Here is a 280,436-nt window from a genome sequence, read left to right on the forward strand (position 1 = left end):
CGGGGAAAGAGGGCCCCCTCCCCTCCTCCGCAGGTGGGGCTGTGGCCGGTGGGCAGGGCTCCGAGGGTGGGGAGAACCCGAGTCCTGCAGAGCCAGGCGGCTGTCCTACCATCGGGTCTTCCCGGAGAGTCCGGTGTGCGCGCGCTCGGTTGTGGTGTGGGGGTGGGTGGGCGAGGCTCACCTGAGCCGCTGCCTTGGCGTTTGCACAGGGGGAGGGGCCGGCAGCGCCCAGGGAGCAGCCCGGAGGGTCTGCGGCGCCTCTGCAGATAAGGCATTAACACAGTCTGGCGGACTCGCCCTCCAGATCTGCTGACGCTTCCTTTCGGCCCAGGTGCTCGGGGTGAGGTGCCAAAGGTTCCCTATAAAGTGCCGGGGCTCCGGCCTGCGGCCACTCACCCTCCACTCCGGCCGCGCCTGAGGGACCCACCCGGACCCACCATGGTCAGGCTGGTGCTGCCCAACCCTGGCCTGGAGGCCCGGATCCCGACGCTGGGTGAGCTGGAGAGCCTCGAGAAGCAGGAGAGCGGCTCCCGGCCCCAGTGGGACAACAAGGCGCAGTACATGCTCACCTGCGTGGGCTTCTGCGTGGGCCTGGGCAACGTGTGGCGCTTCCCCTACCTGTGCCAGAGCCACGGCGGAGGTAGGCGGCGGGCGGGCGGCACCCACGCCTCCGCGCCGGGCCCCACTGCGCGGAGGCGGGAGGCTGTGGCCTGGGGGCCGGCGTCCCCCTCGCGCCGGGCGCGCCAGGCTGGCAGCACTGCCCCAGCCCCGCACGTCCAGGGCCTGCGCGTCGGGGAGGCCCCCACGCTCCAGCGCCCTGGAGCCCTGTTCCCAGACCTGGTCTGACCTGGGGGTGGGGGTCAGGGGGAGCCCCCTCCTCTGAGTGTGGAAGGTGCTGGCCCGACGGGCAGTAACGCCGGCCCTTGGTGAGGCCACCAAGTAGGCACCGGGCTGAGCCTTCCCTGTGTGTCACCTGCATCCCAACCTCACTGGGCACCTCGCTTCCTGATGGACCGAGGAGGGGCCGGGCCGGGAGCAGGAAACCACGGAGAAACCCATGTGCACACAGGCCGAGGCAGGGGCCCTCTCCCCCCATCCCGCTGCCGCCAGAGGCTTCCGGGGGCCTTGCCTGGAGCCCAGGGGTCTCCTTCCCCGGGGGCTGAGGCACCCCCTCCCCCCCAGGTTCTGGATGTGGGTCCCCGTGGCCACGTCCCCCCCCCCTCCTGGTGTCCACAGGCTGCAGGGATACAGGTCACACTGTGGTCCCCTCCGGCCCCCATGCCAGCCTGGGGCAGGGGAACTGGACCCGGGGAGGAGGTCTGGGGCAGGCGCAGTGCTCGCGGGACAGACGGCCCCGAGAGCTGGCCGGTCGGATGCTCTGGGTATGCTCCTGGTTCTGTGGGCTCTTGAACGCTCTCCAGGGACGTGAGTCAGTTCTAACTCTGAAGAACCTGCAGGCTCTCCCAGGCTTTGTGACACGAGTGTCCTCAAGAAGAGCAGACGTGGAAGTGGCCTCCCGGGGTCCCCTCAGTGATTCCCCTAAGGACTCGAGCTCCTGAGTGTCCGCGAGGGTGTGTCCTCTGAGCCTCTGGTCCAGCCTGCGCTTCCCTCTGTGCCTGGGGCCCCAGGGAGCCTGTGAGGTCAGGGACCCCCAGCCTGAGCCCCGCCTATTCTTGCCGGGCTCTCAGCTGCTTCAGTGAGGCTGGCGCCCCCCCCTCTGGAAGGTGCTGGTCACGGCCCCTGAGGGGCCATCCTGGGGGAGGGTCCCAGCATCGAGCTCAGCACAGGCACAGGAGGTGGAGAGGGAGGAGGGGCTCACCGCTCCCTCCGCACGTGGCGCCCGGGGCGGCTGGGGATGGACCCACTTTGTGGGTGGAGGCCAGGTGCTTGTCCCTGAGAAGAGGTGGCTGGGACCCCAGAGCTGGGGAGGGACGCCCGGGAGGAACACGCTGGAAGCAGCTTCAAGGTCTTCAGTGAGAGTGACAGAGCAGAAACCAAGACCTCAGACTCCCAGAGAGCCTAGGCCCTTGACTAGGAAGAACTCCCCGTGGGAAGTGGGGTTTCCGGGCGCAGCTGCACACTGGCCGGGAGCCCGAGGGGCAGCGCGAGAGCAGCCTGCAGACCCCGCTGACGGAGGCAGCTGGGGTCCCTCACGCGGCCCCCGCCCCGCAGCTTGGGCGAGGGTGGAGGTCCAGCCCCGGACACCCGGGCGAGGCTGCCGCCCCGCCCCGGACAGGTCGGGACTCTGGTCCACCCGCCCCACCCGGAGGGCCGGCTCACGGGTCAGGAGCTGGGTGTCCTGTCCTCCACGCCCGGGAGACAGTCCCTGAGGACAAGGCCGCGGGTGGCCGGCGACCCATCAGGGTGACGTTCCCGCCCCCGCAGAGCCAGCTGTGAGGGAGGGGAGCAGTTGTGCAGCTTGAGGAGAAAATGCCACCTTTGAAGGTATTTGAGCTCCTCCCACCCTGACCATCAGTTCTGGTCTGGTGAAAACTTACTTTGTCTCCAATTATTTCCAGGACTTTTGGGTAATTCAAGAAGTAAAGGATCTTTTACTTTACTTTAAATTTTATATTATGAAAAAAAGTAAATACAGAGAAGTAGAGAAAGCCACAATAAAGACCCCCAGGCCCCCGATGGAGGCTTGAGCACCAGCAACGTTTTCCCGGTATTTGTTGCGTGTGTGGCCGTGTGCAGCCGTGTGCACGCCGAGCCGGCTGTGGCCCGACCCTGGGGGACCAAGCTGTCACGGGCCTCTGGGTCTGGGTCTCCGATGGGTCCCGGCATCTCGGCGAGCAGGGGGTGCGGGGGTGCAACCCTCGCCTCCACCCTCCCGCGGGCTGGTCCGGCCTCCGCTTGCCTCTGCTCTGGGGTGAGTGTTTGCTGTCAGCAGGTAGCAGGGGTCTGTGACGCTGAAGGAGCTGTCCCCTTGCGGGCAGGCTCGTGGCCCCAGCCACAGAGGAGGAGCTTGCTGGCCCAGAGCGGCCCCCTGGGCCGGCGGGTGTGGGAGCCCCGGCTGTGTCAGCTCCCTGGGGTTTGGGAAGGACCTGCTGCTTTTCTGGGCTCGGGAGGCGGGGGTCGCTGGCATCTCTCCCCGCCTCCCTCCCCCACCCGTCCGCACCGCTCCTCCCTCCACGTCGCAGGGTGGCCTCACTTCAGGAATCTCCTCCTTCGTCCTTCGTGCCCCTCCTTCCCGAGTCCCCGGGCGAGCGTTCCGTCGTCGGGTCCGCACGCACGGTTATAAATCCAGCCGGCAGACGGGCAGTGTACCTGCTGCCTGCCCTCTGCTCTGACCAGGAGTCCGGCATCCGGGGGCCACGCTTGCATTCAGCTCCCTGGCCCCACGCCGCACCCCGCCCTCCCCCGTGCCAGCTGGGTTTCCAGGAGGTGGGCCCCCCCCCGGGGTGCCTGGATCGCCAGTCTCCACACCCCGGCTCTGTCCACTCCCTCTGCGAGGGCCACCTCTGCCCATCCAGCAGATCCGGGGCACACACGGGCTGGGTGCTCCCGTGGGGGACAGGGCCCAGGCGAGGAGGGCAGAGCAGGGCCCGCGGGAGTGCGGGGTCCCGGGTGGTCCCACTTCTGGGGTCGTGACCTCTGGGCCCTGGACAAACCCAGGCCTCCTCTCCGCCCCCAGGCCCTCCGGGCAGCTGCTGTACCCGCGGGGCAGTGCCACGGGGCTCTGGTGTCCCCTGGCCTGGCGGACCTGGATGTCTTTCAGGGGGCCGCTCTGCCAGACGCTGACTGGGACCCCACAGACCAGCAGGGTGGACCAGGCCCAGGGAGGGCAGGACCCGCCCACGCGACTTCGGCCCCTCCCGCGGGCCGGCTCCGGCTCTGCGGCGGCCTAGCAATTTCTCCCGGGCACTAAGTCCAGGTCACGGAGCCGGCAGGGACGCGGGGGGGCCTGGTGAGGGCGGGCGGTGGTGTCACTTGGGGAGATGGCAGGGGGACCCACGGCCCCTCCATGGTGTCTGGGGAAGTGGGCAGTGCCCAGGGGAGGCTGGCCCTCCGCTGAGGCACCTGCTGCCCACCCCCCACACAAGCCCAGCCGCGGAGCCACCGCAAATCCCCGGTGAATCCTCGACGCGGGGGGGCAGCAGCCGCGGTTTCCACTTCGCTTTCCTCCTGGAAGCCGACTGAGGGTTTGCGATTATCCTTCATGATTAAACAAAAGGGAGGCACCCCTGGGAGACTCCAAAGCTGAGAGGTACCCCGCACCTGAACCTGCGCCACGTGGGCCACCGCCAGGCCCTCCTCCGGCGGCTCCCTCCTCCCCCGTCTCGCTTCCTGATTTTCGGAGAGAAACTCCGTGTCATTCTCCCGGGGGTGTTTACCTCTCCTGCCCCCGCGTCTCTCTGTGCATGTGTGTCCCTCCGTGGGGGCCGTCCCCGTCTCCGGGGGCCTTTGGAACCATGCCGGGCACCGGGCACTTAAGTGGCTTTCCTCGCTCACTGAGACCCGCAGCCCTCCCTCCTCTGTCCCTCCGCCTCCTCCACACCTGCCCCCACAGAAGAGGAGCCCGTTTACAAGGGAAGATGTATATTCCCTGGAGCCTGAGTGCCTGCCTCCTGCTGGTGCTGCCAGGGCTGGGGGAGCCGGGCAGGCGGACTGCACAACATGGGCACACGGGACGGCTCACTGGCCCAGCCCACCTCTGGGGTGCAGTGGACATGGGCTGGTCCCACCCTCGCATCCTCTTGAAGCTGAGCCTCTGGTCCCCGAGGAGCCTGTGGGAGGGAGAGGTGCCAGGACCACAGGCAGGAGGGGGGGGGGGGCTTCCTGGAGGAGGTGCTATCCAAGTGAGGTTTTCAAGGATGAATAGGAGTTTCCTGATGGAGGTGAAGGTGCAGGGAGACTGGGGGTGGGGGGTGAGTAAAGGTGGCATCGTGAGGGGAGGGGACGGGATTTGGAACCATGGGGTTGTTTTCTTCTTGGTAGTTCTGTCCAAAAGTTTTTCAAATCAAGCTCCTGAGAAAACGTCAGATAGACAAATCTTATTTCAACTTTACCTTCACTGACAGAGGGATCACAGGAGTCCCTGCCCTGAGCCTACGTCTCCGGCCGTGTCCCCAGACCCGGGGCAGCTCCCCTCCCCTCCCGCAGGGGATCCGTCTGGCAGGCCTTCCTTTCCTGGGGTCTTTCCTCATGGTCACAGCCCACACCCCTTGCTTCCTGGCCCTCAGCCCCCTGGCAGCCCTGGAACCGGAAGAAGCCTGTCCCTGGAGCCCCAGGTTGGGAGAGAGGCCTGCGGCCGATGGCCCCTCAGTGTCCTGACGTGGAGACCAAGGAAGGCCCACGGGGAGGGAGGAGGTGCCGTTGGGCTCTGGGGCCTGTCCCCGCCAACGTGAGGGCTCTGTGGAGGCAGACGGAGGAGGGAAAAAAGAGAAAAGGCCGAGGGACTAACCCAGGAGCTAAAGGGAGAGCCGGGCTAGCAGAGGCTGTGGGCCCCCCGCCCCTCCCCCTGCCCACCCCCCAAGTCCCTCTCGACACACACACGCACACACGCACTCTCAGCACGCGTGTGCACACAGACACACACTCTCAAACACGCCTACACACGCACACACTGACGTGCGCCCGTACATGCACAAGGACACACATCCATGTGCACGCTTACACCGAGCGTCCACATACATACGGACACGCCCACACGCTCACACATACACACTCATTCACATACCCGTGGACACACACACACTCAGACACGTGTGGATGCACACATGCACGCACACACGGGCACACACGCACACACAGTGCCACGCCAATGAGGACCTCCAGCTCAGGGTCTGACGCCCACGCTGACCCGGAGGCCAGTGTGGGGAGGTGGTGGCCTGGCTGGGGTCGGGGAGAGAACAGGGCAGAAGTGAAGGATTTGAGATATCTGGGGGAGAACAGAGAATGAGCGTGTCGGAAAAAGGAGGCGGGGCCGGGGAGAACGAGGGGGCGAGGTGAGCGGAGGGAAGGCAGGGAGACGGGGGCTGCACAAACACTCCAGACGGGGTGTCACACCCAGGGTGCGGGGCAGATGCGGGGCACCGCCTCACTTGGTAGGTTCACAGCTGGACACCCGGCCACTTGGGGTGGAGAGGTAGTGCCACAGAGCGAGCATGCCAGGGCAGTGCTGGCGGCCCCGGTGTCCTGGGAACCCAACCGTGAGACCCCATCAGGCTGGACCTGGATCCACTCTCAAGTCCTGAAGCAGTCGTGTGTTTCCAATTCTTATCGCCCAGTTTCGGCTCCTGAGCTCCGTCCCGACTAATGCTAACGACCTTTGGTAACCACGATTGTGCTAATCTCGGCTGCATTGCGCTCGGCACGGTGCCAGGCCGTGTGCACCTGGACGGCCTCCCCTGTTTTCCCCAGAGCCCGGGTCAGGGGGCTGGGAGCAGCTGGGGGTCCCGACCTGGCTCAGGCCAGGGCGGCTGGTACAACCATGGCTTTTGGGGGCTGGGGGTGGTGGTGCTGAGGACGGAGCAGTGGGAAGGGGCACAGAAAGGAAGGGGCGTCACTGTGGGCCGGGTAGCAGAGCCCAGTGGGGCCACATGCACCATGAAAGCAGGTGTCACCACATCCCCATCCTTCATTTACGTTCGGCAGATGTTCATGGGGCTCCTGGTCAGTGCCAGGCTGGGCCCTGGTGCCCGTCAGGGAGCAGAGCCGACAGGCGCTGCGTCTGGCTCCTCCACGTTCCCAGAGCAGGGTCCCTAAGCCTCAGATTGAGACACGCTCCTGCCAGATGTCCGGGTCAGCCTCTGAACCCTTGGCCTCTCCCCTCTGCCCTTCCCTACCTTTGCGTGAGGGTGCTATGTGTGTCCACACCCGCCGAGGGGCTCACCCTGGCACGTGCCCCTCCCCGGGCTCCACCTACACGTGGACACCATCCCTAGTTCTCCAGGGGCGGCGGGGCAGACAGCGTCCTGCAGGGATGGCAGATGAGGACGAGCCGGCCCCCGTTAGGAGGTGGCGTGAGCCCCGCCCACAGCAACGCCGACGGCCATCAGCACGGGCACTGTCGACGGCGACGTCCTTTGTGCTGTGGCAAACGCCTGTGCAGGTGGCCTCTGCGGTCCAGCGAGCCGCCCGCTGATGACGCGCCGCCCCTCCCACCCCAGGGGCGTTTATGATCCCGTTCCTCATCCTGCTGGTCCTGGAGGGGATCCCGCTGCTGCACCTGGAGTTCGCCATCGGGCAGCGGCTGCGGAAGGGGAGCGTGGGCGTCTGGAGCTCCATCCACCCGGCCCTCAAGGGCGTAGGTGCGTGTCTGCGCCCGGACTCGGGGGCCTGCCTGGGGTCCCGTGTTGGCAGCAAGCGCCACCCAGTCCTCCTTCCTTCCCTCTACGTTTCAGGGAGAGGAAGGTCCCAGGGCTCCATGGCCCTCGCCCTGAGGCCTTTGCAAACCCTTCCTTAGAATCTCCTGGGGTGTGGCTGCAGGGTCCAGGCCACCAGGGGCTAGCCGGGCAGCAGAGGACCTCCCGAGTCCCCAGTCGTGCAGGGCCTGGGAGGGGCAGACACGTGGGGAGAGCGGAGCGCCCCACTGCCTGCCCAGAGCAGGGACCGGGAGGGACGCTGACCGCTGGGGCTGCCCCCTGCTGTCTGGGGCCTCCGTCCAGTCACTCGCAGTGGGTCAGGAGGCCCCCCCCAGAGGTGACCTCCCCACCCCCCCTCAGGCATCGCGTCCATGTTCGTGTCCTTCATGGTGGGTCTCTACTACAACACCATCATCGCCTGGGTTATGTGGTACTTCTTCAACTCCTTCCAGGACCCCCTGCCGTGGAGCCAGTGCCCACTCAATGCCAACCAGACAGGTGAGCCCTGGCGGGCCTGGGAGCGGGGGCGCCGGCCCACAAGCAGCTGCTCTCTGATTCTCCAAAATTCGCGTGGTTGTAGCCCAAGTTTGGCAAAAACCAGTGCACAGAAAGGGGCGGGCCCTGCCCCCGTGGCCTCCCTGGCCACACTGGGACCATTCAGGGCAACTTCCCTGTCTCTGGGGATGGGGGTGGGGTGAGAGTGAGGGGAGGTCTGCCAGGATTAGACCATGCCCCCCTTGGCAGGGTCTCTCTGTGGTTCCGTGAGCCCGGGGGGCAATCAGGACCCTGGGACCCCGGGGCTCAGAGTGGTGAGAGTGTGTGAGGTTGAACAGAGCTGCCTGGTGTGGGCTCCTGCCTGGGACCCCCAAAGACTGGTGACCCCTTGAATGGCTGAGTGCCATGGGGCGGTGGTGGGGGGAGAAGGCAGGCAGTCGAGGCCCTGTGTGCACGCCACACGTGTGCAAGAGTGTGTGCATGTACCTGGGTTTGCATGTGAGTTTGCATGCAAGTCTGTTTGGTGTGTGCATGCTTATGCATGTACACAAGTAGCACACGTGCACACGATTGCATGCAAGTGTGCTCGTGTGTGCACACGCCTGTAAGTATGTTGTGTGCATATTGTCTGTTGCGTGTGTCCGTGTGGGTGTGCACACACATGTGCATGCCTGGGCACAGGCGCACTGCACCCCTGGCGTCCGTGCCCTGGCATCTGGGCCCGAGTTTCTTCCCTGGGGGTCCGCGCGCTCTGTGACCCACACTGACGTGGGTGCCTGTGCCAGGCTACGTGGAGGAGTGTGCCCGCAGCTCCTCCGTGGATTACTACTGGTACCGGGAGACCCTCAACATCTCCACCTCCATCGACGACTCGGGCTCCGTGCAGTGGTGGATCCTGCTGTCCCTGACGTGCGCCTGGAGCGTGCTCTACGTGTGCACCATCCGCGGCATCGAGACCACCGGGAAGGTGGGGCACTGCGGGCACTCCTGGGGGCGTCAGGGGGGGGGGGCACGCCCAGGTCGCCGCCCCTTCAGCCAGCTCCGAGGGTCCAGCCCCTGCGTGCCCTCTGTCTGGGAGGGCTCTGCTGGTCGCCCAGGCCGGCGCCGCAGACTCGGTGCTGGACCAGACGGCTCTCAAGCACGTGTTTAAGAAGCCGAGCGTGGGAGTGACAGTGACGTCCGTCTGATTGGCAGGAGCTAAACAGTAACCGCGTTCACAGCAGAACATAGAAACCAGAGAGGGAGGCTGGGGCCCGGGGCGCACGGTGGAGAGCCGTGCAGGTCCCACGGGGCCAGCCCTCCTCTTTGAGGCCGGGGCCCCCACCCCCGGTCCGGCCTCCTTCATCCCACACCTGCCACCTCCCCAGGCCGTGTACATCACGTCCACGCTGCCCTATGTCGTCCTGACCATTTTCCTGATCCGGGGCCTGACGCTGAAGGGAGCTTCCAGTGGCATCGTCTTCCTCTTCACGCCCAACGTGAGTCCCCGCCGTCCACCCGCTGGGCTGGGCACTGCAGCACCTGCCCGGTCCCAGGGTCCCTGGGTGTGGGCCGGGCCTGTGCGGGTCACGGGCCGGCTCAGCTGCGGCTCTGGGTGGAGGGTCGTCAGCTGTCGCCCCTCTGACTGCCAACTGGTGGCCTCAGCTGTCACCTTGCCTCCAGGCTCCTGTCCCCCCTTGGGCGCCCCTCCTGTGTCTCCCGCACCCCCCATCCTGCGGCGCACAGCTGAGGGTCTGTTTGGCCGCAGGTCACGGAGCTGGCCAACCCAGTGACCTGGCTTGACGCGGGGGCCCAGGTCTTCTACTCCTTCTCGCTGGCCTTCGGGGGCCTCATCTCCTTCTCCAGCTACAACTCTGTCCAGTGAGTGTGAGGGACAGAGGGTCCCGTGGGCGGCAGGGCTGTCAGTGCACCAGGCGCTCCGGCGCTCGGAGCCTCGGTCTCCCCGTCGGACCCGCCGTGGGAATGAAGGGAGGGGACGTGCGCTCTCCAGAGGCGCTGGTCCGAGTCTCCTGGACTGTGGTCGGCAGGGCCGTGAGCAGGCGGGAAGGACCTGCTTACCCTTTGGCCTCTCCTTTGTGCCTTGGCCCTTGCGGCCGCGGGCGCTGGTGCTCCCCGCTCCGTCCCCCACCCCTCGGCATCCAGCACCCCGGGTGTGGGTCCCCCACAGTCCACCCCAGACCGACACCCACACAGGAAGCGCCAGAACCCCCAGGGCCTCCAGAGGAACGCCGTGGTGTCCGCTCATCTCATAAGCACTTATGGAGCACCTGCTGTGTGCCCGTCCCCGCCTCCCGTGCGCCAGGACCCATCCTCCTGGGTCCTGCGTCCCTGCGTCGGCAGAGGCAAACCAGCCCAGTGAGCCTCTGTCAGGTCGCAGGCAATGCGAGACTCGGAGAAAAGGAAGAACCGAGCAGGGCGAGGGGTCTGGAGCCTGGGGCTGGGCCGGCTTGGCGTCAGAGCGGGCTGGGGCTCCAGAGGCCACGTGAACAAAGACTCCGACGGCGGGTGGGAGCTGAGTGTGGTCGCCCAGGCCGAGGGTGCCGTGAGGTCCAGCAGATTGGCGAGGTGGGGGGTAGTTGAGGGTGAAGATTCAGCTGCTTCCAGCCGCACACACCCACCCCCTTTAAAGTGCACAGTCCCGTGGCTTTTAGTGTGTTCACAGAGTCATGCAACAATGACCACTAATCCCAGAATATTTCCAACCCCCGAGAGGGCCCGCGCCCCTCAGCAGTCAGCCCCATGCCCTCCCCGGGAACACTCGGCTGCTTTCTCCCCGGCGGGCCAGCCCCTTCTGGGCATCTCACAGACAGGCCTCCTCCAGCCTTCGTCCTCTGTGTCTGGCTCCTCCCACTGAGCTTGAGGCCCTCGGGGTTCGCCCACGTTGTCACATGTGTCACGCTCCTTCCATCGCGGCTGAGTCGTCCCGAGGCCTGTGGATGGGCCGCGCTGGGCTCCGTTTACCACCCCTCGGCCGCTGGGCATCTGGCTGTGTCCACTTTCTGGCTGCTGTGAACGTTTGCGTTCAAGCTCCGTGTGCACCCGTTTTGGCTCCCTGCGGGTGTACCCCAAGGGGCAGGGCTGCTGGGCCGCAGGGCGGCTCGAGGTCTGACCATTTGAGATGCAGCTCTCCACCGCGGCCGCCCCACCTCGCAGCCCCCCCCCCCCCCCCCCCAGGGCCGTGTGGGAAGCCCTGGTTCCTCCACACCCTCGCCCACACCTGTCACTCTCAAATGTTTTGGTTCCGGCCGCCTTGGTGGGTGTGCCATGGCATCTCACTGGGGTTTGATTTGCATTTCCCTGGGGGCTCCTGATGGAAGCGTCTGGAAGGATGGTGTCGTCAGCAGGGGGGGAGGGTGGGGAGGTCAGTGGCCATGTGCTGAGCTGGGGGAGGCTTTGGGTGTCCAGGTGGAGGTGGGGGGTCCTCAGCCGTGAGGGCCTGGAGCCGGCAGGAGGGGTCCTTGGCAGGGGCAGGGGGGAGGGAGGGGGGAGGGAAGGGGTCCAGGCCAAGGGGTGGGGGACACCTGGCCCAGGCCGCCTCTTTGAAGCCTCTGTGGCTGGTGGGCTGTAAGGTCCAGGCTGTCCTGCCCGCGTGGGGCTGACGAGTCACCTCCTGAGCCCAGAGCAGATGCTGGCCCAGCAGAGACTTGAACACAGGGTTCTCCAGCTCCAGCTCTGGGGGTCCCCAGGGCTTGGGGGGGGGCACCAAGGGGCCACGAGGTCGCAGCAGGGCTTGGGGACCGTCACCTGGCGTTCGGGCGGGTTGTGGGAGAGCCCCCTCCCCCATCCATGCCCAGGGGCGGCTCAGCCTCTCAGGCTGGCCCGATGGCTCTGACCGTCCCACTTGTGCCGGCGCGGGCTGGTCGGGCGTACACGACGTCCCCGAGACTGTGGTCACCGAAGCCGCTTTCGTCCGCAGCAACAACTGCGAGATGGATTCGGTCATTGTGTCCGTGATCAACGGCTTCACGTCCGTGTACGCGGCCACTGTGGTCTACTCCATCATCGGCTTCCGCGCCACCGAGCGCTTCGATGACTGCTTCAGCGCGTGAGTGGCTGGTTGGCGCCCTGGCGGCCGCTGCGTCCCTGCCCCTCGCCTCCGCCTCCAAGGAGCCCGCCAGGGCTGGAGTCAGCCTCATTCTCTTTCCAGGAACATCCTGACGCTTATCAATGGGTTTGACCTGCCCGAAGGCAACGTGACACAGGAGAACTTCGCTGAGATGCAGCGGTGGTGCAATGCCTCCAACCCCGCGGCCTACGCAGAGCTCAAGTTCCAGACATGCGACATGAATACCTTCCTCTCGGAGGTAGGTGCCTGGGGCCGCGAGGTGGGGCAGCGGGCACCTCGGGTGGACGCCAAGCTTCCCCCGGGAGCTCAGTTCTGACAGGCCCGCCCCCCTGTCACGTGCCGGCCCGCCCTGCCCCTCCTGCCCCTTGGGCGCCCGGTCTAGGGCACCAGCATCTGCTGGGCCACGAGTCCCACGTGTGAGGCCCCGTGATGCAGAGGCAGGGACCCAAGGGCCTCCATGGGCCTGACCTCTCCGTGGCCTCAGGTCAAACACCCGTGGTCCATTTTTACTTTAATTTCTTCTACGAAAAGGTCAGAGTCATTATAACTGTACTTTTGAAATCACTCGACAGCTGGTGGCCGTCACGGTGCTGGGAAACCCTCGCCTGACGCACAAATGCTTTGAACGCCAACCCCAATGATGAGTGACGGTTCGTTCTGTGATGCTCATGGGCCAACATTTACTAATTTTGTTTTTGCAATTTTCTTATTTGGAGCCACCCGACATTTCGGGGCGTGTGGAGCATTTTGAGGGCCTGGCACTGTTTCTCCGGCGACGGCACAATCTCGCCAGGAGCGGTCACAGAGCAGAGGGTCCTCCCTGCCTGGCTCTCCCCTGGGAGCCCCGGGTGAGAGGGAGGGAGTCACAGTGACCGCCCCCCGACCCCGCCAAGAGCCTGAATTTCCCTTCTTTTTAAAAAGCAACCTAATCGAGGTGTCAGTTCTCACCTGGAAGCTCTCCCGTGTCCAGCGCAGTTTGCAGGGTTTTAGTAAGTTTACGCCTAAGCTTGTGCAGTCCCGCACCCTGGAACTCTTCCGTCAGCTGTGCTCCTGCCCCCTCCCCCACGCCCCGGGCAGCGCACACGTGCTTCTGCCTTTCCACGGGGTCTGGGCTGTGAGACCCCCGGACACGTTCCTCCGCGGTGTGGGCACCAGGCCGCTGGTGACAACGCCCCTCAGCCTCCCACTCTTCTGCGTGGCGCCGAGTCCTCGTGTCCCGGGCCCTCGTGTAAATGCTGCTACGCTGACTTGGGCCCCGGCTTCTGATGGGATCCCGGCCCCGCGTGAGTCCTGCGGGGGCTGCCGGCTCCCCGTCCAGTCCCTCCGAGCTCAGGTTTCTCTGCGGAGGTTCTACCCCCGGGAACCCTGGCCCCCAAGAGGGCGAGCTGGTGCCTGAGGCCTCTCTGACCTGTGTGGGCCACATGTGGCCGCACAGGACCACCCACCCCGGGCAGAGCGTGGTCATTACGCACCCGCGGGCCCGTCCTTGGCGCTGCCTGCCCCGCGGGCTGCTCTGACCACTGGCGGGCGCACGTCCAGGGTGTCTGCTTTGGGGACTCGCGCTCAGGCCCATTGAAGTCGCTTAGTGCTCTGGCCCCAGACGTGGGGGGGTGCCCATCAGCGAGCAGTTGGCAGTCCGTGTGCATCTGCCGCGTGTGTCTGTCCGGCCGCACGGGGCCCTGACCACTGCTGGACAATGTGATCCACTTCCGGTCGTGAAACTAGTTCAGCTTTTTAAAATACGCTTAGGGCTAAAAGACAAGGTCTGGTCATTTCACAAAATGGCTCACATCAGCCATGCTTGCGTGGTGCTGGCTTGGCGGGCGGAGAGCCGTCCGGTGACAGGGCCAGACTGGCCTGTGGGTGCCTCAGAGGCAGGCCCTGGGTGACACGCCTGCCCCACCCTGCAGGGCGTGGAGGGCACCGGGCTGGCCTTCATCGTCTTCACCGAGGCCATCACCAAGATGCCGGTGGCCCCGCTCTGGTCCGTGCTCTTCTTCATCATGCTTTTCTGTCTGGGCCTGTCGTCCATGTTCGGGAACATGGAGGGTGTGGTGGTGCCCCTGCAGGACCTCAAGGTCATCCCCAAAAACTGGCCCAAGGAGCTGCTCACAGGTAGGCCGGACTGGGGCCGGGGCCGTGCGGGCCGAGCTGGGAGGACCGGCTCCGGGGGTCGTGGCCGTGGTGCAGCCGCCAGAGGAAGGGTGTGGCGACGTGGGGCCTGTGTCCCCGGCGGCCCGCTCTGCCCCGGCGACCATGGCCCTGCTCTGTGCCCCGCAGGCCTCATCTGCTTGGGGATGTACCTCATCGCCTTCGTCTTCACCCTGAACTCGGGCCAGTACTGGCTGTCTCTGCTGGACAGCTACGCGGGCTCCATCCCCCTGCTCATCATCGCCTTCTTCGAGATGTTCTCCGTCGTCTACGTGTACGGCATAGACAGGTAGGAGGGAAGGCGAAGGACCGTCTCCAGTGGCCAGGGGACATTCCCATCACGGGACGAGGGGATGCGTTCGGGGCAGGACAGGGGGCGGCAGGCCCGCGAACACACAGGACCAGGCCTGCCTCTCCCTTCCGGCCCGGCGTGATGTGGGCAGGGGCCTGGCCCTGGGAGGGCGACAGGGAGAGAAGAGGGGTCCCGCATGGATGCAAACCGTAGCCCCTCCAGCTTCCAGGTGCTCCCAGGCCTCGGGATAAGCGCTGGCAGCAGCGGGAGGAGACAGCACAGTCTCGGGGCGGGTGAGAGAAGCCAGGGCGGGTGCACAGGCAGGCCGTCTGCTGCGGGCAGAGGGGCTTCCCCAGGACCCCACCTGCGGGGAGGGAGCTGGGTGTTGTATTCCAGCTCGGGCTGCACAGCCAGGGCCGCTCCCAGGGGTCTGGGGAGGGCTTCTCAGGCAAAGAAAGGCAGGCAAGTGTGGCCCGGTCAGCCAGCCCTTGGCCAGTCGCTCAGGGCATCGGGGATCGGTGGGGACCCAGAAGGCGGTCCCTGGGCTCTTAGCAGGAGCTGGACTCACCACAGATCCAGAAATAATCTGCTGGAATCAATTAACATTGAACTGCACGAGCCCATAGAGGGGGCCGCCTCGGGACCCCTTCCCTGCGCCACCAAGAGCACACGTGTGTAAGGACACACGTGCAGGGGCTCACTCAGCAACACAACCTGAACCAGCCTGGTGGCGCCACGGGGACACCGAGGCGCACTTGGGACACCTGCTGTGTGTAGCATCAACAGACGTCAGGGAGGAACGTGGGGATGGAAAGGTGCGGATGCCGCCGCACGTGTGATGCTGGCCTTGCAGCGGGTGTGAAACCGTCTGAAAGAGCACATCCCTCTGTGAACGGCCGGAGGACCGTTGAAGCCAGACACTGGCTCTGGGCAGCTACCCTGTATCGCTTGCCTCGGGGAGGACGGGCCGAGCGGAAGAGTCCGGTCACGGGGCTCCTGCGCCCCGCAGGGGACAAGGCCTGGACGCCTGTGCTTCTCCAGCAGCATCCTCTGGGTTCGCCGGGCCCTGGACAGCTCACGTTTACGTTCTGCCCACTTTGTTCTGATTTCTGCAGACGACAAACGCATCTGTGCAGAAGGGCATTGGGCACAGGATGGGGGGAGGTGGTGAGGCTCCCCAAGGTCAGGGCTGCTGCCATGCCAAGGAGGCTGGGGCAGGAGCTTCGATGGCTTCCCTCCTCCATCCCCAGAGGCTCTGACCCCTCCTTCGCATCAGTGCCTGCCCGGGGCCTGAGGAGGAGGACACCTCTGACAAGAGTCCCCAGGTCCAGCTGGGCAGCGGCACCGTGGGACGGCGGGGCTTCTCAGAGGCTCCAGATCGGCTTCTGCTGTGCCCGTGGTGGTCTTCCTAGGGGAGGCGCGTCTTTGCCCAGAAGGATGTGACGGGTCGGAGTGCGGCATCGCAGGACTGGGGCCGTCTGTCTGGGAGTGGAGAGGCTCTGCCTTCTTGGGGTTAAAGGCCTCTCCGTGTGTGCTGGTGACAGCCCCCTTGGCCTCTGCTTCCAGGTTCAACAGGGACATCGAGTTCATGATCGGCCACAAGCCCAACATCTTCTGGCAGGTCACGTGGAGAGTGGTGAGTCCCCTGCTCATGCTGACCATCTTCCTGTTCTTCTTCGTGATCAAGGTCAACGAGGAGCTGATATACAGCATCTGGAACCCAGCCTATGTGAGCTCTGGGTCCCCAGGGTGGGGGTGGGGGCCGGGCTCTCCCTCCCTTCACCCTGGAGGCCAGGAGAGAGTCACAGGGGGGAGAGGGCACTTCGCCCTGAGGGACCCCCCGGCCCCCTTGTCTGCTCACCCCAACGTCGCTCTCTCTCTCCAGGAGGAATTTCCCAAATCCCAGAAACTCAAGTACCCGAACTGGGTGTACGGCGTGGTGGTCATTGTGGCCGGGGTGCCCTGCCTTGTCATCCCCGGCTTCGCCATCTACAAGCTCATCAGGAACCGCTTCCAGAGGGCAGGGGACCGGCAGGGGCTGGTTGGCGCGCCGTCCACGGTCTCGGTGAACGGGGACCTGAAGTATTGAGTGGCCCAGCCCACGGCATGGGGGGTGGCGTCAGAGGAGAGGGTGGGCTGCATGTGTGTGCGTGTGTGAGCGTGTGTGTGCACGTGTGTGTGTGTGTTGTGTGGGTGTGCCTGCGTGGGGGCATGTATACATGGGCGTGAGCGTGTGCCTATGTACACATGTGTGCACGTGTGTGAGTGTATATACGTCCGTGCACAAGAGTGTTTGCATATGAGTGGATGCTGTGTGAGTGTGCACGTGTGTGAGTGTGTATGTGTACATTGCGAGTGTACAAGTATAAAAGTGTGTACACAGTGTGTGGGTGTGTGCCTACATAGGTATGTGTGTATGGGTGAGTGTATATACATGTGCCAGTGTATGTGTGCGTGTGTGGGTGTATGTAAGCATGTGTGCACAAAAGGGGACAGGAGGGACCCTCCCGGTGTGGGGACACACACGTGTGAGTGTGTGTGCACATGCATGTGTATGTGTGCTTGTACATGTATGTGTGAGCAGGTGTATACATGAGTTGGCGCATGAATGTACTCGCACGTGTGAGTGTGCATGCATGTGCGTGTGTCTATGCACCGTGCACATGTATATCCGTGCGTATGTATGTGTATGCACAGCTATGTGTGTGTCTGTGTGTACGCATGCATGCCTATGGCTATGTGTGTACACATGCATGTTGCCCTGTGGCACACATGCTTGCCAGGTGAGGCCCAGCGGCCCAGGAGCAGACCGGTGGTCCCCCCGCCCTGCCCGCATTCCCAGGGAGAGTCAGAGCTGCAGCGGGGGTGTGCCTGCTGGGCGTGTCCTGCTCATCTTGGCCCCTAGGAACATAATCTCGTTGCCCGCCCCCCATTCCCCTCGTGTCACCTCCTAAGCTCGGGACTCCCGCCGTGAGGTGGGGGCTTTGACCTCGTGGCTAGGAGTGCTCTTCCCAAGGCCTGTCCAGAAGAGGCCGGTGAGCTTGCGAGAACCTGGCAGAGCCCTGTGGGGCCCCGCCCACCTGCCGGCCGTGAAGAGCCCCCGAGTCTTGGCCACATTCCGGCGTCGTGAAGGCTGACCCACTTAATCACTGCATCTGGCCGCCATGAACAGACGAATAGTTAATAAAACTCAGCTTGGGCGATTTAGGGCAGAAAATCCCACTTCGCGCTTTCTTGAGCGGACAGCAACTGCGTGAGTACTTAGCCAGGTGTCGGGAAAGACGAGTTCACGGGTCACCACCTCAGCCTTGGCCACCGCGGTGGAGGACCGTGCATGCGCCCCGAGCAGCGTCAGGGGCCTCGAAGGCCCGGAGGGCCGGGCACCGGGTGTCGCCAGCGGACGTCGGCCCCTCTCTCCCAGCCAGGGACGGGGTGCCGCACCCAGTCTCAGCCCAGGCCACGCGGCACTTGGGTGTTTGTTTCCAAGAACTAGTCGCCTCCACTTTCCATGGAAAGATCTGGAAGTTTAAGTTAAACAGGACCTTCTGAGGATTCTCGGCGCAGGATGGGAGACCCGAGTGGGAGTGGGTCCCGGCGCCATGTCCCTCCCACCTGGAGACGCCCCGCCAGCTTCCGCAGGACCCCCCCCTCCCTGCTCCCCAGAGCGTTCCGACCCTCCTCTGGGGCAGCTCTGCTGCCTCCGCCCCGGGGCATGGAGGGGGACACGCTCCCACGCGTGACCTGGACGGGGCTGGTCCGTCCGTCTCTCTGTGGCTTGGTGAGGGTTCCTTTCAGACTTCACATTTCGCAAATTGTTAGAAATTTGGGCTTTGTGGGCATCGCGTGTACCTGTCTGAATAAATCACTCCCTTTCACGCTCTTGGCCTAAATGCTGTCTAAATGCAGAGGACGCACAAGCAGCGGAGCCCCAGCCTCGAAGGGACGGGGCCGGACTGCGGTTCTGCTGCGCCCACGGAGCCCCCATTACCCGAGGCACCCGGTGGAGTGCAGGGGTGGGTGCGCCTTGACCTCAGGATATGGGAGCTGCTGGCCAGGTCGCTGTGGGGGGGACAGGGAAAAAACGGAGCAGGAAGCATGGAGGGGAAGGCCTGTGGGGTAACTTGGGGCTGGGCCTGCCCTCCCCCTTCTCATCTCCAGCCTCCCCTCCCCCTCCCCCTCCCCCCACTGCTTTCCATCTTCTCTGATTCTCCCTTTTCTCACTTTTTCCTCTCACCCAAAAAGGGATCTCTAAAAAATGTGTCCCCTGGAGCCTGAGTTTCCGGGACCCCCATGTTTGGCATCCTGCTGCCCGGCTGCAAGACTAGCTTCCAGGAAACGTGAGATTATGGATGTAGGGCCCTGGCCTGTCCTAGTGGAAGCGTCTGCTGGGTCGGGCGGGAACGTGTCCAGGGAGCCCCCAGCGGGAGGCTTAGGCTGAATCCACCGTGTCAGCTCACTACCTCTCCAGCCCGCAGGCAGGAGGTGCTCCGAGCTAAGGGGAGGGCTCACGTGTCCCCCCAGCCTGGCCAAGCCCCCTCCCCTGTGCCCTGGTGCCACCCTCCCACCCCAGGGAGCCCCCTGGGGATCCAGACCCCCACTCCCTCCACGGCCCCTGTGGCTAATGGTGGGCTCACACCCAGCATGGATTCCCGGGCACCGGGGTGCCAGTGGATGCAGAGGGGAGGGCTGATCTTCTGGAACTTACCTGGGCATCCTCAGAAGAGGAACATTGGGAACCAGAGGGAAAGTTCACGTTCAGACAATTTGAGAAGTTTGGAAATCTCTTTGGAAAATAAATGTGGCTTAAAAATAAACACGGCCCCAGGCCCGGCAGTCCTGCCCGGGCATTTGCCCCACATCCACACAAAGCCGTGTGCAGATGTTCATCTCAGCTATTCCTCACAGCCCCACCCGGTCAGTGCGCAGCGGACACGGAGCCCCATGGCCGTACTACACCCCGCCTGGTGGGTCTCCAGAGACTGAGGCCAACCCCAGGGTCACACGGTTTATACAATGTGCTTGAGATGACAAATCTATAGCGACGCAGAGCAGATGCAGGCCGCCAGGGGTGCGGCCACACAGGGGACAGAGGGACCCTCGGGGATGGACATGTCCGCTGTGTCAGCTGTGACGCTGGCGAGATGTTTGCAGGATGTCTCCACTGGGGGGCTGGGTGCGTGGGCACGTGGTACTATCCCTCACGGCAACGTGTAAGTCTGCAATTATCTCACGAAGTTAATTAAAAGTAAAATTTTATAAAAACAACTAAATGTGCCCCAGCCTTGGAATCCTTGAGGTTCTCGTGTTGGTGGTGGCAGCAGCTGCGGGCTGTTGGCATCGGGCGGGAGCCAGCGGGGGGCAGGGGCACGCAGTTGTGGCCGGCGGGGAGTTGTTACCAATTAACCGGCTCCACTGGTTTTCCTTTAAATCATGAAAAATCACGCCTGCAGGGGAGACGGCTTGCGGCTTCCCATCCCCAGTGGAGGTCCCGGGCTGCGGCCAGGAGCAGGTGGTGGGCGTGGCGGGCACCCCGGAGCCGGACCCACCTGTGGATGCTGGTGGGGATGAGCGGCCCACGTGGGGCAACAAGCTCCAGAACCTCCTGAGCTGCGTCGGGTTGGCCGTGGGCCTGGGCAACCTCCGGAGGTCCCGTACCTGTGCCAGACCTACGGGGGAGGTGAGCCGCGCACCCCCATCTGTCCCCACCGCGGCCTCCAGGGTGGTGGGGACCTGCTGCCCCCGGGGGGTTTGTCCCTCTGAGGCCCAGTGGCCTCAGCTTTGCGGTGCTGCCCATTAGCCTGCCCGTCTGTGCTGTGCGGCGGTCAGGGCGCCCAGGCCCCCTTTGCAGGCGCTGCGGCCTTGCTGACAACACCGCAGACCGCGAGCCCAGGGGTTTGCTCAGGCTCCCAGCACCGAAGCCCCTGGGCTGGAGCCGCAGCGGCTCGGCCTGGGGTGCCTCTCGCTCGGCCTTCTCTTGGTGTCACGCTCGCTCTTGGGGACAGGAGGCCGCAGGCTGGCCGGACCACTGCCTTCGGGGGCGGACGTGGCCCGTTCTGTCCCCAGGTTCAGGGCGGGGGTTTTTCAGGCAGGCTCGTCCTCTTGTGGGCTCTGAGCTGAGGCTCGCTCTGCCCCTGCGAGACCGGCGGTTCCCCAGCGCCTGCAGACCTTCCCGCCTGAGTTGGTCTCTGGTGGGAAATTTGGGGAGCGTCTCTTTCAGGGCCCAGGAGACGGGAAAGGCTGAGCTGGTGACAACTCACGCCACGTCTTCTGGTCGGGCAGGCACCCTTGCCCTTTCAAGGGCGGACAGCCGGCCCTCCTCGCGAGACAGGTGGGCAGCGGACGGTGGGCAAGCAGACCCCACGTGAGCACCGCCCGCCGAGCTTCCTGGTCATAAGGACGCTGCGTCTTTATAAAGTCTTTGTTTCCTGATTGTGAGAAGATACAGGGCATGCAGGAAAGTTTGAAAATGCAGGTACGCCTGTAACAGCTGCCCCAGAGATGCCAGAGCCCCCGCGGTGTGGGCTCGGGCGGGCGCCTGGGCCCCGGGTCTCCTGGCCGGCGCCTCTCTGACGGGGGCCCCTCGGGAAGTGCAGAAGCACAGGCGGCAGACCCGAGCCGGGGCTCCCGGGGGCCTCTCGGCGCCCTCTGCGTCAGGTCAGGGTCTTGGCCACGCTCCGTACGTCTGACGTCTGCAAACGTTTCACCCACAACCTTACCCGCTGTCAGGGCTGCCGGGGCCGGGGGCCTGGGAACCCCTTTCCTGCGAGGTCCGTCTCCCCGCGGTCCAGATGGTGAGGCCCTTGGGGCGGCCGTGCCCGCGGCCAGGGCAACCCGGTCCCCAGCCGTGCCCGGGGCTTTGAAACACTTCCGTTGCCTCTGTTTTCAGACGTGGAAGCTCCCGATCCAACGTCATGAAATAGTTAAGTTTCTCACAGTGCGAGAGGCCCTTTTTTGCCTGCCCTGGCCGCCTCTGGTGCCTTCGAAGGTGACAGGGGGGCAACAAGCACACGCTGCCTCACGCTGATTTGCACAGAGTCCCCACCTCAACGTCCTGCCCCGCCTGGAAACGGAAGGCGACGTTGTGGCAGAATTGAGCACAACATCTGGACAGAGATGGCCAGGGATTCTGTCACGTAGACGCCACTCTGCAGCGAGCTTTCTTTAAGTCAGAGGACGGTAGAAGCACAGAGGCCCGCCGGTGACTCAGGTCACTGACCGCGGGGCTCTGACATGCGCTGCGGCTCGGGATTCTCCCCAGGGAGCCACACAGATGGGGTCCCTCACCAAGAGGCTGCGATTTCTGCGCTGCCCTGTCCCGCCCGGACTCCCGTGTCCCTGGAGGTCTGTGGACCCCGGCACCGAAAGCGGCCCAGAGTTAAGTGGCGTGGGTTTTTAAGGAGCCCTGGTGTCCAGCAGTATCCTCTCGGCTTGCTCGTCCTTCAAACACCTTTGCCATCACTCTTCTGTGCAAACCAGAGACACGGACGCACCAGCCCGGGGGTCTGGCGTGGTGTCGACTGTCTAGGTGGGTTTGGGAAGCAGTCCCCCCAGCGACGTGAGTCACCCCTCCACACACGCAAACACACACAGCGTGTCACTCTCCTTTCTGTCCTAGTGTGATTCTCTCCGTAAAGATCTTGGGCAACCCAGGCTCTTGCTGCTGTTCCGACCGGAACCTTCTTTTTCTCCACAGTTTCTTAGTGGATTGGCCTGGTGTGTGCCGCACCCAGCACCCCCGGGCTGGTGGAGCGCAGGGTGAGGGTGGGGCTCTCCGAGATCCGCCAGCGGGCGGCCGTGTACAGCGGGCCCCCCGACGGGGCTGCGTGCCCCGCGTCAGCGGCGCTTCGGTACCCCTTCTGCCCTCAGGGCCGTGGCACCAAATGCGTGAGGTTTTCCCCACACCGACCGGGTCTCCGGTTCTCAGTGTTCTCACGCCCTAACCCCACCCTGACACCACCTGACCCCACAGGCCAAGGGCTCACCCACAAGATGCCCCCCTCAGATGCCAATCTGGAGTAGCGGGTCCCCAGGTCACCCACAGCTTCTGTCCAACTTGACTACAAATTCAAGGAGTCCCACGACCCCTCCTAAGGCTCAATAATTTGCTAGAATGGCTCCCAGGACTCAGGAAACCACTTAGGTTTACAGGTTTATTATAAAGCATACAACTCAGAACCGCCATATGGAAGAGACGTGAAGGGCGAGGCGCAGGGAGGGGCACGGAGGCCCCGCCCTCCCCAGGGGCCACCCTCCTGTGCCTTGAGTGTCACCCACCCAGAAGTCCCGCCAGGCGGGGTTTTTGATGGAACCACTGGCCACTGACTGGTGATTAACTCGGTCTCCCTGGTGGGCATGGTCGGGGCCTCTGGCCACCAGCTCCATCCTCCAGGAGTTACCTCATTGGCGTGAGCCCAGGTAAGGTTAAAGGGCTTATCGCGGACGGCAGAAGCTGCTTCTCTCTCCCGTCACCCGCGAAATGCTGAGGGTCTTCGGAGCTCTGAGCTAGCTCCGAAATGCATTTCTTTTCGGGATGAGGACCAAATACGCTTGTCTTACCTCATCCCAGCATCACGGATCTTGTGAACCCTGCGCTGAGGTCCACCCGATGGTGGACCAACTCCCCTCCCTCCTTCAGATCCAGCAGAAATGAACCTACTGTGGGACTCGAGGGAGGCAGGTGCCCACGCCGGACGTGGGGCGCTCTGAGCCCCGCCCCCAGTGCCCCAGCCTGGTTTGTGGTGTGAGTTCCTGTTCCCATGGCAGTCCCGCTGGGGATGAAATGCATCTGACGCAGAGGGTGGACGCTGCTCGCCACGTGGTCGCAGAAACGCCTCTGGTTCTCTCCTCCCCCTGCGTGGCGGCTCAGCCACAGGAGAACCCCTGCCCTCCCTGCATATTTCCTTTGGGTGGACCCGGTCATGCTGACCTCAGCCGCCCCTGAGGCCCCCACCCGGGCCCCGTCCGGCCGGGGGTTTCCCCTCAGAGCAGCGGGTGGGGGAAGGGGGCCAAGGTCTGGTTAGCCTGGAGGCTACGGCCCTTCCTAGACAGTGGATCGCATACCTAGGGCTCAGCCCCTGCCCGTGTGGCCATTCCATGTCGGTCCTTGCCGCGCTGCAGCTGTGCGTGCCGAGGCCTAAGGGTGGCTGGGAGGCCCGCCTGCAGGAGACCCCGCAGGGCAGGATGGAGACGGGGCGGCAAGGGAAGAGGGCCCCTCCACCTGTGCCCTGGGCCCCGGCCCTGTGACCGGCCCCTCCCCCCAGGGGCTCCCTGGGTGACCTGGGTTTTGTCCACACCCTCTAGCTCCAGGTCCCAGCCCACAGATGCCCTCCCGTCCCTGGGGCATCCGGCGCCTCCCCCGAGTCTGAGTCCCTCCAGAATTTAACTTTCTCCTTTAACGCGGCTTTGCCTTTTTGCTGCTACAGGGAAGACACCCGTAGGCACCGTTTGCCCCAAGCGCTGGCCCTGGAGTCCTGCCAGAGCCCAACGTGGGCGGAGGGCTCCGTGGCCGCCTGCTCCCCCAGGGCCCCAACTCAGCCTCCAAACACCGGACTGTGACACGAAAAGCCAGACGGAGGCTGTGCAGGGGCCTGCGGTGCGTGCAAGTGGCTCTTGGAAGCTGAATGCAAGCTTCCTGCAGACGGTGTGGGGAGGACGCAGCCGGCCGACCTCGTTGGTCAGGGGGCCTAACAGGCTGAGCTGCTCCTTGGGGTCACCTGGACCTGTGCGTGCGGCGGGGGTGTGTGGGGGGGCAGCTGCCGTCGGTCCTGGAGCATTGACGTGCCCCCACATGCTGTTCCAAAGCGCGCGGCTGGCGGGGACCCAGAGGGAAGGGCCCTCAGGTGAGACGCCAGCATCGCCGACTCCGCGCTGGGGAGTTAGCGGTCCTCCCGACAGCGTGGGAGCACCCAGCGGGGAACCGGGGTCTCCCCAGCAGGCTTGGCAGGTCTGTGGGTTCGGGGGGGCCAGGCCCGGCCACCTCGCCGCACCCACTTTGTCCACGGGGGCTCGCGGCGCAGAAGGGCCGCCGCCGTCTCTGCCTGCCCTTCCCTCGGGCTCCTGCATCGGCCGGTACGTGCTGCGTCCTGGGGGCCTCGGCGCCCTCTCCCGCCGCCGCTGGGTCCACCTCCCAGCGTCTGGACTGGGGTGAAGGGTTGGAGGGACAGGTTCCTGCCCCAGCTCAGGGCGAAGCTTGGGAGGGCGTCTGGGGGTCTCCTACTCCGAGGCTCCCCGTGAGCAGACCAGCTCCCCGACTCAGGAGCCCCGGAACCAGGGGTCACAGGGCCTCAGGGAGAACAACGCAGCCTGTCCGTGGATGAAAACCGCCAATAAAGCACCACATGGTGGGGTGACACCAAGTCGTTTAAAACAACGGCAACCGCCTGACACGGGGGTCTCCTATCCTCCCCTCGGGCGGCCACGAGCGCTTCTCCCTCACCCCCGTGTCGTCCTCCGGCCCGAGGCCTGGCCGGGCAGACGGCGCCGCTGGCTGACCGCCGCGTCTTTTCAGGCGCCTTCCTCACCCCTTACCCCATCGCCTGGCCTTCGAGGGCAGCCCGCTCTTGCACATCGAGCGCCAGTGGCCAGCGCCAGTGGCCAGCGCCTGCACAGGGCCAGCATCGGGGTGTGGACGGCCATCTCGCCCTACCTGGGTGCAGTAGGTACGCACCTCCCTCTGATCCCTGCCCGCAGCTGCTGGGGGCAGCGGGGCGGAGGGGGGGGGCTGCATTTACATGTGCCATGCCTGTTTCATGGGTGTTTGATCATCACTCCGGTGCATATCCAGTGGTTTTGAACCTGCAGACACAGGAGGTGCCCTGATGCAAAGATGCAGGGGCCTGGGCAGCGGCATCCCTGTGGAGGACTTGGATGCCGGGTGCGGTGGCAGAGGCGGCGGGCCAGCCCCGGCGCAGCAGCAGGCTGTCCCGTATCGCCCAGCTCATGCGTGCAGAGCTGCCTGTCCCAGGAGCTCACGCACCAGGGGAGACCGGGCAGAGGGCAGGCCCAGCTCCCCGTGTACCCTTGAGGTGGGTGCTGCAGTAAGGGATCCGAACGTCACCATCCAGGCCTGTGACACACCTGGTGGCTGCAGGCCATCTGAAAGCCCCACCTGGAAGCAGCCTGAGGCTGGTGGAGAGCCAAACGTGGCCCAGCCCGGAGAGCACCGCGTGGCTGGGAAGATGACGGGCTGCCTGCGGGCGGACGCAGCCAGAGGCAGGCCAGCGGGCAGACAGCGGGAGCCCTTTGGGGCGATGTAGGGAGCAGAAATGTGGGATGTGCTTGAGGACGGTCTGCAAAGGGGCAGCCAGGAGGGGGACGCTGACCGTGGCTGGTGCCCGCAGGGCTCGGCGGCTTCATCACATCTGTCCTGGTCAGCACACAGTGCGACACGGTCCTGGCACGGGTGCTGTGGCGCCTCCCCAACTCCTCCCAACCCGCTGCCCCGGAGCGCCTGCCCGCCGGCCCTCAACCACGCGGGCACCGCGCTCGGGCAAGAAGCCCAGCCTCGGCCGGCACCTTGAGACTGGGTCCTGTCACCCCTGCCGTTGCCCGTTCACTGCGGGACCCAGGGCCCCGGACGCCCTGTGCCTTCACTGAGGAGCGCCAAGGCCCTCGCAGCTGCTCGTGTGCCGGTGACGGGAGGGTGTGGGACAGGCTGCTGCGCTCCCTGAACTAAGTCTTTGGTGGAGACCCCAGCCAAGGGCGCCATCTGGGGAGACCGCCCCGATGTGGGAAACGGTCATGGTTTTCAAGTTTGCTCGTAAAGCTGGGTTGACCTCTTTCCCTTCCTGCCTCTGGCTGAGAGAAACCTGTGCTTGGCACGCGCTGGACAAGGCTGGCCCTGGGTGCTCAGACCAAGGGTCTGGGCTGGGAGGCTCCCCATGTCGGCCACAGAGGCCACTGGCAGTCAGCCTCCCTGCCCCTCGCTCAGGGTGGCAGTGGTCCTGCCCGGTGTGCCCAGGTCGTCTGCAGTCTATGGCCAGCCCATGACTGCGCGGGCTGGTTCCGGGCTTTGTGCAGGAATGCCGGGACAGCGGCGCTGTGAGCTACTTCTGGTACCGGCAGACACTGAACACCACGGCCGACATCAACGACGGTGGCTCTGTCCAGTGGCGACTGCTGGTCTGCTTGATGGCCTCCTGGGCCACTGTGTACCTGTGTGTCATCAGAGGCATTGAGCCCACTGGGAAGGTGAGAGCCCACAGGCCAGACCCCGCTCCCGCCAGCCCCAGAGGACCCCTCCCCACTTCCGTCATTGCTGGCCTCTGGGGTTCAGAGGCTCGGCGAGGAGGGGCGCAACACCAGCACTGTCACGTGTCCTCGGAGAACTGATGCCTTTGTCACCACGAGGTGAAGCTCCTCCGCCTGGCGAGAGTCAGCTCCAAGTCCACTGTGATACTGGAGGGGCTGTTCCAGCCTTCTGTGACTAAATTAACACAGTGCACTTGTCCCATTTTTTTCTTTTCACCTCTTCGGGCCTTTTTGTTTGAGGTGTGATTCTTGTAGACAGCATATAGTTGGGTCTTGCTTTTTTATCCAGTCTGACAATCCCTGCCTTTTTTATCTGGGGTGCTTAGACCATTTACATATAATGTGCTTATTGATCTGGTTTGGTTTAGTTTGTCATCTTGTACTTCTTTTCTGCTTGTCCCCTCTATTCTTTGTTCCTGTTTCACTCTTTTGCTGAGTATTTTTTGATCCCACTCTATGTGCTTTGCTTATTAGTAGCAGCTTGGGGGTTGAATTAGGGGTTGTAGCATCATGGTCCGTCTCCAAGCAATGCTGTACCACTGCACAGAGGACGCTCTCAGCACCGCCCTCCCTCCCCACAGTGTCCACACTGTTGTCATACATTGGACTTGCAATGTGTTATGAACAGCAAGTGCATTCTCAGCATTTTTTTTTTTTTTTTGGCTGCACGACACGGCTTGTGGGATCTTAGTTCCCTGACCAAAGTGCCAAGTCTAACCACTAGACTGCCAGGAAACCCCTGCATTCTCAGCACTTTTGTTTCAAACAGTGGATTATCTTTTAAAGAGACTTAGACAATGAGAAAAAACATATTGATAGTTACCGGGTCTCCATGCAGTAAGGATCAGGGAAGCCTGAGCCTAAGCCCCCAAGCCTGCCTTTCAAATTGCACCTAGCACAGGGCTTCCCACCCTCTCTTCCTTCTGGGCTTGGATAAGTCCAATATTTCATACGTCTGTCCTTTAAATGACTGTGACGAAATCCCATGCATTCCTACCAGGCCTCCCGATCCGTGGTGATGGAGGTTTGCAGGTCCGAGTGTGCATGTGTGCCTGTGCTTTTTCTCGGTTACCATGTGAGGGTGATGATTACTTTCACGTGAGGGGCTCCCAGCTTGAGGGGACTGGAATTTTGGAAGCAGCCATCAGTCGCAACAAGCCAGCCAGAAACCCCGAATAATCCTGCCATGAAAGTCCCTGAAGATGCACTGGGTAGTTCCCCAGTGTCTGCACTGGGGTCTGGGGGTCAGGAGGGAAGGGCGTCCACTTGCAGGTTTATTTTTCGCAGACGCCGTGTGTGCAGACCCCTCCCCAGCCCTGAAAGAATTGGGGGCTGGTCCTTCTGTGGGAGAAGGTGTGGGCAGGTGTGTGGCCCCATGGACCCTGAGAAGCGGCCGGTTGGGGGCCTCAGGGTAGAAGGAAGAGGGGCCTGTGGACGAGGGGGAGTCCGCCTGCCCCGGGGAGGCCATCGCCCTCCTCAGCGGCGTCCACGTATGGGCTTCAGGGGGAGCCCCGAACGCCGCAAGCTTGACCGGAGCTCACGCTCCCCCACCCCCACCCGGATTCCACAGGGGACGTGGCAATGCACCCAAGCATCTCGGTACGCCCACCCCTCTCCAGGGTTCACGCGGAACAGACACGCTGGGAAGACTAACAACCGGCCTTTTTCAGGCAACTCATTTCATGGCCTCGTTCCCTCACCTCCTCCTCGCGGTTTTCCTCACCAGAGGACTCACCCTGCCCGGGGCGACCGAAGGACTGACCCACCTATTCACGCCCGACGTGAGTGGGTCCCGAATCCGAGCCCCCTGGGGCCCAGGCTCAGGAAGCACACGAGCTGGGGCCCCTGCCCAGCCCAGCTCGTCCCAACCCCCGGCCGTGGGAGCAGAGACATGGCCACAAGGAGGGGCAGCCTGGGGTCTCAGGGGTCAGGCTCGGGGGGAGAGAGCAGGACGAAGACTCGATCTGGAACGTGGGGGCCGCTATGAAATGGGGGTTCGGGGGGAGGCCGGCTGGGGTCCCAGGCCCCACACCTCTGAGGCCCTCATCCAGCAGTGCAACCCCTCCAGGCGAGGAGCCACTGGGCCATTCCACAGTCTCCGGGACCCCAGCACCGCCGGGACCCCAGGGGCTGCACAGCTCATCCCGCAGCCTCCCAGGCAGAGCCCTGCCCGGGGGAGGGACGGGCCCCTGGTATGCAGGCAGGCGGAGGTTTGCCCGGTCTAGCAGCAGAAACATCAGGCACCGTGTGCACGGGGGCCCCACCCGGCCCTCAAGTCCTCAAAACCCCGGGCCTGAGGGGAAGCAGAACAAGCACCCTGAGTCCGAGCTGCTCAGCCCTGACTCCCAGCCCCGAGGGGGCTGTGCCCCAAGCGCTCAGGGCCGCACGTCTCGTGTGGATGGGACCCGGGGGGCCATTACACGTCACGAGCAGGCAGCCTGAGCTGGCCACGTCAACTGCTCCGCGCGTGCGGTCCCAAACTATTCTTGGGGCCTGAGCAGGTAGCACTGCTCGTGGGAGTAGTCCCAGGGACGCTGGGAACATTCCAGAACGGGAGGCACTGGGCCACGGCAGCTTGTCTGCTGATCTCAGGCCCCTATCTCCTTGCAGATGCAGCTCCTGCAGAGCCCCGGGTGTGGCTGGATACAGCCACCCAGGTATTCTTTTCTCTGTCCCTGGCCTTCGGAGGACACATCGCTTTTGCAAGTTACAACCCGCCCAGGTAGGGCCGGGCCGGGGGCAGGGAGCCAGGCTTCAGAGAGACACACCAAGCACTTCTTTGCCGTGACCTCCTGCTGGGGATGGAGGGTGATCTGGTGTGAGCTTCTGATAAGAACAGACTGTCAAGATCTGGCAATTACTGAGTCATCCCCCAAGGGCCGGGAGGTTGGGGCCCTCTGGGGCAACTTCCAGCAAGTTCCGGAGCGGCTGCAGGAAGAGAACCTGGGTCATCAAACCCCGGAAAAAGGCCATAACCGGGGGCTGCCTGTGTGTGACGCATGGGGCCATAAAAGCAGAAATACCGCCTGTGTCCACCTCCTTGTCACTTAAAATAGACACCAGGCCTGCGCCTCTTTATGAGACGGACTGGCTGTGGCTCCAGGCACGACCGCGGGCCATAAGCCACACGGTGCCAGGGGTGATGCGCTTAAACCTACCTCCGGGTGGTTGTCCGTGGGGACAGGCGGTGGGGGGCAGGAGAGGGGGTGGGGACCACTGGGTGAGTGTGAGCCGGGCCCCCGCTAGGGTGTCGGAGGGGAGGGGTCTGAGATGTCCTCAGAGCACAGGAGCGCACTGTGTTCCAGGTCGAGCACAGGCAGGCCCCCGGGGGCCCTGACGACAGGCGCGTCTGCCCAGGAACAACAGTAGGAGGGACGCGGTGACCATCGCCCTGGTCAACGGCATGACCTCCCTCCGTGCGTCCATCACTGTCTTCTCTGTCCTGGGGTTCCAGGCGGCCAGCGACCACGGGCGCTGCCGGGACGAGGGAGCACGGTGCCCTCGGGCTCTGGGGCGAGGCGGCCCCGAGCTCGGCCCCCTCGTGGGGGTCCCCCGGATGACCTTCTGTTTCCCCAGAGCAGTGGGGAGGAGGGTCCACCCAGAGCCTGGGATGGGACCTGACCCGGAAGCAGGGTCCTTGCAGAGATGACTGGTTACGGTGAGGCTGTCCTGGACGGGGTGGGTCCCCGATCCCATGGCTGGTGTCCTGATAAGAGACAGAAGGGGGACACGCAGACACGGAGGAGAAGGCCGGGTGACCACAGAGGCAGAGGCTGGAGGGACGTGGCCACAAGCCCGGGGACACCTGGGCCCCAGGGTCTAGAAGAGGCAGGAAGGACCCTCTCCTGTAGCCTCCGGAGGGAGCACGGTCCTGCCCACACCTTGATCTTGGACGGCTGGCTGCAGAGCTGGGAAAGGATGAATCCCCGTTATTTTAAGACCTCCTAGGCTGAAGTCGTTTGTCACAACAGCCCCGGGAGCTGATGCCGTTAGGATGCCCCCACCCTTGAAGTCACCATGTTAGACGGACGGCCTGGTGGCCTCCAGACATGGTTTCCCGGTTAGAGCCCATCAGAGCTGCACAAGCCTGCCCTCTGGGTGCTGCTGAACGTCCCCACGGCCCCGGACGGCCAGCGGAACGAAGGCCGTGTCCGCAGAGCGTGGGGGGACGCCTGTCCTGACCCTGCTCGGCTGTGTTGGGGGGAGAAGGGCAGCCGCCAGGCGCTCCGGACACTGCTGAGCAAGTGCGCCTCTTGGAATGTTCCTGAGAGGCTGCAGTGGCCACGCCCGGGCGGTGAGCAGCGTCACCCCCGCGGGACAGCAGCTCTTCCAGCCGCTCCACCGAGATGCCCGGCGAACAAAATTGTTGACCCATCACCACTGGGCTCCTGCCCACGGCCGTACCTCAGGCGGCATCCCCGTCTTCTTGCTGCATCTGGGACACTGGACAGCACTTAAACAGCAAAATCACCGACAAAAAGCACAAAAATGTTAATAGAAATGTTTCAGACATTACATGAAATTTCTAAAAATCTTATATGTCCTGGTTTAATGTTATAAGTCATAATTCTTGTTATCACTTTAAAATGTATATCTCAGACATAACTAAATTTCCTTGAACTTTCATCAAATCTTTAACCGTGGTCATTTTTAAGTCTTTTGTCATTTACAGACAGTTCTGGGTGTACTCTGATGCTTTTGCAAAAATGTTCCTATAAAAGGGTTTCATCTTCAAGAAATTCATGGAAAAGACTCTGAAAAGTACAGGTTTCTGGTAACTGACTATACTGCTGAACTGAATGAATAAACATTTTCAGAACTCTAATGAAAAACTGATGAACTCATAAAAGTGCTAACAAAAGATCAAGATGAAAAAAAAATTAATTACATGGAACTGAGTGAACTGATGAGATTGATTATAATTTTTGTGACTTTCTGTTTGAATTTAAAAAAAATATCCCACAAGGACTCAGAGGCAAAAAATATACAAATCAATTTTCACTGCAAAGTAAAGGAGCTGTTACAGTGGAGGATTACTGGACTGAATGTCAATATTATGACATAGTATGAGTGTGTTTCGTGCTTGGTAATTGCAATCATTGTTGCTTTTGTTGTGGTCATCCATTTACAATGCTTGGTGTCAGTCTATTTATCTCTTGTAAAAATAAAATACAGTGTGTGTGTGTAAAAAAAAAAAAAAAACCACAAAAATGCAAAAACCGCGGCCGCAACCAGCCTGGGAGAGGCTTGTCTACAGCTCCGGGGATGAGAGGGCACAGCGTCCCGGGGGCCTGGCGGGAACGGGCGCGTCGGCCACTCTGGACACGTCCGCAAATGCCCTCGGGATGGTGTGGGGACTGGATGCAAGGTGACAAGTTCCTTCTAGCGAGCAGGAGAATTCGCAAACGTGGAAGCCCCGCGGAGTCTGAGCCTCGAGGCCTGAGACAGACGTGGAGGCATAAGGAGAGCTGTCCCCCGAGCCCCGCCGCAGCAGCTCTAGGAGCGCCAATCCCAGGGCCATCGGGCCCTCGAGTCGGGGAGGCAGGGAGCCGCAGGCCCATTTGTACCCGGGCCCCGAGGCTGCAGCCTCTGTCCCCCGTGTGTGCACGAGGCCGGGCCTCCCCGTGCCCGCCGCTAGGGCACCTGTTCACCCCACCTGCCACCCCGCCTCACCAACGCCTTCCATCTCCCCGACCGGAGCACCTCCAGGGAGAACTACGCGCTGCCCTCGCGCACCTGGACGCCACGCAGCCCGAGCGGGTGGCGGGCTCCCCCTGGAGGCCTGCTGCCTGGAGGACTTCCTGGATAAGGTGCCCCAGGGGCTGTGGCCAGGCTGCAGGTGGCTGCAGGCGTTGAGCCGGGGTCAGCAGTGAAGGGCTCGGGGCTGACCCTGTGCCCCGCTTCTCTGAGCTCCTAGAAAACCCCACGGCCTAAACGCAGCCGGTCCGACGGGCCCTGCCCAGCAGGCGGGGATCCAGGCTGACCCGAGAGCGGGCGTTGCGGGTGCCCAGAGCCCGGGGAGAGGGGCCTGAGCGTGGCCACAGAGCCAGGCTGTGGCTGGAGGAGCCACGCACGGGGCCAGCTGATGCGGGGACAGGGACAGCAGGCCGGGGGCAGTCAGGGGACAGGTCCCCGGGGCAGCGGTCGGATGGGCTCCTGAGCCCAAGGCCCCCAGCCCCCAAGGCCCCCAGCCCCCACGGCACCTGCTGCAGGGGGTTTAGGGGCACAGGTCCCCCCCTTCAGAGGTGCGCCTGCAGTTTGTTATAACACAGCCCGGACAGGGCTGCTGCAGCCTGACTCAGGAGGGTGTTGGTACACACGCGTGTTCCCGCGTGGGCGTGTTGGCGCCCACGCGTGCCCCGGCGTGGATGTGAGGGCCCACCGTGCGCTGCGTTGCAGAGCGCCTCGGGCCCAGGCCTGGCCTTCATCGTCTTCACGGAGGCCGTCCTCCACATGCCGGGGGCCCCGTCGGGGCCGTGCTCTTCTTCAGGGTGCTGTTCAGCCCGGGCCCGACATCCGTGTTCGGGAACGTGGAAAGCGTCATCACACCACGCCTGGACTCGGTGGGTCCCCAAGGAGGCCCTGACCGGTGAGTGGACAGCCAGGCCTCCCTGCAGGGCCCGTCCTCACTGCCGTGTGCTGCCTCTACCCTCCGTCCACGCTGCCCGGTGTCCAGACGCCCCTCCTCCACGAGGCTCGAGGGCCCTGACCCCGCGGCTCTGGCTCAGTGCCTCAAGGGTCAGCACAGGGGAGCCGAGGGTCAGGGGGGGCGGGGGCAGGGGACTCCGTCCCACACTGCCCACGGAGGCCACCCCAGCCGAGCGCGTCCTCCAGCTCCGTGGGTGCAGGGGGACACGATGGGGGGGTGGACAAGGGGAGACGCCTGACCATGGGGGTTGTGTCCAGGGCTGGCCTGCCTGCTCTGCTTCCTCTCGGCCACCTGCTTCACGCTGCGGTCGGGAAACGACTGGCTCGAGACTTTTGACCGCTACGTCGCTTCCCTGGACCTGACCCTCTTCGCGTTCTCCGAGGTGGTTGGTGTCATTTATGTTTATGGGATGAAACGGTGAGTCAGCTTCCAGGGGTCCCGCCCCTCTGCTCCAAGCGTCCCCAAGTACACACGTGTGGGCATCGGGCAGCTGGTCTCCTGGACAGATGCAGGATGACACGGACCAAATGAGCTCCGCCCCAAACAAACCCGTCCACAGATGCACCCCTGGGACCCACCCGCCGGGCTGTGGGGACGCCAGTGACAAAACGACCAGTCCCCAGCCACGCGGGGGGACTCCTAAAGTCCAAGGACAGGTGGACACTAGGGCACCGGGAGGCCCCACCAGGGTTCCAAGCCCCACCCTCCTGGAGGCCTCTGGTCCTGCCCACCCACACCTGGCCCGGGCCTGCGGCCCACCTGTCACTCACACCTGCACTCACATCTGTCACTCTCAGGGCCACTCACGCCTGGACTCACACCTGTCACCCTGACCGTAGCCCTGCCCAGATGACCCTGGAGGTTGTGCCCCCTGACCTTGTATACTAGGAGATCCTGAGAGGCCCCAGATGCATGGCCTCCATGCTGCTCTGTGGGCACTGGGACAGCGGGCTTGTCCCCGGAGGCATGCTGCCCCCTCGGGAGACAGGAGTAAGAGGCAGTGGTCCGTGGTGACGAGGGGGGAACAGTGAGCCCCAGGGCTCAACGGGCTGTGGGTCTCAGAAGCGGACCCTCAGGAGCCGTGAGGCGCGGCCTGGGGCGGGGGGACGGGAAGGGCAGGGGCCCCGGGAGGGTCGGCTCCTGGGTGGCTGGTACCTTCTCCCGGGTCTGCAGTGGCTGATGCACAACCTGGGCCTCTGTCCCCATCCTGGGCGCCCGGGTCAGGCGCCGCCTTGCCTCCCACAGCGGGCCAGCAGAGGGTGCTCTACCCCTCAGAGCCGGAGTTCCCCGCCCCCAGGGCCAAATCCACAGGTCCTGCTGCGCCCTGGGCCAGGCTGACCTGCCCCTCTGGCCTTCCCCACACATTGACCTGGGGGTTGAGTCCTCATCAGGACCCCAGAAGTTTGCCTGGTCTGGGGGCCACTCAGGAAGATGTGGGGCAAAGGTCAGAGTGGAGGTGGGGCAGCCCCATGGGCTACATCTTCGTGGCAGGACAAAGGCTACTGGTCGAGCGGCTGGGGGATCTGAGCCCGTGGCAGATCTGAGTGTCTCCGTGGCAGGTTCTGTGACGACATAGCGTGGATGACCGGGAGGCGGCCCGGCCTCTACTGGCAGGTGACCTGGAAGGTTGTCAGCCCCCTGCTGCTGCTGACCATCTTTGTGGCCTATGTTGCCCTCCTGGCCAGCTCACCCTGGGCTATAAGGCCTGGAACCCCCAGTACGTAGGTCTTTGGGTGGGGGCTGGAGGCACTGGGGCCACCTCAGACCCGGCCTGGCCCTTCCCTGGTGACTTCCAGGGCCCGGAAGACCCTCACAGTGGACATTCGTGCCCGAAGGGCCACGTGGGCTGCTTTTGCTCTTGAGACCCCAGATCCCCAGATCCCCGATGTCCCCTGGGGCAACGGTGCCCATTCCAGCAGACCCGGTGACCTTGGGCAAGGGCCTCAGTCAGTGGCGGGAGGACAGGAGCAGTTTCCAGACTCCGGTGACCTCACAGGTCCCTGAAGCCCCTCCCACAGGGACGTGGCTTCAAGCCACACTTCCCAAGTGCCGTGCGGATGGGCTCTGCAAACGCCCAGCCGGGTCCCAGACTAGAAACCGCCACCGAGCTGGTCAGAGCGTGGGCGCGTGGCCCCGACTCGAGCCAGCTCTTGGCCCCAGGCTGTGCTCTGAGCCGCGTGGGCCCCGCCAACCTGCCGGCTGTCTGGTGGCTCAGAGCTGCCCCTTGCCTGGAGCGTTGAAGCAGCTGCTTCCAAATCCTCCCCAGAAAGGAGCTGCCCCAGAGGACCAGACAGGCACAGGAGGAATGGCGCCGTCTTTCTCAAAGAGCTTTCCGTGACTGTTGTCCTGTTAGATTCGCCACAGTGCCTCAGCTCGGGTGGGTGGCGCTGCCCCCCTTATGGAGGGAGCATAGGGTCTGACGACGCCCAGCGGATCAGGCCAAGGCAGCCCCGAGACCCTGCAGCCCCTAGGGGTGTCCGGAGTGGCTCTCGCAGAACCTGACGCCCCAGATCCCAGGCCCGTCTCTCAGAGCCAAAACCCTACGAGAGGCTCAGCCAAGTCCCGGAGCTTCAGCTGCCTGAGTCCCCACTGCCCCGGGGAGCGGTCCCTGGCCGTGTGCCTTTTCCATCCACCCACCCTGGGTGCTTCGTCTCGGGAAGAGATGGGGCGAAGCTGCCCCACACAACTCACGGCCCCTGTGGCCGAGCAGCCGCCTTGCTCCGTCCAGGAGTGGAGGTGGGGGGGGGGGGGACCTGTCTCCTGCCCCAAATGGGGGACAGCCCACTGTCCGCCTCCTGGGCCCTGCGGCGGGTGGTCACGCACCGTGCCCGGCGATTCCATGGGCAAAACAACGGGGGTCCCGACAGCCAGGCCAGCGGTAGGGGGGCATCTGGGAAGGCCCAGCCACACCCCACAGCCGAGGAGTCTCGTGCCACGCGAGTTAGGGAATCTACAGGCAGGGCCAGTCTCCAAGGAAAAGCAGACTGCGTTCTCTGCCACGAGGCCCCGCCCCATAGAAGCCCCTTTCTTTACCTAGAGCCCTGGGGTCATGGGGAGGGTCTGGTGTGACTGCACGTGATGGGGAATCTCGGGGGTGTGGGTCCGTCTCGACCGATGCTCGGGCCCCCCAATGCAGAGAATCGTCACAGAAGCATGGCCCATCCCGCTCTCAAAGGCCAGGGAGCTGCGGCGAGAAAGCCAGCGGGGAAGCCGGCTCTTCCCAGGCTTGGCTCAGAAGCACTGCCTTTTATTCTTTTGAGACTTTCTCAGTCAAATGTGTCAGGAATGAACAAAAAGGCCGATTATCACGCAGGTTTCGACTGTCTCCAGGGGAAGGCCATCCTCACTCACGCCCGGTCCTTCCTTCAGCCAAGACCTGCCCATTCTTGAGCCCACTCACCTCCACCCGCCCTCCTCTGCTCTGGCCCTCCTCCGACAGCCAGAGGTCAGCTCTAAGGCGCTGGGCACTGGATACGCGGGCTTGCTTCCAACCCCAGCCCCACGGCCTCACTCAAGGAGACCATGTGTGTCCTTGGTGTCGTGCTGGGAACACTTCCCGCTAAGCTCCAGTCCCAGGCTGGGCAAGCGCTGTCCGTGGTGCTGAACCATCCCCGGCTGACGAGTACCACGGTGAGGCCAGGCGTGCGTGAGGGGGCCCTCCTGGCCCTCGGCAGCCCAGACCCCAGTAAACAGAAGCACGTGCACTGCTGCCCACCTAAGAGGAGCTGAGTATTAAAGCGGGGTTAACCCAAGAGTGCCCCCAAAGTGAGTCCTAAGCCGCATGGGGAGGCCGGGGCCCGCACCTTGCCCATTCTGTGTCACACTCCGTGACTCGTGGCCCCTTCCTCCATCAAAAAGCCAACACAGCCGTGAGTCTTCTTCAGCCTCCCTCCTCCACGTTCAGGGACGCTGGGCTTCCAGTGGGTCCGCCCAGGGCATTCGGGATCACGTCCCGCCTTCAGGTTAGCTGATTAGTTACAAACTCCACCTGCACCTGTAATGTCCCTTTGCCACGTCAGGTGATGTGGATTCTGGGGTTAGGATGTGGTGTCTTTGGGGGTCATTATCCTCCCACCAGCGCCTGGGGGACGCTGAGCTGCCAGGTCTGGGAAGCCCTTTGCTCTCCAGCGACCTTCACAGGTGAGCGTCCCATGGCTGGGCGCCAGCACACACCAGGGTCATGGCGGTGAGGGGAGCAGAGCCGTGGGGCTGAGGGCCCCCGGGCATCGTCTGTGCCCTGCTTTCACTCCTGCTCCTCATGCCTTTCTCACCTTGGCTCCTCTGGCTGCGCACACATCTGGGGGCGCGTGAGTCAGAGGCTCCTTCACCTGCAGTTCAGACCTAGGGAAGCCCAAGAAACTAGATGTTTTTTCTTTGCTTCTCAGAATTCTATTATTTTCATGTTTCACCCTGAGGAGACTTGGCAGTCTGCATGGTGATTTTAAAAAATAGATAAATCAGAGTGAGGTCTTACTCAGTTGAGCCTGACCAGAGCATATGCCCTTTCCAAGGGTTTTACACTTTAGTAAAAATACAAGTGACTTTGAGTAAAACTGGGACAAAATGCATTTAGTAGACAAACAAGGTTCTAGAGGCATGTAGAAGTCAGAAAAGTGAGCAATGACTGGCCTGTTTCTGGAAATGCCAGAAACAGGCCCGGGGGTGTTGGGAGCCTGCGGTGGCCGGTGGCGGGTCAGTGGGGTGCAGCTGTGGGGGCCAGGTCACCTCCCCCTGCATGGAGCGCCCTCCGCCTTGGGCAGCAGCTCAGTCCTTCCCAGCAGGGGCACCGCCAGGCCGGCAGCAGGTGGGTGGGGTCGGTCCCGCACTGATTATTTATGATGCACTTGTGGACTTGGGTCCATCATAAACGCTCGGTCACTCGGACGCTGCAGCAGTGGCAGTAAACAGGCAACAGCCATAAACCCCGGCAGGCGCCCTGCGCTCACGCTCAGCTGATCTGGGCTGCGTTAGCACCGACCCCGTCCAAGGTACACCTGACGGCACCTGCCACATCAGGCGGCCCCAGCAGGGACATCCCGGAAGGAAGCCTCGGGAACTGCTCAAGGTCATCGAAATGCCGCTTTCCAGCCTCCGGGCCGCCCCCGGGCACAGGGCAGATAGCCGACCCCCAGGTCACCCCCCGAGCTGCCCCTCCTGTTCTGTGTGCCCCGCAGGGCTCTGAAGGGCACAGCCTCGGTGCAGACAAAGCAGGGCAGGCCCGGGCGATGGCTTCTCCGGGTGGAGGCGCCCCACAGGGACCTGAGCCGGGCTGGACGCAGAGGCGGGACTCTGACGGGCTGCTGCGAGGAGGGCCTGCTCTCACACAAGCCCCCCGGCACCTCAGTCCCTCTTGGTGTCGGCTGAGCCGTGTCCCTGCAACCTCGCCCTTACCCACCTCCTGAGCCCTGACCCTGACGCTGGACCCAGCCAGTCTCTGTCGGCTCCATCCCGGGGGGTCACTGCATGGAAGACAGCCTCCAACTTCCCTGCCCCCCAGCACCACCAATACCACCTGGAAAGAGTTTGATTCACATTCCCAGACCTGCTGGGCCAGAAACGTGTGTGTGTGGGGGGGGTGGCACGTGTGTGGTCCACCCGCCAGGGGACCAGGGGTGGCATCTGTGTGGTCCACCCCCCCAGGGAACCAGGGGTGGCATCTGTGTGGTTCAACCCCCCACCAGGGAGCCCAGGTTGCAATCTGCCCCTCGCCGCCGAGCCCCCCGGCTCCCTGGACAAGCTCTCTGGGGCACCTGGCCATGGCCCGGTCAGGGGCTGACCACCGTTCTCCCCGGGTCCTCCACACGGCCCCCCGAAGCACGATCCTTGACCTTGAGCAGAGCCCCACATGCCCCGGCAGTGCAGGGAGGCCCCCGTGCATGAGGAAGACTCCCGTGGAGATCTTACCCTCGGGGACCCAAGCAGCTCCCCTCTGAAGAGCCCCCCGTTTCTGGGAGGCCCTGTTGCCAGGCCTATCCTGCTCCCCCCCCCAGGCGCTGTGCCTGAGTCCAGTTAAGTCGATGTGACAGCATGTGACCAAAGGAGCCCCACAGCGGTCGGCACACAGGTCACCCAGATGACAGAGGGGGGCAGACGAGGTGGACAGCCAGGGACTGCCTGCCTGAGCACGTCCACCTGCCCAGGTCCAGCACACGGGGACAGGAGGTGAGGAGACAAGCGCCCTGGGGGAGAGATGGGGCCGGACTCGGACCCCCGTGTGCACGGCCCTTGCTGCCCACTCCACAGAGCCCTCTGGAAAGAGGAGAATCCCATGGTCCACTGAGAAGATAACGGGCAGAGGAGAAACATGCTCAGGAGGAAACCTGACGTCCTCAGAACTTTCCTGTCTATCCTCTCCCACGTGTCCACGGAGCTTGGCCAGAGCTGGCTGCAGGCAGCGGAGGGTGCCGGGCCGGGTCCCGTGGGAGCGCCCTCGCTGAGCCACCCGCCCCTCCCTCCACATCCCCACCCCAGGAACCCCGTTCCGACTCCCGCCAGGCCGAGGACCCACGTGTATCTCGCACCCCAACAGGTGCACGTGTTTATAATTGCAGAACACAATACTTACTAGTACGCGTTTTAATACAAACATTGAGAGAACAGTTGTAAGCTGTGAAAACAATCAGCAAAGGCTCCTTGCACTGGGGTGGCAGGGCGGGGGCGGGGCAGGAGGCGGTGCAGGAGCGCAGTCAGGATGACCCGGGCCGTGTGCTGAGAGGGGACCGGCCGGGAAGGGTCCAGAGCTTAGGGACAGGCGAGGTCAGGAGCAAGGGCGGGGCCGGGAGGAACCGGGCCTCAACAGCTGACTGGGCCCTTCGCTTCTGGGGAAAGCACCATGGGGCGTGAACCGTGGATGCAGCCAGCGGAGGCGCCCGGGGCAGGCACTGCTCCCGAGGTGGGTGTGAACGGCTGAGCTGGGCACTGACTGCACAGGTCAGCAGGAAGGAGCCCACGCCCACCACTCAGCCCCACGTGCCGCCCCGTGCCCTCGGGGACACATGTGCCATCGCTCCAGACCGGGGCAGCCCCTGCAGCGAGGGCAAGGGGGTGACAAAGGTCCCCCCCGCCCCGTCCAGACGCCTGACGCCCGATGCCCGGCTCTCCCACCCGCCTCTTCCCGGTGGTCAACAGCTGGACAACGGAGCCCGTCATGAGAAGGCCACGGCGCGTGGGCCCTGCTTCCCTGAGGACTTGGGGGCCGACCCCTCCCGGGGTCTCGGGGGAGGGCCCAGGCCTCGCTGTGGAGCTGGCCCCCTCCCACAGGGCTCCAGAGCCCAGCCCAGGCTGTGAGCAGGGCTGGCCGTCAGTCCAAGATGGTCTTAAAGTCCGCGGTCAGGGCCGGGTCGGCTGCTGCCTCCAGGGCGGCCAGAGTGGCCCTGGGGAGCCGCCGGCACAGTCGGGCTCTGGCTGCAAGGCAGTGACCGAAGTCAGACCACCACACCCCCCGGCCACGCCCCGGAGGAACCAGAGACCGCCCTTCCCCGGGGCCCGGGGCTCCGCTGAGGCCAGCAGGCACTTACACTGCCAAGCACCCGTGTGCAGGCGGGCTTGGGGTGGGCACCTCAGGAGGGGGCACGGGGGCTGTCAGGCAGAGGCCCGACGGGGACCTGGGTCGGGGGTGCGAGGAAGGACACGCAGGTGGGGCGCTGCAGGGGAGACGGAGGACGGGGACCCAAGGGGCGGCAGAGAGGCGGCGAGACCCAGGTGGTCATGCCAGGCCCCTGGATGAGCGAGGGGGCCTGTAACCCCCGGGGCACCCGCACCCCTCACCTGGGGGCTCCGAGACCCGCCCGCCTGCCCCTCAGACACGGAGGGGCCCCAACACCGGAGGGCAGGGCCTGCACCTCACGAAGGGGCGCTCTGCACTCCACCCACGCCTACCTGACCGCAGCGCCCCCAGAAGACAGCTGTAGGTGACGCGGTGACGAGCCAGCTTGAGCAGAAAGGCGTGCAGGCAGAGCCACTGCGCGGCCTCGGAAGGAAACGGGCCGGAGGCGCCCTTGGCCCCCAGTGACATCCCTGGGGGACACGAGGAGAGGCTGAGGCCCCGCCGGCCCCGCCCCAGCGCTCCTCCCCGGGGATACCAGGGACCCCAGACGTTGCCCTCCTGCCGGGGGTGATGGCATGAGTGGGGTCTTGGGGGCGGCGGCGGGGAGACTGGCCACTTCATTTCAGGGGCCACCCCGACACGAGCACCAAGGAATTCTGAAAACTGAGACGTTTTCTTCAACTTCTCCAAGAAACCTCCACAAACAGACGTGACGAAGGGCAAAGCCTGTTACACCCAGGACCTCAGAGACACGCACGGCCTGAACCTCAGACAGATCGGAAACGCCCAGGACGAGGCCGCAGGTGCAGACGCAGGGGCTCCAGCGGGAGCGTTCAGGTGGGGACGCCCCGGAGGAGGCCGAGCCCAGGGGCGGTGAACCCAAAGCAGATGGGCGCGCGGCTGGCGCAGGTGCCCCTCCCTGGCTCCTCCCTGAGGTGGGCAGGGCTGGCCCAGGGCCTCCTGCGGACCCTGGCCTGGACTGACGCAAGCGCCCAGAGCCCCAGGGGAGGAGGGCCTGCCCGGGAGCGGGCGGAGCGAGCCGGGGGGGCCACCAGCTGCCCCCAAGCACCACGTCACTCTCCAGGCACGCGGCGGACGGCGGCGAGCTGCTAGCAAGCTAAAGGCGCCCCGACGCCCCGTCTCCGCTGTGGCCGCTGGAGAGGCAGGTGCTGCGGTGGCCGCGGGGCACAAGGGACCCGGGACTGGCACAGGACGGAGCGCGTGGGGGTGACCCCGGTGCCCAGCACCCCAGGCGATCCCTCGGCCCGCCAGCCGTACCCTGGTCGCCTGTGCACACCTGCATTCCTGGCTCTCAGGAGGGCGTAGCAGCGGGACGAGGTGTCAGAGATGACCCGGAGGAAAAACGAGGGGTTCCTCCTGACTGGCTGCTGAAACGGGAGCTGCAGCACGCACGCGTGGAACCTGGGGGTGTCAGCTCTGTCAGGGGCCCAGCCTCCCCAGGCTGCCCGGGGCAGGGCTCCCTGGAGACCGCGGGCGGCGAGCCTGCCTCTGGGTCCCCGAGGCCAGCCAGCACGGTTAACGAAGGGCGGGCTCCACCTCCCCAAGACGGACAAGCACCGGCCTCCACGGTCACCTGCCCGGCCCTGGTTCTCGGAGGGGGGCCGCAGAGCCACCCAAGGGCAGGGAACATTCCGGAAGAGTCGCTGGACTGACCGGGAGCTGCATCCCGCCGTCCCTCCTGGGGGCACCTGAGGGTTCGGGACCACACACGCTCCTGCGCACCGACTGGCCCTCTGCTCTCCTACCCGCCCCCGCCCGCGGCCGCCCTCCTCCCGCCCGCGGCCGCCCTCCTCCCGCCCCGCGGCAGCCCTCCTCCCGCCCCGCAGCCCTCCTCCCGCCCCGCGGCAGCCCTCCTCCCGCCCGCGGCTGCCCTCCTCCCGCCCGCGGCCGCCCTCCTCCCGCCCGCGGCCGCCCTCCTCCCACCCCGCAGCCCTCCTCCCGCCCGCGGCCGCCCTCCTCCCGCCCCGCGGCCCTCCTCCCGCCCAGCGGCAGCCCTCCTCCCGCCCCGCGGCCCTCCTCCCGCCCGCGGCCGCCCTCCTCCCACCCTGCAGCCCTCCTCCCGCCCCGTGGCCGCCCTCCTCCCGCCCCGCAGCCCTCCTCCCGCTGCAGGAAGGGCCGGCACAGGCACTCGGGCCACCCCGGGCCGCTCTGGCCTCCCAGCACCGTCTGGTGCCCGGAGCAGCGCCTCCAGAGCTGACGAGGACTCTGCGGAGAGGCGGTGTCTGCTGCTGAGACACGGACGCTGCTTCCTCGCAGGCCCGGGGGCAGCGTGCCCCCCAGGGCGAGGCCGCCACCTCCCTCGTAGGGCAGCCGCCCCGTGCACCCACCTGTAGGCCTGCAGCAGGAATGTCTTGTAAACATTTGTGAAAACTGTCTCAAGACTGTTCACCTGGAGTCATAAGGAAAAAGAAATGTTGGCGATACCTCTGGCGTTTGAGTTTCTGTCTTTTGCTTTATTGCCCCATCAAACAGAACAAGAAAAAGGACCATCTCGATAAGAATCCATCAGCCTCTCCCGTGAAACCCGCCAGGTCCTCACTGGGGCCCCTCAGCGGCTGCGGTGGAGTCAGGCCTGCGGGAAGGACAAGGGGGGAGAGCCCAGCCCGGCTGGACGACGGCCTGGGCCCCGCGGCTCCAGCGCTGAGGCCACAGCGGTCCTGGGCCCCACAGCCTGTGAGGAGGGGCCCGGGCGAAGATGGCGGGACAGCCACGCGGCAGGGTGAGGGCCGGGGGCCCGGGACACACACACGCACACTCACCCACACAGTGCACACCTGCACACACAGGCACATGCATGCATACCCACACACACTACACACCTGCGCATACTCGCAGGCACACGCTCGTTCACACACACGTACACGTGAGTGCACACGTATGTGATGCCTGACGTGCTTCCACACACATGCACGCGCCTGCACACAAGAGCAGACACACACACAACGCCCAGGATCTATGAAGCGCGCACAGGTACACTCGTTCCCACACACGTACACGTGAGCGCACACGTATGTGACGCCTGACGTGCTTCCACACACATGCACGCGCCCGCACACAAGAGCAGACACACACGACCCCCCAGGATCTACGAAGCGCGCAGACCCTCAGGTGATGCCAGCTGCCCTCTGCGCTCTGCAGCCCCAGCCGCCCATGGACAGCCCGCACACCTGCAGGTCCAGGAAGAGCCCATGGCACTTCAGCCGCAAGACCGCCAAGAGTTTGCGACGCATGTTCCTCCCAGCCTTGAAGCCCTGGTTGAAGGTGAGACTCGCTCGGATCGAGGTCCCGGCGTAACTGTGAGACAGCGTGGGGTTCCAGGAAACACGTGTGTCCACTTCACACTCTGACCGCCACACACGTCCAGCCCATCAGCTGCGCTGGGCCGGAACGGGCACCCGTCCCCCAACCGGTCACGGCTTCATGAGGAGCCAGACAACCTGGTGGACAGTTCACGACTGACCGGCGTGGTCGGTGCCCGGACATGAGAGGGGGCGGCGGGAGCAGCAGACGGACGCGTGAACCGCGCAAGGAACGCGTCTGCACCTGCGTCTTCCCAGGAGCACCCCAGGAGGAGGACCAGCTGCAGCCCCGCGGGCTCCAGCAGAACCGGGTTACCAGCGCAGGACGGGCACGCCCATCCACCACCGTCTTGACACCTGCGCTTTTTATTCACGAAAGAGCCCAGGTTCCTGTGTCCACGTGCATCGTGAGTCCCTCCGTCTGCGCAAAGCCTGAGGCTGGGCTGCGTGCTCTCAGGCTCAGTGTGGGGGAGGTGGGGGCACGGGCTGTCAGGGGCCGAACTGCATCCCCCAAACTCACAGGTTGAAGCCCTGGCCCCCGAAACTGTCTAGGGATAAGGCCTTTAAGACGGTGATTAAGGCAAAATGGAATCATAAAGGTGGGGCCCTAATCCAATGGGACTGGTGTCCCGAGACACTGAGGCGCTGAACACAGAGGGTGACCGTGTGAGGCCTTGGGGAGCAGCTGCGTCCACACGCACACACAGGAGAGGCCCCAGGAGAAACCAGCCTGCGACACCTGGACCTCAGCTTCCAGCCTCCAGGACCGAGAGAACGGAAATGTCCGTGGTGTTTTTTACAGCAGCCTGAGCCAACCGAGGCAGGGACCCAAGACACTGTGAACAGAGCAGGCCACACGCACGACAGCCCTGCTCCCCGACGGGCCAGAGGTGACCACGAATCCTGGTGCCCAGTGAGACCACGGGGACCCCTGCCTGGCAGGTTCTGGAAGCTCTGGTTCAGATCCACACACTTCCCGGTGGAACATGCCGTGCCCCCGAGTCTGCCACGCCATTTCCTTTTATCAAAAATGCCCAGAAGGTACTTCCCTGGTGGTCCAGTGGTAAAGAATCTGCCTTCCAATGCAGGGGACGTGGGTTCGATCCCTGGTTGGGGAACTAAGATCCCACATGCTGCGGGGCAACTAAGCCCGTGCGCCACAACTGCTGAGCTCGCGCACTTCGACGAGAGAGCCCGCATGCCGCAAACTACGGAGCCCACGCGCCGCGACTAGAGAGAGAGAAACTCGCAGGCCACAACTAGAGAAGCGTGCATGCTGCAACGAAAGATCCCGCGTGCCGCAACCAAGACCCGACGCAGCCAAAAAAAGCAAAAACCCAAAAAGCGCCCAGAAAACTGCTCCCCCAAAGAGCCCATCCCCTAGTGCCCACCGCTGGCCTCTGACCCCCTGGGGCTTCGGGCCGTGCGGGAGTAGGACGCACGGAGCTGCGCGGCGGTGGCGCTCACCTGGAGTGGTCGCAGCGCACCTCCAGGGTGCGGGTGTCCAGCAGCAAGCCGCACCAGGGGAACAGGCAGTGCGCCGGCAGCTGCAGGGGGGCCGCACCGCCCAGGCCGCCGTCCTCCACGGGGAAGTTCACCACCGTCTTCTGCAGGTTTGCCAAGCAGCCATACTCGGGCACGCCGCGGACCAGGGTCCTGCAGCAGGGGGGCCACGTCAGCCACCGGGCGGAGGGGACGCCACCCGCGGGTCTCGGAGGCACGGGTCAACGTCACCTAACAGCCCAGCGAGGCAGGCGGGGAATGGAGGGCTGGGACCACGGGCACGCGAGGAAGGCCGGACACAGCCCTGCCCTGGCCTCCAGGCTTCTGGGCAAACAAGTGCCAACGATTAGAGGCCAGGGTGGCCAGGCCAGCAAGGGCAGAGGCAGGCAGCAGGGGAGGGGAGCACGGAAGCCCCAAGGGCCAGTCCTGAAGGACGAGCGGATGCCGGGCTGACCCTCCAGGTAAGACGGGTGAGCGACTGAGCTGGGCAGCCAGCTGGGACCCGAGGGACACAGGGCTCGGAGGGCAGGCAGAGTCCGAGGGATGGGTCCTCTCTGTGACGGCCAGCTGATGTGTCCACCTGGCGAGGCTGCGGTCCCCAGGTGTGCAAACTCGAGTCTGGGTAAGACCAGGGGGTCTGTAGGTGGGGCTGACACCTGCAACCAGCCGGCTTTACAGGAGGCCACTTCCCAGAGTGGGGCGGGCTCACCCATCGGGGAAGGGCCCTGAGAGCCAAACGGGGGTGTCCTGACGGCGGGGGTCGCCCACAGACTGCAGCCCCAGCACCTGCCCTTCCTGCCGCCCGCCCCCGGGTTTCAAACCTGCCCAGCCAGCCCCACCATCACGCGAGCCAACTCCTTGCAGGACGTCTCCTGGACGCGCGCCTGTCTGCTGCGCCCCCTGGTGGGACCCGACGGGCACGCTCAGAGCTACCTCCCTGCCCCACGACCACAGAGCAGCGCCGCCCCCAGAACTTCCCATGACGGAGGCGACGACCTCTGCGCTGTCCCCTCTGGTGGCCACTGGACACGTGTGGCCACTGAGCCCTCCAACTGTGGCCGGTTCCCGTGCGGACCCGGATGCAACACTGGATTTAACTGACGAGTTTACGTTTGCAGTGTCCTGTGCTGGGGCTGCCATAGGGAGCCCCAGGGCATCAGAGCGGGCAGACTCCACAGGCTTCAAGCCTGGGGTACCCCGCAGGCAGACACGGGATACGCGGGTGCTGTCCAGGTGGGTTTCTCCAAAGGCAGCCCAGCGACCAAAGTGACCAAAGTGTCAGGCGGGGACGCCTTGAGGGCTCAGTTTTGAACTTTCTCCTCCCTTGGAAAACCACGCTTTGAAACAAGCCCCCAGACTCCCGGGACAGATGGGGCACTGCGGCCGCAGCCCAAAGGGTCCCAGGTGCCGGGTTTACTTTGGGCACGATCCCCATGCCTGGTAACCCCTCCTTCTTGACACGTCTGAATTCCCCGCTCTCTCAGATGTTCTCCGCGGGGAAGCCGCAGGTGAGCCGCGCAGGCCTTTTCTCTTCCGTCCCCCGTGGTGCGCAGCGCACAGCCTCTGCTCCGTCCACCACCAGCGCATCACGGGCGCGGAACCTCCAAGGAGCCTCTGCGGACTCGGCCCCGCTGCCTGAGCTGTGCTCCTGCGGGTGGCACCTGCGTCCTGACGGCCACGCCAGCGACAGGAGGAAGCAACGGCGCTCTGGGCTCTCAGAGCCGCGGGGCCGCACCGCGTGACACTCCCCAGAGATGCGCAGATGCGTGGGGAGCACGGGTGTTCGCACACAGGTCCCATCCGTCGTACGTGGGCCAAAAAGCGCCTGCAGAGACACACGCGTGGGGGACCTTACCTGAGAAAGGCTCTGGCTCGTGTCAGGTGAGGGGTGACCAGCAGGAAGTCGTCGACCAAGCGCAGGAGCACCCTGGACACGGATTGACCCCGAGATGAGGGGAGACCCTGAACGCACTGCTTTACGCCCACAGCAACGTCCTCCCACGGGGGCAAACGTTGAAAAATTTAAAGTCTGAATTCACGTGGACACGGATAAAGGGACCTCCTCCAAAGAGTCTAACCAAAGCCTCTGGTTTCTGTGGGACTCGGCTCCAGCTGGGGGTGCCGAGCAAGGGCCCTGCAATCGGGCCGGAAGCACACGAGCTTGGCGCTGGTCCGAAGCCCCGGCCACGCAGAAAGCCACGTTTACTCCCCGCTTGAGGCCTGCTGACCACCTCCTGTGCGCCGTTACGAGAAGAAAGGCTGAGGCCCCGTCTACATCCAGGACCAAAAATACAAACAGGCCCCAAGCAAGGCAACATCCGCCAACACAGAGGGGTCCATACCCATCCCGCTGGATTCCGGGGAAGAGCTCGTTCTCCATGTCTCCGTAGCAGAAGCTGCAGAGCAGGGTGGACAGAATGGAGCCCTGGGGGACCCCCTGACACTGGACGTAGGACCTGGGGGGCACGACGTGGTTAGAAGGTGGGCCAGCCATGGTGGGCCTGATGCTCATATCGTAAACACATGCACAGACGTGGAGCACAGACACACATGCACACGCGTGCCCACGCCACACCCGCCTGGGGGAACGTGAATCAAGATTTATCACGCTCCCCCGCGAGGCCCTGCCATGCCTCGGTCACACGTGGCACGACCCCTCTCCACGAAGGTCACAGCGGGTGGTGGTGCCCCTGGGGAGGAGCCAGGGGCCACAGGCGTGGCCTTTCCCGTGGAGAAAGTTCTCTTCCCACCTGGTGCCGTTTACACGCACGTGCAGACGTGTCCCCTTTGTCAAAATTCGCCCTGTTGTGCAGTTGGCACGTGTGTTCCCAAGGGTGTACATGTTTTTTAATATTTTAACGTAATTATCTTTCAGTAAGTGTTGTAATTACTGAGAATATAACGATAATGAAAATACACCCTTTAACTAGAAAGTTTCCTGAGCTTGGCCCACGGTTAACGACCTCCGAGAAGGCCCCACAGTCCAGGCTGACCTCTAGCGACCGTGGCCGTGAGCCCGAAGCCCCCAGGGCCACTGCTCTCCTCGGTCACACACAGGGTCTCACAGAGGCACTCGCCCAGGCCGGTTTGGTTCCAAACACGTTAAAACAATTATCTGCCGGCTTCTGAATGCGAGGACCTCCCACAACTGTGGGAGCCTTGCTCTGTCACCCGGCCGCACAGCTGCAGTGCCTGTCCGGGGGCTGACGAGGGGGAGCTGGGGGGTCCGGACTCACCTGCCCCCGATCCTGACCACGTGGTTGTGGACCAGGCGCAGGAAGAGCTTGAAGAGGCTGCCGCCGGCCTCGTTCAGGGAGCAGCTCTGCGAAGGCAGGCGGGCGTTCACCAGCGTGGACGCCGCCCTGGGCCAGCCGGCGGGCCAGCCGGCCGGCGCGTGGTGGGGGCCCCGGACCCAAAGGAAGGCGCCTGGTGTCTGGGAGCCTCACGTGGTGGCAGGGTCGCTCCGAGACTACTGTGCACAAAGCACGGGGACCGCGAGGGCCGACCCACTGCTGGCAACGATGGCTTGGGGACACCCTGCTCACACAAGGAAACGGGTCACTCGATGGGCTAGCTCGAGGCGGGTCTACGGGGCACACCCTCTCTGTCCTCCTAGAGGAAGGGGACTGGCCTTCGTGTGACCTCGAGACCAAAACTGAGAGCGAAGATGTACAGCAAATCTCACAGGAGCTGCGGGCAGGCGGCAGAGGGTGCGTGAGGCCCAGAAAGAGGGAAAACGTGGCCAAAAGCGGGTGCAAGTCTCTGCCAGCCACGGAGGGTGCCCACAGCTGCCCCGGACCCAGCAGTGAGCGAGCGCCCACACTGACCTGCTCGATGACCACGGCGTCCCTCAGCAAGCCGGTCGCCTGCAGGTGCTCCACGAACTGTCTCATGTAAGGCTGGAGGTCCGTGAAGGTGGACACCTGCTGGCCGGGAAGACGGGGTGAGGCGGGTGCAGCCCCCCTCCCCAAGCCCCGATAGCAAGGGCACCCTCAGAACGGGGAACAGAGCCTGGGAGGCCCCGCCCTGGCCGCTACGACCAGGGATGAGATGCAGAGCAGGGCCGCCTGGGGAGGCTGGGGAGGCGGGACGCAGGCGGGCTGGGCTCTCAGCCCTCGGGGTGCATCCCACCTTCACCCCGACTTCTCCCCAAGGCCTGTATCCACCGCGGGAGGTGAAGCCCGAGCAGAAAGTGGCGGCTCTGAGGCTGAAGATGTTGGGGTTCAGAGCCACGAAGCAGCTGGGACTGAGGGGCAGTCCCGGGGGAGGGGCTGCAGAGAGAGCACCCTCAACACACGCCCCCGGAGCCACGCCCAGCCCCGAGGGGACCCCACTGGGGGAGGGCCAAGTGAGGGAGACCAGGCACCACACTGCCTAGAATGGGCCCCGCAGGACTAAGGTCACGGCTCCACCCCTGCCAGGAAAATACCATCCACTCTGGAGGAAAGCTCGCAAACCCCTTACGTTAAAATCCCTATTTACAAAGTCTGGCACACCGTGATAAAATTCCAAAAGCTATAGAATAGGCCTGTGTGGCCAAAACCACCCACAAAACAGCAGAAACAGACGCGACAGAAACCTGCCTGCAGGCGAGCTGGTATCGAGTTTCTGGAATTTTAAAATCACTCAAGATAACACTGCTAACAAAACAAAGAAAAAGATGGAGGACGTAACCAGAGCCCTGGAATCTGTGAGAAAATTCACATGGATTTCTAAAACTGAAAAATAGGCTGGCTAAAATTAAGAATTTTCTAAATGGGTTTAAAATCAGAGACAGAAAAGAGGAGGCGAGTGAACCAGAAGACAGGTCTGTAAACGCCCAAATTCCGGCAGAGACAGAACACATTAAAGCAGCAGCGCCAAAGTTAACTCAAAACGGACCCTGGGCTGAATGCCGCAGCTCTAACGAGAAACATTCTAAAGGAGCATCAAGGTCAGGTAGCCCGGCACGTGGGCCGCTCAAGCACAACACGGCTTCAGCCCCAAGCTGCGGATAAACTGGATCCATCAAGACAAAAGCATCTGTTTGTGGAGACTCCACTTGCAAAAGAAAAGGCGAGACAGGCCGAGAAGGCGCCTGGGAGCCCACAGCTGCCCAAGGACTTGTCCCCAGAACGTGGGAAGATCCCCTAAGATGGACGACCAAGGAGACAGCCTGGCAGCAGCGCCCCATGAGAGGACAGCCACGTGGCCGGTACACAAGGTGCCCAGAACCGGATCTCCCCAGACCGAGTTCCACAGACAGGGCTGCGCTGCCCCACCGGGCGGCCGGGCTGCAAGCTGCAGCCCTGGTCCTTCGGTACCGCCAATACCGCCGCCAGGGCCCCCCTGCAGCGCCTGCAGCCGCGCTGGAACCTCTTGGGCAACATCTCCTAAAACTACACGAGCCTGGAATCCGCCCACGGCAACGAGGGCTTTGTTTCCCAAACGGCACATCATGGAGATGAGACAGCGGCCTCATTCATGTCCAAAGGGGAACCGGCAAACGCCCACCCAGCGGAAGGTGAGACCTCACCGCGCACGGCGTCCGCGGACGGAACAGGGAGAGGCTGTGCTCTGGGCGGCTGGACCCCAGACCCGGCGGAAACCGGACAGGAGAGCAGGGTTTCCCTGATTTCACATTACAGAGTTAGAGACAGGCGAGCGTGTCGCTGTGCTCGGGGTAGGAGAGGTGGCCCCCGGGGGCGGGAGGGAGTCCCGCGGGCGCTGCTGTTCTGGACCGTGAAGCGGAGGCGGCTTCATCCCGGTCCACAAACCCAAGATCCCTGCGTCGCACACTCAGGACTCGCAAACCACGCTCACCAGCGCCTTGTCCTGGGGTCTTCACACGCGCCTCTTCCAAGAAGTTCTGGGGGAACTCCCACACACCCCCCCACCTCGGTACACACGCTGTTTCGGCCGGGGTGGGGTGGGGAGGTGGTCCAAAAGCCTTCCCGACAAGCGCTAGGAAACCCCCCACCCTGATGGCCTCGGAGTCAACCGAATGCCCTCGTCCCCTCCCAGCCCTGCCTGGGCCGGAGGCCCCAGGCGGCTGCGGCGAGGGGCTGCCCTTCCACCCTCCCCCCACTGCGCACACACGGACAGCAGCGCGGCCCAGGAGCCCCGGGCGAGGCGCCCTGTGGCACCTCCCCTCCCATGGCGCACGCGCGGCCCTGCTGCGTGGCCCCTGGGACACCACGAAAACACGCGTGGCTCTGCTGCCACCAGGGTCCCTCCTCTCTGCTCAGCCCGGTGTGCAGTCGGGGCCCCGGGGCCGTGAAGGGGCAGCGGGAGGACAGGACCCGACGGGAACACCAAGAGTGAGGATGACGACCGCGCGCGGGGTGAGGGGGCTCGCCGCGCACGCCCAGCGCCACCGCCACGGCGCATGCGCCTCCCGCAGAGCGCGCTCCGCAGCACCGAACACGCCCCCCGTGGGGCTTACGTGTCTCTTGAAGGACTTCCGCACGTGTCCGCGGGCAGTCCTCTGGACCACGGCGTACTGGCGCACGCAGTACGAGTTCTCGTGGGGCCGGATCACGTTGGCTATCACCTCCGCCAGCCTGTCCTGGGGGAGGGCGTCGTACGCCCCCGCCACGTCCACCTACGTGGGAACCGAAGTGCCTGAGGACGCGCTCACCTGGGCCCCGAGTTCCCGGGTCCTTCTGGTTCTGACCTGCGGTCAGCAAACCCTGGGGTGAATCGTACACCAGGGGACTGGGGAGACCCTGGACCTCCCCTCACACTGTCCCGTCCCCGTCCCCAAGGGGCTCTCGCTGAGACACCCACTTCCCCCGGACTCTAAGCACCCTCAGGGCGGGTCTTCGCCCCTCTCTCTGAGCTGCAGGCTGGGGACCAGGAGGCCCCTGGCGGATGACCAGGGTACCAGGGCACCCGGCGCTGGGGCCTGAGCAGGTGTTTCCCTCCCTGAAGGGGACCCCGAGGGCAGGAGCTCCCATGGAGTTGAGGTGCAGTCACGGAGTCCACTCCAGAGGGGAAGGCACAAAGCCTCTGCCCCTGGGAGCCAGACACCCTCAAATGGAGATGGGGTCCCCTGCCCTCCCGTTCACAGGATAATCTGTGGGACACGGACGCAGCTCCACCAAGGGGTGACTCGTTCTGGCAAACACGGGACTGCAAAAGGCTGGCCACTCCCCACACCGGCGGGGGCCTGACGCAAGGGGTCACCTGCAGGGCTGGTTCCCTTGGTGGGGGGTGGGAATCGGGTGCCCACCTTGACGAAGTAGAGCGGGGGCACCGGGCCCTGGGCCCGCAGGGGCAGCACGAAGGCCTGCCAGGCCCTGTAAATGTCGTCCATGCCCAGCACGGAGGCCCCTAGAAGGCCGGGGCGCCTCAGCCGCTCGTAGTTCAGCACAGCGAACAGGGTCTTGACCTGGGAGGTGAGATGCTGGACCTACAGGCCCAGCCCAGGACGGGCGGTGTCACCAGAGGGGCCCCAGACAAAGGGGATGTGGGGTCAGACAGCCCCCTGGGAGAGGCAGGCCCCCGCTCTGTGCCGCCCCCGCTGCCACCCTCGCCTACCCCGCCTACCCCGGACCGCCGAAGGGCCAGATGGCTGCCCCACCCACGCCCACCCCAGACCCCAGGGTCTCCCCAGGGACCCGTCCTGGGGTCACGGACAGCACGTGTGGAAAAATGCAACTAGCTACACCCTTGGTCCCCTCTACTTACCTGGTCCCCCCACCCAGCGAAGAGGGGTGCTGCCTCCTGGCGGACCCCAGCCCCAGCGGAGAGGGGGGCACCACCTCCTGGGGGACCCCAGCCCCACTGGGTGAGCACTTTGTCTTCGCTCATGGACCAAACCCCCATCAGCAGCGACAGCTTCTCTTTCTCACTAACGGTGGAATCACCCCCAAATCACCCCCAAATCCTACAGGGAGGCGCATGGAAGGGGTCAGAGCTGCTGGTGAGGCAGAGGTGCCGTGGCAGGGAGAGCAGTCATGGGGGCTAACCATGGGGGTGAGGTCCTACGGGGGTCCTCGGGACCCTGGCAGGCTGGTGACAGCTATCGTGTGGTCCCTCTGCCCCGGAGAGCACACCGACCCCACGCCCGGAGGATTCCAGGCGCCAGGGCCACAGACGGTTCCCGGAGCCCATCCAGCACCTCACAGGACTGGCCTTCCCGGGAGCTCCTTCTCTGGGCCCGGGAACCCCCATCCACGGCACCCCACCATTCCATGGCCTCACCGGGGCTGCTGGCCCCCGAGACTCTGACTACACCCACCAGGCCTGGGGTTCAAATGCACTTTGCCTAAAAGCGGCACAAGCGGTGACCTTCCTGTCTCTGTGCGACTTCCCGGCTCCCACGACGTCGCCCATGTTCACGATGGGCCGCAGCCCGCTGGGCTTGGGGACGAAGCGGAGCTTGGACGTCGGCAGAGCCGGCCTGGCCTCCTGGTGTCGCCTGACGTCTGCCTCGGATAGTTCTCGGAGCTGCACGCGCTCTAAGTGTTGTCTGAAACAGAGGTGCCCATGGGAAGCCGGGGCGGGCAAGCATGGCAGCCACCAGCGCCCAAGAAGTCGGCTGAACCCATGCCCAGCGCCCCAGACTTGCGGGGTGGCCGGGGGCCTGCTGGAGGCCCCTCCTCGGCAGGGCCAGGACACCCGGTTCCCGGCGGACAGAGCCCTGGCTGGTGCAGGCCGGGACCCGTGGGCCAGAGACCCCGCCCTCCTCCACACAGAATGGGCAGGGACTGCTCAGCGTACCCCCCGAGGAACAGAACTGTCCCCCATGGGCCTGCCAGCTCCTTGTTACCTGTGACCTTCAGCCTTTGGCCCAAAACCACCCACAGGGAGGGCCTGGGTGGCCCCCGCCTCCTGGCCTCTGGGGTGAGGATGCTGGCTGGGCCGGTGGCCCCAGGGGTGAAGCGTGGGTCCAAGCACAGCCCGTCGTGGGATTCAAACCCCCACCAGGCAGGGGTCGGGCCCCAGGGGCCCACAAGGAGAGCCTAAACGGCCGCTTTGGATCACATGGCGTGAAATACTTAAACGGGGCGCCTTCACTCAAGACCACGATGAAGGCCTCCAGAGCCTCCCCCCACCAGACACAGGAGGACACGGGCCGCAGCACGTGCACTCAGGGACCCCGGCCCGGCTCCCTCCACAGACGTCCTAACGCAGGGCGCAGGGCACGGCTCTGGCGCAGATGCACAGCTGAGCCCTCGGACACCGGGTGCCTCGGCCAGGCCCGGCCCGTGGCTTTCGAGCTGTCACCCCATCCATCCTGGCTGGATCCCAATCCAGCTGACACCTGCCCAGTCTTTCAAAATGGACATAAGACAGTCAGTGAGCAACTGAGACAAAGCTCACGGCCACCCCACGGCCATTCAGCCCCCGGGAGGCCTGCTTCACGGCAACGCCTCTGCCCCAGACGCGCCCCACTGCACGGCGTCAAATAGGCGGGTTTGTCATCGCGCGTCATCCTATCTGTTCTGTGCGGATTAAACAGTTCCGGGCCCACGTGCCAGGGGGAAGTAAGCGGCCCGCCCGTACTGTTTCAGTCCAGACAGACTCCTAGACCCCACAGGCCATCCAGCCCAAGCCCCCGGCTTTCAGGTAAGAAGGGGGTTTCAGGAGTCCGTGCCGAGGGCGGGGTCCCTGGAGGAGCTGGGTGAGGAGCCCTGGGCAGGGAGAGGCCGTGGTTCCCGATGGCCGTACCTGATGCCAATGCTCTGCAGCTGGCTCCAGACGCGCTTCCGGAAGAAGAAGAGCCGGTTCTTCTGGAACGTGGTCTCCGTGACATAGAAGAATGCCCTGAGCAGCTCGACCACGTACGCGCCCATCAGCCAGCACAGGAACCTGGCCAGGACGGCCTCGCGCAGACGGTGCTCGGCGGCCGGGATGCAGCGAGCCCCTGGGAGGAGAGAGGCCGGCGCTCGCCCCACGTGCTGCCTGAGTGGCCCCTCGGGCCTGGACGGCTGCACGTGCAGCCCACGTGCCGCGACTCGGCGCCTCGGGCAGAGGAGAACGCGGGTATCTCAGCAACGACGCTTCCCCCGTTGCATGTTAAAGTGATGATGCTGGATCACTGGGCTTTGATAAAAAATGTCTTTAAGTTAGTTTCACCTTTCCTTTTTTACCTTCTTACTGGGGCTACGGAAAATCTAAAATGTATGTAGCTCACGTTCTGTTTCCACTGGGCAGTGATGATGTGGCACCTCATCCTCTGTCCCCTTTACGCACAGGCTGGAGGAAGCAGACACCGCGCTCCACACGGGGGACGTGCGGTGGGGGCTGGCGTGCAGTCTCAGGCATCGCCCCCGGGGTGGCAAGAGCCAGAAATGCCTGGGGTTTTCCAGGCTGAACACCGCGGGCGAGCAGACGCAGCCACACGCCGAGGGATGCCCGACGCCGCGGGGCTCCGGACCCAGCCACGGGCCAAGGTGAGCGCTCTCCCCTGCGGTCCTCTGCATTTTATTCTGTGCACTCGATAACATCTCCAGCAGAGGTGCATCTCGAGAGCTGTCACCAGGCTGCCAGGGCGGCCTCAGTGCAGACAGAGCCGGGGCTTTACCACCCGTAACCGGCATGAAAAAAACACAGAGGAGAAGAAAGGGGCCCCAGAGGCAGGTCTGGGGCAGGAGAATGAACGGTGAGCAAGGAGAAGAGAAGGGGGGATGAAGCTACATAAACATCGACTGTAGAAACAGTACCAGCAGCATCTAACTTGGGACACAACTGGGTTAGTGGAGGGAACAGCTCAAGAGTGATCTGGTTCCAACACACAAAGCCCTTACACGGTTCCCAAGGTAACCAACCACCCAGAGGGGGTAAGTGGAGAATACAAAGCTAACCCTGGAAGCAAAACCAACGCACGCACACACACGTGAGAAAATGCACATCAGGAAACAAGGAATAACAACACGGAAGAGGGGGACAAACTGCAAGGTGAAAAAAATCCATCCACACTCGCCTACCATCACAGAAAATGAAAAAAAATTACTCCAGGTAAGTGGTAAAGACTGTCAGAATGGACTGAAAATAAACATAAAACGTCAGCTCAGTGCTGTTGATAAGACACCTAAACCACGTATCCTCATAGGTTACGAACAGGTTGAAGATAAAAACTAACGAAAAACGACACAAGCGGGAAATACTAACCAACGGGAAGGCAGGTAAACACACTTTACAGTAAAAAGAGCCACTAGACATTCATGAGGAAGAGTAAGTCTAAAATGTGCCTGCAGCTAACACAACCCATTGTGCAGACCAGCGGGACAAGAAGGAAAGGACACACCCACCCCAGGGGGCCGTGTACCCTCAGCGTCGCGGCATCTGGAAGGACACACGTTTTGCGCGGCACCTGATGTGGTGACCACAGCACCCACCCCGGCCTGCGAACGCCCGGGAACCGTTAGTGCAAACGCCGCACACGAGACCAAGCCAGTCTCCACGGGCTCCAGGCCACCGTGGTCCTACGGACCTGCACATGGCTGAGTCAGAAATCAACAGTAAAAGGCAATTTAAAACTGCCACACATTCGGAAAATAAAAAATAATCGTCCAAATAACTCCAAGATCAAAGGAGAAATCACAGTAGAAACAGAAAACACCAAAAAGCGGCTGACATAAACACGGGGCAGCTATCGCGGGGCTGGGGAAACGCACAGCCCGGGAGTCGGAGGGGCGGCAGGTGACCGAGGAGGAGAGAGGTGGGGACATTGAGAGGCCGACACCACCCCGCTGAGACATCACAGCCACTCCTCAGGTCCATGGGGCTCAGGGGCGGGAGGGGGGGACGCTCCCCCCCACAGCTCAGGAGAAGCAACCGTGGTCGGATGTAGGCGGACAGGACGGGCCAACCAGAGGCTAAGGCAGCGAGCAGGAGTCCTTCTGGTGGCGTCTCTAGTGACACGTGGCCCCAGGTGTGGACAGCCCAGCTGTCTGGCCTCCGGGGCTGGGCATCAGGGAGCTGACAGGTATCAGTGGGCAGTATGGCGGGCAGGGCAATGGCCTCAGCAGAGGCAGAGGAGGCTGGCGCTGTGGACGGAGTGCCTGGCCGGCGCGGAGGAGGGGGCAGCGTTCCGGCAGGAGGGGGTGGAAGGGGTGACCCCGGAGAGCCGTGGCTCAGAGCAGCATTTATTCAGCCAGCGGGCAGAAGGCGTGGCCGAGGCCAGGGAAAGGAGCAAATGGCCAGGGGCGCAGCTCAGGTGAGCAGGTCCCGGGAGGTCCAGGGGCCGGGGCCCAGCCGCCTGGGAAAACACCACCTCCTCAGTGCCTGCAGCTCGAGGGGCACGGGGACCCCGTCTGAAATTGGGGCCAGAGCACAGAACTCAGAGCCGCCTTTCACAAAGCGGGCTGGGGCCCCACGAGCACAAAGGAGTCAGGTGAGGGCCTGGTCTCCTGAGCCCGCCTCCTGGAGACTCATCCACGGCGTCCCACGTGCAGGGAGCTGCCGCCCAGGGGGTGTAAAAGTCACGCAAGATGCAAAGTTTCTGGAGATCTGCTGTAGGACACCGAGCGTACACTGGGCAATACCGTGCTGTCCGCTTCAGCGTTGTTTAAGAGGGTAGGTCTCATGTTACGTTCCCACAATTAAAAAATTTTTTTAAACCAAGTTGCTGAAGGTCACCCTGACTGTCCGCGTCACCTGCCCCTGGGGTCTCTTGGGAAGCCAGAAAGGGCGTGCCCCGGCCGCACCTGAGGCCACCACAGTCGCGATTTTTGGGGCCCCCACCTGGGGACTGTCACACGCACGGGGGAGGCGGGGGGCAAACCTGGCTCTCACAGATGACTTCCTTCTAGAAGTCGTGATCATCTTAGGAGCGTGGGCTGGTCAAACACAGGGAGAGCAGGGAGGGTGCTGGGCCTTTCGCTCCTGGCTCCGCCCTGACAAGGAGGGTGCTGACCGAGGCGGGGCTGACAGCGGCTGGGCCGGAGGAAGCCCAACATCAAACCCAGAACACCACAGTGGGAGGGACACCGCAGGCTCAGCTTCACAGAAAAAGTCCTGCCAGCGCCCACAGCGGCTGCCCACTGCCCCGGGACAGCGGACGGGGTCCGGATGCTCCCCTTCGACCCCTGGTGACGCCGGGGCCCTGCTCAAGGACACGGTCTCTTCACTCCTCCCGCCGGCCTGGCCCCGGCCTAGCGGAGGCACAATTAGAACTCACATCCGGACCCGCGTATGGGCTGCCCAGATCCAGCGGGGGACCCAGGAGCCTCACCTCCCGACCCCATAAACGGGGTTCTGGGCCCAGCCCCCATTTCTATCAGCGGGGCACCATGCCAAGGCGATAAACCTCGACGTCAAAAAGGGTTATGAATGACCCGCCGACACGCTCACAGGACCTCCTGTTGACCTCCGTCTGTTGGCGCAGCCCTAGACCACGTGTCCCGCCCGCTCACCGCCCCTCCCCAGCGCCCAGAACCTGCCTGAGCCCATGAACGTCGGGAGATTTATGCAAACTGGACGGGACGGGGGGACAGAGGCAGAGAACTCAGACGGAGCCAGCCACCAAGAAGCCCCCTGGCCCCCGAGCGAGGTACGGAGAAGGCCCTGCCGCGCTCGAGGTCCTGGGGTCGGGGTCCTCACCTGGGCTCCCGCACAGCCAGGCGCAGTCCTGCACCTTCATCTTCCAGGTCAGCTCCTGCGGTGAGAGCTTGCCGTGCTTCCCCAGGGAGACGAGCTTCTTCACATTCCTCAAGAAGCGGCGCTCGTTGTGTCGGGAGCCCCAGAGGCCGGCGGGCACCAGCCGGCGGAGGCAGGCCCGCAGGAGGCCGTACACCTGCCAGGGGCTGCTGTGCTGGCGGAGCAGCTGCACCAGGCGTCGCGAGCCCGCGTCCCCCTCGGGGACAGCGGCTGGGCTCTCCCCGGAGCAGGCGCCCACTCCGGGGCTCTTCTGATCGCCTGGCCCCGCCGGGCTGGTGGAGGCCGGCAGTGGGCAGTGCGCCCTGAGGAGCGCGCCGTAGGGGCACCGCACGTGGTTCTTAAGCAGCTCCCGAAACAGCGGCCTCATCCGCCAGTAGCGCGGGGGCAGGCGGCGCATCCTGCGGGGAGCCCCTGGGGGCCGGGGCTCAGAGCCCAGAAAGATGGTCTCCACGAGCCTCTGGGCCCCCCCCAGGCTGGGAGGCAGGGAACAGAGCAGGAAGGAGCGGCGCAGCCGTTCTTTGCTCCCCGAGCAGTAGAGGAACTGCTTGGTCTCAGCCCACGCTCGGGGACCGGGCTCGCCCTGGGGATGTGACGGCCGCCAGGACGGGGAGCGAACACCCCTCTCGCCGCCCACCAGCGGGAAGGGGCGACGGGTCCTGGGCACGTTGCCCTCCCGAGACTTGGCTTCCGCAGCGGCTCTGGTAGGTGTCATCACGCGGGGGTCGCTGTCGCTCCGCCCAGGCGCCCTGCCCAGGTGGGCCCCGGGCGCCTGCCCTTCGGTACCCCGCTCGGGCTCCAGGCCATGCCTGGGCTTCTTGGCTGGAGGCGGACGGCCCCCCGCGCCGCCACGACGCCGCCTCGCGCCCTTGGCCGGCAGCTCCCGGGATCCCCCGGCCTCCCCGTCGCCGCCATTCCCGGCCTGGCGCGTGAGTCCGAGGCCAGTCCGGGTTCCGCCCGCGCGTCGCGTGGGCCGCGCCGCGGCGGCGGTGCAGAGGTCATAGAGCGGCGGCCCGCACACCTGGTAGGCGCAGCTGGGGGGCACCAGCAGGTAGAGTGCGCAGCGCGCCAGCAGGTGGGTGAGCACGTCATCACCCACGCGGCGCAGCAGCAGCCCCCACGCGCCGCTGCCGCGCAGCGTGTCCGTCACCGTGTTGGGCAGGTAGCTGCGCACGCTGGTCGTGAAGGCCACGGGCGGCCCGCCGCGGGCCCCGTCCAGCAGCGCGAAGCCGAAGGCCAGCACGTTCCTCGCGCCGCGCTCACAGAGCCTCTGCACGACCCTGGCCACCAGCTCCTTCAGGCAGGACACCTGAGGGGGAGGGCTCCTGAGTCGCTGGGGGCGCAGGTACGTCCTTCCCCACCCCCTCCACCACCACCGCGGCGGGCCCGACCGGAGTCCCCGGAGGCAGCCCACCTGGCGGAAGGACGGGGCGGCAGGGGGCGGCTGTGCATCCCAGGGCACGCACACCAGGCACTGGGCCACGAGCGCGCGGAAGGCCACCGGGTCCCCGCGCCGCACGAGCCGCCGGTCCTCGGGCCCCAGGCGCCGCACGAAGGTGGCCAGCGGCAGCACCTGCCGGTAGCGGTCCCGCAGCAGGGCGCGCACCGCCCGGCACCTGGGCGCGCGCGGCATCACCGGAGCAAGGGGGGTCCGCGCGGAGGAAGGGGCGGGGTCGGGAGGAGGAAGGGGCGGGGTCGCGGGAGCCCCGCAGCCCCGCCCTTGGTTCACCCTGCGGGCCGCGGGTGTGGCCCCAGAGGTGTTTGCGCCCAGGTACTACGAAAACCTGCTCCGACCGCGCAGCTGCTCCGGGCAGTGTCCCCACCCACACGCCGTGCCCCCTCCCAGGGCGCAGGGGTCTTGCGAGGGTCGCACAGAGGAGAGACTCTATGGTACTGAGGGAGGGGACCATAACGTGGGGTCCCTGGGGGACCTGGTGCATTCTGCGTCCCCGCGGAGCGGGTCCTTCTGGTGTGTTACTTTCTCACGTGGGCCGTGACCGGGCAGTGAGGGATGCTTTGGGGTCCAGCAGGGGCTCATGGCAGCGAATGTGTAATGATGTGCAAGGGAGAGAATGGACCACCGCCCCTGCCCGGCGGGCCTAGGGAAACCAAGGGAGCAGGCGCATCCTGGACCTGGACCGGCCCGCGGTGGGGCTCCTGGAGCTCTTGCCCGGCTCCGGCGGCGGGCAGTGGTCAGCAGGCAGCGGTCGGCGGGCAGTGGTCAGCAGGCAGCAGCACCACTTCCCCCACTGGCTTGGTCTCCCTGACGCCAGGCTGTAGTTTCTCTTTTTGAGTTCTTCTTTGATCCCCACCGAAACCAAAAATCCTCAAATCAGTTCCCTGTTAATCACGCACCTGATGGGTTGGGCAAAGGAAGGGGAGAAGTGGAGCCGCAGGCTCCCCGGGGCACCACCTGCAGGCTCCTGGCACCTGCCCATGGCCTCCCTCCATACCCAGAGCTGCCATTTCCTCCACAGGCACCAGGAGGAAGGTGAGACTGGACAGGTCAAGGGCCTGCCCCCAGGCTCGCGGCCCCAGGAAGAGCAGGAGCCCCCGCCTTCCAGCCCAGCCGCAGAGACCCTCCCCAGGCCTGGGGCACAGTTCTGACACCGGCTGGTCATGCGACCCAGACAATTCAGGGCAGTCACCCTAATGACGTTTCACCGAAGCCCAGACGCTGCAGATCCTTCAAGGTTGGGTCCTAAGAAATGGGAAGCTTCTGGGTCTTGGAAGGCTTGCGGGGACGATGCACCTGAGTTTGGCAAACACTGAGCGGCTGAACAAATGTTAGCCTTTCACAACGTTAAGAAGCATGGTCAGAAATTGATTGTCTTCACGGCGTAAACAGGCCTCCGCTACCCGTCCGTCGACGACGCCGTCTCACATTCATCCCGCTGGCTCTGGTCTGCCTGGCTCGTAACCCTCGGGATGAAGGGTGGCTCTCCTGGAAGTCCACTGCGTGAGCACCGCGAGCTCTCTGAGACTCGCTTGTTTCTGCCAGTAGAGGATTTGGGGCGGCTTTGGGAAATTTGTTCTTTTCCAACAACTAGAAACTGGAGAAACCAGCGTGGAAAACAAATTTATTTTTTTTTTGTTAAAGAAGAAACAGAAGCAGTGTGAATAATATACCATGTTGAAGTGAGGAAACTTTTCCTAGAGAGAATGGAAATCGTTCATCTCCTGAATACTCTGTGCACTATTACACGTGCAGTTAATCTGTCTCTGGAAAGCTAGGGGTGGTCTTAAGTCACTGCATCGTAAAACATGAAGATGTTCCCAGAAAACATTTCATATTGTTGGCTTATGACAAAATCCGATTCTAGAACTTCTGGAAGGCAATGGATGGGTTTCACACTTCATACCTGGAAATTCCTAAACAGTGGGTTCTGGGCCAGGAGCCAAATACTGACGTGTCATTTGTCACTGAAGGTGCAAACAGAGCCCCCCCTGCCCGCTAATTACACAGTAGCCCGACTGAGGTTTCCTACAGCGTGTGCAGTGATTGGACACCGGGGCCGCTCTTGGGGAGCTGGTGGGGGGCCTGCAGGGCTGGCAGTGGACCATCACCCCCCGTCTGCGAGGAGCCACCGCAAGGCGTGAAGAGGGAGAAGCCCGGCAAAGGGAGGAAAGAGGGTCCCAGAGAATCCAACCAGCGGGCATGACCGGAGCCCTGGCCAGTGTTTAAATAAACGATTAAGCCATTGGTTCCCGAGCAGGGCTGTCCGAGGGGCAGCGGTTGCTTCCTGTGTTCGCTGCCACTGGCCTCGGGACACCGCAGCCCCGCGGGTGCAGGAGGGCCGGCTCTGGAGGGCAGCCCAGGGTGGGGGACAGGCCACAGTGACGTGTCTGGCACCACCCCATGCCCACGGGCTGGCAAACCTGATGCACGTGCCCACCCCCCAACCCAGGCACCCTCGGATCTGCAGCCAAGACGTGGGACGGCACCACCAGGACCCAAAAGGGTCTCAGCTGAGGAGGTTGGTGGCTGAAACAGATGCAGTGCAATGTAGGGACACGTGCAGACTTCTGAACACAACGGGGTAAAAACAAAGCAGGCCAGCAGCGCAGCCCCGAGCCCAGTGCTGGGGCCTGAGGACCAGATGCTGGGAGGGGAGAGAGAGAGAGAGAGAGAGAGAGGGAGAGAGGGAGGGAGAGAGGGAGAAGAACAGGGGGAGAGGGAGGGGGAGAGAGGGAGAGAGAGAAGAAGAAGACAGGGAGAGAGGGAAAGGGAGAGAGGGAGAGGGAGAGAGGGAGAGGGAGAAGAAGAAGGAGACAGGGAGAGAGGGAAAGGGAGAGAGGGAGAGAGGGAGAAGAGGGAGAGAGAGAAGAAGAAGGAGACAGGGAGAGAGGGAAAGGGAGAGAGGGAGAGGGAGAAGAAGAAGGAGACAGGGAGAGAGGGAAAGGGAGAGAGGGAGAGAGGGAAAGGGAGAGAGAGAGGGAGAGGGAGAGAGAGAGGGAGAGAGGGAGGGAGAGAGAGAGAAGAAGGAGACAGGGAGAGAGGGAGAGAGGGAGGGAGAGAGAGAGGGAGAGAGGGAGGGAGAGAGGGAGAGGGAGAAGAAGAGGGATGGCCTGTGGACCCGCCACGCTCTCTGGCCCCGGCCTCTGCCTCTGTGGCTGCGGCCCCCTCCGTGACCCTGACAAGGAGCCTGCGATTGACTCAGGGTCCAGCTAGTCCGGGCTGTGTCCCGGCCTCAAAGCCCCTGGTGTAGGAGGTCGCACGCCCAGGTTCCAGGGCTAGGAAGGGGCGTCCTTGAGCCATCCCTCTGCCCGCGACACTCAATGCAGCAGAGCGTGCAGCTGTCAAGGGCAGCGGCTCTGCCTCTGGGTTCCTCTCCCAGTGCCCCTGGTGACCACTAGCCTACTCTGTGCTGAACCGTGTCATTTCAAGACAGTTACATAAATGGAACCATATCACACGTCACCTCAAGGTGGCTTTTCCACTCAGCATAATTCCTGTGTGTGTCAATCGTCTGCCGCTTTGATCCTGGAACAGCATTCCAGGCCTGGATGGGCAGCTAATGTAGCCACGCGGCCTGTTGAGGGGCATTTGGGTTTTTCCCTCTTTGGAACCATAACAAATACAGCTGCCATGAATGACTGCAGACAGGGTGTTTGTTGTACATAGTGTACACAATTACATGACTTTTCGTCGCTCGGGGACAAACGCCCAGGGGTCCGGTCGCTGGGTCACGTCATGAGTATATGTCTAGTTTTCTGTTTTGCATCCCAACCAGCGCCACATGAGAGGTCCCTTGCCTGCACTTGGTGGTGTCCCTGAATTTTCCTGCAGGGGCTCTGACGGGGAGTAGACGGGACTGACGGGTCCTGAGAGGCCTGGACTCCAGCAGCGCTGGAGACACCCGGGAGGGGGCGCTGATGCGACAGCAGGGCTGCACGTGGGCCGAGGTGGGTCTGGCTCAGGGAACAGAGAAGACAAATGATGGGCAGAGCACTGCCCTTCACGCTGGACACCAAGGGGGCGGGGGGCGGGGGGAACATCGCCGAGGCAGCTTTAGGGACTGGCATTTAGGAAGTGTTTTCTGGAGAAGCAGAGGGGCAGAGGAGCCAGACCTCCTCTCGGCACCAGAGGGAGAGCCAGGGGGCCCGCTGGGAAGGGGACGGAGCAGAGGACGAGGAGGACGGTCCTGGCGGCAGGGACCACGCAGGCAGGAGGCGGCAGCCGTCCTGCCCGGAACCACCCTGGGTGGAGGGCTGCCCTCCAGGACCTCGGCCTCCGTCCCGTCTCCCAGGTTCTCTGAGTCCAAGGATCCCGTTGTTCCAACGTGCGGGCTCAGAGCAACCGTTTTATTATCTCATGGGGTTCATGGGTCAGGAGCCTGGGCGGGTCTCCGGGAGCAGACTCATGCAGTGGGTGTTTTATGCCCCTATTTTGTGGAGGTTTGTCCTGCCTCAAGTTTATTGGAACGGTTGTTTAATTCTTAGAGGTAAAGATAAATAACATGAAGAACGGTCTTCGTTTTCGTGGAGCTTTACGATTCACACAGCGACTTCCCACGCAGCAGCTCCTAGCGGCCCTGGAGGAGGTGGGCAGGTGTCATCACCCCGCCCTGCAGGTCCGCGTGGCGGCTTCCTGAAAGCCCCCAAGAATCTGGGGCAGAGCCAGGACGGTGTCCCGCTGCACACCCAGCTGGCGCCGGGGCGACACAGCGTAGCCAGGAGGAAAGGCAGCAAGTTGGGTGGGGGACCCAGGGACACCGCCCACAGGCTCACTGCCTGCCCACAGGGCGACTCTGGGGATACAATCATCTTTCCCCACTTTCTCGGTGGACGAGGCCTTTGATCTCCCCCCGGCAGCTTGGCAGCTTGTCCTCAGATCCGTCTGACCGGCTTCCACGCCTTTGTGTACTTTCTCTCACACCTTAAACCACCTTATGAAAACCAATAAAAAGTGCTTAGGACTAAAAATCCCTCCAAATGGGGCATTTAGTCCTCGCACTTTGGCAAACACAGTTCAGCTCCTGTTATACACACACCTTTGGCTTTCTGCACACTTGAAAGTTATTTGATGAAGTTTAAGGAAGCGGTAAGATAAAATTATCCACTTGGATGCTGAATGGTGGAATTTACTTACAGAATTAAGCCCTTTAATCGCTCCTGGCCCAGCCGTGTCCCAGTTCCCCAGTGGGCACGGCCCAGGGCCGGGGCGGGGGCGTCTACAAAGCCCTTCAGCGGAGGGGGTCCTCACCAGGGTCACTGAGAAGCTGTGAGCCATGGGGCCACTCTGCCCCGCCCGTCACAAGAGCGAGGGGGGAGGGGGAGGAAAGAGGCCGGGGTCCGAGCTTCACTGAGAGGATTGAGCAGGGTCTTCCTCACAGACACACCCAGTCCCCGGTCAGGACGCAGGGCAGCTGCAGCTCGGGGGGCGGTGGGGCGCAGGCAGGGGGTGGGTGGGTTCTAGCTCCTTCCAGGCCGCCAGCCACGCTCCAGGAAGCGCCAGAATGATCTCAGAAAAGCCCGAGTCAGAGCGTATCACACCCACCAGAGCCTTCCACTGCTCCTGGAATAAAACCCAGACGCGTCACCCTGGCCACCAGAAGCCGACATTATCCGCCTCGGCCGACCCCGGGCTCACAGGGCCTCGGAGGGGTCTCAAGGTGTTTCTACCCATAGAGCCCGGGACCCGGCAGACGGGACACGAGCTCTAATGCTTCCTGGAAGGAATCACGCACACATTTGGCTTCAGGATTCCCACAGATCAGTCTTAACCAAATATGAGCTCACAACCAAAAACCTCTGGACACACAGGAGGACAAAGTACTGTGAGTGAGAACAGATGGACCCCAACAAAAGCAAAGCAGCCGGATCAGGCCTGCAGACTCTGCAGCCACCGAAGGACATTCACCCCCAGTGCCGACCCGTCCTCTATCCAAACCCAGAGGCGGGAAAGCAGGCAGAGGAGAAGACCCTTCAGACAGACCAGGAGGTTTAATTAATAAAATTAAAATCAAATAGAACGTCTGGAACCATATAGATGACTGAATAATGAACAATTCAGTAAATGAACTAAGTGCCAAAGTCGAGAAAATTAGCACCGTGGAAACACAGATCTCTCTGAAAACAACACTGCCTTCAGCACAGAGGGGCAAGGGGGTTGACAACAAGGAGGGAGAACAGAACAAATCTCAGCGGAGAAGCAACGTGTGGAAGAGGCATTTCTGAGAAAAGTGGCCGAGGCTCTCCCATTGTCGAGGGGAGACTCCAACACGCTGTTGGAATCAGTGCATCACACATGGAAAGGGAGACGGCAAGGACGCCACACGTGGTAGAGAGAGCATCGCGGACTCAGACGGGAGAAGCCACAGCGGCTCTGGAAAGACTGCTGGCAGCGGGAGAAGCACCACCGTCCCCCGGGAGCATCTTTCAAGGATGAGGGTGAAGTGAAGGCCTGTGTGCGGAATAAACCTGGAAGGATCTTACCAGCAGCCGGATTTCTAGAGGATGTGCTTCAGGAAGGAGGGTCTGGTCTAAGAAACGTGGGCCAGGGAACGGAAGCACGTGTGAGAGCAGGAGGCTTCACTCGTGAGGTTCAGGGAGAAACAGCCAGGAGCCCGCGGGAGCGGCACTGAGGTGGGGTCAGAGTGAAACGTCCTGGAACGTTCTTCCCGCGAGGCCTGTCTGGCCTGGACGTGCGGTGATGCTGCTTGGGCGTTGGGGGGCATCCCATCCTGCTCAGTCTTCTAGAAGACCATAGCACTGGTACCACTTCTTCCCTAAATGTCAGGTGGACGCACCGAGAAGCCATCTGGTTCTAAGGTTCTTTGTGGGAAAGGTTTAACTTCAAATTGAATTTTCAGAAGAGACAGGGCTATTCAGGTTTCTTCCTGTGAGAGCTTGGGTGGTTTGTGTCTCTCCAGGGACTTGTCCATTTGTCCATGTTTTTTGGCTGTATCGGCACAAAGCTGCCTCGATATTCTTTTCTATTCTTTAAACATGTGTAGAATCTGGTGATGTCACCTCCCTCATAACTGATGCTGTGATTGCGTTTTCACTCTTTTCCTCCTAATTAGTCTGGCTGGATGTTTATTCATTTTATTGATCTTCTCAAAGAACAAGATTTCGAGTTCATTAATATTCCGTATTGTCTTTTTCTAAAGATTTTTTTTGATGTGGACCATTTTTAAAGTCTTTATTGGATTTGTTACAATATTGCTTCTGTTTTATGTTTTGATTTTTTGGCCCTGAGGCATGTGGGATCTTAGATCCCTGACCAGGGATCGAGCCTGCTCCCCCTGCATTGGAAGGTGAAGTCTTAACCACTGGACCGCCAGGGAAGTCCCAGTATTGTCTTTTTCCTGTGTCACTGATTTCTGCTCTGATACGTGTTATGTTCTCCTACTTCCTTTGGGTTTAATCTGCTCTTAGTTTCCTAAGGTGGAAGCTGAGGATGTGGAAACCTTTTCCTGCTATAGGTTTTTAGTGCCCTAAACCCCTCTTATGCATGGCTTTAGCTGGGCCTCCATCTCCCCATCAAGTACCACAAATGTGGCTATTTCATGTTTTCATTTTCATTCACTTCAAAATACTTTCTTATTTCCCTTTTGGGTTCTTCTTTGATTCATGGCTTATTTCAAAGTGGTGATATTTAATTTCCAAATATTTGGAGATTTTCCCAGATCTTTGTGTTATTGATTTCTAACTTAATTCTACTGGGGCTAAAGAACATAATTTGTATGACTTGAAGCATTTTAAATGTTGTTTAGGCTGGTTTTATGGCCCAGAATATTCTTTCTTGGTAAATGCTCTGTATGCTCTTGAAAAGAATGTGTACACTTCTGAAGTTGGGTGGAGTGTCTGTAAATAGGTCACGAAGAGTGAAAGTGTTCAAGTCTCCTCTGTTCTTACAGAGATTTCCTAATACTTGTTCTATCAGTTACTGAGATGGCATTGAAATCTCTTATAACTGTGGACTCCACTATTTCTCCTTGCATTTCTAAACATTTTTGCTTAATATATTTTCAAGCTCTGTTATTGGGTACATAAACATTTAGGATTGTTATGTCCTTTTGATGAACTGATACCTTTATTTTTATGAAAAGACTTTATTTCTTGGTAATATTATTTCTCTAAAATATACTTTTCCTGATGTTAACATGGTGGATCTTCTCTCAGTGTTTGATTTTAACCTGTCTGTGTTCTTGGGTCCTGCTTTTTTATTTGGTCTGGTAATCTCTGCCTTTTAGTTGGGGTGTCTAAACCATTTACATTTAATGTGATTATTAATAAGCTGGGTTTAAGTGTACAGTTTTGCTACTGGTTTCAACTCGTCCCAACTGTTCTCGCTCCTTTCCACATTGCCCTGCCTTCTCCTGCGCTGAGTGTTTCTGTCTTCCTTATTGGCTGTTTTGTTTCAGAGGCCACTTGTCTCTAACCCATCTCCATCCACCTGGAGTCACATCACATCTTCACACCCAGTGCAAGAACCTCCCTGCGGGCCTTTGTGCCGTCACACATTTTACTGCTACATGTTATGAACCTCACAAGACATTGTTGTTATTTTAGCTTTAAGTGGTTTATTTTTTAGATCATTTAAATAAGAAAATAAGTCTGTACTTGCCCACGTGGTTGCTGTTTCCGGGGTTTCCCCTACTTTGTGCAGATCAGATTTGTACCTGCTGCCCTCATCCCTGATGGAAGGACTCCCTGTAACTTCTCACAGAGCAAATTTGCTGTGATGAATTCTTCCAGTTTTTGGATGTCTGTAAATCCCATTTTAAAATGTATTCTGAGACATACCTTCAGTGGGTAAAGAATTCTAAATCAGCAGCTTCTCTTCTAAAACACAGGTGGTGCATGCTGGCTGCTGACCTCTGGATGCAGTTCTGTCTGGCCTTGTGAGGACTCGTGGGAAGGACACACAGCCCTGACCCTGAGAGCTGCATCCAGACGCCAGCCAGTGCCCAGCCGCCTCGGCTCCATGTTCTGCCCAGGAAGGGGCCCTTTGACGAACTTCTGGAGGCCACAGGCTGCCAGTGTAGACATCGCCGAGGAATGATCGCATCAATGAGAAAGACTGGATTCAGAGCCAGGCACAGGGGCTGAGATGCTGACGTATGCACGCGCCTCCTGCACGTGCTCATGTGCCCACTCACGGTGAGAACTGGCCCTCAGGAGCTAAGCTCACTGAACAGGACTCGGTCCTGGCACCCTCCAGACCTCGCCCTTCCCTGTCCTGTCAGGGAAGACGCCTTCCTGCCCTATTTCTCCCTCTGCGCTACCCAGGGCGTTTCTCTAACAAAACCCCATCCACCTGACCCCTCAAGACTGTGATGACTTAGGCTTCAATACCAGACGCAGGCATTTTAAGAACAGTCCTGGCCTGAGAGATTCTTTAAATTTGCTCCTTTTAACAAACATATGGACAAACCACATCACACGTTCATTTCCGGGAATGGGGTAAACGCCAGCATCTGAAACCTTACATGTTATACCAGATCAAAAAGAGTGTTACAGCCAGAGAAATTTATTTTAAAATAGAAACATACATACATTAAGCCTTAAAATAGTCAAATTTTAAACAAAAAGGAAAAAAGCCATTTGATCCCAGAGTCTGCACGGAATGGATTCAGAGACGTCTGATATCCCCTCAAGGACTGTTTACAGGCCCCGAGACGACTCCCCCGGGTGGGGGCAGGGCAGTGACGGCGCAGCCCCCGCCAGCACCGGACGCTCCCGCAGCCACGGCCACCGGACAGACGTCCACGCGGGCGGCGGCGGCAGGGCTGCCAGCTCCCGTCGGACACAGCGTGACGGAACCCGGGGACGTGAAGGACATTCGGGGTTTTGGCAACGCAGGGCCATGACGTCAGAAGTTCCACCAAAGCCTCCGCGCGGCGGCGAGCAGCCAGGGTCGGGCTCAGTCTACGTGGGGTTTCCGCTGGGGGTTCCCCTCGTAGGACTCCCCGAACTCGTTCACTCTGCTCTTATCCACGGGATAAAGCCTGCAACGAGACCATGCGTGCGTCACGCCAGCTGGTTTGGACAGGCGCACGCGCGTGTCCTGGGCGCTCGACGGCCAAGACCCGGACGGTCGGTTCTCCACGGGAGAGGTGCGTGCGGGTTGGCCTCGTGCCCGCCTGACGTTCTCGTGATGGTCAGGCCAGAGCTCTGCTCTCGAGGCCGATGAGAGGACGAGGACAGTGATGGCCAGGGGGAGGCAGGGCTGGGACACGTCCACAGGGGACCTGAGCCCGGGCCCCCGCCGTGCAGCACCGGGCTGAGGCAGCTCCTCCGGCGGGCTCCGCGGGACAGCAGCTGCGAGCGACCCTCCCGCCGCAGGAGAGCCGTGCGCTCGAGGGGCGATCGAATCAGACAGAAAGCAGCGCTCCGGCACCAGAGCGCCAGGCCCCATCCGCCACCCGCAAATCTCTCCCCGCAGGACCAGGCGTGGGTCTGCGGCCCGAGCGAGTCCACTGGGGCAGCAGCGCCTCAGGCCGGCACTCACCATCGCTGGTAAAGGTACACGAGAAACACCACGTCGTCCCTGAAGCAGGCCAGCCGGTGGGAGGTGGGCATGGTGATGATGAAGGCGAACACGTCGTCAATGAAGGTGTTGAAGGCCTGCGGGCGGGCGAGGCCGTGAGACAGGGCCCCAGCGCCCACCCGGACCACCCAGGCACGCGGTCTCGTCCCTGCACTCGCGCCGCCCACAGTGACCTCAGAGCCACCACACGAAGCAGGAGCCAGCTGGAGTGCGGGGGGCTGACGCCCAGGGTACCCCCTTGCACAGACCCCGAGGCCCAGCATCCCACCTGCTCCCCGCACGCGGGACCCCGGAGCACCACCCGGGAGCCTGGCTAGCACGGTGCCGGCCTGCCCGAGAACGGCCAGTCGGTTCCGAAGACAGAAGGATGTTCTAACCGTTCCCCCACCCCAATGCCGCTCGCTCTAGTTCACAGCCAACAGCACCGGAGGGCCGTGTGGTCCCCGCCTGTGTGTGTGGGACAGGCCATGACGCACCAAGACAGCCCTCGGCCAGCCCGGCCCCGGGAAACTGGACCCGCCGTCTGGGTGGACACGGACCCAGCACCCCAGACACTGGCCACCGGGTCAAGGGCATCTGCCTGCTCTCTGATTCGTGTTGGCAAAAAGCAGCACGGCTCTAACTCGGAGAACACCTTATGCCGCTGTGACAAAGAAGCGTGGCCTTTCAGAGTCGCCGCAGGGCACCCTATGTCTTAAAGGACCGGCGCCGGTCCACAGAAGGGCCGCCTGATGCATGGCCCAGCCTGACGACAAGTCCCCGAGGGCCCTGTGCAGGCGAGGCGCTGACCTTGTAGGTGAAGGCCTTCCAGGGCAGGTGAGCCACCGACTTCATCTGGGGACAGGGAGACAGAGTACGTCAGGGGCGGCATGGGGACGCGGGGGGCGGCGCGGGGACGCGGTGGGGCGGCATGGGGACGCGGGGACGCGTCTTACCTTGTAGTTCACGAAGAGCTGGGGCAACATGAAGAGGAAGCCAAAGGCATAGACTCCTGAGGAGACAGACGCGGCGTGGAGACGTGCCGTGCTCGGGCCTGCGGCCGCCCCCCAGGCTTCACGACCACTGGACACCCCGCGCCCGAGAGCCCCGTCCTGTGGTGAACCACCCGCCCCCCGCCCGCGGGGCTGAGACAGGGCCCCTGTCCACACTGGTGAACGCGGCAGCCCGCGAGCCCGGCCCTGTCGGCCTGCAGAGCGGCAGCGCGGTCAGGGCGAGCCCAGTGGGCGGGCGCTCCTCCCAGGACACAGGGCTGGGGGCTGGGGCTCTGGGGTGCCCTAAGACAGCGGGGTTCACTGCCCGCACCCAACCATCCCACGGAGAGCACACCGCCCACGGCCAGTCCCGCGGGCCCAGCAGGCAACACGGGGCCCGGAGAGGAGAGCACGGGGCAGGGCGGGGCCTGACGGGGACCCCTCACCACACCGGGCCACGCAGCGGTGGGACAAAGTGACCCGCTGCAAACGCTGTCTCTGAGACGGGAGACCCAGGACTCACCGTTGACGAAGCTGCTGACCAACCAGGAGTACCAGCTGGAAGGGAGGAGCGGGTGATGGCGGAGGCCGCAGGCCCCGGCGCTGGCCTCTGCTATCCGCCGAGCCCCACACACGCCCACACGCCCTCCGGCGCCAGCGCCAGGGCTGGGGTCTGCTCCCCACAGCCCCGGGACCCTGCGGGCTGGCCGGGGGCGACCTGCACGGGGAGCGGCTTCCCAGGAGCCCTCACCAAGGTGAGGGCAGAGACTCGGCACCTACGGACTTTCCTTCACGACTTCCAGTGAGACGGGAAACCGCGGATGCCCCTGGACGCCTCGGCCCCTCTGGCCCCGGGCAGTGTGTTCAAGCCCGAGGCCTGCTCCCGTGAGCGTTCCCGACCCCGCAAGGACCAGAGGGGGCTGCGCAGAGCCAGCAGCGGCGGGCAGGCCCAGGACTGCGGCCCAGGGGCGTCCCAGTGCCGGCCCCACTGCCGGCCCAGCCCGTGACCCTGGGCTCCGGCTGAAGAGTAGCGGGGTGACGTCCTACCTCTTATATCTGACGTTCAGCAGAGAATAGACGGCGCCCCCGATGCAGAGAGGGTAAAGGAGATACGACAAGTATTTCATGGCCTACGGGGAACAGAACATGTCCAGTGAGACTCCACCATCAAACCTGCAGAAACTTTCTCGATGGAACTCACTAACAAAAAGGGGAAAACACCCAGGACGTTTAGGGCAGTGAAGCTAGTCTGTGTGGAGGACGTGTGTCGGTGAGCATTTGTGCAAACCCCACAGAACGTCCACCATGAAGACCGGACAGCAGAGATAACAGTAACAATACCGGCCCGCGAAAAACAGCCAAACTGACAGACCAACCCAGGGCAGAGCAATGACTAAACGTCTTGGAAAGAACTCTGTAGAAATGCTCCCAGAACTCCGAGTTTAGGGCTGCCTTCCAACTAACGCAGTGCATCACCCTTAATTCTGATTTGAACTTTATCAAAAACCCAATAAAAACTGGGATGCGGTCGATGCCCATTAAACCAGAAAATAAAAGCATCCCTGCTCGGGAAACGTGTATTAAATCAAAATGAAAACCACAGCTCCCCTCGGCAGGGGGGAGTCCGATGGCCTAGGACGCAGAGCCTGTCGGGTCACCACGTCTCAGGGACAGAGGCTCAGCTCGCAGCCCCACAGCCGCCCACCGGGAATAAGCCATCTCCCGGTGGTATAGCACTCAGCACGGGTGCCCGCAGGGGCTGGGAAACAGAGAAGCCCCTGGGCTCCCTCCCGGGTCAGAAACCCCGGGCAGGCAGGCCGGCTCCCTGGGGGCCTTGGCTCCAGGACACAGCTTCTCCACAGGGACGGTTGCAGCCAGGACACCACCTCCAGGCAGGCATGCGTGCCCCAGACCACCGCTCACCTGAGTGTCGTACTCCTCCGTTCTCCTTTCAGATTCACTGTAAGTGCCAAACTGCAACGAAATTCAATACAACCACGTTACATCGCGGCCCAGGCAGGCATCTGGGCTCAGCTTGGCTGCCACGGCAGGAGGGACCGGGCTGCAGGCTGAGAGGCAGGAACGCTCAGCCCAGGCGTGGCAGCCCCCCCGCTTCAGAGCCGGGGGCGCAGAGGACCTGATGGCCCCAACCCGCGAGCCACCCCGCGTGGGACACGAGGCGGAAGCAGGGCCGTCACCCTGCGCTTCACTCCCCGCGCTGCTTCCTGTTCCCAGTTCCGTGGAGTTCTGCAGTGAAGACACTGCTCTTAAATCAAAGTGGATTCACTGGACTGACTCAGATCAAAGGAAGCTGCGCCCCGGCTGCGAGTGACCTGCCCTTGACCTGGAAACCTGGAGCGTCATAAACCCCAAGGCCCGTCACAGGAAGCAGTGAGCTGCCCGACCGTAAACCTCACACTGACGCCCGAGCCCCCGCCCGCACCTGCCCAGGAAACTCCACACCAAAGGGCAGCTCTTCGGGAAGCTAGGAACTGTGCTGTCACGTGGCGGCATCACACCCCCGCAGGAGTGGGGAGTGCCACCCCTGAGCCTGGCCGACCAGCGTCCTGTCTGGTCACGGAGGTGGAGGTGCTGCATGTGCTCGGCGCTGGGTCTACGACTGGGGACCCCGGGTGCATCGGAGCTGAGGAGGCTCGTGGGCAGAGCTGCAGAGAGGTGCAGTGAGCCGCCCACTCGCCCCGAGACGCCCCTGCGTCTCCCCGCCGCTCTGCAGGTGACGAGCTGCTCTTGGGGTCGGAAGGTCAGCAACGTGACCACGTGACGATCCCCTGCCCTCACGGAGACCTGCATCTCCTCAGGACGCAACTAGGAAACACATCAGCAGTCAACCTGCACGAGCAGACTGGCCGAAACACGAAGAAGGTGGGCTGGGAGAAGCGGGAGGAGGTGACAGATCCCCGAGAGGATGCGGCTGGGTCCCTACCTGAAACGTGGGCCTCAGGCCTCTCCAGATGACAGTCATCTTCAAGGCCTTTTTCACCTTCCACAGCTGAGAAGGTGAAAAACCCACACTTCAGGTTCCAGGACCAGGGAGAAGCCGGGACCCGCTGCTCGGATGGCGACTGACCAGGGTATCGGCCGCTCAGGCCCCTCACGCCCCAGCCCAGCCCGACCACTCAGGTACCCGCTGCCCCTCATGCCTGCCGGCGGGTATGTCCCGGGACGGCCCCCCAGTCTCCAGCCCACACCCACCCAGTCTGTCCGCCCACGTGGACCCGACCACCTCCCCGGGACCGCCGAGATGGTGCCGGTCGGGCCGTCCACCCGCCCAGCCCACCTGCACTGACGCCCCACCCCGCCTGTCTCCAGATTCGCCCTGGCACCTTCCTCTGCTCCCCGGGGGACCCCAAGCCCCACGCCCCGCTGTGGCCGGGTCTCTCCAGGACCCTCCCTAAAGTGGGACCTGCACCCCGGCCGTGAGGTCAGCTCCACATGGCGACTAGTGCCCATAGGGGGGTCCCGCCAGCACTTCCTTGATGGGCGGTGCCGGCGCAGCCCCCAACCCGACAGCTGTGAGCCAGTGCCCACTGGCAGGGGCCCTGGAATACGACCACGGCCGAGGGTCCCGGTCAGGGTGGTGCCAGAGGCCTGCCGCCCCCTCCACGGCCCCTGCCTCCCACGTTCTGCTTCGCACGGCGTCCAGCGCAGCAAGGGCTGCACGGCTTCAGCCACCGTGTCCGCACGTCCCACGGACGGACGGGACGAGCTGAAGCTTCTGGGCCACGAGACACGCGGAGGCGTCGGCAGCTCTGCCCGAGAAGCCGCGGCAGCCGCGCCCTCGCCCTGCTGCCGGGCTGGCGGCCGCTCCTTGGGCAGTGACGCGGGTCCCGACCGCGCCGAGCGCTTGGGCCCCGGAACCCCAGACACGCGCTCAGACCGGCGCCCCGGCGGGCAGCTCACCTCGATGGCGGCTCCGATGCCCGCGGGAACCAGCACCAGCAGGCTCGTCTGCTCGTCCAGCAGGAACAGGAAGATGACCACGGTGCTGAAGCAGCGCCAGAGCACTGGGGAGAAACCGGGCCGTGCCGAGGCCGGGGAACCGCCCCACCGCGCCTCGCCCACGGCCCCCGCGCGCACCAGCTCCCTAACCGCTTCTCCCGCTTTGTTCACTAAAGAGGAACCGCGGACCACAGGCGGCGACGGGAAACGCAAAATGATTACGAAAGGCTACGGCCCCAAGGGAAGGCAAGCTCAGCAGGTGAGCGCGTGTGAGTTACACTCACAGGCACGAAAGGCGCAGGCGGCGTGCTACGAAAACGGGCTCCTGGCAGGGGTCCTGCGCCCTAACCCCAGGCTCTCCTGCTTTCACGCTGGCCCTGCGGTGCCTGCAGCTGTGCCTTACAAGCTGCACTTCGTCCTTTCAGGTTGTGCTTTAGGAGGTGCCACAGCCGTGGAAACACTCCCTGTAGGGCGCTCCCCGCCAGGAGCTCAGGCCCCGGGGCCCACAAGCCCCGCTCGTGCCACAGCCTGAAAAGGCCAGAGGAGGGGGCACGAGGGCTCAGCGAGGGACCCTCCCCTCCAAGGAATCCGGAGGTCAGGACAGAAGACCCCGAGACACGGACTCTGGACTCGGGGGCCAACCCAGCATCCCAGACCACCCACTTGGGTGTCACTTCCGCAGGAGGAAAAGAACCGTCTCTTGCTGGAGACCCAGCTTGGGAGCCGACCAAGACTGTGAACCGACACAGACGGGCACTGAGAACCAGCATCCGTGTCACCTGCCCTCCATGGTCCCAGGCTTCTGTGACGCTCGCCACGACTGCGGGGACAGCACCCTCCCGGGTTGCTAGCCCAGGGGATCTAAAAGCCCCTCCCGAACAAGAGCCACGCTGGCCACGGGTGATCACAAACTGTAGGTTTCAAAACGAGCTTTATCACCTGCCTGTATCAGCCAGCGGTGGGACAGGTCCTGGGGACAGGGGCAAGTTCTGAGCGCACCTACCTGCTTTGGTGGACATTCCGATCATGCTCTTCTTTTTCTTCCAGAAACTGATGTCATTTTTAAATGCTAGGAAATCAAAAAGCAGCTGCAAAGAAAACAGGACAGCGATAAGCCCCTCAAGCTGTGTAGACAAGCCCGGGCTCGACCTGAGATGCTGGCCTTTCAGTAACACCCGTGTCTCCCAGCACAGCTTTGGCGAGATCTAGCTTCACTGGCGGCCAATTCCCAGGCCCTGGGAACCGGCTGCAGCTTGGCGCCCGTGCCTCGCGGCCTCACCCCCGCCCCCTGACCCCGAGCCCCCAGGCTGGCTTTCCCCAGCAGCCGCCAGCCGCTGTGTCTAACAGGGATTCTCCCGGCAGGGCTGATCCGTCACTCTCTGAACTGCCCCACCATACCACCCACAAGGACAGGCTTATTTTGCAAAGTCATTCGTTGATCTCACTGGTTTTGGATTTGTTTTCAAAACAGCTTCCAAAAGCAGCAGACGAAGCCCCAGGTCCTTCAGCTGGTTGGTGCGCGAGGTGCAGACCCTCTCCTGAGCGGGGGAGGGGGGCAGGCCCCGATGAGGGCCCAGGAGCACTCACGTGGAACGCGGCCACGAAGAAGGTCAGCGCTAAGAAATACAAGTTGGTGTCGACGAAAATCCCTTTCACTTCGTCAGCGTCCTTCTCTGAAAACCCTGCAAAGGACCGAGACCCTGCGTGAGACGGACGCCGCCAACCCCACACCAGAGCCCTGGCAAGGCTACACCTCATCATCAGGAAGAGCGCCTCGGGCCAAACGTGGCCTTTCAAGGGGGACGATCTCACAGGAGGAATGGAAGCCGGGCTCCGGGGCTCCCGGGCGGGACTGACCCCCTGAACCCAGGGCGCCCGCCCAGCGGCCTCACCGAACTGCTGCAGCGAGTACACGGCGTCCTGCATGTGGATCCAGAAGCGCAGCCGCCCCAGTGAGATCTTGTCGTAGGACACGGTGAGGGGCAGCTCGGTGGTGGAGCGGTTGATGACCTGCGGGGAGGGCGCCGTGAGAGCCCAGCCCCACGCACGCTGCTCTGCTCGGACCCAAGGCCAAGTCTCCCCTGCCCTCCCCTCCCATGGGGCCCTAGTCCCAGCCCCAGCCGTCCTCGCAGCACCAGCAGGGTGCCCCCCCCCCCCCCCCCAGGAAGCCCTGGCACCCTGACCTCCCGCCCACCACCCGGGCCCTACGCATCTCTCGCGACCACAGCCCCGGGCGCTGGCGCCTCCTGGGCAGGAGCTGGAGGCCCGCTCGAGCGGCCGAGCCGAGCACAGGCCCGAGGGAGCCCTGGCTACTCACCATGAGGTCCCTGACCCGGTTGCTGAGCTGGTCGATGAACAGGATGGGCAGGTAGTGCACCGCCTCCCCCAGCTGGACCCTGGGGGTCAGAGCCGTTTCAAGGTCATGGCGAGCTCCCGTGCCCCCAGGACTGAAGGCAGCCCCAAGACGCGGGGTTGCCTCACAGAACTCATCCCCCCGCATCTTCAGTGGCTTCTGGTCACAACGGTCCCAGGACACGCCTGCCCAGGGCAGCAGGGGCGCCGTGAGCTACGTTCTTGCCCTGCACAGCTGGCACCAGGAGGAGGTGGGTGAGGAGGTGGGCACCAGGCGCACAGTAGGACACCACTCAGGACGCGAGGGGAAGCAAGGGGCCGCGTGTGCGCCGACACGGGGCAGCCCGCGACGTGCTGAGAAGTGAATAGCCATCTACCCTCCACGCCTGGCCTTCACCCCATGACCCTTCTGTGCCTTTCACACCCTCAACCGTATGAATGTATCACATGTTCAGAAATTAGACTTTAGTTTTACAAAAGGGAAAACCTCATGACACCACTACAGGACCCACTGAAAACTGAAGAAGGAAACAATTCTCATCAGAGCCATTTCTAGGTGCTATGTGACGACCCAGTGACAGGCTGTGATCTCACAGGGGGGCTCCCTGAAGCGTAGAGACACGGGATCATCTAAGTCAGTCAATTTTAACAGCCATGCTTACGATAGCAAGTGATGGGGACAGAACAACCTAACAATCAATTTTTAAGCAAAGGTAATCGAGTCAGAGCTAACAGGACGCAGACAGGACAGAACCTCCTGTGCAGGGTGCAGTGACAGGGTCTCATCAAGGCTCTCCATTTTCCCTTCCAGCTTTCGCCAAGAGCAAAGGACAAGATGACTGCCTGCCGTGTCATCGTTTCCCTTCCATGTCCTGGCGGCAGCCGTGATCAGCAAGGCCCCCAGGGAGGAGGGATAGGCTGGGGTGCTCCAGGAAGCACCCCAGGCCCCTCGTCACAGAGAGGGCTCAGGAACGCGGGTGAGGCCCATCTGCTTCAGGATTCTGGCCGGCCACGATCCCTCCACCCCCCACCCACCAGGTCACCCCTTTGCCGTCCGCTCAGGGAGTGAACGAGCGACGCGCAAAGCTGGGCAAGTGAACGTGAACTACGGTGGCCTTCCCACCGTCTGGGCCTCAGCTCAGCGGCCAGACCAGCGGCACTTACATCTTCATGTACCGATGCACGTCTGCGGGCAGGGAGGCCCCGTCAAAGACGAAGTCATCCACCATCACGTTCAGGGTCAGCCTTGGTCTCCAGTGAGACACGGGTTCGTCCAGGGCACTTGTTGGCCTCTTCTCAGCCTCGATCTGCTGCTACACGTAAGGGCTGACTTAGTGGGAAAAGACCAAGGCTGGGGCGGGAGGGGCCGGGGGGGTCTGAGGCAGCAGGGCGCTGGCACCTTCGTCTGGGAACAGCCCACGAGCCGAGAGCACAACCGGAAGCAGGGCCAGCGGGGCACAGGAGGACCCACGCTGCCAGCTCCCCGACTCTCATACCCGCACTTCCTTCTCTCAACAGACGCCAAAGGGGTGCTGTTTCGCACCATGGGGTCCTGGATCTCACTACCTCCTGTTTCGGGCCCTTGTCTGGAGCAGGGATCCCGAGAAGGACAAGCCTCCGGCACATCTGCAGGAGGTGCTGGAGCTGAGAGCCCCGCACTCTGCAAGGAGGCTGAAGGGAGGTGCTTCTAAACCAGCGCCACCCAGCTGTCTGGAAAGGGGCATGTCCACGTCTAGGGAACAAGCCTAAAGCTACAGAACTCAGAAACAAACTCTGCCCGGCTGGGAAGTCTTGATTTCAGATCTCACTGAGAAGCTCTGTGAACCACATGTCATTCTATTAATATTTATGTCCTCCCTAAAGCTACAATTTAGCCCTAATATTTACACTAAAGACAGCCTTCCAAGGAGTAGCGATAGCTAACGTTTATTCAGCACCTGTAAGTTCCAGAGACTCCTTCCACCCTTCACACCACCGCCTGGCACCCCAGAAAGGCCCATGAGGCAGTGTCGTGCGGTCCCCAGGGAAACAGAACTGAGGGGTCTTTCCAAGGACACACACGAGACAGCTGCAGACACATCCCGGAAAGCTGCCGCCCCTGGCGTGGATGACTTCCCTTGCGTTCAACGTGGACCCGAATACCAGGATCCCTCTGTCCCACCCTCCACTGCGGTAATGACCGCGTATGCGATCTCCAGCCTTTCGCTGTACGTACAGCTTTCTATGGGTGTACAAGATACAATTTGCACACACACCTTTTTCATAATTTTGAGTTACATCCTTAGAATAAATATTCAAGCGTTGTCCTGTCCTACACACAGTGCCGTGTCTCCCAACTCTAAGTTCTGACTGCAGCTGAGCTCTGCGGAAGGCGCTGCCCTGGACCCACTGGGGTGCCCACACGCTCCCTGGGGGCTGAGAGGTCCTGTGGCCTGAGAAGGAATCTGGGTAAAGAAAGTCACTGAACAGGCTTCCCTGGCAATCCAGTGGTTAAGACTCCACGCTTCCACTACAAGGGGCACGGGTTCGACCCCTGGTTGGGGAACTAAGATCCCGCATGCCGCACGGCACAGTCAGAAAAAATAAAAAACAAAAATCACTGAACTACTTAAATTGCATGTCACTAATTTGACATAAATTTATTTGCAAACCCATGAGAAGTTACTGAGCTGAAAACATATGTGCCAATAACATCTGATCGCTTCACTTCCCAGCAGTCAGTCTAGCGCCAGATGCAAGCTGTACGTGCAGACATGTGTGTGTGAACTACAAGGGGGTCAGCAGGTTTCCTTCAGCCGGCACCACTCACCTGCGTGGCAGATTCCCCAGTGAGCAGGTTGACCTCTTCCGGTTTGGGGACCATGTAGGTGGTCAGCGGGCTCACCAGGTGCACCTGCTTCCCGTCGTGCCAGGGCAGGACGCCGGCGTGATGGACAAAGATGTAGGCATACAACGTCCCGTTGTTCCTGGTTTTCTTTGGAACAGAAACATTGACCGTCCTGCAACAAAACAAATGATGACTTCAACCATGCACACATTATGTTGTGTGCGCACACAGAGTAGAGATTATGCAAATATTTCCATAAAAAATGTTGTTTCAAACCAAAGCCAACTAGTTTTAGCTGAGAAATACTGAAAACGACACCCAGCTACCCGGACGTTACTGAAGTCCTGAGTGCGCACATTTATGAAACACACCCTGAAAGCACAGCAGCTGCCCCAAAGCTGAAAGGCCTGCATTCCGGGTGCTGAGGTCACAGGCTAAGGGGGCCAACACCAAACGTGTGTGCCCCGCCCCCCACCCCGCCCCCGTAGCAGCTCTCCGAGGGGCCATGGGCGGGCGGCTAGAGGATGTGTCTCCTGCAAGACACCACGCACCCCGGTGCTCACTCTGACGCCTCCCAGACAACCAAGAGGGAAGAAGAGAACTTGTGACAAACACATCATCTTTAAAATTAAACTTGCTAGAATTTAAGAATCTAGAACCATAGCTTAAATACAGCTTCAAAAAGTCACTCTACAGACTTCAACGTTTATACTGCTTGCTCTGTTGTAAAGTTACATTTCACTTAATTATGATTTTCTGCTAAATTCTTCCCTCCGTCCCCCTCCCTTTTCCCTTCTAGATGACATAACTGAACCACTTCTGCCAGGAAAACACAAGTTGTTTTCTGTGGGGAACTGCGTGTGTAAGCTCTGTTCCCCACGTAGTCCCCACCATAATCCCTACTCCTCTGGAAGCTCCCCAGGGCCGCACCATATCCCACGGCTGTCAGATGCTGGGTAAGCTACTTCCTAAAGGACAAACTCGGCATCTGCTACTTTCAAGTAAAACAAAGTTTGCTTGTGTGCGTATCACACACGCCTGCAATGAAACGCTCTACCGTGCACGAGACGGCTGGTGATGCTTCTCCGTGGTACCCTCCTCACGCGCAGAACGCTGACCTGTCAACAATCTCAACGTCAATGACGCTTGCCTGTCACCCTGTCCACAACCATACCTTTCAAACTTGGACTCCACGTCAAAGTCCTCCACGTTCAAGACCAGGTCCACGTTGTTCTCGGCACCCAAGTTGGACCGGGTGGTGGTGTACACGCTGAGCTGGAAAAGACGTCAAGAAAGTCAGCTGAGCAAGGCCCCTGGCAGAAAGCACACAGAGACCTGACCAGCAACACAGGGAAAGGTGCATCTTAACTCCCCAAGGGACACAACTCCGATCGCTGACAGGAGGCTCTGGGACGCGCCTGCTGCAAAGGAACAACCTGCTAAAGTGTGTGGCTGGCTGATGAACAGGGCAGGGGTACAGGGACTCTGGACGCCTTGTGATGGGGTGAAGAGGGGCACGGGGGCCAGCGTGCGGGGTCAGGAGTTTTAGGATTCGGGGGCGGGGAGGAGAGGACTCAGCCCAGCCCCGGTCAGGTTCAGGTGCGAAGGGCCCGGCCCCGCTCAGCCCGAGGTCAGAGATCAGGTGCGAAGCCCCGCGCTCACCTGCAGCTTGGGCCTCCGCGCCAGGTAGGGCTGGATGCAGTTGCCGTCGCCGGCGCACGGGCGGGTGTAGACGATGCCATACATGACCCAGCAGGTGTGCACCACGTACACCACGAACACGCCCACGACCAGGCTGGTGAAGGAGCTGCGGCCGCTCCACATGGCGCCGCTGCCGCCGCCGCCGCCGCCCGGCCCGGCCCGCCTCGCAGCCGCGGGCCCCGCCGCCCGCCCGTCCGGCGCCCTGCCGGACGCTCCGGCCGCCGCCGCTCACGCGAGAGCCGCCGCGCGCCGCCGCCACCGCCGGGGAAAGAACGCGCCGCGCGCCGCGGGCCGCCAGCCTCCCCGCATGCTCCCGCCGCCGCCGCCGCCGCCGCCGCCGCCGCCGCCGCCGACCTGTCGCTCCGGGATTCGCCGGTGCGCCGCTTCCGGGCCCGCGCCGCCCGCCGGAAGTGGGCGCGCCGCGCGGCCCCCTGGGAAGCGTAGCCCCCCGCCGCCGCGCACGCGCGCACGCCTGCGTGAGTGGCGCGGCGCTGACGTCACCCGCCTGCGCCGTCCTCCCGGCGTACCCCGCGGGCTCCGGGCGCTGGGAATTCGGCGGGTCCGAGGGCACCAACGGGGAGGGGGCGTCGGGAGGGCGGGGGCGCAGGGCTCCCCAGCGCCGGCCCCACCGGAGAAGCTGGAGGGACCCTCGCCCCCAGGTCAAACGGCGAGGCGGCGTGTGAACGCGGAGGAGCCGGGCTGGAGACGCGGAGGGGGTGTGTGCTGTTCTCAGCCTTTCTGAGTCTGGCGTTATGTCAGTGTGAAAAATGGAAGAGAAAAGAAATAGGCTCACAAAAGTCAGCGACCTTTTCGTGTTGATTTCCGTCATCTTTAAATATGAACCCCCAGAGGGGCGCCTTTGAAGAAAAACACAGCATTTCTAAATGAAAGGCAGAGGCCCTTGTCAACGAAAGTAATCGATAAACAATCTATAATAAAAATAGAAAAGAGTTTTATTTGAGCCAAACTGAGAACTAGCCCAGAAGCCCGCTTACCAGGTTTCCCTGAGAAACTGCTCCGGATAAGCATGATTTTCAGCACAGTTTTATATCTTGTCAGAACAAAGGACATTAAACAAGTCAGAGAGAACATTTCTTCAAGGTTTTAATAAAAAGAACAGATCAGCACGTACAGAGCGAATCAGTATGGCCTTGGCGCCTAGGAAGGGCTTCTTATCATCAAAGGAGGACCAGCATTGGCGTCCCAGGAAGAGCGCCATTTAATCTTTTTTTTTTTAACATGGACATTCTTGACTTCTGGTCAATGTGTCCTTTTTTTCTAATAATTAGAGCAGATGTACAATGTATGTTTGATAGGCCACAAACAGGCTCTTTTAATTAACATCAAATTCAAGTTAATTCATGTATAAGCCAGAACGACTTCCCTATATCTCAATATGTGAACAGTTGTTTTTTTTTTTTTTAAATCACCCTCCAGTGCCTCCTAGGAGCCGAGGCTGCTGAGGGCTGGGCCGGATCCTCAGTAGGTCCCGTTAGGGCCAGCCGCCCGCCCGCTAGAGGGAGAGCTCAGCTGGGGCTCCAGGGAGCGAGGGAACTCATTCTCCTTGTCCAGGCTTGATGGTGCTCATGTTTTCCTGTTGAAAGCTGCCCAGTTGGCCCCTGGAAGGGCACGTGCTCTTTCTGTTTGCATTAAAGAGTCCGTGGAATCAGGACCTTTGATTCATTGGAGCCTCCCATGCCCAGTGGCCGGCTCCCTGTGATGGAGAATGCGCCATCCTCATTTGCGTTCACATCCACTTCTCTCCTCTCCTCTTTTCCTTCTGTCTCACAATCAAAAACATTGCTAAGCATTTATAGAAACAGTAGATGCTGTTAAAGACCCAATAAATTGCTCAGGGCTTCGGAGAAGGGGGTGGGGGCTCGCTGAGTAGATGGGAGAGTGATTTGCTGCTGCAGAGACGGTGGAGGGATGGAGGACTCCCAGGAGCAAGGTATCAGGGGAGGAGTGCAGCGGTGGCTCTGGGTCACCCCCCTGGGATATGGGTCAGAGACTTAGGGGCATCGGAGACTTTTCCCTGCCTCTTACACCCTCATGTACTCACCCTCCCCTGTAGCATCTTCTTGTGGCCATGTTGGCTTCAGCCATTGGAATAGCGTGTAGCTGGACCCCCGTCTCCACCTTCCTCTCCAGCCTGCTCCCTGTTCAGCACACCTGCCCTCCTGTTGGAAACCCTTTGCTGACTCCTGTTACCCTGAGTATAAAATCCATCCTCCTTAGCAGGCTTACCAGCCCTTTGCCCTCAGCTGTCATGCGCTGTGCTCCTGCCACACTTGGGGAACACCTACAGGGCTGGGCTGCTCCACACCCCGCAGCTTTGCCCTCGGCGCTCTACTCTGTGCAGCGGAGGAAGGCATGCTATAGGCCTCTTAGTCTGCAGGGAACAAAGGCCAGCTCCAGTTGTGTGAGCCTACGAGGGGATGGGTGGGGTACCCAGGGCAAGGCATCTCACGGCATCCAGAGGCCAGGATACAGCCAGGCTTCGGGGGGGAGGGGCTCTGGGGTGCAGCTTCAGATCCCTCTCCCAATCTCGCAGACTGAGTTTTGATCCAGTTTGAACTCTGTTCCAGTTGCAGCTAGTTATTGTTCTGCAGGGAGGAGAGCCGTCCCGCAGAGCTGGGTGTCCCGCTGTTTGTGTGTCCAGGAACTATGAAAAGGCCTTGGTGTGTGGGAGCTTGGGGCCCACACAGCTTCCAGACTCCAGGTCACGCCCTGTGTCGGATGCCCAGCCCTCCTGGTGAGGATGTGGCTCCCACAGGGTTCTCTTTTCCACCCACGAAAAATACTCAGTGTTGGAAAGTTACTCATAACAGCTCTCCTGTTTCTGAGCGGCCCTCCTAGTGCTGGTTTGTAGGTGATATCTGAAGAACTTACTGTTGAGGGTGGGCATTTGGTTAGGGTCCCTCGAATGCTAATCACTTTCCTCCAGAGTGAGGCTTGTTCTCAGGGCCCCTCAAATGTCAGCCCCCGAGCGCTGTGTGAGATCAGAACTCCAGTGCTCACACACACACCACACAGGCCGTCACAGCTGGTGCTCTGCGCTGTTTCCTCACGGGGTGGGGTCACCTGGAGAAAGAGGGGAAGCTGTTGCTGTGCCCAGGGCTGCAGGGAGCCCCCCCTGCCCTGCCCAAGGGCCTTTCTTTACTTCATTCATGGTAATTCCCAAGTCGAGCGGACTCCTGGTATGATCCCAAGTTTTTATCTTATTTTTTGGCCCCAAGAACTACTCACCACATCCCCGAGGATGAATAACTGTGGAAAGCCCTGGATGGAGGCCACAGACCCAGGTTCCCGGGATAAGGGAGGGGGCTGCCATCAGGGGGAGAAACCTCCTCCGTAACCCCTCACTTCCAGGTACGCCATCAAGTCCATTGTTATTTTTGCTTTAAACAGTCAACTATATTTCAAGTAAATTTAAAATGAGCAAAGATACATTTTGTTTCTGTACATACACCTGCGCTCTTGGCTCTTGTGTACATATCCTGGCTTCTAGCTGGTGTTTATTCCTTTAGCCTCAGTAACTTCCGTTAGCATTTCTTGTTCTGCCAATCTGCTGGTGGTAAATTCTCTCAACTATTGCTTGTATGAGACTCTTTTTAATTTGCCTTCACTTTTTTGAAAGATTTTCACTAAGTGTATAATTCTAGGTTGATGGGCATTTTTTCTTCCAGCATGTTAAAGAATATTGTTTTATTATCTTCCAGTTTGCATTGTTTCTGATGAGAAGTTAGCGGTTATAGCTATATTATCTTTGTTTCACTTTATGTAGGCTGTCTGTTTTCTCTGGGTGCTTTTAGAATTTTTATAAAAAGTCACTGGTTTTCGGCAGTTTGCTGTAGTGGTTTCCCTTGTTTGTCCTGTGTGAGGCCTGTTGAACTTATTCAGTTTGTGAGTTTCATCAAACTTTAAAATGTTGCAGCCAGGATTTCTTCAAATACTTTTTGTCTGCCTCTTCTTTGGGGTATGTATGTTGACGTGTATATTAGACAGCTTGCTCTCCCAATGTCAGTGAGGATGTTTACTTTTTCAGCTTTTATCTCCTCTCCTTGCTTAGGTTTGAGTACTTTCTAAAGCTATGTATTCAAGCTCTCTGGTATATTTTTGCAGTTTCCAAACTGCTATTAAGCTTATCCTGTGAATTTTTCATTTTAGATGTTATATTTTTCATCTCTAGAAGTTCCACTGAGTTTTAAAAAAAATTTATTTATTTTATTTATTTATTTTTGGCTGCGTTGGGTCTTTGTTGCTGTGTGCGGGTTTTCTCTAGTTGCAGTGAGTGGGCTTCTCATTGCGGTGGCTTCTCTTGCTGTGGAGCATGGGCTCTAGGAGTGCGGGCTTCAGTAGTTGTGGCACACAGGCTTCAGTAGTTGTGGCTCACAAGCTCTAGAGCTGAGGCTCAGTAGTTGTGGTGCACGGGCTTAGTTGCTCCGTGGCATGTGGGATCTTCCTGGACCAGGGATCGAACCTATGTCCCCTGCATTGGCAGGCAGACTCTCAACCACTGCGCCACCAGGGAAGCCCCTCCACTGAGTTTTTTATTCTTTTTTTTTCCCTGCATCTGGAGTAAACGCCCTATAGTAAATAGTGGTATTCCTTGTATCTCTTTACAGCCACATATGTCTCTGTTTTGTGGATGTACCACAGTTTATTCAATGGTCTCCATGTTGATAAGACAACTGGGTTGTTTCCAGCCTTTAGTTATTAAAACTAGGGCTGTAATGCATACCCTTGAATAAACAATTTCTCATAGTGTTTGACGGTGTGTCTGAGATAGGTTCTAAGAGGCGGAGGTGTAGATTCAGATGGTAAGTGCAGGTGTTCTCACCAGGTGCAGCCACATTCCTTCCCTGGCTGGCACACTGCTCAGATTCTCACCGCCAGTGTGAGCGTGCCTGCCTTTCTGGTGCTCTGCCTTCAGGGTCCAGCGTCAAACAGTCCGACAGGTGAGCTGCTGTTACGTGGTGGGCGTCTTCGTGGGCGTCCCTCTGAAGACGAGAGACGCCTGGCCGTGCTGGAGCAGAGCTGTGGCCGTCCTGAGCCCCCTTCTGTGCTGAACTTGGGGTGTTTCCTGAGCCCACTCATCTTGGCGCGTCGGAGGTGACTCGGCAGGGTTTCTTTATCAGTAAAAATAAAACCCTGTGAAGAGAAACTGTGAGAAGCGCAGTGGAGGTGCTGCTACGTGGAAACAGCAGGAACAGTTCGGAGGCGCCGCATGGGGTGCGCGCCGGCCTCTGGGCCCTTCTTCCCTGGGGCGGGTTGGCTTGTATTCCTAGGTGTGGTCACAGCTAGCGGAGTGAAGTTGGCCGTGACCAGTCAGTCCTGGACACTGGACCCAGCTTTCAGGTGAGACGTGTAACTCCTCCTAGAGTTACCTTTGGTGAAATCGGGATAATCGCCTACTGGCGGAGAGTTGAGGAGAGCGGATGTTGGAAAGCCGCGGCCCAGAGCCCAGCACGAAGGAGCAGCCGGGTCCAACTAGGTTGTCCTGGCCACCGGACCATCGTTTGTTGGACGGCTGCCCTGTGAGGCATTGGCCGGCCTGGAGGGAGGGTCCGAAGGGTCTGGCTCTGGACCCGTGTGGGTTTGCCGTGGCGGCTTCAGCATCTGACATCCCTTGTCTGAGTTCTGGAGGTTGGGGGCCCAAGATCACGGTCTCTTTGAGGACCATCTCCTCACTGTGCCCTCATATCTGTCCCTGTCTGTGTCCTAATCTCTTCTTCTTACAATGACAGCACTCGGATTGGATTAGCGCCCTCCCTGGTGACCCCTTTCAGTTTGATTACCTCTTTAAAGCCCTTAGGTCTGAATTCAGTGACATTCTGGGGTCCTGGGGGTTAGGGCGTCAACATGTAAGTTTGGAGGGAAACGGTTCATCCCATGCAGCCCCTCCTCCAATTCCATTGCGAATCCTCCCGGAATGTCACCAAAATCTGCTGTTCTGAGGCTTAGAGGGGATGGCGGGGAGGCGCGTGAGGTCACGGGAGGGGAGGGGTGCAGACAAGCGGGTGCAGCAGCTCTCACCCCCACAGGAATTGGACGCCCTCTGCTTCTCTGACAGCTGGATTGGCCCTGGCCCCAGGGGACAGTCCCCACCCCGGGGGGCAGCATGCGCCGTCCTTGCCCGAGCTGGGGGCTGGTGTGGGTCGTGTCCTGAGGGGCTCGGGAGGTAGACCCGTAGATCCCTCTGCCCCCAGCGAGGTGCTGTACCCTCATCGACGGACCAGCTTTCCAGGAGGAAAATCAATGTGATGACAGGTTTCAGCCTTAGAGCACTCAGCCCTGTTATTATGTCACAAAAAGCCGGGCTAGCCTTCCTGCAGAGCCTCTAATATGACTCCGTGTCAGTATTGGAAACATGTTTTTGAACAAATAATAGATTCTCTTCTCTGGAACATGCGGGGAGCCAAATGGCTTTCAAAGGCCAAAAACCTTCAGGAAATAGCGCTTCATGGCAGGAAGAGGCCAGTTTGACGTGGCCATGTCCGGAGCTCTGTCCTGCTTCCCTTGTGCTCTGATGCTTCTGTCTGAGCTCCAGCCCTGGGCCCTGATTGTTGCTATAACTACCCCCTGGACCGAGAGCAAAATTGACAGCCCTGGATATTCCACGTGGAGACCCCACTGCGAGGGTGTGGATCCCTCCCAGGAGAGGGCACAGAGGCTCTGCACACCTGCCACAGGTGCAGGTGACACCCACCACCAGGTGCACACGGGGAGCCGGGGCTGAGTCCAGAGAGGCTGCCCCAACGCAGGGCGAGGGCCAGGCGGGAGCGAGGGAGCCTTTCAGCAGGGGGAGCGGGGTGGGCACAGAGAGGCTGGGCCCCGTGCTCAAGACCTGGACGGCTGGGGCCGGGCTCCCGGGGGCGGGTGGCGTCCGCACGGTGTCTCCGCCCGGCCTCTCCCGCTGACCCGTCTTGGGCCGGGCCTTGCTTACACTGAGCTCGTTAGAGCTGTGAGCAGGGCTTTCTTCCAGGCCGGACTGGTCAGGTCAGCATTCACATCTCATTGCAGGGGGAGCGCAGCCCTCACTCAGTGGCCTTTGGGTCTCAAATGTCTCCAGTGACATCAGCTGCTCAGGCAAACTCCGTGCGGTTCACCGCGGTGGGGGGTTGGGCAGAAACGTTAACTGCGAGCCCTCCGTACGGCGTCCAGAACTCGGAGAACAGGAGACAATCTGCTCGTGAAATAACCACATTTCTCTTCGAACAGAGTGCGTCTGTGTGATGCTGTGCCCGGGAGAGGCACCCCCGTCACACCTCCCCCCGAGCTGGTGCACAGCCATGTGACCTCAGGTGGGCCCTGGGCCTCCAGAATCGCCCGTTCTGTCTGGGGCGTGTGGGTGAGGAGGGATCCTGCGACTCAGGGAGCCTTCCTTGCTGTCTGCAGCCATACATCTCCTGATGGGCTTCCGAGGCCACTCTCTTCAGCTGCTCACAGCTGGACACGTCCCCAGGGAGCTCCAGGTCATGCTCCTCTGGCCACCAGATCATCTTGTTCCAAACGGTTAGCTTTCTCTTCCTTCACATCTTTTCTCAACGTCTCTCTTTCCAGCCTGAGTTAAGATCTGAGGTTTTCCAGTTCTTCACTGGTGGCCTCCAGTTTTCACGTCTCTGTTAATTTGATCTCGAGTTTTGCTTCCCTTTAAGCTGACTCAAGGCCCCTCCTTCTCGTGTGAAGCTAAGTGTCTCAGAAATTGCTGTCTTTTCTCCAGAAGAGCAGAAGCTCCATTGGCCAGTCCCTTGTACCCACTTGAATTAACTAAAAATCTGACCGGGACCATACACACCACCATCTCCACGGTGCAGCTTCTCCGGGACCCGCGTGGTGTGGGCACTGAGGCTGTCAGCCGCCGTCCACGGCCCGGCCTGTGCAGCGGAGGGTTTGCCCTGCCCAGGTGGGGTCTGGCCCTTTGCCCCCGACTCCGAGGCCCTGGGATGTCTGGCCTGATGAGAGCATCCTTGCTTCCCTGGCCACGTGGCTCAGGTCAGCCCTGCCATGTGGTCACACCAAGTGGAACCCTGGACTCAAGGGCTCAGGCCGGGCTCCCTGGCCGTCGGCACCCCGGGCGTGCTGCCACCGTCCGGGACTCCTCGGAGGGAGGGTGCCTGGGCTCCCCTGGGCCCTGCCTCTGTGTCTTCCCCCTGCACACCCCTCCCCCTCCCCCCCGGCTGGTTGTAATCTGGACGCTTTGGCTGTCATAAGTCATGAGTCGGTTTTGCTGAGCTGAGTCCTAGTGCGTCACTGAACCTCAGGGCAGTCTTGGGATCCTCGCACTGCACAGCCAACAGCTGCAGAACATCACCCGGAACCGCCGGTGCCTGGACACGGAGCAGACCTGGGGCGGGGCCGGTGGGGAGGGACTTGCAGCAAGACGGTGCCTCCTGCCTCCCTCCCCCCTCCCCCTCCCCCCCCCCACAGGGATGATGTCACATGACCTGGGGGCAGGGTGGGCTGCCGGGAGCCAAGACTGTGGCAGGTGTGGTGCCGTGGACGTCGAATGCCCCGCAGCTCAGGGTTCACCTGCGGAGAGAGGTGCTGCGAAGGACGGGGGGATGGCCTCAGGGGTCCCTGGGGAGGCCCTCACCGTCCCTCGGAGGGGGGCACAGCCCTGGCCATGGCTGCATCCTCGGGCCCCTGGCGACGGTGGGTGTGCTGTCACCCCAGGCTGCCACGCGGTCCCCGACGTGCACACCCGAAGGAGGGGGAGACCAGCACTGGCGAGTCCCAGGGCTGGGGGAGCGGAGCAGGAGGGGCGGGCGGTCAGCGGGGCAACTGCAGGTGCCACTTCGGGGCTGGCGGGGTGCCCGCGTGGAGGGGGACGCAGAGGCCAAAGCGCCGGGGATCCGCCGAGCAGGGCTGCAGAGCCCAGGGCGCTGAGGCCTCTGCAGAGCAGGACCGCGCATCCGCAGCAGAGGGAGAGGGCAGGGCGCCCCCCAGGACCCCATTCGCACCAGGCATGGGGGCTCGGGGGCCCGCGGTCTGAGGCGGTAATAGGAGCGGGCGGATGGGAGCTCCTTACGGGTTCGGGAGGTGGGTGACGTCGGGGGCACAAATGCCGCCGGGTTTGGGCACGTTTGGAGCCTTGAGTGCAGTGTGGCTGGGCTGTCAGGTGAGGGAGGGCCGGCTGCGTGGAAGGAGGGGCTCAGGCCCAGAACGCGGGGTCTGCATTGGGGGAAGGGGGGCGTGACACCAGCCCGACCAATGGCTGGGGTGGCAGTGATGGGACGAATGACCCCAGAGGTCTGGAAGGACAGCCAGAGAGAGGAGGCCACGTGGGGCGAGGTGGGTGGAAGGTGACGGCTCCGGGGACAGGAGTCGAGAGCAAGCAGTCAGGACGTGGAGGGTCCTGAGGCCGAGGGAGGAGAGCAGAGGGAAGAGAAGGACACGGGGGGTCGGCGGAGAAGGCCGGCCGCTCAGCGCCGCGAGGAGACCACCACCCTGGGGTGCAACGCGGCCAGGACCCCCAGTCACCCCACAGGGGATCGGGGGGGAGTCAGGGAGGGAGGGGCGGGAGGCACCTGGGGGGCGGGGGCTGGCAGGGTAGGGGCTGGGATTATCTACCCAGGGGAAGGCAAGGCCCGTTCATTGCCCTTCAGGGTGGAAGTCCGACTTGCTCAGCCGTCCTGGTCGTCATCTCGGTGAGGAGAGGCCTGAGGAAGACAGACCCTGGGCAAGAATTAACACGCCCAGCCAGCTCTTTCCGCCTCTGTCCAGCGTCAAAGCCGGTGTTGGAGGGGCAAGTTGGTGACGACCACGGCCTCTGACGGGGGCTGAGAGCTGAAGGAGGCAGCTGGGCCTCGCGCACAGGCAGCTTCTGGACGGTGGTGCCGCGTGGCCATGGGTCCAGGCGGCCAGTTACGTAGATTCCCCCACTGCCTTTGTCATTTTCCTCCCTCTGTCTTCACCTGTGACCCGGTGCCCCCTGCCCCAGGCCCAAGGGCTGCTCTGGACACTGTGGGCCTTTGACTGGTCGCCCCGTGCCTGGGCGTTAGGATGCCCTGGCCCTGTGTGAGAGGTTTGCAAGGTCTTGCCGGACACCCGGTGGAAAGCTTGAGCCCAGATTCTGATTATTTACATATAAACACATAATTTTTGCATGATTTTAACAAGTCTGATCTTTCTAGGAATTTGCAATAAGGTGGTCGGGGTGGATGGTGCTCGGCTCTGTGGAGAACAAGCAGGTAGTGGCCGTCACTCTGGACAACAGGGCACTCGTGTCACCTGCCCTTCCCGCGGCTGCAGCCCCACAGCACCACGATGGGGACGCTGGTTTCAATACCTTGCCTTCCAGGGGAGGCATCTGTGCGTCTAGGTGCCTTCCAGGGGAGGCATCTGTGCGTCTAGGTACCAAAGTACCTGTTTGCACGTGCAAACTTAGTCACCCTCTGCTCCTTTATGACAGGCCGTTACATTGATTTTTTCCAAAATGATACGTGACAAGTAGGTAACACTGACCCTAACTTTCATTTCCGCAGAGCAAGAGGGGACGGGAAAATGTTTGTTATAAAAGGCAGGCACCGAGGTCGGCAAGATTGGGACCCATGGACAGCCAGTGAACATCCTCTACGACAGCCGAGGGAAGGGTGACCACGGAACGTGTGCCACCCGAGGGGCGACAGCAGCCCGAGGATGCCCTGGAGGCAACTCTCGGCTCCTTCTCGTGCCCAGGTGGATGGAGGTGAGGGTTTTCATCATTAATCCTTGAAAATTCTTCTATTGGTCTGAATATTTGAAATTTCAGTTTTTGGACAGCAGACCAGTGGAATAGAAGGGATAGAATCAGATGCACATAGACACTTGGCCTATGGTAAAGTTGGGAGAAGATGGACTTTTGAAAATAATATTCTTGGGACAACTGGGTAGCCATTAGAAAAGGATAAAACCGAATCCTTAGCTCATACTCTACACCAGAGTAACCCACAAAGGACCAGAGATATAAATATAAAAAAATGAAACGTTAAGTTCTGGAGGAAAACACGGGGGAGAAAAGCCTTTCTAGTTACAGTTCACAATTCAGAAGAACAAATAAAAGATCAGTAAGTTCAACCATTTAAAATGAAATGTACCCAGTCAAAATCCCAGCAAGTTACTGTAAGTGAATATCAAGAAATTGATTCTCAAATTTACATGGAGAGGAGGTAAAAGACCCAGAACAGCCAAGGCAACATTGAAGAAGAACCAAGTTGGAGGATGGACACCACCCGACTCCAGGACTTACTGTGAAGCTACAGAAACCGAGACAGTGCGGTGTCGGGGACAGAATAGACACATAGATCAACAGACAGAACAGAGCCCAGAAACAGACCCTATAAATGTGGTCACTGATCTTTGACAAAGGAGCAAAGACAATGCAATGGAGCGGAGACAGTCTCTTTGACAAATGGTGCTGGAACAACTGACGTCCACACGGAAGATGAATCAAGACCTCACACCCTTCACAAAAACCAACTCAAAATGGATCAGGGACCTAAAATGAAACTGCAAAACTATGAAACTCCCAGAGGATAAGATGGGAGAAACCTAGATGACCTCAGGTTTGGAGATGAGTTTTTAGACCCAACACCAAAAGTATGATCTATGAAAGAAAGAATTGATAAGTTGGGGTTCCTTAAAATTAATGAAGTGTCTGTGAAAGCTAAGAGAACGAAAAAAGTCACAGATGGGGAGGAAATATTTGCAAAACACGCATCTGATAAAGGACTTATTATCCAACATATACAAAGAACCCTTTACACTCAGTAATAACGAAACCAGCAACCCCATTTTAAAAATTGGAAAAGATCTGAATATACACTTTGCCAAAGAGGATACACAGATGGCCGATTCACATATGAAAAGCTGCTTCACATCCTATGTGCAAGTTAAAGCAACAATGAGACACCATCTTGTACCTATTAGGATGGCAGACATCCAGAACACTGACAGCACCAAATACTGACAAGGGTGTGGAGCAATAGGAACTCTCATTCACTGCTGGTGGGAACGCAACATGGTACAGACACTTTGGAAGACAGTTGGGCAGCTTTTTACAAATTTAAACCTACTCTTACCATACGATCCAGCAATCATACTTTGTGCTATTTACCCAAAGGAGGTGAAAACTTATGTCCACACAAAAACGTGCATATGGATGTTTATAGCAGCTTTATTCATAACTGCCAAAACTTGGAAACCACCAAGGTGTCCTTTAGTAGGTTATGGGATAAATAAACTGTGGTACATCAGACACTGAAAAGGAGTGAGCTATCAAGCTGTGAAAAGACACTGGGGAACCTTAAATACATATTATCAAGTGAAGGAAGCCAATCTGAAAAGGCTACAGACTGTGTGATTCCAAATGTATGATATTCTGGAAAAGATAAAACTATAGATACAGTAAAAGAATCAGTGGTCACCAGGGATTGTGGGGAGGGATGAACAGACAGAGCACAGAGGACTTTTAGGCCGGTGGATACTCTGTATGACACTATAATGATGGAAGCACTGATGTAGCCGTCGGGGGTGAGGATGGCCAACCTCGGGTGAATCGGCTTTGTCTTCTCACTTGAGGGCGTGGAGTTCCCACACACGGAATAATATCATGACGTTAGAAAGAAAGAAATGGGCAACCGCTGGGAATTCCCTGGCGGTCCAGTGGTTAGGACTCTGCGCTTCCACTGCAGGGGACACGGGTTCGATCCCTGGCCAGGGAGCTAAGATCCCGCATGCCATGAGCTGTGGCCAAAAAAAAAAGAAACAGGTGACGGGAACAAGCGCCTGGGGCTGCCCAGCGAGCTCGCAAACTGCAGGGTCTAAAACGACAGGGGTTTATTGTCTCTTGTCTGGGAGCAGGTGCCAGACGGCGGTTCCCGCCGAGGCCTGGGGAGAACCTGCCCCGCTCTGGCAGCTCGGGGCCGGGTCCCTGGGCGGGGGCCACCCTCCTGTTTCCGCGGCTCCCCTCTGCGTGCCCGCCCTCTTCTTACGGGACGCCCGAGCTGGACTGGGCCCGCGCCAGCCGGTACAGCCTCGTCCTGACCACCCACGTCTGCGGAGACCCTTCGTCAAATAAGGGCCTGTTCTGGGTCTGGGTGGACGTGAACTTGGGGAGGCGCCATTCCACGCGGGCACAGCCGTAGGTCAAAGCGGCGGTGACGTAACCACGCAAATCGAAGGATTTTTCCAAACCGCTTTCGAGCACAGCACTCACACTGTATGTCAGTGAGGTATACGCCAAGGACAAAGGAACATCGTTTACTTTAGGGTCACGTCCTAACTGTTTGCTTGGAAATGACTTTGGACTCATAAAAAAGGGACCAAAACCGCACAGGGCGTTCCGGCGTGTCCTGCAGCTGCACCCCCGGAGCCAACGACCCCATCGCCACCACGCCCTGCTCACGGCGGGGAAGGGAACACTGACCCAGCTCCGTGAGCACTGTTGACACCGGTGCAGCGTGGCCTCATCTGAACGTCTTTTCCTGAGGAGGACCCGCTGCAGGACACACACAGCGTTTAGTCGCCATGTCTCCTGGGTCTCCTCCAAGCGCACAGCGCCTCATTCTTGGCACCTTTGGGGGACACTGGCCCCGGCTAGGCCTCTCAGCTGGGGCTCGTCTGCTGCTGCCTCGCGGCCACGCTGAGGACGCGCCCCTGGGCAGGAACCCACGGGGGCGGCACTGGGCCCTTCTGGGGGCCTCTTGTCCGCGTGTGCACGGCAGGTGGTCTGCTCCACCGTGAGCTTGCTGCTTCTCCGTTCACTGTCTCATGGGGAGACTATCTCACTTCTCATCATAATTTTCCCACCAATTTTTACATCCCTTGATGCTTCTGGCCTAAATCAGCGATCACTGTGGTTTTTGCTGGGGGGCCGTTCTGAGTCCATTGGCCCTTCTGCGTTTATGAACCATAATTCGGTTTCTCCTCCTTACCTGGGCATTTGTTTTCCTAGCTGGTGTGATGGAGTGCACATCTGTGCGCCCCAAATCTGTATGTTGAAACCCTGACCCCCAGTGGAAAGTACGGGGAGGTGGGCCTTGGAGGTGCTTAGGTTCAGACGAGCGCATGCAGGTGGGGCCCATGGTGGGATTGGTGACTGTGTCCACTGTGTGAGGACCCTGCCAGCCCCGTGGCCTGGGGCCTCCAGCCTCCGGGGCCGTGAGAAATCTGCCTGTTGTTTAAACACCCGTCTGTGCTGTTTGTCGGGGCAGCCTGGGCTGAGGCAGGAGTCTGTAACCCGTCACTGTCATTATTGTTATTCTTTGGTCAGCTTGTCCCAGGTTTGGCCTTCGGGGTGGCTCTGTCCTTCCCATGGGCCCCCCTTTGTGTCCTCCCTTTGTGGCCCCAAAGGACACTCCAGGCTCGCTGGTGCCTTCTGGGCCTGAGCTCTGGAATCAGCGGTTTCTCCAGGGCGCCCTGATGCCTCTGGCGGGAGAAGGATCTTCGGAACCGCGGTCTGGGCTCAGAGCGGGCTCCATGCCCACCTGGGCGCTGCGGCCTCTGAGACCAGAGCTCAGAACATGCTTCCACACACACCTGTGCCCGGGTCTCCGCCCGCCTGCCTGGCCGTGCGTGTCCACACCCGCGTCTGTGTTACAGTCCTGAGCGTGTGCAGACTCCCACGTGGGGCGGCAGCCCCTCTCCCCGCTTCCCCTGCTGACCCGCGGCTCCTTCCTCCAGCCCAGACTCGCGTTATCCAGGGCCTCGCGCTTGGAGGGGCTTGGTTCACGGCTCTGCTGTTGCCGTCCTGAAATTCTGAACGAGTTTTGAACGAGGGCCCCGCGTTCTCATTTTGAACAGAACTTGCCAATTGTGCAGCCGTTCTGATTACCTACGCGTTTGCCTGCTTGCCCAATTCTAGAATAAATACAGAGCAATTTCAGGATGGCTCACTCATCTCTGTGCAAAACAAATGCCCTAACTAGGGCACAGTTCTACGTCTTACACTTCTCAGTCAAAACACTGTCTTCCAGTGACCCGGGCTGGGCTGGGGTCAGGTGTCCATCTGTCCACCCACACAGGCTGGGCTGACACACCCTAGGTCCAGTGGACGGTTGGCCAGCCCAGTGGGGAGGGGCTGAGGGAGGAGGGGCATGCAGGGCTGGAGAGGGAGGGGCGTGGGGACACTCAGGCCTGGGCCAGGGGAGTGCTGGCCCCTGTCTGGCTGGACGGGAGCAGGAGCTGGGCACCAGGCCGGTGGCCGGGCCTGGCATGTGTTTGTGCTTTATCTGCACCTGGTCACCCAGGTCATTCAGTTTTAGTTAAACTAACCTCACGAGTGAGGCAACGGCTTAGCGTCACTCCCATGGGGACCAGAGGGAGGATGGCGGGGGTAGTGCCCAACGGCAGAGCAACCCCTCCTGTGCGGGACGAGTGGTCAGCAGCCTGGCCAGGGTTCAGAAGTGGCCATCTGGACGGCCAGCCCTGGTGGGCAGCTCTGCAGAGGCACTTGTGGTCTGCTGTGGCTGCTGAACCTGGCTGGCGCCGTGGGTGGGGTCTGTAGAAGCTTCGTGGTCCCCCGTCCTTGTTAGCGCATCCTGTGCAGACTCACATTTCGGGACGCAGCTACTTCGTGGAGCACGTGGACATGCGACTGGTCCTCCAGCTTCCAGGGGGGCACGGGGCGTGGAGGGGAGCCCCTCGCAGGGTGGCAGAAAGGGAGGTGCAGAGCACGGTACAGATGCGGCCTCAGGTGGGCCCTGGCTGGACTGGGTGCGAGGGCAGCGCCTTGGGTGCTCCCAGCACCCGCTTCTCGGCCGCCCCCGGCCTGGCCCGGATTGCTGTGATACCTGGAGGGCTGGCCACGCCTCCGTCGCCTTCAGCGACCCCTGCTTCCCCCGGATTTCACCGTCCAGTGACTGTTGAGTCACTTGGGGAAGAGATCCAGGCACCTTGCAGCCCTAGCCCGGCACCACGATGGTGTGTGTGGGTGAGTGCACACACACACCCCACACGCGTGCACATGCTTACATGAGCACACATCTACACACATGTGCACACTCACGCGTGCAGTGGCATGAGCACACCTACATCACGCCCTTGACCACGTGACGTGCTTTCTCGACCACGATACCAGTGACGTTGGTGGGAATCCTCTTTTCCCTGGGCCATCCTGCGCTTTCCAGGATGGGCAGCGGGTGGGACTTGGGGTCCCGTGCAGCGTCAGATGGGGACCGCCAGCACAGGGCATGCACAGCTGGCATCCGTCGGCACGTGAGGTTTTGGGATCCGGCACCCAGGGTCTGTCCTGCGGCCGTCGCTCAGGAAGAGGATGGCGGTGTGGCTCCAGAACTCTGGCTCTGCCCGCTGTGAAAGGCACTGGGGCCGTCTCGGCACCCGGGTGCCTCCTCCGTCCTAGGATGGACATCGAGGTGTGGATCAATCGTGTCCATCTGGCTCCTGGTGGGCACTCGCGGCGTCAGACAGGAAGCAGTCTACTCCTCAGCCCAGTGCACGTGCAACCTGCCTATAAGTAGCTGAACAAAAAGTCTCCGGAAATAATTCTTACCCTTATAACGTACAGCACACGTGGCGTTTCTAATTTATTCAAAGAAAGAGTTGCTACCCTTGTGTTGGATCCTCCAGACACTGACGGTTACGACCTGCAGGCCGGGAGGCACGGCCCTCGGCCCTCCCGCCCCTGTCTGTGTGTTTCTGGTGGGGCTCACAGCGCGGCAGGGAGAGGCTGTGCTGGCCACACGCGCCCCACGGCAGCCCCCGCGCGGGGCCTCGGCGCTCTCCTCTCCCGCGTCCCCATGAGCTCATCGAATCATTGCAGCTGCCACTGAAGCATCTCTTCTGCATCCCGCCTGCTGTGCTGGGACCCTGGTGCTCTGGGGCCTCTTTGCACAACAGCGTAAGTGCATTTGCTGTGTTTATTAGGCTGAGAGTCTCCCCGGTGAGCTGTGGACCCCAGGACATGGCCAGGCCCGTCTGGGGCCCCGTTGTCTCTGCAGCACCTCCCAGGTGCCTGGCACCAGTAGGATGTCATGTGTGTTCACTGGACAGAAAGATGAGGGAGGGGCGGTGTGAGTGGCCCGGGGCTGCCATAACCCCTGTTCAGCGGCCGGAAGTCTGAGGTCAAGGTGTCAGTGGGGCTGGTTCCTTCTAAGGCCGAGGGAGAATCTGGTCCAGGCCCCCTCCAGCTTCTCTGCTCTGCTGGCGTCCTTGGCGCCCTGGACCTGTAGAAGCATCACCCCATCTCTGCCTCATCTTCACATGGCGTCTCCCGTGAATGTGTCTATCTCTGAATGTCCTGTTTCTTCAAGGACACCAGTCCTACTGGATCAGGGCCTGGCCTCCTGCAGTGCGACCTCATCTTAACCAAATCTACTCACAAAGACCCCATTTCTAACAAGGTCACACTCCCAGGTAATGGACAAGAAGTGGGGAGAGTCCTGGAAATCCCGGGGGCCGGCGTCCAGGCTGCGGGCCCCAGCTCTCCATCGGGGCCTCCATCGTTCTTCAGCCCCAACTCAACGCGTCCACACTGAGTGCTGAGTCCTGCTGGCCAGGGGCTCACACGCACGCAGGACCCAGCTGGCTCCCAAACCCGAATGCAGGAAGGGCGGTGGGCCATCGAGGGGCCCCTCAAACGCTCCGCCCTCCTGCCCCAGCCCTGCGGGACTCGGAGCCCTCCCGGCCTCCCCTGAGCTATGGGGGCCTCACGCCCTGGCCTGCTCAGCCACTGGTCTGCCAGTCTGTCCACTGCTGCCCTGATGGGAGGCTGGGGGCCGGGCAGGAGAGGGTCTCGGGCCGCGGCCTGTCTGAGGCCCGACAGGGAAGGACTGTGTCTAAGCCCGCAGGTTGCCCTCGTGGCCGCGGGCCCAGACTCGGTTTTGCTGGCTGCTGGCCGGAGGCTACTCCCGCTGCCCCTGTGACCTGGGCCATCTGCGTCCTCATCACGGAGGAGACTCCAGTAAAACGGGTGCAGCCTCCGCGGTTTGTCCCTTCATTTCTGCTACGTCCTGTCAGTTAGATGGGAGCTGCAGGCTGGGCGGCGGGGGCAGGGGACCTGAGGGCGTGAGCTCTGGGAGGCGGGGCAGCCAGACCCCTCGGAGCAGAGGAGGCCTGCGGCATGGGGCAGGGGAGAGGCCACGGGGCAAGGGTCACGCGTCCCCATTCCGGCTCGTTTCCTCCAATGGCGACTGGAGACAGGGTCGATGGTGGGGCCTGGGGCACCTGTGGCTGAGACGGGAGGTGTCCCCGGAGGACGAACACCTCTGTGGGGTGGAGGTGGGGGCTTTGGTGGGGCAGCCTGGGTGCGTGAGCCACACCCTCCCGGGGCGGGGATAGCAGAGAAGATGCCCCAGCCAGGCCAGTGCACACGTGCATCGGGGTCTGGTCGACGTGAGTAGGATGGAGAAGCCGCTCAGGGACCCAGGGGGCCGGACGGTGGTCGGTGGGACCCTCGGAGACTCACAGGGCATTCCCACTGCTCCTTCCCCACCTGCCCCGTTTGCTCCTGGTTCCAGGTGACAGGCCTGTGTGGGGGGCCTTGGGACTCGTCCGAGGCGCTGGCGTAAGAGTCGGTTTCTGCCCTCGTGTCCCTGGAGTCTCCCAGCCCTGCCTGTCATGTGGAATCTCATTTTGCGCCGTTTTAATTTCAAAGCATTTTTTGTTTTTTTGGTAAAAGTCTGTTGTTTTGCTAAAACAGGGAAGCGTTTCCTGATATGAGCCCAAACTCAGGGATGTGTTTTTCCATCAGAGCACGAGGAGGTCTCAGACTTTCTCCCAGCCGAAGAGCCTCAGCACAGGGGGCAGGTGTGTAAAACCCGACTTCCAGACCTGGACCCGGAGACCCCGCAGGGCAGCGCAGGGCTGGAGGCCGCGGCCAGGCCCTCCCATCTCACCCAGGGTCACGCCCATCAGTCAGGCGTGGCGCCAGGGGATGGGGGCTTGGAGGAGGGGCTGTGGGCGCTGCGCTCAGTCTGCATCTACGAGGCTCTCAGAGCGGGGCCCACGGGAGCGGGGGGGTGGGGGGGTGGTGTGCCTCGGACCCGGGAGTGCCCATCCGCACTGGCGTTATCCACGCCCTCCTTCCTGCCCTTCCTTCCCGGTCCTCGTCGGCTGCTACGGACACTTCACTGCACGGGCAGAGCGTCTCCTGGCCGAGGCTGCGCGCACATCCCCAAAGCCCTGGCCCCCGTATCCACGTGGGCACCGTGGATGCCTGCAGGGAGGCGTACCCGGGCCACGCCAACAGGGGGCGCGTCAGAGTGACGGGCGTCCCAACGCGCCCACAAGGTAATGGTGCTGTGGGTCAGAGAGGGAAGGAACGGACAACTTAGGGGTTCAAATAAATTTGCATTTCCAAAGTCAGATAGAGCCATAAAAACAAACCATTAACTGGATTAAGAACAACTTTTCTACATGCCAGCCGTAGCCAGGAAGCATATTAGAAAACGTCAGCTCTCCGTCTGAGACACCGCTAAGAGCAGATGGAAATACTACCAGCCAAACTCATCCAGGGCTTCTCGGCACTTTCCACATTGTAACACTTTAATCCTTTCAATAGCCGCCCAGGTGGGCAGGGGGAGGCACCTGTAACAGGTGGGCAAACAGGTGGGCAGTGAGGACCCAGGCAGCGGCAGGGCCAGGTGTTCACCTGGGCAGTCGGGCCAGCCCTGTCCTTGCCTCCTTCTCCCGCTTCCTCCCGAGACAGCTGAAGTCCCCACCTGGGAGATAAAGGGTGAGCCTGGCCCGGCATCATCCCCAGAGGTGGAGCCCAGGGTCACCCTCCGGGCGGCTTCTCATCCACTGCCTTCGGGGCTGGATCTCTAAGCTTTCAAGGTGATCATTTCTGGTGTAATAGAACATTTTAGAATTTACATTTAGTTTCTCTGTGTGAACAAGGCTTTAAAGATATCAGAGCATTTAATAGCTGATGGGTCGTAACACCATCTTTGAATACATTTATTGAAAAACCGCTCCAAATATTAGCCTTTGATCCCGGTGGGAAGGAGCTGGCCGACTGCTGCGGGAGCTGCTGCGTAAATACAGACACCAGGCGGGTTTTAACCCAGAGAAACGTCCTGCCCCACAGAATCCTTCGTCTACACAACAAATGACTTAAAGCAAAGAAGAACTTAGTTCCTGGAATAAGTAGAATTATTCAAATTCTAAGTAAATATCTTCAGCACCGAGTCAATACTGACTTGATTTTTAAGTTTTTTTAGGTAAATGGAAGCCACCCCGCCAGCCTGCGCAGAGGGATGCAGTGGGGCCCCAGGGGGCTGGGGACTAGGCCATTCTGGAAGTACCGGGCAGACTGGGGTGGTCGCTGCCCTACCCAGGGCGGGGCCCCCAGGCCTTTGACCCTGACCCGCAAGGGCTTGTCTCCCCACACCTTGTTGTCTCTCTCTGTCTCTGACTTTCTGACTCTGTCTCTCTCTCTGTCGCTCCCTCACGCAGGTAAGATGCATACCTGAAACACGTGTTTCACAACGCAGACCTTGCCCTTCTTAGGTGCACTGACTCTGATATTTTCTATTTTGTTAAATTGAAAAAAACTCAAGCCAGACCCACTAAATTGGCATAGTCCAACGTTTCCCATTCTGCATAATGGCACCAAAAATTGTCTGCCGTGGCCCAGTGCAGGGGCGGCCGGGATCACCTGGGGCACCATTACCTAAGGCCAGCGGCTGGGGAGGTGGACTGTCGTCTTTGGTTTTGTTTTCCTAGCTCTGGGTGGGGCTTCTGTGCTCAGTGGGGGGTTGGTTTGCAGGCCCCCGATCTGCTAGGAGGCTCTGTCAGTGGCGTTGGGGCCCTGGGGGTCCTTGCGGGGGACGAGGGGAGCAGGAAGTTCCCCCGAGGTCAGGGTGTGGCAGCATCTTCCACAGGGGACCATGGAACACAGGACTTGCTAATTAAGTGTCTCAAAAAAAGTGACCTTTTCCTGCCGTCAGTGACCAGGAGGCAGGTAAAGATGCTGGTCAGGTGCATCTACAGAGATTAAGGGAGAAGTTGTGGAGCAAAACCAAAGAGAGCCAACTGCGGAGGAATCCGTTTACCCTTTAAATCACCTATTTCACTGTTGCCAAACCTTTATTAAAATGCTTCTCTCAAAGGAAGAATCACATGGCTTTTCTGGGCTTTAACACCCAGATTTTGTGTCTAAAGGTCACTGGGTGAAGACTGTCAATCTGATGGCAAAGTGCGGTGTGGACAGAGGGACCGAGGCCTCCCATCAACAGAATTAGGGCACAGGCAGCCTCTTCCTACCCAGGGAGCTGGTTTCTGCACCAGGTTAGTGTGGAAAGAAAACACTTCTTCAGGTGTTTCAAAATTGACACGTTTCACTTGTATTAAAGAGCCTGACCTCCCCTTAGAGAACAGACGCCAAACACAGCATTCAGATGGCTAGCCCCACTGGAGTGTGTGAGACTGGACCAGAATGATAGACTTTTAGATGTAATACAGGACCTTCTACCATCTGTGTTTCCACCCATCCACCTACCTGTCCATCCACCCAAGTACACACCATCTACCCATCCATCCATCTAGCCATCCATCCATTCATCCATCCATCCATCCATCCATCCATCCATCCATCCATCCATCCATCCACCTATCCTTCCAACCATCCATCTAATCCATCCATCCATCCACCTATTATCCATCCACCCACCCACCCACCCATCCATCCATCCACCCACCCACCCACCCATCCATCCACCCACCCATCCATCCACCCATCCATCCATCCACCCATCCATCCACCCATCCATCCATCCATTCATCCATCCATCCATCCATCCACCTATTATCCATCCATCCACCCATCCACCCACCCATCCATCCATCCACCCATCCATCCACCCATCCATCCATCCATTCATCCATCCATCCATCCATCCACCTATTATCCATCCATCCACCCATCCATCCACCCATCCATCCATCCACCCACCCACCCACCCATCCATCCATCCACCCATCCATCCACCCATCCATCCATCCACCCATCCATCCACCCATCCATCCATCCATTCATCCATCCATCCATCCATCCACCTATTATCCATCCATCCACCCATCCATCCACCCATCCATCCATCCACCCATCCATCCACCCATCCATCCACCCATCCATCCACCCATCCATCCATCCACCCATCCATCCATCCACCCATCCATCCACCCATCCATCCATCCACCCATCCATCCACCCATCCATCCATCCATTCATCCATCCATCCATCCATCCATCCACCTATTATCCATCCATCCATCCATCCATCCATCCATTCACCCATCCACCCACCCACCCATCCATCTACCCACCCATCCATCCATCCATCCATCCACCTATTATCCGTCCATCCATCTATCCATCCATCCATCCATTCACCCATCAGTCCATCTACCCATCCATCCACCCATCTACCCATCCATCCACCCATCCATCTACCCATCCATCCCCTCATCCATCCACTCACCCATCCATCCATCCACCATTCCTCCACTTATACATTCATCATCCATCTATCAATCTAACCACTTGCCCATCAGCCCTCCATCCATCCATTCATCCATCCCTCCATCATCTGTCCATTCATTGTCTACACACCCATCCATCCATTTTCTACCTCTCTTCCCTCCCTCCTTTCTCCATTTCCTCTTTCTATCCATCCATCAATCCACCCATCCACCAACCACCCATCTATCCATCCACCTACCCATCCACCTAAATACCCATCCATTAACTCATTCATCTGTAAATATAAATTGAGTGCCACTGTCTACTGTGTACCAGGTCTATTTAAGACAATGGCAGAAGCGAATGAGACCAGCTCAGCCCCTGCTCCCAGGGGAGCTCCTGTGCAAACTGGGGAGACAGCACTCTCCATTCCATGGGACACCTGCTGGGGAGGCCTGGGGAGACTGGGGGTTCAAGGAGCACTGAGCAGGGGCAGAGCCCAGAAGCGGGGGTCAGAGAAGACTTCCAGAGGTGGCGTCCAAGCATAGTGATAAACCACAGAGCTCTCCTCTGGGCTGTGGCCAGAGCTGACTGGTGTCTAGAAGGACCCCTTTGGCCAGAGTGGACAAGAGATCCTTAGGGACAAAAGGCAGGGAGCCACTCAGGACTCTGGCGTTGTCTCCCCAGAAGAGGCTCTTGGGCTGGGCAGTAGCAGTGGTCAGACCACATGGCTGGAGTCTGGACACCTGGGAGACTGCAGGGGAGCTGACCAGGCAGGTGAGGGCTTGAGAGAGAGGTGGGACAGATGGGGGCAGGAGGGGACGAGGGGCAGGAGGGGATGGCGCACAGCCAGCGGGGGCCCTGGGGTGGGTCTGGGTTAAGCCCACTGGACCTGGGAGGCCCAGGGGCTGTGCTTGCCCTTGGCCAGGGAGAGGTGAGTGAAGGCAGGTTCTCAAGGGAGGGGGAGGTGGCGGCCCGAGGCAGCCTGCTGCACAAAACGACATCGAGCAGGAACACGGCTACTCAGCCACGGCCGTTTTCCCATGGGTTTCTTTTATTGTTGGTGACGACCACACAAGAGGCCACTGTGAGACAGATGGACATGGACAACGTGGGTTTTCTACACGAGTGCTCAACACTCCGGGGAAGGGCGGGGTGGGACCGATTCCTCTCGAGCTCCGGTCCACAGCTGGTTTCCCCTGAGCGGCCGGTTCCACAGGCCTGAGCCGAGGTCCATTCGCAGGGATGGCCAAAAAGCCTCTGTGGGCCTGTCTGGCAGTGCCTCTCCAGCAGCATGTCCTTGGACTGCGGCCGTGCTCCCTCCGGGACGGCAGTGCTGGGAGCATTTCTCAGCTGAGAGTCCAACATCCTCGCCAAGGACCACAGGAACGTCAGCAAACAGATTTCAGAAACCAGCCCTGCATCCTGAGAACTGGCTTTGATTCCCGTGTCAGTACGATTCTAAAAGCCGTTCCCTAAGGAAACAAGTGCTGTTCCTGACGTGACACGTGCCTCAGAGAAAGTTCCGGCGGGGTCTCCCTCCCAAGACTGCGGGGCTCCAGGCTGCCACCTCGGGGGCTCTGCAAGGCCGGGGACACCACGGGGGACGCACCCCTGCTCGTGGCGAGCTCACTTTCTCCGTGGCTGGGGGCCCACGTCGGGCAGCAGTGGTGGCAGCCCACATGGATTTTATGGAGTTTTCTTGTAGCTACAAGGAAATAAACAGCACCCCCATCTCACACTCGGGTCCTGGCCCTCCGTGGGCTCTGAGCAGACCTGTGTGACGTGGGGACACGTGGTCCCACTTTGTCACCTTTTGTATGGCTTCCGCCATTTCACCTCTGCACAATTAGGCAAAATATGACACTTGGCTTTTTTAATACGAGCAAAACAAAGGATCCAAGAAGCTATTGTGAGCGCTGGGATTCTCAGCAGAGAATCCGTAATCTATAATTATCGTATTTCTCCTCCACACATAGATGACAGCAAGCTGTGGGCTCCAGGGGGCCCTGGGGTGGGCACGGGGAGAAGGGAGCAGCTCTAACGCACAGAACACGACTCAGACGCTTCTACCTGCGGGACGGGCACAGACTAGGTAAGTTACACAGCGACACGGCGGACAGAGGGTCATCTCCCTGTGGCACAGAGGGTGTGACCAGTCAGAGGGAAGGACTTGAGCGTGTCCAGCGAAGCAGAAGTTACGGAGTGGGAGCAGCCCTCCTTTCTCTCAAAACTCAGATGTTCCTTCTTCGTTGCCTCTGTCCTGCCGTGGATGGCGCCCTGCGGGCCTCCTGCCTCCGCTCCCCTCTACACCACGAGCCAGTGGCGGAGCTGGAAAGAAAACAGGGCTTAGTCAGACGTGAAGAGAGGAGCTCCTTGGATAAAAGCAGCTCCTGGGCCGGCGGCCCGGCTTGTAGCTGGGAGATCCCTGAGCAGAGCGGGCGGCTGGGGGACCAGCACTGCTCCTGGGGCACCACAGACCTGACGCCCTTTTTAACTTTATGGAGACAAGCCACCACTTCACAAAGAGATGTCGGAGGGCACAGTGGCCTCAAGGGGCCAGAGCGTGGACCAGCAGCCTCTGCCATCCCTGGCCAGTGTGACATCAGCTGCTGGACGGACACTGGATGCCAGCGTGCCTGGGCTGGTCCAGAGCGCTCGCCTACTGGCTCGCATGTGACCTGCGATGCCCCTGGCCCCCTGTGGCCTCTCTCCTGGGGCCTCTGATCCCGACCCAGTGGAACCCTGCACCCCGTGGTGCTGTCTGCTTTGTGTGACCTGCGGGTGTGGCATGAGGCCTCGTTCACCGCTCGGGGAAGGGTGAGATGGACAGGGGCCCTATTTAGTTGTCCACAAATGTCATCGCCTGTTATTACCCAGCTGTTAGTTCAGCCTGTTTTTGAGCACAAGCCATTCGATGGCACTAAATGGCAAAGAACCGTGTTTTGTAAACATTTCCAGACAAAGACGGGCAGGGCTTGTTTCTGACACAGCCACACCGGGGGTAGGAAGATGCTGCCTCTGGCCCCACGGCAGGGCCCTCCGTCACCATCGGGAGAACCTGCTCAGGACACACCCACACAGCAGCCAGAGGGCAGGGCTGGACCAGGGACGCCCCGGGGGCCGGAGCAGTGGCTCCGTGGTGACTTCAGACCAGTGCCGAGGCCGGGGGGCCACACCTGGGACCCCAGCTGAGACCCGCCCCCGGGGGTGAAGTGGCCCTCTGTCCTGGCCGCAGATGAGCCGAAGGCGACCTTCTCAGGGGAAGGTGTGCTCACGGGGCCCCTCAGAGCCCCCGCAGGTGGGGGTCAAGCCGGAAGCTGCACGCAGGGAAGAAGAGGCAGCGACCACCCCGAGCGGGTCGGCAAGAGCCAGAAGCTCAGCTCAGATGCCCACGGACCAGAGCGGTCGTGGTCCTCAGGTTACCGGGCAGCTGTGTAGGAAATGGTTTAGAAAGTGATAGATGCCACTTACAGTTCTGCACAATTCACAAGGCCAAGTGCTGCTTCCAGAGAGTGAACAGTGTAACTGTCAGTGAAGGGGGCACAGGAAGGGGGTACGTGATGGAGACGCTTTTCCATAACTGCACACGTGACACTTCCACGTGCAGCGTCCAAGTGAACGGCCACAGCTGCAGACAAAGATATTTCTGGTCCAGGGAATTCCCTGGCGGTCCAGTGGTTAGGACTCGGCGCTTTCACCGCCCGGTCTGGGAACTAAGAACCCGCAAGATGCGCAGCTCAGCCAAAAAGCAAAAAAAGATATTTCTGGTCCAGATGGAGTAATGGGGACTGAATATATTCTACCATCTGACACAGCTTAAAATGAACAAAATATATATAATAATAGGTTTTCAGACACAGGAGGTCAGACGACAAAGGACAGATTCCCCGAGGGAGACAAGCAGGGGGATCTGTCCAACTGCCCCGTTGCGGCCTCGAGGGGCTTCCTAGGCTTCAGCGGGGGAGGGGACGCCCAGGTGGGGCAGCGAACCCCTGGCCTGATGAGGTGGGGTGAGCGCTGGGGAGCCCAAGGCGGCTGGAGTTCACAGGATGGAGCTGCAGAGGGGCGAGTGCGGCACTGAGAGCCCTGGGCACGTGCACGGGGACCCGAGGGTTCAGCTGAGCATTCGGGGCACTCGAGGCCGGAGACACCCTCCCGGCAGGATTCGGGAAACGTCTCTGAAACTCACAGGACGGGAGCCAGGCTGGAGCATCTCCTGGATCTTGGGGCGCCGGGTAGAGTGTCACCCAGGTCTTGCACCAGCATTGGAAACTGCCCCACACTAAATGCCGCCCTGGTCCCACCTAACAAGTCTTAAAAACCAAGTCCCCCAAAGATCAAACTGTCTCCAAGTAACTTAATGACGACCCAGAACAAAGCTCAAGAATATGTAAAGGAACACAAATATATCCAGCCTCTAACAAGGTAAAACTCACAATATCCGGAATCCAATTAAAAATGACCAGATGTGTGAAGCAGCAGAAAAATTCAACCCCTTATGAGAAAAGTCAACTGACACTGACCTGGAACAGACACAGATGTTGACACTGGCAGATGAGAGACTTACGTAGTGATTATAACTGCAGTCCATATGTCCAAAAAGGTAAGTAGAGGCATGAAGGACATAAAAAGACCCAGCGTGAACTTCTAGAGATGAAAACTACAATGTGTGAAATGACAGGTGTGCTGGACGGGATTATTAGCAGATTAGACTTTGCAGAGGAAAAAAATTAGTGGACTAAACAAAAGCAACACGCAAAATAAAACATACAGAGGGAAGAGAATTAACGTGGCCTAAAATATGTGTAACTGGAGCCCATGAAGGGGGTGGGACAGAAAAAAATGGAAGAAATGACAGCCCAAAATTTCCAAATACACTGAAAATGATAAACCCAACGTTCTAACAGGCTCAGTGGACTGTGGGTGTGAGAAGCATGAAGTACGGTGCTGTAACCAAGCACAGTGGAGAAATGAACCCAAAGACTCAGTCAGCGTGATGCCCTTTCAATACGTTTAAAAACAACTGAAACCAAACAGTCTACTTTTCAGGAATATAGCAGCACCTACAGATGCGACAAAACTGTGCAGCAGAAAATGCATGGGAAATATTCAGCTACATTGAGATGGTGTTGACTTCAGGCGCAGGAGGGTGGCAGACAGGGAGGTAGATGTGAGTTACTATCAAGGTGGCGTTTTGTACGGTTGTTCACAAGGGTTTATTTTGTAATGTGATTAAATAAATGAAAAACAGCCACGGGTGGACTAATGTACAATGGTGCACCCGGACACAAAACCTAAAAAGACACCTGAAAGAGTATGAGACCTGGAGGAGGCAGAGAAGCCTCACATGGCAGAGCCCAGGACGGAAGCAGAGAGGCAAGGGGCAAGATTTCAGTAGGGTTGCAAAATTCCCAGAACTCACAAAAAACATGAATTTACAGACCCTGGGCACACAAGAGATGCCGGGAGGAATAAGTAAATAAAACTACTTAGAATAGCTTTGCAATAATATAAATAAAAGAAATCTATGCCCAGACACATCACAGGGAAACTGCAGCACCAAACGCAAAGGAAGCTGGAACGGGTCCGGGGACTCCGCCCCATGGGGCCACATGTTTCAGCAGGACCGCAGGGCTGCAGGTAGAGAACCAACATCTTCAAAATGCTGAAAGACCATAACTTGATCGAGAGCCACGTGCCTGCGGAAACTCTGTCATAAATAAGGGCAAAGTAAAGACATTCACAGACACACAACAGTGAGGAAGTTTATTAAGACACCCCCTTAAAGGAATGTCTGAAGGATGCTTCTTCAAAAGGCAAGAAAATGGTCCTCAAAGGAAAGATGTATATGCCAAAAAGTAGAGTGAACAAATAAACACTGGACATGCACATTTGTCCAGGGAAGTTTCTGGACAAAATAACAACAAATAAAAATAGTGACTAATTTGTGGGTTAAAAATGACATAAATGGAATATTGGACAATAATAGCTTGTTAATCTGTAGGAGGAAAATTTAAGTCCTTGTGATATTCAGGATGGGGGTTCAGATAATGTTTAACTTTATACTTAAAGTGAAATATGCATGGTACAATTTCAAAAACAACTATAAAATGAATAGAATAAAGTATATAAATTCCAAACAGAGAGGAAAGAGTAGAACAAGAAAAAAAAAAAGACCAAAAAATCAATCATAAAAGGCAATAATAAGGTGGAAAAATAAACATTAAAAAATGGAACAGAGTTAAAAAATAGCAGAATCAAGTCCAACTGTACCAATAATCACAGCAAATATAAATGGATTAATCTGCCCAGTTGCCAGACTAAAGCATTCCAGTGTATTCGAGGTTTGCAAAAGACACCTAAATGTTAAGATGACTGCAAAGTTGGAAGTTAAAAGATCACAAAAGACATTTCAGATAAACTCAAAAGAAACCTAGTGCAGCTGTAGTCACCTCAGACAAGAAGGACTTTAAGAGCAAAAACACAGCAAGGGAGCAAGGATCAGCCAAGTAGATGTGATCATTCTGAACCCATACCTGTCCCAGAAAACAGGCTCAGAATAGACAAAACAAAACCCAGTAGAACTACAAGGGAAAATTGGACAAATACGCTTTCAAGGTCAGATATCCCATAAATATCTACTGATTACTGATGGTTAAACAGAGCTAAAATGGGCAAAATTGCCAAAGATTTGAACAATGCAGTTACAAGCCCAATCTAATGGACAGAAGGAGAATTGCATATCAACAATTGGAGAATACATCTCATCTAAAGATACACGTAGCATTTATAAAATTTGATTAGGTACTTGGCCATAAAGGAGTATCAATACACTCCAAAGAATGAGTAAAAAGGTGTCTGAACACAATGCAATTAATTTAGAAATCAATAACAAAAAGATAAATGAAACATCCCCATATATTTGGGAATTTAAAGGCAGACTTCTAAGCATTCATGGGTGGAAGAAGTCACAATGAAAATTAAAATACGCTTAGAACTAAATGATACACAAAATGCTATGTTAAAAGTTGTGACATATAGCTGATTCACTTTGTTATATAGCCGAAACGAACACAACATTGTAAAGCAATTATACTCCAATAAAGATGTTAACAAAAATTTCTAATTATAAGAAAAAAAAAAAAGTTGTGGAACGCAGCCAACAGGGCATTTTGAGGGAAATTCTTAGCCTTGAATGCTTATGTTAGAAAAGAAGAAAGGTTGAAAATTAATGATCCACGGTCCAAATTAAGAAGTTAGTAAATGTATGACAGAGTAGACCAATGAAAGTAGAAGGGAGGAATAATGACAGAGCTGAAATGAACGAGACAGAAAGCAAAGCACAAACAGAGCATCCTGCACCAAGTCGCGACCCTTCAAACTGCATAAGGGGAACTTCTCTGTCCCAGTAGGCCCCCACCCCACCCCTGCCTAAAATCATGCCCCTTACACAGCTTCTGAGTCAGTGTCCACGTCCTGGAAGGACTAGTCTGTGCAGCATTCACAGCTGACGCTGGCGCCCTGACCAAGCACCTCGCCCTGGCGTTGGGGCAGGGAGCACCCACCCAGGTCACCTCCGCCCCCGGCCGGCAGTGGGGAGAGTGGCACTCACTGTGAACTGGCGCACCTCCCCTCTGTCCACCCGCTCGTGCTCCTTCTCGGGCGTGATGGCGTAGGCCAGTTTCTAGAAGAGAAGGAGCAACTGTGGGCGCCGGCCCGGCCTTAGCGGGGTGAACGGGCCCTGGTCAACTGCTGTCGATGTGGGAGCTGGTGGCTTGGGTCTCCTTAGACCCTGGAGCAAAGTTCAGCCCAACTCGAAGTAGCCGCTACTGGAGGAGGTTCGTCTCCACGTCAAGCTCGCGGTGGGCCCTGAGCAAAGGTGTCCTCTGTCTCTTCCAGGAATCCCGGCACCAAGATATGAGGTGGAGGGACCCCTGTGTCCAGCTCACCCACCCTCTCCTTCATAGGTGACGCAGGAGCATGCCTGACCGACTGCGAGGCCCAGAGCCACCCCCAGCCCACATGAGGGTGCCTGCCTGGGGATCCCCCTGGCCCTGCTTGGCCCCAGGTGGAGAGGGCGGGTCCCCTGTTACCACCCCACCCTCAGACCACTGCCCTTCCACCTGCACTGCACGCTGTAGAGCATGTGTGCACACACACAGAGACACACACAGGCAAGTACGCACGTGTATGTGCCCACGTGAGGACACACACACATCAAGACAGGCACACACAGGCATACACACACACACACACACATGCACAGGTACAGCCCCCCACACCAGCCCACGTGTCTCTGGCATGGTCACCGGCCCCTCCAGCCCCTCCTGCTGGGCAGAGATGAGCAGGCGGGAGCAGGCCTGGGACAGGGACACCCGCCTGACCTTGTTGGTGGCCTCACAATCGGGGGGGGGGGAAGGGCAGGTGAGGGAGACCCATCCAGATACACACCTCCCTCGAGGAGCCGGGCAGGCTGCAGAACTTGTAGGCAGCGTAGATGGGCACCACGGACATGGAGGACGCAGCGATGGCCCAGCCCAGCGCGTTGGCCCACTCGGGGAAGATGTAGGCGCCGTAGTGCGGGGGCCTGAAGGTTGCGATGCTGACCACGACCACGAACTGGAACCGAGGGACGGGGGTCAGGGGCGGCCGGGGGCAGGGCTACCGAGCCGGTGGCTCCAGGGGAGGGTCCCCCGCGCAACGGGACTAGGCCGTGAACCTGGGCAGCGGGCGTCTGTGTGCACTCTGCAGACTGGCGCTGCTGCAGGACGGGGCAGGGGTGCCCGGGGGGCGCACATCCCTCCAATTCTTAAGTCTGATGGGCGGGGATTCGCTCACTGTCCCTTGTAAACCTCACAGGTTGCCACACGGGGAGAAGCAGGACACCTGGCTGGTCTGGAGGTCACATGCCCCAGGCTGCTGGGTCGCTGGGGGTGACCAGCAGCCGCTGCAGGTTTGGAGCAGCTCAGGGAGCTGCGGGCTTGAACTGGGAACCTCACCCCCACTCCGCCTCCTCTCTCACTGGTCCTCGGGGTGGAGGGGGTGCTGCCCGAGGCCCCTGCCCAGTCGTGGACACCCTGGGGGCCGCTGGGCTGGCTGGGCAGGAGGAGGGCCGAGGTCACGAGGTGCTCGCCGGCCTGGGCTCTGCACTCAGAGCTGGACGGCCGCTGAACGGCGGCCCAGGGCCACCAGACAGGGCAGGCAGTTCCAGCTTCGTGAGCCATCGGGGCTCGGTCACAGCCACCCAGCTCTGAGGCTGTGGTGCGGATGCGTGGATGAACCAGCACGGCCGTGCTCCAACGCAACAGGCGGTGGGTAGCCCTGGCCGCAGGCCCGAGCTTGCGGACCCCTGGCCGGGACGACAAGCAGCTACTGGGGAGCCCTGGGGGCCGCGCTGTCACAGAACCGGAGCGGCTCCCGTCCGGCCTCGCGTCTGAGCACCTGTCTTCCCAGGTTCTAACCCTTCTCTCGGGCCTCCAGGCAGAGGTCAGCTGACGCCCTCCAAGCACAGGGGCCGAGCGGGACGCACACGGGCCTTAATCGGGTGGGAGCCCTGCCTCCCGTGAGTGGTTTCTCAGTGGCTCCAGTCGGGGTGGGATCTTCAGGAGACCAGAGGATTTGGGGGGCCAGCCTGCCCTCCTGCCTGAGTCCGGTGACCTGCTGACTCCCGCCCGTGGAGACCCTGGTCCCCGGGCAGCACCGAGCCCCTCCCCCAGCATCAGGCATGCGTGGCCCCTGCTGGACCCGGTGGCGGGGGAGCGGGGAAGGAGGGGCCTCACCAGGAGGAAGCAGGGGCTGATGAACTTCCAGCACAGCCGCCAGTAGAGGCTGGGCCGCTGCCCGGTCATCTGTTTGATGTCGTCGCTGAACTGCCACACGCCTGCGGGAAGGTGGCCAAGCAGGCGGTCAGCACGGCCCCTGCCCGAGACGCGGGCCCCGCCGGGCCCTCACCAACCCCGGGCCACCCCCAGCAGACCTGGAGCTCGGGCTGCACGCTGGTGCCCAGGCCGCCCCACCCAGCCGCCCAGGGGTCTTGCTGACCCGGGCCCGGTGCCTGTCCCCGTGGTGACACTGGGATCACCGATGACCCCAAGGGGGCCCGTGGGGCCTCCGCCCTCCTCCCATCTCGGGTCCTCCTCCCCGTGGCCCACGGCCATCCCTGCTTCCCCTCTGTAATCACTTTTTTTTCATTTACAAAAATCATGGTAAAATATATATAACATAAAACTTACCATTTTAACCATTTTTAGTGCACAGCTCAGTGGCATTAAGTACATTCACATTGTTGTGCAAGTACCGCCACCATCATCTCCAGAACTTTCTCATCCTCCCCAGCTGAGATTCTGTCACCATTAAATGCTCACTCCCCATCCCCTCACCCAGCCCATGCCACACCCCCATCCTACTTTCTGTCTATGTGAACCTGACTCTTCCAGGGACCTCATGGGAATCCTACAGGATCTGTCCTTCTGTGACTGGCTTATGTCACTGAGCATAATGCCCTCAAGGTCCATCCATGTTGTAGCACGTGTCAGAACGTCCTTTTTAAGGCTGAATGACATTCCGTTTATGTAAACGGTCATTCTTTTGTAAGGAAAGCTACTCTAGAAGCTCCATGTGCCGCAGCTTTCTCCAGATCTCACAGTGATTTCTCTTGCCCTGAGCCTGGCCTGGCCTCTGGTCACGTGACAGCAGCTGGTTGGCCGAGTCTTGTGTCACATGTGGGGACACAGCAGAGCCACACCTCCATGCAGAATCCCCTCTTCACACTCCAACCCCATCGTCAGATCCCGGACTCGGACCCTGGAGAAGTGGGGTGGAGGAGGCTGAACCCAAAGGCCAGCAAAGACGGGCGTGCCCACCAGGCCCCTCGGCCCCTCAAGCAGGTCCAGGGCAGGCCAGCCCCTCCTGCGCCCAGCCATCCTCTCTGAGACCACAGGGACCTGGGGTCACTGAGAGGTGGTCGCATTCTGGGTGTGAATTGCCGTCTGGAGAAACGGCGTGACCTCTGTCTTCGGAGGCTTTGGGGAGCACATGCTCGCTGCAGGGCCAGCCTCCCTGCCGTCTCTGCCAGCCCCACGTTCATGGCTGTGGGATACGTTTGAAGCACTTTCTCTCTTTCTCTGAGGTTTTATTTTGGGGTGGGGAGATTATAATTTAAGACTATAGGCAAGTATTGATTCCAGGTGCCAATGAAAGCACAGAGAGCTTGATATTTCCCTTTTCTGTAGAAAAGTAAGTATAATTGGAAGAGTGTTCTTGGAACATGAACTAGTTGCCAGGTTAAGCCTCTCAAAGCTAAAGTGCTTTTCAGGTTATAATTCCAGGGCCGAGGCAGAGACCATGACCCCTCATGTGACGCCAGGGCTGCTGCGAAACTGTGGTTCTTGAGCAGCACAGGCCTTTGGCTTCGGGCTGAAGCACATGCACATGCAGAGAAGTGTGCCCGTTATCTCGAGCTTTCACTGCAAACCCCCCCAGAGACACCTGGCCAGGAGAGCTGAGCGGCACCACGGCCCCAGGTCACAGGGAAGAAACGGAGAGAAAGCAAGGTGGGCCCGGGCAGCAGGCTGGAAAGGACACAGCTTCTGCAGCTGTCAAACCTACAGCAGCACATCCCGGGAAACATGGGGGACACCCCAGGAGGGGCCGGGGCGCACGGCTGCAGGCTGGGCCACGCCTCTTCCAGGGGCTGCCTGCTGACCAGCAGGTCCCTGACCTCGAGGGTCTCCCAGTCCTAAGGCGTGAATGAGCGCAGGACCGGGGTGGGGGGTGGTCTGGGGTCCAGGTGGTCCGTGCAGGGTCAGGAGTTCTGGCCTGACGCTGAGCGGCGGCTCTCTGAACACCACCATCATCCCCCGTCAGCTGAGGGCCTTAGTGGCACGTCCCCAGAGAGAAGCCCACTCAGCCTGTTCCCCTGCCGCCTCGGCGCTGGTCGACCGCGCTCAGCAAATGCGGAGACCTCGCCTCCAGCACCAGCCAGTGTCCCAGCGTCCTCGCAAACCCTTCCTCCTCAAGAACCAGCAGCACGATTATGTGGCCACACCGGGTGCTCTGACCGCAGTGAGGATCTCGGGCTGCCGTCCAGGCTGTCTTCACTGATCCATTGGACAGCGGGCTGAGAGGATCTCGGGCTGCCGTCCAGGCTGTCTTCACTGATCCATTGGACAGCGGGCTGCCACGCCTCCCCTGGGATGTGTGGTGACCACAGTGCAGGGCAGCTTTGCCAGAAAGCAAGCAGCACAGCGACAAAGCCCAAGGACGCCGGCCCGGCCGGTCGCAACGACGGCACAGTGGCTGGGTCTTTGCGGCTGGAGCACACCAGCCCCCCGGGGAAAGCTCCGTCCTTACCGTAGAACCAGGCCACCCCGATGACCTCCATGAGCACCCCGAAGAGGATGGACGTGCCGGCCGCAAAGTGGTCCAGCAGCGTGAAGACGTAGATGCCACCCTAGGAGAGAGGGGAGCGCCTGCTGAACTCGGGGTGCCCGGTGTGGCACGCCTCGCCCACGAACGTGCTCTTTCCAAAGCATAAACCTGGCCTGCAGTTTCAGCTGACAGACAACTTCTATTTTACTCCCTAAAGAGTGTTATTTGAATCACTAAAATTCAGTCCACAAGCAGCTACTTAGGGACCCACCTATTACCAAAAAGAAAAACTCCTCTCCTCCCCAACAATTAGGGATGAAAGCAAGCAAATGCCAAAGTTGGCAGGGCCTCTGTGAGGGGGAGGACCTGGGTCCTGCACCCCCCCGACAGGCCTCCCCCGCCCCTCCTGCCCCACAGATCCAAGGGCTCTTCCCAGGGAGCTGTCCAGGTTCTGAAACACTCCAGACCAAGCGCTCAGGCACCCAGGGACCGCGTGAGACCATGGCGACTCTGAGTGGCCGTGGCTCCCCGCATGTGTCCAAGGCCACCCCGAGTGTGACCACAGCCACCCGCGTATTACAGGTCATGGGTTGTTCGGAGGGGTGCAGCCCTTGGAAATGCTGTGGTTCTGTCTGGTCTGACAGCACTAACCATTGCTGCCCAACACCAAACGCTAATGAGACATCGTCGGGCGGGCGAGGGCAGGTACGCAGGTACGTACGTTGGTGACGCAGAAGAGGGAGAGAAGGAAGGTTGCCAGGACGATGAGGAGGGTGAAGAGCTCCCGGTGCCTGTGCAGCAGCTGGAACTCATCGATGAGCCCGGTGATCACCGACTCCATCCCGCCCATCTGCAGCCGACACAGGGCAGAGGAGCGCTGGGGGCGGGGCCGGCGCTCTGCACCCCGCCTAGGCCGCTATACGGGTAACTCAGCGGACGCGCGCGCAGAGCCAGGAGCTGCGCGGTGTCCGGGGTGCGGAATGCACCCTCGGCAAGGGCTGCTCTGGTGACACGGCCACTGGAGAGGGAGGACCTGGGGTGGACGCCGTGCCCTCTGGTGAGGAGTTGCCAGGGCGGGGAGGAGTGCCACGTGGCCCACGTAACACCGTCCCCTGCGTCGCCACAAAGGCTCAGCTCTGCTGGGCTTTTCTAGGCAAGTGTCTGTCCCACAAGCACAGCTTCGTTTTGCTCCCAGGGAGGACCTGGCCTGGCCACTGGCCACGTCCTCCCTGATTAAGCCCTCCTGACTCTCAGCACTGTCGTGACGGGGTGTCGCCCACGAAGCCCGGCCAGCTGCGGAGCCTCTCTGCCCTGCTCTGCTGGGACCACCTCGTCCAGGAAGTGCTGTTTACGGGAGTCACCGCCAAGGGCTGTGCCCGCCCAGTGGGCAGGTGACAAGGCTGATGGCGAGGCGGAGGTGGAGGGCTACAGGGCGTGGCCAGCCGTCACGTGGTGGGGATCCGCGGTCCTCTGCACTTTCCGGGAAGCTCGGATGAACACGGGGCCTGAGGTCTCGGCTGTCGGTCCCCAGCAGGCCACGTGCAGGAAGAGCCTGAGGGAGTCCGCCTGCCGAGGCAGCGCCCGCGCGCACGCAGGGCCACCACAGGATGCTGAGAGGGCCAGGCCGGAGCCTCGGCTTCCCACCCCGCAGGGGCGCCCTTCCTCCTGGCGGCTGAGGGCAGGGAGAGCGTGAGTCAGGCTGCCTGGGCCCTGTGTGTCCCGTCACCCCGCTGCCTCGTTTTCCTGCACTGCCCTGCTGCCCCCGGCCCTCTGCCTGTGTGTTTAGGACTCGCAGGGGGCTTGCTGTGCCCCCCCCCCCACAGGGAAAGAAGAGGGGAGAGTTGGTCCGAAGCCTCCTTGCCAGTTACTGTGGGACCCTGCCTCCCACGCAGGGGCTCTGTGCCGGCACCGGGGTTTGGGAGACCCGCAAGGGCATCCGGGCCCGGCCTGGCCCTGTGAGGGCTGGCTGTCACTGGTGGGCCCACGGCACGCGAAGCGCCGAGGTCACTCACGGCGCTGTCGATTCCCAGGGTGAGCAGCATGACAAAGAAAACCACGGCCCAGACGGAGGACAGCGGGAGCGTGGCAAGCGCCTCGGGGTAGATGATGAAGATCAGCCCCGGCCCTGAAAGCAGACCCCGCCGTTGCTTCCCGTCACCCCCAGCCCTGCCCCCACCCGGAGACCACAAGAGGGCACAAAACCCTGCCCATTGCCTTCTTTCCGCTCTCCTTGGAAAGTCCTCCCTCCTGGAATTCAGGGCCCAGGGCTCTGGAGAATGGAAACCGGATCCATGGGAGGGAGGGCCTATGTTGTGTCCCCTCCAGCCCCCAGTCGTCTCCCGGGGCTGCGCGGGCCCTGGGAGAGGAGGGGGCACAGCCAACGGGAAGAGGGCGGGAGCGGCTTCCCGGGGTCCTACCCTTCATCCCTCCAAACACTCGGGGCGCCTCCTGGTTGGTTTTTCGTGCCTGTCGTGGACACATGCGCACACCCTCAGGCATGCTGTGGTTCATGTAGCCCACACTGTAGATATTTTTCTGCACCGACATATTACTCTAAGTATCGTCTTTAAAAATCACGTGCTGTTACAGAGATACCGTAGTTTAGGGAGCGCTTCTCCATACGCTCCTGGCAAGGCAGTGTGTTTCTGCTCACGTACGAGCCTCCTCTGACCCTTTGACGCACTCCTGGGAGTGGGACTGCTGGGTCAGGATGGGCACATGCGGGAACCACACCTGCTCTCTTACCCCCGGCAGGCGGGATCTGGGTGGAGGTGGGGATAGAGCGGCTCAGGACTCAACCAAGACTCAGGCACTTTGGCTGCAAATGATCCCAAAGTAAAAAAAGATGCCCACAGGAAACTGCTAGTTGATCATTTTCATGGTTAACTTAAAAAGACGTGCCATGTAGCTCACTGGCACAGTCTCCCGAGTACTTGATCACAGAGGTGTGACATAACTTCTCCGGTTCCCTTGTCCTCAGCGGGGCCTGTGTTGGGTGCCAGCTGTTAGGAAGAGGGCACTTACTGATCCTTCTAGAGAATCAAACAAAGGCCAGAGCCAGGGTCCACCTCCCAAGGTCTCTTAGGAGCCCTGGTGTCAGGCCTGTGCTCTGCGACTCCCAACCCCACGGAAGGAGCAGGGTTTCCGGTGTGGAACGAAGGGGTGGCTCGTTTGAAAAGCTCTAAAGTCTAAATGCCACAAACCCAGGAAGATAACCATCTGCTCGGCTGAACGTAAGGCCAATATCCTCACCTTTCATTCCTGTTCCTGGGTTAACATTTCACCCTGTTTTCTTGAGAATTAGAGCTATAAATGACATTTACTTTGCTTGTCACAGAAATGCATAGACTACATTCAGCTTACTCTCAGGGGTTAGTGGAGGTTCTTGCAAACTATTGCTATTTATCATAATAAAGGGCAAAAGAGCGGAGAAAATGCATAAATGCAACAGTGAGTAAATTTCACTGCTCTGTATTTATTTGCATTATGTTCCCTTTCTCCTGCCTATATTGGATTTTTTTTTTTTTTTCCTACAGGAAAGAGTATGGATTTGGAAACACTTGCTGAGATTTCATCCCAGCCCCCAGCTTTCCCACCGCAGTCTTGGAGGGGTCTGCCTGCCCCGTCTCCAAACCTCTGTTTCTTGCTTTCAAAGTGCAGCTCCAAATGGGACCTAATGAAACTTCAAAGCTTTTGCACAGCAAAGGAAACCATAAACAAGACGAAAAGACAACCCTCAGAATGGGAGAAAATATTTGCAAATGAAGCAACGGACAAAGGATTAATCTCCAAAATGTATAAACAGCTCACGCAGCTCAATATTAAAAAAACAAACAATCCAATCCAAAAATGGGCAGAAGACCTAAATAGACATTTCTCCAAAGAAGACATACAGATGGCCAAGAAGCACATGAAAAGCTGCTCAATATCACTAATTATTAGAGAAATGCAAATCAAAACTACAATGAGGTATCACCTCATACCAGTTAGAATGGGCATTGTCAGAAAATCTACAAACGACAAATGCTGGAGAGGTTGCGGAGAAAAGGGAACCCTCTTGCACTGTTGGTGGGAATGTAAATTGATACAGCCACTATGGAGAACAGTATGGAGGTTCCTTAAAAAACTAAAAATAGAATTACCATATGATCCAGCAATCCCACTACTCGGCATATACCCAGAGAAAACCATAATTCAAAATGACACATGCACCCCAATGTTCACTGCAGCACTATTTACAATAGCCAGGTCATGGAAGCAACCTAAATGCCCATCGACAGACAAATGGATAAAGAAGATGTGGTACATATATACAATGGAATATTACTCAGTCATAAAAAGGAACGAAATTGGGTCATTTGTAGAGACGTGGACAGATCTAGAGACCGTCATACAGAGTGAAGTAAGTCAGAAAGAGAAAAACAAATATCGTATGTTAACGCATATATGTGGAATCTAGAAAAATGGTACCGATGAACCGGTTTGCAGGGCAGAAATTGAGACACAGATGTAGGGAACAAACGTATGGACACCAAGGGGGGAAAGCGGAGGGGGGTGGTGGTGGTGGTGGGATGAATTGGGCGATTGGGATTGACATGTATACACTGATGTGCATAAAATTGATGACTAATAAGAACCTGCTGTATAAAAAATAAAATAAAATAAAATTCAAAAATTAAAAAAAAAAAAAAGTGCGGCTCCCAACACTCAACTTCTCAAGAACCGGATGGGCTGACGGGGCCGACCCGCTGAGAGCTCAGGGCGCAGGTGGGGTTGGCCCTCTGTTCCCCTCAGCCCCTCCCTGAAGGCCACCCTCCCGCTCAAGAGTGAGAAGACCCAGGAGGAGATCAGTCCCCCAGCCCCCAGGAGAAGAGGGGCTCCCCAGGGGAAGGGAGGGGCCCAGCCCTGAGCGGGCCGGTCCCGGGGGAGGGTCCTCCTGGCTCACGCACAGAGCGATCCTGCAGGCCGGTGAGGGTGGCAGCCGTCGCGGGAGGCCTCGGGGTCCTGGACTGACCTAGCTTCAGGCTGCCTAAGCCGTGACTTTCTGCCCAGCACCCCAGGGGCTCTCTCCTGCGGCGCCCAGCTTGGTCCCTGTGTCACCTGGGCCCATGCCCTCTCCCGCCCACTCCCCCTCAGCTAACTTCCTAGTTTGCAGACACTCCGTGTCCGTGTCGGCATGGTGAGCAGGTTGGGAACATGGGTCTCTCTTGTCACCGTGTCCAGAGACTTCAGGGGACTCTCGGCTATTATCCAAATCCCATCTACACGTGCCACGGCCACTGGGTATTTGAAGGAAAAGCTTTGGAACAGATTAACTGCTATGTCCAAACCAGCCCAGCTTCCTTCTGGCTGACCACACAGAGGTCCATGCCGCTTGGAACAACTCGGAGCCCTGAACTTCACGTCCCTGGCCAGGTGTAAACAACGGCGGGGGCCGCCCAGGGAGGGGAACCAGACCCTCGTCCTGCAGCCGAGTGGCCTCTGCAAGGAGCACTGGGACAAGGGGCAAACATGCGGCAGCCTCTGCGTGCAGCACGGTGGTCCGAGGGGGCAGGAGCGGGGGGCGCGGGGAGGCGGTGGGTGCGCTGCACCCAGGATCCTGTTCTCAGTCGCATCAGCAGCTCTTGGGAAGGGCTCTGGAGGCCTGTGCATTTCCCTCTAGGTTTGCAGGGAAGACACTCGTCAAGAACTGGGCAGCCTGAACCTCGGGAGCGGGCGGGGTCGGGGGGGACCTGCCGGCCCCGGGGCACTCACCGTCCTTGGCCACGTCCCCGATGGGCACACTGTGCTTCTGGGCCATGTACCCCAGGAAGGAGAAGACCACGAAGCCGGAGGAGAAGCTCGTCAGCGAGTTGACGGAGGTGGTGATGATCGCGTCTCTGCAGGAACAAGACGCGCTGTCTCAGCACCCGGCCTGGAGCCGCTGCAATTTCCAGTCATTATTCGTAATTTACTGCGTCTGGGGCAGGCAGCTCCGGGGGCGCTTCCCTAGTCGAGCAGGCCTGCCCCTCCTGCAGCCCCAGAGGCTGTCCAGCGCTGCCCTGAAGGAGGGAGGCTGGCACCCGGTGATGGTGACAGGACCTCCCACCTGGACCCCCCACTGAGCGGCTTTGGGCTCTGGCCAGACATTGGCTAGGCCAGGCCCTACGGTCCGTCCATGTTTGCCTGGGGACCAAGGGACTCTTGGGACTCCCGACTCAGTGCTGAAGGCGAGACAGTCCCACCAGCAAAGCTGGGGCTCCAGGTGGGCAGCACAGACGACCACAAGGGTCCCTACCCTGCTCGACAGGGGCTACCAGGCGGGGCTTTGAGATGTCTCCCGGGGAGCTTGCTAAGAAGAAGGTTCTGACGGGGCGGCTCTGGTGGGCCCCAGATGCTGTGTTTCCCATTCGCTCCTGGGGGTCCAGTGCTGCCGGGCTGTGGACCCCACTCTGACGGCTGAGAATTCAGAGAGCAGGGGAGGAGGGGGTGCGGGGTCAGCCCTCCTGGTGCCCGAGTGGAAGGACGTTTGCAGCGTGCTCAGACCCAGGTGGGCACAGGGTGGGCGCTGGCAGGCGCTGTCTGGCCCTGCCATCCAGACTCCACCTTTGTGTGGCCCTCTGGGTAGCAGTCAGTCTGGCCATTTTGCTGTGCACACCGCCTTTGCATTTTTATCCTCATGATATGAAAGAGAATAAATACAGGCTCATGAAGGTCAAAGGAAGCAGTCCTGGATGAAATTCTTTCTCCGTTTTCAGAAGGACTTCAGGGCCAGCAAGTGGCTGTGGGTCGCTCAGGTCATCCGGGCTGGGCGGCCCCAGCTGAGATGCCGCCACAGCTCTGGGTACACAGTGCGGCCACTTTCCTGCTTGTCCTGCTGCCGGGCCCCCGGCGGCCTCTGCACAGAGTCTGGGAAGCCCCTGGGGCCCAGGATCCCTAGGTGCAGGCCGGGTGGGGACACACGCAGGCCCTTCCTCATGGGGCACGTCGGGGAGGCGACCGACCCTGAGTGCTGGGAGGAGGAGGCCGGCTGGGTGGGGCAGGGATGGAGGAGGGGGGCAGAGGAAGGGGCCTCCGTGGGGGGTCTGGGAGGCCTCCTCCCAGGGAGGTGATCAGCATCTTCACCGCTTCAATGCTCCCTTAAAGCCACAGTCAACACTGTGCCTAGAGCTTCCCTGTTAAATTTCCACTTTAAAAGCCATTTGGCTTAGAGCTGCAAGCACAGCTCACTTTCCCCTCCTTTCATCCAGGGACAGATTATTTCCTAAAGTCAGCGATGCCCCCCCCATATCAGCTGTGTCCCCACCTGATTCTGCAGACCCTCTTGCGGGAGCCCAGGACTCACCTGTAGCAGTTGTTAGTGAATTTATTGTAACTGGAGAAGGCGATGAGCACCCCAAGCCCCACTCCCAGCGAGAAGCATATCTGGATGGCGGCGTCTATCCAGACCTGCGCGGGGCAGGGAGACAGACAGAGCGGCGGTGAGAGGTCCCTGCGGGGGCCCAGCCAGCCCAAGGACAGGGAGCGGTCCTGGGGTGGTCCCACAGACGGCCGCACCCTCGCTGCCAGGGGCTCCAAGGAACAGGGTCGAACTTAAACTCGACATCATTGTCAACAAGCAAATGTCATCTCAGGGAATGAACCTTTCCCGCGTTGCTGGCCTGAGAGAGCCTGATACACAGGGGGCTGCGTCTTGTTGCAGGCCCTGCGGTTTCCCATCACTCCAACTGGTGAGGGTTGGTCTGGCCCGTGACCCTGGTAACAGCAGTAATTTATGAAAACGCTGTGTGACGTGCGTGCCTCAATCAGACACGTGCCCACCAATGCCCGCTTTCTGTCCTTCCCACGGAAGCACATGGTGAGTGCAGGGTGAGCACGCGGCGGGACATGCAGAAAGGCCTGTGGAGCCGACCGTGGCTCTGACACTGTGCGCTTGCTGGGGGTGGCGCAGGTGACATCCGCGCGCTGACACACATGACAAGTGAAGGCCTGCAGTCGATACTGGACCAAGGAGGTATTTTAAAAGTCAGACACGACCCTCTTGGGTCAGGGTGATGTGGAGACCATCTGGTGATGGTGATGTAGGCCCCCTTGGCCCTGCACAGCCTGGGGCAGGGATGAGGAGGAGAGTGGAAACCCACCCCGGGGGACTGGCCAGACCTGCTGGGCTGGCGGGTCCTGGGGGCTGTCCCCACAGCCCGTGGTGCAGGCCTGTGGGCCGGGGTCCTCAGGCAGTGACTCCAGAGCTCCCCAGCTGGGGATAGCGTGTTTCCCAGCTCAAGGCCTAGAGTGGCCGGGTGGGCAGGGGGCCAAGGGGCCCCCTCGTGCTGGTCATCAGCCAGCCCGTCTGGGCAGGTAGCTGCAGACAGGAGCCGGTGTCGCCGGGGGGCTCCTATCTCCTCTCAACCCCAGGTCCTCACAGTGGTCAGTGACCACCCCAGAGCCTTTGCACGTGCAGCTCACCCATCAGGACACGCCTCCCGGCCATCTGTCCAGGCCTTTGCTCACTGCTGCTCCTAGGACCCAGCTCCAGACCCAGGCCACGGTCCACCCTGGCACCCGCCTGGGCAGCCTCTCAGAACTGACCTGGACTTGCCCTTCCTTTACTTCCCGGCCTCCTCTCTCCTGCTGGAATGGAGCCCTCCCGGACAGCACTCTGTCTGTCCCAGCCCAGACGCCGCCTGCCCGATGCAGCAGCTCCACGAGAGCTGCAGATGAACGACTGAGAGTCTGGACGGCCTGAAAGGGCTGGGCGTCTGGATGCCACTGAGGACAGTGACGCCGACCCCAAAGGCGGTCCCCTTTGTCCCCATGGGGACCAAGAAGTGGCCCCCAGGGCTCAGGGCAGCCTCCACGTCAGAGCAGCGCGGGGTCCCCGGCGCCACGGGCACAAGAAGGGACGGAGCCGGCAGTTACTTCCGCCCCATCCACTTGCTGGGCAGGCCCCTCAGTGGAACCTCCGCTCCCACCCGGCCTGGACCAGTGAGGACCCGGCCAGGCCTCTCCCTGCGGCCCCTCTGGACTGAGCCACCATGGCTGAACCCCCGGGGGTGGTCAGGGACGAGCCTGGGACGGTGCTGGGGCCCTGCGCCCTGATCTGGGCCAGCCCCCAACCACAGCCCCTCGGGGCCTGTGGGACCTGGCCCCCCACTGCCAAGCCCCAGGGGAAGGGTGCCAGGGCCGCTCGGTCTCTGAGGGAGGCTGCCCTGAGCCTGGGAGAGGGCGTACAGGCAGCACCTGGGCCCGGAGCAGCCCTGGGAGGACAGCTCAGGACGGCCGCCAAGCTGGTGAGGCCCAGGCCCTGCCCTGTCCTGAAGGACGTGGAGCAAAGTCAGCCAGAACCCCGTGGAAGGACCGGGAACGGCCCCCCACCCCCGAGCTGAGGACTGCATAGACCTGCCCTTCGGGGACCGCGGTCTCCCAGGAGCCCAGCGCTTGTGGGCCTGCTCTGTGGTCTCTGCTCCTTCCCGCCCTAGCTGACGGGACTGTTAGAGGCAGGGACACTCAGGTGAGGTCCAGTCCTGTTGTGTCTCCGTCGCCCACCACCTACGCCTGTCTGTCATCCATCCGTCATCTACCGCCTGTCTAGGATCTATCATCCGTCCACCTGAAATCTATTATCTGTCTCATCCCTCTGCCATTGTACCTCACTTGTGACAACCACCGGTTCCTACTGTTCTCTGCTTTCTTCGCACCCCTGGCATCTGTTTTGCGCACTCTCATGCTGCCTGCCCTTCCTGCCTGACGCCCCACTTCTCTTTGACTTCCAGATCACGCCCACCTGGCCTTGGATGCCCAAGGCCACCTCCTCCTGCCAGCACCCCGCAGCTGCCGCGGGCTTTCCCGAGGACAGATGCCCTGCTGACCTCTCAGCTCCCCGGGCTCGGCTCCGCAGCTGTGGGGCCCCGGACCCGCTGCTGGACGGACTCTCCCTTTAGCCGTCCGTGGAGACACGTGTGCTGCCCTCACAGCCTCGGTCCTCCGGTGGGCTGCCCAGCTGGTGCCCGGCCCTGCTCGCGGCCGCCCTCGCCGGTGCGCTTACGGGGCCGAGACCGTGGCGCTTTCCTCTCGCTGCTTCTCAGCGCCCGACCTCCGCCCTGCCAGCTCCCCCCATTCCCAGGGCTCCTGGGGTCGGAGCCACATCTGCCTCCCCTTCTCGCCCTTCCTCCCCACTGCTGCCCCGGGGGTACCTCCTCCAGCCCGGTGAGCCCCACAGCCGAATCTCTCACGACCTGGCAGCGTCAGGCCCCGGCCCCACACCTCAGCCGAGACCGCCCTCCCCCTCCTGCTGCCCCCGGTAACTCAGCCTCCCTGGGGCCCCTCCCTCTGCCCCAGTCTAGTCCACCTGATTTTCCAGTGACCCCCGCCTCCCGCCCATGGCCACCCTGCTTCTGGGCCTGTGTCCCTGCCATGCTGCTGCCTATCTCTCTCTCCACCCCCTGCCGCCCCGCCATTGCCGGCCGAGCCTCTTCTCTTCACGAGGTTGTCTTCTCATATTTCAACCCAGAATTACTTCTTCCTTTGCTGAAGAAACCTGCAGGCTGACTGTGGACTAAGTTTTGGCCACGATGAGGTCACGTCACGCCTTTGTGCCGCGGGCGCCGGGGTGTTTGACCATCAAGGTCTGGCTCCCCGAGGGGGGCCCTGGTTCACGCAGCCTCAGCCCAGCTCTGAGGATGCATCCGGGGCCAGAGCTTGCGGCTGCGATCCAGCTGAGCGGCAACGCCCTCGGGCACAGACCGGGCGGCCCACAGGTGCTCATCCGAGGAAGCGGGAGCGTTCCTCCAGGGAGAGCATGGCCCACAGCGAAGAGGTCGAGGGGCAGCTGACTCCCGCTCTCTCCCTGCAGAAACCTAGGCGACCTGTTCCCCTAATGGCCTTACTCTGGTCCATTCAGCTTCTCGCTGTGCCCACACGGCCCCTTCCCACCTGGACAGGGAACTCTGCTGGGTGGTCCCAGCACACAGCGGGCTGAGTGAGAATTGCTGCCCGGCTGCAGCCTTTGGGGTCTCCTGCCTGGGTCGTAGAGCCCCACGAGCCACCTGGCAGCCCGCACGGACTGGGCCGCGAGCGGAGGGCGTGCTCACCGAGGCCTCGCAGAGCCGATGGAAGTCCACGCTCAGGTACGCTCTGATGCCGTCCACGGCCCCGGGGAGCGTGACGCCTCGCAGAAGCAGCGCCAGGAGGACCACGTACGGCATGGTGGCCGTGACCCACACGACCTGGGGAGAGCACAGCGTCACTGGGCCGCACCGGCCACCGGCTGGCGTGGCCGGGCACAGGGTCACCCTCATGGCTTGTGCTCAGAGAGGGGGACCTCGGATTGGGAAGCCCGGCCTCCCAAACAGTCACAGGACACCAGCTCAACAAATGCCTCCTGGAGCGAGACTGTCCAGTGCCTTCTATCCTGTACGTTGTCTTTCCCAGGGATTAAAATAGGATGAACAATTTGGCAGGGAAGGAGCACTCCTTCTCTGCATTTGGGCCGTGGCAGCAGGCAGCAGTGGCTGAATTTCTGATGAGGGAGATGTGAGTGATTTGCACTGATTGTGCAAATGGGCACCTGGATCACTTGTGAAAGATGGACTCTGGGCCGTGGGGGAAGTGGAGGAGAGCACCTGTGGCCATTGGAAGACTCTCAGGTGCTGGAAGGTCCCTGTAAGCGTTAGCCCAAGTGACGGGGACATTCTGGTCATCGTTGCTTTGGGCGCCCAGATAATGACCAAAATATTTTCATCAGCAAAAATATGTTGTTGTGCTTGTCTTCACGCTGAAAGCACTCTCCTGACATCATTCTTCAACCACAGCCACCTGTCCCAAACCACCACGGCCCACCTGACCACTCCCCACCCCACCACGGCCCACCTGCCCACTCCCCAACCCACCACGGCCACCAGTCTACTCCCCAACCCACCACGGCCCACCAGCCCACTCCCCAACCCACCACGGCCCACCTGCCCACTCCCCAACCCACCACGGCCACCAGCCCACACCCCAACCCACCACGGCCACCAGCCCACTTCCCAACCCACCACGGCCAGCAGCCCACTCCCCCCCCCCACAGCCCACCTGTCCACTTCCCAACCCACCACGGCCACCAGCCCACTCCCCACCCCACCACAGCCCACCTGTCTACTCCCCACCCCATCATGGCCCACCAGCCCACTCCCCAACCCACCACGGCCCACCTGTCTACTCCCCACCCCACCACGGCCCACCAGCCCACTCCCCAACCCACCACGGCCCACCAGCCCACTCCCCACCCCACCATGGCCACCTGTCCACTCCCCAGCTGGCGAGCCTCGCTGCCTCACCTTCCCGGAAGTCTTCACTCCCTTCCACAGGCTGAAGTAGAGCAGGGCAATGACCAGCACCAGGCAGGCCGTGAGCTGCCAGCGGGGGGCGCCCAGGTCGCCGATGCCCTGGCTCTCGTGGAGGTGCAGCACGCCGCGCCTGGAGAGGAAGGAGATAGGGGTCCTGGGGGGCTGCCTCCCTGCCCAGAACTGGACCAGGGGGCTGCGCTTGTGCAGAGACCTGCCCTCCCCGACTCGGCATGGCAGCAGGGACCTGGCCTGATGGGCCTAGAGACCCCCACCCCTCGCCCCCCACCCCAGAAAGGCCAGGACCCCAGCCTAGGTGGAGATGCAGGGCCCACCCTCCAGGTGAGCAGAGCAGGTGGGCCACCGCACGCTGGGAGCCCACAGAAGCCCAGCCCTGGCCCAGGGCCACACTGTCAGTAGAAGGTAGACTGTGATAACTTAAAGACGTAGATTGCAAACCCTGTAATAGCCACTAAAAATTAAGACAAAGAGCTAGATGGACTTCCCTGGTGGTCCAGTGGTTAAGAGTCCACGTTTCCAATGCAGGGGCCACAGGTTTGATCCCTGGTCGGGGAGCTAAGATCCCACATGCCATGTGGTGTGGGCAAGAAAACAAAACAAAACAAGAAAAAAAGAGCTAGAGCTTATTAGCAAATGGAGTAGATAAAGTGGAAGCCAAAATAATTAATTAATTCCAAAGAAAATAAACAGAGGAAACAAGAAACAACCAGAGGGACAAGCAAGATGAAAGACTAAACCCCAACCATACTGATAATTATTGATTGGAAACACTCTAATTAAAAGACAGAGATTGTCATAGTGAATAAAAAAGTAAGAACCAACTCTGTGCTGTCTACATGAAACCCACTTCAAATATGATACATATAGGTTTAAAACATAAGGATGGAGAAGATATCCCATGTAAACACTATTCATGGGAAAGTTGACATGATCATATTAATATCAGACAAAGCTGACATCAGAATGAGGAATAGGGACTTCCCTGGTGGCATAGTGGTTAAGAATCCGCCTGCCAATGCAGAGGACATGGGTTCGAGCCCTGCTCTGGGAAGATCCCACATGCTGCGGAGCAACTAAGCCCGTGTGCCACAACTACTGAGCCCGCATGCCACAATTACTGAAGCCCGTGTGCCTAGAGCCTGTGCTCCGCAACAAGAGAAGCCACCACAATAAGCCCACACGTCGCAACAAAGAGTAGCCCCCACTCACCGCAACTAGAGAAAGCCCGCGCGCAGCAACAAAGACCCGACGTAGCCAAAAAAAAGAAAAAGAAAAAAAGAATGAAGAATAGTACCAAGAGGGACATTTCATAATGGAAAAGGGCTCAATTAAAAGATTTGATATTCATAAACATGTGTGCACTTTAGAACAGAGCTTTAAAATACATGAATGAAGCAAAAACTGATAGAACTGTGAAGAGAAATAGGCAAATCCACAATTATAATTGAGATTTCAACACCCCTTTCACAGTAACTGATAGAACAAATAGACAGTAAGGATGTAGAAAACTTAAACAGCACTAGGAGCTAACAGGACCTAGCCAACACGTCTACCCAATGACGGCAGGATACACGTTCTTTTTAAGTGCATGTGGAATACTTACCAGGATAAACTATATATTGGGCAATATGACAAATCTCAGTATCTTTAGGAATAATGAGGTTTTAAAATATATTATCTCACCAAATTTGAATTAAATTAGAAATCAATAACAGAAATATATCTAGAAAACCTCCAAATATTTTAAAATCAAACAACAAACTTCTAAAAATCTCCTGTGAATCAAAGGAGAAATCACAAGGCAGATCAGGGAATACTTTAATACACAACATATTAAACGTGCAGGAGGCAGCTAAAGCAGTCTTTTAGAGGCAAGTTTGTAGGTTTAAATATATAGCTTTCTAATTTATATTAGAAAGTAGGTGAAGGTGGTTTTAATAAGTGTTTACGGAGTTGAGGGAAATTTAAAACTAGTTGGAGTTACAGGGGCCAATTTTGGGGTTTCCAAAGCCCACATGCACTTTGTAGCACTTACAGCTTTACTACTTCAATGACTATAGTTATCCTGGCCTTTATGGAATTTCATGGTGGGATGTGAGCTCCCTAATTACATGTGCCTTCAAGAACATGTAATGCTTTCCACAAAGATCCGCTTTATAAAGTGGGTTTACATTCCAGAAAACCCTTGCAGACCTGACAGTCAGTGGGGCCTGTCTTAGGGAAACCCAGTCACCACCGTTAGTGAAATCACCTGGTGTGTCATCAGTGCAGTTTAATAACTCATCGTGTCGTTAATGATCTATGACTTCGTCGTAAACCTTCAAAGGCCCCGCCTTTGTCCCAGGGTCACCTCCAACTACGGTTGGACATCTGCTCTTGCTAACAGCCCTTTATGTGGAGGGTTCAGGCAGCTTTCCAGCTCAATCTTTCTCTTCCAGACTTGGAATTTCCAAACACACTTCACTAGTCAGCTCTTTTTTTTTTTTAATTCATCTATCACATATGTTCCCTTCTAGCATTCTTAATAATAAATCATTGACTAATCAGTTTTTTCCCTCTATTTTTCTCATCTGAAAAATCACTTAGATAAATCAACTCTTTCCACACCTCCCAAACAAAAGGTAAGTATCCCCAAATGGTCTCACCTGACACATTTGATACCTCTTAAAGCTTTCTAAACGTTCTAAATTACACCAAAATCCATCTTAAAATTGTAAAAGACACACTAGCTTGAAAACTTAGCCATAGTTTTGTTGGTGAAATGATAACTTAAACCCAGCTCTAGCGAGAGCTGTCTCCGCACGTCTGTCAGTGGTGGGACGGGTGGGACGCTCCCAGGTGCTCGTCCACAGCCATGTCTGTGTCTCCCCTTTCTGCTTTCTGGTGCAGGGGTCCCCACCCCTCCCTCTCTCTTTTCTGGTCCCCCGTCCCCCATCACACGCTAAACCTGAGAGCTGGGCCACTGGTGAGAATACTTGAAGCCCGGGCTTTCACCTGTCCATGAGATGCTCTTAAGTTTGGGAAATGCAGTAATGAACCAGCCGGCAGCAAGCTCCTAAGAATGCACAAGCAACTTTGATGAATGCTCTGCTCTTCTTTATTTGGACGAATCTATCATTTCTTGCTTGCTTGTCACTCTGAGTCCTGCCCACACACTCAGGTGACAGGGTCTGGGTTTCCATTTCTCGCGGGTACGTCCACATCGGTGTCTTTCAGGCAGATCTAATGGGACCCATCCCAGGTGGACTCCAGCCCGTCCTCTGAAACCCGCTCGCTCCCTCCTGAGAGCTCCTGGAGACCCAGGCCCTCACCCCCCAGCTTTGGACTCTCCCTCCTCTGGGCAGGCAGGTTCTCAGTGGCCCCTCTCTTCCCCCCTTCACAGAACCTCCCTCCCTGCCCTCCCCAGACTCCTTCACTCTCTAACCCCAAACCGCCAAAAAGAGTATCTTCCAAAAAATAAAACAAGTCCCATCACACACAACCCTCGTCCCCACCCTAACCATGTTCTTCCTAATAATGCCTGAGAAAGGCACCCCATCCCTCCGGCGGTCCCCCCAGGCCCCCCAAACCCCGCCTCACTCCATTCCTGCCCATTGCTGCCACTTTCTGAAGCAGCCAATCCTGGAGATACGTTCCCCACGTGTGGCGGGGATTCTAGAGCAAAGGACTTAGACCCTGAGTATCTGAAACACGCAACTTCAGACGCTGAATGTCCGCAGGTTCCATGAACATCCCTTGCCCTCTGGCGGTGTCACGCCTACACCCACACGACAGATTCTCCCAGGGCCCGAAGGCTCAGTTTCTCTCCTGCACACCGGGTGTCTCACCCAGCTCCACAGGCCCCAGGAGTGGGACAGTGCCTTCCCTCAGGGAAAACCTCGGGCAACTGTCTGATGGTCCCCCCTCCGGCTGGAGTCCGGACACGAGCGGAGGGAGAAGGGGAAGGTGACTGAGAAAGGGGAGCCCGGCCCCCTCTGGAGGCGGTGCTGCAGCCCCCGGAGCCCAGCCCCACACGCCTCCTCCCTGCGGCATCTGCAGGGTCACAGGCCATCCCCCCCAACAGACCCCAAAGGGCCGCAGGGGGCAGGCGGGGCAGCCCATCCAGTTTCCCTTCCCTGCGAGGTCTCCCTGCAGGAGCCGTGCTGAGCTGCTAGAGGTGGGGCCAGAAATAAGCCCACAAGAGCCCAGAGGAACGGGACGCGGCACAGGCCAGGGAGGGGTCCTCCCCACATCCTCGGGAGGCAGCAGGGGCGGGTGGCTGGCCCGGCTTCCCCCTCCCCACCCCCGGGGGTGTCACCAGACCCCGAGGCCCCCACTTACTCAAAGTACTCGGCGGCAGGGGTGGTCCTGAAGGTGTCATTGGGGTCAGGGCTGGAGGCGGGGGCGCGGGCGTCGGAGCAGCGGGGGCTGTTCCAGGTGTGGTTGCAGTGGGTCCAGGGCAGCTCCGTGGTGAAGGAGGAGAAGAGGTAGTGCAGCGCCCAGGCGATGATGACGTTGTAGAAGAAGCCGATGTAGAGTGAGATGAGGATGACCGTGTAGCCCACGCCTGGTGGGGAGAGCACGGCCCCATCAGCAGCTCACCCTTGCCCCTCCCCTCACGGGTCGCAGCTCCACCTGGGCTGTCCTGAAACCAGGCAGCGCCTTTAGACACGCCAGAGGACGAGGGAAAGGGTGGGTCCCAGACTTCGCGCCATGGGCAGAGAAGGGGCTGCCCACTTCCAAAACCATCCATGGCCCTTGACGTCTACCCAGACATGTAGGGCTATCCAGCGACGCCCTGGTACAGCCAGGTCACCCGCAGACATACACGGTAACTAAGGGCCATCCATGGCTGTCCACCGTCACTCACAGCCAGTCAGGGTCATCCAGGCTCACTTAAGGTCATCTAGGGCCACTCTGGGTCACCCAGGGCAACTCAACCCAGGGCTATCCAGGGCCACTGGCCAAACAAAACCATCAGAATCATCCGCAGGCACCCAGGACCACCCAGGGCCATCTAGGAACACCCAAGGATACAAAACACCAAGTCAACAAAGGCCACCCCAAACCACTCAGGGTCACCTAAGGCCATCCAGGGCCACCCATGCCAATAGGGCCATGAAGGCCATCCAGGGTCACCCAGGGATGCCCAGTGCCTCCCAGAGCCATGCAGGGCCACCAATAGTCACTAAAGGATAACTAGGGCCTTTCATGCTCTTCCACAGCCACCCAGGCTCATCCGGGACCATCCAGGGCCTCCAAGACAATCCATGCCTCCCTGGGCTACCTAGAGCTATCCAGGACCATTCATGGCCACCCACAGCTAACCGTGCCCCTCTAGGCCACACAGGGCAAACACAGTCAGCTGGGTCTACCCAACATCACCCAGGACCATGCACGACCATCCAGGGTCTCCAAGGGTCACCTATGACCACACAGGGCCCCCCAGGGCTCGTCAGAGTGCCGTCTCCAGGATCACAAGCCCTGGAATTTGTGACAGTCCCTGAGGGGCTCCTGGCTCCTGGAGCAGAACAGAGCGGTGAGCAGGCTTTGGAGACGCGACATCCTGGCTGTGGTGGACGGGTGGTCTGGCCGTGAGACCTCCTCCCTGTTCAGTGCCGGACAAGCAGTGCCGGGTCCCATTACTGCGGGTCACTGTGTCAGGCTCCACGCAGAGCTCTCTTGTTTCAGCCTTCTTTCCCAGCTTTGTTGCTACGACTAGTTTGGGCTATAACGATAACTTCACTGTCTTAGAACCTGGTGGGCGCCCTGCCCCGTCTTGCCTGCCTGTGGCCAGGGAGGAGCTCGCCTTCAAGCCGACTTTTTCGGGGAGTGGCTTGGCTCGTTTTTTATGGGTCTAGCCCTTAGGAGAAGCTACTTTCCTGCTCAGGACACTTCATTAAATTCTCTTCCTACCCTGAAAGCAAAAAGAGAGGGACTACAATTTAGTTATGTGTAGATATTAAACAGATCCAGTATCAGGAGTGATCTATTTAAAAGCAAACAGTCCCTGGTACGTGGTCCCTCTTGGAAAACATGCTCAGTAGCAGCAATGACAAAACCCAAACTGCTCCTCCAGAAGGCCTTCTCCCACGTGGACTCGTCCATGTGAAATGAGTCTTGACTGCACTTCTGCTCCCTGAGCTCCTTCGGAGAGGCTGGCTCCCCGTGAACTCGCCCCGGCAGCCACGTCGGCGGAAGCCACGCTGCTTCCACTGCGTCACGGAAGGTGTTCCTTGGTGGTGAGCCGGCCGTGGGTGCCTGCCCGGAAATCTTTGGAAGGTGGCAACGCCGCACACCAAATCCTCCACTTGAAGTTTGGGGAACTCAACGGAGCTTTTGATCAAACACTAAAGCAGATCCAATCCGGTGTCAGAGAGAGAGCTGCCTTCACCTCTGGTTCTTCTGAACCCACCGCCGTGTGGATAGCCCTCCGCTGGGCAGGCCAGGTTTCTCGCTGTCACAGCAGAGGGACAAGGGTGCCCCGGGCTGATGGAGCTCCCAGGGCACGCGGGCTTTGCCCCATCAGCCGCAGCACACCAGCCCCGGAGGGTCCCCCATCCAAGGGCGCTGCTGTCCAGCTGCCCCAAAGGCCTGCGCGAAGGAACGATTTCCTAGGAATGTGGCTGTGAGCGCTAGCCATTCTTTCGGTGCCTCTGAGTTCTGTCCTCCAGGACCACAGAGCCCCAGGAAGCCCTGGTCCTGGGCCGCCCAAGGGCAGCCCCTCACCGACCCTGCCTTCAAGTTCTTCCTCTGTGTCACTTAAGACCCAGCCACACGAAATCCGCTGCCCTGTTTGCTCTGAGAATGCTCTTGTTCAGTGAATGATCAGGGTTCATACGTCATCATATACTCTAAATAAAGCTCCACCTGATACGTTTCTTCTATTATTCTGTGCCACCAGAAACGTCCCTCCCAAGGAGGTGGCAGGCTCGGTCCCCTCTAATACTTGCAGTGAAAATATGAATGAGAACTTGATGAGTTCCTCTTTTGTCCAACTACCAGGAAGCTCAAGACCAAGTGTGAATTTCAGTCACAGCTCTTAAGGTCAATTTTCTTAAATTTCAGTTTGTTCAGTATTTTTAATATTAACTCTGCATGCATTTTGTTTTATTTTAAGCCACTTACAATTCTTTTTTAGAAAGAGGAAGAGTTTGGTAAACCACACTAAAATATTATTGACCACAAAATATAATAAATTATTTTATAGTCGATGAAATAGGTGTTTTCCATGCCGTACACACAGTGGGGGTTATCTTAGGCAATTAACTAGACGACCTGAAACGGAGCATCCTCGGGCCTCAAGAGGGACAACAGCCCCCTTCTCCACCTCTAAAGCCAGTCACTCCAGAGCGTTCCCCAGAGCTGGCTTCAGCAGGAAGAGGGTGTCAGGGACAAATAGTAATTCCAGGACGCCAGCTGGAGGACACGCCCTGATGGAGCAGACTCCCATTCCTTGCAAGACTCACTGGCAGGTCTTTGAAGAAAACAGGAGAGCATTCCTCTGCTGTCGGTCTGAGTGCCTTTCGTATCTACTTGGTGTGTGTGCGTGTGTGTGTGTGTGTGTGTGTGTGTGTGTATGAGAGAGAGGGGGCAGGGGGAGGGGAGGGACAGGGAGGGAATGAGAGTGAGAGGGAGGGGGAGAGGGGAGACAAGAGACAGAGGAAGGAGAGGGAGGGAGGGTGGGAGAGCTTGGAGAGACCCCCTCCCAGGCCCTGTGGTCGCACTGGTTGCCCTCGGCATCACCGGCAGCCACTGGAGGGACAGTGCCGGGGACCGAGGACGTGGCACGGCCCTCTGAGGGCCCTCGCCCTGACCGTGGGCGCCACTGCCTGGCCTTTTCGGGTTGATCTCAGTGCAGTCAGGCCCATGGCAGGACTCCCAGGTCCAGGGAAGGGAAGGACGGGGAAGAGGGCTCCCCAGAGAGCCGGGTTCCCTTCCGCAGGGCCCGGATGCGCCAATCGCCCATTGGAGGACCTGCGGCCCCATGATGACCGTTTGGGGCATTTTAACTGACGTCTTCATCTATCATGTGTTCCCCCTATTTCATGACATGTGAAAGTACATGCAATTTTATGAGTTAAACTTTTTTTAAAGACAAGGAAGGAAAGGAAGGCACGTGTGTCAGGGTATCCAGAACAGCACGGGTTGCCTCCCCTAACTCAAGGAGCAATGCCGATCTCCTGTCCAGCGGGCATCCTATGGAGAAACTTGACCTGAAGGAGCAGGGATCACCTGCTAGCGATTGTAGCTTTGTTAGTATCAAACTATGCAAGGCATCTCTTCTTCACACATAAGTTCTTGCATTGATTCACTGATCTGCAACAAACAGCCCTGTGTTGATAACACAAAGATTCCAAGGCTCAACGGCTGACTTTCTGTGATGTGCGATTTCCCAAAATCCCCAGTTACCAGATGGGGTGACCAGGCTCCTGCTGAGCTTCCGCCCGCGGGCGCTGCAGGGTGCTTCTCCATGTGGCCTCACTGGCCCCGCCGCACAGCCCTCCAGGAGGATGAGTTTCCAGACCTGGGAGGCAGGAGCATGGATGGGCCGTGACGTGGGGTACAGCTCGGAGCCAGCTGGCGTCTGCCCGGGTCTCCAGGCTCTGAGGCCAGGCCGTGCTAACTGCTCTGCGGCTGCACGCGTAACTTCCCCGTGGAGGGGCTGACACTCTCACTGCTCGTGTCCGATTTTCTGCAGTAGCCAAATTCTTCAGGCTTAACTAGTCCTTCGAGACCCTTGGAGACCACTTACGGACGTTCCACAAACTGCAGTATAGAAATTCACTTTGGCAGTTCTGTTGGAGAAAATTCTTCTTGTGGCAGGACACACAGCTGGAAATTTGCTTCTGTCTGCGGGCCCGCAGCCCTGGGGTCGGCGTCCTTTTTCTCGGGAAAGAGGCCGATTTACTCTGATTCAGCTCTGGCCTCCCTGGTGGGAGGTGTGGGCTGGGGTCATGTCACGTCGCAAACTGACAACTTGCTCCAGAAGTAAACGTGTCGCACCGCCGGCGTCCTTCCCGGGCGCCCCCAGGACGGTCACTTGAGGGCGGGCCCGCCTCACGTCCGACCCGGCGCCTTCGCGCTGTGTAACTACCGACTGCTGTGCAGCCCGTCGCGGGAGATGCTGGCTGTTGGGCGGGCCCGGAGCTCAGGATGAACTCACGCGTCCTGAAGTGTCGGGGGGGCTCGCCGGCCCTGACGGTATCGGCCCTGCCCGCAAAGACACCGGCCGTGCCCTCGACCTGCCCGGCGCTGAAGAGGCGCCCGCAGTCTCAGCTTCCTGCGCCTCCGCCCTCGGGAACCCCGAGCGCACCAGAGGCCGTTCCAGTGACTTATTTAAGCGTTGACTTCTGTGAGCAAATCCTGCTAAGGGGACGCCCAGCACGGGGACCTGAACCCGGAGCTGCCGCCTCGCCCTGCAGAGGCGTGTGGGGTGAGCCGGGTCAGGGGCTCCCTGCAGCTCCACTGCTGAGTGAGCTGTGCATCATCTAGCCTAGGAGAAGGCTGCTCACGCCTCCGGGTTCACCCAGCAGGCCGTCAGAAAGGAAGAACGCCACCACAGATGGTAGATAGATCGTGTTATGGGTTGGATCGTGGCCTCCAAAATTCATTTGTTGAAGTTTTCCCCCCAGTATTTCAGAATGTGACCTTATTTGGAGGCAGGGTCTTTACAGAGGTGATCAAGTCAGGGTGGGCCCTAGTTCAGTGTGACTGATGTCCCTGTAAAAAGGGAAGTTTGGATGGAGAGACACACATGCAGGGAGGATGGGAAGACTCAGGGAGAAGACAGCCACTCACAACCCAAGGAGCGAGGTCTGGAGCAGGCCCCCTCCCAGCCCTCAGAAGGAATCAACCTCACCAGCACCTTGAGTTTGGACTTCAGATCTTTGAGACAACAAACATCTATTATTTAAGCCACTCAGTTTGTGGCACTTTGTAAGGCAGCCCTAGCAAACTAATACAGATGGATAGATAGATGAATGACAGACAGATTATAGATGACAGATGACAGATCTAGAGATAGGAGTATTTTTTATCTTTGCTACTATGTTAGCACTTTGACAAAACAACACTACTCATCAATTGCAGGCTGGCCTCACCTGGGAACAAGGAGACACACTCTCAAATCCTTAGTCATTACAGACCTTTAAAGTGGGACCAAAATTAAAAGGATGTGTCCACGTGCCTAGACACCTAGCAAAGCAGGACTGAATGCACACAGCTGGGGTTGACTTGCTTCAAAATTGCTCCAGCCTTGCCCTGGTCCACACCACGCCAGGTGCAAGGGGGCGTCCCCGCCGTTACCTTTCAGAATAGGGCAGATCTTCCAGACGCCGGCAGCCCCCTCCCTGTTGAACTGCCCGAGGGCCAGCTCCATGTAGAAAAGCGGCATCCCGGCAATGACCATGAAGAACAGGTAGGGGACCAGGAAGGCACCTGGGGGATACAACAGAATGTTCAGCCTGGGGCCGAGGATGGGCTGGCCTGTTGTCATTGGAGCGAGGGCTCAGCCGTCCCGGCCGACCACGTGTGTCTTGGGCACGACCACTGTCATCCGTCTCCTGTCCCTGTTTCTCCCTGAAGCTCCCTGCAGGCAGGGGTGGTGAGCTTCCTGCCTCCATGCCTGGCCCCCGCTGTCATCCGTGCCCCAACGCATCCCTGCAAGACTCCCGGTCAGCTCCCTCCCCAAGTTACGGGTCAGCCCTGAGAGCAGAGCACATGACGCACCGCCCACGTCGTGGCTCTGCTCCTGGGCTCTGTCCCTTCCCCACCTGCGCGGCAGGGCCTGCCCTGGGTCCTTCCCCCCTCCTCTGTGGAGACGTCTGTGCTCTTGAGCTGTGAATCCTCGGGATGTGACCCTGCCTGGCCCCTGGCATTTGGAGCCTGCCTCCATCGGGGCTGCAGCCTCGCTCAGGGCACGAAGTTCAGGCCCCCGCGGGCTCAGCCTCCTTAAGCCCTCTCGCTCCGCCTCAGATAAGGGGGCTTTGTCTCGGCTCTCTTCCAGGGAGGGGCGGGGGAGACAGGGAGACCCCAGCGTGATGCCTGTCTTGGGGCAACTTCTGTACCTGCTTAGGCCTCAAGCAGGGTGCCGAAATGCTGACCCACTCACAGGTACCCTGGCAGGCCCTCCCCAAGGAAGTCTCCCGAAGCCCCAAGTGTGTGGCATGGAGTGACCCCCGACAGGGGGTGGCAGTGTCAGGGGACTCACAGGAAACAGGCACCAACCTAACTGCTTCTCAGCTTGAATTTTTGTGGTGACCCTGGCCCATTTCTTAGTTTTCTGCCTCAAGCCCACACATGGAAGTTCTGGGACTGGCTGTGCAGGGGGAGGGAGACGGGCACACTCCCAGGGCATCTTTGGTGCCGGCAACTGCAAGGGCCTCTGCGTGCTTTGTAAACACTGTTAAATCAGCCAAAGATCCCATTCTCTGGGCCTTGGAGAGTTTTCTTTTCCAAAGTGAAAGTCACCTTTGGAAGCAGAAAGCAGAGCCATGGTGCCTCTGACCGCTCCCTCGGGGATCCCGCTTTCCTGGCCTCAGCGTCCTCGGCTGGAAAGGACAGTCAGGGAAGGAGACCACTCAGAGCTCTACGTCTACAGTTCCAGGACACTCATCTGGGGAAACTGCGCCCCACTCATGCCGCATTCCTCCAGATGCCTGCCTTGTGGCCCTGGCTGGAGGGAGGGCGCAGGTGGGGGGGGGGACGCACTCACCCCCGCCATTTTTGTAGCACAGGTAAGGGAACCGCCAGACGTTGGCCAGGTCCACAGCGAAGCCAATCACTGATAGGAGGAAGTCGGCCTTCTTGCTCCAGGTCTCCCGCTCCTGGGCCTCCGCGGGGCTCCGCGGGGCGCTGAGGAGGGTGGAGTTCGTGAGCTGCACCCCATTTTGCTCCTTGACCAGGACGAGTTCCACCGCCTTCGGGCCCGTGGCATTGGCCTCCTTCGTTGCGGCCACCACGGAAGACATCAGTGCCACGGAGCACCTGCTCTTACTCATGGCCTCCCGGACTCAGTGCTTCCTCCCTCTCGGTCTACAGCCAGCAGGAAAGAGAAACACACAGGAATGCACTGATGTAGCAGCCAGATCACGATGCCCCCGGTGGCGTCAGCACAGATCGGAGGGGTTTCCAGCCATTTATTTGGGGTAGAACAAATGTACTCCAAGCACCCAAGAGGACACAGCCAGGGTTGAGGACAGTAGGAGATAAGCTACCCTCCTCGTGGGGCTGGGAGACAGGCCGTGGAGACCTCAGGACAGACTCTGCTCCACGTCCCCTTCCCCCGCACCCCTCTCCATTCCCGTCAAAGTGCAACGCTGTGTCCTCTCTAATTTAGTAATAATGCAAGATGCTACCTCCGCACTCCCCACATCGCCAGGGAGTAATCTGACAATCTTCAAATCGTTTTCAATAGTAAGTGTTCACAACAGTGCACATACATTCTTTATACTCAGAGACCAAAGTCAAAAGCAAAATTCTAAAACCAGAGTCAGCCATGGGAATTCAAAGTTTCAAAGTAACGATTACAAGAGTTTCCTTCAAGGAATGGCTGCACAACCACCTGTGGCCACACCTGGAAGGGCTGGGCAGGGACAAGAGCTTCCGGTCAGGATTTACCTGGGGGTTTACAGGACTAGCTCCTGCACGCAGCAGCTTTACCAGGGAAATCATCTCCAGGTTACCTTCATGAAACTCTGGGTAATATAATCAAGGAGAACAGAAGAAATTACACACAGTGTGTAACACAGAAATTACACGGCTGAGAGCAAGGTGGGCCCTCGAGGCCCAGGGCAGCTTCAAATATGACTTCTTCTGGCATTTGGATGTTTCAACTGCAGACGCTTGCATGTGTACACGTACAAACACACACACACACACACACACACACACACACACTCTGAAGCAGAAGGTAGCAGGATGGCAGCGGTAAAGGGGTTATTTTCCTCTGCAACCAAGTTTGAACAGAAACCCACAACATGTCATTGTATGCACCACGTCTCTGTGACAAATACAACAGCACATTCCTGAGATGAACGAAAAGGGACAGAAGGGACTTGGGGGTGGGGAGGAGCCGGAGGGACCGGCCTGCAGTGGGGTCCAGCGGAGAGGGCTGGGCTTGTGCAGGCGCCAGATCCCAGCCGGTTTGCTCTGACAGCGGCCCTCGCAGGCGCATCGGGGACCACCTGCCAGCGAGACCCCCGGCTCTGCACTTGGGGTGAGCTCACCCCACCCCTGAAGCCCCGGCCTCAGAGGCCAGGGCTGCCTTGTGGTGCTTAGAAAGTGTGATTCTGCACCCAGGACAGAAACAGAGCTGCAGTCCGACCCTACAGCCTGGACGCTCGGCACCCCACAACCCTGCACCCCTGCCCCATCTTAAAGGTCAAAGACTAAGCCCTGTGAGAAGAAGCGATGGCTGAGAAAATCACCCCTACTGGCTCTGGGGGCCGCTTGCCCAGGTGCCCCCAACCCCGGGCAGGTCTGGTTCAGCAGGGAGGGGTCTGCCACAAACAGCCGCGGGGCCCAGGGGTCAGCGCCTCAGGGAAGCCGGGGACAGCCGGCCCCTGCCCCGTCTCTCCGAGCCTGGGGCAGGATGGGGCCAGGGGCCACGGGGGCGCGCATCAGCCCCGTGCCCGCTCCGGGGCTCGCACCTCTCGGCCACCTCACCTTAAGATCGCCAATGGCACTGTCGCGGCGCTGTGCACCCCAACTGTTGTCGACTTCTGGAGACGCCGCAGCCTGCGGGACCCGGCGCCCCCCGACGGTGCTCGCCCCGGCCGGGAGCCCCTCGGCCGCAGCCTTCGGGGTCAGAGGCGGGAGCGGAGCGCCCGGAGGATGTGCAGGGGCACCTGTGCGGGGAGCGGGCCACGGGGTGGCCCGGCCTCACCTGCGCGCCCCAGCCTCGTCTCTGCTGGGGTCCTGACACCGAGCGTCCGCGGAAGATGCCGCTCCGGTGCCGCTGCGCTCCGGGCTCTTATCTTGTCGCCGGGACCCGCCCCGCCGGCCACCGGGGGCGCTCACCCGCCCTGGCTCCGCCTCCGTGCCGCCCCGGGTGGGCGGAGGACGAGCCCGGACGCGCCCCCGAGCCCCGCCCCGCGGGACCCGACCTCCGGCGCCAGTCAGCTGCCAGCAGCGCGCTCTGCCCGAGGCCTCGCGCGCCCCGGAACCTGGGGCGAGTGGGAGCAGGGTCACCTCTGGGTCCCAGGCCTCGCAGGACCGAGACGGGCCGTTTTCCGTCTCCCTCCCACTCTAGCTTGCGCCCCCCGGGGCTGCCCGCGCATCTGCCTGGGGCGGGGGCTCCCCTGGCCCACCCGCCACTCCGCCCGGGAGGAGCAGTCGCTGCGGGGAGGGAGCTGGGCGGCGGGCGCGCGGGGCACAGCGCGGGATCCCGCGGGGCCGAGCCGGGTCTCGCCTCCCTCCCCCTCTCCTGCCCACTCTCCCTCTTCCCGCCGCTGCCGCAGGGGCCGCCTTCCGGATGCTGCACCGACCCCTCTCCCCAGACGTCGGTTCCATCCGCTCCTCCCGCCGCGGCCGCCCCTCCCGAGGTCTGGCGCCCTGGGGCATCTCCTCCACCAGCCGGTCCCGCTCGAGTTGGGCCGGCCTGGGGGCAGGGATCCTGCGTCTGGCGTTTGGGGTCCTGTGGGCGTCCCTAGGTGGGCCGCGGAGACCCTTGCCCCTGCCCTGACGGGCAGGCTCAGACCCCGCCCGGGTCTCTGCCTTCTCTCCTGCGGCCGTGCGCCCCGGCCGCGAGGTACCCGATCCTCGCCCGGATCCGGGCTGCGGAGACGCGGGTCCTTCTGTGGCCCGAGAGCCGACCCCTCGCAGGACCCAGTGTCCGCGCGCGTCAGGCAAGGAGCGAAGCGTCGCCGCGCTTTGCCCACATGGAGCGCGAATCGGCTGGAACCAAGGGGCTCGAATCACACTCGCATCGGAACACGATTTCCAGGGACAGCCCGGAAAGCCACAGCTGTCGATACTGGCTCAGAACGGACTGATTCGGAATCATTGTTGAGATGGCCCCCCGCAAGACTGCACATTCATGATGCGGAGGAATGGAGTCCCCAGGCCACCAAGCAGGCCCAGGACGCACAGGTGCAGGACAGCATCGAGGTAGGTGGCACCCTGGCTCTGCACGTGGCGGAGGCCCTGGTGACCCAAGCCTGGGCCGAAACCTTCCCCTCCCCGCTCCGCGTAAGCCTTGACTTTCCTGCCCTGCGGTCGCTGCAGAGGGGCGCCCACACCAGCTGCTCTCCGCTCCGTCTGGGCCGTATGTCCCTCCTCGGCGGTGCCACCGAAGCAGTGCCCCTCTACCAGGGGCCCGCAGAGCACCCTGGCTGCCCAGTGCCGCTGCCCCCATGGCTCCTCCCGGGGACCACGCCTCACTGCCCCTCCGGCAGCCTCCCCACCAGGGGCTGGTGCCCGGGGCAGGGCTGGCACCTGGTACCGGGGAAGGAACCGGCAGGAGCTGCTCTTCCAGGCAGGACTGGGGTCCATGGCAGAACCCACGACTCAGGGTCCCGGCTTCCGCCGGCTATGCTAACAGAAACGCCACAGGCGGGGCAGCTTACGATCCTGGAAAGATTGGCTGGACGTCAAGTCCTCGCACGGCAGAAGCACCCAGAAGTGCTCTGGAGCCACCTTTATAAGAGCACTGGTGCCACTCATGCGGGCTCAGCCCCGGTGACCTGACCACCTCCCAGAGGCCCAACTCCTAGGACCATCGCACGGGGGTTGGGGCTTCAACATGAATTCTGGGGACGCAATTCGTTCCGTACACCCGGGGAGGGGACAGGGATCTCCGAAGGTGGCGATGTGCCACCTGGAATCTGTGACCAGTGGCCGTCACAGCAGGCGGGCTCTCCCCACAGCTGCTCCGCAATGTGAGTTTCAAGAAAGAGGAGTGGTCCTGGGTTTGGGCCTAATGGACAGGGTCACAGGAACACAGAGCAGAGCCAGTGAGCTCAGATGTGTATGTTAAAAGCACACATACTAGACGGAAACACCCGGGAAGCGGAGCAAACCCTGCCGGGGCCGGGGAGGTGGGAGCAGCTGTGACCCAAGCCCAACAGCACGGGGCAGCCGCCTCTGTGCACGACAGACACGGACAGGAGTGGCCTGTCACGGTGTCGGCGAACCTGCACCGAGGAGAAGAGTCCTGAGTGCGTCCGGGAGCGCTCCCCTCTCCCCGCCCCACCCGACCCTCTCTTCCAACAGTGACTCAGGATGAAGACCCCGGGCGCTCGGGAGCAGGATGACGTGGGAGCCGGGCCCGCAGCCCGGCCGCAGAAGACACAGCAGGCAGCTGCCCAGCTCCTGCGCACCTCCATCGTCCCCGGCAGGGTCCTCCCTGTCGGCACCTGTGCGGTTAGAGCTGACTAAACGGCCGGCCTTCGCATGCTTGGAACTTTGCCCAGAGTTTATTACTGGCGTGGCTGCGGTTGGCTCAGAGCCCTGGATGGACGAAGCATCTCAGAGTATCGTCCTGCCGACCCTCAGGGCAGTCGCTCACTGTCTGCTGTGGACCAGTTGCAGCCGCAGAGCCCGTGGGGGGGGGCCCAGGGGAGAGCCTGTGGCTCTGGCTGCCAGCTGCTGCCCCCAGAGCGGCTCTGCCCCACTGGTTGACACCCTCCAACCGAGGAAGTCGCTGCTGGACGTCGCCCTGTGTCCTGTCTCGAGCAGCCTGCTTCACCCTGACTTGGGAGGCAGCGTGGGTGCTCCCCCGCCAGGTGCCCCATCCACGGGAGGGCAAAGGCCATGCGCTGATGTCAAGGCCTTCGAGATTCCCGAGAGGCTGGAGCCGTGGTGGATAAACGCGGAATTCTATCCGGGCTTCCGAAAGCCGCCTGCAGGTGAGGGCGGGGTAGTGGAGCGGGGTGAGCACAGCAGTTCAACAGCGGGGGAGGTGCTTTTGCATCCCCAGATCCACGTCTGCCAGGAGGTGCCTGGCTGGAGGGACGCCACCCCACAGCTCTGTTCGGAAGAGCTGGAGAGCTCGGGCGTCACCACACTGGCGATGGGCTCGGTCCCCGGCTAGATTTTAAGAGTGATGATTGCCATAACTGATGGGGTGGCTTAAACAAGAGAATAGCATCCTCTCTCTGTTCTGGAGCCAGAAGTCTGAGATCAAGGCATCGGCGGGGCCGCCTCCTTTCGAGGACTGAGGGGGACCCTGTTCGAGGCCCCCCTCCAGCTTCTGGGGGTTTGCTGGCATCCTTGGCGTCGTTGGCTTGTAGAAGCATCGCCCCGTCTCTGCCTTCACGCTCACATGGCGTCCTCTGTGTCTGTGTCTGTGTCATGTTGGATCAGGGCCGGCCCTAATGCACCATTTTAGCTTGATTACCTCCACAAAGACCTCAGCTCCAATTAAGGCCACATTCTGAGGTCCTGAGGCTTAGAATTTCAACATCTGAATTTGGGGGCACAGTTCAACTCACAACAAAGAAGAACCTTAACAGGCCCGTTCTCGAGGGGAGCAGCTTAGAACATGTCAGAGCCTCCCAACACGTGGTCCCAGCAGCTCAGGCTAGTTTAATCTGGATGTGCAAAGTCTTGGAGGGGGAAGAGTGGGGTGCAGGAGAGCTGGCTTCAGGCGTCCTGCTGCTTTCAGGGAAGAAGGGACTCTCGGGGGCGGTGCCAACAGAGGGTGGGAGAGGATGCCCTGCCCAGGGCACTGGCAGGGCACGTGGGGCCCAGTTCCGGCCTCGCTCCCTCTGGCTTTGCTTTAGACGTAAGGGGACGAGCAGAACCATGGTGCTTGGACCCTCACTGGGCGCTGGGCTCGGAGCCCATGGGAGCACCTCTGCTACAGCTCCCTCGCCCTTTCTGACCCTGTGCTGCAGGCGTCAACACCCGACCAGGATGCCAGGGCTCCAGGTGGCCGCACAAGGCCTCACCCCAAGTTCACGGGTCACACGACGTTCATGAGGTGTCCCAGCCTCCGTTCTCCCCTCTGCTTGCTGACCACCCTCACACAGTGTGAGAAGGACCGAAATAACCATCGCTTCTGGCGGTGACCCTCAGGGCAGCACCGGGCTCTGTGCTCAGCAGCCTCCTGCCCTCAGAGGGTCCTGGCCACCCTGGAGCGGCTGCTCCTCACCGAGGGACAAAGGGCGGCGAGCAGACGGAAAGAAAAGCCGCCAGCAGCCTGGGAGCGCCCCCGGGCACGCCACGCTGCTGTGGCCATCTGTCCGGATAGATGCTTAGACCCTGCACCCCAAGCTCCCCACGTGCCGAGGCTGGAGCCCAGGACTGCGCTTCCCAAAGGGCTTCCGTCAGGCCGGCTCAGGGTCTGCGGTGGGAAGCCCGGCCAAGCCCGCAGGGGCAGCTGCAGAGACCGAGCAGGAGGCCAGTGGGCTGGCCCGCTTCCCAAGTTATTCATAGGGTTCATTTCGAGGGGAGCCCAGAGCAAGCGGCACTGGCGAGAGGGGGCTGTGGCCTAGCGCAGTTCCCAGGTCACCCGCGTAAACCTGGCCCGCACCCAGAGCAAGGATTCTGGGTCTCACCCTCAGAGACTCTGAGTCAGCAGGTCTGAGGTGGGACCTGGGGAGCTGCATTCCTAACAACTTCTCGGGGGATGCCACTGCTGCTGGTTCTGGGGCCACACTCTGAGAAACACTGACCTGGCCAGACCCATGGGGCGTGGAAGATTCTGGAAGATAGAGATGCAGCGTGGAGCCCCTGGCAGCCCCTGCAGGGACTCAGTGCAAACACTTGGAGTTTTGGAGAATAACCAAACAGTCTTCTGAAAATCATTATGCTCCGTTTGAATTAGAATACCGCTGAGCCGTAGCAGAAACTCATGGAAATTCAGTTAGCATATGAGCTGAGCTGCCCGTCATAAATTAACCAGCCAACCCGTAAAGTTTGGTACAGACAGCAATTTGCTATCATCAAGTGGAGGCAATATACACGCTTTCAGGCTCGGGCGGGTGCTGCAGACACAACTAAGCTGCAGGAACAGGTGCCCCCCTTGTGGCTTCGGTATCACCCCCTTAACCCGTAGCTGGGCTTCACGGGCGTTTCTTATGACCATCTGACTGCGGAAACATGGGTCCCACAGTGTACCGATCCCACCGGGGAGTGGAAGGCTGTAGCATTGCAGCCACGCTCGGAGGACACAGGGAACTCTTCCCGGTGGGCAGATACCTGAGCAGTGCACAGGGCTGTTCCTAGCCAAGAAGAGGACAGTCAGAGATATGGGTCTCAGTGATTCTTACACATTGGCTAGTGTTTGGTTGGGTGAAAAGAGAGTTCAAAGAAAATTGGGAAATTGATGACAAGACCTTTATCTGCAGATGACATAATCACCTGTGGAGACAATCTTAATGAATCTACAAAACAAAAGCTAGAATTAACAAGTGAATTTAGAAGGTCATAGGATGCACAAAAATCAGTTGTATTTCTATATACCAGCAGGAAACAACTATAAAATAAAATTTAAAATAATTTCATTTACAATAGTATCCAAAACAAAATGCTTAGGCATAAAATGTGTGCGTGCAAGACATGAATGTTGAAATCTAGACTACACTGCTGAAGAACTAAAAGGGCTGAAGGAAGTGGAGTGGTAAGACCATGTCCATGATCTAAAGGCTCAGTATCATTAAGGTGTTAATTTCTTCCCAAACTGACTATAGGTTCGACTCAGTTCCAACCAAAATTCTAACTGGCTCTTTTGAACAGCTCAACCCATTGGTTCTAAAATGCATATGGACCCAGAGTAGCCAAAACAATGCCGAAAAAGAACGAGATTGGAGGACAAAGGAAACTTTGTTTGTAATCCCACCATCTGCGCAAAACTTAACTGTATTTTCTGTCATTATTTTGCCATTTGTGTCCTCGCTCTACAGACAGCTTTATTGGGGTTTAATCGACATACCATAAACTGCGCAGGTCTCCAGTGCACAATTTGGGAGGCCGTTTATGTGGCCACGGGACACGAGCACCATGAGGATAATGTTCATCACAGACAATCCTCACGCACCTGTGTATCCATCTTTATCCACCCCACCCAGGCAACCGCTCGTCCGACAGCTATAGATTCCTTTTTTCTTCCTAGGATTTTATATAAATGGAACCTACAGTAAGGACTGTTTTTTGGTCTCTTCCTCCCACTCAGCATATTTGAGCTGAATCTATGGTGTTACACGAATCAGTGAATTCCTTTTCATTGCTGAGTAGTATTCCATCGTATAGATAGAGCGTAATCTATTCATCCATTCACCTATTGATGGACGTTTGACTCTTACAAATAAAACCCCTGTGAACACTTGTGCACAAGTCTCTGTGTGGACATGTGCTTTCATGTCTCTTGAGTTAAGTGCTTAGTTGTGGAATGGCTGGGTCATTTGGTTGATGTGTGTTTAACTGTTTTTAAAAACTGTCAAGTTGTTTTGCAAAGTGGTGATACTGTTTGACATTTCCATGAACAGTGCAAGAGTTTCCGTTGCTCCACGTCCTTGTCAACACTTAGAATGGCCGGTCTTTTAAATTTTAGCCATTCTAATAAGTGCGCAGTAGTATCACATTACTGTTTAAATTGGCATTTCTCTAATGACTGAAGTGTTTTAGCAGTTCTTCATGTGTGTGGTTGCCATCAGTATCACTTCTTGTCAAGTGGATTTCAAATCTTTTGCACATTTGGGTTGTTTGTTTGTTATATTATATTGTTATATTATTATTGAGTTTTGAGAGTTCTTTACATATTCTGGATACAAGTCCTTTATCAGGTGCTTTGTCAATATCTTTCCCAATCTTGGATTGCATTTTCATTCTCTTAATAGAGTCTTTCGAAGAACAGAAGTTATTAATTTTGATGAAGCCCAACTTATCAAATTTTTAAATGAATCCTGCTTTTAGTGCCATATCTGAGAAATTTTTACTTAACCCAAGATCACAAAAATTTTCTCCTAAGTTTTCCTCTAAGAGTTTTAAAATTTTAGGTTCTACCCTTATGTATAAGATCCATTTTAAATTACCATGGTGTAAGGTATAGATCAGTTTCGTACCCTTGTCCTATGGGTCATTGGGAGAGAAGTGTTGAAACCTTGAGGCACAGCCATGTGGACTGGTTTTATAGTCCTTGTGGTTCTGCCGTCTTTGCATGGTTCACGTGGAAGCTCTCTTGTCAGGCGCACATCTTAGGGTTGCCATGTCCCCCTGGGAGCTGAATCCTTACTGTGAAATGACTTTTCTTACACCCGCTGACCACTTGGGCTCTGAGATCAACGTTCACCTTACCTTCTTTTGATGGAGTTGGCACTGTCCTTTTCCTTTTGGCCCATTGGTGCCTGGGTAAAGTGTGCTTCTTGCAGGCATCTTGTGGTTGGTTCTTGCTTTTACATCCAATCTGACGATTTCTGCTGATTGATGGGGGTGTTTGACCATTTACATTTAATGTAGTGCTGATACAGTTGGGTTAAATCTACCATCTGCTACACTGTGCCCTCTGTCCCCCTTTACCACCGCCCTTCCTGTCCTTCAGACTGAGTAGTTTTCAAGTCCCATATTCTACTTCCCCTGTTGGACTCTTAGCCGTATCTCTTTGCTGTGTCATTTTGGTGTCACCTTCAAGTGGCATCACACTGCTGTACATGTCATTAGGACGGACCTGGGGCCACTTCTAGTCACCCCTCCCGGCCTCTGTGCCATTGTCACCTATGTGTTATGAACCCCAGAATGCATCATCAGTTTTACTTTAGATACTGAATCATCCTTTACAGAGATTTAAATGACGAGAAACAAGTGTTTCTATTTACCCACATGATTACAGCTTCTGAGCCTCCTCAGGCCTCTGTGTGGATCCAGATTTCAGAATGAAATCACTTTCCTTCTGCTGTAAGGACTTACTTTCACACACTGTGTAGTGAGGTCTGCCAGCCAGTGACAATTGTTTTTAGCTTTTGTGTCTAAAAACATTTTTATTTCTCTGTTGTGAAAGACATTTTTGCCGAGTGAAGAATTCTGGGTTGACCGTGTTCTTTTTCTTTGCGTATTTTATGGACGTTGCTTCCCTGGCTTCTGTTGTTCTGATGAGGAATGTGCTCTGTGCACATGGTTGTTGCTCTGTGTCCTTTTCCTCTGGTGGCTGACCTCCTCTTTATCATCTATTTTAAGCATTCGATTACGATGCTCCTGGTGTGTTTCCTCCATGGCGCTTGTGCTTGGAATTCATTGAGCTCCTTGGACCCAGGGGTTTATAGTCTGTACTGAATTTGGGAAAGTATTTCTTCAAATATTTTTGTTTGCCCTTGGGACTCCAGTGGTATCTATATCAGGCGACTTGAAGTCTCACACTCACTGGTGCTCGGTTCAATTTTTGTCTTTTTTCTCTATTTTGTTTTGACTAGTTCGTACTGCTACTCTTCAAGTTCACTTGCCGTCTCCTCTGTGATGTCAAAGCCACCCTTAATCCCAACCAGGGTATCTTGCGTCACAAACATCGTAGTTCTTATCTGTAGAATTTAGATTTGTGTCTTTTAAAAGACACCTGTCATGTCTTAACTACACATGGTTAGTCTTGCTTCCAGCTAGCTTTTGAACACGGAATCCAGTGATTTTGCATGATGATTGTCAATGCCTTCATCTTCTAATTCCGTCACCTGAGTCACTTCTGGGTCTGTTTTCATTGATTATAGATCATCTTTCCTGCCTTTTTGCATCTAGGTGACCTCTGATGGGATGCAAGTCATTGTGAACTTGACCCTTTGGATGCTGGGTAGTTGTATATTCCTCTGAATATTCTCGAACTTTGGGCTGCAGGTAAGCTACTTACAAAGAGTTTGGTCATTCTTTCAGGTCTTGCTTTTAAGCTTTGTGTGGCAAGACCAGAGTCGAGTTTTGCCGAGGGGGTTACGATTTCTTCACGACTCAGGCAAAACCCATCTGAGTTTCCACCTGAGCACCCCTTCCAGGATGGCAGCCTCTTCCCCTCCATCTTGACTAGAAGCAAAATTAGTCAAATTGGACTCATTAACGTTTATTAAGTTTAAAAGAACTAATCAGAGCCCGAGCAGCTCTTGACAGTCCTGTGGTAGACCCCTGCCAGACTCTCGTGTGGTTGGAAGGGCCATGGAGGTCGGTTCTGCCCTTGGAGTATGGGCGGCTTCCTTTGGATGAGAGAACATACACTGTACGATTTAAATATTTTGAGATTTACTCTCGAGCCAAGCATAGAGTCTATTTTGTCAACTGCTTCGTGTGCATTTTTAATGGCAATTAAGTCAATTTGGTAAACGGGGTTTTTCAAATTTTCTCCAAAATTGTGTTTCTTTCCCTGGTGGTTCTATAGACTACTGAGAGAATTGTGTGAAAATCTCCAACTATGTTTGCTGATTTATTTATTTCCTCTTTTCATTCTGTCTATGTTTGCTTAGTATATTTCAAGGTATGTCACTGGGGATGTACACCTTTAGGATGTCTGTGTCCTCGGGTGAACTGAACCCTGTATGGCTCTGCAATGTTTGTCTTTGGCACCGTAATCCTCCTCGTCTTAAAGGTCACTTAGTGTGATATTATTAATCCTGCTACATCAGCCGTCTTGTGGTTATGTTTGCACGTTACATATATTTCCATTTTTCGTTTTTTTTAAACTTTCAATATGTGTTTAAACAGCATATAGTTAGGGTTTTTTGTTTGATTTTTAATTTGGTCTAGCAATTGTCATTTAGGAGTTTTTAGTCTATATTTAATGTAATTACTAGTACGGTTGCATTTAAGTTTACCACTTGCTGTTTGTTTTCTATTTGTATTATCTGCTCTTTGTTCTTTATTTTTTTCTTCTTACTTTCCTGCTTAGTTTGGGTGAAATTATTATTTTAAACTCTCCCATTTTATTTCTACTATAGGCTTATTAACTAATAATACCTGTATGTTTTTGTTTTCTCTGAAGTCTTGCAATACGTTTTTAAGTTTTCACAGTCTCTCTTTAAATAACACTAATTCTTTCTGCAGAGCCAGGTTTCCACATGCATGTCACTCTTCCCTTTGTTCCATGAGAATATTTTCTTTTTCTCTGGCTGCTTTTAACATTACCTCTTTACCAGTGGCTTCCAGAATTTTTTGTAAAGTGCCTTGCTGTATTTTTGTTATATTTCTTCTGCTTGTGGCGAGTTGAGCTTCTTGGATATCTGAGCTGTTAGATTTGGGAAAACTCTGGCCGTTACTCTGTCCAATAGTCTTTTCTGTCCTAACCTCCCCTTCCCTGGGCCTCCCGTCACCTGTGATAGGACCCTTGGTGTTGCTTTCGGTCGGCTTTCTTCCCAGTCTGTGCTCCATTGGGCCCACACGTTGCTACACGACGGGCTCATGGTGTTTTCTCTGTAGTGTGTATCTCGGGTGCCCCTGCCCAGTGGGGATGCGGGTGGTGGCTACGGGCCTCTCTTCCCAGCAGACCCAGTGAGTACAGCACGGCAGGGGACGGAGGGGCTGGGCGAAGCGCGGATCCCCACGCGGAGCTGAGCGACCAGGAGCAGCCCCGGCCGGTGTGGCCGGGCCGGACCCCGCCTCGTCAGACACGGGCCCAGGACTCAGCTCCCAGCGCGGCCCCTTCTCTGGGCGTCAGCTTGCTCGCACCGGAGCCCCGTCCTCGAGGGGAAGCGCTCGCCCTCACCCTGACACACTTGTGCCGGGGGTGGACTTCCTTCCCGCCCCTGCGGCTCTGGCAGCAGGTCTGCGGCCTTCACTGGCGGCCGACTCCCCGCCGCCCACCTCGTGTTACGTCAGGAAGGGGTTTATCTTACCGCAAGGGAAGCCTGGCGTCTCTGAGCAAGCCCCCACCAGAAGCCGCCGGCCTGACGGGGGGAGAAACGACTCCTGACGCTTCAGTGACCGGGGTCCGTCCTGATGGGGTGCCCCCGGGCACGCAGGGTGTGCTTCGAGCTGGTCGCGGCACAACTCACGTCCGCGACACCGGGGGCCGTGGGAATGCTCTTCTCACCCTCGCGCCCGGTGACCGCGCGGTGTGGCCTGCGTGGTTCTGCGCCTGCGGGATGCCCTAGCCTGTGGCACTCGGGCGCCACGTGCTGCGCTCCGACCGGGGAGGTGTGAGCAGGGCTCCGGATTTATCTCCGCGCAGAAGCCTCGGGCTCTTCCCTTCCCTGTGCGTCCGCCTGGCGGGAGCCGGGAGAGAGGCTGCGCTGGCAGACGGGGATGTGCGGGGGACAGGCGGGCGGAGCCGCCCCGGGACGGGTGAGCGAGGGGTAACCTGTCGCCGCCCTGAATCTTGGCCCGAGAGCCAGCCACATGCTTCTGTTCTCTTCTCCGCAGCTCGGGGCTTGCCCGCTTCTCCGTTCCGCTGGACGAGACACTCCTACTCGGGGCACCGTGGAGCTTCCGCGCTGAAAGTTCAGAGGGTCACCAGCTGTGGGGCTCCTCCTGCCAGCGACGAGACAGGACCGGGGGTGTCACGGGCGCTAACGCCGGCAGGGGAAGGGGCCCGGGGCTCCTCCTGCCAGCGACGAGACAGGACCGGGGGTGTCACGGGCGCTAACGCCGGCAGGGGAAGGGGCCCGGGGCTCCTCTGGCTGCTTCTCGGCACTTTCAGGACAGATCCTGTGAGTAGCAGAGGCAGGACCACAGGCTCCGGATACTTTGGAGTGAAAATTTGAGTCGTCTCACTGGGCAAAGACCCAACCGTCCAAGGTGCGGTGGGGGCCACAGGATGGGGGATGGGGGATGGGAGGACAGGGGAGGGGGGATGGGGGATGGGGAGGGAGGGAGGGAGGAGGACGGGGGATGGGGGACGGGGGAGGGAGGACGGGACAGGGGACAGGGGTGGGGGAGGGGGAGGGGGGATGGGGGACGGAGGAGGGAGGACAGGGGACGGGGGACGGGGGAGGGGGATGGCGGAGGGAGGAAGGAAGTCGTAAATATTGGCCTCAGCCACACAACCGGCCCCGGAAGTGAGGACAGCAGCGCCCTTGCAGCTGCCTTCCTGCCTGGCATGTGTGTGTGCGTGTGCGTGTGCGTGTGCGTGTGTGCCCTCAGTTTACAAAGGGAACGGCAGTGGTGAGGAGCGGGCACTTTGGGAGCTAGGGAAGACCTAGTTTTCCGTGTGGCAGAGCATCGAGGGGTGTCTGCCAGCACCAGAAGAATGAACATCACCAGGGTGGACGCGCGGGTTCCCGGGATCTTACTTTCTGGGAGGACGTGGAGCCTCTGTGTTTGTAGAAGTGACCATGACATCCCGTGCGTCACTCCCTCGCAGGAAGGAGTGAGGCTGGGTGCTGCGTGGCTGGAGGGATGGGCTGTCGGGCCACTGGCCACCTGCTGCTCTCGGCGGCATCCCCGCGTGCGGAGCTCTGCCCCAGGAGGGGGCCGGGGGCTGCCACTGTCCTACTGGCTGGAAGGCTTCCGGTTGGATCAGCAAATGGGGGCAGGGGGCTGGGCAGAGGTGAACCTTCTGCTTCTGTAGGAGTCGCCACCAGGAACACCTTGAGCGCCCACCGCTCCTTAACACCCGTCCCCTCTGGGGCGCTGGGAACCCCCAGAAGCCGCGGCAGGTCCCAGGGCAGTGTGACCTCCCCTCCCGCCCCCCCCCCCCACCAGCTCCCAGAGGCTGCTTGTCCCCTTCCTTCGACTGGGAAGCTGTGTCCAGCTTTGAATGTGAAATGTCCAGACCCTGGCTTGCTTTGGCCCTTTTCTTTACTTAAAGACTTGAGCAAATTTTAACCAATTTCAAAGGCAACACCCATTTGTTATGTTAGGAAGGGCCAATGCCTACCCCTGTTGGTGCATGAATGTCATTCTGGTGCATTTCCTCCGCCACCGCCCCGATGGGGTCAGACCACGGGCTCCCTCTCCAGCTTCCCTGACTTATGACACGAACACGATGCTGTGTCACTCCATCCGGAAGCCGCTGGCTACACAACCTCAATTTTCTCCTATATAGTTTTTGGGACTGCAGTACATCAGCTCTTTCTTTCACTTCTATTTCTAAATCCTTCACTGATTTAATAGGACGAATTCAAGATTCCTGTCTCTCTCTGCTTGACAAAGCGTACGTAGAAGGTGCGTGTTTCGCAGAGAAATTATAGAAACCAACTCAGCAGGTCGGCAAACAGCCTACGAGGCTGAGTTCTGTGAGACGTCAGCCGCTGTCTGCGTGCCAGCGAAACCTCCGACCCTCCCTTTGCCATCCAGAAAGCTTTTTCTACAGAAGTTCAATTACGATGCTTCCCCAATGTCCTGGAAAAGCACTAAGAAATCCCAGCGGGACTGGTTCTCCCGTCACACCCTGCGTCACGTCTGCTGTTGTCTTTCTGATGAACAAAACCGCACATAACAAATACGTCCTCAAGTACGTAAGACTTTGCGTTTTATTCGTTCCATTGAAAACCCCGAGTGTGTCTGGAGGCACCCGTCCCACCCCCCTCGCGCCGGGCAGGGCCTGTGCAGGCGGCGGGCGCCTCTGTGGCTCCTGGGCCCACACAAGGGGACTCAGTCCCGAGCTCTGTACATTCACAGTTCTGGATGCTCGCGACCCTAAGTCGCTGCAAAAGAGAAAACAAGATCAGGAGGAACAAACATCCATTCAGTGTCTGTTTATCAGAGACTTTTTCCTGAAAACGCACAGTGGCATTTCATTCAAAAACCCTTCATCCACAGACGTGGGGCCCAGGCCCTTCCTCAGAACATCTCAGCTTGTTCACCTCCTTCATTGCCAGGTGTGGGTTTTTCTCTTTTAAAAATGAAACTCCACGCATCCCACGATCATGAAATCAGTCCTGTTTGCTACCAAGGCCGTGCGGGAAGCTCTGTGCCTGACGGGCGAGCGCCCTGGAATGATGTCAGTCACCCCGCACCCTGCGCGGGGCAGGAGGGGCTTCGGAATGAACGGAAGTTAAGGGTGTTTCCTTTTCTGACGTCTAACTGTAGACACGCGCATCTCCAAGCCTCAGGAAGTTAGTAAACATTTTCCCTGTACTTCTGGCTCTGGTGGTCACTTCCTATGGAGATGCCCCCAAGAGAAAATCCAATCATCTTAGAAACTCAAAAACAATTTCCCAAACAGACCCAGAGGCTTTGCTTCAGGGAACAAACTCAGTGTGTGGTTGTCATTGTGCTTTGAGGACAGGTTTCTAGTCATGTCACAAGGAGATGGATCAAGGTGGTTTCATGAGAGTGAAGGCAGCACCTGGAACCCCACCCCGAGCCCGGTGGCGCTGTCCCCCGCCGACGCCCCCAGACACAGAGAGGGACTGGAGCCCCCCAGGCCTCCCGGGCGCCCCAAATGCCTGTCGCCGCTTTTCCCCACCCCCTCCTTCCCCGAGGCTCATCCGGCTCCAGATGCCCGGAGAACCCTGGTGCGAAGGGGGGGACAGTCAGCGCGGGCGGGGCCTTCCAGAGCGTCACCGTCCCCTGGGGCCCCCGGCCCGGGAGACAGGAACTCCCCCCCTATTTCCACTCGGCCCACCTCATCTCCCCAACATTCAATGCTCTGATCGGAGCTGACACTTTGGTGAAGTAGATCACGTCACATGGAAACACAAACCCCAGGCTGGTATAAAAAGAGGGGGTTTGTAAAGGACCGAGGAGGCAAAAAAGTGGTTCCGGGCCGGGTGCCCCAATGGAGAGGAGCTCCCTGGTCGAGAGAGGCCGGAGGGAGAGTTAGCTCAAAGCCCCAGACAGCCTCGGGGTCTGTCAGGAAAAGGGCCTATAAATAAACATCCCCTGACCCTCAAAGGAAGATGAAGTAGAAAAGCAATTCTCTTTTCGTAAAAAAAATGCTGAGTGTTTCCCGAAGTATCTAAATGAAGTTTATAAAATACTCATGAGCTCCTGCAAATATAGAAACGTTGAAAAATCAGATGGCGGTTCTGCCCACCGATTCCACCGAGGTCGGCAGAGACTTTGTGCCGGAATCGAAACGCGGGTGACACGTCCCGCTTTCAGGTGCGTGTGGCAGCCGCCGGCCTGCGCGGCCTGGAACGGACCAGCAGGGACGGTGGGAGAGGATGGAAACAAAACGGGAGGCTCGAGGTGAAAAGAGAGCAACGCCCGGGCCGGCCCCCGAGTGCCGCCTGGAAGGGAGCCCCGGAAGCCGCCCCCACGAGCCCACCACGCCGGTCAGGGCGCACGCGGCCACGGCCTCGGGCCCGCGCTGCTCTAGGACTCGGGCCCGAGGGCGGGAAAGGGACAGCACGTGTGGGAGCGTGGAGCCCGCATGCTGTCACGGCGAACGGGGCGGCGGCTGGGGAGCGGCCTCGTCTCTCCAGAACCTTACGTCCTAGTCCAGCTTCTTACGAAAAGCCTCCGTCCCAGAGGCCGAGTCTTCGGGGCTGAAGTCGGCGCAGAAGCCGTTGGGGGTGGGAGCCGGGGGCGTCTGTGCGCAGCTCTGGGAGTGCGTCTGCTTGGGGTACAGGTACTCCTCCGCGAAGTCGGGGTACGCTTCGGCAAACCTCTCGAAGTCGGCTGGAAAGACAAAGGCACCTCGGTTACCGGCCTGCGGGGGCACAGGTCTAGAGTCCGGGGTCTCTCCCTGGCGCCCCACTCACACCCTGGGGCGTCGCGGCATCTGCGTGGACCCCCGGGAGGCCGCGCGGCACCGCACCTCCGTTTTCTCTGCGCCCCAGTCCCCGTGAAGACCAGGGCGGCTCTCACGTCCTCTCGGCGGCTCCTGCTTTCGGTGCTCAGCATCCGGCAGCAGCCTGGTGCCCCCGAGGCAGCAGCCTCGACGGACACATCTAGGCCGTGGGGACACCAGGCGCGCAGAGCCACCCCGAGCCATCGTGGGGCCTGCGCGGCTGTGTGTCTCTCCCGGTGGCCCCGGGTCCCGGCGCCGGGGTGGGGAGCACCCTCGGGCCGGCGCTGGGGCACCCTGGGGGCTCGGTGATGCTGAGAGGCCCAGGCCCAGGGCACCGCAAGCCCCAGCGGCTGCAGGGAGACGCCCTGCTCCCGCTGGGAGCGGAGCCGCCTCCACGGGAGTCCGTGGTCGGTCAGGGCTCAGCAGTAGCACCCGCTCACCGGGAGGCACGGCCCCCTTTCGCGCAGACACGCGCGCACACCCAGACCAGCGCGCCGCGGCGCCTGCCTGACATTTGGATGCGATTTAAAAACCCATCCAAACACAACGCGCACAATGACCTTTCCTGAGCAAACGTCTCCTCTTCCTTTAGGGAGATTACAGGCCCAGCCTCAGATGCGCACGCGGGCCGGCGCGCTGCGCGGCCGCCTTCTGGGGCCCCTGCTGCTCCCACCGCCCCGGCCTCGGTCCCCAGGCGGGTTCCGGTCCCAGCTCCCGAGGAGCTCGGCTGTCCCGCTTTGTGTGGCGACAGGTGACGCAGCCAAAACCCCGGGAGAGGAGACGCCCCAGGAGTTGGTCCTGACGGGCCGGGCACGGAGTCCCTCCCTGCACCGGGGACCCTGATCTCAGCCCGGCCGCAGCCCTGGGGATGGCGCCTACTTTACAGCTGGGCTGGGAACGTGCTTCTGTTAATGGCCTGCAGAAGCGAGACAGGAAGCTCCCACCACAGCCCTGCCAGGTTTCAGGAGAGCCTGGCGAGAGTGCAGGGGGCAGCGCCTCCCCCACCTCGCACTAGGGGCGTCCTCCCCAGCTCCCAGCCACCCACCGAACGTGATCCTGCCCTTCTCCTCTCGGTCGATCGCCCGGAAGAGGTCGGTCACGGTCAGCTCGGCCACTCCCACGGCGGTCTTGAGGATGCTGGACAGGGCGTGCTCGTCTATGCTGCCATCCTCCTGCGACCCGTACATCTGCAAGGCAGGGGCAGGCGTCACCCCGTGGCCCCGCCAGCCCCGACTGTCCAGGGCAGCTGCTTCTCCTCCTTGGCGTTCCCAGCTCTCCGGCCGGCCCAGATACCACAGGCTCAGAATGGCGGGAACTCAGCTGCACGACCAAGCCCTCGGGAGCACTGAGTACCTCGGGCAGGGTGGCATCCGAGAGCCTTCAGTTCCCTGCTCTTGTGTTTTAAATCCACCAGGAAAGGGTGGTATATACACTGCAACGTGAGGACCTGGCGTTCAGCCTTTGGCTGCGAGGTGCCCACTTCACGGATGCCCACCTGAATGGACACACTGCGGCTGCGAGTCGCGGTGACCGGTGAAACCGCCAGGAAAGGAGCCAGGCCGCCCCGCCGCCCGTGAGGTCCCCCTTCCAGAAGGCCCTGGGTGACCCACGTAACTGACCACCTCAGTGACCCTGCTTCTCCTCTCCCGTGCCCTAATTCCCACTCTTACGCTTTAAATTCGCCAAGAAGAGTGAACCCCCAAAACCCTAGGCCCCTACCCTCAACCCCGACAAAGGCAGAGCCCCAGATCCACACTCTCTCCCCGTGACCTGTGACCTCGCTGCACCCAGGGCGCGCCGTGTGCCCTCCAGGACCTGTGAGTAATAGACCTGTCTTTTCAAAGTTCCCTGATGGTTGTCGCCGAGGGCATACTGCAGTCACACTGAGAACCACAGGGGCCGGTCCAGCCACAACCTTGGCTACCGACGGGCTGAGACCAGCACACGACCACATTCCATCCTGCGCCGTAAGCTCCTGGCGTCCTCCTCCTCCTGCCCCAGTTTTGGAGGAGTGGCCCCTGCCTCCCCCCAGCCTGACCAGGGGCTGCAGGAGAGCTGGAGGCCGTCACCCCCGCGCTGTCTGTGGGCTCTCCTCCCCACGCTGGGGGCCCCCTGACCAACCTGCTCCCCAACCCCCCAGACTTTTTGGAGCGTTCACTCTGCCCTCCTGCCTAGAGGTGGGCTTCCTGCGGCGGGATGTCCACATGAGCAGGACACACCGGCACCACCATGGGGATGCCCGGGCACGGGGCTGTCTGCCTTCCCAGGGGGCCCGTGAGGGGTGGTCACTGCAGGGGAGGTCGTCGTGGAGAAGTGCTGGGACCCACAAGGTGGCACAAGCGGTGCCATCCTCCCCGCAGCCCTTGCACCTGCCCTCAGGTGGGGGCCTTGTGAGCGCTGCTAGAAGGTGGTCATGCTCATGCTCAGCTGTTTCACTGAGAAACAAGCTGGCCACCTCCCTGCCAGCCACTGTCGTGGTAGCAGAGTCCACGGGAGACGTCAGAGAAGCTGTTGCAGGGCCACCAGATGGGGCGTGGCCAAGGCAGCACCGGCACAGGGGCGATGAGCCCAAGGGCAACCCTGGGAGGTGCCCGCCAAGGCCGGAGGAGGGGACAGGCTTTCTGAGACAGGGTGCTACCAAGGACCACTGCCGCCACCTGATTAACCCCCTTGGCCTGACCCGCAGAAGTCGCCCTGCACTGAGGGGGACTCTCCCAGTGTGCCATGGAGAGGGTCTGCTGGGGTCAGAAGGGAGAGAAGGGGTTCTCCCGGCAGTGAGTGACAGCGGCTTCCTGAGCTATACGTCATGTTTTCGTGAGTCTGGCTAATGTGAGTTGCACCTGTGAGACACAGACAGAATGTCTCAAGGTGGCAAAGCGTGCCCAGCTTCATCCTAGGGGACTGACCAGGTGAGGCCATGCTTGAGGACAGCCAGGTGGATCTGCGGGTGGGCCGGGACCCCATCATGGGCCTTCCCCAGTCTCCCAGACTCACTGCACCCATGGTGAACGGCCTGGCTCTGGGCTATGCCGGGGCAGGCGGCTCCTTAGTCCCGAAGCCCTGCTTTCCTCTGGTCAACAGGCTGATGGGGAGGCCGTGTTGGGAGATAGGAGCCATTGGTCCTGCTCAGGCATCCAGGACTCAGGAAGACCCTTCTCCACACTCTTCCTATGAGTGAGGACTCTGATTCCAGGGAGAAATCAAGTAGAGGAGGTTTGCGGGCCTTTTTACAAACGACGGCTAGTACAGGCTTATGTGAGAAGAGCAGGCAAACGGTAAGTTTACCAAAGTCAGAAGGGACTAAAAAGTATCACAGGTCTCACGTGACCCAGGTCTCACTGACCCCACAGCTTAAAAGTCACGTAAACGCCACGCTTACCTTGAACGCCAGCTGGATGGTGTCCAGGGTCTGGGACGGCCGGCAGACGACAGACAAGGCGACCACGTACTCTCGCATGTCCATCTCCCCGCCGCCTCTCTGGGAAGAGACGCTTTCAGGAGACAGCCCTGCCCCCTCCTGAGCATGGGTGTGACGTCACAGGCCTTTTGGCAACCCGCTTAAAAAAACCCCAAACTACAGGCATGTTTATCAGCAAACGTTGATTTAAAGCCAAATTTCTATGTGCATTTGACAGCATCTTTTGGGGAGAAAATACCCCAAAAGACTGGGTGGCTGGGAGGATGGGCAACAAGGGCTGGTCTCCCCTTCTCTGCTTCCAAAATTGTCTGAAGAACATTTCTATCACAAGGGAAACAGCTGCCCCCAACCCCCCCCCCCCCCAAGGCCTTACCTCATCAAACAGGGCAAACAGGTCCTCCAGCGCCTCGGACTCAGGGACCTCCAGCTGCGCCGCAAACTTGGGCAGAGTCAAGCTCCCGCCCCGCTTCATCCTGGCACTTTCTGCATATCTGTCCAGATCGCGTTCGAGTTTTTCTGGTTTTAGCCTAAACAAAAAATGGGGGGAACATTTTTTTTCAATAAAATTACAAAATGCTGAAAATGGCAGATTTACTGTTATGTATTAAGACCCAACAAAACATTAAAGCGATTCATAGACCAGGCAGCAGTCAGTCCTCGAGAAAAGAGGCTCTTCCAGGAGCTTGAAGGCACGAGTGTGCCCTGTGTGAGCATCCGCACAAGCACTGACACCCCTGTGGGTGTAGGGGCCCCCCCTTGGGCAGGTCCTCAGGGGATGGCGGACGGCGGGCAGGGGGGCATCCATAAAGAGACAGCCAGGGCCGACCATTCAGGGTTTAAGACACTTACTTCTGTGTGGAATGAAGCTGGTATTTGAAAAAAAGAGAAAAAAAAAACAAACCCAAACCTCAGGAAAAGCACCATTAATTAACTCGATTGCCCGCCACCCGTGACCTCCAGCTCAGTCACCAAGTGTCCAGGCGGAGACCCTGCGGCGTCCTGGTGGGTGTCCGGGCTGGCACAGAGCCTCTCCCCTCTGTGAACCATCTCACTGCGGTGTCACAGGCGCCCACCGGAGCACTGCCTCCAACTAGGCGCTCAAGAGAAAGGACCAGGGAACTCACCCCAGGCCCCTCACCAGCCTGGCAAACTCTAGAAGGCAGGTGTCCGCGGGGAGACGAAGCTGGCCTTCCGCCAGGGCCAGCTGGCAGTCCTCAAACGTGTAGTCAGTTACGGAGACGCCCAGGGCCCTGCGAGAGAGGAGGGCACCGCCATCAGCCGCCCCCTCCGGCCCCTCGGGGCAGCAGAGCCAGTGCTCTGGATGCTGAGGTGGGCGGAAGGGTGATGCTTAAAGGCCACGTTCAGGGAGTGCCCTGGTGGCCTAGTGGTTAGGATTTGGCGCTTTCACTGCAGCGGCCCGGGTTCCATCCCTGGTCGGGGAACAACCCTACATGCCTCGAGGTGCGGCCAAAATAGAAACAAACAAACAAATAAATAAACAAAATAAAGACCATATTCAGTACTAAACATAAAGGCCGAATAGCTGACCCCAAACCTCAATTACTTGGAACCCGGGGCTGCCCCAGCTTCGGGGTTAGCCTGGCATCACTGTGGTTTCCGCCCACTAGGGAACTAGCGCGCATCTAGCGCCTTCAAGAGGACGACGCTGCCCGCAGCAGTGGTCAGTTCAGCTCAAGCCATCTTTGCGGGCAGCAGGGGCCGCTGCTCTCTGTGCTGGCACCGCCCTGAAGTCAGAGGGACAGTCAGAACCCAGTCATTCCACAGAGCGGCGTCAGATTTCAAGAAAAACAGCCTCCTCCTGACTATTACGGAAAACGCATTCACGGTAGGAAATCTACCACATATAGAAAACTGCCCCCCAACCCCGCCTCCGTAACTGAAAGGGCGTTTACTCATTTCGATGGGACAGTCGGCCCTCCAGATCCGCGGTTCCACATCCAAGGACACAGAGGGCAGCTGCACTAGACTGTCTCACATAAGCGACTCGAGCATCCTTGGATTTTGGTCTCCGAGGGTCCTGGAACCAGTCCCTGGCGGGTACTGGGGCACAGCTATAGTTCCTTGTTGCCATGGCAATGCTGTGTGCAGTCAGGTAATAAGGAAACAGCGACTTTGAAGGCTTCTTTCCGAGGCTGCTAAATTCCCCTTAAGAGCACTTAGGCCTGGTCGCGTGGGGACAGACGCCAGAACTGCCCCAGGAGCTCCCGGGCTATCCACAGGAAGGGGGACGAGGCTGGCTCAGGGGCCGCCTGCAAAGCTTGTCGGGACCCCGGCCCTTCCCAGGTGCAGCCCCGGTGTGACTAAAGACCAGGGAGGTGACTGACGGCCCACCTCCGTGGTTCTGGCTGTGAGGCAAGGGGAGACTCGATGGGTTTCTGCCCTTTTCCACTGAACATGACACGTCTCTGTTAACACAGATCATATGACGTGATAAAAGTTTCTTTAGGATACATATTTAAAATATTTAATAGTTAATTTGTCTGAACATGAATTAAAAAAAAAAAAATTACACCTAGCCTGTCAGGCCTGCGACTCTGTGGATATTATTTTCTTATCTAGAGGTTGATCAAGGGTGTCACTCACTGCCCTGACTTCCCAAAAGTTGGGAGTCGAGCATCTCCCGCATCCCGGCAGCTCTGTGTCCGCATGTGGGATTCGGAGAAGGGGGGCCTGAGGGGAGCGGGCGCGTTTTGCTGGACTCCGCTCCCAGCGCCTAGCACTCTGAGGGCGCCTGGGCAGACTGAATGCCTGGCTGAGGTTAAACGCATGATTCTGCTCAGTGTGTCTCACAGAATGCACTAAAGCGGGGACGACGCATCCGCAGTGAGGAGATGGACTTTCCCTTAGCACCTAAGTCGCACCAGGGCAGCTGTGTGCGCCTCCCCACAGGTGACACCGTCCGAGCACCCCTCCAAGGCACTGCCGCGGCCGAACTCAGAGGCAGCCCCTGCCCGGGAGAGGCTGGGACTGAGAGGAGGGGTGAGGCACCTGGGGCCTGGGCTGAGGCTGCCAGGGCCTGAAACAAGCGGGGACTGCAGGGAAATAGGAGGTGAGAATATTCCTAGCTACACACACACACTGTTGTACGAGCAGCGCAAGATTAAGCGCAGAAATACCACACTTAGCTCGGCGGGACGCTGTCAGAACCTTAGTAACGCGGTCTGGGTAGATGGCAAGTGTCGAGGACGCGCCGACCCAGGCCAGTGCTCTCGCCCGCGGCCCCGCTGCCTGTCTCCAAGGGACGCGCACGGACGCAGCCCCCCTGGGGACGGCTGGCTAATGGGGACGTTTGCAATGTGCAGAATTAAGTGGCAATGAACCATCTTCCAAATGTTGAACAAGCAGAAATGTCCTCCAACAGAATCAGGAGACAAAGCACGCAGCCAAGCACAGTCTGGCCGATGCTCAGCCTAGGCTGGTTCCAGCCGTCTCCCCGGTGCCGCTGACTGGTTTTACAGCAAGGCCACGACACTGGCAGACGGGGACACTGAGTAACGAACGCTCAGGGAGGCCAAGGGCACCGGGGCTTCCCGCAGACCCCGCCACCCCGCCGCGGAAGGGGCGCTCACTCACTCTGCCATCACGTGCCGCACGTTGCTGGCGTACAGAGTGGGGTCCTTCTTCTCCTCCTCTGAGGGGGTGTACACGGGAAGGAACTGCGCACACAGAGACGCCGGTTACCTGCGTGAGCACAGGACACTGCCCTCGCCCCACCACCACCACGATGATGACCTCCTCCCGGGCAAATCAAGACCTGTCCCTCCACTGCGATCGTCTTTGGAGTCGTCACTGCTGCCCATGCACGCACGCGCGTGCACAGACACACACGTGTGTCAACTCACAACCCACCTCTCCTCACCGGGAGCACCACTCCGCCACGGAAGCCAGCGAGTCGCGCTTATGACTTCACACAGGGGCTTAGTCTTTAGAACCAAAAGAATCGCACGTGTGCTTCCACTTCTAAAGTCTCAGTTTTGTGTTGTGGGGAACACGACAAATTATTTCCACGTGAAAGACTATTATTAGCTTTTTGACAACTACTGCATTTGGAGAATATAATAAACTGTGCCAGGAACGTGTGTCTCTGCGTGTTTTAAATAAGTACGTCTCACACCCCCCTGTGCCAACCCCCCACTGTAGAAAAGGAAAAAGACCATCACTGAGCCCTTTTCTTCAGTATGGATATTCAAGAATACAGGAACATCCCCAAATCCTATCAATTCTCATCATATAATTCTAGTCTTTCACTTACTGCTACCTTTTTAAAAACTTTGTAAGTTGCCAACAGTTCCTCATATTAGCACTGGCATCTTGTAGGAGTGACACAAAGAAAGAGTTTAGAGTGATTTCACAAAGCCACACAGTTTCTTTCCGACTCTTAAAAAATTAGAAACCAGTCTGAAATAGAGCACCTTCCTTGGAGCCTCACCCCGCTGCTGCCTCCCGGCCACCAGCGAACGAGCCACATAAAATATCCTGGGTTGCAGGCCAGCCACCCTTGGACTCGGGCCATGGCCCTTTCAGCCCAGTCCTTTATAATTAAGTGGCTTATGTTCTACTGAAGTGAAAAACCTGGCTGAAAGCCGGGCTCATTTGTAAATTCAGTATTACTCTGCAGTATTTATCAGAAGGTAGCAAATGAAATGCTTTAAGTTGTGTTAAGACTCAGCTCTCATTTTCAGGTGTAGGAGTAGCAAGTTAATTCCCCTTTTAAGAAAATAAACTCTATTCCTCATCCACTCAATTAAATTTACAGGCTGCATGAATGTGACCATATTTAGTTGAGTAGAGAGGACAGGTATTGTGACTTTGGAAATGGGCTGAATACTGGGAGGCAGTCTACCTGGTCTGACCAAGTGTTACACAGGATAACAGTATGATAAGTTCAGCAGTACGATATCAGCAGTGTTAGTACTGGGTAAAAATATAAGCCAAAAGAATCGTTAATTGCAGGTATGCCAACTGTATATGCCCTTAAGCTATGCTAACCATAATAAAAGAAGGATGGGCTTAGCTTCCTGTTGATTTTTAAAATCCTATCTGAATGGATAAAAAGTCATGCAAGAGACACAAAGTTGATGCAACACCCCTGGGAAGCACCTTTAAGGAGCCATGAGAAATGGAAAAAGTTCAAAGCAAGACAGATGACATATAACTTTGTATCTGTACAGATACCAACATGACATTGTATAATAGATCTACAGAGACCCCTATATATCATTGTATCCATATAACATTATATGTATAGAGACATCAAAATAACATTGTGTAACACTGTATCTATAGAGACCACAATATAACATTATAACAATACAGACAATATAACATTGTATAACATCGCATCTGTATAAACTCCCATACAACATTGTGTAACACTGTATCTATACAAACCTCAATTTCCACTTGATTGTGAAACTGACACAACGTGAGCCACAGGATTTTCAACCTTAAAAATGAACGGATTTACAGCACTGGTTAAAAGATTCTCAATTCCTTTTAGTTAAACTACTTCCGGTTCTGGAGCAAAGTCTCCAGACCCCGCTCCCCTGCAGAGGGCACCACCGAGCAGGCAATTCTCCTTCAGGAGGAGATGCTGAGCCTTCCTCAGCCTAAATCTGAACCTTAAACACACCACCCAGTGACAAGGCTACTTTGATTAACAGAAGTCTCCACTGAGCTTATTAAACACATGCACACCCGCCTGGCTGTGCCCTGGAAGCCGCTGTGCCCTGTCTGTCCTCCCGCTCAGGAAGTCTCGTCTACCTGACCCCGCCCCCTCCTGGCTGTCCCAGGCCCTACATCATGCCATCCCCATGCCCGGCCTCAGCTCTCCGTCCTGCCAGCCCCAAGCCCAGGCCACCGGGACCCCGAAGGATCCCCTTCCCAGACATTGCCCGGCTTCTGCCCACTCCGCCCTCCAGCCTCAGCAATGCCACCCCCGCCACTCGGACGCGCCAGGGCCCTCGGAGGGCTCTGCGTGGCCTCACCACCCAGCCCTCCGCCTCCGAAAGCCAGCCCACGCGCCGGCGCCTGGACCCCCGTACGCCCCCAGCAGCCGCGCGGGAGGAGGCCGCATGCTCCCCTCTCCTCTCCGGGGCCGACCATGTGCAGCTGATCGCCGAGCTGACAGACACAGGCAGGAAGAGAGGTTCTCGGTTACCTTCCCGCCAGGGCCTAGGGCACTTAACTTCAGTCCTGGAATCCAGGAGCGTGAAGAAGGCCAGCCTCGTGCAGCTAGCCTCCCTGGGCCGAACCGAACTGCTGTCCAGCAGCAGTGGCCCTGCGCTCCGTTTCTGCCTTTGCTAAAGTCAGCAGCACGGCGGGCACTGGAGCGGGCCTGCTTTCCCGGGAGGACAGGACAAACAAGACAGGGCGGGGTCTGACTTACGCTCCGGGGCCTTGCCACGTCCAGGTGATGGTGTCCTGGAGGCAGAAAAGGAGCGATGAGTCAGGAAGGAAGCCCTGTGTGTGCCGCGCCCCTCCTCCCCGCCCATGGGCATGCCGGCCTCGCCCCGGCCCTCGCCCTGGCCACCTGGGACCCCAGAGGCGCTGTCTTCCCTACCACCCACGTCCCCTCTGGGGCAGGGGAGAAGGGGGAGCCCACCACCGCAGGTCCCCCCAGACTCGCTCACCTCTCCTCCCACAGCCCCGGGGTCACCCATCCCAGCGTCCGCCCAAGACCCCGTCCTGCCCCCCTTCTGCCTCCTCCTTCTCCGGGCGCCCAGGGCAACTTCAGTCCACGCCCGGACCTGCTCTGTGCTCTGCAGGCCCTGCCCTGCCCATCACCACCACCTTGCCAGGTGATGCTGTTGGCAGCCTCGTTCCAGCTCCACACCCACCTGAGCCCCCAGGGTCCTCGCCTGGACTCTCGGTCAGAGACGCGCCCCCGACGGTCAGCCCCGGGCGGGGGCAGGGAGCGTGGAACAAAGCCACAGGGCCACATCTCCCCCACCCCGTGCCTGCCCAGGGTCCCACGGGGACATTTCAGACGCTCTCCATCCTCAGCCGCCTAGGTGAGGACCGTGGGTGACACACGTCCTGCTTCTACCCTGACACCGGTCACCCACCACGGCTTCCTTCTCTCGCAGGCCTGACACCCACCCGCACCCTCATGGCTCCTGGAAACCCACCTGCCACGGGGCGTCCCACACGCAGTCCCCAGCCCAGCCCCCTCCATGCGGGTCTGTGCTCAAACCTTAGGCAGCCAAAGAGCACCTGGCATAGACCATGAGCGCAGGGCAGAGGTCACAGCTCCCCGGCAACCGAGCTGAACGCTCCCAGAACCCAGTGCCGTGCTTCAAATAAGCCGATGGAGCAAACTTAAAAGGGGAAAATCTAGAGTTCTACACACTGGTGATGGATTCCCATTCTCAGAAACTGGCTAGCGAACGCACCTCTTCAGAGCTGTAAGAACCGGCTGTGTCTGCCGGCCCGTGTGGCTGCCACTTCAGACTGGCACTCTCACACTGGGCCCGTCCACACCCACGGGCACAGGGTCAGTGCACTGACCTTGGACCCCAGGGCGCTGGCCCGGAAGAGGGCGGGCGGAAAGCCCCTGGGGCCCACAGGTGTCACGTGGGGGTTACAGACGGGGCGGCCCCGGAGGAGTGCCCACAGGCACCAGAACCTCGCCCAGGCCCCCCACCCTGCGGGCTGAGCTGGGGTCCGTCAAGACCACCCTTCTGCACCTGGCAGAGGGACCATGGAGGCACTTAATCCCTTTCCCTCCTGCTCGTTAGCCTCTGGGACTTAAATATCCTCAGTTTTAAAATGTCCCAGAGTGCGAACTGGGAGGCAAGAGCCACTGAGGACACGGGGGTCTCACACCTACACGGCAGGCTCGAGGAAGGGCCAGGGCTTTGTGATCCACGAAAGCGGGGCTTCATGAGCTAGTGCTGGGGAATGTTCCAGAATGCCAGGGTAGATGGAGACAACGTCCTGAGATATCGGGCGATTCCCAGGCCCAGGAAATTCACTGGACATTCGTGCCAGGAAAAGACACTCACCAGTTTGTTTGGGTAGCGCAGAACCACCGGCTGGACAGGGACGCCTGGGATGAACGCACCTGCAGAGGGAGAAAGGGACCCCTCTTATCTCCGTGGCAGCAAGTCCCCCGCCCACACTTCCCGTGTGGGGCTCAGAACAAAGTGGGCTTCTCTGCCAGGCCTTCCCGGTCAGCAGTCATTCAGTGCTGGGCAGCTTTCCTCAACATCTGTGCCAGCCGTGGACACTCAGAGAAAACCCCAGGGTCACAGGAAACGGGCACAAGAGCATCTCCGGGCTGAGGCACTTTGGGGGGAGTGAGGGTCTCCCTCGCCTTCTCAAGGCGAAAAAGAAATAATTAAGAAAACTACTTACCAGGCTTGAAGGTAATTAGGCAGGTCCTGTTGGTACAAGTGCCTTCTGGGAAAATCATTATCTTGAAGTGGAAAAAAAAAAAATCAGCATCAAAGGGACAGTTCAGAGTTCACAGGGGCCAATTTCACAACCTATTTCCTCTAGTCCTGATGTGATTTAGGTACTTTAATTATATTCAGTTGAAAAAGTTAAGATGCATATGGAAGCCTTCATTAATTTCCCTTCTAACTGCTGGTTTGACCAAAACCTGGAAGCAACGCAGGTACACAAACAGCATGTGCCTTCTTGGGCGGCGGGATATGTGAACAGGTGGCCGTAGTGCCCACCTGCAGCTGCTGTGCAGACGAGACCCCGCTGCCTGGAGAGGCAGTCACGAGCACAAAGCAGGACAGAGGCGCCGGGATGGAGAGCCCGTGGCTGAGTACGGGGCCTCGGCGGGGTTGCGGGGGGGAGCGGGTAGGGGAGAGGCTGGGGCCGGGCCAGTGACGCAAACACCCACAGCATCAGCCGCCTCACCAGGACCTCCAATCACTCCAATTCCTACTGACTTCCAGCAACATAACGTAAGCTAACTTTCCCCTGCGTGGTGGAAAATACAGCCCGTGAGGTTGCCTTCAATCCTGGGCCCTGGAGAAAGAGCATGTCCAAGGGGCACTGAGTCAGCACGGGACCGAGCCCAGCAGGCCTGAAGGTCAGGCAGGTGGGCTGAATGGCGGAGGGGGTCAACCTATTCTTGTGCGGGCGGCAGCTAGAGACCCTGGAAGCACAGCCCCCAGGGGGCTGCCTGTCCTCGGGCATGGGTGCCACAAGCAAGGCCTTCAATGTCTTCTGAGCAGCCAGAGCCCAGAGAGTCCTGTGGGATTTCTAGTTTCTCAAGGTCGGCTTAAGTGAAAAGAAAAACTATACATATACAGCATAGGTCAAACGCACCCACAGCTAACACTGGCCGAGGCCCCTGCCCCCCGGCCCGGGGCAGCCTTCCCGATGCCCCGAGGGAACCAGACACACGCCAGACAAGCCCGGAACTTTTAGAAGCCATGGGGTACACCGTGCAGCCTAACGCGGTATTCAGACATGAGACCACGCTGACCCCAGGGCCAGGGCAGCTGGCTCTTTCCGACACAGAACTTAAAAGACGATTCGGGAACTTGAGATGCAAGTGAGAATTGTTTTCCCCTATTTCTTTTATTTTTAAAACGCCAGAACCCAAAATACCTGATATTCGGCGCATTCTTGGATTTGCACTCAGCGAAAATAAAACGAAACACAAGGAACCCAGCCTCCAGGGAAAGCAAGCTCTAGCCCTCGTGTTTCTCTTTCCCCTCCGACCCCTAAGGCCGCCTCTCTTGGAACAGCTGCTGAGAGCGCAAGCAGCACTGCGCACCTGCGGCCACTTCCCGCTGGACTGCGCCCGCCTCCTGATCACTTCCACCGTCTTCCTGCGGGAATCCTGGTCCATCCGCGACACGAACACCGGCCGGATGTACTTTATCAGAGCTGAAAGAGAGGGGGGCGGTGCTCGTGTTGGGGTGGCTGCCCAGGGCGCCCGGTGAGAGGTGAGCCCCCCAGAGGTGCCCCGAGGGCTGAGCCGTGGGGCAGGCAGCGCGGACCACGAGGGATGGGGGGGGCACTGAAGCCTCAGCGGACTTAGAGGACGGCCAGAAGCCCTGCAGCCTGCGGGCCCGTCAGTAACAGCTCCAAGCGTCCACAGATGACAAATCAGGAGAAAGAGACAGGTGGGGCTGACCCCATGGGGAGTGGAGAGCCTCTGGTCACCCGTGTCACCGGTGGGGGGCTGGGGGGGAAGTGGGGAGGCCCCAGAGCCAGAAGTGCCTGGGGCACGTGGCTCGGACCCCACCAGCCTCGCTGCGGGCTGAACTGTGTCCCTCAGAGAGACAGGCTGACGTCCTAGCCCAGGTGCCTGTGACTGGCTTCGTTTGGAAACAGGGTCTCTGCAGATGCAGTCAAGTTCAGAGGAGGTCACACTTCGCCGGGTGGGCCCTGATCAGTGACTGGTGTCCCCGTAAGGAGGAGAGAGGGGGAGATCGCCACGTGATGACAGAGGCAAGGACGGGGTGACGTGGCCATGGCCGGGGGAGGCCCAGGAGAGCCGGGACCACTGGACACTGGAGGGCGGCCTGGGATGGACTCTCCCTTGGGACCAACCTGCCGACACCTTGATTTTGGACTTCTGGCCCCCGGAACAGTGAGAGAATATACATTTCTGTAGTTTTGAGCTGTGTGGTCTGTGGTGCTTTGTCACGGCTGCCCCAGGACACTCACACAGACCCCATTCCAGCACCACACACACGGCCCCCCCGCAAGTGTGTGGGGTCAGGGCTCCCGACCGAGGCTGATGGCGACACCCAGCACACTGGTCCTCTCGAACGAGGATGTGAAGGTGGGAAGATACTTCTTAGAAAACTTTGAACTGATGGCAGGCAGAGGCCGTGGCAGTCGGTCACCCTCCTGGGTCGCTGAGGCCACGTCCCCACCTGCTCTGCCCCAGGGCCACACCCCACTGGGCCCAAGATGAGCTCTGAGCTTCTGTTCTGAGCATTTCTGTTACTTGTAAAGAGTAATGTTCCATGACTTTTATTTCTTGGAGGTCTTCCAAAAAGCAAAGAAAAAGCATTTTAAAAAAGAATAAAATTCTATCTAGCTGGGTCCATGGCACGCATAAAATCTAAGTGGATCTCAGTGATAGTTTTTCCCGTGTCTTGAAACATTTTGCTGCTTCACCAAATTGGAACTATTTTATCCTTCCTCACCGATTACTCCTGATGCTGCTAAAAAATGACCATGAGAAGGAAAGGGAGGTTTGGTGGAATCACCCAGAAGGACGGTGCGCAGAGACACAGGTGAGCCCAGCGAGCGTCTTGCCCGAGCACGGCGCCGCTTCCCAGAGGGCGAGGGGGAAGGAGGCCCGCTCACCTGGCAGGGGGGTGGGTTTTACCGGTCGGAGCTACTCTGTCTACACGGCAAAGAGAAGAAAGCGGATGAGGAGGCTTTTCCCAATTCCTGGACGGACCCGAGGCCCAAGGCGGGGAACCCGGAGGGCTCTCTGGACTCAGGACGGCAGGACTCAGGACGGCGTGTCTGTGGGGACGCCACCCGAGTCCCACCTGAGAACTGCACGCTTCTGAGGATGGAAGGGAAATGCAGTCTGTGTCCCGCGAGCCCCGAGCCCGGACAACAAGGGCCCGATGCCTGCTTCGCTGAAAGGCCGCGGGCGGCTCTGTGGTCGAGACATTTGAAGCGGTCGGTAAATGCATGGGAGAGGCAGGAAGGACCCTCCCCTGGAGCCTCCGGAGGGAGCGGGGCCCTGGGGCACCTTGATGGCAGGCTTCTGGCCCCAGAGCTGGGAGAGGATGAATTCCTGTGATTTTAAGCCCTCAGCTTTGGTGACGGGTTACGAGGTCTCAGGACGCTCATACACCTGGGTTTATGGTACAGAAACTAACCCAATGGGACAGTTACTGAGTTGTCCCCAACTTCTAGAGCTTCTGTGTGACGAGGGTAACACGTTCTTGTTAGAACTTCCAGGAGCACTTCAACACCTTATAGCCAAGGGCACTTGCGTGTTAATCAGAAATGAAAATCACAACAATATCACAGAAGAAATCACAACAAAGAAAACAGGGATGCAAGGCCCGGTGCCTATTTCCTGTGGGTATGAGCTGTGTGGACGTGGCTGTGCTGTCACCGTGACCTGGACTGGCCAGCACTGGGGGTTTCACTCCCAGCAGGATGGGGGGGCTCACTCACTTCCCCATATCGGGATGTCTCTGCTCTCCGCCTTCATCACGATGGAGGACATCGTCATGGTGACGGGGATGGCATCGAAGTAGGAGGAGTGTGGCGCCAGGGTGAGGATGGCGGCCTCGGTGGGCAGCGCCTGCCGCCCCTTCACGGCCACGCGGTGGAAGCCGCCGGCAAACCACATGGTGCGCATGATGGCCTTGAGCAGGACGTCCACGAGCCTGCAACAGAAGCGCAGCCGTCAGACCCAGGCCCGGCGGGGGACGCAGCCCCGCTGCCCGCACCCCATCAGGGGCTATGCCGATCCCGGGAGACCTGCCGCCACTGTCACTGGAACATCCGAGGAGGGAAGGGCAAGAGGCGGTGCTTTCCTCCCTGCGCCTGTGTACGTGAGCAGCAGAACGTCTCTCTCGTCCATTCACTCAAGAAAACGGAAGCCGCCTCAGCCACGTTACAAGGGCAGCAGAATGGGAGAAGCGAGGCCCACAGGACAGAACTAGAGACACAGACACGTCGGGTGACCTGTCAGCATTCTAAGGATATAAGTTTTCAATGAAAAGAAATCATCGGCACCTAAAACGCACACTGAAAGGTGGAGAGGGAGCAGAGCTGAGGTCGGGAGCAGAGACGTGCCGGGTAAACCTCTCCCTCGCCTCCCACAGGTGGCCTCAGGCTCCGGGACGCAGCTGTTACCTTCCGGAAACCAGCCTTTTCTGGATGAAATTAGATGGACAATAAATTTGGAAAAGAAAGTAAAAATCAGGCTAGATGAACTGAATTTGCTTCATATTTATTCTTTTTTAAACATATGAGAACGTAAGCATCTAAATCTGCACATTCCCTTCCATAGGAAGCTCTGATACGACAAACCAGATCACTGTTCGTGTCACCGAAACCACGGTGAGCGATGGCCCGGTGCCAAGTGACTACAGACCACGCACCTGAGCCCCCGGGCGAAGGGCCATCTTCAGAAGGACCCGTGTTTCGCTGTGCTGCTGTGCTACGTGGGCGATCAAATTGGGTAAAAATCACTGCACAGAAGCACAAGAGCCTAAGTCCTTATTGGATTGATTTCCCAAGGGGCTTAGCAACCCTCTCAAGAGAATTCCCAAGATGAGCCCCGACAGATCTGAGCAAGTCTCTGAAGCTGCACCGCGCCTGCAAGGGGCCGCCTGGAAACGACCTCCTCTGACCACGGGCAGGTCCTGCACAGTCACCCACGCGACGCGGGGGCCACGCTGGGCGCTGCGTCTAGAGCTAGGTGACTACAAAGCACGCACTTCCAGTCGCTTGTTCTACTGCACATTTTTAAACGCACTTCTCTGCATGCATGTTATTTTTCAGGATAAAGTCATTTACAAAAATAAAAGCCCATGGATGTCGATTGATGCACAAGGATAAAGAAACGAGACTGCGGGGGAGGCTGCAGTGGGAGCGCAGCCGGTCCCAGGAAGGCAGGTCCAGGAGGAGAGCTGGTGAAAAGGGGGGTCAAATCTCAGCCCCTCCATCGGAGACACACCCACCACCTCTCGGGTCCAAAGGTCAAACAGTGACAGCGATGTACTGGGACAGGAAAAACCAAATCTGATAATTCTCTAAGGTCTTGGAGGAATTCTGTCCCCAAGCTGCCTGTGGGGAAGAGATGCCTATGGGTGTGGGTACCGGCCTCAGAGAAGAGCCCCGGCCACTGCCCAGTGCAGGGCCAGCACCGCGGTCCCCAAGGCAAGGGCACCAGTGACACCGGAGATGCCAGAGCTTCTCCAGGGGAAGGGAATCGGGAGACAGATCTACATGCCCAAGGGCAGGGACCTGCACCCCGACTCCGTCTGTCGTTCATCACACAGGTGGACACCTCAGACTTGGACGTGCGGGCAGAACCAGCTACATGATGGATAAGAGTATGACCCTGAGCAGACCCGCAGGGCAGGCATCAGAAGAGACGTGTAAAAACCCACACGCATCAGGACATCACAGTGCCAGAAGAGCAGGGTGCTCTGAAAAGGTCCAGAGGACAAGAAAAAAAAATATTCTTGGAAATCAAAAGTCTCATGCAGAAATACCAGTTCCCTAAAAAGGCTCAAAAACGTGGAGAAGGGGACCTCCCAGAACATGCAGGAAAAAGAAAAGGACGGAACTATAAGATATAAAAAAAATAGTTTCTCAGAGTTGAAGAAAGACCCAGATCTTCAGCACCATCTCAAGGTGCTGAGCACAAAGAATTTTATGAAGAAAACTCATATTATTTCCTTTGAGAATTTTTCAAATTTCCAACGACAAAGAGAAGACTTTAAAACCTCCCAGAGAGGAACAAGCGGGTTTCTAGCATCAAAGCTGCAGGTGTCAGCAGCACATCGCCAAAGCTCTGGGGACACATGACGTGAAACCTGCAATTCTATACCCAGTCAAACTACCCACCAACACAGAGGAGAGAATAAAGACATTTCCAGACACAAGATGTGAATGAGTTTCTCCTGCACATCTTCCTTCTGAGAACCCAATACTCCAGAAAATCTTGGAACAAAAGACAAAGACAAAGAAAACAGGCCCAGGAAATGCAGATCATGCCTGAGAGTACAGCAGAAGAGAAACACATGCCACGCAGGGGTCAGGGCCCCGGGCCCTCTGGGAGGAGAATGAATCCCAGGCAGCGGCCGCAGGACTTTGGGGGTGGAGAATTTTGAGGCTACACTCAGGGCTCATTATTCTCTTGGTTAACAGGCAAAATAAAATCGGAAATTCTGTAAAATGGAAAAAACAATACAAGAAGTAAAGTTCAGACTTTACTTCACAAAGCAGGCAGATGTGCAGGTGACTTTGAGAAACCGAGTGAGAGAGAAGCACATGGTGATGTTGAGCACGCTGGGGACCACCCCTTCACCCACCCTGGGGCCCCGCGTGTGCAGACGCGCGGGCTGCCTGATGCCCCTCGGGGTTGGGGTCCGACCCCGACGGGCCCAGAGCTCATGGCTCCGTCCCCAGGGTGACAGAGGCAACGTCAGAAAAGCCACACACACGTGCGGAGGGCGTCTGCATGGGGCTGGGAGGAGGGACTGCAGGCCTGCCCTCGGCCACCCACTCTTCCCCACCACTTTTGCTGTAGCCGCCAACTCGCGTTACTCCAACAAAAGTGAGAAACGCCACCAGCATACACGTGGCGACTCAGAGTCGTCATGGAGATGACCCAAGGATGGACGTCCCCACACGGGGCACTCAGGAAAGGGCATCCTCTGCGATGGACCGACTCATGTCCCCCCACATTCCTATGCTGAAGCCCTGACCCCCAATATGACTGTATCTGGAGCTAAGGTCCAGTGAGGTCCTGGGGTGGGACTCTGACCCAGGGGACCGGTGTCCTTACAGGAGAGGAAGAGGTCTCGCCTGCGAGGACGCGGCATCTGCAGGTGGACGGAGGTCCCGCCACGAGCCACGGCTGCCGACCCTGACCTCCCACTTCAGCCTCTAAAACCGTGAGAAACGAATCCTGCTGTCTGAGCCCCGCCGTGGTACCCGGTTTTGACGGCTGAGCTGACCCTCCTGAACCCTGAGTCGGCCAAGGGCCAGCGCCTGCAGGACTGGCCAGCAGTGTCTCCTGCCCTGCCTGGTTGGGTCCTGTAAGAAGATAAATACTATAGTTTTTACAACACTCTGTGTTTCGAAACACAGAGTCTTATGCAAAATTGTGTCGTTCCTCCCTTCGTTGAAAACCCAAGATTTTATTTTAGGAAGGTCTGACTGACACTAACTTACATTCAGCAGAAATCCTCCCTGATCAAACAAAAATCTGCTCAAAACCACACAGCTGTGCCTGGCGTGAACCAACCCACCGCCCCGGCTGATGATGTGATGTCCTCTATTCCGAGTCCTGTTATTTCAAACTTGTTTCCTCCTAACTCCCCGCGTCCCAAACTCAGGATCTCCTGTCACTGTTTCCTTTGAGGAGCTCGGGGCCGGGTGTTTGTTCTTGTTTCCACGGAGCCCAGGGCTGTGCACTGGGTTCCCGAGAAACACTGCTGTGTGGAGACCCCGAGGGCTGCAGGGGGTGGGAATTCAATGTGGGCGGCATGTGCAGCTGGGGTACATGCCAGTACACATGTAAACACACACGTATGAGCACACACACTTATGCACACACGCACACGCACACGCACACGGTGCGTCTGTGAAGCGAGCGGGCTGTCGGAACTAAAGTTTGCTGTGGCCCATTTATCACACGATGAGACCAAGTACCTTACTGCAGACAAGAAAAGCTACAGGGAGTCAAAACAGGGAAATGGAAACAGCCCAGAGTCACCTGTTTTGAAAAGACAGACGCCGAGGTTGTGCGAGGTTTCCTCCTTCGTGGGAGAGGACAGCGGGGAGGGAGGGGAGCCCACAACAGAGCAGGGGGAACAGGGAATTAAGACACTTTTGATCAAATCATTCGTAATTCGTAAAAAACTACAAAATCTCTGCTTTCTAGCTATGGGTTCTCAACCTAGTGAAAACTGAAATTCTGATTCCTATTTGGTCTGGATTTATTTTGCTTGATTATATGTTTGATACCAAATTCATATTTTACCGTTAAAACATTAAAAAAAACCCCAAAAACCTCAAGGTAAAGCATGATTTCCAAAGAGATTAGAAAACCCAGCTCTCTATTCACTCATTCACTCTTTCATTCAGTCACTCACTGACCCATTCATTCATTCATTTGGGAGAGACTTTCCTGTCCCTCAGGCCAGGCTCCGTGCTGGGGACACACCCACGGAGACAGCCACGTCTACCTTCTGGCTTCTAGCGAGGGGGAGAGACCATGGCTCACTTGAAACTGGGGATGGTCTGAGGATGTGAAATATTACCACGAGGAGGGCAAGGGGTCCCCGGGCGCCATGCTCATGAACGGCTCAGAAAACCCTTGAACCTTAACTGGCCGTCTCTGCCCTGCATGTAACTGCTGTTCTGACCACGGCACGTGGGCAGCGGGGAACCAAGGTCCAGGAATGGGTGCCAGTTTCCACAGCCTCTCAGGGCATCAACATTCCAGCAGCTCAGACACTGGGAGAGAAACGAGGGGCCTGAGCTGGTCCATAAACCTTGCGGGCCGGGCAGCAGGTAGTTTAGGCTTTGTGGGCCTGTGGCCTTGGCCACAACGACCCCTGCCCTCCAGGACAGCAGCCCTGGACGGTGTACAAATGAATGGGCAGGGCTGCGTCCCAGTAAAACCTCATTCACAAAAACAGGCTGCAGCCGGGTTTGGCCTGTGGGCCCTTTTGCCAACCACCGCCCCTGCGCGAAACTAAGAACACTTCGGTTGTGAATAAACCGTCCAAGCACCCTTAGGATTGATCGGAGATGCAGACACAGGTGGTCAGCAGCTTGGCTTTACGACAGGAACGGTATCTTCTAACGCACCGAAAATACTCACCAAAACCCTCCCGATAGCTCAACGTTTCCCTTCACTAGAAACGGCATATAGTGTGAGCTAAGGAACAGCTTTAGGTGTTTAAATACACAAGACGATGCTGTGATTTCACGTCCTTTTGTGAGGCCCCTGTTGGATCTTCACTTAAGACGGATTCACACGTCCGCCTACACGAGGCAGAGACCACACCAGCGGCAGCAGGCTGACGCGCGGCCTCAGGGGCGGGGACCGGGAAGCACGGGACCCCGGTGCTCAGGACACAACACAGCGGCCACGCGGCTCGCGGAGCCCTGGAAGGGGCCTCAGGGCAGGATGCTGGCAGGGGGAGCGGGCCCTGCGACACCCCCCGGGGCCCCCACAGACGTGCACTCACCTCCGCCACAAGGCCAGGGGTTGCTCTGGTTCCCGCTCAGCGGATCCCAGCGAGGCCACAAGCGCCAGGGGCCAGGCGAGCAGCATCATGACGGCGGCAACCAGCAGCCGGATGGGGAAGAGCGTCAGCGTCATGACGGCGACCTGGGGGGACAGGGCACGGTCACTCGGGGGACTGTCCTCTGGGCTCCTGGCGCCGGGCCCGCCCTGCCCCAGGCACCAGCCTCCCGCGGACGCTGCGGCCCTGTCCCTCCCCAGCCCCTCCCACAGCCCCCGGGGGGACGCCTGGGGGTCGGGGTGCTCTCCTGGCCGCCGGCGCCCCGCCCACTCCTGGCACCCCCAGCAGGCAGCCCCGCCCCCGAGCCCCCCTCCTCAGCGCGCCCCCAGCAGCCCCTGCACACGAGGGTGCTTTCACGGGGCCACGGGCACAGAGCTGGCAGGGCTGGGCTCAGACCACAAGGAAGCTGGGGGCTCGGGGACTCTCCACCCCCAGGAAGTCCCAGACGGGATGCGGGCCCAGCAGGGAGGGAGGGGGCATCCAAAGCCACGGCTCTGCTCCGGTGGACATGGGCAAGGCAGGCTAGGGCCCCATGGGGAGGGGAGGCCCTGCAGGCGAGGGCGGACACACGGGTTCAGTAGTGGCCGAGTCAGGGAGGGGCCCCGGTGGCCGGGCAGCTGTGACTGAGGTACCAGCACTTGTACATACAAAGTGATGGTCTGGTTCCACACTGCGGGTGGGGGACGTTCAGGAACAGCGTGCTTTGTGATGAACCTGATCTCAGGCGGTCGACTAGAAAATAGGGGAGCGGAGGGATGACAAGACAAAACTCACGGAGCCTTACGACCAACAGATGCAGTTTTTGATTATTTGCAAGAAAATGTACTTGAAATACGTAGGTTGGGTGCACAGGAGACAGCAAAGACGGGACGAGACCCAGGTCCGTGGTACCGTGTCCAAGCTGCTCACCACCACCACCCGCCGCCCCCGCCTCTGCCACCTGCAGGCCTGCATGCCAGCCACTCGCTGATTCTCTGGGGTCTCCAGCAGGGCCAGCGCTGCCCGACAGGAATACGACGCAGGTCACGTGTGCCATTTTATGTTTTCTAGCAGCCGTGTTTAAAAACACAAAGGTGATGAAATCAATCCAACATGCAGCTTATCTAACCCAACACGCCTAAAACAACATCATTTCCGCACGTACGTCGCACAAGGCAGTTCACACTGTCCTCGTCACGCCCAGGGAATCCAGTGTGTTCTGTGCTCACAGCACAGCTCATTCATGCGCGCCACATTCTAGGTGCCCCACAGCCACGTGTGGCCTGTGCCGCCTGCGGCCGGTGTGGGTCCAGATCTCCGTGTGCTCTGACGATGGTGACTTTGAGCGGCCTCTCCCCCCCGCCTTCAGGGCTGGGGTCCCCAGGCTGAACCTCTGGCTTCAGCACAAGGTGGGACAGGGCCGGTGACCCCGGATCTGTTGTGGCCGCCGCCGGTGACAATGCTTCCTGTTAAACGGTGGTGGGGGGGGGTCTGCTCCAGGGGGTCAGACGGCGCAGGAACGTGCTGGTGGGAACGTGCCTCCTGCACCGGCTTTCCTAAGCGTCTCGTTTCGGGGTCAGCGTGAACGGGGTGAATGTCACCACACATCTTCCCTGCGGGATGATTACGTGCTCATCTGTCACCCTATCCACGTGACCCACGGCGGCCACAGCTTCTCCGGTGTCGCAACCTCGGTTCCAGAGCTGGGAAGCCACCTCTCTTAAGGCCTCGCCAGGTTTGTTTGCCAACACGCGTCTGGAAGGCGAGCCTGGTCACGTCCCCCGCACCGCTGTCCTCGGGCACCGCTGTCCTCGGGTCCTGCGGTCACCACGCCAGACACCAGCCCACCTCGTTGGAGGAGTTCCTACGGAGCTTTCCGATGGCTGTTCCAATGCTTTTCATTGTTTATCTAGATTTCCTGTTTTCTGGAGTTATTTCGGTGTTTCTGTCAGGGAGGAACTCTCTGGGCGTCCTCAGCAGGCTTCTCCTCCCACCCGATTCCCCATCGCGCGTTTTCAGGATAATCGTGCGGAGCCGCTGCCCTGAAGTTACATCAACCCTGCCCTGATCTACGGCGTCGTTGTTCATATCGTTTGTGCTTCTGAGACTCGTCAGCCTGTGCCGATAGACAGTCCTCCCCTTCACTAATCTGTTTACAGAACCACTTGTGCATTTGTTCCTTATCCCTGCTGTGACCTATTCGGTCACATTAATTTTGTATCTTACAGGGGCCTCTCTCTTCTACTCTGAGTGTACGCTAACGTTCTTTCTAACTTCTTGAGGGAACAGCCTGGAGCATATTTTCAGGAATACCTTATTTCCCCCAAACTCACATGGAGAACGCAGTTTCCTCTAAGTACTTTAATCCAATTCCGCAAGTTTTAAGATGTAGCCTTTCCTTCATTTCAAAACGTATCCTTTTCCATCCTTGCTGTTGTAACTTTGCTGCAGAGGGAGGGCGGAGACGCCCCGCCTCCTCGCTGGCGGGCCCTGCCTCTCGGGCTGCCTGTCACCTTGACGGCCCGGGGCTCCGGCTCCGGGGGCTGTGCTGGGAGCCCCGCGTACCCGTTCATCCTACGACCCGTGGCCGCTGCCCCTCCAGGTGGCAGGGCAGCTGAGTCACTGGAGAGTTTGCGGTGCGTCCCCATAAATGGACCCTAAAGCCGGTGCCTGTGCCATAGACAGCATGGACGGGCGGCAGAGCGCCGGATAGGAGCTCCGGGGCCGGCACGCTCCGAGCGCGCACGGGTCGCGGACACACCCCGACTGTGCAGCCACACGCCACGGCCAGCACGGCTGCGACTGCACGCAACGGAAGAGAACAGCAGACCTCAGGGTTCCAGAAAGAGCTCCCGCTTTCCCCAGGGCTTCTGAGGCCCCGGGGAGGCAGCACCCCAGCCTGTCCGGACCGACTGGGGTGATGACGAGGCCTGAAGGGGTGACCCTGGAGTCGCGGCAAGTGCCACCGTTCCAACTGCTGGCTGATGAGCGGACGTCGCCCGCAAGCCGGCTCACCGGCCACTCCCTGTGGACAGGACACGTGACCACATTTGCCTCTCGGAGGACGCATCTCTGTGCCCGCTCTGTGTGCGGCGGGGAGACGGCCCTGGTGTCTGAGTTTTGCAGCCAGCGGGGAAAGGACGTGGGAGTGACCACACAGCCACGACCCTCGGCAAACAGGCAGGCCTCCCACAGACGAGATGGGCAGGTGCCGACAGAACGTGGCCTGAGCCATGGACCCGCCCAGGCTCTGCCGGGGCCGGGGTCGGGGGGTGGGGTGGGCAGGAAGCACACGGGGGCCCATGAAAATTGCTTGGAGGAGGCGGGTCCCTTCGGGAGGCCACGGTGGGCAGGGGGGACCGGTTTCCTGAGATGCTGCCCCAGCTTTGGCCCTGGGCCATCATCGGGGCCCGTCACCCTCAAAAGTGCCAGGTCAACTGTATGGTCACCCTTCTCGAGGGCCACACGAGGGCCTGTAACGCAACCCTTGAGGGTGACGTGCAGTGAGTGTCCAGCTGAGCTACTTCGATTAAGCCGTTAGAAGTTGTCTGTGAGAAACCGTCCCATGAAAAAGGGGCTTAACGGGCACAGACGCAGACACGCGTGTCCTCTGCACATCCGTGTCGCCGGGCAGCCAGCTTAACCCGGATCCGAAGGTGTGCTGCCCACTCTCGCCCCGCACACTTCACCACGAGCCCCTCGCAGAGTGGGTCCAGGCGGTGATCCATCCCGGCCCGGGGCACCGTTTCCCGCCCGAAGGACCCAGGGCCCCAAGCAGATGGAGGACTGGAACACAGACAGAAAGAGTCCACGCGTGATGGGAACCTCACACCGCACGCCTCACGGGCACACGCTCACGTCCACGCACACGCACACCCTCACACATCTATTTATACGTGCCACATACGCGCCCCAGCCTCTCTGGTTGCCTTTGGACGACCCCATGACACCATCTCCCGATCGTGACACTGGCCTAGGGGCAACGTCAAGCTTCATGCTGCCTGTCCCGTGAGACTGTCCCTCGGGACAGCCAAGGGGTGGAGGGGGCGTGTCCATGGAGGCGTCCACGAAGGGCTCGCACAGGCGTCCAGAACCCACCATCCAGGCACGTGTGCGTGACAGAGGGTCCTGCCCGGACGCAGACCAGCAGGTGTGCCGGGCTGGGCGTGGGGGGGCCACACAACAGCCCGACAGGAATGGGATCTCTCTAGTTCTGGATCAAGCCACCAGCTTCCAGAAGACACGGACGACCAGCACACAGTCGGCAAAAGGAAGACCAGGAGACACAGATGCACCAAATATACCGTAGGAAAAAAATCAAGACGACAAGCTGGAAGGGGACCCTCTGATCAGAGTGTGTGCCCGGGGGTGGGGGGCGGGGGGGGTGTGTGGGCTGGCGCAGTTGTAGCCAAGAACCCGCCCCCGCCCCGGAGCCACCGGTGCCTTCGGGGTGACAATGGCCTGCAGAGCGGCTGCCAGCCGTCTTTGTCCTTGAGATGCAGATACCCATGGGATTGTTACTGGTGAAATGATGAAGTCTGGGCTCTGCTTCCAAATCACTGGTGGGAGAAGAGGGGGTGTCAGTGGGCCCAGAGGGGCTGTAAGGGGGGGATTGCTGAGGTGGGGAGAGGGGGCAGCTCGTTACGTTTTCTCTGCTTTGGTGTTAGGGGCTGAACTGTGTCCCCCAAATTCATGTATTGGAGTCCTAACCCCCAGCACCTCAAAATGTGACTGTCTTTGGAGGTCCGGTCTTTAAAGACGTGATTAAGGTACATGAGGTCACTAAGGTGGGCCCTAATCCCATGTGACCGGGGTCCTCATAAGAAGAGGAGATCAGGACACAGACATGCAGAGAGGGAGGACCACATGAGGACACGGAGAAGACGGCCGTCTACACGTCAGGGAGAGAGGCCTCAGGAGGAACCAGCCCTGTGACACCGGATCCCAGCTTCCAGCCTTGAGAACTGGGAGGAATAAATTCCTCTTGTTTAAGCCGGCCCCTCTGTGGCGCTTTGTTACGGCCCCCTAAGCAAAAACATTTGCTGTATTTTTGACACTTCCTGTGATAAGAACTGTGAAAGTGACAATTCTCGTTTTGGATGTAAAACAGTCTCCAGTTCACACTGAATTCATCGGACCCACGGGTCCAGAACTCTCCAGGTGCAGCACCCGAGGTTCCAATGCCCGGCTCAGACCAGCCCGGCAATCACTCCTCCTCCCTGCCAAGGCCACCCAGGCCGTTGGCATCACCCACGTGCAAGTTGGTCCAAGTGCCTTATGTTTCACAACCAACGAGGAAACACAATACGTTACTTAAGAGACAAGATCTCTAGAGAGACACAGGCCCTCGCCCAGGGAGGACAGGCCCCAGGGCGCTGCAATGCCTGTGCCCTCGAGCACACGCCTGCTGAGGGACCCCAGTCAGCCGTGCGAGACCCTGACATGACACATGCGGCCAGGACGGCACTAGGGAATCGGCGCCAGCAGCTTGGAGAACACAGTGACCGCGTTACAGGCAGAGCAGACGTTCCAGATGCTGGGTGCCAGCACATCAGGACCGTCAGCACGTTGACCGGCAGGCACAGGAAGACTCTCCCGACGGCGCCTTCCAATGCCAGTGCTTTCATCACGGGAAGAAGTCCCACCATTCCAAAGGAACCGCATTCACCAGGAGGCTGGAGGGAAATTCACTCCCTCCTATGACGAAAGAAAATGTAATAAGCAAGCACACACAGGGCCAGCTGGCCACACAAACCCAGCGCTGAGCCCACATCCTCGGCCATTACCCCTTTTCTTAGAAAGTTCCTGAAAATCATGCTGATAGAAATAGAAGGAGGGATTTCCCTGGTGGCGCAGTGGTTAAGAATCCGCCTGCCAATGCAGTGGACACGGGTTTGAGCCCTGGTCCGGGAAGATCCCACATGCCGCAGAGCAACTAAGCCCGTGCACCACAACTACTGAGCCCATGTGCCACAACTACTGAAGCCCGCGCGCCTAGAGCCCACGCTCTGCAACAAGAGAAGCCACCGCAATGAGAAGCCCACGCACCACAACGAAGAGTACCCCCCGCTCGCCGCAACTAGAGAAAGCCTGCACGCAGCAACGAAGACCCAACACAGCCAAAAATATATAAATAAAATAAATTAAAAAAAAAAACCTTAGCAGGACTTAAAAAAAAAAAAAAAAAGGAATAGACTTTGCCCTCGCGCGCTGGCTGCTCGATCTACCGCAGTCACCACAAACCATCCTCGGGCAGCGGGTAAGATCCGTGAACTGATAGAACAGGTGTGGACCACCAGACGTGTTGGCCCCTGACGTCACGCGGCCAAGAGCTCTGCACCACTGCCCACAAGGACACTGAGTGCAGAGCCCAGGGCCCGCTGGTTCTGCCGGGGTCCACGTGCTCCTGAGGTTCTGGGAGTAACCAGAGCTCAGAGCTGCTCCCCAGGCCGTGAAGACGGTGCTGGAGCCTCTGTGCTGCAGGTGGAACGCGGGGTCAGGGGTGGGGAGCTGTGTGTGGGCACCTGGCCAGCTGGCAGGCCCAGGCCCAGCTCCCCGGGGGCTGCTCACATGGGCGCGCTGCTGGTAGCAGTGGAGTGGGATGCCACCCAGGGCGCCACCGGGGGACAGGTGCGCTGAAGGTCACCTGTGTGACAGATGCCAGGGGCCAGCCAGGGGAGGAGCAATGAATTACACGGGACACAGAGGACACATCCCAGGGCGACAGTCGGTAAGAAAGATAAGAAACAAGATGGGACCGACCTGTGCAAGCCAATTAGATGACTTCACAACCTGGAATGAAGTGTTTTCAAGGATGGCGGACCTCGGTGAGCACACAGGAAGTAGGCCAATCACTCACGGTGGTGGGGTTGAGGGGCAGGTGAAGCCTGGCTTAACGGGGGTGCTACACGCACTGCCAGCACAGGGGCCGGGGGCGCACGGAGCCAGCGTCCAGGGTGCCCAGATCCAAGGTGTGAAGGACAAAAGGCGTCCTGCCCTGTGGGTCTCCCCAAACCCACGAGGATGGGACCCCAGGACACAGGCGCGGGGCTGACTGGTGGCCGCAGGAAGTGCCAGAGGCCAGGAGACCCCACACGGCTCCCAGCCAGGAAACCCGGCACGGGTGCAGGGAGCCACGGGGACGGCTCACCAGCTCACAGGATACAAGGGAGCAGCTCCAGGAACACGACCGTCAACTCCCCCCAGATCAGTTCACCCTCCCAAACAGCGTGGGCACCCTGTGCAGGATGCAGGCAGGCAGGGCCTGGCCACCCGCCCAGCACACAGGCCGCCAGAGGGGGCGTCAGCGATGCTCTTTCCAGGGAAGGCAGGGTGCGGGCCACCCCCCAGAGAGAGAACGCACCCACAGTGCACGGGCTCAGACGGGCGGGGACACTGAGGCCCGGCCAGGAGGCGGGGCGGCTTCCCAAGGTCAGCCGCCGGTGGGAGCAAAGCCAGGTTTCGAGGAGCAGCCTGGACGAGAAGGGGCGGCCCTGGCGGCGGAGGGGGCGGGGGGAGCCCAGGCCTGGGACCCCCCTCGCTCCCGTGAGTACCCTCACGTTCTCGGACCCTGGCCTGATGGGGACGAGGCCCCTACACTGACGTCCCAGCTGCCCAGGGCTCCAGAGGCATCAACGGGAAAACTGGCAACAGCCCCCAAACCGACACCCAAGCTGCTCCCGGACACACACCTGGGAGTCACACTCGCCACCTCTCTTTCTTACCCGCTCCTACTGGCTCCGCCTCCAAAAGAGACTGGGGCTCAGAGTTGTGCAAGGCTGCAGAGTCACCCTTCGACCCCAGGTTCCCCCACGGGCGCTGCTGGACACACTGGCCTCCTTCTTCCCCCTCACCTGTACCTCCCTCCCCGGGGGTCCTTCCCCAAGCTGCAGGGCCGGCTCCAGAACCCTCTCACCCCTCGGCCACAGACGAGGCCCAGAGGGCGAGGAGTGAGGGAGTCAGACAGGCGCCGCGGCCCCGACCCGGAGGAGCCTCCCGAGACAGGCCAGCTGCAGTCCCGATGGGGCACAGAGCCCACCTCTGGAGACGAGCACAGCTGGGGCAGAAGGGGAGGGAGCGGTGCGTTCTGGGGCCGGTCTTGTGCTCTCCTGGGAGCCTGGTCCTGGCCACCTCCAAGCTGCTCCACGTGGAGCAAGTTAGAGACGAGACTCGCAAATTCTGCAGAAAGATCTCCACGGCACGTGGGAGAAACACAGGAAAGCCTCACCCAGGAAATCAATCTTGTTTTTGCTGTTACTTACATGTATTAAAACAAACAAACAAACTATAAAGCCAGGTGTTCTTGAGAATCCCGCTTTCGAGTAGACAGAAGATGCTAAAACTGCCGAGGTGACACCTGATGCCCTGGGCAAGCCTCGCTCGGGCAGGAAGCAGGCAGAGCCTCGAGGGAACACTCCACGTGCTGGACGCAGCGGCGAGAGAGAAAAAGACACATCTAACTTTATTTTTCTTAGAAAAAGCACAGTTATTGCCACAGAGTCCTACGAGCTGGCACAGTGAAGCCACAGGCCCTTGGAGGTCACAGCTGGTCCAGGACCAGCTCTGGACCCGATGCTTGAGATGCAAAGCCGGCAAATCAACCTGGAAACGCATCCCCTCTGCTTGCCCCCATCAGCAAAACACCTTTATTAAATATAAAATGCCTTCCGGTCCAAATCATAGGCTGCCTTCAAATAGGAAATAAACAGTCCTTTTCACAACTAATTCGAATAGTTAAAATACTTGAAAGCAAAAGCGAAACAGAAAAAGCTGGCATTCTGTGCCGTGGCTGTTCACTGGACCTTGTCACACCCACAGCTGCTCTCCAGAAAAGGCTTCTCTTTACCCTCAGACAGAACACGAAGTGTGGCCAGAGATCCGAGGGGTCAACAGCGAGGGGGGATGGCTAGTGGGGGCACAGGTCCTGTCCTGTGCTTATTGAGTACTTTATATTTATTGGGTACCTGGGCTTCTTTTGGGGATTTGCCCATCTACATAAAACCCGTGCCCAGATTCACACAGGACTCATTTGTCTTTTTCTTGCTAAGGTGACTGTCTTCTTGACCTCAGGCCTCCACTGCCTCACCTCTGAGGCTCTCCATCTACCTGTGTGTCTCTTAGGATAATCTGTGCCTCCACTTGGGAAATCTCTCCTTCCAGAGCCCATGCTTACTGTGTATAGAAGCTATTTCTTCTTAGCTCTCCCACTCAAATCTAAAATTAAATATAGCTTTTCTAAAGAGCTATTTTTTTCTTTCAAACTCTCAAGCAGGCCCAACTTCCCCACCATCCCGGTGATCTCTATTCAAGAGCTTTCAACTCAAATTTTAGCGCGTGTTGCCTCATCTGGAGCCTTCTGCAAAATGAGTGTCTCTCGGTAATTCACCGAGTTTACAAATCTGTCCCACAGTCCAACGCAGAGCAATTTTCCTAGATGACCACATTCACCATTTTCAGCCACAGCTGACAGGGTGATCTTGTGAGGCCGCAGTGAACACCTGTGCAGCTCTTTGAGAGATCAGAGCCACTTGGGCGGAGGGAACCCTAAGCGTGACGCCCCGCAGCCCAGGCGGCAAGGAGAACCACACACTGGCCCTTCCTCCTCCCAGCCAGGGTCCGAGGGCTCCAGGGGGGCAGGTTGAAGCCTTCGCATCAGCTGATCCTGCCCGGCTCGGCCCGCGTCTGGCCGCGGCACTCACACTGGCCTTTCACGGGGCCGGGGCATGCCGGTCCCTGGTGCCCAGACACCGCGGGCAGCCGGGGGTGGTGGGGCCCATGGTCCGCAGGCAAAGGAGGTGGGAAGGCAGCCCCAGGGTCAGCGGTCAGCACGGAGGGGCAGTTCGGGGGCCTCGGGGGCAGTGCAGCAGAGATCGCAGCACTGGGGGCCTGAAGGAGGCCGGACAGGGCACTCAGGCCCGGCTGGAGGCCTCGGTACATTCCAGCAGACGGCAGAGGAGCCCGCCCGGGAGGCCAGGGGAGTGGACGCTTGGGACACCGGGAGCCGCCTGCCCCGTGGACTCCGGGTCTCCAGGGCAGTTGGGAAAGGCCCCTAGAATGATAACTGGTGGGATTTGAGCACAGACGGAGGGAAGTGCAGGGGGAGCAGGGGGGGAGCTTCCCGCGGGTGCGAGGGGAGGCTGGGCCTGGAGGAGCGGGCGGGCCAGTGCGCGGGCAGGGCGGACACGTGGGGGGCGCCCACAGCCGGTGCCCCGCCCCTGCTCCTGGCCGCCGGCGCCCGCCGGGCTGGCCTCTGGGTCTTGCCTGCACCCTCCCTGGCCCTCCGCATTCCTCCTCCGACTCACTCAAGTCTTGTACGAAATCTCATCTCCTCCGGGTTTTCAGGACCCCTCTGCTGGAGACCAGAGCTCTGTCCCGGGGTCCCTGAGATTGCGACCTGCAGCCTCCGGCTGTGAAATTCACAGGCTGGAGCCCTTCTGTGGGAAGGACGGATGGGCAGAGGCAGAAAGGCTGGAAGGTGTAAGCCTTCTGGGCTGGACATTCCACCAGCACGAGGCTCAGATGGCAAAGCAGGTGCCGGTTCAGGAACTCAGCGCCACCGGACCTCCTTCCCCAGGCATCTCCCCCGTGGGGCTAGGACACCCGGTAATTCTGTGTCTGCAGAAAGGGAGCTTCCAAGGCACCGGGCTCCACTTGCAGAAGCGGACCCAGGAGGCTGCAAGTCCCACACAAAGGTGCCGAGCTCAGGCTCCGGGGTGCAGGGCCCACCCCACCAGCGCTACCAGCAGCCTGGTCCTCGAGAATGTCTCCCCGAGGGGCTGAGAAACACGGGAGGGGGGAGCCGGGCGGCAGCTGAGGCGGGGCATCTCTGTGTCCACAGACAACAACACACTGGGCCGGAGGGTGCCACCCGAGTGAGTGCCGGGGCCCAGAGGTAACGTCCGCCCCGACTGGCTGGCTCAGCACAGGTGGCGATGAAGCCCTGGCTGTGCCGCAGGACACGGCGGTCCCTGCCCTCGGGGCTCTCGCGCCGGCTCCTGACTGCACCGCTTCTCCTGTTTTCACTGTCTGAAGCCGGGAGCATCCTACCGCGCCTGGCGGGTGGCCAACAGGGGCAGGACACACGGGCAGGGGGGCCTGGGGCGGTCCCCAAGGCAGGGATGGAGGATGCTGGAGAACCCCGATGACAAAGGACCCCCCCACCCCGCACAGAACGGGCCTGAGAGGCTCAGACCCAGCCCCTCGCTGCCCCCTGCCCACTCAGTTCAGAGCCGCCCAGACGTCAGACCCACCCTGGCTTGTGGCTCGAGGAGATCCCTTATCTCCAGGGCCCTTACTGCAGGGTTTGAAGAAGAGAATCTCGAAATTCCAGACCTGCAGCATTTCCCCCGCTGCTTCCACCTGTTCAGCAAATGCCTGCAGGAAGCGGCAGGGCCCTGGCCAGAGCGCCCTCGTCCCTCTGCTGTGGTAGCCCCCCCGGCAGCCTCGGGCTCTCTGGGGCTCCCAGCTGCAGGCAGCCCCCAAGCTGGGCACCTCCTACTCACCCCCACCTCAGGTACCGAGAGCACCCCCAGGACATCCCGGCTCAACCCCAGCGCAACGGCTGGAGGCCCCTCACCAACATTCTGCCTCCAGGCCCGCGGCTGTGGGGAGCCCCAGGGAACACCCTGGTGCCACCCCCAACTGCAAGGGGTTCCCCCCAACCACATCCTGGCTCTAATCCCAGCTTTGGGACGTCCCCTCTAGCTGCAAGGCGACCCACGGGTACATTCTGCACCTCCCCCAGCAGCAGGCAGCCCCCCAGAACACCCCAGCTCTGCCCGCCCCCAGTTGCAGGTAGCCCCTGGCCGGCCAGTTACGTCGTGGGCTGGGCTGGGCCCGGCACTGGGCCCCGGGGCTGCTCAGGGGAGCAGGAGTGGAGAGGAGCCTGAGCAGCGCGTCCCCCAGCCAAGCAGTCACTCCTGAGCACCCTGGGGAAGCGGGGAGGTGACCAGTCTGAGGTTCCTGAGGACCAGGTGCAGGTGAGGCAGTGATGGAAGGAGAGGGCGGGGCCAGGGCAGGCAGCCGGGAGACCACTGCACTGGGGGGGGAGACTGGAAGCAGAAGTGGCCCCGGCTACTCTGGGGGGTGGAGGAGGGGCTCCGCATCCCACACCAACCCCTCTGTGCCAGGTGGTCGCAGGCCAGCAACCAGCAGAAGGAAGGGAGCCAGGGCGGGGGACGGGGGTCCAGCTGGAGGGACCCAGCGAGGGTGTGCAGATCGTGAGTCACACGCACAAAAGCGACCACTGGCTCCTGCCTCCTGGTGAGAGAGACCTGCTGCTAGCGAAGGGAGGTTCTGTCGCTCGCTCTGTACGTGGGACAGCTGTTACCCCTCCAGGGCTAGCGAACAGACCCGGTAGAAAAGACCCCCACCTTGGGGCGGGCGTTCAGTGCCGGGTCCAGCCCATCGGCCTCCCCGCTGCCTCGGGCACTGAGGTCGCTCTGTGCTCCCGGGCTCCTCGGGTGGCAAGGAGCAGCAGGGCCCGCCGGGTGGCCCGTCCTCCCCCGCCGGACCTCAGGACCCCGAGCACGACCCCGCAAGGTGAGGTCCAGCTCCGTGTTCCCATCCTAGGGAACTGAAAGGTTAAAAGCGTGAAAGATGTAGTTTAAAAAGCTCTTAAGTGGCAACTAACTTTTTAGGGAAAATAACTCACTCCTCTGGGCCTAACATGGAAACACGAGTCAGGGGTACACAGGCTGCAGTCCCAGGCGCCTCGGCTCGGCCCCCATCCAGGACCCCCGCGGAGCGCCACCGAGGACGCTGTGCCCAAGGGGGGCCCGGAGGCCGGCAGCCGTGTGCGCGGTGACGAAGGGCATTCAGCCACGGTTACACCCCGGCCCACAAGGCTGGAACGTGGTCAAAACACCAAGGAACGTGCGAATGAGCAAATTACTGCAAACCTTGCACTGACGGCCGAGCGGTGACTTGGGCTTTAGGACAAACCCGCTACCGCATTTCCACAGGGTATTTCCAAACACATGCTTTCCTCTGGACTCATTTCAGAATAACTCACAGCAAGACTAAAGGTTTATGGGACACGGAAACACCAACCCTAACTTGCAGCGAACCCGCGAGAACGGGGCTCAGGTCCCGCCCGCTGGGGCTGGTGGCCCTTGTCCTGGTGGCCCTTGTCCTGGCTGTGTGGGTGACAGCCCAGGGGCAGGTGGGCAGGGCTCGGCTTCGTGACAGGGGCTCCTGGAGGCCGTGCTGAGACTCGCTGGGTACAGGAGCCCACAGGGCACCTCCTCAGACGGTCCCCGGGCCTGCGGGCACGGGGCGGGCCGGGCCCACTCTCAGGGAAAAAAGCCTGCTTTTTAAAAATGAGAAATAAGACTGTGCTTTGATCAGCACTAAGAAATTAAAGCGAGTGTAAGAGAAAACTGTGTGTATGTGCGTGTGTGTGTGTGTGTCTCACTTCAGGAGAGAAGAGCGCAAGAAATGAAAAGTGGAATCCTGCACCCTTGGATCCCCCGTGTCTCAGGCCTCAACGTTAACCACAACTAAGTTTCACACACGCATCCTTCCAGAAAATTAGAATCAGATTACAGGAGGCTCCCGGTGAGCTGGAAGAGAAAGCGGCGGCTCAGACATCTGCTCTGGGCCAGCCCGTGCTGCCCGGAGTCCGGGGACAGCACAGGACCAGGGCCTCGGCCTCCTCAGCTGGACATGAGGACGCGGCCCCCCACCCTCCACCCGCCTGCCTTCCGGGCCTGCGCTCCCGGGTCCTCAGCAGCCCTCAGAAGGGGACTGTGGGGCCGTGGCCTCCCAGGTGCCCAGGGACACAGCCTGCCGCTGCTGCCACAGGACACGCGCTCTCCCGGAAGGCCTCCATCTCCCGTTCCCAGTTTCTATAATCGCCAGCCCCTCAAGAACATGGGCGTCAGGCCGGGCCACCTCCCCATTCACCCGTCCCCCCGCGACCCCCCGCCACCAGGCACAGCGCTGGGGCCGTGGCAGGGGTCGGATGAAGAGTTGCTCCCTGTGGAGTCTCCCGCGTGGAGCACCCAGACGTGAGGCTGGTGAGGGCGTGCAGGTGGGCCTGGTGTGTGCACACGTGGGGGCGGGGCACTGGGGCCACGATGGCTGTGAACAGCAGCCTTCCCTTGAGTGGCCGGGGAGCGAGCAGGGCGTGGGCTCCCTGCCCCGGAGCGGCTGCCCCAACTCGGCATCCAGACAGAGCCCCAGACGCGGGCATTTGGGTCAGAACTGGGAGAGAGAGATCGCCCACTTCTGGGTAATTAGACTCCACGCAGGCTGCCGAGCAGGTCTGTGCCTGGAGTCGCCCCTCCTGTGATCCTCTCTGAGGACTGGACCGGGGCGAGGGGTGCACGCAGGGTCTCTCCCTCCGAGGGCTCAGTTCCAAGGTGTTTGGGAAACCAGGCTGCTCTCCAGGAAGTACACTCTCGGTGACACTGGTTCAGGGGGTTCAGAAATGGGGAAGCACCAGAGCTGGAGGGGATGTGCTCACACCCACGGCTTCCAGCGGGAAGTACCCAAACACCCGGTGACATCGAACCACCGCCTGACTCCAAATCACAGGGTGATGATATGATATTCCACTATTCATAGTTTTTCAGATCTTAACATGTTGTTTTCTGTCCAAAGAGATGCTTAAGCTCCTCACTAAAGCTGCAGTTAAATGACAGATGGGCCAACTGGTCATTAATCCCCAGACACGCGGCAGCCCCTCCCCTACAGCAAATGCCAGCAGGTAAATATAGGCACACTTACTGTTATACCTCAACTCAGAATTTAGGTGAGCTTCTGAGCGGCCCCTGGGTGTCTCGGACATTGCAGGATCCATTTATGTATTGATTTCGGGAGGCGGGCTTTCTTTGCTTGGATAGGCCAGTCCACTCTGCTCAAACTTTACCATAACAAAGTATGGTAAAGGGGGAAAGCTTTGCAGAACATTGTTGGTAAAAAGCAAAATGCTTCTGCAGACCGGGACTTGGAAATTGGAGAGTACAGACTACACCTGGGGCCTCAGACCCCTGGGCAGAAACAGGACTTTGTTACAAATACCCCAAGATTATTCTGACCCGGCCTCTGAAACACTGCAACAAGGTACAAACAAAGTATCCCTCCCTTGGAGGCAGGTGAAAACATGCCACCCACCTGTTCTTTTTTTTTTTTCCTCACACACCTATTCTTTTTCTGAACTCATCCAGATGCAGAGGCGACAACAGCCCACAGCTGGGACCCTCCAATTCCCAACCCTGTGACCCTGTGACCACCTGAGGGGGGCCAGGGTTTCAGACTCTGCTCTGACATCTGTCCCTTCGCTTGTTCATTCCCTCAACAGCCAGCTGGCTCTCCGTGTGGTCCCTCCATCCCCTGGGCCAGTGAGCACAGTCCCGGGCAGGACAGACCTGACCCCCCCCCGCCCCGTGCGCCCGCAGTAACGGGGGCTGCCAGTGTGACAGGGACACAGAGGAGGCCCTCCAGGGCGCAGGGGGCTTCCTGCTGGCGGAGGTATTTCACCCCAGACCTGAGGGAGGAGCAGAGGGGCCGGGAGACAGTGACAGCTCTGCAGCAGCGGGAGCCAAGGGTGACAGGCCTGGGGGGCACTGGAAACCCCCCGAAGGACTCCGGGCTCCATCCCAGGGAGCCCCCTCCCGAGGGTTCTAAGCAGCGGGAGGGAGACCCTGGAAGCAGGGGGCGGGGGTGTGGTAGCGACTGGGGGCTCACTCAGGAGCTCAGAGGAAGCCACCTGAGCCCCACCTGGAGGAGACAAGGGGGCGTGTGAGCCAGTGAGGACGAGGAGGGAGGCACCAGGGGACCACCAGGCGGGCGGGGTGGGACAGCCCTGTCCCTCCGTGTCGCCAGGCGGGGCTGCCGCTCTCCGTTCCCCCCACCACCCTCAGTCTTCTGCCCGTTTCTGCTCCCACTGACAATCTCTGGACCCACCAAGGGGGCGGTTAGAGAAAAGGCAGGCGTCTGGGGAAATGACAGTTTTAGACTGACTTCAAGAACTTTTCACTTTAATATTATTTCAGATGAGTTACTTTACACATTTAAAAAACTCCGATCTTCCCACAAAAAGTGTTGTCCCCGTTCGAGGTGTACTCCCCACCGGCTAGACAACCCCTGGAGACCCGAAACTTCCCTGCTTCTATGCATAGTTTTGGAGTCAAAGAAAGGCCCTCCTGTGAGCAATCCTACAGCAATGCGGACACAGCTCACGGTCGGCTCAGAGATCCCACCAGGTCAGAGAAGTAGCCCTCCAGGTCGGGAGCCACGTGAAGGCAGGGGACAAGTGTAGGGGCCGCCCTGCTTCCTTGCTTCCTGCAGCCGCCGTCCCTCAGCCAGGACCAGACCACCCCACAGATAAAACGTGCCAGAAGCAGGCCGCCTGCGCGCTGTACCCTAGGCTGGACCAGGCTGGACGCGACCGATTCTGGCCGCAGACTAACCGCCAAGGGAGTCCCCCAGAAACAACGTGGAAACCCGCAGACACAGAACCCTCCTGCCGGCAGCTCCAGGGGAGCCCACAGTCCGCACCCCACTGACGCCGGCACTGACTCAAGTGACCAAAGAGGTCCCCACACACGAAGCGCATCAAGTGACGAAGTCACATCCAGGGGGAGCCGCTCCGGTACCGCGCGGGGCCTGCACGCGGCGGCAGTGGACGCCAGGACCAGGAGAGAGCGCGGCGCCGACCGACCGGGGTGCGGGTACGAGATCGGGGTGCAGGGGCCAGGGCAAAGGGCTGCGGGGTCCAGGGATCAGGGAAAGGGGGATGGACCCGGGAGCGGGGACCTGGGGAAAGAGGATGCGGAGCCAGGTTCAGGGCACTGGCGGTGGGAACCTGGGTGACGGGAACCGGGGGTGGGGTGAGGACGGCGGGGGATGCAGGCTGCGGGTCGCAGGGAAGTGTGGCGATCGCGGGCCCCGGGGCGCCGCGGGGCTGGGCCGCGCCCAAGGTCCCCTTCCCGGCCTCCTCCGGCCGCGCATCCCCGACCCTCGGCGCGGCCCCGGGCCCGAGGCGGGCTGGGCACACGACGGACACCCACCTGGGCCTTCTGTAGGGCGCTGAGACGCAGCTCGTGCACGAAAGGGTTCCGCCCCGGGGGCGCCAGCCGCCGCGCGTCGCCGGCCCCCGCGCTGGAGGCGGGGGCGGCTCGGGGATCGCGTCCCCGCAGCCTCATGGCCGCGCCGCCCGCGGCGAGGGGAGCGGGGCGCCGGGCCGGGCGAGGAGCGGGTCGCGGAGCTGGACGCAGAGCTGGGCGCGGGGCGCCGGGCGCGGGCAGAGGATGCGCGGCGTCTGGAGCGGGCCAGGCGCGCGGCCGCGCAGGCGCGGGAGGGGAGGCTGCATGACGTGGGCGGGGCGGGGCGGGGCGCGCCGGCGGGGTGGGCGGGGCGGGGCGTGCTTGTTCGCCCCGCCCCTCGCGGCTCCGGAGAGACCGCCCCAGCGCGCGCAGGCAGCCCAGGGCTCCGCGCGCTGCTGCCGGCTGTGCCGGCCGGAGCCGTTGGGCGCGGGTCCCGAAGGGCGCCGAGGCCCTGGCGGAGAGCCTCTCGCGGTGGCCTGACCACAGGGACTCACGAGCCGGGCCTGGTCCCGGAGAAGGGGCGATCGAGTCCCCAGCGCGGCGCGGCCCGCCACGTTCCCCCCTTACGCCGCTCAGGGCGCCGACCCGGGGCGCGGCCTGTGGAGCGGAAGGAGTGCAGCGACGTGGAGATGGGGCGGGCACGCGCTACCCCGGGCTGTGGGTGCAGAGCCCCAGAGCAGTCCCCGCGGGAGGCAGCCCCAGCTGCCCAAATCCCGAGGGACGCTATTGAGCAGCGCCTGGCCAGGAGCACGTGTGAGAGGTTCCACTGGGTCCCCGTCCCAGACCCAGCTCCCTTGGCTTTTCTTCCTCCTCACCTGTCCTCCTCAGATGGGCTACGCTGCGCTGCTCCTTGGTCCTGCCAGCCCTGGCTGTGGGCTGCACCAGGAGCCCCTGAGGGCAGGCCTCATCCCAGACGCACGGGGTCCACTCAGGCCACAGGGTCCACTCAGACCACAGGGTCCAGGGACCCAGTGGTTTGAGAAGGGGGTGATGAATCTTTCTCATTCCCTAAGGACTCTAGTTCTTGGAATTACTCTTTTGGGTGAAGGGGGTACACGGGGGATCCCTAATTTGTGGCACAGTACTAGCTAGGGCAAATGCAAAATAACTCCCTGTTCCAAGTCTATAAATTTCAAAAAGTCACCGCAAACCTTTCGTGTCAAGAACAGCTACATTTCCGCACGTCTCTCCTTGTGGCCCCGACAAGCAGGTGAAGAAGAGCAGGACCAGGCAGTGGTGGTGGGTGAGGAAGGACGCCCGAAACCTTGGGAAGGAGCCCCAGCTCTTCCCGCATTGCTCTGCGGCTGCCCGGCTGACCGTCTCCAAAGCCCTGGGCTCCTGGGGCATCTGTGTTCTCCTGGGCAGCACGTCAGGTAGTGATCTGCCCTCTGATAACCCAGCCAATACCCTCACGGATCACGTGGTGAAGCCTTGCCATGCTGAGGGCCCTTCTGTGTTTAGATGGAGAGAGAGAGACGTTGGGGGAAGGAGGGCCAAAAGGGAGGCCGGTGGTCCCCCCTGAAGTCTCCGGCATCCTGCATGCATTGTTAATACAGAAGGGAAAGTGCAGGGCTGGGTCCAAACTTCTTCAAAGCCTCAGGCTCGACCTGGGCAAGTGACCACTCCTCAGAACCTCTGTTGTCACATCTGTAAAAGGCAACTCGAGCAGTGCCTGCCTTGTCCACCATGCTGTGACCACACGAAAGCCCCGGGGGTCATGATGGACCTTGTTTGCTGGTGGACACCGGTGGGCTCCATTTCCTTTGCCTCTGAGGCCATTGGCCCTCTGCTGACCTCCTGGACATTCGGTGGGCAGTTGCTCTGACGGCTGGGAGAGCTGGTGGGACCGTGCGGGGGGCGGGGGGCTGGGCAGTGTGAGGGGAAGCGGGTGAGGGAAGGACGCTCCACTCATTGACAACAAGCAGAAGCCTGCTGGGCCCCGAGAGGCCGAGGAGGGCGGAAGGCAGCCAGGAGAGCGGGGCCGGGGAGAGAGGGGTGATTCTCTGGAGTCGCCCCCCCAGGAGGACCGACCAGGGTAGTACTGGGATAGTGGCCACTCAGTAGCAGTAGCCAGCGGTGGAGACCAGCCTGCAGTGGGCCGTGGGGAAAGCTGGGTGATGGAGGAGCAGGAGGGAAGCGGAGGCCTGGGGAGGGGAGGGGTTCGGATCCAGGACTGTCTCTTTGGGGAAGGGCTGGGGGCAGGAGGCAAAAAGCCAGCCCTACAGGGGAGGTTGAAACCCCCACTGTGGCCCCATCTCAGTCCTGAAGGATCCCGGATCAGGGGAAGGGACAGGACGGGCTGGGACGGGCTGGGGAGCCCTCTCTGCTACAGCTGGAAAGGAGGGCAGCTACCTGCTGGGGATGAGGGACCTCCGTGCGGGGGGAAGTCAGTTTTGGGGACTGAGAACGCCGGGTAGGGGCTGGGGGGAGGGTGCTGCGGGCTCGGAAGAGGGGCTGGGAAGCTTGTTGGCTCGCACTGGTCATTCACACCTAGGCTTCAATTTTCATAGTGTAATGGAATGTTCCAGAAGTCCCAGAGGGCTCTGAAAGCTTGGTTGGGAGAAGCTGGTCTTGGGCAAGCAGTTCCTTTTGCTAGAGGAGAAAGAAAGCTTTCAATCATTTTGGGCCTTAGTTTCTCGGTTTTGGAAAAACCACCAGGTGGGTCCTTTAACCACTAAAGCCCGTTGCCTGGAATCTCCAGGAACCCTCGGACCCTGGACACTGGGACCCAGGAGCTGCTGGCTGTGCTCTGGGGACACAGCTGTGTCCCTGCAGCTCCCCGCTCTTGCTGTGCTCGGTTTGGAGAAGGTGGATGTAGCGAGAACCACTTCCCGCGCTCCAGATGCATGGAGCGCACGTGGTACCTGCCTCTTCCTGGGTGGTGAGGTAGTTTTGGTTTGTTTAGTTTTTGAATTCTAGAGTTAATTACAGGAGAGGAAGAGACATTCTTTCATTTTCTTCTAATATTTATTTTTAGTTCTGCCTTTCATGGTTGTTTCTAACCCATCTACAGATTTTTCTTCTTACACAGTGACCCAATATTTTCAACACCGTTGATCAATCTGTGTCTCCCACTTGTGGTCTCTCTTTGGGCATGAAGAGAAGTGTTTATAAAGCTATTTCTGGGTGCTCTATTTTATTCCATTGGTTTGTGTGCTCCTGTGCTGGTACCACACTGTTCTAACCTCTATACCTTTGGATTAATGTGCCTTAGTCACCAGTAGGATGAATTCCGGTTGGCGCTTCAAGAATTGTCTTAATCAGACTTCCCCGGTAGTGCAGTGGTTAAGAATCCACCTGCCAATGCAGGGGACATGGGTTTGAGCCCTGTTCCGGGAAGATCCCACATGCCGCGGAGCAACTAAGCCCGTGCGCCACAACTACTGAGCCTGCACTCTAGAGCCCGCAAACCACAACTACTGAAGCCCATGTGCCATAATTACTGAAGCCCGCGTGCCTAGAGCCCATGCTCTGCAACAAGAGAAGCCACCACAATGAGAAGCCCATGCACCACAACAAAGAGTAGCCCCTGCTCTCCACAACTAGAGAAAGCCCACGCGCAACAAGGAAGACCCAATGCAGCCAAAAATAAAATAAATTAAAAAAAAAGAATTGTCTTAATGATTCATAGAACTTAATTTTTCCTTCCAAATTATAGAATCAGTTTGTGCAGTTACTCAAAATTCCCACTGGCAGTTTTGTTTTGAATTGCATGATGTGTATAGATTACTTTGGTAAGAGGAATTTGTTTTAATTTGCGGTAAGACACACAGATCCAGAAAGACAGTCACAGAGGAAGAAGTTTTGCTCACAGTACCCTAGAGACAGGAGTGGTGACAAGCCACTGGGGGCCCCTGGGAAGCACCAGGTTAGTCAGGAGGCAGAGGGCGAGGACAAAGTGTGGGCAGGACCCTTCCCTGTGGTCTCCACCGGTGGGAATGGGCTGGACAGAGCAAACAGGCTTAGAATTGGCTAGTGAATAGTGAATTGGCTATTGGAAGTGAATAACTTCAGTGGGTTCCAGAGTGTCAGGACTGTTCCTGATTGTGCCAGTGGCCGTGAGTCTGAGAGCCCCATAGGGGAGAGGGTTGGACGTGGGCTCTGGATTGGCCGGTTTGCATTTGAAGGGTGAGCTCCCAGGGAATTAGCCCCAAGGGCGGTCCCTCAGAGTCAGCAAGACTCCAAGATGTCAAAGTATCAGAAAACATAAAAAATAAAAAACACGATGAATACAGAAGATACAGATACTTTGCAATTTTAAGCATCATTTTTCACCAATATGATTATCTTTCCATTTATTTTGGTCTTCTTTTAATTTGCTAGCATTTAAATTTTTTCTACATAAAGATTCCACATTTTATTAGATTAATTCCTGGATAAGTTGTGATTTTACAGTTGTAAAATAAACGAATCCTGTTTTTTATTACTTTTTCTAATTGTTCCTGACTCACATGGAGGAACAGTACTGGCCGTGTTGCTCTTCAAGACTGTGTGAAGTTAGACAGGGGAGGAGAGGCCCTGTAAGAGGTTCCTGTCCCAGGTGGATGGGCCCCCGGGTGGACGCAGCCCCAGGTGGACGTGGCTGAATGAGGGACCCCAGCATGTGCAAAGAACAAACCTCCCAGGAAAACCACAGCATCATGAGAAACAATGAATCATGCGCTTTTCGGTCCCTGAGTGTTGGCATGATTTGTAAGTATCAACAGCATTTTTCAAAACGGATGGTTCAAATTTTGATGAAGACCGATTTATGTGTTTCTTTGATGGATCATGCTTTTGATATCCTGCTTTAGAAGTATTTACCTACACCAAGGTCATTAAGATTTTCTTATTTCAGAAGTGTTATAGTTTTAGCTTTAGGGACTTCCCTGGTGGAGCAGTGGTTAAGAATCTGCCTGTCAATGCAGGGGACACGGGTTCGAGCCCTGGTCCGGGAAGATCCCACATGCAATGGAGCAACTAAGCCCGTGCGCCACAACTACTGAGCCTGTGTGCCACAACTACTGAAGCCCGCGCACCTAGAGCCCATGCTCCGCAACAAGAGAAGCCACCGCAATGAGAAGCCCGCGCACTGCAACGAAGAGTAGCCCCCGTTCACCACAACTAGAGAAAGCCCGCGCGCAGCAACGAAGACCCAATGCAGCCAAATTAATTAATTAATTAATTAATTTAAAGAAGTGTTATAGTTTTAGCTTTAACCTTGTAGGTCTAGATTCCATTGCAAATTAATGTTTGTGAAGCCCTGTGGTGAGGGTGGAGACAGAGGCTTATATTGTTTTCTCTCTGGATATCCAGCACCATCATTGACGAGAACATCCTTGCCCCGTTGACTTACCTTGGCAACTTTGTGACATGAGTATGGGGTCCATTTCTGGACCCCGTGTAGTGTTTTATTTATCTGTACATCGACTCCTGTGCTAACATCACACTGCCTTGATTACTGAAGCTTTGTGTTAAACCTTGAAATTAGATAGTGTAAGTCCTCCAGCTTTGTTCCTCTTCCAGATCCTTTCACTTCCCATAGAAATTTTAGAATCAATTTGTTAATATCTCAAAAATATCTGCTGGGATTTTTAATGAGATTGTGTGGAATCTACTGATTAATTTGGAAAAATCAACATCTTAGTAATGTTATCTATCCCTGAGCATGGTATATATCCCATTGATTTAGGTTTTCTTTAATTTTTCCCAGCAATGTTTCATGATTTTGCTTATCACTTATAGGTCTTACCTATGTTTTTCTAATTCTGCCCCTAATTGTTTTGTGTTTTGATGCTGTTAAGTGGGACTGTTTTGTTTTGTTTTTTTCTCTTGACTGTGCTGCTCAGCTTGTGGGAGCTTAGTTCCCCGACCAGGGATTGAACCTGGGCCCCGGCAGTGAAAGCGCAGAGTCCCAACCACTGGACAGCCAGGGAATTCCCAAATGGGACTGATGGGACTGTTTTTATTTATTTATTTATTTATTTATTTATTTATTTATTTATTTATTTATGGTTGTGTTGGGTCTTTGTTGCTGCTTTGTTGGGCTTCTCATTGCGGTGGCTTCTCTTGTTGTGGAGCATGGGCTCTAGGCATGCGGGCTTCAGTAATTGTGGCACATGGACTCAGTAGTTGTGGCTCGCGAGCTCTAGAGTGCAGGCTCAGTAGTTGTGGTTCTCGGGCTTAGTTGCTCCACGGCATGTGGGATCTTCCCGGACAAGGGCTCGAACCTGTGTCCCCTGCATTGGCAGGCGGATTCTTAACCACTGCACCACCAGGGAAGTCCCGGGACTGATTTTTAATTTCAGTCTCTAGAGGTTTGTTGCTAATATAGAGAAGTACAACTGAATTTTGTGGGTTTACTTTGTATGTTTCAACCTTGCTAAATTCATTTATTCTTTCTGATAGCATGTTTGTAGATTTCTTAGGCTTTTCCCTATTCACGGTCAAGCTACCTGTGAATAAAGGTAGTTTTACTTTTTCCTCCTTAACATGTATGTCTTCTATTGTTCTTATTTTCTCTCATTTCACTGGTTAGGACGTCAGTACACGAGGCTGAGCAGAGGTGGTGCTTTGTTAACAATCTTAGGGGAAGGAATTCTGTCTCGACCTTAGCTGTGGGTTTTCATAGCCACCTTGAATAAAGTTGAGGAAGTTCCTTTCTATTCCCAGTTTGCTGAGAGTTTTTGCCATTTTGTCAAAGATCTATCATATAGTTTTTCTCCTTAATCCTGTTAATATGTTGAATTAAATTGGTTGATATTCCAATTTTAAACCAACCTTGTTTTTCTGGATAAACCCCCACTTGATCATATTTATATTTATTTTGGGTTCTGTCTTTCATGGTTGTTTTTTTTTTTTTTTTTAAATTAATTAATTAATTTATTTATTTTTGGCTGCGTTGGGTCTTCGTTGCTACGCACGGGCTTTCTCTCGTTGCGGCGAGCGGGGGCTACTCTTCATTGTGGTGTGCAGGCTTCTCATTGCGGTGGCTTCTCTTGTTGCGGAGCACGGGCTCTAGGCATGCGGGCTTCAGTAGTTGTGAAACGCAGGCTCAGCAGTTTTGGCACACGGGCTTAGTTGCTCCGTGGCATGTGGGATCTTCCCGGACCAGGGCTCAAACCCATGTCCCCTGAATTGGCAGGCGGATTCTTAACCACTGTGCCACCAGGGAAGCCCCATGGTTGTTTTTTAATCTATCATTTTTTAAGTGAATCCTGCTTTTTAGTGTTATATCTAAAAATATTCTTGCTTAAGCCAAGGTCATAAATACTTTCTCCTGTTTTCTTCAAGAAGTTTTATAATTTCATATTTTACATTTAGGTATATAATCCATTGTGAACAAATTTTTTATTTGATGTGAGATATATATATATAAGGCTTTTTAATATTTTGCCCGTGGCATACATGGTTCCAGACCATTTACTGTAAAGACCATCCTTTTACCACGGAATTGCCTTTGTACCTTTGTCAGGAGTTAACTGACCACATATATGTGCTTCTATTTCTGGACTGTCTATTCTGCCCATTGATCTATTTATCCATTTTGATGCCAATTCTACACCATGTTGATTACTAGAGCCTTATAATGTGTCTTGACATCAGTCAGCATTGGTCCTCAAACTTATAGTTTTTCTTTTTGCAAGTTGTTCCAGCTACTCTAGGTCCTTTCCATTTCCATGTGAATCTTAGAATCAGTTTGTGAATTTACACAGGAAATTCCTTCTGCCATTTTGGTTAGGATTATGTTGCTTTTATACATCAGTTTTGGGAGAAATAGCATCTTAACAATATTGAGTCTTTTGATCCATGAACATGGTTTATCTCTCAATTTATTTAGGTTTGCTTTAATTTCTCTCAGCAACGTTTTGTAGTTTTCAGTGTATAATCTTGTACATCTTTTGTCAGATTTATCAGTAAGTATTTAAATTTTTGGTGCTACTGTACACAATACTTTAAAAAATGCCCCTTTTTATTTTTTTCTTTAATTGAAGTATAGTTGATTTACAATATTGTGTTAGTTTCAGGTGTACAGCAAAGTGATTCACTTATGTGTGTATATATAATATATATTTTCAGATTCTTTTTCATTATATCAATAGATTATTACAAGATATTGAATATAGTTCCCTGTGCTATATAGTAAATCCTTGTTAAAAAATGTCCATTTTTGATTGTTCATTGCTAGTATATAGGAATACGATTTATTTCTAATACAGATTTCATGTCGTGAACTAGATTCACTTGCAAGTTCTAGTATCTGTATTTTCTCGATAGAAAGTCACGTTCTCTGCAAATAAAGACAGTTTTACTCCTTCCCTTTCTAATTTGGATGTCTTTTCTTTCTTTCTTACTGGTTGGAGTCTTGAGTATACTTTTGAATAGAAGTGGTGACCGTGGACACCCCTGTCTTTTCCCACTTAGGCATGATGTATTATCCTTCGTTTACGTTGTTGGATTCTATTTGCAAACATTTTAAAAGAAAATTTGCCTCTGTATTCATGCAGGATGTTGCTTCCTTTCCTATAACATCCGTGTCTGGATTTGGAATCAAAGTGATGTTAGCCTTTAGAAGCAGTTGTTCAGTTCTCTTGAGATTTCTGGAGGAGTGTGTGTGGAGCTGGCGCTATCTCTTCTTTAAATATTTGGTAGAATTTCCCATGAAGCCATCTGGGTGTGCAGTTTTCTTTCTGGGAGTGTTTTTAACTGAAATTCAGTTTCTTTAATAGCTATAGGGCAGTGTCTGTGGGTCTCCAATCGCCCTCTTCTTTCTCTTAGGAGGACACCAGTCATTGGGTGGAAGGCCTGCTCTAAATCCAGGAGGGTCTCATCTGGAGGTCTTACTTTAATCACATCGGCAAAGACACTGTTTCCAAATAAGGTCACGCTCTTTCCACAGGTACCAGAGGTCGGGACTTAAACACATCTTTTTTTGGGAGCATGATCCAGCCCACTATGGCCAGCTAATCTTGGCAAAATCTGTGAATAGATGTTAAAGATAAAATACAGCCTCTGTCCCCTCCATCACCCCATAGAGGTCAGGGCTCAGGGCTCCCTTTCCCGTGGGCTGGGGGTTATCACCTCGGTGGAAGCAGCTCAGCCAAAACGCCCATGTCCAGAAGCAACCTGGCGGCATCTGCAAAGGATGGCTCAGGAAATCACAAGCTGCACCGGCCCTGGAGCAAGTTCTTCTGTGGGCCTGGTGGCCCCACGTGCACTGGGGCCTCGTCTCACTGCACACCCGCCACTCTCCTTGTTACATTTCCTTGCTGATCCCTTTGGGAAAGTTTTCCGCACACATTTGGCCATAAAATACCCAAACACCCAGTTCACTGAGGATTCTCTTGCTCCGGGCACCCGCTGCCTGTCCAGTCCTCGGAGGGTTTGGGGTGGGGAGGGGTCCTGGCTTCAGTGCCCCCGTGAGCCATGGGGACGGGGCTGCAGGGCCTGTGTCCTTCCCCCGGGTCCCTCCCCAGTGCAGGGGACAGGTGTCGACGTGGGCAGAAGGGGACTGTGTGTGTGAACGCGCTTCTAAGGCCGTGAAGTATCCCCCGTCGTGCTTTCTTATTCAACCCAACACTGATGCAATCTGGAGGAAAAAAAAGAAAGAAAATATTACCTATTTGGGGACTTCAACCTATCAAAATATAATGTGGATGAACGTCAGCCCGTTGAGCATTATTACGCAGGGTTTGTCTAGTACACAGTGAAGAGCGTCATTTTCTCTGTACTCAATTTAGATTCAAGGTGCACAATCCAGCATAGAAGCACAAAGAAAATATTGCTTTTGCATGCTCAGGAATTTACGTTACGTGGTCCCTTAAAGAAAACCTGACTGTGTCGGTGTCTCCTAGGTTCTGGATGGAGCTCACTCCCGCGTCTCCGCGAGCGTGGGCTAACCCACCAGCACACACAGGTGAGGGCTGGCCTCTCGTTGGAGGATTTCAGAGCCCTTCCTCCTCCTCAGACCTGGCAGAGGCGAGGACGCGCCCGCGGAAGTCTCGTTGCCGGCGTCCAGCTCCACCCAGGGCCGTGGCTGGAGCAGGGCTGCCCGCGAGCTGGTGGCCTGAGCAGCGTCCCTGTCTCGCCTGTGTTGGTTTGGTGCCCTCAGCACGGGCTGCTCTCTGGCACTGGGCAGGGCCCAGAACCCTCTGGAGGTGGCAGGACAGCAGAGGGGCCCGAGGTGCCCGTCCTCTCTGAGGGCTGGAGCGGCCACACCCCCGGCCGCCCTGAGCCCGCTGCCACCCCGGGCTCCTCACCTTCCCACGGCCGGTCCCGGGGCCCACACTGCCGGGTCCCGGTCCGTCGGCGTCTGGACACTCCAGGGCATCTCACCGCTGACCACTCCCCTCCTCAACCTTACTGTTCGGGCCCCCAGACGCCCCTGGAGTCTCTGTCCACTCTCCCTTGGCTGGCGGCTCCCCTGACCTCATCCGCCCCCGTCAGCACTTTCCCCAGCCTCCCCCTTCTCTCCTGACCTCTCTTTCCCTCCCTCCCCTCCTCCTTCCCCTCACACTTGGGCCAAGTAGGGCCATTTTATAGATAGAAAAATGGAGGCGCAGAGACTGAGGTCGAGATCCAAGCCAGGACCAGCGAAGGCCGCGGCCGTGTTTCCAGGCGTCGTTCTTTCAGCTCACGTGTCAGGATGGACTTGCCCTGCGGTCATCCATCTCTGCAGGTGGCCTTCCAGAGAGAGGTCCTATTTTTATAACACTTGGATTCCAGACAAAACCATTTTCCTCAAAGATACAGACATTGGACATCAAGTAAGGATCTAGATACCTGACATTTTTCTATATTTTATGTGTAATTTTTGACTGTCATTTAATATTCAGGTAAGCACTTACAACCCACGTGGGGTAACGCTGGTGATCTGAAGCCACTTACACAGAGATGCGGGTGTAAGGGGACCCCGGGGTTTAAAGTCTCGTCATCCCACGGCCCCTCCCTTAGCAGGGTCCCCTTAGCAGTGTTCCATTTTCTGTGGCATTAAGAAAACGATCCTCGGAGTGGAACATGAGCTGAGATGATGCTCTTCCATGGGCCTCTGTGCAAACTAAACAGATTTTGGAACTCAGAGGCACAGCTTCTTCACACGTTGGGTTTGCAGAACAAATGTTTGCATGTAATTTTGCTTCCCAAAATGTCAAAAGAAAGCACAAATATGAAAATATATTCTCAAAGGAGTGATCTTTTATGAAAAAAGTTGCTTACAGTAATTGTTTCCAGTTGGCATTGAGAAATACTGTGTCGAATTATTTTTACAAAGTTGCAAACAGCGACCTCACTTTTCGGAAGAAGGGCATATTCCTGAAGGAGGAGGTTCATTGTGAGGAGGGGGTAGAGGCCAGGCCACCCCCATCCTCACCTCCTTCGTGATGGAATACGCACGTTTCACAGGGAAGCACGGCCACCCAGGATAAAGACTGCATTTCCTAACCTACCTGCCAGTTAGTTGTGGTCATAGGACTAAGTTCCAGCAGCAGATGGGACAAAAGCACAAGATTTGTGGAACTTCTGGGAAGTGCCCTTAAGCAGAGGGTGCCTTTCTGCTGTCTGGAAGGGGAATGTAATGGCTGGAGCTACAGCATCCATCTTGAGCCATGAAACAACCTTGGGAGTGGAAGGCATCCTAGCAGACCAATCAGAGAGAAGGAACCCAAGTCCCGGACCATGTGGAGGACGTTCCCAACCCTGGGTGGCTACCGCTGGCCTTCATGGTTGTGAGAAGTAAGCTTCTATCTTTAAGTTGTTATTGTTTTGGATTTTTCTGTTACTTGCAAGTAAACTTAATCCTAATGAATATATAGGCCACTAGGGATGCTTGGACTGAAAAAAGCCCAAGCAAAAACAAAACAAACAAGACAAAACAAACAAACAAAAAACCCCACAAAACCTAAGCAAAGCCCAAGGAGATATGTTTTTGATCTTTTTGTGTCGACAAAATAGACTTAGGTATGGATCTCTGTGCACTGAAATAGATTTAGGAAGCCCCTTTAAGCCCCTCTGAATACGCCTATCTCCCGCTTCCTCTTCAACCCCTTGTTGTTTCTCATCCCAATTTCTACAGGACCTTTTGGCCTGGCCCCCCTCCACCTGTTCCCACACCACTTCACTCCCCAAAGCCCACCCTGCTCTCCCGTCAGGAGGGCCTCCTGCCCTTGGTGGTCTGACATCTCCCGAACCTTTTTATTCGCCTCAAAGCTCTAGAACGTCGTAGGGATTCAGGAGATGTTTCTCAATGGTGCCACCTTCGCTCTAAGCTCCTGAGACATTTTGGTTGTATAACATTATTGTTTGAAAAAGAGAGAGAGAGAGAATAGACTCATTTGGAGAAGCAAAAAGTTTCTTCTAGATGGGTGTAGTGGCTTAAATCTTCATATTCATGATTGACTAACCCTTAGTACATCCTAAGCTCTGGCCGGGAGGTTGGGGCAAGGATGTGGGTTTGCCCCGAGCTGGGGGATAACACCTGCAAAGGTGGGCCCAGCAGGTGCCTGGGGGAAAAGAGGGGCTGGAAAGGCCCAGAAGCTTGAGGAAGGGAGAAGTAACTCCTACTGGAAGGTCATGGAGGTCTCCAAGGAGGAGAGGGCATTTGGGAAAGTCTGGAAAGAGGTCCAGGAGGAAAGTAGTGAGTGAGGAGGTGAGAACCTCAGCCACTCCGGGCCCCGCGGTGTCTGCAGCATGTGGTGCCAGGTGGGCGGGGGGTGGGTGGCTTGCCCCCTCCCTCCCTGAGGTCCTCTCTTGGGGACACGAGGGCCGGGCACCGGGTCTCCAGCAAGACCTTTTACACAGGCGGGTGGTGCCCCATCCCTCACTCACGCCTTGAAGTGAGCAGGCATGGCGGGTGTGGATGGGTTGGGCCGTGGAGCCATGGGCACCCCGGGGTGTGCTGCTCCCAGCCTGTACCTGCAAGCACACCTGCACCTGTTCACACACACCTGCACACATCCCTGCCTGCACACCTGTCCTCTTCCTGTCCCCCCCGTGCACTGGCGCCCCGGCTGCGGCAGCCCCGGGGCTCACTTTGTACAAGTGGTTCTTGCTTCAGCAAACGGGGCGTCCTCCCAAGCAGGGGCACTTGGTTTCCGAGAACAGAGGCTGCAGAGAATCACGTGATCTGGCTCCTCGACCTCGCGGTGTCGGTCATGACAGGAGCCCTGTGCCTATTTCCAGCACTTAAATTGATAAGGCCGGGAACTTGTATTGGAGCATAGGGCTTTTACAAGCCACTTGATTTTAGAGACTCAATAAGGAGGGTGAATCTCTTAAGACAAGGGGTGGAAAGTAGCTCCTGGGTTTGAGGAAGGGCTTCTGAGTCAGGACTTTGCGCTCAGAACTGGGCGTGCAGCCCTCGGTTCCCGGAAAGCGTGTTTAGTCTGAGTTGAACAGCATATATTTCACTTCATCGTGTGTTTTTAGAATGACCCCCATTTTTCTGGCCTCGCCACGTGGCATGTGGGATCTTAGTTCCCCGACCAGGGATGGAACCTGTGCCCCCAGCAGTGGAAGCACAGAGTCCTAACTACTGGACCGCCAGGGAAGTCCCAAACGACCCCCAGTTAGAACAGGCATTGAAAACCCAAAATGAACCCAATTCTTCTGCAGTTGTATTCTTCAAGCTGTAAAGGAAATACTTTCATACTGTTCAGCTGTGCCAATCCCCGTGATAGGGCAAACTTGTCTGATATGAGCGGGGTTGTTTTCTGACCATGGTCTCAGCAATTCTCCTTTCCTCCGGGCTCAGAATTAAAGGGTTATCCTGGAAACCCCCTTGTAACCAATGGTGATCTCACCGTTGGGACAAGTTGACCCAAGTCCCGAGTCTTTTTTAGTCATGGGAGTTACATTCTGTGACACAGCAAGACAGCAGAGTGGGGTCGGGAGCGTGGGTTCTGCCATGACCTTGGGAGGGACCGCCTCTGTCTGCCGCACTTTCCTTCCTCATCTGCAAAATAAGGATGGGGCTGAACCTGTCTGCAGGGTTTTTGTGAAGCCCCGAGTGAGCGCAGGTGAGGTGGCTGGAGGGGCCTGGAAGGGCATGGAAGGGCGTGGAAGGGCGCGGAAGGGCGCGGAAGGGCGTGGAAGGGCGAGGAAGGGCGCCTGGCATGGCCTGTGCTCTGAAGCCCCCATGGTGCTCATCAGCGCTCGTTCGCCAGAGTCCGTGCTCTTTGCACAGAGAAGCGGGAATTTGGGGTGGACAGGAGCACATCCCTGGGTTCTCGGTAGAGTTTGTTTTGACGTGGCCGGGAAAACACAACGCGTCAACTGCTTCATGAAGGTTAGGGAATCAGTCCCAGTTCTCTGAGAGTTGGGTCCTGGACGGCAAACGGGGTTTTGTGGAAAGTTGGATGTGATTTTTGCTACTGACTGGATTACTGGGGGAAAGCACTGCCAACTTCGTGTGTTTAGTAGAGAGTCCCGATTCTTACAGGAGAGGTGGCGTGTTTCGACGTGGGCATCTCCCCACCTTCTCTTTGAACAAAGGACCTCCTCCACATTCACATGCGGCTACATGGGTCCTACTCTGACCATGTGCCCTGTGTTCTTCATTTTCACAGTTTGGGTTTGTTCCTGTGTAACACACACGCATTTCTCTGGACACACATCCCCAGCACGTGTGCACAGTGACATGACTTAGACATATGAACATGCTTGCTGACCAAGGGCACCGGAACAGAGGCTGCCCCCCAGGGGCTGCCCGAGAGGTGGGGTTCGGGGTGGCCTTTGCCATGAGGGGAACCTTGGACAAGTTAAGGGGGTCAGTGAGACGGCGTGTCTCAAGGGTCACTGCAAACAGCGTCTTCATGTCCAACCTTAGCAAAAGCTGGGCTCGCAGGGAGTTCTTAATGAATGGTCACTGTCAGTATCGGCATGAGAAGCGTGAGCCACTCCCTCCCCTAAACGTGAAGTTCTGCTCTTCCTCGCTCACCGTGCCAACCGCGTGGACTTGCTTCTTCTTCCGTGAGGTGGGACGTCGTGGCCTGCGTCTGGTTCACGTGCTGCTCAGTGTTCGTGACCGTGGGTCTGCGTCCACACCACAGCCTCTCAGGAACAAATTGCGCCGATGCTCTGTTGTCTTCTTATAATATTATTCATATTATTATTATTATTTTAAATTGCAGGTTGTTTCCTGTCTCTAAATGTGATGTGGACTTTTATTTTTATTTATTTATTTATTTATTTTAAAGGTCCTTTTTAAATTTTTATTTATTTATTCATTTATTTATTTATGGCTATGTTGGGTCTTCGTTTCTGTGCGAAGGCTTTCTCTAGTTGCGGCAAGTGGGGGCCACTCTTCATCGCGGTGCGCGGGCCTCTCGCTATCGCAGCCTCTCTTGTTGCGGAGCACAGGCTCCAGACGCGCAGGCTCAGTAGTTGTGGCTCACGGGCCCAGTTGCTCCGCGGCATGTGGGATCTTCCCAGACCAGGGCTCGAACCCGTGTCCCCTGCATTGGCAGGCAGATTCTCAACCACTGCGCCATCAGGAAAGCCCCGTGGACTTTTATTTTAAACTGTTAACTCATACGTTTGACTCTCACAGGCATGCTGTGCTTTTGTGAGACGTTGAAGTCGACAGGGGCTGAAGGCGGCCACTTCTTTTTTTTTTTTTTTTTTTTTTTAAAAATTAATTAATTTATTTATTTATGGCTGTGTTGGGTCTTCGTTTCTGTGCGAGGGCCTTCTCCAGTTGCGGCAAGCGGGGGCCACTCTTCATCGCGGTGCGCGGGCCTCTCACTATCGCGGCCTCTCTTGTTGCGGAGCACAGGCTCCAGACGCGCAGGCTCAGTAGTCGTGGCTCACGGGCCTAGCCGCTCCGCAGCATGTGGGATCTTCCCAGACCAGGGCTCGAACCCATGTCCCCTGCACTGGCAGGCAGACTCTCAACCACTGTGCCACCAGGGAAGCCCAAGGCGGCCACTTCTAAGCCTGGATTCTAATTCCACCCCTTTCTCACTGGAGTCCATGGGACTGGCTGCGTCCAGATCTTGTTTCCTCTTTGATGGTTGTCAGCAGGGTTAGGGAGGTAATCACTACGTAAATGGTCCAGCCTCGTGCCTGTCCTGTCCCCGGGGGAGTGAGCTGGGGGAGGGGCTGGGGGGGGACGGTGGATGGGGTCCGGAGCCCCCAATACGACCAGAGGGACCCACCTCCCGCATATGAAACCAACCGAGACAAACGGACGTTGAATCACACGTGGGTGGGCAGTAAGGTCTTCTGTCTTCCCTTTCTAAAAAGAAATCCGGGGAGAGGCTGCGTACAGCAGCACAGTATATTCGAGGTGAACTCATGCAGTGTTCACAATGTGGCTTATTGTTCTAAACCGTCGTTATGATTCATGAAGTGACTTCAACCGAATGGTTTAGGGCCACTTCCTCGTTCCTGCCATCCAGCGCCTCTTCGGAGGTGGGGGAGGGCATCGCGGGTGCACAGCACGACATACGTCCCATGTGGCTAAGCAACCACGAAGAATTCCTGTCGGATCCCAACAGGTGTGATGGTGACAAGACCCACTCTATGAAGCGAACACGGCTAAAAACACAGGAACCCCGTGCAGCCCTTGTGTCTGCTCCCCCAGGTATTTCTGCAGCCACGGTCGTACTTCACAGGCGCGAAGTGTGAAAATGCAGTTCCTTGCAGCTCCCACACTGGGCAATGGGATGGGTCTCCCCACACCCAAAAAGGGTGTCCAGGGACTTCCCTGGCGGTCCAGTGGTTAAGACTCCACGCTTCTACTGCAGGGGGAGCGGGTTCGATCCCTGGTTGGGGAACTAGATCCCGCATGCCGTGTGGCCAAAAAAAAAAAAAAAAAAAAAAAAAAAAATTCCTTGAACTGAATAAAAGTGAAAATACAACATATCAACTTAAAAAACCAAAACAAAACAAGCAAACCAAAAGAAGGCCCAGTGAATTTGAATTCCAATGATGCGAAGCAGGTATTTGCTGGGCCTGCTGTCTAAAGCAATTAAGTCTTCAGGGTTAGGGCTTGGAGAGAAGAGGACAGACCCGCCCTGAGGGCTTTGGAGGTGGAGTCCCTTGTCAGGTGACGCCTGTGACGGGATCCTTGGGGACACAGGTACCTTACACAGCCACTCCTCTAGTTTATCCAAAGTCCAAATGTAAAGACACACTGTGAGAATGTGAACTAGTCAAACATTTTTCAAAAGGTCCTTCCAGAAATGATTTCTTTCCTTGGAATCGTATTCTACCTTGAGATATAAAGCTCTCAGTAAAATCTGCAGGCAGAACAGACTTGCAGATTTACCCTTGTAACATCCTTGCCATTTCCCTCTTCTTTTTCTGTCAATCCCTCAAGCTGTACGTAACAAGTTTCTTAGGCTCCAACTTAAATCTTTCTATCTTAATCCTTAAAAAAAAATTTTTTTTTTAGCCCAGTAATAAAGAAAGTTTCTAGTAATAGGAGGGAGATTCAGTAGAAAATAAAATCTGTGGACATGTTACCATTTGGTGTTGCAAGCTCTTCTTTGGTTGACTGTGGACCACCCCACGGCCTCTTTGGGACCCACACGTTTACGTTCAAATCTCAGTTGTCTGAGTAACCAACCGTGGTATTTGTCACTGTTGGGGACACTAAGGTTTACTTTGGCAGCGGTTCCTTTCAGATCCTCAAAGCCAATTTGTTTCCTCTCCACCAAGCGTGGAAGGGATGCCCAGATGTCTGGTGCGGCTCCAGGGCACAGAGGGAACGAGGCAGAGTGGACGGCGGTGTCCACGGAGGAGACGCAGCCCCGGAGGGGAAGGAGGGGGGGGAGGCTGAGGGGCAGCGGGGTCACCCCCCAGCACTGGACCAGGAGGGCACTCCCCTGGGGGCTGGGTTGGAGGGAATCGAGGTGAGAGGAAGGAAGTGACAGCACTCGTGGGGGCCCCGAGGTCCCCCATGAGCAGAGGGGAGTGAGCCACAGAGCATGGTGAGGGGACAGCAAGGGGGCCCAGGCGACAACTATGACAATTGCAGCGCCGGAGCCCGGTGCCTCTGCTCTAACCGTCCACGCAGTGAGAAAGTGCCAAAGTCGGAGAAGCAAACCCTCTTCCTTCCTCTTTCTGCCAGGAAGCCGCGGGGCCAGGCCCGAGGAGACTGACCCCTGCCAGGTGTCCGCCCCACTGCAACAGCACCCCCGGGGGGTGCTTCTACCCACTGGCCATAGCGTGGTGTCCGTCCTCACCCACAACCCCCTGGCCCAGTCACCCGCAAGCATCAGGGCCCCTCTTTCCTGACCCTTCCAGGGCGTTCTCTGGGATGTGCCCCCTCCCCTGGGTGAGGTCCTGGCTTCCACATGACCTAGGGGGTGCCCCCTCCCCTGGGTGAGGTCCTGGCTTCCACATGGCCTCCCCACCCCCCAGGGCCCATGGCCCACGTGGACCTCTGTGACCCTCAAGGAGAAAGAGCCAAGCAGGGCACCCCTGCTGCCCCTGGGGCACCCAGGACCTGGCCGAGCCCCGGAGGCTGAGGCAGGGTAAGAAGTTGGCACAGCTGAGGTCCAAGTGTTGCAGGTAAGAGAGTGAGGCGTGAGAGGATGGTCACCTCCCGGGTCACATCTGAGTCCCTGGGACGGACGCCGAGTGTGGACTCTTGGCTTCGCACAGGAAGGAATTCAAGAGCGAGCCGTAGTAAAGAGAAAGAAGGTTTATTCAGGGAGAAACACACTCTGAAGGTGAGAGAGGCAAGGAACCAAAAGAGCCAGGGTACGGGGTTGTCAGCTTTAATAGGGCCGGGTAATTTCATAGGCTCGTGGGTAGGAAGATTGGAGGGGTGGGAGGTTTCTGGGAATTGGGCCTCGCCCGCGTTTGGCCTTTCATGCTCACCCTCAGAGCTCTCCTGGCACCTGTGGGTGAGTCAGGTAGCTGATGTGTTACAATGAGCGTGTACTGAGGCTCGAGGTCTGGGGGAGGTCTACTTGTCAGCCATCTTGGACCTGGTTGTTCCAACCAGCTTCTGTCGTGTCCTCGGGCTACGTTGCGCTTTTAAAGGCTGTGCCCCGCCCCCTTCCTGCCTCAAAAGGGCAGCCCTTCCGCAGGACAAAGCGGAAGGAAACTTCCCTAAACTGTCAGTAAGTGTGGCCTGGCTGGCTGGGCTCTGGACTCCCTGTGTCCAAGGTGTGGACCAGCTGGGGGGCGGAGAGGGTGCGGCCCCAGGGTGGGCACTCCTCCACATCTGACCTTGTCCTGCAGCTTTAAAATGTTTGTGACATGTGCCCATTTCTGTTCTCATTCTAAACAGGTGTCCGGTGTCATCCTAATCTATTACTGTAATTTTACACTTTTTTCCTTAAAGAAAGCACCTGCAGTTGTGTAAGCTCCACACCCCGTGAGGCACGGAAAGGTCACTTTCTTCCCCAGTCCTGAGTGCCGTCATGTGAAGGGCACCCCAGTGGCCTGCCTCGGCCACCGCTCTGGGGACGGCTCCCCGGTGGCTCTGTTACCGATGGAACTCGCCGCTCAGGAGAAGGCGTGTTAAGATCGGCGACGCCTTGGGCGGCTGGAGTGACACCGTCGGGACCAGCCTGGCTGCGGACTAGGGGGCTGACCCGGCCGGGGCCTCCTGTCCGCACCCTGAGCTGGTCCTGAGCCATCCCCCGACCCTGTGCCTCTGTCCAGGGCGCGTCCCGAGCCGGCGGCCTCCCTGGAGGCCGACCCTCCTGCTACCCACCGGACACGTGGCCGAGGCCTGTGCCAAGGAGACGTGCCGTCGGCAAACCTGGGGGAGCCGTGGCTGCGCTGTGGCCCTGCCGGCTGCACGTGAAGAAGGTGCCGGGGGCATCCCGGGCCCCCCAGCCCCGCGGCCCGCACCCCCTGGGACCCCAGGGCTGGGCTGTTCTCGGAGCCACCCCTCCTGCCGCCCGACCCCGGGCCAGGACACCGACCACACCCTGAAAGCTGCTCTCTGCACAGGACAGAGCAGCTGCCTGCCTCCCTCCAGGATGAGCCCTGTAAAGCTGGGGCGGTGGCTGTCACCGCCCTCCCGGGGCCCCTCTCACCAGCTCCTCTGGTTCCATCTCTGCCCCAAAAGATCTGAAACCTGCACGGAAGGAGCGCCATCTCCTGCCCACAGGCACCCTCGTCAATGGCGCCCGGGAGCTGGTTTCTGCCACCAGGTGCTCTCAGCAGCTTTTCTTTGGGGGAAACTCCTTGAGATGCGGCCGCGTCCGGTGCGCATGCGGGCCGCCCCGCGTGGCTGGGGTGATGGCCCCACGCGTCACCTCACAGGTCAGAGGGGACAAATCTCGGCCCTCGGGAAAGCCGGAGAGCCGTCCTGGCCCTCCTGCTCCGGCTCCTTGTCACTGACGCGTGTCCCCGAGGGTCAGCCCCCCGAGGACAGGGAGGCTTGTTAATTTCTTCACTGACTGTTCCAGCGTCTTGCCAGCCCTTATGAGAGGCTCGATAAGGCCTGTTGAATAAATGGTTTAGAAGACAAATGAGTCCGGGGTGAAGAAAGAGCCTGTGATGGTAGCATAGCATTGAGAATGCACTAAATGCCACTGAACCATACACTTGAAAATGGTTAAAATGGTGACTTTTATTTCATGTTTATTTTACCACATTTAAAAAAAAAAAACCTCACAAATGAATGAGTGGCTAATTGTGCAAAGTGTAACCTTAAAGTTAAAAAAATTGGAGATTATCTTTGTGAATTTTGGATAGGGAAGGATTTCCTAATGAGTCCACAAAAAGCACAAGCCAGAGAGACACCAACACGTTTCGATAACATTGTGAAAGTCTCACTATAAACCAGCTGAAAATAAAAGCCACAACTCAGCCAAAAAATAGTTACGATGAGCATCATGGGAAAAGGACCAGCATCGTCTGATAATGTAAAGAAATTCTACATGGCTCTAAGAAAGCAAAATGACCCCAAATGGGGAAAGCTTACACACAGGCAACGCCCAAGAGAGGAAGCCCGCAGGGCAGGAAGAGATGAGAAGGTGCTTGAGCTTGCAGACACAGGGGAGACGCACCCAAGGAGATGCGGCATGAGAGGGGCTGGCGAGGCGGTGCTGGGGACCGGCCAGGACCCGGGGTGCGAGGCGAGCGTGGCCGCCCGGGAACCAGTGCGCAAACGCCCAGTGAGTGAAGATGCACACGCCCTGTGACCCAGGAACGACAGCCCTAGGATACACCCCAGAGAAGCCCCACAGCTGAGAAGACCCTTTATTGTGGAATTGTGAGAACTGGAGTGTCCATCCAGGGGGCAGGTGGTAAGAGAAGTCAGCAGAGTCACGTGTGGAGCCCTGAGCAGTCGGCTAGTAACCGAGAAGGAGATGCAGCCCCGGGTGCTGGTGGTGGGTAACAAGGCAGAGCCGGAGAACTACGGTGAATGGGGATTGTTTTTCCTTTTTAGAAGCACGGAAACAATCACAACCTAAGACCAAAGAAGAGAGGTACAGAGTTCCAGGGGGTGTCCTAAGGCAGCACTTCGGGTGGGGACTCGGTCTCCTTCTAAGACATGAGCAGATTTTGACAAGCAGATGTGGAAGGTGATGAGACCTCTCCTGAAAGTTGAAGCAACGGTAAATGACCCCAACAGTAAATGGACAAAGGCAGATGGTGAGGGGAGCAGCGTGAGGCTGGGGTCCGTCGGAGTCTCACTGTGGCAACTGCCGTCCTGCACAGGAAAGCAGACGGGGCTGGACCCAGGAGGGGCTGTGACACTGAGACACCCACGGGCGTTTATGTAACTAGGAATGTACATTTTAGGTCTTGAGCTTTCTTCTTTTGATCATGAAACTATGGCTTTTTATATTCAATACTTTTAATTTTAATCTCCACGCTTGAATTTTATTTTACGTTGGAGGGTAAGATCCTGACAGTAGGTTGTTTGACGGCTCACAGCATTTACATGACTCGTTTTAGATGCAGCTCCGCCCACAAGCTCTTTCACTTTAAGAATAAAATTGAAGAGAACTCACATCTCATCTGTCCTGCCGCGCTTCTGGTGGCGTCAGCATCTCTGTGGTCCACGCTCTTTCACAGGGCTTATAATGTCAGCAAAAGGATTATTTCAGGCTGACACTTGGCACAGATGGTTCTCAGCCAAATGTGATTTTGAAGGGGAGGATTTGATCTCAATTATTCCATTCAGCTTTGTTGAAGGAGAGTAAGAAAAAAGAATTTACTCAGCTTCTGGTTCTGTAGTATTTTTATTTTCGATGGAACTGCAGTGACCCTGGCAGGCGGTGAGCGTTCAGCGAGGACCGACATTTTGGCGACTTCGGAAAAAGAAACCTCGTTCACACAATCCAGGGCTTTGGGAACGGCCGCCCCGCTTTCCCGCCGTCGCTGTGCTGTGCTGTTGACCCAACACAGATCCCTCTGTCCCCCGCTGGACGGCGGCCAGGCGGCCGAGGTCTGTGGAGCAGGACCACTCGGTGCGTGAGGCCAGCTCAGCCCTGGAAGCCGCAGGGCGACAACAAGCCTCTGTTCCCTCGCGACAGGCTTTGCACAGAGAGGGTCCCGGCCTCGGCTCGGCCACGGGGACGGACTTGCAGAGGGACCTGGAGGGAAAGCCCGTGGAGGGGGGACAGAGGGTACCCGATTCTGGTTCAGTGGGGGAACCGGAGGAAGGGGACTCCGTCCCGTGAATTTCTTCAGCACCTCCGAGTTCACGGGACCCTCACGACCACCTTTCCTCTCCTTCCTGAGGCGCTCGGTCCTGTGTTTGGTTTTCGGGGAGGGGGCATTGGCTCACGTCAGCCCCACAAACTCAGGATCAGGAACTTGGTTTGGGGGAGACCTCCATTCCTGCAGATTTTGTGGAATTGTTGTATTCAGTTCTCAATCCTTTTTTTTTTTTTTTTTGGCTTTGAAACCTGAGCTGTTTGGACGTTGCCTGGAAGGAAGTTGGGGAGGATTCCCTGACCCCAAGGGGAAAGCAGGTCTAGGGATGCCTGGACCTCAGCCAGCACAGCCAAAGGGGCCGCTCTGGCCGCCTGCTTCTCGCCCCACCCAGAAGGGAGGGGCCTGCCCACACCCTACCCTGCACAGCTGAGACTGGCAGCAGGTGATTAGCCACAGGCACATGACTGACGGCCCAGGGGGCCCATCTGGGGGGCTGCAGAGGAAGCTTTGTAGTTCCCAGGGGCCGAGGCGGGCTTGTTTGGATAATTCACAGCCTGACAGGCACCTGAGGCGGACGCATCGGGCTGGGAGTTGGGTGGGCTGCAGCTGGTTCTCGGATGGGGGTCTTGCTCTTTCAGGCCTTGGAAACTTAGAACGTGGTGGGGCGGGGGGCGTGCCCGCCACCGTGTGATCTTTCTGGGCCGTCTTGTCCTCCAGTCGACACAGCACGGTTCCCAGGAGGGGATGGTGCTGCATCTCGGGGGCGGAGCCTGCTGGGCCCCATTTTCAGAAATCAGCGGGGCAGAGAGAGAAGAGGGCACGTTTCCTGCTTCCCCTCTGGGCACAGTCCTCAGAGTGACGCCGGCCCAGGCCCTGTGGGGCGGGACTTGCAGCTGGCGGTCCGCCAGGGGGCAGGCGGGGCTGAGGGCTCGTCCCTCCAGGCAGACCCGCTGCAGACCAGGCGGGCTCCCCGCAAGGGGTGTCCCACCCGCCTAACCCCGTTCCTCCCGTCTCCAACCAAAGCTTCAGGGAAGTCGCTTTTACGCTGTCCTGCCCCTCTGAGGCCTAGGTAGGCACAGGACCGCTCTGTGTGGTTTTCAGGTGTTTTCACCTGAGCACACCTGTCCGCTGGTGTGTCCTGGAGGTGGGTGGGTGTGTCTTGAACTTAGCCAGGTGGGGTTGGGAGGAGAACGGGAGAGTGTGGAGGCGGGTGGCTGATGCAGGGCCCACGTGCCAAACAGAGGCTCTGCAGAGCCAGCCCTGGAATGCGGGCGCGGGGCGGGTGGGGTCACCGCGGGTCCCTGGTCAGGGCTGGGGACTCGGCCCTCGGTGTCCTCATCCGCAGAGTGATGGGATTGGTCCCCCCACCCTGACGCCTTTGCAAATCCTAACTGTGTTTTTCAAGGCTAAACACCTTCATCCAAGGCTCACCCTGAAGGCGACACCCTGGGCCCTGGTGAGAACACCCCGTGGAGCTCAGGCCCCCATGGCCGCCGATTAACCCGACGGCTGCTCCTTTCTGACTATGCTGCACGGCGCCCACAGTGGGTTTTCTGCAGGACGGTCCACTGTGCGAGGCTTCCAGTTATAGAACAGGGTAATCTGGAAGCTGTCTTTTCTGTCACAACAAGGATTAGACAACCTCGCAGTGACGATTCCTCAGTTTTAGAGTTCCTTTTTTTAACTGAGTGCTGCTTTTCTGTGTCTAACCACGTCTGGACTGCCAGGCCCTCAGCACTGCACACGGGAAGCATGCCTTTTGAGCGGTCTGTGACGGCTTTGATTACACACAGAGGGACAGGAGGGGCGGCCTCTCGGGACCCAGCAGCATTGCTCCTCAGCTCACCAGGGAACCGGCTGCAGTGGACGGCCGTCTGCAGCTGGGCTGGGCGGGAGGGGCAGGGGTGTGTCCCGACGCGGTGGGAGCGCTGCTGGGAGGGTCACTGCGGGGCTGCAGTCGGCCGGCTCCCCTCCGGCCCCCCTCCGGCCCCGACTTCGGCAGAACCAGGTCCATGTCTGAATCCAGCCGCTCAGGGTGTTCTGTGCTGTGCTAATATTTACTGAGCCACGGAATCTTAGGCTCCTTCCCGAAAACGGCTCTCAGGGGTTTCCCTGCATAAGGATGTGTCAGGATGGGCCCTCCCTCTGCCAACAGTGGCAGCTTTGGGTTCCCACAAAATTTCACCTGCTCCCAGGGTGAATTTCCGGCCCTTCTTGTCACTCTTCTTGAAGATGCCGCTTTGTGACTCTGCTAGTGGAGAACACAGGGCGGGCCTGGGCTTTTCGGGTGTCGGGTGGGAGGCTGCGTGGAGGGTCTGTGTGTGCCAGGATGGCCAGCGCCACAGGGGACGGAGCAGCGACTCCACCTGTGGTTTTTGATGCTGTGCAAACTGGCCGCCTTGCCTGCCTTTTTAGCCATGGAATGAAGTCACCCGAGGGGCGCGTCCATGCAAGGACACGGTCAGGTCCGGATGACTGAGGGCCGTGGGGAGTTCACGTGTAGGGTGGGGCCTGGGCTGCAGGGTACCCCAAGCTGAGGGAAGGGGGTCATTTTACTTCCAAACCCTGACGCAGGCGTGTCGTCGCACCCTTCTCACAGGCCCAGGACGTCTTCAACAGACGAAGCTCTGGCTTTCAACCTGCCCCCCTCTTGCCCCCTGCCCGCAGCTCAGGGCCGCCCCCTGGGACACGGCAGCATGTTCCCAACGCAGCCAAGCTCAGGCTCTGACCGGGGGCGGGGGTCACATGCAGGTGTGACGTGCTCATGGAAGGCTGCCTGGAGGAAGAGACCGCCGCGGGAGGCTGGGGAGTCGAGGCTCCCGCAGGACTCAGGGCAGCACCTGGCAGGCAGGGGTTCGGGGCCCCGTCATCCCATCCGCAGCCAGGACCCTCACGGGTCACATCTCACAGGGGTGTGGGTGCAGCACAGGGACAGGCGCCCAGGGGCAGAGTGTGAGCGAGGTGTCACCGGAGCGTGGCCCTGCCCTGCTCTTCTTGCACTCGCTGTGGCCGTGTCCCCCTATGTCAGGATGAGTGGTCATGGCAGGGACAGCACGCCGCAAAGCCCAACAGCTCTGGGGCCAGCCCTGCACGGGCCTCGGTGGGCCTCCCGGGGGACCACTAGGGACAAGCAGGGTCCTGGCTGGCGGCAGGAGGCTGACCCCCACCAAAGACGGACGGAAGGGACCTTGAACAGCAGGCCCGGCGTCCAGGTGAGGGCAGGTGCAGGTGGGGGCCGGGCAGCATGACCGGGGCACGGGGGAAGGCCCTCACGTGCAGCAGCTTTGCGGCGCCCAGACCGCCAAAGCCGAGGCTTCTGTGCCCGCCGTCCGCACCGGGCCCTCCGCAGAGGGGTCTCGGTCTCCTGGGACCCTCCCAAGACGTCTGTGCCCCTTGGAGTGGAGAGGCAGTGCGATGCTCCCCGCCGGGGGCTTGGGGTCATTTCTGGACAAAGTCCCCAGAATCGGTGCTTTTGCAGCTCCTTTCCTGGAGGGGGCTCATTGTCACCCCAGGCTCCCTCAGGGCACCCGAAGCCGCTCAGGGGACGATGCCCCGGCCCCTGCCACGTGTCGCTGTGACCTTTCAGCTCGGGAGGGTCTGCGGGGCTGAAGGGGAGGGGCCGTCCCTCCCCTCCCCCCTCCCCCGCCGGAATGTCTGCGCTGCAAACAGGAACTTTGCCTTCTCGGGTCAGCTGACTTCTGGAAACGGCAGCACCGGGCCACGCAGCGCCGACCGAGGCCAGGATGTGGGCGCGTCCGGTGTGCGGGGGCGGCTGGGGCGTGGGCCGGAGGCCGCCTCGTGGCCTTGAGACACCGTGTCCCCAGCTCCAGTACTGCCCTTGGGGCGGGGACGTCGCCCCTTCAGCTGCGGGACCTGTTCTGCTGGGAGGGCAGGGCCCCAGGTGAGACCGCCCAGGCTGGCTGTCCTGCCTGGTTGGAGAATCACATGTAAGACCCCGGGCCTTGCGCTGGGGCTGCACTGAGTAGGGCTTTCGATGAACTGGGCGGACCCTGAGCGGCAGAGTCTGGGGGCCGTGCCGGGGGCGCTGAGCAGGCGGCGGGGGCCCTGAGGTTGTTCCCAGACCTGTCTGTGACGGACGCTGCCCCCCCCCCACCCCAGCCCACCACCGGGAAAGCTCCTGAAGGTTTACGCCCCTCCCTCCAGTAGCACCGTCATTTCTCTGTAACCATGATTATCAACCCTCGAACGCAGAAGATAGTCCGGACCGCGGATCTTTCCGTCTGCTGGCTCTTCGACTTCTGGCTTCCTCGACTCGACCACCGGTTCCTGGCCATCGAGCACGTGAAAAGCCAGTGTCCAGCGCTTTCTTCCCTGGAGCTCAGGCCGGCAGCTCTGCCCCTAGTCCTGGCACTCTGGCCAGATGCTGTCTTTGTCTGGTCTTTTTCCCTCCTCCTTCAGATGCCGGGCTTGATCTGCAGGTCCGGGCTTGGCGTCCAGGACACACAGGTCCACAAGGACCACCTGCATCCCCAGCCAGAGCACGCACAGCTCCTGCGGTTCCCCCAGGGCCTGGCGACCTCCCCGGCATCAGCGCATTGAGGTGGGTCTGCCCCCATGGAAACCAGCACGCTCGCCAAGTGGCAGACACCTCCGTCCAGGAGCCCTTCCTGATTTCCCCCACTCCTGGAAGCCTCTGGGGCGGGGGGAGCTGCCATCTCTCCACCCTCACTGCCCAGTGCCCTCCCTCCTGGAGAGGCAGACCCTCTGGGAGTGGGTGGGTCTAAGCATTTTAGTTCCTTGTCCAGGGCCACAGCCAGGTCACAAGGGCACAAGGAACGTCATCACACCCACGCTGTCCACAGGGGGCTGATTCACTCTTGTTCCCAACACCTGGGGTGCTGGTCTGAGGACCCCACCGTTCTCTGCTTTTGAGCTTTTTAGAAAGCCCGTGCTGTCTGGGGGTGGACGTCCCTCTGGCCACCTCTACTCAAGTGCAGCAGGGAAGGGGGGCACCCAGAGCAGACCCAGTCCCTCCGGCTGCATCCGAGCCAGCTGTCTCTGAGTCACCGGCCTAGGGGTGACCCACCATCCCCTAAGCTCAGGTCGGCAGCTTCAGTCCCAGCAGAAGACAAATGTGAAATCCTGTACGTCAAGATTTGGAGAAGTAATTTCTGAGACAAGATTGAGTTTTTAAAGATTATAGTTTGGAAAACTCTGGTGCATCTAGTGTTTTCATCATTTCAGATTGCAGCGTTTTATTCTACCTGTGAAATACCATTGGTGCTCCACTTTCATGGTTATTTTAACCAGGACCTTCATCTATGTGAAATACAATTCATATTTTATGGCAAGACTGGAAGAATTTAAACATAAAACATTTACTCTGCCCTTTGACCTCCCCTGTCCCCCAACTGTGCATCGTGTGTCTGCATTAGGGATGACCACACCTCCCCATCGGCAGACATACCTGCCCGTCCACGAAGAGCAACATTCTCCCAGCAGCAACAAGACAACTCCTTAAAGATAACACTCCTTCTTGATCTTATAAAGGGCCACAGTGACGCTTAGCTCTAGACTGTGTAAACTGTCAATAATACATCATTTAAGGCACAGCCCTTTGTCTCAAAAAACTTAAATAACTGTGCCTGGGCTTCTAACGGGTGGAACAATTTTTGGAGCTTTCTGAGAGGCTGTTCTTGGGTTATAAGCCTCAGTTTGGCTCGCATAAAATTTTTCATTTGTTTCTTAGGTCGACTGATTAATTTTTTTTGTCGCCATCTATAACATAATAATAACAACCATAGTGATGGTAACAACAAACAGTGTTGGAGTTTGCAAAGTGTTGTATAAATTACCTTGGTGACCCGGCAGGGGCGGATGGGGGGTTATCAGCTGTTTCACAGGTGAGGGCGCTTGACTCACGGGAGAGAAAACCTCCCAATGGCTTGGAGCTGGGGCTTAAGTGGGCATCGCATTGTGCTCAGGGGTGGCTGTGGCCTGGCCCATCTCCTGGTCTCTTTGTCTGTTTCAGAAATATTCCTTAAGCCAACTTTCCCCATAAGGTGAATTACAGAATCAAAACAGTGCTTGGAATATCTAAGCCTTTGAAGAAATTCCTAAAAGGGGATAGAAAGTGGAAAGTTTTATCTGAATTCCCCTAAAACATGTAGATGTTAGAGATAAGACTTTAAGACAATCTCTAGCAAATTAAGGTTAAAAGTTCTGTGAAAGAATAAAGATTCTCCAGGAAACAGTCATGCCTGGAATATACCTCACAAGGTCTGGCAGTTGCCATCTTTTTTTTTTTTTTTTGGCCTCACGGCAAGCGGGATGTTAGTTCCTCGACCAGGGACTGAACCGTGCCCCCTGCAGTGGAAGCGCAGAGTCCTAACCACTGCACCGCCAGGGAATTACCAAAAGATTTTTTTTTTAGTCGCCATCCTTAAGGAAAAAGGGGGTCTCCTCAGCAGGCGGGATTCCCATGGCACTGCAGGCACTCCCAGCAGAGCCCTGTTTGGGCCTCTCTGGCTTTCGCTGTAGTGACAGTGCGATTCTGAAGGTGGGTTGCAGGCATGGCTTTCCCCAGCACCCACAGGCTGCTGTGTCCCATCTCTGCTGCTCCCTTGGATGAGGCAGGGCAGTGTGTGGACTCGTGGCTGTCTCACCGCCCGTCCTTGGGTGGCCCTTCGGCCGAAAGATGACACACTGTGTGCCAAGCCCCACGTCCCCTCGTCTCTCGCTGGCAGGGCCATGGAGGCCAGAGTGAGATTTCATCCTCCAAAGGCCCCTTGGGGTTCACGGTCAGGTAGTAACTATTTACGGAATACCCACGGGACACCAGGCGCTGGGCTGGTTCCAATAGGTGTGCTCCTGGCTGTGTCACTGCAGCCCTCGGAAGAGGGTGTCTGCTCCAGGGCCTGCCTGGTGGGCCCGCTGCTGACCTCTTGTCCCCCTCCTGGCTGCCTTTGTGCTAAGCGATGCTCACCTACCCCCACCCCCAGAGGCGTATACTGGACATCGGGGGAGCCCCAGGCGCAGGACGGTCCCGGAGGAGAGAGGAATAAAGGCCAGGCAACCACACCGGCCCTCACCCATCCCGGTTCTGTGCTCTCGGATACACTTGCTCACTGAAGCCCGTCTGGGGCTCCAGATCCACACTCGTGGATGAGCCAGCGTGGTCCCGCCTCATGGTGCCAGCCCCGGCCCGAGAGGCGACACTGCTTCCTGTGTCAGCTCCGCTGTGACACATGGCTTTCTCGAGGTCTAGGAAAAGTTGTCATTTTTGTGCTTTTTTTTTTTTTTTTGGTGATTTTGCTGCTTAAAATGCCCCCAAGCCCAGTGTGGAAGGACTGTGCTTCGGGAGAAAGGGCCTGGGAGAGAAGCTCTGTCAGGGCCCGGAGTTACGTGCTCTTGGCTGAAGGTCCGTGTCAATGCAGCAACCGTAGACATCCGGTAAGGTGTCCCTCAGCAGAAACACACGAGACAGGGTTAGATACTGACCCATTGAGGGAAATGTGACCTGAGGCCCACGGGAGCCCAGCCCTGCGTCCCCAGGGGCAAAGGCTCAGGACTCGCCAACTCAGTGTTTGGGTGTCTCTGTAGAACAGTTACCACATATGGAGAACCAGCTGTACTCTATTGGAAGGAAAGAATGACTTTTTAAAAAGAAACAATGTTTCCTTCAACTGTAAACCCGCTGGGATGATTAAGTTGAGCATCGGTTTCTAAAGAAGAGAAAACACGAGTCTTCCTTAGCCGGCTGCGCCTGGCTCTGACCTGGGCCTCCCACGCGGTGTCGGGAGCCCCTCTGATGTGACGAGCAGACCACCCCCACCAGCGACTTGCACTTCAGGGCCACACGGGCACTCGGAAAACTCTGCTTTTCCGTGACATATTCGCGGCTGCTCCTTTTTCCTGACAGCCCTGAGGATCAGAGTCACCTGATGCTGAATTACACACCAGTGTGTTGCCAAACCAGGGAGGGGGAGACGGTGAGATGGTGGATGGTGGTCCACACTGGAGAAGGCTGGGCGGGGAGGAGCCATCAGGAGACCGGCATTAGAGTCCCTCAAATCACTCCCCAGAAAGCCCGCATCAGATCGGTGCAAGTAGGTACCCGGAGGGGAAGAACCAGAGGGTGCCAGCTGGAGCCTCAGAGATGCAGGGCGGCTCCGTCCCACTGGGTCATCACAGTGGCCCCTGGAGGCATCTCCAGCTCCTGCTCCTGCCGCCACCAGCATGTTGTGCAGACAGAAGCTAGAACTACCTGTGAAATGTCACTCTGTGTGACAGCTGAGTTTATGGGTCAACTTAACTGCATCACTGAGTGTCTAGATATTTGGTCAAACTTTATTCTGGGTGCTTCTGGATGAGAACAGCCTTTGATTCCATGTACTCAGTAAAGCAGATGGCTCTCCCCAGGGTGGGCCTCTTCCACTCAGCCAAGGGCTGTACCTGACCTACCCACCTGGCTTGTACTTACTTTTTCCCTGTTTTTCTTGCCTACCAAGACGTTCATTCCAGGATGGCAGGGACATGGTGTGTACCTAGAATAGTGCCCGGCTCAGAGTAAGGAAAGCCACACCTGTAGAATAGTTTTATTGAAGATAAAGAATGGTTCAGACAGGCCAGCTGTGTATGACTGATGACCATTGTGAGTGACACTAAAACTTCACTCTTGGGGGGGGTGACTGGGGACCTGGTTTTAATGATTGAAGAGTCTGAATTAGAGGTTCTCTCTAAAGAAACACAGGTGAATTTCATCACATTAAAGAACAGCTGGCAAACAAATCAGTAACTAAGTGTTTCCAAGAAGAATTCCTGCCAGTAGGTGATGGATAAATAAACTATGGTCCATCCAGACAATGGAGTATTATTCAGTGCTTAAAAGAAATGAGCTATCGATCCATGAAAAGACATGGACAAACCTTAAATACATGTTATTAAGTGAGAAAAGCCAATCGGAGAACGCTACAGATTGTATGATTCCAACTCTATGACATTCTGGAAAAGACAATATATGCAGACAGTAAAAAGATCAGTGGTTGCCAGGGTTTGGTGGGAGGGATAAACAGGTGGAGCACAGGGGATTTTCAGGGCAGGGAAACTACTCTGTATAATTTTATAATTCTGGATACATGTCATTATACATTCGTCTAAACCCATAGAATGTACAGCACCAAGACTGAACCACAGTGTGAACTATGGACTTCAGTTAATCATAATGTATTAGTGTTGGCTCATCAAGTGTAACAAATGTACCACATCAATGCAAGATATTAGAAATAAGGAAAACTGCAGGTCAGGGGAGAGGAGGTGCATGAGAACTCTCTGTACTCGCTGTTCAATTTTTTCTGCAAACTTAAAAATGTTCTAAAAAATAAAGTCTATAAATTATTTAAAAATCTGTTGTCTTTTTATATATTAGCAAAAACAATTAAAAAAGTTTTTAAATATTTAGAACTGCACTAAAAAATCAAGAAAAAATCTAATCAAATATGCTCAAAACCTTTTACAAAATATCTACACAATATTATTCAGAAAAAAAGTGTTGAATCCTAAAGAATAGAGAGATGTACCATGTTCATGAATTGGATGCCTCATATTTGAAGATGTTAATTCCCTCCAAGGTGATTTATAGATTCACCATAATCTGATCAAGATCTCAGTAGATTGTGTATGTGTGTGTGGACATTGAAAACACATTTCTGAAAAATCTATTGAAATACTAAGAGTCCGTAATAGACATAATCTTGAGGAAGAACAAAGTTGCAGAACTACTGCTCTTGGATGGGGGACTTATTTTAAAGTTACATGGACATCCCTGGTGGTGCAGTGGTTAAGAATCCACCTGCCAGTGCCGGGGACATGGGTTCAATCCCTGGTCCAGGAAGATCCCACATCCCGCAGAGCAACTAAGCCTGAGAGCCACAACTACTGAGCTCACGCACCACAACTACTGAAGCCTGCGTGCCTAGAGCCTGTGCTCCACAACAAGAGAAGCCCGGTCACTGCAACAAAGAGTAGCCCCTGCTCGCCACAACTAGAGAAAGCCTATGCGCAACAACGAACACCCAACGCAGCCAAAAATAAATAAATAAATAAACAAATAAATAAAAATAAATAAAGTTACAGTCAGTAACACAGTGTGGGACTCTAGAAAGAAAAATAGACCAACAGGACAAGTAGGACCTCTAGAAACAAACACACATGGGGACATTTCACTTACACCAAAATTCGGAATTTCTGCCCCACACCAGGACGGCTAAAATGCAAAAGAGAGAAATGTAAGTGACAGCATCAGGGTGGAGCCGCTGGAGCTGGAGGCACGTGGGATGTCACTGAAGTTGCACGTGGGAACACGCGATGCCACGCCCAGCAGGTACCCAACAAAAATGTGTACACTATGTTCACCAAAACACATGAGTGTGAACTTTCACGGCCCCAAACTGGGCACAACTCCAGTGCGTGTTAACAACACAGTGGACGAATAAATGGGGGGTGGGGTGAGCACAGCAGAGTCCAGCAAGCCAGGATGATAAATGAACTGCAAACACACTCCACACGGGGACGGATCTCAGCTCGGTTGTTGGAAGCCAGGCAAGAGCCTGCGTCCGGCTTCTGCTGAGAGGGCAGATTTCAAAACTGGGCAACGCTACCCGGTGGCGTCGGGGTGAGGACGGGGTCCCTGAAGGGCCGGGCGGTGGCTGGACGGTGGGGAATGTGAGTGTGCTGGTGTCGCGTTCTGAGTGTGCTGCTATGGCCACATGATGTGTGCATTTGACAGTAGTCTACTTGACGGTCACATGTCATAAAAGTTTTCTAAAAAAGATAGTAATGCTATATAAACAGTTGCACGTAAATGCACTCATACCACCTAAACAAGCATTTCAAAACCAGCCATTACTTTAAACCACCGTGCTTTCAAAGGGCTCTCGGTGAAAGCAAAGCTGTTTCAATTGATTGCCTTGTTTGCTAAGCACTGAATCAATATTTTCTCTTGGCTCAGACGGGCTCCCCACGTGCCAAGGGCAGGCGGGTTGAAGAGGTTGCGGCTGGCAGACACCTTCTCCCACGCGACACCCGGGACAGGGTTTGCCCCCACGGGGAGCGGGCGAGGGCGTGAGGCCGGCCTGCAGTGCCTGGCCCAGGGCAGCCTCTGGGAATTTTGGTAGCTTCACCGGCATTTTCTTCAGAGCGCAAATCACCCAGAGTTCCTAAAAACCTTCCTCTTATTTTCTTTTTTTTAAATCTGATGCTTAATTTTTTAAAAACTTATTTTTAAACACTCCTCTCCTTCTCTGGGCCTCTTGCTCCTACAGGCTCAGCTGTGACACGAGGATTGAATAGTGTCCCCAGGTCGCATGGCCCTGGGGCAGGACTCCAGGCCGGGCGGGCAAAATATGCAGGGAGAACGTCTTCCCTGGTTTTCAGCTTTCGGTTATAACTAGACACTCGGGGCGGGCTCGCAGGACAAACTGGCGTGCATGTGGTCCTGCCTGGGTGATACAGACCCATGTCCAGCTGCCGTCCCTCGGGATGGAGGGAGAATGTCCTGCCGACATCCTGGCTGGAGAGAAAGGAGGAGTCGAGCTGTAAACGCACAGTACACTTGTTTTGGCGACGGTTTAGTGAAACAGCTGGCGTGCCCGCTTGTGCGCACTGCCCAGTGAGAGCAAACATGCGTCTTTCAGAAGCCTGGCTGGGGAGCCACCTGAGACCACGGGGCGCCCTGCACTGAGCACTTGCTTCAGCTGCTCCCTGGGGGCTCGGGCACCTTCGGTCACTGTGAGCAATCTTCACCATCAAAACCCACACCTGCCTCTGCGCTGGCCCCAATTTCCCACCAGACGTGGTCCTCGGTCCACGGAACAGACGGTCCAGGCTTCGGCCACCAACTCAGTGTCAGACCCGCTCCCGCTGAATCCCAGGGGTCGTGGGCCCTGCTGGTGATGGTGGTAACAAGCAGGCCCAGCCCTGGACAGCAGCAGGCCAGGCCTCAGGCCCGGGTCCCGCCGTCAGGGCTCGTTCTGGCCCCTGAACTCCCTTATAAGTCAACAACCCATCAGTGATTTGCTCTGTTGAGCAGATGAACGTGTTTGAATTTGTGAACTCTCTCGTGTCGATTTAACAAAATTATCAAGTTGTCCTGCCTTGAAATACACGTGGGAACACAGAAGGGGACCAGCCTTCTTTCTGCTTCACTGAGGAGATAAGTACTGGGCACTGATGTTGGGTGCTGGCCCGGGAATGAGTGATGAAAACAGAAGAAGCTTTCTTAGGGCTTCAGGTTTTCTTCCAGATCAGGAGGCTGAAGCCCACCCGTCCACGTCCACCCTCCGCGTGCAAGGTGACTGGGGCGCTGCCCTGGGGCGCTCTGACCTGAGGCTCACCCGCCGGAGCCGGGAGGGGCACCACCCTGTGTGCGATCTCCGCAGAGCCACGTGGGTGGGAGCAGCCCCTCGTCTTGGTTCCTTCCCACCTGTGTTGACACGACCTTGTCCATCCGCTGATCCCACGTGGGGCCCTGTGGCCCTTTAAACACCCCCGTGACCCTTTAAAATGAAACCCCCCCAATGCCCGTCACTCCACTGACCATGCGGCCACACACAGGCCTGAGCTTGACCGACGTGTGGCGGGTCATCAGCTCCCGTCCAGCCAACGCCGTCACCTAATTGACCTCGGCCGTTTGGACCACGGTCAGCCTGGCTGTCTCCTAGAGGGGCTATTTTCAGGGATGGTTCAACGTGGGACATTTCGAGGATAACAGAGGAAAGTGGCGGGGGGGGGGGCACCTGAGGACGAGGGGCGGTGTCTACGTTAAAAATGTAATTCAAAGTGCTAACAAATCCACACTCCCACCAGCAGTGGGGGGAGAGCCTGCAGCGGTGAGGGTTTGCCTCAGCGGCTGTGGACAGAAAATCGAAAAGAGCAGGGACTTACAGGCAAAATTCGGGTGGACGGTCCTGGTGTGGCTGCGTGCTGGCCCGTGGTCAGGCGGGACCTGCTCCCTTCGCTTTGTGGCTCTGTCGTCCTCAACCAGCGGGTCTACTTTGAGTTCAAGCTCCAGCCCTCATGTCCTCCTGGAAACCAGCCGATAAAAAGGAAGATGTGCGTATGTACCCCACGCCCCCACTAGCCTGGGGATGCACAGCGTCCCCTCTGCTCACGAGCCACGGCTGGCCACGTGGCCGCGCAGGGGCAGGGAAGCTGGGAGATGAACTTTTCCTGGAAGCTGTGTCCCAGCTCAGTGTCGGGGACTCTTTTACAGGGAACAAGGAGGGATGCATGTTGTTGGACGTCTGGGGTCTGCCACAGACCCATCCCCTCCTCCCCCCAAGAAAAGACCCAACCGTAAATGATTGCAGCCTGAGCCGTGGAAATTGCTTCAATTTGCATTGTGTTGTTTACTAGAGAGTTTATTTTCTCAGTTCTCACTGGCCATCGGGATTTCCTCCTGTGAGATTGTCTGCTTCTGACTTGTCTTCCGGTTGAGCGTCTGTTCTGTTTGGATTTTCCGAGTTCTTTCCAGATGCTGGGTCATGACTCTGTTGTTTATGTTCGCAGCTGTCCTGCTCTGTGTACTTACTGTCTTTTAACTTAGAAGTTTCAGTTTTGAGGTGGTCAACTTTATCAGTCATTTTATTTGTTATGCATTTTGATTTGATTTTAGTATCTGGCATAAGAAGGTCCTAATTCTCAAAGGTTATATACCCACTGTTTTACATTTGCTTCTGATAACATGTGTAGTTTTCCCATGTTTAGGTCTTAAAGTATTTGGCATTTGTCTTTGGGATATAATTTTTGTTTCCCAAATGAACAGTTGTTTGTCCAAATAGGGTTTATTGAACACTTTATCTTTTCTCCGTGGATTTGGAAGCCACGTTAACCACATACTACATTCTTATACGTACACAGACCTGCTTCCTGGGTGTATTTGACTAGGCCTGGGTTTACACTGCAGTTTCATAATGTTCCTTCTTTCTCCATGGGGGACATTCCCCATCCCTCCCATTTTTTTTTTGCTTTTATCAAGTATTTCTTGATCACTTTTGTAGGGTTATTCTTCTATGTGAATTTTAAAGACCTGATTCTGTTGAAATTTTGATTAGAATTACAATGAATTTACAGCATTGACACGTTACAAAACTGCTTTTTTCCATTTATGTACATGGTATAGCTCTCCAGTTAGTTAAGTATTTCCATGCTATGGAACTTAATCATTCTGTCCTGTTTCGCTAATATACAAGAAAAAAAAATACATGAACTGAAATAAAAGAGTGATTCACATTTTACAAATGGAAGGTGGAAGTGAATTTTATAGAAGGTGAGAGATAACAGCTGCTTCCTTCGGAGAAGGAGAATGTCATGGGTGCCCTCAACGCTGTTTATGGTCACTTGTTCTTCATGACCTGGGGCTGGCCGGGTCTCGGGTTCCTGACGCATGCCTGTCACAAGGTTCCTTCTACTTCCAAGGCCTCGGTGGCAATGCCCAGAGATGAAGAGAAAGAAGGTGTGTTTTAAGAATCTCATAATAAAATAAAAGTGATGTTAGAAATGTGTGACACAGGAACCACGGATGAGAACTCATGTTTCAAAGACTAACTCTCCTCGCCCGTGGATTTCCTCTCATCTCCGTGGGAGCCTGGAGCTAGAACCAGGACAGTGTTGTCATGTTGGCTTTCTTGCATCTGGTTCCCTTCCTGCATTTGGGGAGCCTGGCCCTGGGGACTCATGGTGCCGGCGTCCCCCTCAGAAACTAGGACGGCACATCCTGGCGGCCCCGGGGCTCCTGGGCCCCAGCCCTCGGGACCCCACCCTAGAGATTCCTGCGGTCAGTGGTCGGCAGACACGAATCAGGTAGAGGATGAAGCCCCGACAGCCAGGAAAGAGCCTGGTGGTGGTGGGTCAGCTCCCCAAGGCCTCTCTCTCTCTCTAGCCACTTTCCCGCTGCAGGGCTGGGGTCCCGCAGTGAGGGGCCCCGGAGTCTCCATATCCTTGGGCTTTTTTCCCTTACACTTGAGGGGTGCTGTGTCACCACGACGTAGCCCTCGCCTGTGCCCTGCCGTGTCGCCCGCGGACCGGCTCCACGTGCACGCGGTCGGGGGGCCCCACCTGGGCCTCCCATCGTGCAGCTCCCCACGGCCCAGGGTTCCCTGGGAACCAGGGCCCCAGCCCAGCACGCACGGGTGCGAGTCAGGTGGGAGCAGGATCCACTCCAGGGAGGGTGGTCAGGTCACTGGGGGCTCCCGGCCTCCTGCCTAGGTGCCCATGTTCTGGACCTCGCTTTCCAGCCTCCCTGGAAAATCGGAGGCCACCTGGTGTCCTCCCAGTGACTGGGGTGCTTCTGACGTTGGGCAGGGCTGTCTTTCACGGTTCACAGCCGGGAACCGCCAGCCCGATCACGTCCACATCCTGATCCCAGGATCTGGGAATGTGACCTTTCTTCAAATAGGAGAAATGTGATTCAGCAGATGTGACCAGGTTAAAGGTCTGGCGAGGAGGAGATTATCCCGGATTAACCGGTTGGCCCTAAATGCATTGCAGGTGTCCTGAGGAGGGGGGAAGAGGGGATTCGAGACACATGGCGGGGGGGGGCACGTGAAGATGGAGGCAGGGATTGGAGCGACGGCCCCGGCAGCTGGGCTAGGCGGGAGCCTCCAGAGCGAGCGGGGCCTGCACGTCGGACTCTGGCCTCCAGAGCAGGGGGAGGATATGTTTCTGCTGCTCCAAGCCACCAGCGTGTGGTGGTTTGTGGTGCAGCCCCAGGACGTGCAGACCCTCACTCTCTGGGCGGCCTGTCCGGCACTGGGAAGGTGACCACTCAGGACAGCCGTCCACATCCTCTGGGCAGAGTGAGCCCCGCGGTCCTGCCCTCCGTCGGCTCGGGGCCTTCAACCGCAGCTGCACGTGGACGTGTGGGCCGACCCGCTGAGACCCTCGGACCACAGAGCTACTGCAGGAAGCCGCAGCCCTGCCCTGCCCTCACCCCGGCCACGCTGCCCCCAGCCTCCTCTGCTCTGGGCCTGGGAGACCCCCCGCACCCCCCGCGAGCGGTACTTTCCCACCCGCACCCCGCACCCTTCCTCGGCGTCCTCGGCTTGAGCTCAGTGCCGTGCCTGCCACCTGCCCCTTGGGGCCCTTGCTCAGGCCAGGGGCCGGGGGGCTGGGGGCTGCTTTTCGAGCTCATGGATTGGGGCTGAGGCAGGCGGAATGACGGGGTTGGCGGACTCGTGGCGGTGCCCCGCCTGTGATGGGGGTGATCACGTGGCAGCTGGGCACCGTCTGTGGCTCGCAAGGCTGCTCATTCCTCGGGATGAGACCCTTCTCACAGGCCACCCTCTGACAGGCGCACAGGCATTCTTCCAGTCTGAGCGTTTGCGGACGGGCTTGCCGGGTCCATACTGGGTTCTCGCAACAGAAAGTGCCGCAAACGCACCTGGGTCCCAACCAACCGCTTCAGTCGGAGGAGGAAGGAGCCTCCCAAACTCAGGACTTTAACAACCAATCGTGGATTTGGGGTCTGGAATTCCGGAAGGTTCTGGTGGTTCTGGATCGGGGTCTGGGCTGGGGGTCAGGGGTTGGTTGAGGTGGAAGGCCGGGTGTTGGGACGTGGAGCGGTGGAGGGCTGGTGGCATCTCTCTCTCTTTAGGTGGCCTCAGGGCCTCCCGACGTGCCCCCCCCTTCCCAGTGCCACCTGCCAGGAGGGTTGCTGGGCTCACGGCCTGGTGTCCAGCCTCTCCGCAGACGAGTACGGACCCTCCTCTCTCTCCCCAGAGGCCCACACAAGCCCAGGTGTCCTCGCGAGCCTGCCGTCCTCAGCACCCCTGGTCCTGGGGTGTTTACCAGGCCACAGGTTCTAATTTTTATGTTGTATGGAAGGGTAAGTCACTCACAGCCAGTAAAGAGTTCAGCTGGGCTTTCACACGTGTCTGTGGACCTGCACGGTCACCCAGTTCAGGACAGAGATTCCCCCCAACCCAGCCAGTGAAGCCTCAGCCACAGGAGCAGAGCTTCTGTCAATGCCGTCACTGGCACCGGAGGTTCGTTTTGCCGATCTCGAGCTCCGTAGAGCGGAACCACGCGGGATGACCTGCAGCCTCCACGGTGGGCGCCCGTGGCCCCCACCCCTCATAGTCAGGCCTGAAGTCCCTCCCACACAGGCAGGGCAGCCCCGGCCCTGCCCCCGGCCACGTGGGTCCTGCAGTGGGTCCTCTGGCCCCGCTACCCTGGAACCTACAGTACACCGCTGGGCCTTCCAGGCCGGTGCCAGGAGGAGGCTGGACAGTAAAGCAGTTGTAGGGTCAGTGGATTGGGGTTGCGATGGGGCTGAAGCATCTCCGGGTGGTGGGGGGGACCCTGGGGGAAAGAGCTGGGAAAGCAGCAGCGAGGCAGGGTCCGAGGTCCGGGGACCCCTGCACGGGGGCTCAGGGAGCTGCAGGGCGTAGGGGGCGGGTGCCCAAGGCCCCGACCTCCTCTGGTGCTGAGCAGAGTGGGTGGGGGGCCCGGGGGGGACTCGGGCCTCAGGCCTCTCAGGGACAGTGAGAAATCGCTTCTGCTTTGTGAGCTGTCTGAGGGGTGTGGCAGAGGCGACGGGGCGGGTGGGGAACAGAACAGAGCACCCTGAGTCGGGGCACCCCTAATTCCCAGGGCAGCTGAGAGCTCTGTGTAACGTGACAATGCCCCTGATGGGCCATCTGAAGACAGAGCTGTCTCAAAAGAAGGGAGCCGGAGAAACATTGCCTTTTAGTGAGAATTGATATAATAGCAAAGAAATCCTTTTCTAAATCATCTGGCCATTTTCTTGCACTCATTAATCATTACCATATATACAAAACCAACAGAAAAGGTCTACATAAATTGTTTATGAAGCTTTTAAGAGGTCTATGACGTTTAGCAAGTGCTAAACACAGTTGCGTGATACTTCAGTGTATGTGTTGTATTACAATGTTGCAGCTGGGTAGGGAGAGTATTGACAAGTTTTCTTATTAGAATGAATTCTGCATTGAACACCTTTCTATATAAACCTAGTGGGCACTTCTGATTATCTCTAAAATAAATCAGAAGAAAGAATAATGAATTAGAGTGTATAAACATTTGGGACCTTTGAAACAGAGGAAGCTTTAAAATAAATTACAGTCTGTATTTTTTTTTTTTTTTATCTGCACCACGGGGCATTTGGGATCTTAGTTCCCCGACCAGGGATTGAACCCGTGCCTCCTGCAACGGAAGTGTGAGTCTTAACCACTGGACCACCTATTTTTAATAAAGGGAGATTATTGTGTCTCAGAAGATCTTTACAGGGACGTCCCAGCTGAGAGCACGTCAGTGGCCCTCAGCCGAGCCCTGGGTGGGGTCCCAGAGGTCCTGACTCACGGACAATTTAACAGCATGAGTGGACGGAGGCTGGACGGTTCTGAAGCCTCATCTTTGCCGGGTGTGCCATGTGGATTCGGCCCGGGGTGCCTTCAGGAGCGTCCAGAAGACGGATGTGTCTGTGGCAGGAGGGCGTGGGCCCCCCCCCCCTTGGAATCCTGACCTTTCCTCCCACTCCCACCCAAAGCGCCGAGAACGGTCAACTTAATACAGAGATACAACTGTACCAAGTGGCTCGTCTGAGACCAAGCATGCATTTTTGGCTAGAATTATTTAGGTCATCAGAAAAGTATAAGGTTTTTCATGTTACTCTAAAAATTGCGAGCATTCTCTGTGCAAGACAAGGGATGCCCTCTGTCCCCTGGTGCTCCAACCCGGCCACCAGCTCACTCTTCATGTATTTCTGATTTTTTCTAAGTAACTTAAGTGTTTAGAGAAATTTAGAGCCACATAGTGGCTTTTTGAGAAGTTAGTCAGCAGACCTAACCCAGTGTGGTGTGATGTTTTCCTGCAGAACAGATTACTATCCGAAGGAGAGAGGCACAGAGAGAATTCTATTCTGAGGATCCTTGGGGCCAACAGCGCAGTGGTCATGACGAAAAAGAGCAGACTGGAAGGGATGCGGGAGCCCTGGAAGGCGAGAACCCAGCCAGGAGCCAGATGATGACCCCGCAGAGCCCCAGATGTTCTCAGAGATACGGGGTGGCCCCTCCTGCCCAGGGCTGTCTTGGGTTCAGCACGGAAGTCTGGCATCCTGGGACACTGACCCATCCTGGTACCCTGATGGTGGGTCCCACTAGATCAGAGCCAGCCCCTGGTTTCAGGGGTGAGAAAAGCTTTGCTTCCTCTGTTGGTGGGTCCTCCGCCTAAAGCTCACCAGCCTCGAGGATGGTGAGGGTGAGATGTGGCTTCTCAGAGTCTCCATGAAGCCCAGGGAGAAGAACGTCCAGGCGAGGGCTGAGCGGCCTTTAATTAGGCTGAAAGCATGTGGGGATCACGCGCTGCGTCAAACCCTCCAGAACTGAGAGGCCCCTTCCCTCCAGGGAAGATTTCTCTCCTGTCCTGAAGGGGCAGGTTGGCTCAGAGGTGAGTCCCTTCTTAAGGGAGGACCCCCGCCCCCCACCCGCTCTCCCACAGGATGCTGTGAAGAAGAGAAACAGAGCTTTCCTTGTTTTTGCCCCGGGCACTGGTGTGTGGACGCCCACTTTTCCCAGTTACTCCACCCATGGAAAGTGACCTAATGACGTGTGACCCCAGCACATCAGACATCAGATGTGTCTAAACGTTCCATGGGTGAGGGGCACCTTATATCCTGGACACATTGCTCAAGATTTGATGTCTGCAGACTCAGAGCAAACAGAGTGCTATATTAAACTGTCGAAGGAGAAACATGAAGACCCTGAGAACTCATACTTGCGATGCTGTCTCTTGGTGACAATAATGAGTGGGGAGAATGTCAATAAAAATCACATCTGATTCTTAGCTGGCTGCCCTGTCTTTTAAGGCTGCCAGACACTCATGTTTATATTTTCTCTGGAGGAGCATGACATCATTCTGGCCTCAAAATTTCCTTCCAAAATACTGCAAATAGAATGCCAGGCGAAAAGTAAAGAAGTAACCAGGCAAACAAGGGTGTAAATGGGGGAAACAACAGGTAATAAAAACATCAACACCAGAGTTGCAGATGCAGGGCTGCTCAAAAATACATCTCAAAACAGCGTTGTTGACATCATTCAAGGATAAAAATGTCCAAAAGACTAGATTAAGAATTTCAGTGGAGAATTAAAAATTATAAGAAAAGGAAATTTCAAAACTAAATAAAAAGATTACAATAAGCAAGACTTGAAAACTAAGCAAATGGTTTAACAATAGTTTAGACATAGCTAAAAAAAAAGTGGGTGAACTGGAAAACAGGCCAGAAGGAGAAATGCAAAGTGAACCACAGAAACATAAGGAGGAAAAGAGACACAGAGGGTGTGGGAAGCCACTGGGGTTCTGGAAAGATGGGGAGAGAGGTCAGTCAACTCAGTATGTGAGGAGAGAAGGGCGGGACATTTCTGGACCTGATGAAAGACACCCTGGATCCTCATGCGGTCAGTGAAGGGTTCCTTGTTTCCCCCGCACCCTCCACCCTCTGCGAGGTCGTGGTCCTCACTCTGGTCAAGAGTCGCAGCTCTCCAGTAGGAGAGTGAAGGGTCAGGGACGCCCTGGGTCCTCCATGGATCTGTCCTTATTGTCACGGCTAATAATTGCTATGGACTGAATGTGTCCCCCTCAAAGCTCATATTTTGATTGAAACCTGACCCCCAGGGTGATGGGGATGGCAGGGCCTTTGGGAGGTGACCAGGTCACGAGGGTGGGGCCCTCATGATGGGATCAGTCATTAGTGTCCTTATGAAAGAGGCACCACAGAGCTCCCGTGCCCCTTCTGCCCTGTGAGGACACAGCGAGAAGTCCTCGAGCCTGAAGGGGGCCCTCACGCCAACAGGCTGCACCCCGACCTTGGACTTCCCGCCCCCAGAATGGTGAGAAATAAACGTCTGTGGTGTTTTGCTGTAGCAGCCCCAACACACTAAGGCACCAATCTGAGGACTGCGAGTTCTTTGCGAGCAAGAAACTGCAGGGCCTGAGTGCCGGCCGGCATCCTGCCGCATCCCACGTGGATGGTCAGCTGCACATGTGATTGGGGCGGTTTTCCTGCTAACGGAACCAGCCTGGAGCCCTGGGTCCTGCAGGGTTTGCGCTGTGTCAGGTGGGCTGCTCAAGGTTGTGTCTGAGTAACTATGGTGGCGGACGGTGCCCACGTTTGCCTCCAAGAGGGAGCTGGTCCCTTGCACGTGACGGGAGGTTTCAAGGGACTCCTGGGGAAGGGGGGGTAGAGCGTGAGGTGGGTACTGGGTGGGCTCACACACCTCGCGCGGGCACCATCCTCTCCCAGGTGCTAAGGGGGCCGGGGAGCATGGCCACGTCCTTTCCATCTGGCAGGGGTCCAGGGAGTCAAAGGCCGGCCCAGAGAGGTTATTTTTCCTTGGTGATAAATGGCTAACTGGGGCTCCTCAGGCACAACTGATAAGAGGAATCAGCTCAGCAGGACCACCTCTGGTGGTCAGGGAAGCACATTTATGCTTTTTTTTTTTTTTTTTTGGCTGTGCTGTGTGGCATGTAGGATCTTAGCTCCCCGACCAGGGATTGAACCCACGCCCCCTGCATTGGAAGCACGGAGTCTTAACCACTGGACCGCCAGGGAAGTCCAGGTTTATGCTTCAATCAGTAACACAGACCGGCAGTCACATCCGCATGGCATCTGTTTGTGAAGTGCGTGTAGTGGGGAGTCCTCCACATCGGGTGCTGTCCCCACCGTCACCTGAGCAGCGGCCCTGCAGTAGGTGGTGGGTCCAAGGCACACACTTAGGTCTCCTGAAGCCAAATCCACGTGAATTCCACTGTCCTTCTGTCTTCTGTCTAAGTCTCGTCCTCCCCGAGCGGGCAGCCCCAGGGCGAGAGGGTTCAACGGGGATTCGACGGGGGAAGACTCAGGCCTGGGCCTCCCTGGGTGTGATCATCTCATAGCCATTTTCAAGGGACCGAGTCTACATCTCGGGTGCGTCTAGCAGAGTCCGGCCCCCCCTGCTAAACACCAGCGTCTCCCCAATCTCGGTTCGACAGTTACGAAAGCCCCCACCACCCTAAGGGGCCGTTTGCCCTCCGCTCCTGGACGGATGGTCACCGGGCTCTTCGTCCTGCTCTTTCAACTTCCTCGATAGACCTTCCTCGCAAGACCTTCACCCGAGGTGGTCCCTGTGTGCGTTGAAGCAGAATATCTCACTTCATGAGAATCCCTTACAGGGTTCCAAGCATTTTAGACAAACCTCAATATGCAAATCTCCCCGAGGCTGTGATAGAAATTTATGAAAAGATGCCAATCCTCAGTCTTGACAGAGTCTCTGCTGGATGTGGGTCTCAGCCCGGCAGCCCGGCAGCTGGACCACCTGCATCCCGGGTCCACAGTTAGCGTGGGAGGCGGACCCCCAAAGGTGGTGTTCCAGACGTGACCGTCTGAGAGCTGACGGAATCAGAGAGAAAGCTGTGGAAGCTCGACTGTTAATGGTCAGTGCTGCCCCCGGGAGGCTGAGGCCCGACCCAGCCTCTGCTCACTCCCGCGTGGACTGATTTTCAGTTCAAATTTTTCGGCGAGCGAGGCCCGTGTTAGCAGTTTCCCAGAGTTACTGGGTAACTAGGGTTCTTTGCTATCGAGGCCGTGTTCCGGGGCCGGCAAAGCCTCCATCATCCTCTTTTCTCTCCTTTTGCTTTTCACTTTCTCCTTTTGGCCTTTTTCTCCTTCACGTTGGCTGCTGCTGTGATCACGTCGACCGGCTGTGCTCTCGGGTTCCCACCTTTCCTCCGTCCAGACAGAGCAGCGTGCACGAGGCCCAGGGTGTGAGTCAGGGGCGGCTCGGGCTGACCGCTGTCTCCCGTAATCCAGGGAGCCTTGCAGATGAGCCCCCCCTCTTCCCCAGGCAAACCCTAGACGCTGGAAGCTGGTGGCAGCCCCCCTCCACCTGGTGGGGCGAACTAGCTGGAAACACTTTGTGGATCGGGACACTCTGCGTGAGCTGCGACACATGGGCCAAGTGGCCCCTGGAGTGCCACCTCCATCCCCCGCTGCTGCCCTGGTGACCTGGCGACCACGGGCTCTGGGGGAGGCGGGGAGGCCTCTGGCCCGTGTCCAGCAGTGACGTGGTGACACACGGACCTGGCTGCTTGTCAGGGCAGCAGGTCAGCCTGTCCTGGTGAGGCCCGGTGCACGCCCCTCCTGCAGAGCCCCTGCCTCCTCGCCTGGCCCCTGGGGCTGTTCCCCAGCTCCTGGTGCCCCGCCCGGCACCGGACCTGATGCTGCTGGGCCAGTAAGTGAATACGGGGTGCAGGCCGTGCTGCCCTGAGGGCTGGCGGGGTCCCCCCGACTCTTGGGGTGAAGAGGATGGGGGGTCTTGCTCTCTCTCTGGAGCCCGACAGTGGCCCTTTGGGGGCCCCTTTCCCTTTGCCTTGTGGCCAGCAGGTGGGCCCATCACCCCAGAGCAGTGACCTGCCCGTCATTGCAGCTGGAGGCTGTGCAGGAGGAAGGGTAAAGGGGTCCCCAAGGAAGGACACCCTGTGCCCCAGGCTCGGGGTGTTGTCAGCAGCCCATGAGCCCAGGGTGGTGGCGTCACCACCTTGGGCTGCTGCCCTCGAGGTGAAACCTCCCCCTGCCAGCCGGAACCTTCTTGGAGGCAGAATAACCTGCCCCCGTGTAGGCAGGTGTTCGTACCTGGACAGCTTCTGGTTGCCCTTGTGTGTCCCTCCCGCACTCCCCAAGATGCATGAATACAAGCAATGCCCTCCCAGACGAGGGCGCCCCCAGCTCCCTCTTTAGAGAAAGGTCCGGGCCTTTCCCGCCTCAGGTACACTCCCTGGGATGTGTGTTTCCTCCACAGTTGCCGGAGCCTCGGGGGCCTCACGGGGCTTCGGGGGGTTTCGGAGAGGCTGTGAGAGGCGATGAACTGGCCGCGGGGTGGGCGTGCTCTCCGCGGAACGGCGGGGCCCCAAAGACAGAGGCGCCCCCCTCGCTTCGCGGGCAAGCAGCCGCGCAGGCTCTCGGGGACCCGCCGGCCCTGGAGGTGCCCCGCGTGCGCGCCCACCGACTGTGATGAGCCTCGTTGCTGCTGAGTGTTTCACACGCTTCTGGCCACCTGCACGTCCTGTCTTTGAATTCACATCTCTTGAGTTGTTGCCTTTTTCCTATTGATTTGCAGCAGTTTTAGAAATAGACACTACTGACATCAGTCGTCCCGATGCGCTCCTAATGCTGTTCCTACTCTTGCTGGCCTTTAATTTTGATTTGCATTCCTTTCTTCCTGCCAAAAGTTTTTGATTACTCAGATGTAGTTAAATTTAGTCATCTTTTATGGATGTTTTCATAGTTCTTAAATCTGTTAGAAAACAGTTCTGCTTTCTGTTTGGGGAGATTCCTGACCTTAGAGAAACCATCTGTTGAAACCAGATAGGAAGCGACAAGGCACCAGCCAGGAAGTTTGCGTCGAGGCCAGAGCCGCTCTGAGCTGCTGATGAGAGCGGGCCTGGGTGAGCCAGGCTGCTGGGGACCGGCCCCAGGCCTGTTGGGGGGCGGCTGCTCGGAGCCCCCTCCAGGCTGCCCACCTGTTCTGCCTGGGTGAGCGCCTGCCTCAGGCCAGCAGTGACTAGGGGGCTGGCCCTCCTCTGGGCTCCCCTGTCTGCCCGGATCCCCTGTTTCGCCAGTGCTTAGACCCAGGAGGTCGAGGCTTGGGGTGTCGGGCTGCAGCCACAGGTACACGACCGCGGTGGCTGGTCAGGGCGGCCAGTGGCCGCATCTGAGCCCCGCCTGCAACTTCAGTCCCGAGACACAGACCTGGACAAGTCCTTGGATGGGCAGGCCTGGCCCCGCCTTGGGGAGTCGGGCCCAGCGGGGCAGCGGAAGCGGAAGCACCGTGCTAACGTGCTCTGCCCAGGCCTCTCACCTGGGGGTGCCTGTCCAGGGTTATCGGTGTGGCCCTAACCAAGCGCCTCACACGGGCACCTGAAACCCCAGACGACCGTTGACTCCCAGTTCTCGGGGCTGGAAGTCCAAGGTCAAGGTCAGAGGGTTGGTCCCCTCTGAGGACAGCGGGAGGCTCTGCTCCAGGCCTCTCTCCTTGGCGTGTAGACGCCGTCTTCTCCCTGTGTCTTCACAGCGTCTGTGACTTATGTGCCTCTTTCTGTTCACGTGTCACTCTTCCTATAAGGACACAGGTCCTGCTGCACCAGTGTTCACTCCAACAACCCATCTTAACTTGCTTATCTCTGTGAAGACCCCACCCCCTAAAGCAGTCGTGTTCATACGTACTGACAACTGCGGCTCCGAATTTGGAGGGGACACAGTTCAACCTGTAGCACAGGCCATGGGAAAACTGAGAAGGAGGCTTTCAGGTGAGCCCACGGCAGCAGGTATGTGGAGGGGAGGGTCAGTGGCTGCAGACCTTGGGGAAGCTTCCAGATGGCCTCAGTGCCCTGCAGGGGAGTTACTGAGCTCGGCACTGGTTCTCAGCACTGAGGCCCCTGCGCTGGTGGCCGAGGACAGCTGCTCCCTTCCCCTCCTCCGCCCCAGCACCCCCACTGTAGTAACTTTCCATAAGCCCCACCGGCAGCACTCCTCGCCAGCCCCTCCCGCAGGCCTGGGTCGTTCTCTCCCAGGACGCATGAACGGCCCCCAGAGAATAGGACCAGATAGGACGGGTTCCCCAAGCCCCTGCACAGCTGCCAACAGCCCCTGAGTCCCGGAACCTGACCCTCCGAGGATGTGAGCAGGTCCCCCGAGGTAGAAAGGTCAAGAAAGGGGGTGTCATGGGCTTCCCTGGTGGCACAGCGGTTAAGAATCCGCCTGCCAATGCAGGGGACACAAGTTCGAGCCCTGGTCCGGGAAGATCCCACACGCCGCGGAGCAACTAAGCCCGTGCGCCACAACTACTGAGCCTGCACTCTAGAGCTCACGAGCTACAACTACTGAAGCCCACGTGCCACAACTACTGAAGCCCGTGTGCCTAGAGCCCGTGCTCCACAACAGGAGAAGCCACCGCAATGAGAAGTCCCGTGCACCACAGAGAAGAGCAGCCCCCGCTCGCCACAACTAGAGAAAGCCCGCACGTAGCAACGAAGACCCAACACAGCCAAAACTAACTAACTAAATAAATTTCTTTTAAAAAAAAGAAAGGGGGTGCCAGACTTTCTGCTCTGTGACAGCCATGAACTCAAACCTCTTTCAGATGTTGCAGGGGAGCAGGTGGCCAGGTGGGCCCGGGTCCCTGTCCACGGGATGCCCTCGTCAAGACGGCACCGCTCCCAGCTCCCAGGGAGGGGACGTGTGCATGGGCCTGCGTCGAGCGCTCCAGCCTGGGCTCCTCCCAGGCCCCACAGAGCCTGGAGTCAGCGGGGGGCATGGTGGAATCTGGGCTTGGACTCAGCACCTGTGGGTGGGCCTGGCTCCTGGGGGCACAGCGGACTTGCTCTTAGTTCAGGAACTGGGGTTTGTCAATCTCCAAACGCGGCACGGGGGTTGCAGGGGCCTGGGGCAGCCCAGGCAAAGCATCCGAGAGCAGAAGAGAGACACATTGTCTCCAGTAAGAGCCCCGGACGGAAGCCCTGGGGCTCCCAGTCTCCCAAGGGGCCCACTTTGGGAGACTCATCTCAGGCAAGGGTAGGACAGGATATTTCTCTGAGGATGCCGCCTGGCCCACAGGAGCCCGTGACTCAGAGGATACTGGTTTGTTAAAACAACTCCCTGTACAAAGCCCTGGGGGGCATATAGATGCTAAAATAAGAACATAAACTCTTCCACATTCCCTCACCCAGAGAACACTACCAGGTACCAATTTCATTATTTAAAAAACATGTTTTAAAATAAAATCTTTACGAGGGATAATGCTATCCATTCTATATAGTAACTTGCAGTTGTCTCTGAATGATGCATTAAAGCATCTTTTTGGCCCTTAGATGCATGTCTCACACGTGATATTATGGGTAGTTTTACAGTGAGGTGCTGGAAGTGAAGGGTAAGGTTTAAAGCAGAGCTTCAGCCGTTATTACTGGCTCTCACTCTCCGACTGAATTTTACCTCTGTTGCGGGGCTTAAGGTTTGCTAACTGACTTCAACTTGAAATCATCTCTGAAGAAGAAACCCACCCCCCATTCTTCCTGAAACCTCGGGAAACCCAGCCCATTGCGCCACCGTGTGGCGAGCGGAGCCCAGCACGAGAGGCGCGCCGGGTTCTTGGCGAGCAAGCGGGGAGGGGTTGGGGGAGGTGACCGCCTTTACCCAGAACTGTCGCTGCTCCCGCCCTGGGTCCCAGCGCGTCTGTACTCTGGGGGCTGGGCCTTCAACATCCTGGTTGCACGAAGCCTGATCCTCTGGGTGGATCCCGGGTGCCCGGACCCTCCTGGCCGAGCCTCCTGCACGAGGAAACATGACCTAAAGGTGGCAGACACCCTCAAAGTTTGAGCTCCCGGGAGGGCCAGAGCGCGTGTAGATTAGGAGATGAACGCATCCTGAAATGGTGCTCAGCCGGCAAGGGAGGGGCCTAGGTGCCATCACCTGCTCCCACACCTGTGCCCTGCCCATCGAGGTGAGGGCAGAGAGTCGGGGAAGGCCCCGTTGGGTGAGGGAGCTGGTGTCTGCAGGGGGCTCCAGCCCTGTGGGCCGAGGGGCTGGTGGCCGCCGCAGAAGGAGGGGAGCTGGGCCCTGGGCAGAAAGTGGGTGATGGTTGGGGGAATCCACTGAGGCCTGAGGACCCCGTGGTCCTGGCCAGGTGGGGGAGGGCAGCTGACCCCTTAGTGGGGAGCAGGGCGGAGGGGCTGCCGGAGACCCAGGATTTGAAACCCGTCGGTGGTGGGGTTCTTTAGACACAGGAATGGGGGAGAGGGAGGGCTTGGGGCTGCGGTCCTGCTCAGGGTCTCTGGTCTCCTGGTGGCCCTGGGGGCCCCTCCTCACCCGCAGTGCTCCAGACGCTCCCCTGCCCAGGGCTGCGTCTTGGGACTGGAATGATTCTCTTCCAGGACCTTAAAAGGGAGTCCTGCTGCATTTTTCTCTTGTCCTAATCATAACATTAATAAATGCACTCTTTGGGAATTTAGACTATATTTAAAGTGGACAGAAAAATAAAAATGACCAGCAAGGCTGTCACCCAGAAATCAGGGGTAGGGTCAGATTTCGAGGGTGATGCCCTGCTTCTATAAAGTCTCCTGACACAACAAGCATTTTTGGGCTTCATGATATCTTTTAAGAGGATCCACTATGGGCCCAATTTCTCTTTGCCTGTTCTCCTTCAAGTTCAGGCGTAATTTTGCAAATCAAGCCTGGAATCAAATGAGAAATATGTATTTAACACTACCCCGGGTCACCCCCATTACCAACAGTGATCCTTTTATAACAATGTCAAGCAGATTTTTGGAGCTGTGTTCAAAACTTTCTACTTTTCCCCTAAATTGACACTGAAATTCACGTGTCCCCACTTCCCTTCCTTGTCCCAGGAGAAGCCACTCCCCACAGAGACCCCGTTCCCAGAAGACATCCAAGCCGTTTAATAAAACCCGGTGATGAGACCACACACAGATGCAGACATTGTAACTAATTCTTGTATGAATGTCTCCGCAATGACTCTGAAGAAAATTATGCAAATCAGACCAGGCATCGCCTTGAAAGACCTCTGCTTCATTTCCCAGTGTCCTTAGTCACGATTTAACTGCATTGCAGATGGACCAGGTTCATGCCCCCGTGTAACAGGCGCCCCGCACATGCCCTGTGACACCCCGTCAACATCTGTGCGCGAACGAGCTGGGACGAGCGGGCAGGCGTGGCACTGGGGTGTGAGGGGCCGTGTGGACGCGTGTTAGGCATGTCTGCACAAATCCGGAGAAAAATGAGGCAGATGCATCCGTTCACACGGAAGCCTGAGCCTGGCACCGCCCTCCAACGCTGCTCTGAACGATTCCCTTGCTTTCAGTATGTCTACAGTGCTTGTTTAACTTTTAAAAGATACGATAATTTTCTTCTAATAGGCATTAATTTCAGGGAGTTTTCCTTCTCCCTCCTCCCTCCTGGTGACCCGCCTGTACCCGGTATTAATGCTTTTCCCCCACACATGGATTGCAAGGACTTAAGCCTCAGACCCAGGCCAAGTCGAATAGTGGGGTGTGCACGGGCTGGGACAGATGGGTCCTGGGACTGGGTGTGTGTGTGTGGGGGTGTCTGTCTTGGCTGTCCCGGTGTCCTGTGGGCTGTGCCCTGGGGGTCAGCCCGCTCCAGGATGCCCCTGTTCTCTGTCCCGGGGTCTGCTTGTCACCAGTGGCCTCCAGTGCCACAGGGGACGGCCCGATCCTTCACCCGTGGTCTTCTGCTCAAGGTCCTTCCGGGAGACCCCTTCTCGAAGCTGTAGGTGGGCGAGGTTTTCCTCTGCAGTCTTGGGGCCTCTGCTGGGTCTGTGGAATAATCTGACCACAGACAGCTTCTTAGGAGGAGAGAACACACACGTATTTGATATTGGTGTTTCGAGCCTGGGGGCGGGGCTTCATAGAAAGAAGATAAAACCCCTAAGTCATGGCTAGGCTTGGAGGATTTTATGCCATTTGACAAAGGAAGATAAATTTCAAGCACTGACAAGACCGAGGAAAGGGGGCAGGTTGTGGGAAGGGCCGGCCTGTCTCCGAGCCGTCCGCCTCCGTTTGGGAGGAGGCCTCCTTGCAAGCTTCGGAAGCGGGGCCCTTCGCAGGGAGCTGGGCCGCTTTCAGGCGGGGAGATCACCTGTCTGCTTTTGCCCGATTGCCTTCAGCTCAGAATGGTGCCTACACCGGGTGGCACGTTTGGGTGGCTCACTGGTCTCCCGTTAAGCCTATCCCTGAGGTGGCTGTGGCTGGCGGGAGCCGCTGTCTGTACCCTGTGGGCAGGCCGGCTGCTGCCTGGTCAGCTTCACCTGTTATTCACACAGGCTCGTAAGACCCTTGAGGGAGGACGCCAAGGCCCCAGCTTTTCGCGAGGGGAGAGGGAAGCCCCCCAGAGCCCCCCACAGTCTGCGGTCCGGCCAGGACAGATGCAGGCCCAGAGCGGGCCAGGGCGGGAGTAGGGGGACGGCGTGCCTGGGGCACTGACCTGGGGCCTCTCCCCACAACTGGGGACCGTGGGTCAGAGGTCACACCCCATCCTCCGGACGAGAAGCCCAGCTGGTGGGATGTAGAGGAGAGTGGGCACCAGAATGGGGGGGGGGTCCCTGTACTAGGCCAGTCTCTGACCCCCACCCAAGTGCCCATGGTCAGCACAGGTTCCCAGGCGCATCCCTAAAAGTCCCACCAGTGGGCAGGGCCCCGGGGAGCTGAGTGTCCAGGCGTGCGGGGACCACGCTCCCATGCGTGTGGTTGGAAGACTGTGGAGTCAGGATACGGTTCATCGGGAGGGTAAGCATGGCCTGGGCTTCCAGACCTTCCAAGGATGGTGGTGGCCGTCCTGCTGCAAAGGCAGGTTCTAGTTCCACAGCTGGGACAGTGGCGGCGCTGGCATGTGACCCTGTGCCTGCCCGGAGCAGGTGCCACCCACAGCCCATCTAGAGACAGCGCCCGAATCCAGCCTCTGTCTTGCGGGGGGACATGGGGGCGCCCCAGTCCCAAGCACGGGAATCCCCAGAGGCTGGACCGAGGCTGCCGCCTGCCTCACCGTGAAGCACTGCTCCCTGCAGAGGGAGGAAAGGTCACTTCCGTCCTCCTCCCTCCGGCTCCAGGGAAAGGCGGCCCCAAACCCGGTGCCACCACCAAGGGGACCAGGGACAGGACACGGGCTTGCCTGACAGCCTCCGAGTCCCCCGCTAGAGTCCTGTCCCCCAGGACAGAGGTCCTGCTCCTGGAGGTCTGCTCCTGGAGTGTGTGCGAGAGAGTGGGTGAGGGTGTGGGGGAGTGTGCACGAGCCTGGTGTGCGTGTGTGCAAGCACGTGCGTGATCTCAGTCCTGGGCAGCCTGTCTGTGTGCACGTGTTCAGGTGTGTGCATCTCTGTTGCGGGGAGGAGCACAGAGGAAGGTGATGAGATTCTCCTGTGCCCCCTTCCGTGGACTGGACTCAGGGAGGCCGGCTCTGAGCTGGGAGGGGTGGGGAGGGGTGGGGCAGGGGATGGGAGCGGGCTCTGTGTTCCTCTGAGGCTCTTGCCGAACCCCCGGGGGTGTCCCTCGAGAGGGCGGGCAGTGTCGGTGCCGGCCATCCCCCTGCTCTCCCCAGCCTGCCTCCTGAGCCCGGAACCAGCGCCTGTCGTGGAATCTGACCCTGGCTCCAGGCTCCCGCAGGCCTGGCCGTGACCGAGCCCACAGTGCCCCCTGGTGCCCTACCACCTCCGTGCACAGAGGCTGCGGGCAGCTGGAGCTGGTAAAGCGGCTGCTTTGTGTCTCCGAGGTCAGGGAGGGGGTCGTGCTGCTGGACCCACGCAGGTGCCCAGACAGGTCCATAGGAAGACAGGGACACATGGACCCACTGGTACAAGTGATAAGCAAGTCAGCAGCTGAATCTTTTAGCAAATGAGTTCCTTTGTGGCCTAAGAGAATTCTGCTGGGTTTTTCTCACCTCCCTGACACCAGGGCCTGGAGACAGCCAAGCGCCCACCCGGGAGGACTGGCCAGAGGCTGCCTGGGACCTGCTGTGTGGGCCAGGATGTCAAAGGGCCGCACGCACTGTCACTCAAGTCCCCTCTCGCCTCCCGAACCGACCGGAGAAAGGCTGACGCCTGGGTTGGCCAGGCACGGTCCCTGGCCGCCCCTGCCTGGCTTGCAGAAAGGGCTCGTGTCCCCCCCAGCGGCACTGCCACCCTCACTCCCTTCAGGGCCACTCCACCTGCTGCAGCCCCTGGCCGCCCTGCCCACTTCCCTTCTGGCTCGGTGGGAGCGGGTGGAGGTGCGGCTTTCCCGCCAGGAACAGCACGGGGATCACAGGATGCTCTTCCTGGGCGGGGCTGGACCCTCTGTGCACCTCACGTATGAGTCCCTTACCCAGGGTCCCACAGCTGTCAGAGGAGGAGGGGGTGGACAGAGAAAGAGAAACATGGGGTTAGAGACAGGGATGCAAGGAGGGAGACAGACAGAGAGATGAGAGGAAGGCGGAGAGGGAGAGTCAGGGTGGGGTGCAGAGGACTCAGCGCCCACCACGTCCTTTATCCCAGCCTCAGACAGCGCCCGCCCGGCATGTGCTCTGGCTTCCAGCCCCACCCCGGCCACCTGCCTGTCCGTCTCCACCACCCACGCCCACCTGCCCCCGGGGCCTTGCAGCCCCCCTCCGCAGCCTGCCCACACGCTCTCTGGGGTCCCTGCCCCAGGCTGCTGCCCCAGCACTGTACTGGGTGACTTTCTGGCCATGTGGCCCCGGGAGATGACATTCTGCGGGTTCAGGGGCTGTGGCTGGCAGCATCAGTGCTCCCCACATACAGACCCAGGGAAAGGCCGTCTCTACCCAAAGGGGCATAATGTGGCCATGGCTCCCACTCTGGGCCAGACAAACCCAGGTGAGGGCAGCCTGGAGCCCTGCGGTCCCTGGGATGGAGGAGGCGAGCCTGGCACCAACAGCTGGGGGCCAGGACCATCCTCAGCACGATGGGACAGGATGACAACTGGGGGCTTGTTTTACAAATAAACACCCTTTTTGCACCTCGCTGGGGCGGCCCAGGGGGACCGTGGGCCGGGGCCACAACCAGGAGCTGGTGCTCCGCGGCTCCGGCGCCAGAAGTCCCGCGCGGAGGTGTCGGGGGCCGCACATCCTCGGGCGCCAGGGGAGGGTCGTCCTGCCTCTTCCGCCTGCGGGGGTGGCCGGCGGTCCTGCTGTGCGGCGGCAGCCGTCGCCATCCATCTGCCCTCCATCGTCACGTGGTGTCTTCACGTGGCCTTCTCGTAAGGGGCCAGTCCTGGTGGGTGAGGGTCCACCCCGCTCCGCTGTGGCCTCCTCTCGGCCGGTTTCACGCTCAGGTTCCCGGGGGCCCTTCCCAGCCCCGTCCAGCTTCCTGCACCCTCTGCCGTTCCCGCCTGTGCTTCTTCGCGCGGCACCTGCGCAGCTGGGGGCTCTAGAGGGCTGGGGGTGGGCGTCACGTGCCTAAGTGGCCTCGGGCCCCGTGGGAACTGGGCGCCACCGTGTCTGCGTGCCGAGAGAGCTGCCTGCCTGCGTTCAGCTTGGAGCCCGGCACAGCGGGGCCTCAGTCTGTCTTGTGTGGACAAATGAGTGAACCTGGAAACTGTTCCCCAGGCAACCCCCCCATGCGTGGCTTGAGCCCTGGGAAGATGCCTCCCTGCAGAGCCTCTGACTGGGGTGCTCATTGCCTCTCCTGTGGTGTTTCCGCTGCTGTTTGCAAAGTATGGGATGGAGGCTTGTTCTTCCATTTACTAATTGCCGGTTCCAAGGACTCCCGCTTCCCCCGGTGTCTGCGTAAGTGGCACATCACATCTGTTCACGTCCATGTTCTCAGGGACGTGTACATGGGCTTAAATGGTTAAACATCTCAAACAAATATACTTGGCAAATGGAAATCAAACCTTATTTTCTTTTAATTTCAGAGTTGTCTGTGGAAAGCTGACTTGAAAGGCATTGAAATTGGATAGGTAATTAATTCACATGCACCTACAAGAGAGGGGAGAATGCACAAATTATTTGTAACATTTTGTAAGCACTGAAATTAATGTAGTGTGAATTTGTCATTTCTACCCAAAGTTACAGATTTTCTATATTATAATTTAATCTTTTTAATGTAAAAAGAATAGGAATTTTGCCCTTTCTGGCCTCTCGGGAAGCAAGAACTAGTGTATCTAATTATCTGAACACATAAGAACATAAAGGAATAGCAAGGAGTGAAATTATAAATCAGCCGGGAGAACCCCACGTCTTCTGATTAAACTCTCTTTCTGGAGCCCTTAGCAATCATGTTGCCTCTATGTTCATAGTAATTGCATGTGTCAAAGCTGAGGCTTTGTGTAAATGGGACGAACACGTTACAATTTTAATTCAGAGAGAGATAGCTGCCCGGGCTTGGGGCGGTGTGGGGAGCAGGGCGGCCGCCGAGGGGGCAAAGGCCCCGGGCAACGGGGTGACGGATGGTGCCGGGGTCTCATCAGGCCACGTCGCAACAGCGGAATTTCTGAAAAGGAGAAATGCAATTTACCAGCACCAAGCAGCCACCTGCTCTCGCGATGCCGCGCGTGAAGGAGCCCGTCTCATTTTCTTCCTGCTCCGGGGCAGTGAATTTCAACAGCAGATACTGTTGATCCTCAGGACGCAGGAAAATGAGAAATTTTGACGTACTTGCATCTCAGCAACAAAACAGAATCCTGTTTTTAACTTTTAAAATGCTCCCCAAAGCCAGAGGAGTGGCCACTTCTCTCTCTCATTTTCCCCCTCCAGGAATCCCAGCTTTCTTGTTTTTCCCGGCACCTGAGTGATTGGTGCCTTTGAAGTCTTTTTACTGAAGGGCTTGTGGCTTCCAAGCAGGAGAGGCTGGTGTGTCATCCAAGGGAAAGTCCAGCAAGAAACTCTCTCTGCAAGGGATTCGTAGCGAAGGCGCCGCTGTCACTGTGGCAGACTTGGTGACACCACGGTGAGGAGGCACAGGGCTGGTGTGGCCACCCTTACATCCCATGGGCTCTGGATGTGCCTTCTGCCTTCGGGCAGAGGGGAACCCCGCCATCCAGGCTCCCTCCCGCATGGACGGCTCAGAGCTGAGCCCGCCCACTGCCTCTCCCAGTCTTGGTTTTCTGGCTGGCCTCTTTTTGGCCAGTAAAAGGCCAGCGTTAAAGAAATCCTCCAGTTTAGACAAAGGTGGCAGAGGGTGGGACAGGGTTTGGAGGGCTTTGGGCTGCACTCTGTCTTAGCTCAGAGCAAACACCATGGACGCGAGGCGGCCGAAACAACAGACATTTATTTCCCACAGTCTGGAGGCTGGACGTCTGAGGTCAGGGTGCTGGTGTGCTCGGTTCCTGGTGAGGCCTCTTCAGCCGCTGCCATCTCGCCGTACCTGTGCCCAGCAGAGTGAGTTCTGGTGTCTTTTCTTATAAGGGCACCAATCCCAGCAGATCGGAGTCCACCCTTATGTCCTCATTTAACCTTAACTGCCTCCTGTCTCCAGTGCAGTCCCGTTGGGGGTTAAGGCTGTGCCGTGAATTTGGGGGGACGCAATTCAGTTCATAGCAACCAGTTAGCACAATTGTGTGCGTGTAGCAGGAGCACCTACTGCTGGGGAGGCCTCAGTATTGTGCCTGGTTGTCCCCACGCCCACCGGGGCTGGTGGGTTTTCCCCATCGAGCTCCCTTCTTCTCCCTGGCAAGCGGGTCCCGGAGGGGCTATCGGGCTGCTTTTGGCCCAGCGATACAGGGCGACGTGTCCCGTGGAGACGGGTCCTGCCATCTACCCCATGGACACCATGAGAACACGCGTCCAGGCCACTGGGAAAGGCCACGTTGGACCAGCGCCTCCAGTGAGGGAAGGTAATTAGCAAATTATGAGCAAGGCTGGTCCTGCTTTCGGGACACTCTGCCAACCACGTCCCTCGCCTGCTCACACGGACTCTCCACATCTGAGGGTCGTTGGTGGCGGGGATGCGAGCAGAACAGGAGTGGACGCTTCCGCAGCTGGGGAAGCAGCAGCCGAGGAGGCTACCTGGGACGCCTGGGTTGGGCAGGTGCCACCTGGGGTCTTGGCCACGCTGTCCTCGGACTCGGGGGGTGGAGATGCGGAGCCGCTTCCTGCACCAGCGTCAAGACCTGGTTGACTGCATGCCTGTGCGTGTGTGTGCATGCATGTGTGTGTACATGTGTGTGCGTGTGCTCATGTGTGCCATCACACGTATCACGGAATAGGGTGGAAACACTGCTATTAGTATTATCATTATTTTCTGCGACTACAGGCTCCATTTCATGTTGATGTCTACTGGCTTTTTTTCCTTTTTTATTGAAGTATAGTTGATTTGCAATGTTTCAGGTGTACAGCAAAGTGATTCAGTTATCCATACATGTATATCTGTTCTTTTTCAGATTCTTTTCCCTTATAGGTTTTCACAAAATACTGAGTAGAGCTCCCTGTGCTACAGAGTAGGTCCTTGTTGGTTATCTGTTGTATATATAGTACTGTGTATATGTTAATCCCGATCTCCTAATGCTGTTACTTTAATCAACAACAGAAGTGGAAACACCACGTAAGTAACAGAGGCTCGAATGCTGAACTGGTGAGCAGGTCTTGCATCTCCTCCCTGAGGGGAGGGTCCCGGCCAGCAAAGCTGCTTCTGCTGAATGGAGCTGCCCCACCTGCACCCCAGGCCTGGCCTCCCTCCTGGTGCCCCTTTGATCTGAGTGACCGGCCGCCACAGCACAGAGGTCAGTGGCAATACTGCAGCCACGAAGGCTGCCACGACTGGCTGCCACGGATCCCCCGCCGGCCCCTCCCTGGTGAGCTTGGAGGCCTTGTCATGCCCTCAGCAGCCCCCGCCCCTTTCCTGGCTGCATGCTCACCTGTGGCTGACCGTCCCCAGCGGGGCCCGTGTCCTCTCCTTGGCCGTGACAGTGACAGCTCGTGTCTACCAAACGTTCACAGTGCCCGGCCCTGTGCTGCCCGTCCTCTGCCCCAGCAGGATGCCTTTGAAGGAGGAGAAGGGCGGGCACTTCTGGGTGCTCAGCCCTTCCTGGGCTGGGACAGACCCTGTGCTCAGCGCAGCTGACGGGCTGAGTGAGGAGCGACCACCTTCAGGGTTGGTCCTGTCAGTCTCACTGGGCGAAACACGCGGGGGCCTTGGACAGTATCTGCCACTCAGGGTCACGTACACAGGGAACCCATTTCCCCTCTGCCTTTTTAATGTAATAGCTGACATCCACCGCCTGCTGCATCCTCTCAGTGACGCCAGGGCCAGGCAGAGGGCGCGTTGGGACCCCCGAGGGACGTGAGTGGCGCTTGCTGCCCTGGGAGGAGCATGGCGGCCGTGGCGGCCCCCTGCTGGGAAGACGCACCCATCTGGCAGCAGGAGCTGTGTGTGATTCATGTCTTGAACGGTTGACGGGTGTGGCCGCAGTCTGATTCCTCTCTCACTCCTTTGATTTATGAAGTTCGAGACCGCCGTCGAGGCCGGACCACTGTGATGTCAGAGCATTGATTTAAAAGCCATTTGGCCGATTGAGAGTTTGTGTCAGTGAAACATAAATCACAGTCTAATTTATAGATCATTCGACCCTCCTCTCTATTGGCGATTTTATTTTCATTGTAAAGTCTGATTTTATTTATTTATGTGTAAGAAAGAAAAATTGAGGTTGAATAGATATATCCCCAGTCCTGGGTTCTTGGGAATCTACCCTAAAGATGCCAGCGATTTATTTCAGCATGGTTACCCCACGTCACAAGCGGCTGGAATTTCTCTTGGCTTCCTGGGCACCCACCGTTGAGTTTTCTATGGCGAACTTGAAATTAGGCGTCTCAGCCGAAGACAGTGTTTTCCCCATAGTAGGATCCTTCAACTTAGTAGACGCTTAGTAGAGTTGAAGTAGATCCTTCAACTCTCAGCGCAGGGAGACAGCTGGCACCCAGGCCCTGCTCACACCGCATCAGTTTTGCTCTGATTAAGTGCTTGAGTATCTTCAACATTTCACACTGCAGAGACAGCAAGTCTGTCTTTGAATTTCTAGAATTCTTCAGGATGCACGGAGATGGGCAGATGGGTATAGTGTATTGAAAGCAAACTTTTGAACACAACAGGCCTGGGTTCTCAAATCTTGATTCCTCGATTTACCAGTTGCATGCCTTTGAGGAGACCACAGTTTCTATGAGATTCTGTTTCCACGCTTGTAATAGTAGGAACATAGCTTTTAGGATTGCCGTGAGGATTGGGAATGGTAGACGTAAAATATCTGCACACAGCTGTGTCTAAGTTAAAGAGCGGCAGTGGTTATTGGGAGGGTATGTGGAACTTCTAAACATTTACTAAATATAGTTGTAAAAACCTCGGAGGTTGGGATCCCATCACATGAATTATTCAGTAAATCAAGCCACTCATCTCCAATCCTGGCAGTTGCTCTGGAAGGGAAGGCAAGGGCAGTTACTGCTGCAGGAAGTGTCTGGAATTTTAGGAACTGTCCAGGAGGCCTGCTTGTGGACATGGCAGCCTTTCTGCGGGAGAGGCCCGGGCGGTGCTACTTCTGTTTGGAAAGCAGACTGAGGGGCCTTTGGTTATAGAGGATGGGAAGTGGGGGGTGCAGCCATAAACAGGGAGATGGAGACCGAGGGCACACCTCTGAGGGGTGGCCTCAAGGGGGTCTCAGTGCCCTTGATCCCCAGCGCCAGAGAGGCGGGGGCGGAGGGGCCGGACTTTTGCGGAGTGGGGGGTGCTTCTCTAAAGGTCACATCTTCCTCCTGCTGGGGAGGGTCCTGCCAACCCTTCCTGGTCCTGGGCTGTGGCTCCCGGCATGGAAGGTCATTCCTCACCTCAGGGAGGGCTTGCTACACAAGTTAGAAGGACACAGGAGAACGGAGGTGGCTGCTGCCCGCTGGAGCCCAGTGATGTGGCCAGGGTGACCGGACGTGTGCTAGGATGGGCCCTGGTGGGATGGCGGGGTGCTGGCCGGGAGAAGGCAGCACCTCCTGTGTCCTCTGAAGACCTGGCTGCTTTATTCCTTCTGTTAAAGGAAGAGCTGGCTCTGGGGCGGGTGGGGGGGGGGTGCTGGTGCTGATGGGGGTGTTCCTTGTTGCCTATGTCCAGTGGGCAGAAACGCACACAGAACTACAGACCCTGCAGACACTGAAAACAGATTGTGCCTATTTGAACAACTTTATGACAATAAGTTCAACAGCTGAGATGAAACAGACAAATTCCCTGAAAGACACAAACCACTAAAGCTTACTCAGAAGAAAACAGAGAGCCCAGGTAGTCTTATATATAAAAAATAATTGCATCTGCCATTAAACATCTTCCCAAAATTAAAATTCCAGACAGGCCCAGATGGCTTCCCTGCTGAATTCAGCCAAACATTTAAGGAGGAATCAGTACCAATTCTTTCTACACAAACTCTTTCACAAATGGAACAGGAAAGAATGCTTCCCAACTCAGTGTATGAAGCCAGCATTACCTTGATACCCAAACCAAAGACATTATATGTAAAAAACCAACTGCAATATTCCTCACGAACATAGGTGAAAAAATTGTTTACAAATTTAAGAAAATTGAGTCCAATAATATTTTAAAAGAACAGTACATCACAATAAGCAAAATTTTAAAAACACTTGAAAAAAGTCCAGTATACGGTCCTGGTAAACGGTTTCAGCGAACTAGGAAAGGAAGGGATCGTCTTCAGCCTTATAAACAGCATCAGTGACAAGCCTACAAGTAACATCACACTTAACGGTGAAAGACTGAATGCGTCCCACAGGATCAGGAAGAAGGCAGGAATGAACGGCCCCCTCCACCCCGCTATTCAACATTGTACTGAAGGCTCTAGCCCAAACAATAGGGAGAGAGAAAAACAGCAGGCGGATGAGAAAGTAAGAAATGAAACTGTCTGTCTTCCCAGATGACATCATTGTCTACGCAGAAAACCCCAGAGGAGCTACAAAAAGAGGGGCCGGAACTAACCAGTCAGCATAACAAGTCCATGGGATGCAAGGTCGACATACAAAGCCAACTTCATGTAGATTGAATAGTGAAAAGCAGTCAGAAATTAAACCGAACAAATCTTGTTGCAAGTAGGACCCCGGCACGTGGGTCCTCCTGTGGCCTGTGGTCAGGAAGGCTCTCCACTCTCAGGAAGGTGGTTAAAGGAACACGCAGGACGTGGATGCTTGGGGCCCGAGGGCAGCCCTCGACCCCTCACCCTCCAGCTCTCCATCATCCTGTACTTAGCAGCTTAGCTCAAGCAGCGGGATTAGGGGAGGGGGCTCAGCAGGGGGAGGGTAGTGAGGGTGCGGGAGGAGGGGGTCACTTCTGATCCGGGGGCTTCCTCACGAAGCTTGGGGAGGGCCTCCCTGAGGAGGGGTGAGTGGAGCCAGCAAAGAGGGGGAGGCTAACGCAGAGGCGGGGCCCCCCAGTGGGGTCCTCCCTGGCCCTCCTCTGCAGGCGTAGGGATCCCGCTGGCGTTGACCTCCGTGTGAATGGCTCCAGTCAGTCAATACGCCGCCTGTCTCCTCTCCCAGAGAAGAGGGGGTGGGGTCACTCTTACGGGGAAGCACTGGGCCCAGCAGAACGTGGGGGCCACATCCACGGGCACCTTGTACTGAGCGGCGGGGTCTCGGTGTGGGAAGCAGAGCGGTCTGGACGCCCCGTGGGAAGCGACGTGTCCAGAAGCTGTGAGTGTCGCGGGTGAGCTCAGAGGGTACAGAGACCTGATTTTCTTACTGGGCTGTGGTCGAGGGCTCCTGTACGCTGTGTTGGTGGGAGGAGAACGGGGCCCAAGGATCTGTGCACAGGGTCAGGCTCAGAAAGGCCAGGAGGCCAGTCTGCTCTCATGGTCTAACTTCCTTCCTCTGGGGCAGGATGAAGGCAGGGACGTCTGCCTGCGGGTTTGCCCTCGGGGTCAAAGGATGAGGATTGAGGAGCAGCTGGTGCGCGTGGGGACCTCGCTAGGCGGGGTTCTCCCCCTGGTGCTTCTGTGCCTGGCCCTCGGGATGGCGCACACGCCCTGCTGGCAGTCCTCCCCTCCTGCCAGCTCTCTTTCTTTACGTTGCTGGTCTTCTGCTCCCCTTCAAGGTGACTGACCACCGGGCTCAGGGCCACAAGGTTTCACTAAGACCCTTGCTGACCCCCTACCCGTAACTCTTCATTTTATCTCTGAGCTGAAAACCCCATGAACGCAATTTCTTCCCCTGGGCATTCGGCAGGCCCCTGAGAGGTGCTGAACAGAGCTCAGACCTCCCCCGTCTGTCCTGTGTCCTCTCCTCTCCCTTCTGACCCCTCCTCCACACCACCCCACCTCTCTTCGCTCCCAGACCGGAAGCTGGTGCTGTCCCGGGTGACTCCCTCTCCTCCCGCCCAGCCACAGCTCTCTCCAGGCACCGGTGGTCGCCAGGGCTTCTAAAGCGTGTCCACACCAAGGGGTAGTCCCTGGACCCTGGCATTTGCTGAGATCCTGGCAGGTGTCTCTCAGGTGCTGAGGAAGTCCCATCACTTGTGGTCACTCTCTCACTCCAGCTGTTGTGGTTTCCCTTGCCTTGCGGGGGACTTTTCTGGACTGCACAGTGGAGGTGTGGAGAGCTCTGGTTTCCAGGGGACTCTCTTCTCCTTCCCTGTCCTGGTGCTTCTCCCCTCCACACCCCGTCTCAGCTTCTTCCCTGGTGGGGGCAGAGGCCTCCTGTAGAGGTGTCAGCTGGGCCATGTCCCTTTTGGAGTCTCTAACAGAGAGCCTGTTCCTTGCCTCTTCCAGCTTCCGGCAGTGGCTGGCATTCCTTGGCTTATGGCCACACCACTGTAGTCTTCAGGGCCAGCACCTCCAAACCCCAATCCATCCTGTCTTCATGTCACCTTCTCTGTGTGTCTGCCTCCCTCTTCTAAGGACCCCTGTGATGGCATTTAGGCCCCGTCCAGACAATCCAGGGGGATCCCTTCAAAGTCCTTGGTAGGGACTGAATGTGTGTCCCTCCCCAATTCACATGTTGAAGCCCTAACCACTGATGGGATGGTGTTGGCGGTGGGGTCTTTGGGAGGTGATTAGGGTGAGATGAGGTCATGAGGGTGGGGCCTTGTGAGGGGATTGGTGCCCTTCTAAGAGGAGGAGGAGATCAGAGTTTTCTCTGTGTCTTGTGAGGACTCCACACATCACTGTGGACGATCTCCTTTACTTAGAGATGACTGACTGTAGCTATAACCACATCCACAAAATACTTTCACAAAAGCACCTACATTGATGGAACCACTGTGAGATATGATTGACACACACAAAACCAACACAGCTTATGTTCAAAACTTAGGGCTTTCCTTACCTTGTGCCCCAAAGTTGTGATGCTGGTAATATTCAAGAAAAATAGTTTCCCTCATTACACTTTTTATAGGCACTTTTTCAAAAGTTTTTGGGAAGGTAGGTACATAGACAAGGCAGGGAAGAGAACTCAGAGAGGAGACACAGGGCAGATCAGGGCTGCTGAGGCCTCCGTGCTCTCACCTGTGTCTGGGGCTTGGGGGTACACGATCACCACACCTGGCTTTGGGGCTGTCCTGCTCTGTTTGCTCCTGGACCCCGGGGAGCAGGAGGGCCAAACTCTTCCAGCCTGCTGTTTCCATCCTTCCTGCGATGTTTTTACCCTCCCTCCTTGGCATGTGTATCTCCTGAATCTGGCTTTCTAGCTCTGCTGTGTGTCTGGCAGTACAACCCAGACAGCAGGGGGGCAACTCTTTTGTTGTCACAAGATTTTGAGGGATGAGAACATGGCACCGTAAGGGGAAGTGCCTGCCCTAGCCCAGGGGACGGGTCCCCTGCCCGTGCCACCCTGTGACTACATCCCTGGGGCTCTGAGAATTCATGCTTCTCACTGGTCCCCAGAACCTGCCCCTTCCCATTCTGCCATTGTGGGGCTATCCCGGGAGGGGTGTCTTCTCTGAGGTTGTCTTGGGTCTCCCCTCGGCACACCCCAAGTTTTAGCCCCATGCTGATGTTGTACAGAGCACGCCCCAGGCCCCTGCTGGGAAGTGGCATCCACAGCAGGGGAGACAGTGGTGGCTCCAGCCCCGAGGTGCCAGCAGGTCCAGAACTCTGACCAGGAGCCCGATGGGCCACGGGGAGTAAATGGAAATGGAGAGACTGAAAGAGGCGGGTTGGGGAGAGAGGGACCCCCACCCCAGTTCAGACTTGCCAGCCTTTCCCAGTTCAGCCGGTGCTGAAATTTCAGCTGATTCCCCCCAGTCCTCTCCAAAGAACTCACGGCCTTCGGGAGGGCTCCAGTGAGCAGATGTGGGTCGGCTTTGCTCCAAGACTCGCACCTTCAGTGACCGGGAACAGCCGTCTGAGACACTGCTCCAGGTCACTGGACTCATACCTTGGCAGGTAGAAACGCTCAGGTTTCCAGGCCAAACAAAGGTCATGAGACAGCAGTTTTTACAGAGGCCAGGGTGCCGGTGGGGGCTCAGGTGTCCTCCATGTCCAAGAGCACAGAGGTGGATGGCCGGGGCTGCTCCCAGATTGAAGACTTGGGATGCCAGCATCCTGGGCAGCAGGTGTCAGCAGAGGGGCTGCAGGGGGACCCTGGGCTGGGGCTTTGGAAAGCCACCTTCTCATCTAGTACATTGTGTTACAGCCCCTGCATCTTGTTACAACGCGGCCCTTGAGCTGAGATAATTACATTGTATCACATTGCATCATGTTGTGCCACATGGTTACATTTCTATTGCATTGTGTTACACTATCTTACTCTATTGATAGGATTGAATCCAGGATTAGACTGAGATGTGGGCTAAAATCCCTTCAAAGTAAGATCCCAAGGTTTGATGGGTTTCCTGCTTTCATGACTGAGATCTTGAAATTCCACTTCATTCTGAACTGCAGGACCTGTGTTTTATTTCTCTGAGGAAAGTAGATGTAAAAGTACTCACTGCGGAGACATCTGTCTACACGCAGTATGGCCGTGTCGCCACTGAGCCTCCCTGGCGCTACCTGCACTGGACACGATTGTTATCAAGGTGCTCGTGGCCCTCCCTCTGCACGGCTGCTTGATCACAGAGCAGAGAGAAGGACTCCAGCCTAGAAGGTTATAATACGTATTCCCTAAAATATTGTCATGTTATGCTGTGGTGTCATTTTTAACACTTTCTCAATCCACAGTAAGGTGGATATTCACTGAGCCCTTCCTGTGTCAGCTTGTTTACTCCCAGCCTCACAAATCAGATGGAGCAGTTGTCCCAGTCATGCGGGGAGAGGCTGAGAAGGTGCCTAGTCGGCCGTGGGTGGTGGCAGAGAGGGATTCCTGAGTTTGGCCACGTGACTGCAGACTGTGGCCCTAAAGTCTCTCCCTGCTGCCGCCTTGCCATGACTCCATGGCGGTGATTACCCCAAATGTCCCCTTCTGGAGCACAAGGGCCTCAAGGCCACAGACTGCTCCTTCCTGTCACCTGGGTCTCAGGGGACAGCTGTGGCCAAGCTCAGGGTGGACATACAGTCCTGCCTCTGAGGTCAGGGGCTGCCCCCTCCTTTCTTCCCAGGACTGACTGAGAGCTCAAGGCCAGAGCCGGGAGGAGAGACCCCTTCATTCACTCAGTGGTCGGTCACTGTGCTGGAGCCAGCGAGTGGGTGGGGATGGGGGTCCTGCTGGCTGGATGGAGAAGGTAAGATGTGTCCATGACCCGCACAGCGTCGGTGAGCAGTGCCCCCAGGGGATCGGGCTGATGTGTTCAGGGAGGGAGCCCCAGCTCCGACCAAGGGCTGGATGGCCAAGGAACCCCCACCCCAGAGCAGAGCCTGGGAAGCTGGGGCCAGGGAGGTGTCAGCTTGGAAGGGAGGGAGGGAGGGAGGGAAGGAAGCAGAGAGAAGGGATTGCGAGAGGCAGGATAAGCAAGATCCTGGAAGACAGAGGAGACGGCAGAGCCAAGTCTGCTCAGTGCAAAGCGGACCTTGTCCAGAAAGGAGATTGACAGGTGGGCTGCAGGGGTGGGGCCACGGGAGACACCTCACCTGCGGCCCGGAGGGAGAAGCAGCACGCGAAGGGGTGATGTCAGAGTCCAGGGGCGCTGGAGAGCAGGAGGGGAGGGCCCTCTAGAACCTGCGGCGGAGGTACAGATGACCTTGCCGGGCGGGTGGGGTGTGTGTGACAGGAGCGGAGAGCTGCGCACGGGGTGCAGGTGGCCTTGGAGGTGAGGGTCTGCAGACCTGGGCTGCGTGAATCGGGGAAGAATGATAAAGTCTTTGAAAAACAGAAAGCACGGGGAGCTAGACCTACGGAGACTTGGGAAGCCCCCTGTTGCAGGACCCGCGGGGAGCCCTCGGCACCGGCACTCCCACAGAACCCTCCTTCCTGCGTGTCCGCTCTCTCTGTCCCACGGGCCCCCTCTGTCTTTACCCAGGGCCCCAGGGATGAGGCCCAGCCGTCCAGCCAGCACACTTGGGTACTGGATGCCAGGACAGGGCACTGGCAAGAGACGCTCGCCCTGGCCTCTTCCAGGGAAGATGCTCCAGCCATGTCCTGAGGTCCCTGGACAGGTGTGTCTGCTTCAGGCCTGCTGGGGCATGACGCACACGTGTCCTCACTCCTTAGGCGGACAGCCTCTCTGGGTAGAAGAGGTCTCTGTTCTTGCCAAACACCGTGCTGGTGGTGTGGGGTGTAGGGAGGGTCGCGGAGGGGTGCCCAGTGGTCCCTGTGTGAGGGGCATTCTGGGACTTCAGTCCTAAAACTCGGAAAGTCCTGGGCAGACAGGGCTCAGGTGGAGGGAGAGGTACCTCATCAGCACCACGGGCCATGGCGACTGGGAGACTCAGGCTCCTTGGATGCCCCAAGGAGGGGGCACCGGCTGCTCTGGATCTGGCAGCCCCGGAGCGCAGCGTGTGTGGCGTCAGCAGTGGCGCCTCTCAGCCCCGCTGAGGAGGGAGAGCCCCCGGGGGAGGTGTGCCCGGGGCCAGGGGCTGACCAGCATGCTGTCCCCGGAGCCGGAGGTCTCCTTCTAAGGGAACTGTTTGTAAGGGGCGGGGAGCAGAGGGGCCGCACCCAGCCGGGCTGCCCCCCCTGCCCAAAGCCAGGCCTGCCGTGGACCCTTCCCTTCTCCGCGCATCTGTGACTTCCTTTAAGATGTTAGGGTTAGGCGACCATGTGCCCCGGCTCCGCGGGCCGCCCCGTCCCTTCCCCCTCGGCTGACTACCCCACCCCCCAGCCCGAGCCCGCCCCGTGCGTTCTCTGCGCCCGCCCAGCGGTGGCGCTGTTGCCCTTGGAACCGGGGACCCCCTGCCTCCCGACTTCGGGGGTCCCGTTCCAGCAGGGACAGGAGCCCGGGGCGCACGGGAGGGTGGGGACCGGCGACGGCGGCCTCGCAGGGGGAGGGGCCTTTGGGGGCCGGAGCAGCCCGAGCAGGAGCGGGACCCGCGGAGCTGCGGACCCCTCCCCACCGCCCGCCGCCCAGAGCAGAGGCGTCCTGGCCTTTCTCGGGGGCGGCGGGGGGCGGGCAAGGTGGGGCACCCCGGCCCCTCCTCGCCCCCTCTTCCCTTTCGCTCCCTCCCCCTCCTCTCCCCTCCCCTCCTCCGCTGTGCGGTGGTCCCGATGGTCCAGCGGGGCAGCTCCGGTCCCGGTCCCTCGGTCCCGGCGCTTGCAGGCTGGCAGGGCCTTCCCAGCTCTGTCCCCTCAGGACGCTCAGACCTCGGGTGACGGCCGCGTCTATGACCCGCTCCTGAACTGGGGCCCTGCAGGCTGTCCTCGTGGACCCGGCGGGCGGCGTGGGGACTGTCCCGCTGCCGGACACGTGCGAGGTCGCAGTAGCGGAGGGAGGGACGGCAGGTGGGCCCGTCCTGGTCCAGCCGGAAGGAAGGGGACGAGCGGGGAGCCCCGGGCAGCACATGGCCCTCAGCACCGGGTCTGCGGAAGCCAACAGCCAAGCGGGCTGCTTTCGATGTGATATCTCCAGTCTTTTAAAAAGTAATTTCAGGAAATGTTTTGTTTTTGGCTGCTCCACCAGCACGTGGGATCTTAGTTCCCCGAGTAGGGATGGAACTCGGCGTCCGCTGCAGTGGAAGCGCCAGTCTTAACCACTGGACGAGACGGCCAGGAAATTCCCTAGGAAGTCTTTCTTCTGCTCCTGTTAGCTGTTAGTATTTATTCTGCTCTTTCCATTTGGTTCCCCCTCCCCAGCTTTACTGAAATATAAGTCACCTACAACATTAAGTAAGTTTAAGGTGTACAGTGTGATGCTTTGATGCTTGTGTGTATTGTGTAATGATTACCACAGTAAGGTTAGCTAACACACCCACCACCTCACACAGTTTGTGTGGAGCGGAGAGCTTTTAAAATCTACCCTCTTAGTAACTGTCAAATGCGGGGTAGGGTGTTGTTACTATGGTCACTGTACTGTAGTTGTCTCTCTGGACCCATTCATCTGATAACTGGACCACACCCCCCGCCCCCCGCCATGGTTTTCCACCCCTGCCATCCACATGTTGGGTTTTGCTTGCCTATCTTCAATGTTTGTCATGTTCTTGTGAATTCTTTAGATCTCTTTCTTCATGTATTTTTATTATTAAGATGTTCTAATTTGCTTAAGTCGTTATCTATTTTGCTTATTCATTCTTGTGTTTCTTCTTTATTATTTTGTTCTACCCTGTTCCTCATTTCTGAAGTGATGTTTTCCTAATTATAATTATATCTAATTATATCTTAGGTACTATGTGTTAGGCTTGCAGCACTTTGTCCCTGTTGGGGCTCCAGCCGACCCCCAGCACACTCGCTGATTTCCTCATCTCTGCCTTTGGGAGCCGGTACTGGTGGTGTGTCTTTCCATGCCTTCCCTCTTGAGAAGGACGGTCAGAATTCTCCTTTGCCATCTGAACTCAGGCTGGGGGATCTTCATTCACAGTTGTCTGTGTACATCCGGCAGGTCAGGGAGAGTCGGCAGGGGCTCAGCAGGTGAGTCTCAACTCCCCGGGTCCTCCTCTGCGTCGTGCAGAGGCCAGCTCTCTTTGGCTGGCTCGAGAGAGCAATGGACCTGTTTCCAGCTTCCTTTCTGGAGCTGCCCTCCCCCACTGCATCAGGACCCCTCTTGCCTGCTACGTCATGTTTACACCTGGTCCCCTCTGGCCAGCTGCTTCCCACCTGCTGACCTGGAGCGTTGAGACCCCTTGCCTGTCCTTGAGTCATTCTTACAAATGGGTTTTTAAGAAGGATTGTCCTCGACAGTGTTTGTTAGTAACTTCCTTGAATCTGTATCAACACACTAAGCAAATTCCCGGGCACCATTTCCTGGTTATTTTACTTGTTGGATTTTCCCTTGTTTGTGTGTGCATTTTTAATATTGCATTTTTCAATTAGTATATGGTGGTGATTATGTTCCTATGTTCAAGTAGGCAATTATCCAAGTAGTTGGTTTTATGTATTCATTCATTTAAAAGATGCTCTATATTATAATTAATTGTATTAAGGAAATTCATACAAAGCTTAGCAAAGCTGGTAGCTGTCATACAGCCATATCTTTAGGGAAAATGCCACCTGACTTGGTGATCACTTACTGAAATAAACCATGAACTCATTCACTTGCTTTTCAGGTTGCCTTTTGTTTTTTGTTCTTTTTAAGTAACCTTTTTGTTTTGGAATAATTTTAGATGTACAGAGAAGTTTCAAAGAGAGTACACAGCATTCTCGTGTTCCCCTCCCCAAGTGTACACACAGCTGTTTCACGTTGTCACAACAAGGAGTCGACCTCGGCACATTACTGTTAGCAAAACTCCAGAGTTCCTTCTGACTTCACCAGTTTTTCCACGATGTCCTTTTTCTTTGGTTCCAAGATCTAATCCAGAATACCATATTGTGTTTAGAATTTTAGTTATTTTTCATGGTATTCTGTGAAAGCAGTGGTGACCAGTCAGGAAAGGTTTTGTAGAAGAAACCAGCCTGTCTGGGATGCTTGCTGCACACCTGTGATGCGACTGGTTGAGAACATTGGCAACCCTGCTGGTCCCCTTTGGAGGCCTGGAGCTCCTGGTGCATCACTGTGATTTTCCTTCTTAGGAGGAGAGTGGATAGTCATCCCATAAACACTAATCCTAAACCAGACGTGCCAGAGGGAATATCTCCTCTTCCAAGCTGTTTCCAGGTTTGCACTGAGGCACATGAATCCCGTGGGTCATCACCCCCGTGAGGTGTCTGCGGTGACCTCAGTGCTTCATAGGTGTACGTGTGCATCCCCGCAATCCATGCGGGGGAAGCCTGGCCCCTTTGTTAAGGACTGAGTCCTTTGGGCGTCAGCCACTCTCATCTGAGAAGGGCGGTGAGCCAGGTCTCACCCTCCCTGCACCCCAGGCCCCAAGCGTCCACCTCCAGCCTGAGTGACCAGAGCAGAGGGCGGAGGGCGGAGGGCACATTGGGCTCACTGAGTAGAAACGGGGAAGAAGTCTTCAGCCAGTTTCTACTGATCACAAGGCAAAGATGGCCTTTGACTCAGGACACAGGATCTCATGGGAAATTCACAAGGTAAGAATGTTACCCTGAAATCTTGTTATCTCAAGGAATATCTAACAGCAGGAAGGAATGCTGAGAGCAGGTCAGAGCAAGAAAGGAAAGTGAAGCTTGTTAAAGAAAGTAGGAGTTGGAATGATGACACGTTGCCAGCAACTTTTAATCCCTTTACTAAAAGAAAAGAAATGCAGACAATAAATAATGCCAAATGCAGCCAGGCACGTAAGCGTGTGGCTCCCACTCCCGGGCGGTCACCCCTCTACCCCAGCTGATGTCCTGTGGGTTGAGTCCACCTCCGAGGCCTCTTCGTGAGGGGAAGAGGTCCTGGCGATGACGGTTGACGTACTTAGAGATGACGGAGTCTTGAGGACACAGTGGTTGAAACATTCATGACATGCTTTCCCGTATTTCCAAATCCATTGTTGTCAGTTGCATAATTAATGGTGACATTGCTAATTCTGGAAGAAGAGAGAGTTTGCATAATTTGTTTATGAGGAAAAAAAAGGCTTCTGTTGGGAGAGCCCTGATGTGCTCTGCTGAGGTGCTCTGTTTCCCAAATATTGGAGGACAAATCACATTCTTTCCCAGTTTGGAAACAGAATAGGACTTAATCCTACCCGGATGTGTTCTCCCTCCCTGGACTAGTGCAGGGACCCAGGCAGTAAAAAAAAAAAAAAAGGGCTTCAGGGCAAATAGACCTCCGATTCCCGAGAGGAGGTGAGTAGTTGGGAATAAGGGGCCAGCGTGTGGCCACACGTGGGGTGAGTAATCAGCTCTCTTGCAACATCTGGGGCTCCCCCTTGGGCAAGATTAGGCTCCACACCGGGCTTGTAATGGGGCCAAGAGACGTGTGTGTGGCGTGGAGAGACAGGGGCAGAGGCGTCCTGTCTGCATTATTCAGTGGGTCGTCCAAGCATGGACTGCACGCTCAGAAAAGACGGAGAAGGTTTGAATTCTTCTGTAGTGTTGACCAATAGTGTCCTGGACCTGCGCTAAAAGATTTCCTTGATTTCATGCTTGAGGTGCCAGGCACAGCATTCGGCACCAGCCCCAGAGCACCAGCCCCTGCCAAGTAGTCTCCAGGGCCTCGGAGGTTGAACCTAGAGGATGCTTCTGCTTTCAGGGGCCAACAGGAAGCCAGAGAAATTTAGGGGGCCAAGCAATTTCATTTACTGAGTTTCTCTTAAAGTGGTAGCTCGAAACACTCATGGTGTTTTGTTGACGTTGGGCGCCCCAGTGCTCCCTGTTCCAAGGGTCCAAGCTTGGTGGTTTGGGTGCCCTGTGACAGGAGTATCAACCCCCATGTTAAAGCATTCAAAAGTGCTTTAGGAAAGAGGGCATATTATGGCCGCTAAAAAAGTTAGAGCTAAATTTTACTTTCAAGTGGTTATATTATTTTCCTTTATCAACTATTGTTAAATATTTTCTCTCTGGTTATTTTAGTTTATATTTTGTTTTATTATGTCCAATGCATGAAGAAGGTCACCTGAATGCCCACCACATTTTTCTTAGTTTATTCCAATGGTGTGCTTATAAATATTCAGCGACTGGGTTTCTGGGGAGAACAACCCTGATTTGCAAGGTTTGCTAATTGCTGTGGTGTAAATACTCCCACCCAGCAGATTTCAAGCTGCCCACATGATGCCACTGAGAAGCCGGGAAGAGATGTACACATCGTCCCCGCCCCCGGGAGCTGGACAAGCCGCCGGAGCTGCTTGGGCTGTGAGACAGGTGGACGCGCCGCCCCTGAGGGGCAAACTGCCTTCTCTTTTTTATGGTTACATATACAGCTTTGTCTCCCAAGAGAGGGCTGATCTAGAAGGTGTGGCTGGATCGGCACAGGTCAACGTCATCCTGGGGTTGGTGCGAGGAATCATTACTATCGTGTGCTATGAAATAGCATACATTTTCTTGGCTCATCCACCATCACTGAAGCACATTTTTTAAAAAACAACATGATAGACTGTAAGGGGTCTGGTGTTAGGAGCCATGCTCCCCAGGACTAAAATCCTAACTCTCCTTGACCTTGAGAACATTACAAGAAATTTCCAGCCTAAAAATGCTTTCCTCTGATGGCGTGAAGATTAAATAGGAAATACAGGCATAGCTCCTAACCCAGGGCCTGATGCACACTCCACGCTCAGGAAGAGCTAGTTTGCATCTGCTTTTCCACAAGGAATTTGGGTAACTGGCTGTAGAAATCACTCAGAGAATCTAAAAAGGAGTGTGAACTACTCACTCTCCAGTTGCTAATAGTCTAGCAGGGAAGTGATGGTCGTTGGGGTGTCCAGAGAGAGCTCCACTGGGTGACAGGTGGGTTGGCTCAATCAGGTGGGCTAGAGGAGGCAGCCCTCCCTCCTGCCCTCTGCCCCCCTCTTCTGCTCTATCCAGGGCAGTAGGAGTCACATCCGCTGAGAAGGTGATGTGTACAACGAACCGTGAAGAATGGGTGACATTTGTCATGCGGTGGGGGGACCATGTCTTGATAAAGAGTTTGAGGGTTATTTTTCAGAGAAATGTGTATATTTGTATATATAACTTACAAATGGATATAGCTTATAAATGACCACACCAAAAAATCTGTTTCCATTTCTTTAACATTTAAATGGGCACTAAAACATTTAGATAGGAATTCCTCAAATTCCAAACATTAAAAAATACTGAGATAAGAAAATGGTATTTCCCTTTTCCAAGATGTATTTTATATCACTTCAGACCCTGCGACGTACTGTAATGTGAGGTCAAGGGTATGTGGCATCTCAGGCCCACCTCTTAAAGCCAGTAAAGAAACAGAAGCCCATTGTGTTCCAGATTTGGTCACACCAGTCCTCAGGGACACCACTGACTCTCTCTCTGCCTTTGCTGACACCTGGCTCTTCCGTGTCCCTTCTGGCTGTCGGGACTCACATCTGAGGTTACTGTTCTCAGGCTCAGGTTTTCCCACAAATTCATTTTCATTTCTCCTCCCCAGGCTTGCTCATTGCCTCTATTTCTGTAAGACAGTTGTCCCATATCTCTTATTCCAGTCTTCTAAACAGCATCCAACATGGTGCTTGTGGTCAGAATAGCCAGGATGAGTTCTGGCTTGGTCACTTTCCATTGTAGAAATCTAGCAAGAGGTTATTTTATTCAAATCTCAGTTTCTTTATCCAGGAAAGAGACAGTGAAGTAAATAACAGGAAGATTTTGCGGAAATTAAAATAAAAGTATACATTTAAAAGTGCAGTATAAATGTTAATTACTATTGATGCTGTCATTTTAGACCATAAAAATAGAGGCATGAATCTCCCCTTTTTCCTGAAATTCTTCCAAACTAACTAGAGAAAAAAGTCCTTTCTCAAGCCCACGCTCATTATACTCTGACTAATCTGGAAACACGCATCTCTGTACAGCAAAGCTTTATAGAAAATGCCCATAAAGAATTCAGAAATTGGAAACATTGAACATGGATTATAAAATAACAAATTAAAAACAAGCTTGGAAATATTTGCAGGGATCAGGAAATTTTAAAAAATGACACAGCTAATTTGTAAAAGAATTAAATAGAACTTCCAGAAACAAAACGTTAAGAAACTGAAAAAACCTCAACAGATGAGTTTAATACAAAGTTAATAAAGCTGAAAAGAGAACTAGTGAATTGTAAAATAGGCCCAAAATAGTCCCTAACCAGAAAGATTAAAAAAGGAAACTATAGAAGAATAGATTAGTTTAACAGGATGATTTAGGAAATAACAGATTTGTTTAATCAAAGTTTCTCAGGAAGGGCTAAGAGAAAGCATGTGGAGAGATAATGGGTGGGGATTTCCCAGGATTGATTAGAAACACTGATCTAGAAATTTCAGAATCTCAGTTAATCTCAAGCAACATTCAAGCATGAGGGAATTCATTTTCAGATACATCTTAATAAAACTGCAAAACAACAAAGACTGAGAAAATCTTAAAAAGAGACAGCAAAAAGAAACAGACTCATTATGTTCAATTTTCTTTGAGTGCTTGGACATATTCATAAGAACTTTTTAAAAGTGCTTGTCTGCTAATTCCATCATTCTTGCCATTTCTGGGCAATGGACAACTTTGAGAACTGTCAGTGGTAACACAGGGCTGGCACAAATTCAAGGTCTGACCAGGCAGAGTAGAAAGACCTGGTTGAATGCTTGGGACTTTCCATAAAGATCCCAGAAAAGGCACACCTGAGTAGTAGGGCTAAACTACATTCAGGGTACAGGCTAACCTGTATCCAACTTAGCCTGAAATCAGCCTTCAGAGGACCAACTTGATCCATGGAAAATTTACTTCCTTTTGGGAGGAAAATCCTCAACACTCACTAAAGGAAGACAACAGGTCCAGTCACTCAAAGACATAGTAATCATAATGCCCAGCATGCAATAAAAATGATTAGACATGCAAAGAATCAGGGTAATTTGACTCATTCCTAGGAGAAAAATACCCCAGAAATGACAGAGAAGATGAAAATAGCAAAAAGGAATTTTAAAACAGCTCTTTAAAACATTTCCAAGTAGTTAAAGAAAACTGCACATAATGAATAGGGAAATAGAAACCATAAGAAAAGATCCACATTAATACTCTGGAGCTGAAAAACACAATATCTTAAATGAAAAAAATCACTGGATGGTAGTGATTTCTAGTAGACTAGAAACTCAAATGAAAAGTGAACTTGAAGACTGGCCTATAAAAATTGTCCAAACTGAAGCAATAAAAGAAAAAAAAAAAAAAGGCTGGAAAAAAGAGGAGTTCTTCATTGACTTTTGGCTTAATATCAAGAGGCCTAACATAAGTGTAATGGAAATACAAGAAAAAGAGGAAGGGCAGAAAAGTATTTGAATAAATGATTGAAACTTCTCCAAACTTGGTGAAAAATATAAACCTACAGCACTCAAAGAAACTCAGAGAAAAAAAGAAAATCATACCAAGGCACATTTTAATCAAATTACTGACAATGAATTATAAAGAGAAAAACTTCTTAAAAGTAGCCCAAGAGAGGGGGACATATTACACGCAAAGTGACAAAGACAGAAATGATGGCCGACTTCTCATTGGAAACACTGCAGGACAGGAGACAATGGAACACCAACTTTGAAGTGCTGATTAAAAAAAAATCATTGTAGAATTCTATATCTAGTTAAAATCTCCTTATAGAAATGAGGCAAAATAAAGCCAATTACAGCTGAGACCAGCTTTTATTACTAGCAGAATTGATAATAAAAAATCATTATATTATTTCCTCAAGATAGAGAAAAATGATAACACATTGAAACCCACATCTGAAGGAATTAAGACCACTGAGGGATAGTAAATATATGGGTAATGATTTTTTTTTCATTTTTCAATTTATTAAAACAATTATTGACCCTTTAAAGCAAAAATAATAAAAATGCATCATGTAATATGTAGCATATGTGGAAATAATCTGTATACCAATATTAAAATAAAAGGCAGAAAGGGAGAGATGAAAGTATATTGTTATAATCTTTTATATGTACAGTGATACAATGTTTTATAAAGGTAAACCATGATAAAAGCATATTGGGACTATAGAGCAAACATTATACAAATAAAATAAAGAGTAACCACTAAGTCAACAGAAGACATGAAATGGAACATTAAAAAATACCAAATCCATAAGATCACAGAAAAAAGAACAAACAACAGATGAGAAAAATATAAAACGCATATCAAGAAGTTGGACTTACATCCAATTATATGAGTATAATTAAATTGAGTATGCGTATATAATTAAATTAATAAATTAACCAAACTAAACAAAATGCACGTATTGTCAGACTGGATAAAATAATGCTGCCTTTAAGAAACAATTTTTGAACATAAAATTAAAAGGATAGGAAATATTATATTATTTAAATACATTTATAAGCAAGCTGGAGTAGCCATATTGAAACAATAAGGGACATTTCAATAAAAAGACATGACAATCATAAATATGTATATACCTAACATGTGAGTCTCAAAATACATAAAACATGAACTTACAGAAACAAGAGGAGAATAGACAAATATACAATTAGTTGAAGATTCAGCACTATTCTCTCAGTAACTGACGGATCAAGTAAGCTGAGAATCAGTAAACATATAGAAGACTGGAACAAATTAGCAACGAAGTAGGTCTAACTGACCTCTTTAGAGCATGACACCTTATAACAGTAAAATCCATTCTTCCCACATCCGCATGAACATTCACCAAAGTAGATTATATGCTGGGCTATGAAACAGGTTTGGGTACATTTAAATGGATTGAAATTATACAATATATATCCTCTGACCACAAAATAAATTAGAAATCAACAAGTAGACCCTGGGAAATCCTCAAATGCTTAAAAGTTAAATGACATATTTTAAACCATAGTTTCAATGAAAAAATCACAAGGAAAATTAGAAAATATTTTGAATTGAGTGATAATGAGAAGGCAACACATCAAAATTCATGGGTTGCAGCAAAGCAGTGCTTAGAGAGAAATTTTAACATTAAATACTTCAAAGTACATACTTTGTATGTACTTAAATACATTAAATAGAAGGAAGGAAATAATATACATTACATAGAAGGGAGGAAATAATAATATAGAAAACAGAGAAAGTCGATGGAAATAAAAATTGGTTCCTTGAAAAGGTCAATAAAATGATAAAGCGCTAGATAAATTGATCAAGAAAAAAAATATGGGAAACACATTTACCAGTTTCAGAAACAAAAGAGGGGCCATCACCACAGATCTTACATAGATTAAATTGATAATAAGGAAACATTATGAAAAATTATGACAAAAAATTCAACAACTTAGATGAAATGGATGAATTTATTGCAAGGCACAAATTACCAAAACTGACTCAAGGAGAAATAGAAAATCTAAATACTCATGAAGCTATGTAGAAGAAAAGAAATGGGTATGTATGTATTTTCTAGGAGTTTTTATCATTATCTATAATTTTTAGTCCTCTCCTCTTTCTTACTGTAAAAATAATAATCTTGGCCATGATTTTCCTGCATGTGATTTTAAGATTTGTTTCAGATTTTCGCACTTGTCTGAGTCTTGACTTATACTTATGCCCCAGTGTATTAGGTCTCTAGTGATATCCTGTGAAAATTTACTCTTTCTCACAGTATCAGATTAAACAAAAATGTTGTTCTCTCTTCCTGGTATCAGATGTCAGAGATATTAAAAATTAACTTTCACTGGTGTCCAGGAAAACGAAACAAAACCACTGGGCATCTCTAACAGTCTGACTTTTGCCCTGAGGGCATCGTGGTCTGTGTGAACAGCCGGGGAAAATCCCAGTAGCACCCAAGACTCCTCTAATCTATTTACCATAATCCCTTAAAATCTGACAAAGACTGAGGGGCAAAGCAGGACACATCAGAGGAACATCCTCCTGTTGACAACTGCAGGTAAAAGGTCAGAGCTCACCTCTGCAGGTAATCCACCAGGTCTGCTGAAATCCAGGTGTGAGTGCAATAAACAAGCTTCCCGGGGCACTGGGCAACACTCCTTTCACACTGAGCCTCCTAAAATTGGAAGGAAGTGCCTTGGGACATAACCACTCTGTCTGATGTTTTGCTTCACTGTTTGCTTTTTTTCTTTACCATTTGCAAAGGTGTTCTCAGTTGATTTTATGAATCTCTGAAGAGCAGAAGAAAACCGTATGCTGCAGCTCCCTGAGGATGGAGATTTTGCACACGGCGTTTCTGCGGGGACACGCCGGGCGTTCCCCAGGAAGGGGAAACCGTCAGACTTAATTAGCAATGGCTCCTCTGAACTCTGGATGCTTCCCGGGCCTCTATGACAGGCTTTGTCAAAGCAGGCTCTTGGCCATGACACTTCACATCCTGAGCGTTCCGTTTTCCTCAAGCACTGCATACAAATGACTGAGACTAAGAGAACGTCAAATAGGGAGAGATGTGAACTGCAGTAAACAGGGAGCTGTAGCAAGTAGGCAGACTTTCCCGCCTCTGCGTGCCTGTGCGTGTGCACGTGGGAGAGATGTGTGGGGTGAGGACAGAGGGCCTGGCCTCCTTGAGGGAGCGGGGTCTGGACGAAGAGAGCGGTGTGGCGTCCCCAGGCTGCGGCGGGGCCGCGGGCTGTGTCCCCCGGGAAGCAGACCACTGAGGGCGTGGGAGCCGCCTTCACTGCACTCAGCGTCCCGTGCCCGGGACGGTGGCGCTGCCTCTGAGACCCCAGGTCGGAGGTGAAGCTGCCGGCGGCGGGCTCGGAGCTGCTCTGCCTGGAGAGCGTCTGCGGGGAGCAGGTCTTGGGGACCCCAGAGGGCTGGGCGGGGTTTCGGCCCCCACGGGGGTCCTCAGGCGGCGGTCCCGCTGGTCATGCTGCCCTCGCCGGGGCGGGCAGGCGGGCCCACCCTGGCCTGACTTCCAGGTCTCTGCCTGACCCCACGCTCCGCATTCAGGGTGGAAAGCACCACCTGCTGGCCCTCCTTTCCCCCTTGCACCCGAAGCACTCTAACCCGTCAGTATGTGCGTCCCGGTGGGCGGGCGCCCTGGGCGGGGGCGGCGCCGGCTGTAAGGCCTGTGTGCTCGCAGCCGCTCTCCCGGGCCGGGCCGGCGGCAATGACGTTCTCCTCCCCCGTCTGGAGGTGAAGTGGCGTCTTATCAATAATCCACCAGCCGTCTCTGCTGCGCCATCCCTCCAGCCACACTCTGAGAGGTGAAGTTTCCAGTAGGAGCGGGGTTTAATCAGACACAAACAACCCGAGGCGCCCTGCCTGGGAAGCCTTTAGAGGTCCAGATTCTGGGGCTGGAGGCGCCCGGGGGCCGCATGTCTTCAGGGCTCTCCAGATGGTGCTCATGGGCCTGTGGTTCGCGGCCCCTCAATCACAACACCTTGTTGAGTTGTAGCGAGTTTTCTGCCCCACGCCTGCAGTGTGGTTCGTGGCACCTTCGTCGTCACACTCGGGGCCTGGGGCGGCGAGGGCAGCCCTCAAACGTGGTTGAAATCCCCAGTGTCCCCTCGCCCCCAATTGTCACAGGCCCACTGCTTTGAGATGGTCTCAGAAAGTCTGGAACTTTGTGAAGATTCACTAGCCAGAGGGAGCAAAGCCTGGCTCTGGAAGGTTGGGGTCTTAACCACAACGTTGGCTGGAAACTCAGCCGCTCACTTGCTGTAACTGCTCAGGGGCCGCGGCAGCGAACCCGGGTCCACGCGGCCCTTGCAGCCGCTGTGACTGAACCACGTCCTGGTTCTGGAAGGAGGCTCTGGGTCCTGAACTGCCTCGGCTGCTTTTATGTGGGCTCAGGGTCCTTGCTCTCCTCGACTCCCTGGAAACTTCTCTCAGAACAGAGCTGACAGGTGGTTTTGCTCTGTGGGATAAACCTGCATCCTAACTTGGAGATCCATCCAGACTGGGGTGTGGATCTGCTCCCCCAGTCACCCGGAACCAGCTGTGTCAGCATCACAGAGCCTGAAGGTGGCCGGCGTGTTACACACCTCACAGAGGTCGACCACCCAGCGACCTTCCGGGGCTGGTCCCCCGTCCTCCTGCCCGCTGAAGCCCCTTCCCCATCTGCCCTCAGGCACACCCACTAGGGCCCAGCCGGGCACTGCAGGGGCCTCCCTTCCTACCCAGGTGAAGTGCTGCCAACTTCAGGAGGACAAGTCGGCCCTTCCCACAGCTCCAGGGGGGTGTCTTTCTTTCTGTCACATTTCCCTCTTCCTATTGAAGTTTTACCAAAACAGAGGGGCAGTTACACAATGTGCATTGGACCCCAATAGGAGAACAAAGCAGGCGAGTGGACATGTTGGTCTCAATGGGTCAGATTCCCCTGAAGATGCTAGAGCCTCCCCTGTGTTTTCTCAGGGCTCCACAAAGGGCGCCAACAGCCCCAAATGCTGGAGAGTGACTTCGCTTCTCATCCTGGCGCAGAGCCCCCTTCTCAGCCCTCCCTCACTCTGACCCCGACAGGGACTGGGTGTGACTTCCTGTTCCTGAGTGCGTTTGTGAGCATGGGTGTGTCTGTGCGAGGGGGCAGGGAGCCGCCTGCTCTGGCTGCAGGCGGGTCTACCATGAAGCTCATAAGGTGCAAGCTCTGGGACCCCTGCCCAGGACCCCTGCTCAGGCCCCTTCACGGCCACTGCTGAGGCCAGTCCCTAACATTCTATTCATAATTTCCAGTGCTTTTTCTTAAAAGGGCCCCAAAATGTATAAGCTCCAGGCCATGGGAAACTTGGGCCCTCCCTGCGTCCAAGCCAAGAGTCCCTACTGGCAAGGGGGCATTGGTCCTGGCATACCGCCGTGAGCCGCGGCCTGTGGCAGCTTTCAGAGGTGTGCCTCACAGGTGCAGGCGGTGCTCACCAGGTCCTCCCACTGCCCCGGAGACCGCGGCTCCCCCTGCCTGCTGTGGGGCAGGGCAGCCTGCTCGGCCACAAGATGTAGGTGTACACGGTGGCCCCAGTCTTCTCCTCTGTCCTTTACGCTCCCCTGGCCCCCAGCCTCATGGATGACTCATAAGTGTCTACCTCCAGCTCATATCTTTATAATGAGTCCTTGGACATGTATCTAACTGATTATTTAACTCCTCAAAGACACCTGAAAATGAGCACATCCTAGCCCACTGAGAAGCGCTTACCAGTTGAGACAGACCCTCAGTTTCTCTCTGGAATCTTTGGGTGCCCAGAAAAGAGACGGCTAACTTTTATCAATTCAGTGTTCAATATCTAGGTCCATAGACCATCAGCCCATGGGAATCACTGGTGGAAAGAGCAAGGGCCAAGACTGATTGGAAGAAAACGGGAGCAGACACAGATTACCAAGATCAGGGAGGAGACGGGTGACATCACTGCAGAGCCTACACGATTAACGGGATAATAAGGGAATATCATGAACAGCTCTGTTTCTACATTCTCTCCAATGTTCCGTTGGACTG

The 280,436-nt window shown here is 57.8% G+C and overlaps 5 protein-coding genes and 2 pseudogenes across 8 annotated transcripts; 3 read left to right on the forward strand and 4 right to left on the reverse strand.

Annotated features, from left to right (window-relative positions):
- The first annotated feature begins 438 nt into the window (after positions 1-438).
- SLC6A19 (solute carrier family 6 member 19) lies at positions 439-18,193 on the forward strand. Its single transcript, XM_059919202.1, has 12 exons — positions 439-640; positions 7,116-7,256; positions 7,671-7,808; positions 8,591-8,772; positions 9,173-9,283; positions 9,553-9,665; positions 11,722-11,850; positions 11,953-12,109; positions 13,782-13,986; positions 14,152-14,311; positions 15,881-16,043; positions 16,200-18,193. Exons 1-12 carry the CDS (start codon positions 439-441, stop codon positions 16,401-16,403), a joined length of 1,905 nt encoding a protein of 634 aa, XP_059775185.1. The 3' UTR covers positions 16,404-18,193.
- A 1,224-nt stretch (positions 18,194-19,417) lies between these two features.
- Positions 19,418-38,576, forward strand: LOC132362085 (sodium-dependent neutral amino acid transporter B(0)AT3-like; annotated as a pseudogene).
- Positions 38,577-39,821: 1,245 nt separating this feature from the next.
- On the reverse strand, positions 39,822-60,801 carry TERT (telomerase reverse transcriptase). 2 transcript variants are annotated; one of them, XM_059919203.1, is made up of 16 exons: positions 60,583-60,801; positions 59,115-60,477; positions 55,239-55,434; positions 53,856-54,036; positions 52,795-52,974; positions 52,006-52,164; positions 49,409-49,504; positions 48,818-48,903; positions 47,924-48,037; positions 47,437-47,508; positions 45,546-45,734; positions 43,947-44,073; positions 43,107-43,168; positions 42,056-42,180; positions 41,091-41,228; positions 39,822-40,616 (listed from the first exon to the last, which is right to left on the reverse strand). In XM_059919203.1, exons 1-16 carry the CDS (start codon positions 60,799-60,801, stop codon positions 40,513-40,515), a joined length of 3,411 nt encoding a protein of 1,136 aa, XP_059775186.1. In that variant the 3' UTR covers positions 39,822-40,512. The 2 variants fall into 2 exon arrangements, with proteins under 2 accessions (XP_059775186.1, XP_059775187.1); XM_059919204.1 differs by lacking the exon at positions 45,546-45,734.
- Positions 60,802-70,133: 9,332 nt separating this feature from the next.
- CLPTM1L (CLPTM1 like) lies at positions 70,134-83,152 on the reverse strand. Of its 2 annotated transcripts, none has more exons than XM_059916064.1 (17): positions 82,942-83,152; positions 82,454-82,554; positions 81,262-81,451; positions 79,617-79,762; positions 78,418-78,496; positions 77,993-78,110; positions 77,688-77,782; positions 77,104-77,188; positions 76,062-76,165; positions 75,085-75,150; positions 74,064-74,114; positions 73,188-73,270; positions 72,664-72,698; positions 72,105-72,160; positions 71,959-72,003; positions 71,131-71,246; positions 70,134-70,627 (listed from the first exon to the last, which is right to left on the reverse strand). In XM_059916064.1, exons 1-17 carry the CDS (start codon positions 83,101-83,103, stop codon positions 70,543-70,545), a joined length of 1,617 nt encoding a protein of 538 aa, XP_059772047.1. In that variant the 5' UTR covers positions 83,104-83,152; the 3' UTR covers positions 70,134-70,542. The 2 variants fall into 2 exon arrangements, with proteins under 2 accessions (XP_059772047.1, XP_059772046.1); XM_059916063.1 differs by having other exon boundaries at positions 79,617-79,765.
- Positions 83,153-104,612: 21,460 nt separating this feature from the next.
- LOC132363513 (splicing factor 3A subunit 2-like) lies at positions 104,613-105,270 on the forward strand (annotated as a pseudogene).
- Positions 105,271-107,695: 2,425 nt separating this feature from the next.
- On the reverse strand, positions 107,696-142,061 carry SLC6A3 (solute carrier family 6 member 3). Its single transcript, XM_059919206.1, has 14 exons — positions 141,776-142,061; positions 140,368-140,499; positions 134,401-134,626; positions 130,054-130,192; positions 128,827-128,961; positions 125,085-125,188; positions 123,515-123,639; positions 119,773-119,885; positions 118,482-118,610; positions 117,743-117,842; positions 115,171-115,271; positions 113,843-114,010; positions 113,004-113,075; positions 107,696-107,719 (listed from the first exon to the last, which is right to left on the reverse strand). Exons 1-14 carry the CDS (start codon positions 142,059-142,061, stop codon positions 107,696-107,698), a joined length of 1,854 nt encoding a protein of 617 aa, XP_059775189.1.
- Positions 142,062-157,350: 15,289 nt separating this feature from the next.
- Positions 157,351-198,232, reverse strand: LPCAT1 (lysophosphatidylcholine acyltransferase 1). Of its 2 annotated transcripts, none has more exons than XM_059916065.1 (14): positions 197,968-198,232; positions 180,917-181,059; positions 175,149-175,363; positions 172,765-172,877; positions 171,381-171,441; positions 171,029-171,087; positions 169,411-169,445; positions 168,414-168,468; positions 166,596-166,678; positions 164,126-164,251; positions 163,375-163,528; positions 162,963-163,061; positions 160,629-160,770; positions 157,351-159,471 (listed from the first exon to the last, which is right to left on the reverse strand). In XM_059916065.1, the coding sequence occupies exons 1-14, from the start codon at positions 198,100-198,102 to the stop codon at positions 159,287-159,289; spliced, it is 1,605 nt and encodes a 534-aa protein (XP_059772048.1). In that variant the 5' UTR covers positions 198,103-198,232; the 3' UTR covers positions 157,351-159,286. The 2 variants fall into 2 exon arrangements, with proteins under 2 accessions (XP_059772048.1, XP_059772050.1); XM_059916067.1 differs by lacking the exon at positions 197,968-198,232 and adding an exon at positions 181,622-181,708.
- Positions 198,233-280,436: the final 82,204 nt, after the last annotated feature.

This window comes from Balaenoptera ricei, chromosome 3, assembly GCF_028023285.1.
Source record: "Balaenoptera ricei isolate mBalRic1 chromosome 3, mBalRic1.hap2, whole genome shotgun sequence".
Taxonomy (NCBI): Eukaryota; Metazoa; Chordata; class Mammalia; order Artiodactyla; family Balaenopteridae; genus Balaenoptera; species Balaenoptera ricei.

What these genes read in the sequence shown, in the direction of transcription:
- TERT (XM_059919203.1), bottom strand. Translation starts at nt 60,801, where the DNA reads ATGCCGCGCGCGCCCAGGTGCCGGGCGGTGCGCGCCCTGCTGCGGGAC. An exon ending in CTGGCTGTGCGGGAGCCCAG is followed by an intron (nt 55,435 to 59,114) that starts GTGAGGACCCCG and finishes CTCTCCTCCCAG; the next exon opens with GGGCTCGCTGCATCCCGGCC. An exon ending in GGAAGTCCTTCAAGAGACAC is followed by an intron (nt 49,505 to 52,005) that starts GTAAGCCCCACG and finishes CCCGGCCAGCAG; the next exon opens with GTGTCCACCTTCACGGACCT.
- LPCAT1 (XM_059916065.1), bottom strand. Translation starts at nt 198,102, where the DNA reads ATGAGGCTGCGGGGACGCGATCCCCGAGCCGCCCCCGCCTCCAGCGCG. An exon ending in AGACATCCCGATATGGGGAA is followed by an intron (nt 172,878 to 175,148) that starts GTGAGTGAGCCC and finishes CCTCTCTTTCAG; the next exon opens with CTCTGATAAAGTACATCCGG. An exon ending in GAAGGGCAGGATCACGTTCG is followed by an intron (nt 159,472 to 160,628) that starts GTGGGTGGCTGG and finishes TTGTCTTTCCAG; the next exon opens with CCGACTTCGAGAGGTTTGCC.
- SLC6A3 (XM_059919206.1), bottom strand. Translation starts at nt 142,061, where the DNA reads ATGAGTAAGAGCAGGTGCTCCGTGGCACTGATGTCTTCCGTGGTGGCC. An exon ending in GATCTGCCCTATTCTGAAAG is followed by an intron (nt 134,627 to 140,367) that starts GTAACGGCGGGG and finishes TCTCCCCACCAG; the next exon opens with GCGTGGGCTACACGGTCATC. An exon ending in CCTGCCGCCGAGTACTTTGA is followed by an intron (nt 130,193 to 134,400) that starts GTAAGTGGGGGC and finishes CTTCCTCTCCAG; the next exon opens with GCGCGGCGTGCTGCACCTCC.
- SLC6A19 (XM_059919202.1), top strand. Translation starts at nt 439, where the DNA reads ATGGTCAGGCTGGTGCTGCCCAACCCTGGCCTGGAGGCCCGGATCCCG. An exon ending in CCCGGCCCTCAAGGGCGTAG is followed by an intron (nt 7,257 to 7,670) that starts GTGCGTGTCTGC and finishes ACCCCCCCTCAG; the next exon opens with GCATCGCGTCCATGTTCGTG. An exon ending in TCTTCCTCTTCACGCCCAAC is followed by an intron (nt 9,284 to 9,552) that starts GTGAGTCCCCGC and finishes GTTTGGCCGCAG; the next exon opens with GTCACGGAGCTGGCCAACCC.
- CLPTM1L (XM_059916063.1), bottom strand. Translation starts at nt 83,103, where the DNA reads ATGTGGAGCGGCCGCAGCTCCTTCACCAGCCTGGTCGTGGGCGTGTTC. An exon ending in GCATCGGAGCCGCCATCGAG is followed by an intron (nt 75,151 to 76,061) that starts GTGAGCTGCCCG and finishes TCACCTTCTCAG; the next exon opens with CTGTGGAAGGTGAAAAAGGC. An exon ending in CTGAACGTCAGATATAAGAG is followed by an intron (nt 72,699 to 73,187) that starts GTAGGACGTCAC and finishes CCTCCCTTCCAG; the next exon opens with CTGGTACTCCTGGTTGGTCA.